The sequence below is a fragment of the Aotus nancymaae genome, unplaced genomic scaffold (assembly GCF_030222135.1).
Source record: "Aotus nancymaae isolate 86718 unplaced genomic scaffold, 86718_ANA_hifiasm-v0.15.2.pri h1tg000021l, whole genome shotgun sequence".
Taxonomy (NCBI): domain Eukaryota; kingdom Metazoa; phylum Chordata; class Mammalia; order Primates; family Aotidae; genus Aotus; species Aotus nancymaae.
Genome location: NW_026988433.1, coordinates 22,537,254 through 22,783,839, shown reverse-complemented (window position 1 = coordinate 22,783,839; position 246,586 = coordinate 22,537,254). Strand labels below are relative to the sequence as shown.

General features: G+C 43.5%; 8 protein-coding genes, 2 non-coding genes and 3 pseudogenes across 21 annotated transcripts; 3 read left to right on the top strand and 10 right to left on the bottom strand.

The window, feature by feature from the left end:
• Window positions 1-16,949: 16,949 nt before the first annotated feature.
• On the bottom strand, window positions 16,950-19,356 carry LOC105728627 (uncharacterized; annotated as a pseudogene).
• ANAPC7 (anaphase promoting complex subunit 7) lies at window positions 19,356-42,880 on the bottom strand. Of its 3 annotated transcripts, none has more exons than XM_012469082.2 (11): window positions 42,682-42,880; window positions 36,929-37,115; window positions 36,034-36,153; window positions 32,622-32,733; window positions 31,875-32,028; window positions 30,675-30,817; window positions 28,356-28,473; window positions 26,778-26,974; window positions 22,756-22,980; window positions 21,945-22,095; window positions 19,356-20,210 (listed from the first exon to the last, which is right to left on the bottom strand). In XM_012469082.2, the coding sequence occupies exons 1-11, from the start codon at window positions 42,780-42,782 to the stop codon at window positions 20,021-20,023; spliced, it is 1,698 nt and encodes a 565-aa protein (XP_012324505.1). In that variant the 5' UTR covers window positions 42,783-42,880; the 3' UTR covers window positions 19,356-20,020. The 3 variants fall into 3 exon arrangements, with proteins under 3 accessions (XP_012324505.1, XP_012324506.1, XP_064235926.1); XM_012469083.3 differs by lacking the exon at window positions 42,682-42,880 and adding an exon at window positions 41,819-41,836; XM_064379856.1 differs by lacking the exon at window positions 32,622-32,733 and having other exon boundaries at window positions 42,682-42,863.
• LOC135276231 (putative uncharacterized protein encoded by LINC00269) lies at window positions 42,862-48,902 on the top strand (the record flags this gene model as incomplete). The annotated part of the gene is made up of 4 exons (XM_064379496.1): window positions 42,862-42,911; window positions 43,832-44,051; window positions 48,471-48,522; window positions 48,835-48,902. Coding segments are annotated over exons 1-4 (390 nt in total), but the record flags the coding sequence as incomplete, so codon positions are not given.
• A 14,204-nt stretch (window positions 48,903-63,106) lies between these two features.
• ARPC3 (actin related protein 2/3 complex subunit 3) lies at window positions 63,107-79,898 on the bottom strand. Of its 2 annotated transcripts, XM_064379855.1 has the most exons (8): window positions 79,795-79,883; window positions 76,796-76,886; window positions 75,366-75,465; window positions 69,823-69,899; window positions 66,113-66,181; window positions 64,942-65,068; window positions 64,496-64,590; window positions 63,107-63,410 (listed from the first exon to the last, which is right to left on the bottom strand). In XM_064379855.1, the coding sequence occupies exons 3-8, from the start codon at window positions 75,445-75,447 to the stop codon at window positions 63,348-63,350; spliced, it is 513 nt and encodes a 170-aa protein (XP_064235925.1). In that variant the 5' UTR covers window positions 75,448-75,465; window positions 76,796-76,886; window positions 79,795-79,883; the 3' UTR covers window positions 63,107-63,347. The 2 variants fall into 2 exon arrangements, with proteins under 2 accessions (XP_064235925.1, XP_021531203.1); XM_021675528.2 differs by lacking the exon at window positions 76,796-76,886 and having other exon boundaries at window positions 79,795-79,898.
• A 2,201-nt stretch (window positions 79,899-82,099) lies between these two features.
• GPN3 (GPN-loop GTPase 3) lies at window positions 82,100-96,777 on the bottom strand. 3 transcript variants are annotated; one of them, XM_064379853.1, is made up of 9 exons: window positions 96,647-96,735; window positions 96,344-96,479; window positions 93,695-93,803; window positions 89,104-89,271; window positions 87,305-87,429; window positions 85,346-85,461; window positions 85,117-85,213; window positions 83,287-83,415; window positions 82,100-82,659 (listed from the first exon to the last, which is right to left on the bottom strand). In XM_064379853.1, the coding sequence occupies exons 3-9, from the start codon at window positions 93,783-93,785 to the stop codon at window positions 82,600-82,602; spliced, it is 786 nt and encodes a 261-aa protein (XP_064235923.1). In that variant the 5' UTR covers window positions 93,786-93,803; window positions 96,344-96,479; window positions 96,647-96,735; the 3' UTR covers window positions 82,100-82,599. The 3 variants fall into 3 exon arrangements, with proteins under 3 accessions (XP_064235923.1, XP_064235924.1, XP_064235922.1); XM_064379854.1 differs by having other exon boundaries at window positions 96,687-96,704; XM_064379852.1 differs by lacking the exon at window positions 96,344-96,479 and having other exon boundaries at window positions 96,647-96,777.
• Window positions 96,778-97,321: 544 nt separating this feature from the next.
• FAM216A (family with sequence similarity 216 member A) lies at window positions 97,322-113,944 on the top strand. Its single transcript, XM_021675527.2, has 7 exons — window positions 97,322-97,495; window positions 99,599-99,639; window positions 108,488-108,609; window positions 109,697-109,826; window positions 109,943-110,123; window positions 111,190-111,272; window positions 113,578-113,944. The coding sequence occupies exons 1-7, from the start codon at window positions 97,404-97,406 to the stop codon at window positions 113,694-113,696; spliced, it is 768 nt and encodes a 255-aa protein (XP_021531202.2). The 5' UTR covers window positions 97,322-97,403; the 3' UTR covers window positions 113,697-113,944.
• A 1,057-nt stretch (window positions 113,945-115,001) lies between these two features.
• Window positions 115,002-125,764, bottom strand: VPS29 (VPS29 retromer complex component). Of its 2 annotated transcripts, none has more exons than XM_012469076.3 (4): window positions 125,681-125,764; window positions 119,564-119,755; window positions 116,414-116,649; window positions 115,002-115,591 (listed from the first exon to the last, which is right to left on the bottom strand). In XM_012469076.3, the coding sequence occupies exons 1-4, from the start codon at window positions 125,681-125,683 to the stop codon at window positions 115,474-115,476; spliced, it is 549 nt and encodes a 182-aa protein (XP_012324499.1). In that variant the 5' UTR covers window positions 125,684-125,764; the 3' UTR covers window positions 115,002-115,473. The 2 variants fall into 2 exon arrangements, with proteins under 2 accessions (XP_012324499.1, XP_012324497.2); XM_012469074.3 differs by lacking the exon at window positions 125,681-125,764 and adding an exon at window positions 123,028-123,039.
• On the bottom strand, window positions 119,909-119,978 carry LOC135276267 (small nucleolar RNA SNORD50). The gene has a single exon (XR_010343843.1). It is a non-coding gene; the product is annotated as a small nucleolar RNA SNORD50 (small nucleolar RNA).
• A 76-nt stretch (window positions 125,765-125,840) lies between the features above and the next one.
• RAD9B (RAD9 checkpoint clamp component B) lies at window positions 125,841-166,214 on the top strand. 6 transcript variants are annotated; one of them, XM_012469069.3, is made up of 11 exons: window positions 125,841-126,024; window positions 128,844-128,914; window positions 130,154-130,309; window positions 130,818-130,932; window positions 138,914-139,013; window positions 141,182-141,288; window positions 143,522-143,628; window positions 143,721-143,785; window positions 144,639-144,761; window positions 146,977-147,211; window positions 165,545-166,214. In XM_012469069.3, the coding sequence occupies exons 1-11, from the start codon at window positions 125,988-125,990 to the stop codon at window positions 165,671-165,673; spliced, it is 1,245 nt and encodes a 414-aa protein (XP_012324492.1). In that variant the 5' UTR covers window positions 125,841-125,987; the 3' UTR covers window positions 165,674-166,214. The 6 variants fall into 6 exon arrangements, with proteins under 6 accessions (XP_012324492.1, XP_064235921.1, XP_012324493.1 ...); XM_064379851.1 differs by having other exon boundaries at window positions 143,519-143,628; XM_012469070.3 differs by lacking the exon at window positions 128,844-128,914 and having other exon boundaries at window positions 125,936-126,024; window positions 143,519-143,628.
• On the bottom strand, window positions 127,244-128,688 carry LOC105728803 (folate receptor alpha-like; annotated as a pseudogene).
• Window positions 155,070-155,210, bottom strand: LOC135276296 (U4 spliceosomal RNA). Its single transcript, XR_010343865.1, has one exon. It is a non-coding gene; the product is annotated as a U4 spliceosomal RNA (small nuclear RNA).
• Window positions 166,215-168,841: 2,627 nt separating the features above from the next.
• PPTC7 (protein phosphatase targeting COQ7) lies at window positions 168,842-217,366 on the bottom strand. Its single transcript, XM_012469067.2, has 6 exons — window positions 216,854-217,366; window positions 186,538-186,717; window positions 180,660-180,858; window positions 175,105-175,228; window positions 173,939-174,068; window positions 168,842-172,727 (listed from the first exon to the last, which is right to left on the bottom strand). Exons 1-6 carry the CDS (start codon window positions 217,080-217,082, stop codon window positions 172,669-172,671), a joined length of 921 nt encoding a protein of 306 aa, XP_012324490.1. The 5' UTR covers window positions 217,083-217,366; the 3' UTR covers window positions 168,842-172,668.
• Window positions 217,367-242,487: 25,121 nt separating this feature from the next.
• Window positions 242,488-243,401, bottom strand: LOC105728907 (spermidine synthase-like; annotated as a pseudogene).
• Between the last annotated feature and the right edge of the window lie 3,185 nt (window positions 243,402-246,586).

The window sequence follows — 246,586 nt, the reverse complement described above, 5'->3', positions numbered from 1 at the left end:
TCAATTCTACTGATGGAGAAAAAAAGTTGATAAAATTTAACATCCATTTTCTAAAATTATTCCTATGTACCGCTTATTATAACAAGGAGAAACCAAAAGTGTTAACACTTGAGAGTTGCACTCCAAGTCCACTATTGCCCACTACTTAGCACGGTTCTAGAGGTGCCTGTCAGTGCCATCAGGCATAAGAAGGAAATTGGAATGAACAAAAAGCAACCAAGGGTCATACTGGATCAATGGAAACATGTTCCTAGATAGGAATGTCTAATGATTTGGGAATAATTGACAGCTGAATGGGAGTGATACATAATTCATACCAATATATGAGAATACCAATGGTGGCCTTGGGCTGATCCTAACATCAAGCAGATAACCAAGGAAGCACACCAAACCTTAAAGCTATAGTAATCAGATCCATCATTTGAGAAGGGTGGTGGTGAAGCTCAGTAGATAAAAGTTGGATTGTTATGTGGGTGGTCATCTTGAGAAAAATAAAGCTGTGTCACTTACATCCAATAAATTGGCAACTACAACCCCAAAAGACAAAATGGTTAAATGGTATAAACAGGAGAAAATGAATAGCTCATACGTGTGAAAAGATGCTCAACTCCACTGGCAAATTAAAATCACAAGGTAACATCCCAAGAAGTGGGTCTTCTGATACCAAGGATGGAGCAGCTTGCAAGGATGCACTCTAGGGAGTGACCAAAATCCATCAGTGAGCCTAGAGATGCTCTCAGCACCCAGCTACCCCACAGGTCCACTCCTAGATAGGCCTAGAAAATCTCACACATGGGGAAGAGCCACAGGAGAGTTTCTGGAGAAAAATGAAACCACCAGCAGGAAAATGGGTGACTACATTCAGGCACATTCAGATGATACTCAACTATGAAATAAGCTAGAACTATATTATCAACCTAGATAAATCCTCAACAGTGAAGCCAAGTGTAGCAACATAGCAATATGCACAATACTGCCTCATATCCTCTAAACATGGCTCATGGGCCAGGCTGGCTGAGGAGAGAAAGTGTACATTCGAATGTCTGTAATCATGCACTAGTACCAAACACTGGTAAAGAGTTTGTGGACATCAGCCAGAAGGCTGTGAAAGCCTGAATCAATAGTGGTTAATTCAGTGAGGGAGAGGGGCTGAGATGAGGAAGGGCAAGTAGAGCTTTACCTATTAGTAACATTTGGAAGGTATAGATGTAGGTGTTCATTATACCTGTTTGCATTCAGATTTTTTTCATTTTTTAGGAGGGTGAGAGGTGTCAGGTTCTCTGTCTCCCAGGCTGGAGTGCAATGATGCCATTATGGCTCACTGCAGCCTCAACCTCCTGGACTCAAGCGATCCTCCTGCCTCAGCCTCTTGAGTAGCTAGGACTACAAGTGCGCACCACCATACCTGGCAAATTTTACAATTTTTGGTAGAAATGAGATCTTGCTACTTGCCCAGGCTGGTCTTGAACTCCTAGCCCCGAGTGACCCTCCTGCGTCCGCTCCCCTAGTCACTGGGATTACAGGCATAAGCCACCATACACAGCTCTCAGATTTTTAAACATCTATACCCTTTGATCAAGCACTTCACTTTCCTGAAATCCTCCCATATGTTCAAAAACATATAATCCCTACTGCACTGTTGTAGCAGAAGACTGGAAATAACCTGATGTTCATCAAGAGGCAAGAATTGAATAAGCTAGAGAGCAGTCAAACCATGGAATACTGTGCAACCGTAGGCTGGGAACAGTGGCTCACATTCACAATCCCAGCACTTCGGGAGGCCGAGGTGGGTGGATCACTGGAGGTCCAGCGTTCAAGACCAGCCTGGCCAACATGGTGAAACCCCATCTCTACTAAAAATACAAAAAAATTTAGCCAGGCATGGTGACGTAGGCCTGTAATCCCAACTACTCGGGAGGCTGAGGCAGGAGAATCGCTTGAACCCAGGAGGTGGAGTTTGCAGTGAGCTGAGATTGCATTACTGCACTCCAGCGTGGGAGACAGAGTGAGACTCCATCTCAAAAAAAAAAAAAGACAAGGTAGACGTGTGTACAAACAAGGAATGATGTCTGGTATATGTTGTCTGCCCAGGGAAATATTCAATTACAGAGCAGTTTGCATTATAATCTATCATTCTTTTTAAAAAACAGAAGGAAGTTAACAGTTTCTAGTAATGACAGTTGCTGAGAATAACAAAATGCTGCATATAGATGGCAGATGGTGGAAGCCAGGTTTCTCTCTGTTGGAGTGGGAGGAAACAGAGGAAGCAAGGGGAGAAGCTAAGATAAGCAAGGGGAGGAGGCTAGAATAATCCATTTGGTAATGAATTAGAGCCGGTGATATCAGGATGAAGTCATGTTTAGCTTCATATGTACGGATGGTTTCATACAGAAATACTAATAGTGGCGAGGCACAGTGACCCACACCTATAATCTCAGCACTTTAGGAGGCCAAGGCAGAAGGATAATGAGCCCAGTAGTTTGAGACCAGCCTGGGCAAGTGAGACCCCATATCTATCAAAAAATTTAAAAATTAGCCAGGCATGGCGATGCATGCTTGTGGTCCCAGGTACTGTGGAGGCTGAGGTAGGAGGATCACCTGAACCCAGGAGGTCAAGGTTGCAATGAAACCAAGATTGCACCACTTCACTCCAGCCTGCATGACACAGTAAGAGTCTGTTTCAAAAAAAGAAAAACTGCTGATCATGATGTGTATATATACAGGTCACTACATACATGCATTTCCTTGTCCTGTCAGCTCAGAAGGCAGTGAACACACTTGGCTCCCAGTGTTAGGTTTCTGATGCTATTCTCCAATTTAAAAACATCAGGGGTCCTTGGAGAAATGGCTGATTCTAGAGATGGGGCAGCAAATGCACAGCACGTGCCTGGAGAATACCGAAGTGCCCGCCAGAAAGGAAGGACTCAAAAACAATCAAAGATGTGGTTATGTGAAAGGGACACAAGAGCCAACTGAAAAAGCCACAACAGCCAAAGCCGAAAGAACGTGAGCAGCAAAATAAAGTAGAATTGGACTAGAATCCAAAGTGTAAATTTCCACTTGTCCACACGCCAATAAACAAATGGCTGCATAAATAAATGGGGGTAACTAGGCCGGGCGCTGTGGCTCATGCCTGTAATCCCAGCATTTTGGAAGGCCGAGGTGGGCAGATCACGAAGTTAGGAGTTTGAGGCCAGCCTGACCAACATGCTGAAACCTTGTCTCTACAAAAATTAGCCAGGCATGGTGGCGCATGCCTGTAATCCCAGCTACTCAGGAGGCTGAGGCAGGAGAATTGCTTGAACCCAGCAGGCAGAGGTTGCAGTGAGCTGAGATCATGCCACTGCACTCCAGCCTGGGCAACAGAGAGAGACTCCATCTCAAAAACAAACAAAAAATGGGGGTGACTAGAAACCCTCCATGCAGAATTCCAAGTAATTTACATAGACGCTGCCCTCAGGAGGTGGAGCCTCGCCTCCTCCGTGGGCTGCACAGTGTTCCAAAGAGTACATACGGTGGGGATGGGAAAGCACCTGTCACCATGGAGACCTGACATGCTACCTCAGCCAGGTGACGTCATCTTGAAAGCATGGGCCCTTGATCTGAAGTGATGAAAACAGCATTTTACCTCTTTGTCCTATAATACACAATCTCAGTCTAATCATCAAGAAAACACCTGACCAATCCCTAAACAAAAAATCCCTGACTGGTACTCCTCAAAACTGTTGAGGTCATCAAACCAGCAAAGTGAGAGAAGCATAATCATCAGAATGTAAAAATGAATGGGGCTGGGTGCAGTGGCTCACACCTGTAATCCCAGCACTTTGGGAGGCTGAGGCAGGTGGATCACTTGAGGTCAGGAGTTCAAGACCAGCTTGGTCAACATGGTAAAACACCATCTCCATTAAAAATACAAAAAAATTAGCCAGGCATAGTGGTGCACACCTGTAATCCCAGCTACTCAGAAGGCTGAGGCAGGAGAATCACTTGAACCCAGTAGGCAGAGGTTGCAATAAGTCAAGATTGAGCCACTGCACTCCAGCCTGGGTGACAGAGCAAGACTCTGTCTCACAAAAAAAAAAAAAAAAAAAAAAAAGGGTTAGCCAGCCTGGGTGGCATAGTGAGACCCCAAATCTGCAAAAAATTTAAAAATTATCCTGGCATAGTAGCACATGCCTGTAGTCCCAGCTACTGAGGGGCCTGAGGTGGGAGGATCACATAAGCACAGGAGTTTGAGGTTACAGTGAGTTGATTGCACCACTGCACTCTGGCCTGAACACAGCAAGACCCTGCCTGTCTCAAAAAAAAAAAAAAAAAAACTTTACGGTTGGATATGGCATCAGAGTTGACACAGCAAAATAATGAATGAAACAATAGATGAGAAGAAATTAACTAGAATGCAGCAGAAGGTGAAGGTAGGGGGGAAAGGCTGGAAAACGTGCAAGAAAGGTTAAGATACCTAGAAGACAGACTGAGAAAAGTGACAAAGCCAAATATACATTTCACTGTACCTTCAAAAGAAGGCCGGGCACAGCGGCTCACGCCTGTAATCACAGCACTTTGTGAGGCTGAAGCCAGAGGATCACTTGAGCCCAGGAGTATGAGAACAGCCTGGGCAACATGGCGAAACCCTGTCTGCAAAACATAATTTTTAAATTAGGCATGTGGTAGTGCATGCCTGTAGTCCTGGCTACTTGGAAAGCTGAGGCAGGAAGATTGCTTGAGGCAGAGGTGGAAGCTGCAGTGGCCATGAGCACACTACTACACTCCAGCCCTGGGACCATAGGCACCTGATGTCACATCTGGCTAATTAAAAAATGGTTTTTACTGGGTGTGGTGGCACATGCCTATAGTCCCAGCTACTGGGGAGGCTGAGGCAGGAGGATTGCTCGAGTCCAGGAGTTCTGGGCTGTAGTATGTTATGCTGATCAGGTGTCCACACTAAATTCAGCACCAATATGGTAACCTGGGAGCAGGAGACCACCAGGATGCCTAAGCAGGGGTAACCGGCCCAGGTTATGTGTGAATGTTTTGGTGACAGTGCAAGACCCTGTCTCTAAATAATAACAACAAAAATACAAGACAGTATGGCAGAGAATTTTCTAGAACTTATAAAAGACAGCAGTCTACAGATGCTAGAATCCTAACAGCTTCCAAATAGGATAAATAAAAAGAAGCCCAGGCTGGGTACGATGGTTCATACTCAGCACTTTGGGAGGCCAAGGTGGGAGGACTGCTTGAGCCCAGCAGTTCAAAACCAACCTGGAAAACAGAGCAAAAACCCATCTCTACTGAAAAAAAAAAAAGAAAGAAAGAAAAGAAAGCTGAGTATAGTAGTACATTCCTGTATTCCCAGCTACTTTAGAGGCTGAGATGGGAGGATGGCTTGAGTCTGGGAGGCAGAGGCTGCAGTGAGCTGAGATTGCACCACTGCACTCCCAGCCTGAGTGGCAGACTCAGATCCTATCTCAAAAAAAAAAAAAAAGAAAGAAAGAAGTCAATCAATCAATCCAGCCCTAGACCCCTAGACATAGTATAATAAACTGCAGAAAACCAAAGAAAATCTTAAGAGCAGTGAAGGACAGGGCAGGGGTAGATATCATCTTCAAAGGAGACTGACATTACAACAGTAACAACAGTAACAAACAACAGAAGCCGGAAACCAGCAGGATGACAGCTTCATGTGCTGAAGGCGATTAATGGCATCCTGGAGAGAGTATGTAGTATTTAAGCATATAGTATTCAGGGGAAAATAAAGATATTTTCGGGCAAAAACATAGTTCTTCCAGCCGGGCGCAGTGGCTCACACCTGTAATCCCAGCACTTTGCGGGGCAAAGGTGGGTGGACCATTTGAGGTCAAGAGTTTGAGACCAGCCTGACCAACATGGTGAAATCTCGTCTCTACTAAAAACACAAAAATTAGCTGGGCAGTAGAGGCACCCGTTTGTAATCCCAGCTACTCAGTAGTCTGAGGCAGGAGAATCACTTGAGCCTGGGAGGCAGAGGTTATGGTGAGCCGAGGTCACGCCACTCCTGTCTGGGCAACAGAATGAAATCTTGTCTCAAAAAAAAAAAAAAAGAAAGAAAAAGAAATAAACAGAGTTCTTGCCGGGCGTAGTGGCTCACGCCTGTAATCCCAACACTTTGGGAAGCTGAGGCGAGTGGATTATGAGGTCAGGAGTTCAAGACCAGCCTGGCCAAAGAGACCAGCCTGGCCAACATGGTGTAACCTCATCTCTACTAAAAATAGAAAAATTAGCTGGGCGTGGTGGTGGGCACCTGTAATCCCAGCTACTCGGGAGGCTGAGGCAGGAGAATTGCTTGAACCCAAGAGGCGGAGGTTGCAGTGAGCCGAGATCTCACCACTACACTCCAGCCTGAGTGACAGAGGAGACTCTGACTCAAAAAAAAATAAAAAGAAAGAAACAGTTCTTCATCAGCAGACCCACACTAAGGGAAACTCCAGATGGGACTGCAGGTAAACAGAGTTTAAATGATCTGAGAGGACAGACAGTAAAGACATCAGTTAACTTTAGGTGTGGATACGTTAAATAAGTAAATTGCAATTCCCAGGATAACGACTAAAGGGAACAGAAACACAGGCAAGACTAGTAAACCAGCTGAAGGAAAAAAGGAACCTAAAATTACAGACCAGAAAGGATAAGATGATAGATTCCAAACCCAAATATAAGCAATAACAACATTTTTAGAATATACTAAATATGTTATTCCTGTTGCTCTATTACAAGATAATGACTTTTGCATGCCTGAGACATTCCTATTTTGGAAAGCAATCTGTACTTTTTTTATTTTTGAGATCAAGTTTTGCTCTATTACCCAGGCTGGAGTGCAATGGCACGATCTCTGCTCACTGCAACCTCTGCCTCCTGGGTTCAAACGATTCTCGTGCCTCAGCCTCCCAAGTAGCTGGGATTATAGGCATGTGCCACCATGCCCAGCTAATTTTGTATTTTTATTAGAGACAGGGTTTCACTTGCCAGGCACGGTGGCTCACGCCTGTAATCCCAGCACTTTGGGAGGCCGAGGCATGTGGATCACGAGGTCAAGAGATCGAGACCATCCTGGTCAACATGGTGAAACCCTGTCTCTACTAAAAACACAAAAAATTAGCTGGGCATGGTGGCGCGTGCCTGTAATCCCAGCTACTCAGGAGGTTGAGGCAGAAGAATTGCCTGAACCCAGGAGGCAGAGGTTGTGGTGAGCCGAGATCACGCCATTGCACTCCAGCCTGGGTACCAAGAGCGAAACTCCGTCTCAAAAAAAAAAAAGAGACAGGGTTTCACCATGTTGGGCAGGCTGGTCTCAAACTCCTGACCTCAGATGATCCACCTGCCTCAGCCTCCCAAAGTGCTGGGATTACAGGAATGAGCCACCGTGCCTGGCAGCAATCTGTACTTCTAACAGGACTCCCTGTAGCGGGAGGAGAGAAAAACATGACCAGTAGTCAGCCAGTGAGTGCTGGTGAAGTTTAAATTGAATGTTTTCCATCAAAATAAGCAGAGACTGGGTGCAGTGGCTCATGCCTGTAATCCCAGTAATTTGGGAGGCCAAGGCGGGAGGATCACTTGAGCCCAGGAGTTCAAGACCAGCCTGAGCTATATAGTGAGAACTTTGTCTCTACAAAAAAATTAACCAAGTGTGGTGGCGTGTGCCTGTAGTACCAACTACTCGGGAGGCTGTGGCAGGAGAATCCTTGAACCCAGGAGGTAGAGGCTACAGTGAGCCGAGATCGTGCCACCGTACTCCAGCCTGGGCAACAAGAGCAAGACTCTGTCTGAAAAAAGAAAAGAAAGGAATATTAAATGTGCAGACTCTAGGAGAAGGGCACATAGAAATTCTCTGTACTGTTTTTGTAAAAATACAAAAATTGGCTGGGCATGGTGGTGGGCACCTGTAATCCCAGCTACTCGGGAGGCTGAAGCAGGAGAATTGCTTAAACTCAGGAGGTGGAGGTTGCAGTGAGCCGAGATCACGTCACTGCACTCCAGAGTGGGCGACAGAGATTCTGTCTCAAATAAACAAATGAATGAATGAATGAATGTTTGTTTTGTAAGTTTGTAAATTAGTCAAAATGCCTTGATTTGTGACTAAAAATGTACAAACTTTAACATTTATATTTTTTGATATTTATCAATCATAACCTGTTAAGAAACAGATTCTAGGCTGGGCATGGTGGCTCACGCCTGTAATCCAAGCACTTTGGAGGCCAAGTTGGGCGGATCACCTGAGGTCGGGAGTTCAAGACCAGCCTGACCAACATGGTGAAACCCCGTCTTAAAAAAAAAAAAAGAAAAAAAACAGATTCTATTGAAAACTGAGACTTAACCAGGCACAGTGTCTCACGCCTATAATCCGAACACTTTGGGAGCCTGAGGAGGGAGGATCACTTGAGCCCAGGAGTTTGAGACCAGCCTAAGCAACATAGCAAGACCCTGTCTCTACAGTTTTGTTTGTTTTGAGATGGAGTTTTGCTCTTGTTGCCCAGGCTGGAGTCCAATGGCACAATCTCAGCTCACTGCAACCTCCATCTCCCAGGTTCAAGCAATTCTCCTGCCTCAGCCTCCCCAGTAGCTGGGATTACAGGTTTGCGCCAGCACATCTGGAGAATTTTTTGTATTTTTAGTAGAGACAGGGCTTCACCATGTTGATCAGGCTGGTATCAAATTCCTGGCCTCAGGTGATCCATCTCCCATCTAAGCCTTACAATTTTTTTTAAATTACAGGGTCTCAATATGTTATCCAGGCTGAAGTGCAGTGGCTATTCACAGGCATGATCCCACCACTGATCAGCACAGGAGTTTTGACCTGCTCTGCTTCTGACCTGGGCCAGTTCACCCCTCCTTAGGCAATCTGGTGGCCCCCGACTTCCAGGAGGTCACCATATTGATGTTGAACTTAGTGCAAACACCTGATTGGTATAGTGCACTGCAGCCCAGAACTCCAGGGCTCAAGCGATCCTCGAACCTCAGGCTCCCAAGTAGCTGGAACTGCAGGCACACACCACTGTGCCTGGCAAAATTAAAAAAAAAAAAATAGCGAGATGTGACGGCATATACCTGTGGTCCCAGCTAAGTGGGAGGCTGAGGTGGGAGGATGGTTTGAGCCCAGGAGGTTGAGGCTGCAGTGAGCTGTGATTGTGCCACTGTACTCCAACCTGGGTAACAGAGTAAGACACTGTCTTAAAAACAAAAAAAGGCCGGGCGCGGTGACTCAAGCCTGTAATCCCAGCACTTTGGGAGGCCGAGGCGGGTGGATCACAAGGTCAAGAGATCGAGACCATCCTGGTCAACATGGTGAAACCCCGTCTCTACTAAAAATACAAAAAAATTAGCTGGGCATGGTGGCGCGTGCCTGTAATCCCAGCTACTCAGGAGGCTGAGGCAGGAGAATTGCCTGAACCCAGGAGGCGGAGGTTGCGGTGAGCTGAGATCATGCCATTGCACTCCAGCCTGGGTAACAAGAGCGAAACTCCATCTCAAAAAAAAAAAAAAAAAAAAAAAAAGGGCCAGGCGCAGTGGCTCATGCCTGTAATTCCAGCACATTTTTCCTGTGGTTTTATAAACACTCCTACTATGTTTTTGCATGCTTCTGTATATATGCTGTATTTCTCCAATGTTCCATTTTTATTAAAACAATCAAGAAATCCCTGACAGGCCCTTGGCCTAGGCTCACTGGAGGCTCATTCTGCACAGGGACCACTCTCCCAGATCTGCTCAGGGGTCTCCACACAGCCTTGACTCAGAGGGGGTCCCTCCCTGGCCTCCCCTAGGAGGATAGAAGCTGCCCCCAGGTCACTGTGTGTCTTATGTATATGGCCAGCATTCTGGAACAAGCTCCAGAAGGGGAAAGTACACCTCTGTCCCTTCCTGTCACACTAGTCGCCTTTACCAAACAGCAGCAGCATGGATGTGGAGAGTGGCCTGGGCCTGCAGGGGTTCTGGGGTCAGCTTGTTTGGGCCCTTCAAAGCTGGGGCTTCAGTCTGGCCACCTTGTCAAGAAGGACAAACCCCTGCTGGCTGTGGTTCCCACTCGATTCCTGGGCCAAACCTCTACTGTCCCATGGGGACTGATAGGGCAGATGGGCCAGTGGGCCAAGGGGCTAGCCAACTGAGGTCATGGGTAGAAGATGACCAAAAAGGAAAAACAATAACTTCCGTGGACCTTTTGCTTAAACAAGATCAGGCCCCGCACTTAGGGTTTCAGGGCATACCTACTGATCTAGTGCCAAAGGGGTCCCAGGACATGGGGCAGAAGACAAGGTCCCCGTCCTCAGGGACGCTGACAAGGTCCGAGGGTTAGCCCTCAGAGGCTGCTCCCCACCCATACACCCCACCCAGGGCACCAAGTGCCGCCATCCCTGCTATAAAGCCCCTTTCGTGTTATGATCCCACCTGACGACAGGGTGGGAGACCCAACTCTCTGAGTCCTTTTTCTTTTTCTTTTTTTTTTTTGAGACAGAGTTTCGCTCTTGTTACCCAGGCTGGAGTGCAATGGCGCGATCTCAGCTCACCGCAACCTCCGCCTCCCGGGTTCAAGCAATTCTCCTGCCTCAGCCTCCCGAGTAGCTGGGACTACAGGCGTGCGCCACCATGCCCTGCTAATTTTTTTTGTATTTTTAGTAGAGACGAGGTTTCACCATGTTGACCAGGATGGTCTCAATCTCTTGACCTCGTGATCCACCCGCCTCGGCCTCCCAAAGTGCTGGGATTATAGGCGTGAGCCACCGCGCCCAGCTGAGTCCTATACAAAGGAACGCAGAGGCACAGAGAAGCCAAGGGAGCTGCCCATGGCCACAGAGCCAGTGACAGGCCGTGAGGTGGAGGCTTCCCCTGATGGTGTAGAGAGGCCCTCCCCCAGGCCTCAGCCCTCCTAGTGGGGAGGGTAGGTACCTCTGAGGTGACACTGAAGGAAGGAGGGAAACTTAGGGATGACCCAAGCAGCCAGCACCCCTCCACACACACAAAACCTCATCAGGCGCAGTCTCCCTCAGCCCTCAACAGGGGAGAAACTGACCTCAATCTAGGAAACACCCCAACTGCAGAGCCAGGCAAGGGGGAAGGACCCCAAATCCCACAGGCCTGAGAAAGCTAAGGGGGAGGCCTGGGAGGACCACAGAACACACCACAGGCTCCCAGCTCCAGCAAGAGGAAGCAGGGTAGGCACTCAGAGATTGCAGAGTTCTTGGTTTGCCCCTAACCTGAAGCCCACGGAGGGGCTCCCTGTGTAGACAGGGAGGCTGCCAGGCCAATCTGGGTGTACAGGTTTGCCATGCAGAGAGGACAAGCCAGCCAGCCCCCTTGAAAGTTCCAAAAATGATTATACTCTCACTCCAAAATCCCCCTGCTGAGAATTTACCCAAAGAAGGAAAAAAAAATAGCACAAAGGAGGTCACCAGAGGATTGTTTATAGACAGACACTGGAAGATTTAAGTGGCCAGTGAGAGCTGCGTCGTGACGCACTGTCCTTGCCAGACTGTCTGCAGCCTTTAGGCACAGCAAGGCTGAGGCCCACAGTGACAGACGGTGAGGCAGGCTTAGTGCGGCTGTTTTCTCTGGAACAGAATATATTACAAAATTGTGGAGAGATCGCAGTTAAGACCATACTGAAGCTCCAGGACGGGAGGCTCTGGACAGACAAATTTGTCCTAATGTGTCCATCTGAGACTCAGTGTGCTCATCTGTGAAAAGGGCCAATTCTACCTCTCCAACTTCAGGAAATATGAGGCTGAGATGTGGTAACATAGGCAAGGGCCATGCCTCATGGCCTGGCCCAGAGGAGCACTCAAGAAATAGCAGCTAGGGGCCGGGCATGGTGGCTCACGCCTGTAATCTCAGCACTTTGGAAGGCCAAGGCAGGTGGATCACCTGAGGTCAGGAGTTTGAGACCAGCCTGGCCAACATGGTTGAAACCCCATCTCTAGTAAAAATACAAAAATTAGCCAGGTGTAGTGGTGAGAGCCTATAGTCCCAGCTACTTGGGAGGCTGGGGCTGGAGAACTGATGAACCCAGGAGGTAGAAGTTGCAGTGAGCGGAGATCATGCCTCTGTACTCCAGCCTGGGTGACAAAGCAAGACTCTGTCTCAAAAGAAAAAAAAAAAAAAGCAGCTAGGCCGGGCACAGTGGCTCACATCTATAATCCCAGCACTTTGGGAGGTGGAGGAGGATGGATCACTTGAGGCCAGGAATTCAAGACCAGCCTGACCAACATGGCAAAACCTCACCTCTGCTAAAAATACAAAAATTAACTGGGCATGGTGGCGGATGCCTGTAATTCCAGGTACTCAGGAGGATGAGGCAAGAGAATTGCTCGAACCCAGGAAGCGGAGGTTGCAGTAGTGAGCCGAGATTGCACCACTACACTCCAGCCTGGGTGACTAAGCAAGACTGTCTAAAAAAAAAAAAAAGGTTGGGTGCGGTGGCTCACGCCTATAATCCCAACACTTTGGGAGGCTGAGGCAGGAGGGAGGATCAGAAGGTCAAGAGATGGAGACCATCCTGGCCAACATGATGAAGCCCTATCTCTACTAAAAATACAAAAATTGGCTGGGCGCGGTGGCTCACGCCTGTAATCCCAGCACTTTGGGAGGCCGAGGCGGGTGGATCATGAGGTCAAGAGATCAAGACCATCCTGGTCAACACGGTGAAACCCCGTCTCTACTAAAAATACAAAAAATTAGCTGGGCAAGGTGGCGTGTGCCTGTAGTCCCAGCTACTCAGGAGGCTGAGGCAGGAGAATTGCCTGAACCCAGGAGGCAGAGGTTGCGGTGAGCCGAGATCACGCCATTGCACTCCAGCCTGGGTAACAAGAGCAAAACTCCGTCTCGAAAAATAAAAAAATAAATAAAAAATAAAAAGAAAAATACAAAAATTAGCTGGGCGTGGTGGCACATGCCTGTAGTCCCAGCTACTCGGGAGGCTGAGGCAGGAGAATTGCTTGAACCCAGGAGGCAGAGGTTGCAGTGAGCTGAGATTGCACCACTGTACTTCAGCCTGGCGACAGAGCAAGACTCTGTCTCAAAAAAAAAGGAATAGCAGCTAAAGCAAATAAAAGCAAGGGAGTATTGATCACATCTGAGGTTGGTAAAAACAATAAAAACCAAATGAAAGCACTTGATGATAGTGGTGCTGATGAGGGGCAGGGAAACAGGCACTCGAACCTGTCATTTGTTGGAGAGTAACTTGACAGCACCCATGAGTCATGTCAATGCACAGGCTCTGAGATGCAGGAATTTCACTGCAAGGAACTTGACCGCTGCATATCCTTGGAATATTATGGCAAAGTATGTTAATGACAGCACAGACTGAAATAATTATGTACAAAACTGGAAAACAAGTGTCCACCAGTAGCAGAAGCGTTGCCAAAACTGTTCCTTCTGCAGAATGAATTCCACAGCACTGATGATTACAGGGTGCACTGATGCTGCATGGAATTTCTCTATGCAAAGCACAGCCTCTTGAGTTGTTTTTTTTCCCCCATACGAAGTCTCACTCTGTCACCCCTGCTGGAGTGCAGTGGCACAATCTTGGGTCACTGCAACCTCCACCTCCTGGGTTCAAACAATTCTCCTACCCTCCCCTCCCCAATAGCTGGGACTACAGGTGCCCACCACCATGCCTGGCTAATTTTTTTATTTTTAGTAGAGACAGGTTTCACCCTGTTCGGTTTCACCATGTTGGCCAGGGTGGTCTCGAACTCCCAACCTCAGGTGATCCACCTGCCTTGGCCTCCCAAAATGCTGGGATTACAGGCATGAGCCGCCACGCCTGGCAGAATATTTTTTATGATATTTAAGGACAAGCACTACATTATTTTTATTTTTATTTATTTATTTTATTTATTTATTTATTTTGAGATGGAGTTTCACTCTTATTACCCAGGCTGGAGTGCAATGGCGCGATCTCGGCTCACCGCAACCTCCGCCTTCTGGGTTCAAGCAATTCTCCTACCTCAGCCTCCTGAGTAGCTGGGACTACAGGCTGCGCCACCACACCCAGCTAATTTTTGTATTTTTAGTAGAGACGGAGTTTCACCATGTTGACCAGGATGGGCTCGATCTCTTGACCTCGTGATCCGCCCGCCTCGGCCTCCCAAAGTGCTGGGATTATAGGCGTGAACCACCGCGCCCGGCCACAACATTATTTTTATAAAGGTAGAACAAGAAACTTATTTTGGGGAGAAACAATAAATTCAGTAGATTGGGAAGTAGATGTATTTCTAATTTTATGCCTTTCATGGTTTAATTTTTACTTTTTTTTTTTTTTTTTTGAGACGGAGTTTCGCTCATTACCCAGGCTGGAGTGCAATGGCGCGATCTCGGCTCACCGCAACCTCCGCCTCCTGGGTTCAGGCAATTCTCCTGCCTCAGCCTCCTGAGTAGCTGGGATTACAGGCACGCACCACTGTGCCCAGCTAATTTTTGTATTTTTAGTAGAGACGGGGTTTCACCATGGTGACCAGGATGGTCTCGATCTCTTGACCTCGTGATCCACCCGCCTCGGCCTCCCAAAGTGCTGGGATTACAGGCTTGAGCCACCGCGCCCGGCTAATTTTTACTTTTATTTTTCTGAGAGGGTGTCTCTCTGTCACCCAGGCTGGAGTACAGTGGTACAACCCCAGCTTACTGCAACCTCCACCTTCTGAGTTCAAGCAATCCTCTCATCTCAGCCTCTGGAGTAGCTGCCGTGTGCATTGAAGCTGGGACCACAGGGACACATCACAATGTCCAGTTAATTTAAAAATTTTTTTGTAGACATGGGGTCTTACTATGTTACCCAGGCTGGCTTTGAACTCTCAGCTCAAGTGAACTGCCCCCCTTAGTCTTCCAAAGTGCTGGGATTATAGGCATCGGCCACTGCACCTGGCCTGAATTTTTTAAATCATGTGTAGTTTTGTTTTTTTTTTTTTGAGACGGAGTTTCGCTCTTCTTACCCAGGCTGGAGTGCAATGGCGCAATCTCGGCTCACCACAACCTCTGCCTCCTGGGTTCAGGCAATTCTCCTGCCTTAGCCTCCCGAGTAGCTGGGATTACAGGCACGCGCCACCGCGCCCAGTTAATTTTTTGTATTTTTAGTAGAAACAGGGTTTCACCATGTTGACCAGGATGGTCTCGATCTCTTGACCTCGTGATCCACCCGCCTCGGGCTCCCAAAGTGCTGGGATTACAGGCGTGAGCCACCGTGCCCGGTCAACCATGTGTAGTTTTATATGACACATATATTTTACAAATACATACTATATTTCACATAGATTAAGATGTGTTCACTGAGGTTATCTAGATGGCAGGCTTATAGGCCATTTCTTGACTTTTTTGTTTTTTTGAGATGGAGTCTCACTCTATTGCCCAGGCTGGAGTGCAGTGGCGCGATCTTGGCTCACTACAATCTCTGCTTCCCAGGTTCAAGCGATTCTCTTGCCTCAGCCTCCTGAGTATCTTATTACAGACACATGCTACCATGCTTGGCTAATTTTTATATTTTTAGTAGAGACAGGGTTTCACCATGTTCGTCAGGCTGGACTTGAACTCCTGGCCTCGTGATCCACCCACCTCGGCCTCCCAAAGTGCTGGGATTACAGGCATGAGCCACCCTGGCCGGCCTCGTTTTTTTTTTTTTTGTCATAAAACATATATAACATAAAATGTGTGACCATCAGCAACACATCCAGAGCTTGTTAAATATTCTAAGCAGAAACCATATCCCTATTAGACACTAACTCATTCCTTCCCCGCAGCCCCTGGCAGCCTCTAATCTACTTTGTCTCTATGAATTTGACTGTGCCAGGTGCACTTCGGATTCATGGAGTCACACATCATTTGACCTTTTGTGATTGGCTTCTTCCACTCAGAATAATGTTCTCAAAAGTTCCTCCGTGTTGTAGCATGTGTCACTTGCCTTTTCAAGGCTAATATTTCATTGTACCGAAAGATGCACCTTGGTTTTACTCATCTAAGGACACGTGAGTTGTTTCCACCTTTTGCTACAGAGGACAGTGCTGTGTGGACATGGATGTGTAATCTGTAGGAATTCTGGCTCTCACTTCTTCGGGTGTACACCCAGAGGTGAAACGCTGGATCCTAGGGTAATACTGTTTGAATTTCTGAATCATCAGACTGTTCTCCACGGTGGCTGCACCACCTTAACATTCCTACCAGCAGTGCACAGGGGCACTCTGTTATTTTTAAATTCATGTTTTCTTTTCATGGCTGCTGCAGAGGCCGAACTGTGGGCTTCTTGGCTCGTACCCGACCTTGCTGGTGCCATGTGCTCTCTGACACCAATGACCTTTCACAACAATCTGGGACAACCCCACACCCTAGGCCAGGCCAGTGGTGGCCCAGGTGCAGCAGGGGCAGGGGTGCTAAGTTCACCCAGGCCTGGAGGCGTTTAGACAGCAGATCTGCACTGTGCACCAAGAAAAGAGGTGGCAGCTGAGGCCCCTCCTGCTGCCCCAGGGCAGGGAGGCTCCTGTAGGAAGTGGAAAACCTTAGTAAGGCACTTACCTCAACAGCCCCTCCCAGCGCAGGGCTTCCTGGTGACCTGGCCACAGCCGTCCTCAGTGAGGTACATGTGGAGTCTGGACTCACTGCCTGTCATCAGCAGGGAATGCAGGCCTGAGGGCCCAGAGAGCTGCTCACAGGGAGAGCTTGCCTGAGTTCTGGGAAGCAGCTCTGCGCAGGCCCTGGCCTGCCACAGGTGAGCCAGTGCAGGGCTGGGAAGGCAGGAAGCGGCAGGTGAGGCCTTTGGAGGCAGGTTCCTCCCACCCACAGGCAGGTGTAGAGTGGAAACCCCCAAGGGCTCTCTGGGGTCAGGCCTGCCGCTCCTAGGATCTTTGAGCTCCCTTCTCCCAGGTTTCTCAATACTTGCAGGGAACACCTGAATAGAATAGGAAGCCGGGGAGGGGAGTGAAAGCTGCAGACTGCTGGGCCTGGCCCATGGATTCCAATAAAAGTTTGGTGCTGGGCGTGGAACCTGCATCACTGAAATGGACGCTCAAGTTTGGGGACTGCAGATCTGGGCAAAAACTAGCCTCATTCTGAGGAATTCAGAGGCAGGAGTGTGGTCCCCAAGCTGTGGCTGCAGGGAGAGCTCCTGTCATCAGCCCTATGAGTAGGGACATACCTACCAGGTCCCTGGAGACCAGCAGGAGCTCAGAAATGAAAAATGGGAGGTCCCGCTGAAGGGCAGGGCTCACCCTGACTCTGGAGCCTGCCTCCCTACTTGGCTGAGGGTCCTCCAGGGATTCCAGAAGGACAGCACCACTCCCAGCTCCTCAGGGAAGCCTGGCCAGCTGGCACTCCCTCTGTGAGGGTGTCACAATAGATACTTAATGCTGCACAGGCTCATTTAGTCCTCATTCTGGGAGGCAGCAGGGGCTACACAGCTAACTACCCTCACAGCCCACAGGTTCTGAGGGGGAAGGGAGGCTTTTCAGACCCAAGTGGTCTCTGAACAATCTGAAAGGTGGAGAAATGACTCAGTTAAAACACCCCCATACTGGCTGTATGGGACTCCAGAACCCAGAAGGAACTTGTAATGACTGGGCATTTGGAGGTTGTCCTTGGTCAGGTGCCTGGTCTCCTGGCAGGTGGCTCAGGACAGCCACAGGGCTGAGCCGCCTGGTTCTGTCCCTGCCTCCTGGAGCTCCCTGCCCTTGAGGTTTTGGGTTTGTGAGAAAGTGACAGTGGCAGTGCCAAGCGACAGCTTCAGCACCCTCTGAGCACCATTCTTTGATATGAACCAAGTGTTTTCTCAACCCCGTGTGAGGTGGTTTCACAGCTTCAGCTGCCTCTTCCAACCTGTTACCTTGGGGCTGGAGGTGAAGGCTGCAGGGAGCGAGGATCCGTCCTGGGAGCTGCTGGGCTGGAGGAGCCTGGAGTACACAGAGGCTCTCAGCAGGGCTGAGGGGCATGCCATGGAAGGGGAAGGTGGGAGGGCACCAGTTGAGGGCAATACATGGGACCTGGGCTCTGGGACCCTGATCCAGGGGTATGTGAGTGTGGCAGTGAGCCTGCCATGCAGAGACGAGATTGCATGGTGGGGCTGGGCTTCCTCCTGTAGTCAGCGGAAAGGCAGAGGCTTCACCTCTCCTCTCTCATTACAGGACTGACAGGTCATGGAACTGAGGAAGCCTATGAGGTGAGGCTGCATCCGGGAGACCATGCCTAGGCCAAGGGGCAGGTTGCTTCTTCTGGTCATACACTCACCTAGTGTGACCCCAACCGTCTGTGTGGCTTTTTTTTTTTTTTTGAAACACTGTCTCTGTTGCTCAGGGGCACGATCCTGGCTCACTGCAAACCTCCACCTCCTGGGTTCAAGTGATTTTCCTGCCTCAGCCTCCCAAGTATTGAGTAGCCGAGATTACTGCTCTGCAACACCATGCCTGGCTAATTTTTTTTTGTTTTTAAGATGGAGTCTTGCTCTGTAGCCCAGGCTGGAGTGCAGTGGTGCGATCTTGGCTCACTGCAACCTCCGCCTCCCGGGTCCCAGTTCAAGCCATTCTCCTGCCCAGCTTCCTAAGTAGCTGGGATTACAGGCACATGCCACCATGCCCAGCTAATTTTTGTATTTTTAGTAGAGACAGGGTTTCACCATGTTGGCCAGGCTGGTCTCAAACTCCTGGCCTAGAGTGACCCACCCACCTTGGCCTCCCAAAGTGCTGGGATTACAAGTGTGAGCACACCTGGCCTTGTATATCTCTTTAGAAGCAGCTCAGATCAAGTGATGTGCGGAGGCTTTGGGTCTCAGACTGAAAGACTCACAGAAACTTTTTGCCTATTTTAAATTGCAGTTATCAGATGTTCTAAGCTCATTAACTACTTACACTTACAGTTTTTACATTTTGGGATTCGACCTTCTATTGACATCAAATTCATATTTTGTAGCACCTTGGACTAATTTTTGAATTTGGGATTAGCTGTGACACCCACCCCCCACCTCCAATTAATTGTATACTCAGAGCGATTGAAACTTAAGACACAAGGGAGGGGGTGGGGAAAGAAACTCCCAGCCCCAGAGCTCAGGGTGAGACACTCAGGCTGACCAGTGATATGCTGGAACCAGACTCCAATCTCACAGCTGCAGCAGAAGAGCCAGGCAGACTTAGCTGAAATCTGGCCAAATCTCAGGCTCCAGGGAAATTTACCTACCCAATATGCAACAGATGAACCAGCTCAGGGCTCCTGAGCTTTCCAACCCTCCTGGCTCCTAACACTAGGGGAAGAAAGTCTATTTTTGGGAAATACTTCTCGGGCTGAATCAATGCATTCTGAATAAGAGACAAAAAAACTAAGAGTCTATTTTAAAAAGGGCTTCCATTCTGATCACCCCAACACCATGACTGTACAAATCAGTTTTATTAGGGAACTGCCCCAGGTGCACCTCTGTTCATGCTCTCATCACACCTGCTTTCTCAAATCAGCCCAGGCTCAGAGGCAAGTTACCAGCTAAGCAAAGAGGAAAACTGTTCTGCAAAACAGCAACTGTCAGCTTAAGGCATTACTAACATTGCAGAAGGAAGCAAGATTATTAGGGGTGTCTGGCCCAGGACAATGACTTCTGGGAACAGGAAGCCCTCTAGGGCCAGATCTTGCTGCCATCCGACTTGGGAGGTGACACTATCGTGCTGGGATGGTGGGTCACTCCTTCAAACCCATCCACATCACTGACAGAACACTGTCTATTCCTTGAGCTTTTGGATTTAGAAATTAGTTATATAAAAAGTACTCTTGGCCCAGAAGCCCCAACATGTGTGTGGGTCTCGGGGCACTCCCTCAGTCCTCCCTGGCTGGAGCAGGGGAGGATGGAGATACATGGAAGGTTGGTCAGGCTCTGTTTTAGAAATGAAGTCACGACTAGGAATCGGGAGCAAGGGAGCAGAGGCCCCTGCTGCAATCACATGCTGAATCATTGTCCTCCTGAGAGCAGGCTCCTATGGTTCCTTCAGTCCACGGAAGTGCTCAGAGCAGGGCAGGCCAGTGCGGCCACGGAGCTGCCGCCCCCTCACTGCATGCCGAACCACTGCTCCTGGTCAGCCCACTGGGCCGCCTCACTGTCGCTGCCCTCCAGGTCCCCTTCTTCCCCACTCCCTTCCATGTCGTCCACATCCTCCTCCTGAGTGGCATCCGTGGGACTCTCCTCCTTCTCCATCTTCTGCATCCCCTCTAGAGACTTCTGGTCATTGGGGTCCAAACTAGGGGACAACAAAACAAAGGAGAGGCCTGAATCTCTGCCTTGCTCTTGCTGGCTGATTTGTCATCTCCCTGGCCCAGCAGTGAAATGACCACACAGTCCCAGAGAAAGTGCTAAAGCCTGGCCTCTCCAAACAACTCAGGCTTCCGAGGCTGGGTTGATGGAGTCCACCACCAGAAGTGCAAAAAGGAGTCTTTTCCTAATTTTTGAGTTCTCAATTTGAGTTTTTCTCTACAAATTTCTTAAATTTTTTCATACCTATTACCCCTAGCATTCTGCTAGAGGCTACGAGATAACACAAATGAAAAAGTGGTAAACAAACATTAACAGATAAATTCAAATATAATTCCCAGAAAGTTGGGTTTTTGAGCTATGGGGTTACAAAAAAATAGGAATTTCTCTGAGTAGAGGTGTTCCATGTTCTTATGATGTAATTAAATATATCAGCATTTCAGAAGCCAACCAAAAATATCATGCTATGCCATGGAACAGATTTGTAAACACCTAGGTTAGACCCCAGGACCCAAGGCTACCCCTACTCGAGCATTCACATTTAGTAGCTGGGAGTCAGTAAATGTGCCACCCCCACCCCCAAAGTTCAGAGCCTCTAGAACATTCATTTATTTGCCTCTTAAGCAATCTTTCATCTTGCCTTGGTGACCATCACCCAAGCCAGCAGGTGTCCCACCCCTAGTAAACTCCATCTCTAATAGAAGTCTGGTATTTTATTTTCTCACTTGCTTCTGGGCTTTTAAAAAGCAGCTAAAACCCACGTTGGCATTCTGTTTCTACCAACATAAATGTGGACCGATCTGTAATATCTCCTGGTCTCCTAGTTGCTGAACACTTCCACACCCATACTCTGAAGCTCTCACCCATACCCAGGGCTCCTGCCCTCTGGACTCGCACCTTCCCTTCTACAGACTGCTGTGAAAGCCCTTAGCATGTGGTATGGTCAGTCTGCATGTCTGAGACTGACAGCTCCCAAAACATAGCATCTCCAGTGGTCACTGAGATGATAAGCACACAAGTGGTGCTCAACTGTGTGCTGAACAACTGAATGTGATCAGACTCTATTAAAGACAGCCCCTCACCATATAACCTTACACACACACGGACAACCCTCAAATAAACCACTTCTGTATTAAACAGTAAGAATACCACTATTTATTTAGTATTTACTATGTACCAGGCACAGGGCTAAGAGCTTTACATGTTATAATCATTTAACCCTCATTCAATCATTTAATGTCTAATAGGTAGATAGATATAGACAAGGAAATGTGTTAGTAACTTGCCCAAGATCACAGGTGGTGAAAGTAGTATTCAAAACTTCAGACCTCAAGTTCTTAACTACTACAGTAGATAGAAACATGGGAAACTACTTACAATACTTTGATTTGAAAAAGAAGAATATAAAATATATACTAGGTACAACCCTATAAAAATATGTATGTGTGTGGGCAAGGACAGAAGATGATCTATACAAATGAACACAGATGTTATAGTGGTGTGGGATGGTTATGAGTGAAACAGTTTCTCAATGTTGTTAATATATTTTAAGAAAAAATTTTTAGAAGTCATGAATTCACAAATAACTCTCCTACCATTACTATTATTATTATGCTTTCAACCACAGACACAAACTGTGCATGTTTCCATAACTCCTGTGACACAGCTCACTGCCTCCTTTACCCTCCTCAGTGGCCTTCCCCCACGGGAGGCTAGTGCCTACCTTAGTGCTATACTATACTGGTCCATTGCCTCCTGATACTCATTGACAGCTACAAGGAAATCTCCTAGGATCCGATGCAGGACACAGTCGCTCTGATTAGCCAGTGCGTTCCTCAGCAAAGCAATTCCATCTTCGTATTTCTGTTCTCTACCTGGGGGGATAAAAAAGACCCTCACTGTCCTACATGAACATTTTAAAAATACATTCTCATCTTAAGTCATGTACAAAAAAACCACAACTATCATTCTGACAATCACTTTGCAGACATCCTCAAGAGAATACTGGTGCAACACAAAGCGAGGGGCAAGCACACCTGAGGTCCTATTCAATTAAGAAATTCGCAGTTTGAATTATAATGTTTTAAATGGGCTCTTAACGTTAAAAAGCCAAACTGCATTTTATTTGCCAACGAACCCAAATTTGATGAACCAAAATATGAGTTCATCATAAATGAGGACTGAAAAAAAACAGGGCTAAAAGGGAAGTCACAAAATAATCCAGATGGCTCTGAACAGTTCAAACTGGCGAAAACCAGTTAGTTATATTCAGCTCAAACTAATTCAGGACAACTCAAACCAGAAAATAGTGAGCCGAACAGATACCAACTAATAGGTGGTTTGAGCCAAGCCAAGCAGGTCTAAGCCAGCTACATTTGGTTGGACTAAATATAAACGAATCCAAGCAGGCTCAGACCTGCTGCAAAAGGCACACACCTGTCTGGTCATCTGTAACTAGCTGGGACAAGGGTGACCAACTGAGGTCAGGTTTTATTAAAATTAATGATGAACAGGACAGAAAATAAGACACTTACTAAGTAGTTCTGCTTTTTTCACCACAGCCTTAATGTAATCTGGCCTTTGGGTCAGGGCTTTATCTAATAACGTTTTGGCTTTCTCCTGTGTCACTGGGTCTTCAAGACAAACAGTGGCTAAAAGGGTAAGGGTCTGTGCATTTGCTCCCAGAGTTTTGTAAACGTTGTTAGCCATTACCATTGCTTCTCGAATACTGTTGGAGGCTAAGTAACATTCTATGAGACCTGAAAAAAGTAAAACACATGAAGACATTCAATGCCATTACCATTCCAACCCATGCTTTCACTCTGACAGCTGTCCAAATTGTTAACGTTCAAAGCTTCAAAGGGCAGGCCAGGGGAAACTGATGGTGAGATCAGACTGGAAAGCGTGTTGATGGAATAGCTAAGAAGTGCTATTCCAGAGCACTTGATGTATGTGGAAAAAGACTGCCTTCAAAGGCACCTTCAGTTTAGGGAAGGAAACAAGCACGTGTAAGGAACTCACAGCATGTGAACACCCCATCTAACTGCTAGAAGAACAAATGCAACGCTAATGTTTAGCCTGTCATATGGCCAAGAAATTAGTGAGAGATGATGTTTCCAACAAAACCTAAAGTTTTGCTGCCTCTTAACAAGCTGTTATTCTCCAGCTGCATTCAGTCACCTGTAGGCCTAGGTTTAAGAGGGAAGTCTCCTAGAATCTTTTTTATTTTTATTTTGAGACAGAGTCTTGCTCTGTTGCCAGGCTGAAGTGCAGTGGCGTGACCTTGGCTCACTGCAACCTCTGCCTCCCAGGTTCAAGTGATTCTCCTGCCTCAGCCTCCTGAGCAGCTGGGATTACAGGCACAGGCCACCATGCCCAGCTAATTTTTTGTATTTTTAGTAGAGACGGGGTTTCACCATGTTGGCCAGGATGGTCTCCATCTCTTGACCTCATGATCAACCCACCTCAGCCTCCTAAAGTGCTGGAATTACAGGCGTAAGCCACCATGCCTGGCCTAATTTTAATTTTTCTTTTTTTTTTTGAGATGTAGTTTCACTCTTGTTGCCCAGGCTGGAGTGCAATGGCGTGATCTCGGCTCATGGCAACCTCCGCCTCCCAGGTTCAAGTGATTCTCCCGCCTTAGCCTCCCTAGTGGCTGGGATTACAGGCATGCACCACCACACCCAGCTAAATTTTTACTCTTAGTAGAGATGGGGTTTCTCCATGTTGATCAGGCTGGTCTCGAACTGCTGACCTCAGGTGATTCACTCACTTCAGCCTCCCAAAGTGCTAGGATTACAGGCGTGAGCCACCGCACCTGACCTGGCTCGTAGAGTCTTAAACTGAATGTCCAGTTCGACAAACTATAGGACTTATTGTCAAGCAATCTAGTAAGACTCTTTCATTTGAAACATAACAGCTGTCTCAAAAGGCACTTGCTGAGGGCTTCCCTAAACTAGATGAACAGTACTTTATCAGATGCAACAGACTGTCACTGGCAGCCCTTGCCTCTTTCCACGCCCACAGCAAGACGCCCTATGGGGCCACCTTGAGAAGAGTCAACTCTCAACTCTTCATGCCAAGAAGTTGAGGAGAACAGAGGAATAACTTTTTGGCACAAAGTGCTCATCAAAACAGAAAAACAGCTTAAACCCCAAACCCACACAATCCTTGGCAGATTTTCTCTGCATACTCCTCCACCCTAGCAGCATTTATAACATTCATGCACACCCTTCCACACACTATGGTTACTTAACCAGAAATTACCTAACTCTTTTTTGTTTTTGGAAATGTAGTCTTGCTCTGTCACCCAGGCTGGAGTGCAGTGGTGACATCTCGGCTCACTGCAACCTACATCTCCTGGGCTCAAGTGATTCTCCTGCCTCAGCCTCTTGAGTAGCTGGGACTACAGGCGTGTGCCACCATGCCTGGCTAATTTTTTTTTTTTCTATTTTTAGTAGAGATGGGGTTTCACCATGTTGGCTAGGCTGGTCTCAAACTCCTGACCTCAGGTGATCTGGCCATCTCGGCCTTCCAACGTGCTGGGATTACAGGCGTGAGCCACCGCGCTCAGCCAATTACCTAACTTATTTTATTTTATTTTTTTCTTTTGAGACGGAGTTTCGCTCTTGTTACCCAGGCTGGAGTGCAATGGCGCGATCTCGGCTCACCGCAACCTCCTCCTTCTGGGTTCAGGCAATTCTCCTGCCTCAGCCTCCCGAGTAGCTGGGATTACAGGCACACGCCACCATGCCCAGCTAATTTTTTGTATTTTTAGTAGAGACGGGGTTTCACCATGTTGACCAGGATGGTCTCGATCTCTTGACCTCATGATCCACCCGCCTCGGCCTCCCAAAGTGCTGGGATTACAGGTGTGAGCCACCATGCCCGGCCTACCTAACTCTTAAGGGCAACATATTGGATTCCAAATACAGTTGTATTTGGAATTACTTATTGAATAGTTTTACTTCCCTGCTAAAGCTCCACTGGAACTTCAGAAGAAAACAGAATGCACTTGCCTAACCTCAACCTCTACCAGCAAAGGAAGCTCCAAATGGGAACTCTAAGAAACATTAAAGGGTGTAACCAGGGTTGCCCTGAGCCAAATCTCCAAATGGCAGCTTGAGAAGCCTCACTGGCCAACTGGGAAACATCTGGTGTCCAGATATTATAGGAGGGGCTATTCAACTGCATCCCTGAGCTCCAGTGAAATAAGCATGCAGTACAATGGAATTAGCATAACAACAGCTGGAAAGAAAGAGAAGTTACACTTTCAGGATCAAGAAGTTAATCTGAAACCGGAGCTTGGTTTGCTGGAGCTTCTTTAAGAACAAAGTCAATCCTCTTTGCCCCCAACAAATCCACCAGAGGCATAGCTCTCTGGCTATATAAGCAGATTTGTTCTCCCTCCCAACTTCCAAATTTTATTTCTCAAATTTGAACTCATCTTCCCGTTAAGAGCAAATCACTCCTAGACTCCTGGGTTTATTTTTAAATGCTTACAAAAATATGTTTTGGAGGAACTGCATCTTGTAAGATCTATTTTAATGTCTGTGACTGAGTCACCAAACATTGCTGAAGCTGGCAGAGCTCCTTTGAACTCTTAGGGGTCAGTTCACATGAACTTAAACTATTACATAACAAAACAGTTGGACCCCAATTGTGCCCACTCTGGAGGTCACAATGAACAGACCCATTCCCACAGCCAACACTATCATATGGACGTTGAGTTATCTTACGAGTACTATCTCTGGCCTAAGGTAAGACGGCCACAAAAAAGAATAGGCATAACAAGGCATGCACAATGTCTCATGCCTGTAATCCCAGCACTTTGGGAGGCTGAGGTAGGCGGATCACTTGAGGCCATGAGTTCGAGACCAGCCTGGCCAACATGGCAAAACCTCATCTTTGCTAAAAATGCAAAAATTAGCTGAGCATGGTGGCACACGCCTGTAATCCCAGCTACGTGGGAGGCTGAGGCAGAAGAATCGTTTAAACCCGAGAGGCGGAGGTTGCAGTGAGCTGAGACTGCACCACTGCACTCCAGCCTGGGTGACACAGTAAGACTCTATCTCAGATAAAAATAATAAAAATAGGTAAACTAAGTGATCTACCATGGTGCCTCACACAGAGAGATTCATATTAATGAGTATGCTACAATGGGTGGGCACGGGGGTGGGAGGACAAAAACAACAACCCCATTCCAACTATCCTCTCACCAAAAACCAGAAGAAAAAGAAAAGAGAAAAAATTGATTCTGAAAGTATGGGGTGACAAATCCAGTGAAAGCCCTAAATAAATGTAAAATGCCCAGTGCAGTGGTTCCCAAACTTGTCTGCACATTGCTAATACCTCGGTATCTTCAGAAATATCGATGTCTATTCCCAACCCCATATATTTCCATCTACACTGGAGATATCCAACATCAGGATTTTGAAAAGCTTCGCCAGATGCTTCTAACAAGAGTTTGGGAAGTGCTGGCCTAATGAAACCTTCCACCTGAGGGCCGCTGCCACACCCACAGATGTACACCATTCACCTTTATTTTCTATCTTACCTTCATAACAATCTAAGCGACAAGGTGCGAGCCGTATGGCCTCCCGAAAATGGATTATTGCTTCCTGGACTCTGCCCATGTTCCTAAGTGCTGCTCCCTTAAGTAGCAAAGCTTGAACACTATTACTGTTCAGCTGAATGGCCTTGGCTCCTAAATAGAGGGCCCGGGAGTAGCGTTTGCTATAGAAGCTGTGACAACTGGAGGAAAAAAAAAAACAAAACACAGAAATTATCCAAGAAAGGACTATAAAGAAACTTCATCCAAAAATCTTACTGAAGGCCCTGTACATAATCCTTATTCCAAATAAACCTTATTCCAAACCCGAACTTACCGTGGTTTTTTTTGTTTTGTTTTTGTTTGTTGAGACGGAGTCTCACCCTGTCACCCGGGCTGGAGTGCAATGACACGATCTCAGTTCACTGCAACCTACATCTCCTGGGTTCAAGTGATTCTCCTGCCTCAGCTTCCCGAGTAGCTGGGACTACAGGCACCTGCCACCAAGCCTGGCTAATCTTTTGTGGAGATGGGGTTTCACCATGTTGGCCAGGCTGTTCTGGAACTCCTTACCTCGTGATCTGCCCGCCTCAACCTCCCAAAGTGCTGGGATTACAGGCGTAAGTCACTGAGCCCAGACCCACACTTACAGTTTTAACCTAAGCTATTAATGGAAAAGGAAAACAAAAAAATCCACTAAATACTTATTTTTAGGTGGAAATCTTAATATGGAAGGGAAAAATTATGGAAAAGAACCTAAAATCTGGATACTAGTTATTAGCAGAGAGGCATTTGGAGAATTTGTAAAGCCAGGTTAGTAACAAAGGAGCATCTTCCGGTCCTATCACTGATGGCCCAGTACTAAGCACAATATATTCACCGACTCAATTAATGTTTAACCCTAGAAGGAGAAGTTATTAGCCAATTTTCCAAATGAGAATATAGACCTAGATAGGTAAATAATGCATCCAGAGTCATAAATCATGATTTCAATCCAGGACTGATTATCCTTTTAAAAAATATACATATATATGTATATAATATATATATATATATATAAAATATATAAATGTATAATATATATATAAATAAAATATATAAATGTATAATATATATATAAATAAATAAAGACAGAATCTTGCTACGTTGCCCAGGCTGGTCTCAAACTCCTGAACTCAAGTAATTACCTCTTTTTATTTTATTATTTTTGAGACAAAGTCTCACTCTGCCACCCACATGGAGTACAGTGGCTCAATCTCGGCTCACTGCAACCTCCGCCTCCTAGCTTGAAGCGATTCTCCCGTTTCAGCCTCCCTAGTAGCAGGGATTACAGGGGTGCGCCACCATGCCTGGCTAATTTTTATATTTTTAGTAGAAATGGGAGTTTTGCCACGATGGCCAGGCTGGTCTCACAAGTGATCCACCTGTCTCAGCCTCCCAAAGTGCTGGGATTACAGGCATGAGCCACCGTGCCAGGCCAGGTGATTACCTCTTAAACCTGTGCTTTCAACTTATATTCTCTTCAGGAGGAACCTTCTCTTAATCTACTGACAACTAGGGAGAAAGGGGAATGCATAACCATACCCAGAGACCACCCACGGTTCTGCATGCTGATCAGAGATATTAAAAAGGCGGCATCCAAGGTTCTCCACATCCTCCAGCCGCCCTTCTCGTGCCAGGAGGTAGCCATATACATCCATTCCTAGAAAGGAAGGACACAGTGAGAAGAGGTGTTTTAAGCAGAGGAGCAGTAGTCCCACAAATAGGAGTAGCACCCAACATCAGACTCCATGCTGAGGGCCCAGCTCCCACAGGGGCTAAGCCCTTTCCACTATCACAGGCTCCTCCCACTACTATTTCCAGTTTCCGACAAAGTGACTAATTTTTTTTCTCTAGTGTCATATGATACTATTTTTTTTTCTTTTTCCAAAGTGACTATTAAAAAGCAAAACACAGCTGGGCATGGTGGCTCACACCTATAATCCTGGCACGTTGGATGGCACAGGCAGGAGGATCACCTGGGCCCAGGAGTTCAAGACCAGCCTGGGCAATATGGTGAGACCCTGTCTCTACAAAAATTTTTAAAAATTAGCCAAGCACAGTGGCACATGCCTATGGTACCGGCTATTCAAGAGGCTAAGGCAGGAGGATTGCTTGAGCCTAGGAGGTCAAGGCTTTAGCAAGCGGTTTGTGCCACTCCAGCCTGAGTGATGGAACAAGATCCTGTCTCAAACAACAAAAACAAAAACCAAAGGAGCAGAACAACCTACCTCACAATTTGAAAGCCTCCAATTTTCAGGAACTATTTGTCCCTCTATCCTGTGGCATGATATACAGCTATCCGAATCCAACCAGAAAAGGCCCAAAAAAGCCTTAAGTAAGGTCTCTCTTCCAAGAGCTCTAGGCCATCAGAAATACACACTTGCTGCTGAAAAGCCAACCAGTCTCAGAAAAAGTTGGCCCGCTCCAGAAAACAGCTTGTAGTGCTATCCAGAATGCAGTTCATTAAAGATCAGGCTGGGCAGAGTGGTTTACATCTGTCATCCTGGCACTTATAGAGGCTGAGGTGGACAGATCACCTAAGGTCAGGAGTTCCGGACCAGCCTAGCTAACATGGTGAAACCCCAACTCTTCTAAAAATTACAAAAATTAGTCAGGCGTGGTGGTGAGCGCCTGTAATCCCAGCTACTCAGGAGGCTGAGGTGGGAGAGTCACCTGAACCCAGGAGGCGGAGGTTGCAGTGAGCTGAGACTGTGCCATTGCACTCCCACCTGGGTAACAACAGTGAAACTCCATCTCAAAAAACAAAACAAAACAAAAACAATACAAAAAAAACCTCACTGCCTCTCCCCAGCCCCCGCTTTATTTTTACCCACATTCTATAAAAAGAGCCCTATGCTCAGTCACCCATCTCTTGGGTATCTTGCCACCATTCTCTTCCATCCCTTGCTATTCCTTCAGATTCCCATGAAAATTCCTCTCAAACCAAGACTACTGTAATGCTCCTGCTGGGCCCTGGGCCTGGATCTGAGATTCCGAGCTGCCATTCTCATTTAAGCCGCCAGTTGCTGCCAGACTGGTATTTCTAAAACAGTATTTTCCTCATGGGTGCAGGCAGCTTGGACAAGAGGAATAAGCACTAGGGAAGAGGGAAATCTTGTGCAAATAAATCCATCTTTCTAGATCTGCTTCCTCATCTAAATGCTTGGGATGGCTCCTTCCAGCTCCACCATTCCCCTGGGTTAAGAAGCTCACAAGACTGTTTATTGTTACAAGGTCCTATTTTTCTGATGGCCTTTTTTGGGCCTTTACAAATAGGGAGCCTATCTATCTGACTTTATTTCCCACTATTCCTGAGCACTCACTGCCAGTGTCCCAACTGCCATCTCTTGGAGGTCCCTGTGAAGATTACCCTTCACCTGCTAACTTCTTTAAAATCAATGATGTTTCTGCTGTTCACTCCTAATTACTGCCTAAATACTCCTTATCCCTTTCTTGAACATCTGTACACTTATTCCTTTTTAATTATACTAAAGACAGGGTAAAACAAAATTCCCTAAAAGGATATTATGGTTTTAGGGATGCCATCCAAATTCTCAGTCAAGCACATCATAAATTTATAAGTCATAAGGAGGAGCTATGACCCCCTCAACAGAAAAAAAGCCAAATAATGATCTGTGGGGAGAAGACACTTGAATTCAAGCACAAATAACTGCTCAAATGGAATTACCTAAGTGTTAGAGACATGTGTCAAGACCTAAAAAAAGTAAAAGACTACTGTAGTAAGTTTTATAAACTATGTCTATGAAACTTGGTATCAAGAGTTCATGCTGCATTTTCTCCCTATTATCTCCAATCCCACCCCGCAAGAGCCACTGTTTTCCTGTCCCAAGAATTACTTACCTTTTATCAGATAAGGATCCAACATCTGTGCCTGTTCAAACTTGAGGACAGAGTTTTTATTGTCTCCAGCTCTGAAGTACAGATCTGCTAAGCTTCCCAGTAGGTCCACGTTATCTCGCAATAAGGATTTTTTCTCTAGTGAACTTTAAGATATTTATTAAACACTGAACCTTTAAATCTATTATAAATCCTCTTAGTTGTTGAATCTGGATGATTGGTCATCCAGATACTATTTACTTTTGTGTAAATATAAAATTCTTTGTAATAAAAACTTTAAGCTTATAATTTTAAAAAAATTATATAGGACAGGATAGCAAAAAAAGAATAAAGCAGAACTCAGTACCAACAAGTAACTTTCTGGTTGCAGTTCTTCAGAACACAACATACACTACATGGTATTAAAGGTAATGTCATTCACAGTTGACAGCTACTTACTACTCAACTAAATGACTTTGCATAACAAAAACCAAAGCCTCTTCTTGTTCTTGAACTTTAGCTGAACAGAAAGAAAATCCCCAGTCCTAAGAAGGCAAGTCAAGTTAGATGCTGCAATAAACTATGCTTCTGGGGAGTGCAAAATGATTTTCTTCCAGGTTAAAGAATGACACACTAAAGCCAGGTGTGGTGGTTCATGCATATAATCCCAGCACTTTGGGAGGCCCAGGTGGAAGGATCACTTGAGCCCAGGAATTCAAGACCAGCTTAGGCAACATGGTGAAACCCCATCTCTATGAAAAAATAAAAAATTAGCTGGGTGTGGTGGCATGAGCCTGTAGTCCCAGCTACTCAGGAGGCTGAGCAGGAGGATGGTTTGAGCCCAGAAGATTGACAGGTCAAGAGTACACTGAGCTGTGACTGCACCACTGCACTCTAGCCTGGGTGTGAGAGAGAGAGAGAGAGAGATCTTGTCTCAAAAAAAAAAAGAATGATACACCAAGGTAGACTGCTTTGCTTTGCATGGGTTACTACCTGTGCATGCGCAGAACTAAACTCAGTCAGATTTACATTTTTACTGGTCCCCAACAGACATGATAATATGATTACATTTGGGACCATTCAGTATAAAAGACTAACAGCCCAGAGACTGGTTGCAGCAACAAGAGAGAAGCATCTAATTTTTCTTTTTGCTCCTTCAGATACATCAGACTTCTAGACAAGGACAGGGCCTCAAAAACACTGAATTAACTTTGTGGCTCTCACCAGATGGTATTGATTGCTCTTGAGTTGTCACCGGTATGCACAAAAGCGTATGCTTTTATCCACACAGAGAGCCAGTCCAAGTTAGGCACGGTTTGGATCACATTCATTGTCATGGATGCCACCTCTGCCCCTTTTACAGAAAGGGACAGCAAGCCTAAACCAACAGAAAGCAGGAGAAAGAAGGTAAGGCACAGTATCCCTCTTCCACATGCAAGGAGCAATGGGCTACATTTTCCCTCGGCTAAAAGGCAACTGCTTCCCTATTCTAAGTGAGATGCATGACAGAAAAACCATCATTTAGTGTTTTTTTTCTTTTTGAGACAGTGTCTTGCTTGTGTCCCCCCAGGCTGGAATGCAGTGGCATGATCTCAGCTCACTGCAGCCTCCGCCTCCAGGGTTGCAGTGATACTCATGCCTCAGCCTCCCAAGTAGCTGGACTACAAGTGAACCCCACTATGCCCAGCTAATTTTTGTATTTTAATAGGGAGAGGGTCTCGAACTCCTGAGCTCAGGCAATCACCCACCTCAGCCTCCCAAAGTGCTAGGACTGCAGGCGTGAGCCACTGTGCCCAGCCAAAAACCATAATTAAGTATTTCTTGATTGACTATGTGACAAGAGAAACCCTATTAAATCACTCTCTGGAGGGGAACTTTAAAAAATAAAGTTATTCTAATGTACGGCCAACTTTGAGAACTACTATCTTTGACAGTAAACATGCCATGAAAACAGGCAGAAAATATCTCTACCTAGAATGGCATCAAGGGCTAATGGGCACTGCCTCAGCACCTCCTTATAGCTGGTGACTGAAGGGCGCTCCTGACCAGCCTTCTTGTACAGGTTTGCCAGCATCATGTTTATCTGTATAAACACAAACAACAGATAGTAAAATAAGTGTATACTGCAAAGAAAATCTCTCACAATGAAGAAGTCCTAATTTTCATTACCAGCTACTTACTTTTTATGGGAAAATCTACCCACAACCCTGTGTAAATAAAGGGAGACTGACCCTATTTTTCAAAAGAAAGAAGAAACGACTACCCTTGCTTTCCCTAGTACCTCCCATCCCTAAGAGGAAAGTCAAATTACCTTCCCACAAGGCCCAGTACTATCGGGACAAAAGACGCTGCCTCTGGAAACAGGAGTAACATTCTTTAAGAAATGGTAGAGAATGCTAGTTAACTCGATTCTTTCTTGAGCTTAAAACAGAAGATGAACTACCTCACATAAGAAAGTGAGAAACTCTTGACATAGCTAGTTAAGAAGGATCTGATGAGTTTTCCCCTAAAAGGAATTGATACAGAAGGACACATAAAGCAGTGTAATACTGGGCTTTTCTCTGAGAATTCGACTTGTGGCTGGACTGTAGCCTTTCTAACACTTAAGGCTTTGGCCCCTAGGTACTAACTCACTAAAGTAATGTTATGAAAATCAGCTATACTATTTAAATCCAGTGAGTGCAGACAGGTGCATTTTAGCATAATTTAAATATGTAACTTGGTAAAGCTAAATAAAAATAATCCTACCTAACATGTAACTGAGAAAATCTAAAAGTTTCAAAGAATGCAGAAGTTATAGGAAAGTGATAAAAGATCTTCCTAATAGTACAGAGATAAACATAATATTCCACTTTAAAATTAGATTTTTTTTTTTTTGAGACAGAATTTTGCTCTTTTCACCTAGGCTGGAGTGCAATGGCACAATCTCAGCTCACTGCAACCTCTGCCTCCTGGGTTCAAGCGATTTTCCTCCCTCAGCCTCCTAAGTAGCTGGGATTACAGGCATGCGCTACTAAGTCCAGCTAATTTTTTTTTGGATTTTTAGTAGAGACAGGGTTTCACCATATTGGCTAGGCTGGTCTTGAACTCCTGACCTCAGGTGATCCGCCCACCTAGGCCTCCCAAAGTTCTGGGATTATAGGTGTGAGCCACTGCACCTGGCAAAATTAGTAGGTTCTAAACACGATAGTATTTGCTAGATTATTAACTAAGAAAGCAGTCAATGTGAGGGCACAAAAGAAAAAAAAGTCAACCCCAATCTCTTCAATTATCTGTAGCTTGGTATGCCAGATATTTACAAGAAAGAGTGACTCTGAAGATAAAGAACATCTGTTCCAATTACAGAGCTACATTATATAAAACATCTAATTTACCATAATTCAAACAATGGAATAATGAAATACTAAAAATAAAACTATTTTTTACTTGGCCTCAGGTTTTCCGTATTTGGCTAATTTGAAAATGCAAGGAAAAGTTCTTAAAGGAGAACTCCAGGATTGATGTCAATACTTGTAAAGAATAAAAAGTTAAATTTAGGATCCTTTCTTGACTGCTGGAGGTACATATATGTTTGAGACGGAGTCTTGCTCTGTGACCCAGGCTGGAGTGCAGTGGCATCATCTCAGCTCACTGGAACCTCTGCCTCCCGGGTTCAAGTGATTGTCCTGCCTCAGCTCCTGAGTAGCTGGGATTACAGGTGCTGGCTACCACTCTTGGCTAATTTTTGTATTTGCAGTAAAGACGGTGTTTCACCATGTTGGTCAGGCTGGTCTCAAACTCCTGACCTTGTGATCCACCCGCCTTGGCCTCCCAAAGTGCTAGGATTACAGGTATGAGCCACCGTGCCCAACCAACTGCTGATTATATTAACAAACTATGACTGATGACTGACAGACCATCTGTCTCTACAAATATCAACATTTCAGGGCCGGGCATAGTGGCTCACGCCTGTAATCCCAGCACTTTGGGAGGCCGAGGCAGGTGGATCACGAGGTCAAGAGATCGAGACCATCCTGGTCAACATGGTGAAACCCCGTCTCTACTAAAAATACAAAAAATTAGCTGGGCATAGTGGCGCGTGCCTGTAATCCCAGCTACTCAGGAGGTTGAGGCAAGAGAATTGCCTGAACCCAGGAGGCGGAGGCTGCGGTGAGCCGAGATCGCGCCATTGCACTCCAGCCTGGGTAAGAAGAGCAAAACTCCGTCTCAAAAAAAAAAAAAAAAAAAATCAACATTTCCTTTAAGCTACTTGACTGTCACTTTAAAAGAATGAGTTTTGAGTAATACCTAATGAAAAAGTCAGGCTGGGAGCGGTGGTTCATGCCTGTAATCCCAGCACTTTGGGAGGCTGAGGTGGGTGGATCATGACGTTAGGAGATCAAGACCATCCTGGCCAATATGGTGAAATCCCATCTCTACTAAAAATACAAAAAAATTAGCTGGGCATGGTGGCACACGCCTGTAGTCCCAGCTACTTGGGAGGCTGAGGCAGGAGAATCGATTGAACCCAGGAGGCAGAGGTTGCAGTGAGCCGAGATTGTGCCCGTGCACTACAGCCTAGTAACCGAGTGAGACTCTAAGAAAGAAAGGAAGAAGAGAAGAGAAGAAGAGAAGAGAGTTACTTTTAAAATAGATCCTCATTTAAGAACATCACGGCTGGGTGTGGTGGCTCACACCTCTAATCCCAGCACTTTGGGAGACTGAAGTGGGAGGATCACAAGGTCAGGTGTTCAAAACCAGCCTGGGCAACATGGTGAAACTCCATCTCTACTAAATAGAAATACAAAAATTAGCTGGGCATGGTGGCACACACCTGTAACCCTAGCTACTTGGGAGGCTGAGGCAGGAGAATCACTTGAACACAGGAGGCGGAGTTGCAGTGAGCCAAGATCGCATCACTGCACTCCAGTCTGGGCAACAGAGCAAGACTCCGTCTCAAAAAAATGAATAAAAATTTAAAAAAATTAGCTGGGTGTGGCAGTATACAATTGTAATACCAGCTATTTAAGAGACTGAGGTGGGAGGACTGCTTAAGCCTGGGAGGTTGAAGTTGCAGTGAGCCAAGATCACACCAATGCACTCTAGCCTGGGTGACAGTGAGACTCTTTCTCAAAAAATATTAAATATATATAAAAAAAAGAATAAGCATTTGTAGTATTCTCCAGCTATCATTTTCATCAGCTGAATTTTCAGGATATCATAGAAAAGTCATTCATCTCTCTCTGAACCCCCACCCCTACTCCATGAACAGAGGAAGAAAATGAGAATTAGAGTCATGGGTAAAATGTTCAGATGGATTCCCATATATATATATATATGAGAAAACACAGAGGGAGCAGGGTTAGGAGGGCTGAGGAGAAAAACACATAAACATTCAACTTACTTTGGGAGTCCTTTGTCTTGAAGGGATCCCATCAAGTATAGCAATGGCATCTTTATCTTGTTTTAGCATTGTATAACATTCAGCCATTTTGTATTTCACTTCAATTTCAGATGGAAGACACTAAGAGACAATGAAAACATCTTTTTGAAATATTATTCCAACAGTATGACAGTTCTTCAAAACATTAAACATAGTTATCATATGACCCAGCAACCGTTTTTTGAGACAGGGTCTCGCTCTGTTGCCTAGGCTGCAGTGTAATGGTGCAACATGATTTACCGCAGCCTTGACTTCCTAGTCTCAAGCGATCCTCCCACCTTGGCCTCCTGAGTAGCTGGACAACTACAGGTGTGTGCCACCATGCCCCGTTTTGTAGAGACAGGGGTCTCAAAATGTTGCTGAGGCTAGTCTCAAACTCCTGACCTCAAGTCCTCCCACCTCAGACTACAGGTGTGAGCCACTGTGCCTGGTCTCATCTTCTACATCTAAACAGCTATCATCTAAATCAGTGGTCCCCAACCTTTTTGGCACCAGGGATCAGTCTCACGGAAGACAATTTTTCCACAGATGGGGGGCGAGGGGATGGTTTCAGGATGAAACTGTTCCACCTTAGATCATCAGGCATTAGTCAGATTATCATAAGGAACACACAAGCTAGATCTTTGCATGCCTAGTTTACAATAGGGTTTGTGTTCCTATGAGAATCTAACGCCACAGCTGATCGGACAGGAGGCAGAGCTCAGGCAGTAATACTTGCTAGCCCTTCACCCACCTCCTGCTGTGCAGCCTGGTTCCTAAGAGACCAGATACTGGGGCCTGGGGACCCCGTTCTAAATTCTCTGAGACGTTCTCAAAAAAAAAAAAAAAAAAATCACACAATCCTATCATCAATTACCTGACTTTGTGGAGTAGATGCAGAATTTCCAGTTGAAGGTCTCACTTTTGAAGTTTTACTTAGGGCTTTTTTCTGCTGTAAAGCCATGGTATACTTACTCACAGCATTCCGATATTCCTTGTCATGAAAGAGAGAATCTGCATGATACACCAAAAGCTGGTACTTCTGAGATGGGGAGAATAACTCACTAGAAAACAAAGAAAGTATATCCCCTACATGGGTTATTTTGAAATTTTAGAAGGAATACTGTTACTGTCTACACAAGCCTAGCACAAAGCCTTGCATAATGACAGCTTACAAAAGAGTAAATGTACCTCAAGTGCTAGTCCCTAAAGAGGCATGAAAGGTGGAAGCTGAACTCTATGCTAATATGATAAACACATTTATTGTTCAACACAATTTTTCTTTACTTAACATAAAAGGAATGATACCTATGAATCAAATGCAGTAGGAGGTACATAGAGAAAATGTAATACATCTTTTCTTCCCCTTCAATCCAAGCCCTCCGCCACTTTTTTTTTTTTTTTGAAACGGAGTCTTACTCTGTCACCCAGACTGGAGTGCAGTGGCACAATCTTGGCTCACTGCAACCCCCACCCCCACAAGTTCAAGCTGTTCTCCTGCCTCAGTCTCCTGAGTAGCTGAGATTACAGGCATGTACCACCACGCCCGGTTTGTTTTTTTTTTTTTAGTAGAGACAGGGTTTTGCCATGTTGGCCAGGCTGGTCTTGAACTCTGGACCTCAAGTGATCAGCCTGCCTTGGCCTCCCAAAGCACTGGAATTACAGGCGTGAGCTACCACACCTGACTACCAAGCCCTTTTAAAAGTTTGATATATATTCATCTACACTCTCATATCAAGTATTGATAAACCTTACCACTTTGAATCCTTTTTAGGAAGAGGCTACACAGAAAGAAGTTTTGAAAGAACCTGAAAGCTCTCTGAATACTAAAGAAAATGCCACTGTAAAAAAAGAATGGGAGGCTAGGAGCAGTGGCTCATGCCTGTAATCCCAGCATTTTGGGAAGTTGAGGTCAGGAGATTCAGACTAGCCTGACTAACCCGGTGAAACCCCGTTTCTACTAAAAATACAAAATTAGCTGGGCATGGTGGCACATGCTATAATCCCAGCTACTCGGGAGGCTGAGGCAGGAGAATTGCTTGAACTTGGGAGGCGGAGGGTGCAGTAAGCCAAGATCGTGCGTGCCATTGCACTCCAGCCTGGGCAACAAGAGCAAAACTCTGTGTCAAAAAAAAAAAGAGAGAGAGAACGGGAAAGCCAATGGGATAGCAAGAGGATTAACCTTAATAAAAGTTTATTTAGGCTGAGCTCTGTGGCTCGACCCTGTAATCCCAGCACTTTGGAAGGCCAAGGCAGGAGGATCACTGAAGGTTGGGAGTTTGAGACCAGCCTAGCCAACAGGGTGAAACACCATCTCTACTAAAAACACAAAAATTAGCCAGGCATGGTGGCGAGTACCTATAATCCCAGCTACTTGGGAAGCTGAGGCAGGAGAATCACTTAAATCCGAGAGGAGGAGGTTGCAGTGAGTCGAAATCATGCCACTTGCACTTCAGCCTGGGTGATGAGTGAAACTCCCATCACAAAAAAAAAGAAAATACAAAAATTGGCCAGGCGCGGTGGCTCACGCCTGTAATCTCAGCACTTTGGGAGGCCGAGGCGGGTGGATCACAAGGTTAAGAGATCGAGACCATCCTGGTCAACATGGTGAAATCCCGTCTCTACTAAAAATACAAAAAATTAGCTGGGCATGGTGGGTGTGCCTGTAATCCCAGCTACTCAGGAGGCTGAGGCAGGAGAATTGCCTGAACCCAGGAGGCGGAGGTTGCAGTGAGCCGAGATCGCGCCATTGCACTCCAGCCTGGGTAACAAGAGCGAAACTCCGTCTCAAAAAAAAAAAAAAAAGAAAATACAAAAATTAGCCGGGCATGATGGTATGTACCTGTAGTCCCAGTTACTTAGGAGGCTGAGTCAGGATAATCGCTTGAGCCCAGGAGGCAGAAGTTGCAGTGGGATGAGATCTCGCCATTGCACGCCAGCCTGGGCAACGGGGAGTAAAACCCTGTCTCAAAAAAACAAAAGTAAACTTCACTAGCACTAGAAGAATTCTTATCTCCTTGAGTCTTAGGGATTTAAGGACAGTATAAAGGAACCAATTTTTTTTTAAGACAGAGTTTCACTTTGTTGCCCAGGCTAGAGCGCAGTGGCATGGTCTAGGCTCACTGCAACCTCTGCCTCCCAGGTTCAAGCAATTCTCGGTCTTCAGCCTCCTGTGTAGCTGGGACTACAGGCACCCGCCACAATGCCTAGCTGATTTTTTTATATTTAGTAGAGACGGGATTTCACCATGTTGCCCAGGCTGGTCTTGAACTCCTGAGCTCAGGCAAACTGCCCATCTCGGCCTCCCTAAGTGCTAGGATTACAGGCATGAGTCACCATGCCTGGCCTGAACCAATGTTTTAAAACTTGAGTATTTAGTCAAGAATTATAAGTGACTAGAAGTTGGTCACTATTCCTAATGTGGAACTCATATTTTCAATTCCAATCTCATTCCTTCCCAAATAAGAGAAAGTAGTTTACTGTTTTTTTTTTTTCTTGAGACGGAGTCTTACTCTGTCGCCAGGCTGGGGTGCAGTGGCATGATCTTGGCTCACTACAACCTCTGCCTCCGGAGTTCAAGCAATTCCCCTGCCTCAGCCTCCCAAGTAGCTGCGAATATAGGTGTGTGCCACCACGCTTGGCTAATTTCTCTTGACCTCATGATCCACCTGCTTCGGCCTCCCAAAGTGCTGGGATTATAGGTGTGAGCCATCGCACCTGGCTGAAGTTTACTGTTTTTCTTTGACAAGTAAAAACTACAGCCGCTTATAATGAAAGAACGGAGTGAGTCAAATAATTCTGTAGATAGTTAATTTCTCCACAAGCTAGGCACAGTGTCTCACACCTGTAACCCTAACACTTCAGGACACTGATGTGGGAAGACTGCTTGAGCCTAGAGTCTGGTCAACATAGTGAAATTCTGTCTCTTAAAAAAAATACAGGCACCGGCCGGGCATGGTGGCGCACGTCTGTAATCCCAGCACTTTGGGAGGCCAAGGCAGGTGGATCACAAGATCAAGAGATCAAGACCATGGGGAAACCCTGTCTCTACTAAAAAATATAAAAATTAGCTGGGCGTCGTGGTGCACGCCTGTAGTCCCAGCTACTCGGGAGGCTGAGGCAGGAGAACTGCTTGAACCTGGGAGGCGGAGGTTGCAGTGAGATCGTGCCACTGCATTCCAGCCTGGCGCCTGGTGACACAGCGAGACTGCCTCAAAAAAAAAAAAAAAAAAAAAAAGTTGGCCGGGCACGGTGGCTCAAGCCTGTAATCCCAGCACTTTGGGAGGCCGAGGTGGGTGGATCACAAGGTCAAGAGATCAAGACCATCCTGGTCAACATTGTGAAACCCCGTCTCTACTAATACAAAAAAATTAGCTGGGCATGGTGGCGCATGCCTGTAATCCCAGCTACTCAGGAGGCTGAGGCAGGAGAATTGCCTGAACCCAGGAGGCGGAGGTTGCGGTGAGCCGAGATCGCGCCATTGCACTCCACTCCAGCCTGGGTAACGAGAGCGAAACTCCGTCTCAAAAAAAAAAAAAAAAAAAAAAGTTATTGCCTCTGGAGAAAGAATGGTGGAGTGAGGTTCAAGACTCAAGACTCAGGGAAAGATTCTGATCTGCATGCCCCTTCTCCACTGTTTGAATTTAAGTGTCTACTGCCTATTGCACAAGAAATTTTAAAGTATAAATTATGAAGGTCAGAACTTAAACATGTCGTGAAACTAGGAAACTGCCAATCTAACCTAATATGAAAAAGCATGGGCTAAACTTAGTCTAGCCAGAGAATTAAACTGTTTCAAACTATCCTGTAACATCTTTGAGAACTAAGAGTAACTGGCGCCTACTAAGAGTAACATGGAAACTGTAGGCTTTGACAAATCACTCAGAACCAAGTGAAAGGCTCTGGAATAAACACAGAAGGCTGACCGAGACCAGGGCTCCTGTAAACACGAAGTGGATGGTGGCAAAACGATGGGTCTCACTAATGAGGTACAAAACACACTAATGAGGCCAGGCTCAGTGGCTCACGCCTGTAATCCAAGCACTTTGGGAGGCTGAAGTGGGAGGACCACTTGAGGTCAGGAGTTTGAGACCAGCCTGACCAACATGGAGAAACCCCATCTCTACTAAAATTACAAAAACGAGCTGGGCGTGGTGGTGCTGGCCTGTAGTCCCAGCTACTCTGGAGGCTGAGGCAGGAGAATTCATTTGAACCCGGGAGGCAGAGGCTGCAGTAAGCTGAGATCGCCTCACTGCACTCCAACCTGGGTGACAAGATCGAGAATCCATCTAAAAAACTAAAAATAAATAAAAACAAAATAGAATAGCCAGGGAGGCTGGAGAACAGTGAACAGAGTAATGAGATGAAGTCACAGAGAGCGGAGGGCAAATGTTTGCCTTCAGAGGTCACGGGAAAGAATTTTCATGCGTGTAACAAAGGATTTTAAGCAGAGGATGGACATGCAGAGGCTGGAATCAGTCCCGCGCTTCACGGATACAAGGTGCCACGCCCACCCATCAAAGGAGTCTCCTGTCACTTTCTTTTTTTTCTTTTGACACAAATCTTGCTCTTGTCGTCCAGGCTGGAGTGCAGTGGCACTATCTCGGCTCACTGCAAACTCCGCCTCCTGGGTTAAAGCGATTCTCCTGCCTCAGCCTCCCGAGTAGGTAGGATTACAGGCGCCCGCCACCACACCTGGCTAATTTTTGTATTTTTTTAGTAGAGACGGTTTTCACCATGTTGGCCAGGCTGGTCTCGAATTCCTGACCTCATGTTTCTCGGCCTCCCAAAGTGCTGGGATTACAGGAGTGAGCCCCCGCGCCCAGCCCTGTTTCCTTTTATTAAGACAGGCTGTCGTTGTGTTCCCCACGCTAGAGAGCAGTGATGCCATCACAGTTCACTGCAGCCTCGACTTCCTGGGCTCTAGCGATCCTCCTGCCTCAGACTCCCGAATGGCTGGGACCGCAGACGCGCACCACACCCGGCTAATTGTTTAATTTTTATTTTTCGTAGAGGCAGGGTCTCCCTCTGTTGCCCAGGCTGGTGTTGAACTCCTGGGCTCAAGCGATCCTCCCGCCTCGGCCTCCCAAAGTACTGGGATTAGAGGCGTGAGCCACCGCACCAGGCCCCGTTTTCAGGGGTTTCTCAAGGCGAGAAAGTGGATCCTCCTGATACACTTAACGGGGGCTACCAATATCAGATGTGGGGCTAGGACATCAAAACCAGGAGACTGGCTCCCTGAGCTGCAACGAGAAAAAACGTTCTTCGGGAAGGAGCCAAGAGGGGAGGATTCAGCCTAGCGATTTGACAGTCGCGCTGCCCCGCGACAGGTGCCTCAGGAAACCCTCGCCAGAGTCGTCCTCAGAGCCTCCGCCTTCCATTTCTCAAAGCCGCCGCTCGCCAACATCCCCGCGGAGAGCTGACGCCGGGGCCCTGCACAAACGCCGGCACTCAATGAACTCAACTTGCGCTCCGAAGTCGGCTCCGCTCCACGAGGCCCTCGCTGACCACGGAGCCTCAGCTGGCGCCGGCGGCCGCTCCTTCCCGCCTGTTCCCACGCGCCCTCAGCCCGCGCTCCCAGACCGCCGCCGCTTTCTCCTCAGCCCCAGGCCGCTCCCCGCCTCAACTCACGGGTTGTTATTACTCATGGTAAGTAACAAGCTGCTGAGGAGCCGCACGTTGGAGTGCAGCCCCGCGGCCGCCATGTCCCGCACGTGGTCTATCACATTCATCCTGCCCTGCCAGGCCGCGGGCGGCTGCGGCAACAGTGACTAGAAAAGCCGGTAAACGATACTTAGGGAAAACTCCAAAATGGCGGCGTCGCCGGGGTCCATCGGGTCCACACGCGGCACCTCCCCCAAGTAAGAGGTAACTACTGAAGTGCCCGGATAAAAAGAAACTCGGTTTTCTACTCCCGTCGTGGTTCCTTTCAGGTGGAATGAGTTGTTAGTTTTACGTAAAAATTACATCACATCCTAAACTGCAAACTTTACTGAGGATTTACAATGAGGCAAAAGGCACCTTATAAGACTACTCGGTCAATTTGAATGCGTCTGAGAGGAATTTGTGCCTCTCAGAAATTAAAATCTGTGGGCATGTACCAGAAATATATTAAAGGTGAGGAAAAAAAGCCCCAACTGGAAAGAAATATTCTAATCGGGCGCCAGGGACAGACCTAACGGCTTTTACAGTTGCGCATGCGCACCAGTCTGGGGCCGCCGCGCCCCTCCTCAGATGTTTTGTATCAGAATCAGGCTTGTCGACTAGGATGAACTCCTTGGTTTGAGGGGCATATTTTACCCTGTGAAATGACTCCCTAGATCTGTGGAAATAAAGGCTGGATCCAGGAACGAGCTGATTCTACAAAAGTTTTACACGAGTTATTGGATATTCACAAGCCAATCCTTAAAGTCGAAGTTGTCATTCCCTTCTCACAGAGGAAGAAACTGCCTGCTTAAATCTTGTGCCCAGGTTGTTAAATGGTTGACTTGGAGTCACATCGAGTGGTTAAATACGTTGCATCGCAAACACAAGTGTATACAGGGACCAAGGAGGTAACTAACTGAGCGAATGAGGCAGAGTCCGAATATTCTGCACAATCACCCTCTCAGATATAGCCTGTCGCTCCTTTCTTGAAGGAGACAGGCGTTTTGGTCTATATTTTGTTTTCATTTGATTTTTGCAGTAACAGATGCAAAGAAATGCTATGAAAAAATCACAGTGTATCTTCACCAGTCAACTTTTTCAGTTCTTAGATTTTGTCACAGTCGAAGCTCTGTAGATCCTTTTCCCATCTCATCCCCTACTCTTGTTTCCTGGATGTAATCTTCAATTTGCTTTTGGTGGGCATCTTTTGTTTTTTGTTTTTTGTTTTTTTGAGACAGAGTCTTGCTCTGTCACCAGGCTCCAGGCTGGAGTGCAGTGGCGCAATCTCGGCTCACTGCAACCTCTGCCTCCCGGGTTCAAGCAATTTTCCTGCCTCAGCCTCCCGAGTTGCTGGGACTACAGGCGCGCCACCACGCCCAGCTGATTCTTGTATTTTTTTTAGTAGAGACGGGGTTTCACCATGTTGGCCAGGATGGTCTCGATCTGTTGACCTCGTGATCCGCCTGCCTCGGCATCCCAAAGTGCTGGGATTACAGGCGTGAGCCACCGCGCCTGGCTGCATCATTTTTTTAACTTTTATTTATTTATTTATTTATTTAAGACAGAGATTCGCTCTTGTTGCCCAGGCTAGAATGCAATGGTCCAATCTTGGCTCAACGCAACCTCTGCCTCCCGGGTTCAAGCGATTCTCCTGCCTCAGCCTCCCTAGTAGCTGGGATTACAGGCATGCGCCCCCACGCCCAGCTAATTTTGTATTTTCAGTAGAGAAGAGGTTTCTCCATGTTGGTCAGGCTGGTCTCCAACTCCTTACCTCAGGTGATCCGCCTGCCTCAGTCTCCCAAAGTGCTGGGATTACAAGGGGAGCCACATGCCTGGCCAAACTTTTTTTTTTTTTCAAGATGGAGTCTCGCTCAATCACCCAGTCTGGAGAGCAGTGACGCGATCTTGGCTTACTGCAACTTTCGCCTCCCGGTTTCAAATTCAAGAGATTCTCTTGCCTCAGCCTCCTGAGTAGCTGAGATTACAGGCATGTGCCACTAAGCCTGGCTAATTTTTTGCATTTTTAGTAGAGATGGGGTTTCACCATGTTGGTCAGACTGGTATTAAACTCATTTAGGGTCTGGAATTCCTCCGTGGAAGAAGCAGTGGGCTGACCTAAGGTGATCCGTCCACCTCAGCCTCCCGAAGTGCTGGGATTGCCACCGCGCCCGCATTTGACCACTTCTTCAGACTTCAGATTCTTGTGTAGCACCCCACCCCCACCCCGTACATGTGAAACGAACAAAATTTGTACACTTTTCTCTTGTTAATCTTTCTGGTGTCAGTTTGTTTGTTTTCTAGATCCAGCTCAAGAACCCACTAAGAGCTAAAAGAGGGGTTGGAGGTGATCTCTGGCTCCCTTGCAGCACTATACAAATGTTTGCTATTACACTTTTTTCTACATTTGAAATGTTTCAGAATTAAAACCATATTTAAGGGGCCGGGTGCGGTGGCTCACGCCTGTAATCCCAGCACTTTGGGAGGCCGAGGCAGGTGGATCACGAGGTCAAGAGATCGAGACCATCCTGGTCAACGTGGTGAAACCCTGTCTCTACTAAAAATACAAAAAATTAGCTGGGCATGGTGGCGCGTGCCTGTAATCCCAGCTACTCAGGAGGCTGAGGCAGGAGAATTGCCTGAACCCAGGAGGCGGAGGTTGCGGTGAGCCGAGATCGCGCCATTGCACTCCAGCCTGGGTATCGGAAAAAAAAAAAAAAAAAAAAAAAAATCTGTGTTGACAAAAACGGAAACAATTCGACTATTCATTGATGAACAGATAAAATGTGGCATATCCATACAATGTAACACCATTAAAAAAAAAACTGAAACAACATGAATGAATCTCAAATATATGCTAAAAATAAAATTATGCTAGGCGAAAGAAGCCAGACTAGAAAAGTCTACATAATCTGACTCTATTTGTATGAACTTTCCGGAAAAGACAAACTGATAGAGACAGAAAGTAGATCAGTCGTTGCTCAGGGTAAAGGATGGAAATGGGAGGGTCTACAATTGGATAGGAGGGGTCTTTGTGGAGGTGATGGAAATGTTTGAAAACTGGATTGTAATGATCAATGTATTACTTTGTAAATTGGCAGCTAAAAATCATTGAATTGTATGCATAAAATGGGAAAAGTTGATTTTACATAAATTATACTTCTACTTTGGTCGATTTTGCAACAAATAAATTGATTTTTTTTTTCAGATGGAGTCTTGCTATGTCACTCGGACTGGAGTGCAGTGGCGGTATCTTGGCTCACTGCAACCTCCTCCTCCCGGGTTCAAGCAACCCTCCCACCTCAGGCTCCTGAGTAGCTGGAATTATAGGCACCCACCACCATGCCCAGCTAATTTTTGTATTTTTAGTGGAGATGGGGTTTCACCATGTTGGCCAGGCTGGTCTCGAACTCCTGACCTTAAGTGATCTGCCTGCCTCAGCCTCCCAAAGTGCTGGGATTTTAGGAGTGAACCACCATGCCCAGATGAAATAAATTAATTTTTTTAAAAAGACCAAAAAAAAAATAAATTGTATCTCAATAAAACTGTTAAAATATAAACATCTACGCCGGGCGCGGTGGCTCACGCCTGTAATCCCAGCACTTTGGGAGGCCGAGGCGGGTGGATCACAAGGTCAAGAGATCGAGACCATCCTGGTCAACGTGGTGAAACCCCGTCTCTACTAAAAATACAAAAAATTAGCTGGGCATGATGGCGCGTGCCTGTAATCCCAGCTACTTAGGAGGCTGAGGCAGGAGAATTGCCTGAACCCAGGAGGCGGAGGTTGCAGTGAGCCGAGATCGCGCCATTGCACTCCAGCCTCGGTAACAAAAGCGAAATTCCGTCTCAAAAAAAAAAACATCTATGGCCAGGTGTGGTGCATGAATCAACGACCTCATGTCATAGCTCATTTAATTAAAAGGTTTGACATATTATATGTAAAATGGTTTATAAATCATGAAGCACCATATAAATGTAATAAATCATGATTATGGAATATTCATTGTTAATTGGACTCTTCTCTCCCCCTTCTTCTCCTTCCATCTTCACTATACATTCATTCAACATGTCTATTTTGCACCTACTGTGTGCCACAAATTGTTCTAGACCATGGAGATATAGCAGTAAACAAAACAAACAGAAATTCATCTTCTTATGGAGAAATAGCCATAGCATTTAGCAACATGGAAGTCATTGAGGATCTTGACAAGAACATTTTCAGTGGCGCTTTGGTAAAGAGAAGGTGGGAGGAGACAAATGTGAGACAGTGCAGATAGATAATTCTTTTTTTTTTTTTTTTTTTTTTGAGACAGAGTCTCACTTTGTCACCCAGGCTGGAGCTGGAGTGCAACGGCGTGACCTCAGCTCACTGCAACCTCCGCCTCCTGGGTTCAAGAGATTATCCTTTCTCAGCCTCCCTAGTAGCTGGGACTACAGGCGCATGCCACCACACTCAGCTAATTTTTTGTATTTTTAGTAGAGACAGGGTTTCACCGTGTTAGCCAGGATGGTCTCGATGTGCTGACCTAATGATCTGACTGCCTCAGCTTCCCAAAGTGTGAGATTACAGGCATGAGCCACCGTGCCCGGCCTTTTTTAAGATGGAGTCTTGCTCTGTCGCCCAGGCTGGAGTGCAGTGGCGCGATCGCGGTTCACTGAAACCTCCGCCTCCCGGGTGCAAGCGATTATCCCGCCTCAGCCTCCCCAGTAGTTGGGATTACAGGCATATGCACTGTGCCCCGCTAATTTTTTATTTTTAGTCAAAAGGGGTTTCGCCATGTTAACCAGGCTGGTCTTGAATGCCTGACATCAGGTGATCCACCTGCCTCGGCCTCCCACAGTGTTGGGATTACAGGCATGAGGCACCTTGCCCAGCTGATAATTCTTTTGAGGAGTTTTGCTGCAGAGAAATAGTTCTCAGCCTGTGGTGGAGGCGGGGTGATGACTGTGTTCCTAGGGGACATTTGACAATATCTGGAGACATATGAGGAGGGGTGGGGGTTGCTTCTGGTATCGGGTAGATAGATACTAGGGATGCTGCTAAACATTCTGTAATGTACAGAACAGCCCCCCACAGCAAAGTGGAGCAGAAATTTACATTCATGCCAGGCGCAGTGGCTCACACCTATAATCCCAGCTACTTGGGAAGCTGAGGCAGGAGAATCACTTGAACCTGGAAGGTGGAGATTTCGGTGAACCAAGATCACTCCATGGCACTCCAGCCTGTGTGACAGAGGGAGACTGTCAAAAAAAAAAATTAAATTCCTATATTTAAGTAGCCAGTCCAAAATGTCAAAGTGTCAAGCTTAAGAAACCTTGTTGTAAAGGGAAGGAGGACATGAGTGACAGCAAGTGGGTGAAAGAGAGGATTTTTGTTTTCAGATGGGAGAAATATCATGTTTATATACTGATGGGAATGAAGGAGAATATGTCACTGGCTAAATGGTAGAAGAAAAGTTGATAATTCCTATAAAGAAATAGAGCTATAACACTCCTGTGATACTGATAAACTCACACAAAGAATGTATGAAGCAAAAATGTTTATAGAGAAAAATTTAGAGGCAAAGGAGGACCTACCACCTTTGGAAATTTTTATTTTTATTTTTGAGACAAGGTCTCCCTCTGTTGCCCAGACTGGAGTGCAGTGGCACAATCATACCTCAGTGTAGCCTCAACTTCCCAGGCTTAAGTGATCCTTCCACCTCAGCCTCCCAAGTAGCTGGGATTATAGGCACGCACCACCACACCAAGCTAATTAAAAAAAATTTTTTTTGTGTGTAGAGATGGGGTCTTGCTATGTTGCCCAGGCTGGTCTTAAACTCCTGGGCTCAAGCAATCCTCCTACCTTGGGCTCACGAAGTGCTGGATTACAGGTGTGAGCCACTGTGCCCAATTTTTTTAAAAATTTTATTATTTTATTTTTTTTTGAGACGGAGTTTCGCTCTTGTTACCCAGGCTGGAGTGCAATGGCGTGATCTCGGCTCACCGCAACCTCCGCCTCCTGGGTTCAGGCAATTCTCCTGTCTCAGCCTCTCGAGTAGCTGGGACTACAGGTGCGCACCACCATGCCCAGCTAATTTTTGTATTTTTAGTAGAGACAGGGTTTCACCATGTTGACCAGGATGGTCTCGATCTCTTGACCTCGTGATCCACCCGCCTCGGCCTCCCAAAGTGCTGGGATTATAGGCGTGAGCCACCGCGCCCGGCCCAATTTTTATTTTTCTTTAGAGATGGGTCTTTCTCTGTCACCCAGGCTGGAATGCAGTGACGAAATCATAGTTCACTGCAGCCTTGACCTCCTGGGCTCAGACTATCCTCCCACCTCTGCCTCCTGAGTACTTGGGACTACAGATATGCAGTACTATGCCCAGCTAATATGGAAATTTTAAAATATTCACCTGGAAAATCAATTAACCAAAGAGAGGGTAGGTTCTACAGTTAGATCCCATTAATATTATGTAATTCAGATCATACTGATTTTGTTTGGGTTTGTTTTTTTGAGACAAGGTCTGACTCTATCACCCAAGCTGGAGTGCAGTGGCACAGTCATGGCTCACTGCAACCTCCACCTTCTGGGCCAAGTGGCCATCCCACCTCAGCCTTCCAAGAAGCTGGGTGGAATACAGGTGACTGCCACCACACCTGGCTAATTTTTTTTTGGTAGAGACAGGGTTTCACCATGTTGCCCAGGCTGGTCTTGAACTCCTGAGCTCAAGGGATCCACCTATCTTGGCCTCCCAAAATGCTGGGATTAAAGGCATGACCTACCATGCTCGGCCAGATCATACTGATTTTAACAATATGGTGTTAAAACAACTTGGGGCATACAGGAGATATGTCCCAGGGGACTAGGCCTCCTCTTCCTCATGGAGTCATATTCAGAAAGGATAATTTTCAAGCTAGAGGGCATGTTAGAGGTTATCTTCATTTTATGTGAGGAAATGGAAGTCCTGGGATGGTAATTGGCTGTGAATCCTTAGGTCAGCCACGTAACAGATGCAGAATGATGTGGATACCATGGAGTGTTGAGTCAAATACATTGGAGGAACAATTTATAAATATAAACGTTCTGCTCCACTTAAGTTCATCTCTAAACGTCCAGCAACCTCCTAAGAATGAAAATCTTTCCCAGATGCATTAGACATTTTTCTTAGATCTGTCTTCTGTACAAGGGGAAAAACATAACACTTATAAATTGCTCTAAGGGAAACATTACTTAATATCCCTAAGTGTGTCCTGGCAATGATAGGTTTCCTTTCAGTAGAAAAGTAACTTCAGGACAAAGAATTTGCCTGAACAACCAGAGGGAATAAATACCACCAGCATCTCAACCAATTTTCCCTCTTTTCAGTAAAGGGGGTTCTAAGATGTCCAGATGGGTGTTTTTATTTATGAGATAGTCAGACAAGTTAAAAAAACTTAAATAGCACTATAAAACAGCCAGATAATGGTTTAGAGATAAATCTCAAGGGGACTTGTGATAAAATAGCAAGTGGGTGAATTTTTAAAAGCACTCTGAGGCCAGGCGCGGTGGTTCACACCTATAATCCCAGCACTTTGGGAGGCTGAGGTGGGTGGATCACAAGGTCAAGAGATCGAGACCATCCTGGTCAACACGGTGAAACCCCGTCTCTACTAAAAATACAAAAATTAGCTGGGCATGGTGGTGCGCGCCTGTAGTCCCAGCTAATCGGGAGGCTGAGGCAGGGGAATCGCTTGAACTCAGGAGGCGGAGGTTGCTGTGAGTCGAGATTGCGCCATTGCACTCCAGCCTGAGTAACAAGAGCGAAACTCTGTCTCAAAAAAAAAAAAAAAAAAAAAAAAGCACTCTGAAAGCAGGAACTCAGCTTGTATAACCATGTTCATTGCAGCATTCTTCACAAAAGGTGGAAACAACCCAAGTGTCCATGAACAGATGGATAAACAAAATGTGGTCCATACAAGGAAATATTATTCAGCTATAAAATAGAATGAAGGGCTGGGCATGGTGGCTCACACCTGTAATCCCAGTACTTTGAGAGGCTGAGGCAGGTGGATCACCTAAGGTCAGGAGTTCGAGACCAGCCTGGCCAACATGGTGAAACTCCATCTCTACTAAAAATACAAAAATTAGCTGGGCATGGGCCAGGTGTGGTGGCTCACACCTGTAATCACAGCACTTTGGGAGACCGAGATGCGTGCCAGGAGATCAAGACTATCCTGGCCAACATGGTGAAACTCTGTCTCTACTAAAAATACAAAAAATTAGCCAGGCATGGTGGTGCACACCTGTAGTCCCAGCTACTCAGGTGGCTGAGACAGAAGAATCACTTGAACCCAGGAGGCAGAGGCTGCAGTGAGCCAAGATAGCGCCACTGCACTTCAGCCTGGGTGACAGAGCAATACTCTGTCTCCAAAAAAAAATTAGCTGGGCATGGTAGTGTGTACCTGTAATTCCAGCTACTCAGGAGGCTGAGGCATGAGAATTGCTTGAACCTGAGAGGTGGAAGTTGCAGTGAGCCGAGATCATACTACTGCACTCTGGCCTGGGTGAGAGTAAAACTGTCTCAAAAAAGAAAAGATGAAGTTCTGAGTTCTGATACATGCTACAACACGGATGAATATGACTGAATCTCAAAAACATTACATTAAGTGAAAAAAGCCTTAAGGACAAATGTCATAAGATTCCTTTTTTTTTTTTTTTGGAAACGGAGTTTAACCCTTGTCACCCAGGCTGGAGTGCAATGGCACCATCTCAGCTCACTGCAACCTCTGCCTCCCGGGTTCAAGCAATTCTCCTGCCTCAGTCTCCTGAGTGGCTGGGATTACAGGTGCTGGCTACCACTCCTGGCTAATTTTTGTATTTTTAGTAGAGATGGGGCTTCACAATGTTGGTGAGGCTGGTCTTGAACTCCTGATCTAAGGTGATCTGCCCGCCTTGGCCTCCCAAAGTGCTGGGATTACAGGCATGAGCCACTGTGCCTGGTCTTTTTTTTTTTTTTTTTTTTTTTTTTGAGACAGAGTCCCCCTCTGTTACCCAGGCTGGAATGCAGTGGCACAATCTTGGCTCACTCACTGCAACCTCTGCCTCCTGGGTTCAAGCGATTCTCCTGCCTCAGCCTCCTGAGTGGCTGGGATTACAGTTGCCCACCACCATGCCCGGCTAATTTTTGTGTTTTTGGTAGGGATGGGATTTTGCTATGTTGGCCAGGCTGGTCTCAAACTCCTGACTTCAAGTGATCTGCCTGCCTCGGTTTCCCAAAGTGCTGGGATTAGAGGTGTGAGCCACTGCACCCGGCTCATATGATTCTATTTATATGAAAAGTCCAGGATAGGTGAATGCATACAGACAGAAAGTAGGTTAGAGTTTACAGGGGCTGAATGGAAGCAGGGGAGTGGTTTAATGGGGACAGAGTTTCTATTGGGGTGATAAAGTTTTCAAAATAGATAGTGGTGATGGTTGTACAACATTTTCTTTTTTTTTTATTCCTCTTTTCTTGCTTTAGCACTATACAGAGGTAGGTTGTACAACATTTTGAATGGAATTAATGTCACTGGGTTTTACACTTAAAATAGTTAAAATGGCAAAGTTTATGTCACATGAAAGTAGTGCAAAACGCTAAACACCACTGAACGTTTTATATGGGTGAACTATTTGGTATGTGAATTATTTTTCAACAAGGCTGTTTTTAAAAAAGCCCACAAGAGTTGAGTGCAGAAACTGTGGAATGGCTTGGAAAGAAAAAAAGTGATGATTGCTCAGGCAAATGGTTCTCAGAAGTAGGAAAAGTAGAAAGGTGCCCGTGTGGACAATCTGTCATATCCTTTGCCCTGTTGACAGAATAAAGTTACAAGTCCTAGTCTGACCCTGGTTCTCTAAAAAATGTGAGGCATTCCCTCAGTCTTAGCTTTCAAGAAAAAAAAATGTAGGGCATTCCCTCCTGCTGGAGCAGCTTCCTCCCCATCATATTCTACACCCTAAGGTTGCCTTCATGCCAGGCTTGACCATGTCATTTACCTGGGCCCAATATATATCATTTTTGGATCTAGTCTGCCCAATTTGGCTCACTTCAGCGCTCAGTTGGTTTGAGAGCCACCTTTGCCAAATCTTTTCCAATTGACTTCAACAAAGCCTCTTTTTTTTTCTCTGGGTTTCTACAGAACTGGGCAGTCATGTGAACCTTGCAGTGTTTATTCATATCTATCTTGTTATACACATTTCCCATCAGATCACTATGGTCCTAGAGAGCAGAGACCATACTGACGTCTCTTGTGCATCCTTTCAACAGCTGGCATAGTGCACCCAACGGAGCAATCTACTGATATTGCTGCATGAATGGGTTACTGAAAATTACGCTGTTGCAAAGTGACCACCTTTTGGCTGTGTGGGCCAGTTCTGGATTCTGACAAATTTAGGTTTAATTACCAATTTAGCCAACTTCCAGGTGTGTGAGTTTCAGCAAGTTAATTTCTGTAGCCTCGGCTTCTTCATCTGGAAAAGGGGATAATCTTGCATCTGCCACAAAGGTTTTTTTTTTTAAGGCGGGGTTTTACCATGTTGGTCAGGCTGGTCTTGAACTCCCGACCTGAAGTGATCCGCCCGCCTTGGCTCCCCAACTCCTTGGATTACAGGCATGAGCCACCACACCCGGCCGGGCTTTTTTTTTTTTTTTTTTAAACAGAGACTTCTGGCTGGGTTTAGTGGCTCACACCTGTAATTCCCAGCCCTTTGGGAGGCTGAGGTGGATGGATCATGAGGTCAGGATTTCAAGACCAGCCTGGTCAAGATGGTGAAACCCGGGCCGGGCGCGGTGGCTCACGCCTGTAATCCCAGCACTTTGGGAGGCCGAGGTGGGTGGATCACGAGGTCAAGAGATCGAGACCATCCTGGTCAACATGGTGAAACCCCGTCTCTACTAAAAATACAAAAAATTAGCTGGGCATGGTGACGCGTGCCTGTAATCCCAGCTACTCAGGAGGCTGAGGCAGGAGAATTGCCTGAACCCAGGAGGCGGAGGTTGCGGTGAGCCGAGATCGCGCCATTACACTCCAGCCTGGGTAACAAGAGCGAAACTCCGTCTCAAAAAAAAAAAAAAAAAAAAAAAAAATCAATCTAAGATGGTGAAACCCACTCTCTACTAAAAATACAAAAATTAGCCAGGCGCGGTGGCAGGCACCTGTAATCCCAGCTACTTGGGAGACTGAGGCAGGAGAATTGCCTGAATCCGGGAGGTGGAGGTTGCAGTGAGCCGAGATAGCGCCATTGCATTCTAGCCTGGGCGACAGAGTCTCTGTCTCAAAAAAAAAAAAAAAAAAAGAAACAGAGACTTCCTCTGTTGCCCAGGCTAGAGTGCAGTGGTGTGATTTCAGCTCACTGCAACCTCTGCCTCCCAGATTCAAGCCATTCTTTTGCCATAGCTTCCCAAGTAGATGGGATTACAGCTACCTGCAACCATGCCCAGCTAATTTTTTGTACTTTTAGTAGAGTCGGGGTTTCACCATGTTGGCCAGGCTGGTCTTGAACTCCTGGCCTCAGGTGATCCGCCCACCTCAGCCTCCCAAAGTGCTGGGATTACAGGCATGAGCCGCAGTGTCTGACATTTTTTTTTTTTTTTTGAGACGGAGTCTTGCTATGTCACCTGGCTGGAGTGCAGTGGCACAATCTCGGCTCATTGCAACCTCCACCTCCCAGATTCAAGCGATTCTCCTGCCTCAGCCTCCCAAAGGAGGGACTGTAGAGTAGCTGGGACTGCAGGCTCAAGCCACCACGCCCAGCTAATTTTTGTATTTTTAGTAGAGACGGGGTTTCACCATGTTGGCCAGGGTGGTCTCAATCTCTTGACCTCATGATCTACCTGCCTCAGCCTCCCAAAGTGCTGGGATTACAGGCGTGAGCCACTGCACCTGGCCCCTTTTTTTTTTTTTTTTTTTAAGACAGAGTCTCACTCTGTCGCCCAGGCTGGAGTGCAGTGGCTCAGTCTCAGCTCACTCCAACCTCCACACCCCGGGTTTAAGAAATTCTTCTGCCTCAGCCTCCTGAGTAGCTGGGATTACAGGCACCTGCCACCTTGCCCAGCTAATTTTTGTGTTTTTAGTAGAGATGGGGTTTCACCATCTGGCCAGGCTGGTCTTGAACTCCTGACCTTGTGATCCACCCGCCTCAGCCTCCCAAAGTGTTGGGATTACAGGCGTGAGCCACTGCATCCGGCTAATGTTTGTGTTTTTGGAAGAGATGGGGTTTCACCATATTGGACAGGCTGGTCTCGAACTCCTGACCTCATTATTCACCTGCCTTGGCCTCCCAAAGTGCTGGGATTACAAGCATGAGCCACTGCACCTGGCCCTTTTTTAAATTTTGGTGACAGAGTCTTCTGTCACCCAGGTTGGAGTGCAGTGGCAAGATCTTGGCTCACTGCAACCTCTGCCTCCCAGGTTCAAGAGATTCTCCTGTCTCAGTCTCTCAAGTAGCTGGGAATACAGGTGTGAGTCGTCACACCTAGCTAATTTAGGTTTTTAAATTTTATTATTATTATTATTTTTTTTTTTTTTTTTGAGACGGAGTTTCGCTCTTGTTACCCAGGCTAGAGTGCAATGGCACGATCTCGGCTCATCGCAACCTCCGCCTCCTGGGTTCAGGCAATTATCCTGCCTCAGCCTCCTGAGTAGCTGGGATTACAGGCACACACCACCATGCCCAGCTAATTTTTTTGTATTTTTAGTAGAGACGGGGTTTCACCATGTTGACCGGGATGGTCTCGATCTCTTGACCTCGTGATCCACCCGCCTCGGCCTCCCAAAGTGCTGGGATTACAGGCTTGAGCCACTGCGCCCGGCCTTTTATTATTATTTTTTTATTTTTTGAGACGGAGTCTCACTCTGTCGCCCAGGCTGGAGTGCAGTGGTGCAATCTTGTTTCACTGCAAACTCTGCCTCCAGGGTTCAAGAAATTCTCCTGCCTCAGCCTCCTGAGTAGCTGGGATTACAGGTACCTGCCACAAGGCCCAGCTAATTTTTTTTTCTCTTTTGAGATGGACTTTCGCTCTTGTTGCCCAGGCTGGAGTGCAATGGCGTGATCTCAACTCACCGCAACCTCTGCCTCCCAGGTTCAAGTGATTCTCCTGCCTCAGTCTCCCTAGTAGCTGGGATTACAGGCATGCGCCAGCACGCTCAGCTAATTTTTTTTTGTATTTTTAGTAGAGACGGGGTTTCTCCATGTTGATCACGCTGGTCTCAAACTCCCGACCTCAGGTGATCCGCTGTCTCTGCTTCCCAAAGTGCTGGGATTACAGGTGTGAGCAGAACCACTGAGTCTGGTCTGGCACAGCTAATTTTTCTATTTTTAGTAGAGACAGGGTTTCACCATGTTGGCCAGGCTGGTCTCGGTCTTCTGATCTCAGGTGATCTGCCCACCTCGGCCTCCCAAAGTGCTGGATTACAGGTGTGAGCCACCATGCCCAGTCCTAATTTTTGAATTTTTAGTAGCGACAAGGTTTCGCCATATTGGCCAGGCTGGTCTCAAAAACTTCTGACCTCAAGTGATCCGCCCTCTTTGGCTTCCCAAAGTGCTAGGATAACAGGCGTGAGCCACAGCACCTGGTCCACAATTTTTTTTTTTTTTGCAAGGGTTAAATAGGATTTAAAACTGTAAAATGCATAGCACACTGCCAGATCACCTATAAATTGGAGCTGCAGAGTTGAAGCAAAGTGGAAAATCATGATGGATTATTTATCTCAACATCAACACAGAGCAGATGTGGCCCAAAAATTACACTTTCCTAATGGCATGGTCTTCCAAACATCTATAAACAAAAATGAAGGAGGAAACAAACCAAATGGTTTTTGGTGGAATAGTATTACATCCCTTTCTGGACACAGCTCCAAACTTTTTATGAAGGTCTTCAGTACTAATACTTTTGGGAAAAGGAAAATGTCAAATCAAACAATTCACATAGATCTTGTTAATGTATTTCCATATACTGTAATCTTTCCACACGTATGACAGTAATTAGTGGCATATGGCAATGATGAATATAAACAGGATGCTTAGGGAAAAAGAACAAGGTGACCATTGTTCTCACACTGTTTTGGGCTAATGTGATTTTATAAAAGATTTTCTTTTTTTTTTTTTTTGAGACGGAGTTTCGCTCTTCTTACCCAGGCTGGAGTGCAATGGTGCGATCTCGGCTCACTGCAACCTCCGCCTCCTGGGTTCAAGCAATTCTCCTGTCTCAGCCTCCGAAGTAGCTGGGACTACAGGTGCGCACCACCATGCCCAGCTAATTTTTGTATTTTTAGTAGAGACAGGGTTTCACCATGTTGACCAGGATGGTCTCGATCTCTTGACCTCGTGATCCACCTGCCTTAGCCTCCCAAAATCCTGGGATTATAGGTGTCAGCCACTGTGCCTGGCTGACTTTTTTTCTTTTTTTTTTTTTGAGATGGGAGTCTCCCTCTGTTACCCAGGCTGGAGTGCAGGCGCAATCTTGGCTCACTGTAACCTCTGTCTTCTTGGTTCAAGTGATTCTTCTGCCTCAACCTCCCGAGTAGCTAGAATTACTGGTGTGCCCTACCATGTCAGGCTAATTTTTGAATTTTTAGTAGAGATGGGGTTTCACCATGTTGGCAAGGCTGGTTTCGAATTCCTGACCTCAAGTCCGCCTGCCTCAGCCTCCCCAAGTGCTGGGATTACTGCACCCAGCCAAGATATGATTTTGTGTCAGTCTTTTTTTACAAAGTAGTTTCTTTCCTCCTGGTTATTAAGGGAATGCATATCTTACTGAATTATAGATATATATGACTCTAAATGCACAAGTCTTGTACTTTCCTGCCCCAAGATAATCGTTTTTTTTTTGTTTTTTTGAGACAGAGTCTCGCTCTGTCTCCCAGACTGGAGTGCAGTGGTGCAATCTCAGCTCGCTGCAACCTCCACCTCCCGGGTTCAAATGATTCTCCTGCCTCAGCCTCCTGAATAGCTGGGACTACAGGCATGTGCCGCCATGCCTGGCTAATTTTTTGTATTTTTGGTAGTGATGGGGTTTCACCTTGTTAGCCAGATGGTCTTGATCTTCTGACCTTGTGATCCACCCACCTTAGCCTCCCAAAGTGCTGCGATTACAGGCATGAACCACCGTGCCCGGCGATAATCATTAAGTTTGCCGTATGTGCTCCTACTTTTTTGAGTACGGACAGTGAAATAAACATGGTATTGGGTTCATACTATAATACTGTCTTCACCTTTTTTTAAAACTCAATAATGTATCCTAAGATATCTTACCATGACAGGATGGATAGAGCCTACTTGACTGAACCATATTTAATTTTATGGATGGACCATAATTTATTTATCAAAGTCCCGATTGAGAGATGGCTGAACTATTTTCAGGGTGTGTGTGTGTGTGTTTCCCCAGCATTCAACAATATGAAGTTGAGTTGCTCCATCAAAAAGAATGAAACCTGGAGGCTGAGTGCAGTGGCTCATGCCTGTAGCCCTAGCACTTTGGGAGGCTGAGGCAGGAGGATCACTTGAGCCCAGGAGTTCAAGACCAGTGTAGGCAACATGGTGAAACCCTGTCTTTTTTTTTTTTTTAAAAAAAGGGAGAAGAAAATAAATAAATATAAAAATCTGAGAACTATTATTAAATTACCTTGTCTAAAAAGTCATACCTTATAATTGTTTCTAATGTCACATTTTGATTAAATTGTATTTTGCTTTAATCACATTTTGATTAGAGCTTTATTTTAAAATTCATACTATTGGAATGAGCGTGGTGGCTCACACCTGTAATCCTAGCACTTTGAGAGGCTGAGGCAGGTGAATCACCTGAGGTCAGGAGTTTGAGACCAGCCTGGCCAACATGGTGAAACCTTGTCTCCACTAAAAATACACAAATTAGCCAGGCATGCCTGTAATCCCAGCTACTAGGGAGGCTGAGGAAGGAGAAACGCTGGAATGTGGGAGGCAGAGGTTGCGATGAGCTGAGATTGTGCCACTGTATTCCAGCCTAGGTGACAGAGCCAGACTCCATCTCAAATCAGTCAATCAATCAATCAATCAATCAGTCAATTAAACAATCAGTCATACTGCTGGCTGAGCATGGTGGCTCATGCCTGTGATCCTAGAAATTTGGAAGGCTTAGGTGGGCAGATCACCTGAGGTCAGGATTTTGAGACCAGCCTGGCCAACATGGTGAAACCCTGTCTCTATTAAAAACACAAAAATTAGCTGAGTAAGGTGGCGGGTGCCTGCAATCCCAGCTACTCGGGAGGCTGAGGCAGAAGAATCATTTCAACCCGGGAGGTGGAGGCTGCAGTGAGCTGAGATTGCGCCACTGCTCCCCAGCCAGGGTGATGGGGCAAGACTGTCAAAAAAAAAAATTCATACTATACTTTATGTATAATTTATTATAAATCCTTTGGAAATTGTCCTCTTGCATAAATTTTAAGACAAAATATAACAAAACTACCATCATAAAGTCCCAAAGGGAAATGGTCCAGAAGCCATTTCCAGTGCTTGTGGCCCGTGCGCCCCCTGCTGGCAGTAATGGACTGGGAACAGGCCCCAGAGTAAGCTGGGTTTCTATCATGATGGTTCCACAATTAAAAAAAAAAAAATTAAAACGAACTTTTCTTTTTCTGAGACAGGGCCTCACTCTCTCGCCCAGGCTGGAGTGCAGTGGTACAATCATGGCTCACTGAAGCCTCGACCTCTCACCACCAGGCCTGGCCCCAAACCTGTAATCTTGAAATAAATTAGGGTGGCTTTCTCTCCCTTCTGACATGTCTGTTAACCCCTGTGGCAGTCCAAACACCAAAACTCTCATTCTGGGTTAGAAAATTTTAATTTAGGACAGGCACAGTGGCTCATGCCAGTACTCCCAACATTGAGAGGCTGAGGTGGGTAGGTCACTTGAGTTCGGGAGTTTGAGGCCAGCCTGGACAACATAGCAAAACCTTTTCTCACTGGGTACGGTGGGTCACACCTGTAATCCCAGCACTTTGGGAGGCCGAGGTGGGCAGATCACTTGAGATCAGGAGTTTGAGACCAGCTTGGCCAACATGGTGAAACCCTGTCTCTACTAAAAATACAAAACTAGCTGTGCATGGTGGTGCATGCCTATAATCCCAGTTACTCTGGAGGCTGAGGCAGGAAAATAGCTTCAACCTAGAAGGCAGAGGTTCGAGTGAGCCAAGATTACACCACTGCACTCCAGCCTGGGAAGTAGAGACTCTGTCTCAAAAAAAAAAAAAAAAAAGATACCCCATCTCTACAAAAAATAGAAAAATTAGCTGGGCCTGGTAATGTGTGCATGTAGTCTCAGCTACAGGGGAGGCTGAGGTGGGAGGATTGTTTGAGCCCAGGAGGTCAAGGTTGCAGTGGGCCATGTTCATGCCACTGCACACCAACCTGGGCAACAGTGATAACCTGTTTCAAAAACAAACAAACAAACAAATTTTAATTAAACAAAAAAAACCTTTACAACCCAACACCACCACTCTTTTGGCTTCGGGACTGTCCTTTTGTGTATCTATGGAGTAAGTTTTCACATATCCATACCTTTGACTATGTGAACTGTGGTATTTGGCTAGCCCATAATTCAAGTGTTTAAATAAATGCTCAAGAGCATTTATTAAAATTACATATTCATGGTCAAGTGCAGTGGCTCATGCCTGTAATCCCAGCACTTTGGGAAGCTGAGGCAGGCGGATCATGGGGTCAGGAGATCGAGACCATCCTGGCTAATATGGTGAAACCTATCTCTACTAAAAATACAAAAAATTAGCCGGGCATGGTGGCACGCACCTGTAGTACTGGCTACTAGGGAGGTTGAGGCAGGAGAATCACTTGAACCCAAGAGGCAGAGGGTGCAGTAAGCCTGTCCAAAAAAAAAAAAAAAAAAACTGTCTGAAAGGAAAAAAAAATGAAGCTGGACTTGTACATGTCACTTCCTATATAAAAATTAACTCAAAATGGATCAAAGATCTAAACGTCAAAGCTACAAGTGTAAAATGCTTAGAAAAAACCGTAGGCATTGGGGTGTAGTGGCTCATGCCTGTAATCCCAGCACTTTGGGAGGATGAGACACCCAGTTTCTACTAAAAACATAAAAATTAGCTGGGTGTGATGGCACATGCCTATAATCCCAGCTACTTGCGAGGCTGAGGTTAGAGAATCGCTTGAGGAGGCAGAGGTTGCAGTGAACCAAGATCGCACCACTGCATTCCAGCCTCGGCAACAAAGTAAGGCTCTGTCTCAAAAAAAAAAAAAAAAAAAACCCACAGGCATAAATTGACACTTCTGGATTATGCAATGGTTTCTTAGATATGACACCAAAAGCACAAGCAACCAAAGAAAAAATAGACAAATGGAATGTTGCCAAAATTAAAAACCTTTGTGCTTAAAAGGACACCATCAAGAATGTGAAAAAAACCACTCACAGGATGGGAGAAAACTTTTCTAAATCATATCTGATAAGGGTCTAATATTTAGAAAGTATAAAGAACAACTGCAATTCAACAAAAAGACAAGCCATATAAGAACTGAGCAAAGGATTTGAATGAACATTTCTCCAAAGATACATACATAGGCAATATCTACATGAAAAGATGCTCAACATTGGCCAGACGTAGTGGCTCATGCCTGTAATCCCAGCACTTTGGAAGGCCAAGTTGAGCAGATCACTTGAGGTCAGAAGTTCAAGACCAGCCTGGCCAACACGGTGAAACCCCATCTCTACTAAAAATAGAAAAATTAGCTAGGCGTGGTGGCATGGACAGTCACTTGAACCTGGGAGGCAAAGGTTGTAGTGAGCCGAGATCTAGCCATGGCACTCCAGCCTGAGTGACGGAGCAAGACTCCAAGAAAAAAAAAAAGACGCTCAACATTATTAGTCATTAGAGAAACAAATCAAAAACACAAAACCCACAATGAGGTTCCATTTCACACCCACTAGTATAGCAAAAAACAAGTGCTGGTGAGGGGAAATGAGATCCTAGATTGCTGGTGGGAATGTAAAATAATGTAGCTGCTACAGAAGAGTCTGGCAGTTCTTAGGCAAGTTAAACAGAGTTACCCTATGACTTACCAATTCCATTCCTAGGTATATACCAAAAGGAAAATTTAAGTCCACACAAAAATTTGTACACGAATGTTCTTGGCAATACTATTCTTAAGTCAAAAAATGGAAGTAACTTCAATGTCTATCAACTGAAAAATGGATAAACAAATTGTAGTGCATCCACACAATGGAATATTATTTGGCCATAAAAAAGAATGCAGTTCTGATCATTGCTACAATATGGTGAACGTGTTTATGTTTACATTAAGTGAAAGAAGCCAGAAACAATAGGACAAACATTGTCTTTCTTCACTTATATGAGGTATCTAGAATGAACAAATTCAGACAGAAAGTAAATCAGAGATTACTAGAGGCTGGAGGTTATAATTACCAGAGACTTGAATGTTATCATTTCCATTTTGTGTAATTAAAAAGCTTTGACCCTTCCCTTCCCTTTTTCAAAGAAAACAACAAAAACTTTTGAAAATAGTGGTGATGGTTGTATAATATGATGTATGAAATTAAAGGGCTGAATTGTACAATTTAAAAAATGGGTAATATGGTGGTAAATATTATATATATTTTATTGCATACATATACACAGCAACAAAAAAAGAAAAAGAGAAAAGAAGGCTCTGATATGCTTTTTTTCTTTTTTTGAGATGAAGTCTCACTCTGTCGTGAGGCTGGAGGGCAGTGGCGTGATCTCGGCTCACTGCAACCTCTGCCTCCCAGGTTCAAGTAATTCTGCCTCAAGTAGCTGGGACTATAGGCACAAGCCACCTCTCAAGTAGCTGGGACTATAGGCACAAGCCACCTCTCAAGTAGCTGGGACTATAGGCACAAGCCACCACACCTGGCTAATTTTTGTATTTCTAGTAGAGATGGGGTTTCACCATGTTGGTCAGGCTGGTCTCGACCTCTTGATCTGCCCACTTAGGCCTCCCAAGGTGCTGGGATTACAGGCGTCATCTGCCATGCCTGGCCCTGATGTATGCTTCAACAAGGATGAACTCGGAAAATGTTATGTGAAAGAAAGTGGACATAAAAGGCTACATGTTGTATAAAAAATTAAATTTACATGAATTATCCAGAATAAGCAAATCCACAGAAACAGACAGTAGATTAATACTGGAAAAAGGGGTGGGAGGCAAAGAGGCTTAGGGAGGAATGTGGGGTAGGGTGACTGCTAAAGAGAGCAGGTACTGGAGTGATGAAAATGCTCTGGAATTAGTGGTGATGGTTGCATAACTTTATATATATATACTAAAAAAAGTTAACTGTACACTTTAAAAGGGTACTATGGAATGTGAATTTTATCTCAAAACAAATTGTAAGTGAATGTCAAAGGCAGGCAATAAAGTTTTTCTGACATGGAATGTTAGAAATTTCTTTATTATTACTTATTAAGCGCCAGCTTAATACTGCAGAAAACTTCAAATCACCCTTGATAACACACTTTCTTTTCTCCTACCCGAATTCCTGATCAAGAGTTTTTCAAGTAAAGACATGCTCTTCCCTCTTCTGTATAAAACTTTATGAAATAAAGGCAAAAGATTGTGTATGTCTTGCTGGAAAATGCTGCCAGGGCTCTGGAGATGGTGGGTGCCCAAGCTCCCGTCACTGTCCAGGTCCTGAAAGACTCTTGTTCATGAACTGTCTCTTCACAAAGCAAGTCCACCACTAACAAGAGGAGACAACACAGAATGAATAGTGGGGTCAAATCACAATAGAGTCCACATTTACTTAATAATGAAATTTTGTATTAGTCTGGAATCTCTTATAAACTCTTTGAAGGCACATGTAAAATTTTCTTTTCTAGACTCACAGCTCACTCAAAATTATGACAAAGTAATTTAATATATCCAAAATATCTCACACAAAAAAACCTGTTCTATGGATTTACAATGCACAAAATAAGAACACAACTAAAATGTTATTATATGCAGTTCATTTTTTTTTTTTTTTTTTTTAGATAAAGTCTCACTCTGTTGCCCAGGCTGGAGTACAATGGCATGATCTTGGTTCACTGCAACCTCCACCTCCTGGGTTCAAGCAATTCTCCTGTCTGAGCCTCCTGAGTAGCTGGGATCACAGGTGAGTGCCACCACGCCTCGATAATTTTTGGCATTCTACTTTTTTTTTTTTTTTTGAGACAGAGTTTTGTTCTGTCACCAGGTGCCAGGCTGGATGGAGTGCAAGGGTGCGATCTAGGCTCACTGCAGCCTCCGCCGCCTCCTGGGTTCAAGTAAGTCTCCTGCCTTAGCCTCCCAAGTAGCTGGGACTATAGGCGCGCACCCACCATGCCCAGCTAATTTTTGTATTTTTCGGTAGAGACAGGGTTTCACCATATTGGCCAGGATGGTCTCAATCTCTTGACCTCATGATCCACCCACCTTGGCCTCCCAAAGTGCTGGGATTACAGGCGTGAGCCACTGTGCCTGGACAATTTTTGGTATTTTCAGTAGAGATGGGGTTTCACCATGTTGGCCAGGCTGGTCTCGAACTCCTGACCTCAAGTGATCCACCTGCCTCGGCCTCCTGAAGTGCTGGGATTACAGGTGTGAGCCACTGCACCCAGCCTGCAATTCATTATTTAGTGTGATTCAATAAACTTATATTACATACTAGACACATACTCAAAGTTAAGCAACACTGCAATGCAGAAACTAAAAGTATTCTTGCAATGGAAGATCTTAGTGTGTTCAATGGTGGCTACAGGATAAAAGGTAATTTACCAATTAAGCAGGCAAAGAAGACAGTCTTACCTTGCTGGGTTTATCATTCTGAGGGTCGAAAACTTTCTCACAAAGTCTTAGTCCAGTCTCTTGCCTTAGCTGTTGTAAATAGGCTCTCATCACTTCTAAAACAGAACAATTTTAAAAAACTGTATTTGCGAACACATCCCAAATGTACTGGTTGCAGGTCTGCATTCTTGCTTTGGCAATACATTTTTATACATTTGAACAGGATATGAAATAGAAATGACATTCCAAATGGTTTTATAACAACATTTGTTTTGGTTCAAAAGATTTTCTGCATGTCATCCTTGTTGCTGAGAATCACTTGTGAAAGTGACTAATAAGATAATGTACTTCCTATGATTTCACTCTCCATCTGTACATGAATCATGGCAAGAAAAGGAGGGGTGGTAGGAAGTCAAATAGAGAAAATCTCCTTGCGCCATAGAGAGAGGATGGAGACCTGTTCTTACCATCTTCCTGTTTGTTTGCAGGTTTGGCATAAATCGCATTAAGTGGAAAACCAGGCTCTCCAGGAATGGGAAAATTAGTGATTCCCAGTGTATACATTTCTTTCTCACCTTGGCTTTTGGAATTGCACTGAAAAAAAAAAAAAAAATATATATATATATACACACACACACACACATATAAATACACACACACACACGTCACATACACACACACACACACACACACACACACACACACACATTTTACAGGGAAAAGAATTTTATCCTTGGACCCCAGGTTAAGAACCCTTGAGCCAAGGGCTTAAAATGAATTTCTCTGTCAAGATTTCTGTTCGAATATATTAAAAAAAAAAAAAAATTTTTTTTTTTTTTTTTTGAGACAGAGTCTGGCTCTGCCATCCAGGCTAGAGTGCAGTGGCGCAATCTCGGCTCATTGCAACCTCCACCTCTCAGGTTCAAGCGATTCTACTGCCTCAGCCTCCCAAGTAGCTGGGATTACAGGTGCCCACCACCACGCCAAGCTAATTTTTATATTTTTAGTAGAGATGGGGTTTCACTGTGTTGGCCAGGCTGGTCTTGAACTCCTGACCTTGTGACCCTCCCGCCTCGGCCTCCAAAAGTGCTGGGATTACAGGTGTGAGCCACTTCGCCAGGCATTTTTTTTTTTTTTTTTTTTTGGCGACAAGAGTCTTGCTCTGTCGCCAGGCACCAGGCTGGAGTGCAGTGGTGCGATCTTGGCTCACTGCAACCTCCACCTCCCAGGTTCAAGCAATTCTCCTGCCTCAGCCTCCGGAGTAGCTGGGACTACAGGCACGTGCCACCATGCCCAGCTAATTTTTGTATTTTAGTAGAGATGGGGTTTCACCATGTTGGCCAGGATGGTCTCAATCTCTTGACTTTGTGATCTGCCCACCTTGGCCTCCCAAAGTGCTGGGATTACAGGCATGAACCACCGCGCCTGGCCCTATATTCAAATTTTTATCTTTGTGTCAGTCAATTTCACTACAAGTTCAGAGAACTAAATTCAAATTTTTCTCTTAAATCCATGCTGTAAGTCAGAGGAAATATTTTTTACTTGTCTTTAAAGTCTCAACAAATTCCAGATGACTGGGAGGGTAAATGCCTCTCAGCAATTTGTTTCCCTGATACACAATCATCCAAGTTTAATTACCTTTTGGAGTTTCTTCAGACACTCAGAAATGTAGAGAGTTATATATATCAAGGTCCTATCAGCTTCATTCTACAGGGAGAAAAAGAAAACTAACAGTTATCAAAACATAACAATCATGTGCAATGAATGAATTCCATCTTTGTCTTCTGATTATCTATTAAATGTGGTGGCAGGATATCCACTATCGAATCAAAATTCCCTTTCTCCAAATGCAGAGTCTAGTCAGTCCCCTTTTCCATCTGCCCTTGGGAGGGAGGCACAAGCCCCACCCTGAGCTGTGTGGCTGCTCTTTCTTTTTTTTTTTTTTTTGAGACAGAGTCTTACTGTTTTGCCCAGGCTGGAGTGCAGTGGCACAATCTCAGCTCACTGCAACCTTTACCTCCTGGGTTCAAGTGTTTCTCCTGTCTCAGCCTCCTGAGCAACTGGGATTACAGGCATGTGCCACCATGCCTGGCTAATTTTTGTATTCTTAGTAGAGATAGCGTTTCACCATTTTGGCCAGGCTGGTCTTGAACTCCAGACCTCAAGTGATCCGCCCACCTCAGTCTCCCAAAATGCTGGATTTACAGGCATGAGCCACCACGCCCGGCTGTGCAGCTGTTCTCTCTTGTTTTTCTTGGCTCCCCTTGCCCCGGGGCTCCCAAGGGTCTGTGTCAGCAGCCCCTCACTGTGTAGGAAGGAGAAGTAGCACAGCTGCCTGGAAAGTCTGAGCTGCTCCATACGGCTGGCTAATTTTTTTTTTCTTTTTTTTAGACAGAGTCTCACTCTGTGGCCCAGGATGGAGTGCAATGGCACGATCTCAGCTCACTGCAACTTCCGCCTCCCGGGTTCAAGCGATTCTCCTGCCTCAGCCTCCCGAGTAGCTAGAACTACATGTGCGTGCCACCATGCCCAGTTAATTTTTATATTTTTAGTAGAGAAGGGGTTTCACCATGTTGGCCAGGATGGTCTCAATCTCTCAACCTCGTGATCTGCCCCCCTGGCCTCCCAAAGTGCTGGGATAACAGGCGTGAGCCACCGCGCCCAGCCAATTGGCTAATTTTTAAAAACCCTTTCACTTCAGGGTCTCTGCCGAGAACAGAAACAGTCATTACTCTAAAGGAGGAAGCAGCTACTTCACATTTGACTTGCTCCCAAAGAACTCCATAATCTCAATGTCTTGACTCAACCAAAAGGAAAATGTGGAGAAGACAAATGAATGTCAATCAAATGTGGCATGGACTTTGGGTCAGATTGTACACAGATTTAGGCCAGGTGCAGTGGCTTATGCCTATAATTCCAGCACTTTGGGAGGCTGAGGTGGGTGGATCGCTTGGATCCAGGAGTTTGAGACCAGCCTGGGCAACATAGTGAAATACCATCTCTACAAAAAATACAAAAGTTAGCTGGGCATGATGGCACACAACTGTAGTCCCAGCTACTAGGGAGGCTGAGATGGAAGGATTGCCTAAGCTGGGGAAGTCAAAGCTGCAGTGAGCTGTGATGGTGTCACTGCATTCCAGCCTGGGTGACAGAATGAGACCCTGTCTCAAAAAAAAAAATTTTTTTTTAAACAATTATTTATAGTAAAAAAACTGGCCATAGGCCAGGGGCAGTGGTTCAGGACTGTAATCCCATCACTTTGGGAGGCCAAGTCGGGTGGATCACTTGAGGTCAGGAGTTCGAAACCAGCCTGGCCAACATGGAAAAACCCTGTCTCTACTAAAAATACAAAAATTAGCTGGACATGGTGGTGGGAGCCTGTAATCCCAGCTGCTAGGGAGGCTGAGGCAGGAGAATCGCTTGAACCCAGGAGGCGGAGGTTGCAATGAGTCGAGATTGCAGCACTGCACTCCAGTGTGGGCAACAGAGCAAGACTCTGTCTCAAATTAAAAAAAAAAAAGGCCAGGCACGGTGGCTCACATCTGTAATCCCAGCACTTTGGGAAACCTAGGTGGGTGGATCATGAGGTCAGGAGATCGAGATCATCCTGGCCAACATGGTGAAACCCTGTCTCTACTAAAAAATACAAAAATTAGCTGGGCGTGGTGGCACGTGCCTATATTCCCAGCTACTTCGGAGAATAGTTTGAACCCCAGAGTCAGAGGTTGCAGTGAGCTGAGATTGTACCACTGCATTCCAGCCTGGCGACAGAGTAAGACTTCATCTCAAAACAAACAAAAAACCTGTACCCAAACTACACATTTCCCTGTTTTTAAAACAATATAATATCTGGAAAAGAATGAAATGTGGCAGTGTTTTTTTTTTTTTTTTTTAAGAGATGGGGTTTCATCATGTTAGCCAGGATGGTCTCGATCTCCTGACCTCATGATCCACCCGCCTCTGCCTCCCAAAGCGCTGGGTTTACAGGCGTGAGCCACCATGTACTAATTTTTGTATTTTCTGTAGAGATGGGGGTTCACCATGTTGCCCAGGCTGGTCTCAAACTCCTGGACTCAAGCAATCTGCCCAGAGAATTATAACATTTATATCTACTACAAACTTAGCCCACGCATTAGATACAGAAAACATTCTGTTAACATCACAGAATGTTTAGACTACAATTTGTAAACCAAAGAGTCTACAAATAAAGAATTCACACCCTGTTTGATTCCGGAAGTTCAGAGTTTGGCAAGGAGGGGTTGAAATCCCGTATTTTAGAATACCATCAAGGAAATTTGCTTATATTCCTTGTCACTTTGCTCATAGCAAGAATGCAGAGAACTTTTTGTTTTTCATTTTCCCATCTTCTTTCGGCCACCCACTTCTACCTTCCCCTTGACCACTCTCTTCACAGGAACTAAGAGCAGAAGAGGAGAGTGGTTCAAGGAAGATTCAAGGTCATTCAACTGTCTTCATTTCTCTCTCAGGTCCAGGACACAGAAGCACATAAAAAATAACACAGCACATAGGATATTTTGGTTGTGGATTAGTCCTAAACAAAAACACAGGGCTTAGCTGGGTGCAGTGGGTCATGCCTGTAATCCTAGCACTTTGGGAGGGTGAGGTGAGCAGACTGCTTAAGCCCAGGAGTTCGAGATGAGCCTGGGCAACATGGTGAAACCCAGTCTCTACAAAAAATTAGCCAAGCGTGGTGGTGCATGCCTGTAGTTCCAGCTAGCTAGGAGGCTGAGTTGGGAGGATTGCTTGAGCCCAGGAGGTTGAAGGTATAGTGAGCTGTGACTGTACCACTGTACTCCAGCCTCAGCCTGGGTGACAGAGCAAGACCTTGTCTCAAAACAAAACAAAACAAAACAAAACACAGGGCTGACACATTACAGTAGGTGTTGCTTAACTAATGTTGAATAAATAAAGATATTTCTAGCAAGGAGTTGGCAAACTTTCTTGGTAAAAGGCAGGCAGTATTTTTAGGTTTTGTGGGTCATACAGTCTTTGTCACAACTACTCAATTCTGCTGTTGTGGTGTGAAAGTAACTATAGATAATATAAAAATAAATGGTTGTGGCTGTGTTCCAATAAAGGTTTATTTACAAAAAGGGGCAGCAGGCCAAATGTAGCCCTCAGGTTAGAGTTTGCCAACTCCTGGTATAGAATTTGGAGGAAAAAAAAGAAACTAATATTTATACAGAGGCTAACATTAGACACTGTTCTGGAACTTAAAAATTACATGCTGATTTCATTTTATTTTCTCCTCACAGCAATCTGGATAGGAAGGTTGGTATTATCCCCATCAGAAAACTAAGTTAAATATTAGAAGCTCTGTAATTTACCTTAATTTCATAGTTCTTGAAGAAGACATTGGCCTTGAAGTAATAGATGGCTTCATCTACAATATCTGTATCTTTTGCTAAGCAGGACACAAGGGAAGGAGCACAGAGTACATTAGTCAAATACAAAACATAACACCTATAAAAGCTATAAAGAGAAAACACACACAAGCTCAACTGTCAACAGTTATGGAGTTGAATAAAATAAAATGGGCCTACTGAAATATAAAGTTTTCAGAAAATATTTATAGAAAAATAGTACATGGTTTACTTTTATGGCTTTATTGTTTTTGTAAAACTTATACATGCTCATTAGAAAATGAAATTCAAGGCCAGGCGTGGTGGCTCACGCCTGTAATCCCAGCACTTTGGGAGGCCGAGGTGGGTGGATCATGAGGTCAAGAGATTGAGACCATCCTGGCAAACATGGTGAAACCCCGTCTCTACTAAAAAAACACATAAATTAGCTGGGTGTGGTGGTACATGCCTGTAGTCCCAGCTACTCAAGAGGCTGAGGCAGGAGAACTGCTTGAACCCGGGAGGCGGAGGTTGTGGTAAGCTGAGTTTGCGCCACTGCACTCCAGCCTGGTGCCTGGCAACAGAGCGAGACTCTATCTCCAAAAACAAAAAATGAAATTCAGTCAATACGGTTTTCTTTTCTAGAGAGAGGTATTGCTCTGTTACCCAGGCTGGAGTGCAGTGGTACAATTATAGCTCACCACAGCCATGACATCCTGAGCTCGAGTCATCCTCCTGCTTCAGCTTCCCAGGTAGCTGGGACTACAGGCATGCACCATGAGGCCCGGCTAATTTTTTTCTTTAAATTGTTTTAGAGATGGTTGGGCGCAGTGTCTCACATCTATAATCCCAGCATTTTGGGAAGCTGAGGCGGGTGGATCACCTAAGGTCAGGAGTTTGAGACCAGCCTGGCCAACCTGGTGAAACCCTGCCTTTACTACAAATACAAAAAATTAGAGGAGCATGGTGGCAGGCACCGGTAATTCCACTACTCAGGAGGCTGAGGCAGGAGAATCACTTGAACCTGAACGGTGGAGGTTGCAGTGAGCCAAAATTGCACCACTCCACTCCAGCCTGGGTGACAAGAGCAAAACTCTGTCTCAAAAAAAAAAAAAAAGTATTTTTAGAGATGCAGTCTCTCTGTGTTGTCTAGGTTGGTCTCAAACTCCTGGCCTCAAGTGATCCTTCTGCCTCCTGAGTAGCTAGGATTACAGGCATAAGCCACAGCTCCAGGCCAAAAAAAGTTTTAAAAAAATTGTCATTTTAATTCCCACTTATCCAAAAATAACTCCCATTAGCATTTGGTGTACATTGTTCAAGACCTCGCTCAATGCATTTATAAAAAAAGACGGAGACATAGACAGACTAAGCGCTTCTTAAAAAGTATTTGGCTGGGTGCAGTGGCTTATGCCTGTAATCTCAGCACTTTGGAAAGCTGAGGCAGGTGGATCGCCTGAGGTCAAGAGTTTGAGACCAGCCTGGCCAACATGAAGAAACTCTATCTCTACTAAAAATACAAAAACTGGCCGGGCATGGTGGTAAGTGCCAGTAATCCCAGCTGCTCAGGCGGCTGAGGCAGGAGAATTGCTTGAACCCAGGTGGCGGAGACTGCGCCATTGAACTTAAACATGGGCAACAGAGTGAGACTCCATCTCAAAAAAATAAAAATAAAAAAATAAAAAAATAGAAAGTATTTGATATAATTTTATTTGAATTTACATACTGTAGTTTCAAGAAAAAACTCAATTATTTAGGACATGTTGGAGTTCAGATACACATCTTTCTTTTTATGAAAACTGTGACTTAAAATATACTTGTACAAGCTGTTCTCGGTGGCTCTAGACGGAGAAAAGCCAGAAATACTGTCTTGACAAAGACAGATCTCATGTCACAATTTCCTTGGCAATTTTTTGTTTTCCTTTTATTTTAAAAAGGTCAAAATCCCAGGGTCTTGATATCTGGCAGCTGGTTTCAGCAGTGTTGAGACAGTTATTTATATTTCTTGTCATGACTGTTAACCTCACACAGCAGAAATGCAAAGTAATTCTGAAGCTTTCATACTCTGCAATTCAGTTGTCTTTATCCCAGCTCATTGCCCTGTGGAAGAATTTCAACAGAACTCTAACTCTAGACTTGTGTTCCTTATAATCTATTTTCTATTTTATTTTATTTTTAAGATGGAGTCTCACTCTGTCACCCAGGCTAGAGTGCAATGACGTGATCTAGGCCCACTGCAACCTTTGCCTGCTGGGTTCAAGCGATTCTCCCTGCCTCAGACTCCTGCATAGCTAGGACTATAGATGCCCAACACCACGCCCAGCTAATTTTTGTATTTTTAGTAGAGACGTTGTTTTGACATGTTGGCCAGGCTGGTCTCGAACTCCTGACTTCAGGCAATCTACCCGCTTCGGCTTTCTGAAGTGCTAGGATTACAGGCATGAGCCACTGCACCCAGCCACAACTGATTTTCTTATCTGCGAAAGCAAACTTTCCTGGAGGATTCAATATTGTTTACAAAAACCAGCTAGTTATTCTCAATGCAATGACAAGAGGGGGCGGAGGCCACAGGATTCTGAAGTTAGAAGAGTACTTGGCACATAAAAGGCATTCTACAGATATTTGTTGAATATAAATGAATTAGTATGATTAACGTTGTTATTTAGCTCACAGCACAGGCTTCCGTTCCAATTCATTTTTTTTTTTTTTTTAGAGACGTAGTCTCGCTCTGTCACCAGGCAGGAGTGCAGTGGTGCAATCTTGGCTCACTGCAACCTCTGCCTCCCTGGTTCAAGGGATTCTTCGGCCTCAGTCTCTGGAGTAGCTGGGATTACAGGCGCGTGCCACCACACCTGGCTAATTTTTGTATTTTTAGTAGAGACGGGGTTTCACCACGTTGGCCACGATGGTCTCAATCTCTTGACCTTGTGATCTGCCTGCCTCAGTAGTGCTGGGATTACAGACATGAGCCACCGTACCCGGCCCCCAATTCAGTTTTAATCCAGTCCCCTGCTGAGGAGCAACAAGGTCATTCCTCGTCTACAGAAACCAAAAGATCTGGTTTGTTAGGGTCTCATTCTCCTTTGAGGGCCCAAATATTGCAAAGGTGATAGATTTATTCCATCTTTAGTCAATTGTATCTTCTGATATACCATATTTGTAACCACCTCAAAAGTACTCTTATCAAGGAATCTGGGCTAACATGAGTATTTTTTTCTACTTTTTTCTTTTGTTTACCTTGTTCTGTCATTGGTCTCTATACTTTTTCCTTGTTATTTATTTTTTTTTAGGAGATGGGGGTCTCACTATGTTGTCCAGGCTGGTCTTGAACTAATGGGCTCAAATGATCCTCCTGCCTCAGCTTTCCAAAGTTTTGGGATTATGGATTATGGGTGTGAGCCACTTCACCTGGCCCCAGTATTGATTTTTTTTTTTTTCACTGAGACGTAGTTTCTCTTTTGTTGTCCAGGCTAGAGTGCAACGGCAGGATTTTGGCTCACTGCAACCTCTGCCTGCCAGGTTCAAGTTATTCTACTGTCTCAGCTTCCCAAGTAGACGAGATTACAGGCATGCACCACCACACTTCGCTAATTTTTATATTTTTAGTAGCAATGGGGTTTCTGGATGTTGGTCAGGCTAGTCTCGAACTCCTGACCTCAGGTGATCCACCCACCTCAGCCTCTTAAAATGTTGGGATTACAGGTGTGAGCCACCATGCCTGGCCCCAATATTCATTCTTATTTTTTGTTTGCATTGCGGTTTTCTTTTCTTTTTTCTCTCATCTTTTTTTGAGATGGAGTCTCATTCGTCACCTAGGCTGGAGTGTAGTGGCTCGATCTCAACTCACTGTAACCTCTACGCACTGGATTCAAACGATTCTCCTGTCTCAGCCTCCTGAGTAGCTGGGATCACAGGTGCATACCACCATGCTCAGCTAATTTTTGGATTTTTAGTAGAGATGGGGTTTCACCATGTTGGCCAGGTTGTTCTCGAACTCCTGATCTCAAATGATCCACTTGCCTCAGCCTCCCAAAGTGCTGGGATTATAGCCATGAGCCACCATGTCCAGCCCTGTGATTTTATGTTATGTTTTTTCTTTCCCAGGCTGTCTTCTTCCTTGTTCCTTTTTCTCAGAATCAAGTAGAGACTGTAGTGACTCACCATACATATTAAGTTTACTGAGTTTTCAAATGGTGTTGAAAACAAAATTAAGTTTAAAAAAAAGTCAAGTCAAACAATCTGGCAGAGACATGGGAATGGGATCAGTACCAAATTGGTAATTATAATTATGGTCTTGGCTGGGCATGGTGGCTCATGCCTGTAATCCCAGCACTTTGGGAGGCCGAGGCAGGTGGATCACAAGGTCTGGAGATCGAGACCATCCCGGCCAATATGGTGAAACCCCGTCTCTAGTAAATACAAAAAATTAGCGGGCGTGGTGGTACGTGTCTGTAGTCCTAGCTACTCGGGAGGCTGAGGCAGGGGAATCACTTGAACCCCTGAGAGGCGGATACTGCAGTGAGCCGAGACTGTGCCACTGCACTCCAGCCTGGGCAACAAAGCGAGACTCCATCTCAAAAAAAAAAAAAAAAAATCATGGTCTTGGAAACCACAAATAGAATTCAGCTAAGACCCTTGCAGGGTGTAGGGAAACCATGTCTAAAATAATACAAATTATACTGTTGGGAGAACATCTCAGAAAGTACCAGAGGAGTCTCACACAGAGTCTGAAAAATATTGGGGCTTTCTGAAATAAAATTCAGAAAAGCAGGAATAGACGAAGTAATGTTACATAGTACACTTAAGATTTAAGATTGAGGCTGGGCACATTGTCTCGAGCATGTAATCCCAGCACTTTGGGAAGCCAAGGTGGGCAGATCACAAGGTCAGGACATAGAGACCATCCTGGCCAACATGGTGAACCCAGTCTCTACTAAAATTACAAAAATTAGTTAGGTGTGGTGGCACATTAGTTACTTGGGAGGCTGAGGCACGAGAATTGCTTTAACCCAGGAGGCGGAGGTTGCACTGAGCTGAGATTGTGCCACTGCACTCCAGCCTGGTGACAGTCTCCAAAAAAAAAAAAGATTTAAGATGGAGGTATTGCTAAAAATGAAGATCTTGAAGAATGAATAAAGGAAGTAGATTTAGATGGGGAAGAGGTTAAAATATTTGTTGTTGTTGATGATGACAGAGAAAGGATGGGGACATGGCATTCTAGACATAATAGCATTAGATACATTTGAAAGAACTCATAGTGATTACAGGTACAGTGTCCAGAATTAAGCATATTTTCTCTACTCAAAAGAGTTTCCTGGAGAAGTCTAAAGCAATAATACAATTAAATAATAATCCTATTAAATGCAACATATAACCACTATCTTGAAAGGTCTAGACCACAATATTTACCAAGCAAAGTACAAGAGCAATTTGAGAGAGAAGACTGAGCTAAGAATTTCCCTGATTTGATCATTTCAGAGGATTGCTAGGCATTTCATACCAAAATATTAAAATAATGAGTTTAGACTTACTCTCTCTGGGGGCAGGTCCTTTGAATTGACTTCTGATAGGTAACAGTGCCATGTTTCCAATGAGTTTGGTGTCAGGATCCATGAGAGAAGAGTGGTAAGCCTATAGCAGCAAGCCCAGGAACAACACAGAAGCAGAAAGACAGCAAATGTCACTGGGGCAAACAACCTTTCCTTAAAGAAAAAAAAGAGTAGGGGAGGAAGAAGGGATAACAGCATCAAGGTGCTAGGGCTGGTTCTTTCTCACTCAAGAAAACCAATTGTTAAATTTTGAGGCATTTTGCAAGCTGGTTGTTAAACACAGCTGTTCTCAAAAATCAAATTATGTAAACAATTAAGTAAATGATGTTAATAACAATGATACTTAAGTACTCATCACTTTTTTTTTTTTTTTTTTTTTTGAGACAGACTCTCACTATGTTGGCTAAGATGGTCTCAAACTCCTAAGGTCAAATGATCCTCTTGCCTTGGCCTCCCAAAGGGCTGGGACTACAGGCATGAGCCACCTTGCCCGACTACTTTCTAATTTTTTTTTCTGAGACAAGGTTTCACTCTTGTCCAGGCTGGAGTGCAATGGCGCGATCTTGGCTCATTGCAATATCCGCCTCCTGGGTTCAAGCAATTATCCTAACTCAGCCTCCTGAGTAGCTGGGATTACAGGCATGCGCCAACATACCCGCCTAATTTTCTATTTTTAGCAGAGATGGGGTTTCTCCACGTTGGTCAGGCTGGTCTCAAACTCCCAACCTCAGGTGATCCACCCACCTCGGCCTCCCAAAGTGCTGGGATTACAGGCATGAGCCACTGTGCCCAGCCTACTTCCTAATTTTTAAAAATTACACTTTACTTTTGTCTATGTTCTCAAGTTTATTATTAAGGAAATACTAGATAATGGGGTGCTGCTGTGCAACTCTTCCCATTCTATGTTCAGTGACATCACATTGGTATCTGGTAAAAGTATTTCCACTACAGAAAGGCAAACATCATATAAATCAGGGTACCCACCCCCCAGCTAAACGAAGACCCAAGCACTATCTTTTCAGCTCTGCCACTTCCTGGCTTTATGGTTTTGACCAAGACATCATTTTTCTTCTCTTAGCTTGTTTCCAAATTTGTAAAATGAGAAGATATATATTGCCTTCAGTGGGAAGGTGTGAGTTAAAGGAAGGGAGAAAAAAAATCACATTTATAAGAGCACTTTGTATGCTGATTCTTAGTTCTGCTTTTTATAAGACGTCTGGCTTTTTATAAGACAACATGGGTCCCATTCACATATTCATTCATTCAGCAAACGATTGCTAAGCACCTTCTATGTGCAAGACACTGATATAGTAAGTAATATACAAAGTAGTACAGTTCTGGTCCTTGAAGAGTAGAGAAGGCAGACACAAAACAATAACAGGGTGGGCCAGGCCCAGCCTGGTGGCTCTCACCTGTAATTCTGGTACTTTGAGAGGCCCAGGTGGGCAGATCACAGGGTCAGGAGATCAAGATCATCCTGGCCAACATGATGAAACGTCATCTCTACCAAAAATACAAAAATTAGCTGGGTATGGTGGCATGTGCCTGTAATCCCAGCTACTTGGGAGGCTGAGGCAGGACAATCGCTTGAACCCAGGAGGCAGAGGTTACCGTGAGCTGAGATCACACCACTGCTTGAACGCGGGGCAGAGGTGGCAATGAGCTGAGAACGTGCCACTGCACTCCAGCCTGGCGATAGAGGGAGACTCAGTCTCAAAAAAGAAAAAAAAAAAAAAAAAAAAAGGCCAGGGGCGGTGGCTCACACCTGTAATCCCAGCATTTTGGGAGCAGAGGCAGGCAGATCATGAGGTCAGGAGTTCAAGACCAGCCTGACCAATAAGGTGAAACCCCATCTCAACTAAAAATATGAAAATTAGCCAGGTGTGGTCACAGGCAGCTGTAATCCCAGCTACTCTGGAGGCTGAGGCAGGAGAATTGCTTGAACCTGGGAGGCAGAGGTTGCATTGAGCCAAGATCATGCCACTGCATTCCAGCCTGGGCGACAGAGCAAGACTCCATCTCAAAAAAAAAAAAACCAAAAAATAAAGAACAGGGTGAATCCAGGGTGCTCTATGTGCAATCGGAACTAGCATAGGGCTTTAGTCTTTTTTTTTTTTCTTCGAGACAGTCTCCTTCTCTCACCAGGGCTGGAACACAGTGGCATGATCACAGCTCACTGCAGCCTCAAACTCCAGGCTCCAGGTGATCATCCCACCTCAGCCTCTTAGGCTGGGAGGAGGTGCATTACCACATCCAGCTAATTTATTTTTATTTCTGTATAGGTAGGGTCTCATTATGTTGCCCAGGCTGGTCTCAAACTCCTAGGCTCAAGTGATCCTCCCGTCTTGGCCTCCCAACCCAGCCTAGAGTCCTGGCTTAAAATGTGGCTTTACCATTAGTATATTAGTATGCAACCTTGTCCAAATTAACTTCTCTGAGGCTCCGTTTCCTCTTCTGTAAAATAGGAATCATGGCAACTACTTCATAGAGTCATTATGAGGATTAAACAGGATAATTTACAAAGTGTGTACCCCAGAGCTCAGGAGTCAAATGGTAATTATGGGATTCATAAAATATGTATTTGTGGGGTTTAGCACGGTGCTCACGCCTGTAATCCCAACACTTAGGGAGGTCAAGGCAGGAGCAATGCTTGAGCCCAGGAGTTTGAGATCAGGCTGGGAAACATGGTGAGAACCCATCTCTATTAAAAATACAGCCTGAGGGACAGAGTGTGACCCTGTCTCAAAAAAAAAAAAAAGTATATATATAAAATATATATATATGTGTGTATTTGTAACTATGGCTTGCTCCTTTTCATCACAAGTATGCTTTATCTAAAGCAGCCTCCACCTTCTCTCTCACCAGTAACTGTCTTGTTACCCATCTAGCTTTTTCTTTTCTTTTTTCTTTTTTGAGACAGAGTCTTGCTCTGTCACTGGGCTGGAGTGCAGTAGCACGTTCTCGGCTCATTGCCACCTCCACCCCGGGTTCAAGCAGTGGCGTGATCTCAGCTCACGGCAACCTCTGCCTCCTGGGTTCAAGCGATGCTCCCGCCTCTGCCTCCCAAGTAGCTGGGATTACAGGCATGCGCCACCCAGCTAATTTTTGTATTTTTAGTACAGACGGGGTTTCACTATGTTGGCCAGGATGGTCTCTATCTCTTGACCTCGTGATCCGCCCTGGCCACCTCCGCCTCCCAAAGTGCTGGGATTACAGGTGTGAGCCACCGCGCCCCGCCACCCATCTAGCTTCTTGTTATTGTTTTTAATTTTGTTTCCATCTAGCTTTTTTATAGCATTTGTCACTACTTGAAACTACTGTATCTCCTTTAAATTTACACTCTTATTGTCTCGTCTACCAATTTGAATGTATACTCTTTAAGATTAGGGATTTGTTGAACTTATGTGCTGCTGTAAATAGAGCCTGGAAGGCAGTAGGTGCTGGGTAACGTTTGTTAAAAATAACAAGCTGGGTGCGGTGACTCATGCCTGCAATCCCAGCACTTTGGGAGGCTGAGGAAGGCAGATCACCTGAGGTCTGGAGTTTGAGACCAGCCTGGCCAACATGGTGAAACCCTATCTCTACTAAAATACAAAAAATTAGCTGAGGCTGGTGGCACGCGCCTGTAATCCCAGCTACCCGGGAGGCTGAGGCATGAGGAATGCTTGAACCCGGGAGGCGGAGGTTGCAGTGAGCTGCACTATGTTGGCCATCAGAAGGAGATCCTGTCTCAAAATAAAAAAAAAGTGTGACACACAATCACATAACTGAACCACCTTTTCCTGAATCTGCAAAATGGAGACCATCATGGTGATAAATCTACCCCACAGGCAGGCTGTCAGAAATTAAGTACAACCAGACAGTCATAAACTTTTACTCCTACTCTGATGCACACGAAAAAGGAAACCTTTGGAAGTCAGGCGCGGACCGAGTCTGTGAGGGCCCTAAACCCAGCTGGCTCCGGGGTGGCCGCCGCTGCCGGGAAGTGGGTTCTGGCAAATGACAAACAGCAGAGGGAACCTGCCCCCTGGGGCGGAGGAGGAAGTGGGCCTAACAGAAAAAGGAGAAGCCAGACCCTGGGCTTGAAAAATGAACACAACCCCTTGGCTTCGCGCTCTAGTGAGGCTTTGGGAACCCCGCCGCAGTCGGAGGGAGTAGAAGGGGCGAGAGAAGAGGGCCTCCTCACATACTCTGTACCCCTGGCCCATTCCTGCCGCGCCTCCGCCTCCCACGACTGGCAACTTCGGGCTGCCCCAATCCTTCAGCAACCGGCCCCCACCCCTCGCCTCTCTTCTTCTCGGGCCCCAGCTTCCTCCCTGCCTTCCGCCGCCCGCTTCTCTCGGCACACAAAGGTTTCTCCCTGTTCTTCGTAATCCCCGCTGTCTCCCCACATCATAGACCGAACCCTCACCGGCATCTTGGTGGCGCCCGGGTTTCAACCCAGAAGAGCAGGATCGAGTTCCAGCCGTGCGCTTCCGGTCCGGCAGCCCGGGTGGAGTAGGCGGAAGCGAGCCGGAAGGGGCGGGAGAGGGGGGAGGACGAGGAGCTTCCGGCCTTGCTGTTCCGCCTCTGGTTGCTGCAGCCGCGCGGATCTGAAGGGGGCGCCAGAGCACTAGGCAGGGGTCCTGAGAGTGGCGCTTGGCTTGAGGTTCCAGAATCCCAGAGATCAATCACCTTTTGTATTTTTTTCAAATTTCACCTTTTCACGGCCGGGAGTAGTGGCTCACGCCTGTAATCACAGCACTTTGGGAGGGCAAGGCGGGCGAATCACCTGAGGTTAGGAGTTCGAGTCCAGCCTAGATGGTGAAAACCCGTCTCTACTTAAAATACAAAAATTAGCTGGGCATGGTGGCATCCCAGCTACTCAGGAGGCTGAGGCAGGAGAATCGCTTGAACCTGGGAGGCAGAGGTTGCAGTGAGCAGAGATCGCGCCGCTGCACTCCAGCCTGGGCAATAGAGTGAGACTGTCTTTAAAAAAAAAAAAAAAAAAAAAAAAATCCCCTTTCCTGTGAAGCATTCGCAAGTCATTCTACTTTCAATTCACCTGACTCCAGTCCCATGCCTTATCCTTCTCTCCCGCTTTTTCCCTTAGTTCTTATGATTCTCATCTTTACTTTACTCTTGGTGGTTGTCTTCCTATTCTGTGAAAGCCAGAAAGGCAGCAATTCATCCATTTTGTCCCCTGCGCCTGTAACAGTGATCGTATGTAGGAAGCATCAATATTTGAGTGAATGAATGAACCTAGTGCACTGCACCTAACAATGGAGAAACTGAAGGGCACTAGTCTCTGGGTTTGAATCCCAGCTCCAATACATACTAGCTGTGTAATTTTGAGCAAGTTAACTGGCCTCTCTATGCCTCAGTTCCTCACCTGAAAATGGCAGTAACACTATCTACCTCATAGTTTTGTAAGGATGAAATGAATTACATGTAAAATGCTTACAACTTACATGCTTGGAGCATATAGAAAGCCCAGGAGTTTTTTAACCTATTTATTACTAGAAAGCTTCTTATGTTAAAAGCCAAGTTCATTGCTGCCTGAGAGCCATTTCTTCTGCCAGCTCCCTGCCTGGAATAATGCCGTTTCCACATCTGATTTCTCATTCAGGTCACTGGTCAAATAGCACCTTTCAGGCAGGGCCTTTTTTGACAAACAGTCCAAAGCAGCCCTGTAGTCACTCTCCATTTCACTTCTGCTTTTCTTTCCATCTTCTCTCCAAGGTTTCCTTCCTCACGATCAGTCTCATAGGCCAGCATGGCAGCCCCAAGTGAGCAAGGCCCTGCCTGCACTGTGGATCCCCATTCTATCCCCAGTGCCTGGCATCCACAGAAGTTCAGTAAATTTGTGTAAAGAATCAAGTCAGCCCTGCCAATGAGATAGTGAAATCCTTGAGGACTGGGATTGTCAGATTAATCTTTGAAACCCCAGTGTCCAGTGGGGAAGGCACTGGAATTGGGCCCTTCACTTTTCCCCACAGGCACATACCATACTCTCTAGAAGCTAAACCAGGGAGGATCAAGGAAGAGGGCAACTAAAAAGCTGCCTCCTTTCTTCCCCTCCCACGTGACAATAAAGTTTCTAAGAATTAGCAACCCTGGGAGATCAGGCTGTTTCCACACTCTCCATCCTGTAAGGGTCACAGGAAAGTCCCCAAGTAGCACAGCACATCCTCATGCTACCCACTCATCATGCTCCTCGTTGAGTGGATGGTGGTGTAGACACCTGACCCTTCCCTCTAGCCTGGGCCCCCAGGCATAAGCTACCACTGATGCCTATAGGTCCTTGGTCCTTACATTTTGCGTTTTTTTGTTGTTTGTTTTTGAGATGGAGTCTTGCTCTGTTGTCCAGTCTGGAGTGCAATGGTGCAACCCTGGCTCACTGCAACTTCCACTTCCTGGGTGCAAGCGATTCTCTCACCTCAGCCTCTCAAGTAGCTGGGATTACAGGCATGAGCTACCATGCCCAGCTCATTTTTTGTATTTTTAGTAGAGATGAAGTTTCACCACATTGGCTAGGTTGGTCTTGAATTCCTGACCTCAGGTGATTCGCCCACCTCAGCCTCCCAAAGAGCTGGCATTACAGGCGTGAGCCACCATGCCTGGCCACACTTTGCTTCTTTAATTAAAATGAATCAAATCAGACACTGCAGTGTACTTGTTATCTAGGACCAAGAATGATTAAAAACCTTTCTGTTTCTTTTATATATATACATATATATCTCAAAACATAGTTATTTTTATTTTTTAAGTTATATAAATAATATACATTTTCAATATAGGAAAATGGGAAGGTACAGATAAGCAATGGTCTTATGTATATCCTTCCAGCTTTTCCCCTTCAGACATACATATTTTGTTACAGTAATTCCTGCATCTCAAAAACAACACAAAAAGTGAAAATAATGTTAGATTAGCCTTAACCTTAGTTCAGGTGCTAATTTATATTACATATAAATCTATGTGCATTCATTTCAATTTTGACTTACAAAATCTAAAGTGATGCTGTTATACTACTACTAAAATATTCCACTTTAAACAGCAGCAGTTTCAGGATAATTAAAAACTTGATTCAGGCATGCAGCTGATAAAGAATGAAGTATTACTTTTTTCATTAAAATAGGTAGCTTTCTACTATTGCATCCTTTGAAGAGAAGAATGTTTTGCTTGTTTGGCCACAAGCTCTTCATGTATAGATAGTTACTTTTTAGTAAACTCTTCATTCACCCTGGCATTCTTGAAAATATTCGTCAAACATAGAAGACTCATCTTCACGTTCCTGACACAATGGAAACACAAAATAGAAAATATATTCATTTCCCTTCAGTTAGAACTAGTATGTTGTTTAAATATTTTTCAGGTAATACCCTACGTGGAACTAATTACCCAGCACCAGCTCCAGGTGTTGCTTACAGGTAACTGTTAATAGTAAGAAAAGGCATGACTGACCGTTTTTCCAGATATGTAGTAAATTAATGTGCTTCTATCTAAGAAGCATTTCTCATATGAATTTACGTTCACAATGATTCTCGGCTAATTTGCTGTGAGAGTGCTTTACCTCCCTGGTAGCCTGGTGGTCAGGAAAAAAATTAAAACAAAAGTGCTTTGCTGACACTTCATTAGCCTTCTCAATGATATATGTGAAGGCAGCCCAATTTCACCTCCTCACACCCAAGGCCTGGGTACACAGAGGTTTTTGTCATTCTGCCTCAACAAAAGTAGAGTAAATGTGATACCACTTGTAGAGCACAGTGTCAATTTCAGAGATCACCCAGAAAAGCCCAGGTAACTGCTATCAATAAGACAAAAAACTAATTTAAGGAGTCACCTGTATAGGCAAAGAGTCCAGTGAGTGCTGGCAAATAGTTTTATCAAAAGCTAACAAACACTCCCAATCAGAAATTACCTTTGGTTCTTTAAATTCCAGGTCTTCTCCATATTGAATGGCAAAATCAATATGCTGTAATACAATGTTCATACTTTCTTCATCTGACTGATCGTAAGGTAAAAATCGAACCATGCTGTAGTCATCAATCTACAAGTTGGGGATTTCAAGAAAAGTCCATTCTGAAGTTGGGCAAAATACATAATTTCCAACTTATATTTGAGTTTTATAACCATTTGTACTTCTGATTAAAAATAGTGATGTGTTTAGGGGAAGGAGAGGAGGGACAGCTAGACACAGTAAATCACTGATTTTTTTGACTTCTGCTAGAACACCTGTTAGCTTATTACTTTAACTAGACACTATTTTATGGGTATTTATCTGAATTCAACCACCACCGGAAATTTCACAGGTACACAAATAGTCCTGAACTCTCCAAATGGTTTGAAATAATAACATGTTAGTTAATTTATTGGCCACCACCAATAACTACTTCTAAATTAAACTTCTGACTGACCAGTCCACAGCCCTTTTCCCTCCTCCACTTTGTAGAAAATAGGGTTGGACTGTGCTTTTTATAAAGGCGGCTAATGACTGGACACAGGCAAACACTTGACCAGATGTTTAGGAAAAAAAAAATTTTTTGTTCTTTTTATGAGATAGGGTCTCTCTGTCACCCAGGCTAGAACACAGTGGCACGATCATGGCTCACTACAGCCTTAACCTCCCAGGCTCAAGGGATCCTCCCACCTCAGCCTCCAGAGTAGCTGAGACTACAGGTGTGCAGGCACCATGCCTGGCTAATTTTTTTTTTTTTTTTTTTTGAGACAGAGTCTTGTTGTTGTCAGCCCTGGCTGGAGTGCATTGGCAAGATCTTGGCTCACTGCAACCTCTGCCTCCTGGGTTCCAGCAATTCTCCTGCCTCAGTCTCCAGAGTAGCTGAGATTACAGGTGCCCGCCACCACACCTGGCTAATTTTTGTATTTTTTAGTAGAAACAGGGTTTAACATGTTGGCCAGGCTGGTCTTGAACTCCTGACCTCAGGTGATCCACCCACCTCAGCCTCCGAAAGTACTGGGATTACAGGGGTGAGACTTTTTTTTTTTTTTTTTTTTGAGACGGAGTTTCGCTCTCGATACCCAGGCTGGAGCGCAATGGCGCGATCTCGGCTCACCGCAATCTCCGCCTCCTGGGTTCAGGCAATTCTCCTGCCTCAGCCTCCTGAGTAGCTGGGATTACAGGCATGCGCCACCGTGCCCAGCTAATTTTTTTGTATTAGTAGAGACGGGGTTTCACCATGTTGACCAGGATGGTCTCGATCTCTTGACCTCGTGATCCACCCGCCTCGGCCTCCCAAAGTGCTGGGATTACAGGCTTGAGCCACCGCGCCCGGCCCGACTTTTTTTTTTTTGGAGACAAAGTCTCTCTCTGTCACCCAGGGTGCAGTGGCGTAATCTCCACTCACTGCAACCACTGCCTCCCGGGTTCAAGCAATTCTGCCTCAGCCTCCTGAGTACTGTGATTACAGGTGTGCACCACCACGCCCAGCTGTTTTTTTTTTTGGATTTTTAGTAGAGACAGGGTTTCACCATGTTGGCCAGGGTGGTCTCAAACTCTTGACCTCAGGTGATTCAGCCTTCTAGAGTGCTAGGATTACAGGCGTGAGCCACTGCACCTGGCCTAATTTTTAATTTTTTTTTTTTTTTTTTTTTTAGAGATAGGACTTACTATGTTACCCAGCTTGGTCTTGAACTCCTGGACTCAATCCTCCCGCCTTGACCTGCCAAAGTGCTAGGATTACAGGCATTAGCCACTCTACCTGGCCAAAAAATCCAAACTTTAAAAGCTTACCAGTCCACATATAGCTTTAGTCAGTTTCTTGAATTTTTTGCTTCTTAAGTCACTTGTAGAATCTTCTAATAAAGAATACATGTCTGGATCTAAAAACCTTTAAAAGATAGAAAGACTGATGAATTCAGGAGACTAGGTTTATAAACCAACCAAACTTTCCATCTAAATAAAACAGAAGGTTCATCTCTGCAATTGAGATCTGATAATAACGGAAGAACAGTGAACTCACTTCTCAATTTCCTTTTTAGCTTTTTTACTCAGCAGATCCATTTTTGTCATGATGTTGACCTGTGGAATTTCTAGAGAGATCATGGCACTCAGGGCTGCCAAGATGCCAGAAATAAACTAAAGGAGGAAACAGAAAAGGGAAGATGAACTGACCGTTGCCAACAAAGTTACCTGATCTTTGCACAAAGAGGCTTCTATTCCTCACTGAAACAGAATTGGCCTAAATAAAAAAAATGCAGGCTGGGTGTGGTGGCTCATGCCTTTAATACCAGTACTTTGGGAGGCTGAGGTGGGCACTCACCTGAGGTCAGGAGTTCAAGACCAGCCTGGCCAACATGGCAAGACCCCGTCTCTACTAAAAATACAAAATTAGCCAGGTGTGATGGCACGCGCCTGTAATCCCAGCTACTTGGGAGGCTGAGGAAGAAGAATCATTTGAACCTAGGAGGTGAAGGTTGCAGTGGCCCAAGATCGCACTACTGCACTCCAGCCTGGGCAAAAAAAGTGAAACTCAGTCTCAAAAAAAAAAAAGAAACAAATTCTAGTTCAGAACATGTGGAAAAGGCGAAATTATTTGTATTTTATTAAAAGAAATGCTAGTCATATAGAAAAAAACTGCTCCCTAATTAGGTGTTTGACTCTTGGTTCCCAAAGGTGAGGGAAGATATAGATAACATACAGTGATCACAAATGTCAATTTAGACAGCATTTTAATTTCCTTTCCCATCTAATATTCCTTAAGAGCTAATAAAATTTGATCTAGATAGTTCATAAACTGGACAAAAAGTCCTCAGAAAATTAAAATAGACTATTTTATAAAATAGCTAAATTATCTGCTTCAGTTTTTTCTCCCTCACCTTTTTTTTTTTTTTGAGAGAGAGTCTCACTCTGTCACTCAGGCTGGCATGCAATGGTGCTATCTTGGCGATCTCAGCCATTGCAACCTCTGCTTCCTGTACTCAAGCGATCCTCCCACTTCAGCTTCTCAAGTAGCTGGGACTAGAGGCACAAGCCACAACACCTGGCTAATTTTTGTATTTTTTTTGTAAAGACGGTCTCACTCTGTTGCCCAAGCAGGACCGTAACTCCTAGGCTCAAGCAATCCTCCTGCTTTGACCTCCCAAAGTGTTGGGATCACAGGTGTGAGCCACTGTGCCTGGCCACCTCAGTTTCTTCTCTCAGTTCCTCCTAAATCTCTATGATACCTTAATTTACTACTTTTGAGTTATAACATATTATCATGATAATTTAATAACAAAGGGATATTAAGTAATTCTGGAATTGTTTGTGAAATATCCATAATCACAAAATAATGAAAGGAAACTGTCATCTGCTCGTACTCACAGTTAAAAAAATCTTAGGCCGGGCGCGGTGGCTCAAGCCTGTAATCCCAGCACTTTGGGAGGCTAAGGCGAGTGGATCACGAGGTCAAGAGATCGAGACCATCCTGGTAAACATGGTGAAACCCCGTCTCTACTAATACAAAAAATTAGCTGGGCATGGTGGCGCGTGCCTGTAATCGCAGCTACTCAGGAGGCTGAGGCAGGAGAATTGCCTGAACCCAGGAGGCGGAGGTTGCGGTGAGCCGAGATCGCGCCATTGCACTCCAGCCTGGGTAACAAGAGCGAAACTCCGTCTCAAAAAAAAAAAAAAAAAAAAAAATCTGTAAGAGGCTTTGGGAGGTTGAGGCACACAGCTCACTTGAGGTTTGAGGTCAGGAGTTCGAGACCAGCCTGGCCAACATAGTAAAACACTGTCTCTACTAAAAATACAAAATTAGCCAGGTATGATGGCGCATGCCTGTAATCTCAGCTACTCAGGAGGCTGAGGCACAAGAATCACTTGAACCTGGGAGGCAGAGTTTGCAGTGAGCTGAGAACATGCCACTGCACTTAGCCTGGGCAACAGAGTAACACTGTCTCAAAGAAAAAAAAAATATATAAGAGATTTAGGTTCAGACCTTGAATGACTCCACCATGAACTGAGAATCAACAAGAAAAACTCCACAGACTCGGAATTCCCACTGCTCGAGCTGCTGGACCAGCTGTTTCATCACAGGCAGGTGAGTGTACAACTCAATCTGACCTACATGAAGAGTATTGCAAGAATTTAAGAAACAGCAAATATATTAGAGGTAACAAATTTTCCCCATAAGATGGATAAAAATAAAAGCCAACACATTTTTAAGGGGCCCACAGCCTCTCAAAGCAATCATAAAACGTAAGGTACTGCCGCCATAGGAATCCGAAGCAAACTATTCAGTTTTATGTAGGAAATGAGGTTCTATGGGTTGGGCAGAGTGGCTCACACCCATAATCCCAGCACTTTGGGGGGCTGAGGCGGGTAAATCACTTGAGGCCAGGAGTTCAAGACCAGCCTGGCCAATACAGTGAAACCCCATCTCTACTAAAAACACAGTAAAAATGGCTGGGCGTGGTGGCTCACGCCTGTAATCCCAGCACTTTGGGAGGGGGAGGCGGGTGGATCATGAGGTCAGAATTGCAAGACCAGCCTGGCCAAGATGGTGAAATCCTGTCTCTACTAAAAATACAAAAATTAGCTGGGCATGGTGGCGGGCACCTGTAACCCAGGTAATTGGAAGGCTGAAGCAGGAGAATGCTTGAACCTGGGGGGTGGAAGTTGCAGTGAGCTAAGACTGCGCCATTCATTGCACTCCAGCCTGGGCTACAGAGACTCCGACTCAACAAAAATTGAAATTAAAATAAAAAATAAAAAATAAAAAATTAGCCAGGTGTGGTGGTGTGCGCCCGTAGTCCCAGCTACTCCTTGGGACAATGAGGCACAAGAATTGCTTAAACCCGGGAGGAGGAGGTTGCAGTGAGCTGAGATCACACCACTGCAATCCAGCCTGGGCAACAGAGTAAGACTATGTCTAAAAAAAAAAAAAAACAAGGCCGGGCGCAGTGGCTCATGCCTGTAATCCCAGCATTTTGGAAGGCCGAGGTGGGCAGATCACAAGGTCAGGAGATGAAGACCATCCTGGCTAACGTGGTGAAACCCCATCTCTACTAAACATACAAAAAATTAGCCGGGTGTGGTGGCACATGCCTGTAGTCCCAGCTACTTGGAAAGGTGAGGTAGGAGAATCACCTGAACCCAGGAAGTAGAGGTTGCAGTGAGCGGAGATCGTGCCACTGCACTCCAGCCTGGGCAGTAGAGCAAGACTCTGTCTCAAAAAGAAAAAAAAAAAAAGGAAAGAAAAATTAAGGTTCTTCACATTTTAGTTTTCTGCCAATCAATATGAGTGTTATTGGCCAGATGCCATGACTCACACAGCTATAATCCCAGCCATCTGGGAGGCCGAGGTGGGAGGATAGCTTGAGCCCAGGACTTCGAGACCAGCCTGGGCAATACAGTGAGACCCTATCTCTACAAAAATAAATAAGTGTTACAAAGATAAGTATAGTTTGGGAACATTCATCAAGCTGTACACTTATGATACACATACTTTTCTGTGGGTATATATAAGGTCAATTAAAAGCAAGGGGAAAAAAGTGAGGGTCATAAATGGTCAAAGTCAGGTTAGGCTCAAGTTGAAAATTCACAATTTGGGCTGGGCATGGTAGTTCACACCTGTAATCCCAGCACTTTGGGAGGCCCAGGTGATTCACTTTGGGAATCACCTGAGGTCAGGAGTTCGAGACCAGCAAGGCCAACATGGTGAAACCCTGTCTCACCTACTAAGGATGGAACAATCAAGACTTTAAGGAAGACAATGCATTCAAATTGTTGACTCACCTGGGCAATCAAAAAGGATATAGTCGTCTTCTACATGGCCAAGACAGTTCTCTAGCCAGTCAAAATTATTAGCAAAGTACTCCATGCAAAATACCAATCCTCCATTGGGACCGAATCTCAGAGAATCATCCTCCATTACATCATCCACCTCAATCAGTTCCCGAATGTCTGAAAAGAACAGATAGGGCCCATTATACATGTGTCCCTTCAACAATTGTTATCCTTACTAGAAATAGAACATAAAAGTTAACAATTACATAAAAAACTCATATGCAGGAAATTATGTACATGGTTTTTCACTGTAGCAGTGTCCATTAATAGAGAACTGAGCAAATAAATTATTGTATAGCCGGACAATGGAATACTATGCAGCTATAAAAGAGGGAAATCTCTTTAAGTATTAATAATAATACAACCTCCTAGGCATATTGTTTAGTGAAAAATGCAAGGTACAAAACTGTGTAAGAATGCTATCACTGGTGTTAATAAAAAACAAAAATTCACTACATACACAATACATATACATCTTGAATTTTATGTGCACAAGCTATGGAAGGACACACCAGAAACTGGTGATACTGGCTGCCCTCAGGGAGGGGAGCTGATTGCTGGGACACAGAGCTGAGAGGGAGATATTTTCCTGTATACTTACTCTTTAGTACTTTTGCATTATGAACCATGTGAATATGTATTACCTATTCCAAAAAAGTACAAAACCAAAAAAAGAAAACCAATTATCATTTCTTACCACAATGACCCTAGGGAAGATACGTCATCTCCCAGAGCCTCACCTTTCTCATCCTGGGGTAGAAGGATGAGAACTATGAGATAATGTATCAAAATCACCAACAGGGGCTGGGCGTGGTGGCTCACGCCTGTAATCCCAGCACTTCGGGAGGCCCAGGTGATTCACTTTGGGAATCACCTGAGTTCAGGAGATCAAGACAAGCCTGGCCAACATGGTGAAACCCTGTCTCTACTAAAAATACAAAAATCAGCCAGATGTGGTATCGTGTGCCTGTAATCCTAGCTACTTGGGAGTCTGAGGCACGAGAATCGCTTGAACCCAGGAGGCAGGGGTTGCAGTGAGACGAGATGGTGCCACTGCACTCCAGCCTGGCCAGCAGAGAGCCTCTGTCTCAAGAAGGAAAAAAAAAAAAAAATCACTAATAAGAGGGGCTTAAAAAATCCTGGTATGGGAGGCGGAGGTTGTGGTGAGCCGAGATCGCGCCATTGCACTCCAGCCTGGGTAACAAGAGTGAAACTCTGTCTCAAAAAAAAAAAAAAAAAAATCCTGGTATGATTCTCTTATTAATTTTTGGGAATCAGTATACAGAATTTTCTACCTTAGGTTTTTATTTATTTCTGTGCTTAAACCTACATTCTCCATTCACAAAGGACTCAGCTTCATTCATAGACACATTTATACTGATAACACCTTCCTACCCCTCCCCAGCGATAAATAACTTATCCAAACTGGGACAATAAATCTGGCTTGCTTTCTTTGTAGGCAGTTTCACTCTGCTGCCCAGGCTGGAGTACAGTGGCACAATCAAGGCTCACTTCAACCTTGACCTCCTAGGCTCACACGATTCTCCTACCTCAGCCTCCTGAGTAGCTGGGAATACAGGTGCCACCATGCCCAGCTAATTTTTGTATTTCTTGTAGAGTTGGGGTTTCACCATGCTGGCTAGGCTGGTCTTGAACTCCTGGGCTCAAGTCATCCATCTGCCTTGGCCTCCCAAAGTGCTGGGATTACAGGTGTGAGTCACACTGCTCATCCGAAGCCTTCTTTTTAACTAAGCTAGCTTAGAGTGCTTTCCATTTGCTTCAACCAAATGGTTCCAAAGTATTACAATGCTTTTTTTCTCAAAGATAGGCATTTCACATCTCTTCCTCTCCCTTCAATATGCCTCCCTGCAACCTGCTCACTCATTAACAGAAATCAAAAGCCTCTTCTTTGCACTTAGTGAGTGCAAAGAGAACATCCTCAAACCTAAAATGACCGGTCTCCCTCCACAGGAAATGATTTTCACACACTCAACAGAGCTGTAAGAATCACCCTTGATTCCTTACTTTCCTACGCTTTTTTGGTCCAATCCCCTACAAAAATGCTGTTAATTCAACTTGCAAATATATATTGAATCTGTCTGCTTCCTTACATCTTCACCATGACCACCCTTATACCTGGTTAACTACAACAGCTGCAGTGCAGGTTGTACTTTTTTTTTTTTTGAGATGGAGTTTTGCTCTTGTTGCCCAGGCTGGAGTGCAATGGTGCCATCTCGGCTCACTGCAACCTCCACCTCCGGGTTCAAGCGGTTCTCCTGCCTCAGCCTCCTGAGTAGCTGGGATTACAGGCATGTGTCACCACACCCAGCTAATTTTGTATTTTTGGTAGAGATGGGGTTTCTCCATGTTGGTCAAGCTGGTCTCAAACTCCCGACCTCAGATGATCCACCTGCCTCAGCCTCCCAAAGTGCTGGGATTACAGGCGTGAGCCACTGCACCCAGCTGTGCAGGTTGTACTTCTACTCTTGACCCACTACAGTCCATTTTTCATCTGAGCACTTGAGTTATTTTTTAAAACATAAATCAGCCCAAGTGCAGTGGCTCACGCCTATTACCCCAGCACTTTGGGAAGTCGAGGTGGGTAGGTCGCTGGAGCCCAGGCGTTTCAGACTAGGCTGGGAAACGAGACCAGCCTGGGAAACATGGTGAAACCCCACCTCTACAAAAAATACAAAAATTAGCTGGGCATGATAGTATGTGCCTGTAGTCCTAGCTACTCGGGATTGGGAGGCTGAGGTAAAAGGATTGCTTAAGCCCAGGAGGTTGAGACTGCAATGAGCTATGATTACTATAGCCTGGGTGACAGAGTAAGACCTTATCTCAAGAAACACAAACAAACAAACAAACAAAACACCAAGGCTGGGTGCAGTGGCTCATGCTTCTAATCCCAGCACTTTGGGAGGTCAAGGCAGACAGACTGCTTGAGCTCAAGAGTTTGAAACCAGCCTAGGCAGCATGGTGAAACCCTATTTCTACCAAAAAAAAAAAAATTTACAAAAATGAGCCAGGCATGGTGGCATGTGCCCACAGTTCCAGCTACTTCAGAGGCTGAGCTGGGAAGATGGCTTCAGCTCAGGAGGCAGAGGTTGCGCCACTGCACTCCAGCCTGGGCGACAGAGCTGGACCTTGCCTCAAAAAAAGCAAAAAACCCCCAAAACATGTATCAGATGTCAATCCTTTCCTCTGCTTAAAACCCTCTAGTGGCAACCCACTGCCAACAGGATAAAATCCCATCTTCTCATGTCCTGTTAGCCCCTACCCACTTCTTTCTTTCAGTCATTATGTTTCAGCTCACTGACATCTTGGCCTTCCTGGAGCATACCAAACCCTTTCTAACCCCAGGCTATTTATTTATTTTTCAGAGATGCATCTTGCAATGTTGCCCAGGCTAGACTTGAACTCCTGGGCTCAAGTAATCCTCCCATTTCTGCCTCACAAGTAGCTAGGACTACAGGTACATGTTCCCATACCCAGCTTCGCATATTTATTGATCTAAATGTTCCCTCATTTTGGAAGGTCTTTTCCCAGTCTGAGGAGCATATTACCATCCTTCAGGTCTAGGCTCAAAGATCCCCTCCTTGGGGAGCATCACACACTGGGGTCTGTCGGGGGGAAATAGGGGAGGGACAGTGGGAGGTGGGGAGTTGGGGAGAGATAGCATGGGGAGAAATGCCAGATATAGGTGACGAGGAGGAAGGCAGCAAATCACATTGCCATGTGTGTACCTATGCAACAATCTTGCATGTTCTTCACATGTACCCCCAAACCTAAAATGCAATTAAAAAAAAAGAAGCTAGAAGTAATGGGAAGCAAAGTTTGAAAATTCAACTTTATATGGCAATACTCTATTGGAAAAAATACAATTTAGTATAGGACTCAATAAATAGTTCTTTTAAATTACATTATTTCTTAAAAAAAAAAAAAATCCCCTCCTCAGAGTCATCATCCTCCCTGACCACCCTAGCTAAAGCAAACTCTCCCAATGAGTCCTTCTCATGAGCCTATCTGCAGTCATCACATTCTGTAACATGTTTATCATTTTGTTTATTGGCTATTTCCTCCACTAAAGGGTTGGTGAGGGCAGGATAGTGTCTGTCTTATTCTCTGCTATAACTCTGGTGTCTGGCATAAAACAGGTGTTCAACAGACACTTAAATGAACAAATTAAAAGAATTAAAAAAGAACAAAACAAAACCCAGGCTCCTGACTTACAGAGATCAGCAATATACCACATGATTCACTACAACAGGACTAAGCATGAAAGGGACAGAATGAAAGGGTGCTGAGGGAGGCATCCATTTACTTTTAAAATCTGTATCAAAGACCAAGAAAGGATACTGTCACACACATCACCATGAACAGATATAACCAAATGACAAGCTCATGCTATTTACCATAAAACCAGGGATCCAGACTATAAGAAGTAATTTCTCAGTTTCTGTGCTAAGCAGCCAGTACTCACTGCCTCCCCAGTCCTTACTATTCCTCAAGATAAGAGAAGCCTCTAGTCAGGACTTACCAGCCATCACAGAGTAGTTGAAGTGTTCTGCTGCTGGATCCAGGTTTACAACTTGAACAGAGCGGTTGAGAGCTTCACAGTGCTGGACCATGGTGGCACAGTAGGTACTCTGTAACATTGTGAGAGGTTAAAGCAGCAGGTAGTGTAGGGCTACCCTCCATACTCTGGAATACTATCCACTAAAGTAAAAACTATGCCTTCAACAACCAAGAGAACAGAAAACAAAAAACAAAACAAAACAAAAAAAAAACAACCAAGAGGCTGACTGAAAACAAGGGAAAAGACACCTGACTGGGCTGCAGATACAAACCTGACTTAGACTCATGGGTAACTCTGGGGAAGTTACTTCTCCACTCTGCCCCTCAACTTTCTTGTCTCTAACTGGGATGTCCTCCATAATCACTAAGGCTCCTTACTGCTCTAACATGTGACAAACGGTATTTAAAGGCAAGATTTCTGGTTACATAGTATAATACCTAACACAGTATCTCTACCAGGATTTGTACAGTACAAACAAAGGTTTAGGTAGGATGGTCAGGGATGATGTCTCTGAGTAGAGGATATCTGAGTATATGAGAATGAGCTTGTCAACCTAAGGGGAAGAGCATTCCAAGATGAAGGAACATCAAGGTCAATAAATAGTCTGGGCCAGGCACAGTGGCTCACGTCTGTAATCCAAGCACTTTGGGAGGCCGAGGCGGGCAGATCATGAGGCCAAGAGATCGAGACCATCCTGGTCAACATGGTGAAACCCTGTCTCTACTAAAAGTACAAAAATTAGCTGGGTGTAGTGGTGTGCACCTGTAGTCCCAGCTACTCGGGAGGCTGACGCAGGAGAATCGCTTGAACCCAGGAGGCGGAGGTTGCCATGAGCCAAGTTTGCACCATTGCACTCCAGCCTGGCAATAGAGCAAGACTCTGTCTAAAAAAAAAAAAAAGTCTGGAGGTGGCTGTTCTCTTAGTGCCTTTACACATACTGTTGTCTCTGTCTGGAATAGGTCACTGCAGCCTTGACCTCCTAGGCTCAAGTGATTCTCCAGCCTCAGCCTCCAGAGTAGTTGGGGCTACAGTTAATCTCGCCACCACGCCCAGTTAATTTTCATATTTTTTGTAGAGATGGGGTTTCACCATGTTGCCCAGGCTGGTCTTGAACTCCTGGGTTCAAGTGATCTCCTGGTCTCAGCCTCCCAAAGTGCTAGGATTACAGGCTTAAGCCACAACACATGGCCACATCACACTGTATCTTAATTGACAGGTCATCTATTTGTCTTCCCCAAAAGACTACAGGCTCTGGGTAAGTTGAAGGCCACATCTTAGTTACATGTACATGTCTTTTACCCAGAGTAAGTCAATAGCTTAGAACAATGTGTTTGTTAAAGACTGCGGCCACAAGACACCTCCACAGACTCTAGTGTTTCCCTCACTTCTTTTTTATTTTTGAGACAGTATCTCTGTCACCCAGGCTGGAGTGCAGTGGCAGGATCACAGCTCACCACAGCCTCAAACTCCTGGGTTCAGGTGATCCCTCCACCTCAGGCTCCCGAGAAGCTGGTACTTCAGGTGACTGCCATCAGATCTAGCTAATTTTTGCATTTTTTTTGTAGAGACAGAGTTTTGCCATGTTGCCCAGGCTGGTCCCAAACTCCTGGGCTCAGGCGATCCGCCCACCTCTGCCTCCCAAAGTAATAGGATTATAGGCGTGAGCCACTACGCCTGGCTATGTTTCCCACACACCTGTTATATGATCCATATATTCACCATTCCCACTGTATTTGAATGTTGCTAACATTCCCTTAGTATTTGTTTACAAGAAAAAAATTTATCCCTATTGTAAACCGAAAACCAGTTATATGTGATATAACGTGAAGTCAGACATAAAATTATATAAAACTTTTAAATGCTCTTAATTTTAGCTAAAATCAAAAGCTCTGAGTCGGCCAGGCGTGGTGGCTCATGCCTGTAATCCCAACACTTTGGGAGGCCGAGGCGGGAGGATCACGAGGTCAGGATCAGACTGGCCAATATGGTGAAACTCCATCTCTACTAAAATATACAAAAATTAGCTGGGCATGGTGGCTCATGCCTGTAATCCCAGCTACTTGGGAGGCCGACGTAGGAGAATTGCTTGAAGCGGGACACAGGAGGCAATTGCAGTAAGCTGAGATCGCGCCACTGCACTGCAGCCTGGGCTACAGAGCGAGACTCCCGTCTCAGCCAATTAAAAAAAAAAAAAAAAAAAAAAAAAGCTCTGAGAACTGCTTTCTGAAAAGACTCGGGGATTTAAAAAGTGCCGAAGATACACTAGCACTGAACACAATTTCTCCTACATGCAAAGTGAAGAACTGAAAGAGAAATGAAAAAGGAACAATTTCCTCAATAATGATCCGATGCTCCTTCATGTTGGGTCCATGTACCACTTAAACGTCCTTTAAATCAAATACCAAAAGTCCACGTCCCAAGTTCTGAGAAACAGTAATTAACGAGACCCCACTTTATCCTCCTGGGAACGAGACAGGGCCGAATTCTGGAGTTTAGACAAAACTAGATTTAAATTTTTGCTGTAACTTACTAGCTATAAGATCCTGGGCAAAAAAAAAAAAAACAAAAAAAAAAAAACAAAAAAAAAAACAAAAAAAAACAAAACTTTACCTTTCTGTGTCTCGTTTTCCGTAAAATGAGAATAATGCTATCTCTCTTACAGGGTTGTTGTAGAAATAAGCGAGGCGTTTAATCTGCTGCCTGGAGCGTAAGTATCCAATAGATATTAACAACTACCATCATTTCCCTTTCAAAACAACAACAAAAAAGAACGTGAAGCCAGAGAGCTGAAATGAGTTGCGTAGGGTCTCAGAGTTTCCAATACCTACACCCGCCGGCTCACTCAGGACCCAACCTCCTGCCTCCCACGAACTCCTACTTTTCTCTCCTCTTCCTGTCCCCCTAGATCCTCACCTTCCCGCTGCCAGCGGGGCCCATGACCAGCTGCGCATACCGAGGCATGTCGGCTTTCGGAGATACGGCTGCCGCCTGCTACACTCCCGCAGCTTTCACGCGACGCCCACTGAGTTTCGGGAAAATGAAGTAGAAACCAATCGCAATCCACGTTCTTTCTACGACTCCTGTTCTACCACACCTCCTACTACGGGGCAGCCCGCGGGCCAAATCCCGTGAGAAACACGTTCTGCGGAAAACGGAGATAATTCGCGCGTGCGCAGAAGTAGTTGCTGGAAATCTGCTGTTGGGATGCTGGCTAAGCCTCGTTGCCTGGGTAATAACGGATGACGCACCGCATCCTTGCGCCACGTGCTTCAATTCAGTCCGTGGTTTGCGTGTAGATGTTTGACCTGCATGATGACCCTCGCGATTTGCAAATGTGCTGAGGATCTGGAATACTGAAGTGCAAGGCACCTCTTGTTTTGGGGAACGTGTATCCTTTCCTCCCGTGACGCACCGCTTCCACAAAGAGGTGCAAACGCGCAGCCACTGCAGCGCTCCCGCCCCTCCCCCACCGTAACTCCAGGGTCGCGGATCTGCCCGCCGCGCTCTCCCGAAGCTCTTCGGGCAGTGTCCGAAGGGCTTCGGAGGGGCGAGAAGCCGGCGTCGGAGCCGCCTCTCAGTGATACCAGCCGCCTGACGCAGGCGTTTTGTCGCGAGAGGGGTGCTTTTACAGTTGCTCCCGCACACGGCTTGCGGTCCCGGCGCCGCGGAAATGCCGGACCACGGTCCGGGGTCCGACTGGACGGAGCGTAGCTCTTCTGCAGAGCCGCCCGCAGTGGCCGGGACCGAGGGTGGCGGCGGCGGGTGAGGTTGAGGGCCCCGGGGTGGGGGTGGGGGGGGCACCGTGGGGTCCTGGGTAGTGAGCCCGGTGGAGGAGGGCTCCGGCCTGCCCCGCGTCTCGGGGGTTGGCCCCGGTGCCCTCAAGTGAGAGGCGGGGAGCAGTTGTGTTGTGGACAGGAGAGAAGAGGGGAGGACTGCTTCGCGGTTGAGGGAGGACATCTGAGGGAAGCTTCGGAGGAGCGTTTGGTGCAGTGGCCAAGCGGTGACTGTGACAGTCGCCCGCGTGCATCTCTCTGCCCCGAGGGCGCGCTACGAGCCTTGCTGGGACGTTTGCCGTCTGGCACAGGACTGTGTGTCCACCAAAAGGCGAGGCGGCGAGGGCTGAGGAGGATGTCTCCGGTTCAACGGGGGGCGTCCAGGCCCATAAACCAGTTACCTCCTGCTTGTGACGTGAGCCAGCCTTCCTGTCAAATGGGGGTTTCTTTCTTTCTTTTTTGAGACGGAATCTCGCTCTGTTGCCCAGGCTGGAGTGCAGTGGTGCGATATCGGCTCACTGCAACCTCCGCCTCTAAGGTTCAAGTGATTCTCCTGCCTCAGGCTCCCGAGTAGCTGGGATTACAGGCGCCTGCCACCACATCTGGCTAATTTTTGTATTCTTGGTAGAAATGGGGTTTCACCATGTTGGCCAGGCTGGTTTGAAACCCCTGACCTCAAGTGATTGGCCCACTTCGGCCTCCCAAAGTGCTGGGATTACAGGCATGAGCCGCCATGCTCTGCCTTTGTTTCTTTTCTGTTCTTTGAACTCCTTGGCTGACTGCTGGATCCTAGTGTATCAGGAGATACATGAACTCTTTTTTTTTTTTTTTTGAGATTGGGTCTCACTCTGTCACCCAGGCTGGAGTACAGTGGCGCGATCTCAGCTGTCTGCAACTCCGCCCCCCTTCCCGAGTTCAAGCAATTCTCTTGCCTCAGCCTCCTGAGTAGCTGGGACTACAGGTGTGTGCCACCATGCTCAGCTAATTTTTGTATTTTTAGTAGAGATTTTGTATTTATGTTTCGCCAAGTTGGCCCAGGCTGGTCTCGAACTCCTGGGCTCAAGTGATATGCTCCTGTTGGCCTCCTAAAGTGCTGGGATTACAGGCGTGAGCTACCGCATCTGACCCATGAACTCTTGGCCATTGAAGGAATTGCAGGATGAGGGAAGGAAGGGTGTTTTGTCTTAAGTTTAGAAAAGAAAAAAGAACTTGTATGAAATTGGAAACATTACAGACCAACTTATCAGTTCTAGCACACCTTAATTACTATTCAAGGAACAGTCTTCAACACCCAAATCACTTCGTTAAAAATAAAGATAATAAGAAAATATCATGGATAGCCCAGGAGCCCCAACTATTTTATTGAGCTCACTGTAGGAATGAGATTAGGAAGCTATAAAAATAAGACTAGGACGTGGTGGCTCACGGCTGTACAAAAATTAGCCAGGCTTTGTGGCGAGTGCCTATAGTCCCAGCTACTTGGGAGGCTGAGGATGGTTTGAGCCCAGGATTTTGAGGCTGCAGTGACCTATGATCATGACACTGCACTGTAGCCTGGGTGAAGGAGGGAGACCCCATCTCTAAAAACAGAAAAAAAGAAAAATCTGGGCGCCATTAGTATTTAACCAGAATTATAGGAAAAAATTTACAAGACATTATTTCTGATAGAAACATGAAAAGTAAAAATAATATTCAATACTATTCTTTTTTAAAATGTGAAATATGTTGTTTGGGTACAGTGGCTCATACCTTTAATCCCAGCACTTTGGGAGGCCGAGGCAGGCAGATCACCTGAGGTAAGGAGTTCAAGACCAGCCAGGCCAACATGGTGAAACCCTGTCTCTACTAAAAATACAAAAATTAGCTGGGCGTAGCTACACTAGTCCCAGCTACGTGGGAGGCTGAGGTGGGAGAATTACTTGAACCCGGGAGGCAAAGGTTGCAGTGAGCCGAGATCATGCCACTGCACTCCAGTCTGGATGGTAGAGCAAGACCCTGTCTCAAAAAAAAAAAAAAAAAATTGAAATACGTTGTTAAGTGCTTGTAACTTTGTAATTATTATATATTTATGTGCTTTTTTTTTTTTCAACAGATCAGCTGTACACTCTTATTACCAGAATTCCAAAGGTTCTGGTGAGTAGTGCATATAAAGCAAATAATACCTATAAGTAACATGGTTCAGAGAAGCCAATTTGTCTGTAACTACTTACACAATAGCGTTTTTTCTTTTTCTTTTCTTTTGAGACGGAGTCTCTCTCTGTTGCCCAGGCTGGAGTGCAGCGGTACGATCTCGTCTCACCGCAACCTCTCCCTCCTGGGTTCAAGTGATTCTCCTGCCTCAGCCTCCTGGGTAGTAGGGACTACAGGTGTGTGCCACCATGCCTGGCTAATTTTTGTATTTTTAGTATAGACAGGGTTTTGCCATGTTGGCCAGTTTGGTCTTGGACTCCTGACCTCATGTGATCCACCCACCTCCGCCTCCCAAAATGCTCGGATTACAGGCATGAGCTACCGCTCCTAGCCCACAATAGAGTTTTAAAAATAGATTGTATTAGCATCCCTGGTGAACTTAGTCTTTTTTTTTTTTTTTTTGAGACGGAGTTTCGCTCTTGTTACCCAGGCTGGAGTGCAATGGCGTGATCTCGGCTCACCGCAACCTCTGCCTCCTGGGTTCAGGCAATTCTCCTGCTTCAGCCTCCTGAGTAGCTGGGATTGCAGGCACGCGCCACCATGCCCAGCTAATTTTTTGTATTTTTAGTAGAGATGGGGTTTCACCATGTTGACCAGGATGGTCTCGATCTCTTGACCTCGTGATCCACCCGCTTCGGCCTCCCAAAGTGCTGGGATTACAGGTGTGAGCCACCGCGCCCGGCCTGTGAATTTAGTCTTTAAGATTTCAAAGAGCAACCAGGAAGTTTTTTCTTGTCTGGTGGTATAGTATATTTTACATCAAGCATTTTTAAAATTAGCAGTGAATCCTAAAAGAACTGTATTTATAGCTGATGTTGGTTGAAAAGCACAGAGCACAGCCTGGGGTTTATACATGGATAGAAGAAAAAATTTCTAAATTGAATAGCTTCCAAAGAATAGAAAATATTTCTCAGTGCTGATGTTTTCTTCTCACTTGAAAGAAAGGATAGAGCTTTCAAAGTACTCACCTCTTCTCTGCCAGAGTTAAGAGAGTAAGACAAGCCCCTAAAGGTCTCTCGCTAATTGCTTTTTTTCCCTTGGAGCTGGAATTAACTGACTTTAGGAGTGTGTATGTATGTATACATTTTTTTTTTAATTTTTAATTTTTATTTTCTTTTTTCTTTTTCTTTTTTTTCTTTTTGTATGTATACATTTTAAGTATAGTAGTTATAGTATGTTTTAAATGTTTCATTTAAATTCAATGATAAATAAATGTGGGTTTACTTTGCCTTTCCTTGGTAAATATATAGTCCTTACACTTATCTAGGAAAAAAATATACAGACATATACCTGTGCATACATACATATATCAATAAATAATGTAGTCATTTAAAAAATTGGGCCGGGCGCGGTGGCTCAAGCCTGTAATCCCAGCACTTTGGGAGGCCGAGGCGGGTGGATCACGAGGTCAAGAGATAGAGACCATCCTGTTCAACATGGTGAAACCCCGTCTCTACTAAAAATACAAAAAACTAGCTGGGCATGGTGGCGCGTGCCTGTAATCCCAGCTACTCAGGAGGCTGAGGCAGGAGAATTGCCTGAACCCAGGAGGCGGAGGTTGCGGTGAGCTGAGATCGCACCATTGCACTCCAGCCTGGGTAACAAGAGCGAAACTCCGTCTCAAAAAAAAAAAAAAAAAAAAAAAAATTGTGTTACAGGCCAGGTGCGGTAGCTCACGCCTGTAATCCCAGCACCTTGGGAGGCCAAGGCGGGCGGATCACCTGAGGTTCTGGGAGTTTGAGAAATCCTGTCTCTACTAAAAATGCAAAATTAGCCGGGCATGGTGGCATATGCCTGTAATCTCAGCTACTCAGGAGGCTGAGGCAAGAGAATAGTTTGAACCTGGGAGGTGGAGGTTGCAGTGAGCTGAGATGGCACCACTCACTCCAGCCTGGTGACAGAGCAAGACACTGTCTCAAAAAAAAAAAAAAGAAGTGTTCAGTCTGGGTTCATTAATTTAGATTCCTCACCAGAATTCTTACTGAATTACAGTTAAACGTAAAAAAGAAACACAAAAGAATATAACTATTAATAATACATTCCAGATATAGAGGGAAAAAAGAAGAAATACTAACAATGATCAGTATAAGAGACAGATTGACTCAGTTATATAAAAGAAAAATTTCTAAACAAATCTCTGAAAGGCAATATATCAAAGTGTTTTAAAATAATTACTACAAGGCTGGGTACGGTGGCTCACACCGGTAATCCCAGCACTTTTGGGAGGCTGAGGTAGGTGGATCACTTGAGGTAAGGAGTTTGAGACAAGTCTGACCAACATGGTGAAAACCTGTCTCTACTAAAAATATGAAAAAAATTAGCCATGTGTGGTGGTACACGCCTGTAGTTCCAGCTACTCGAGAGGCTAAGGCAAGAGAATCACTTGAACTTGGGAGGTGGAGGTTGTGGTGAGCTGAGATAGAGCCACTGTACTCCAGCCTTGGTGACAGAGGGAGACTCCATCTCAAAAAAAAAATTACTACTAGATTGTGAGATTAAAGGTTTTTTTTCCCTTTTTATACCCTTAGATTATTTCACCACTCTCCAGTGAACAATGTGTAGTATATTGCTGTTTATAATTGGAGAAGAAAAGGGCTAGTATTCAGCAAGTGGTTGTCTTCCTCTATTTTGAACTTGAGAATTCATTCTATTATTTAAAATAAACACTACAGCCAACTACTGGCAGTGACTCTAGACATTATTATTATTTTAAAGATGGAGTCTCGCTCTGTTGCCCAGGCTGGAGTGCAGTGGTGTGATCTTGGCTCACTGCAACCTCAGTCTCCCAGTTTCAAGCGATTCTTGTGCCTCAACCTCCCAAGTAGGTGGGACTACAGGCATGCGCCACCATGCCCAGCTAATTTTTGTATTTTTAGTAGAGACGAGATTTCACCATGTTAGCCAGGCTGGTCTTGAACTCCTGACCTCAAGTGATCTGCCCATCGTGGCTTCCCAAAATGCTGGGATTACAGGCATGAGCCACCACGCCTGGCCTAGATAGTATTTTTAATATGATTTACCCCAACTACAATTTTGCAGCTTTCAGCTGGGCACCGTGGCTCATACCTGATCCCAGCATTTTGGGAGGCTGAGTCAAGTGGATCACTTGAGGTCAGCAATTTGAGACCAGCCTGACCAATGTGGTGAAACACTATCTCTACTAAAAAGACAAAAATTAGGCAGGCATGGTGGTGTGCGACTGTAATCCCAGCTACTCAGGGAGGCTGAGGCAGTAGAATTGCTTGACCCAGGACGTGGAGGTTGCAGTGAGCTGAGATTGCACCACAGCACTCCAGCCTGGGGGACAGAGTGAGACTCTAAATTTCAATAAAATCAAATAAAATAAATAAATATAATTTAGCAACCTTCAAGGCAATTAGTAAAACACATTTTTCAAAAATTGATTTATTAATACTTTACTATTCAGGTAATAGTAAACTGTAGTTCTATAACAGTGTAGGACAGGCTAGGTGTGGTGGCTCACTCCTGTAATCCCAGCACTTTGGGAGTTGGAGGCGGGTGGATCATGAGGTCAGTAGTTCGAGACCAGCCTGGCCAACATGGTGAAACCTGATCTCTACTAAAAAACACAAAAATTAGCCAGGCGTTGTGGTGTGCGCCTATAGTCCTAGCTACTTGGAGGCTGAGGCAGGAGAATCACTGGAACCCAGGAGGTGGAGGTTGCAGTGAGCTGAGATTGCGCCACTGCACTCCATCCTGGGTGACAGAGCGAGACACCATCTCAAAACAAACAAAAAATTAGTAACTTAAACTTTTATTTTTTTGAGACGGAGTCTTGCTGTGTTTCCCAGTGGCAGTGCAGTGGTACCATCTTGGCCCACTGCAATCTCAGTCTCCCGGGTTCCAGTGATTCTCCTGCCCCAGTCTCCTGAGTAGCTGGGACTATAGGTGCATGCCATCACACCTGGCTAATTTTTGTATTTTTAGTAGAGACCAGGTTTCACTATGTTGATCAGGATGGTCTCAAACTCCTTACCTCATAATCCGACTGCCTTGGCCTCCTAAAGTGTTGGGATTACAGGTGTGAGCCACCATACCTGGCTTAGTAACTTAAACTTAAAAAGTTGGTTTACAGACTTACAGAAAAGTTGTGAGAATAGTACATAGAGGCCAGGCACAGTGGCTCACACCTATAGTCCCAGTACTTTGGGAGGCCATTGTGAGTAGATCACTTGAGGCCAGGAGTTCAAAACCAGCCTGGGCAACATAGTGAAAGCCCATCTCTACCAAAAATATACAAATCAGCTGGGTGTGGCAGCAAGAGCCTGTAGTCCCAGTGACTCAGGAGGCTGAGGCTGGAGAACTGCTTGATCCTGGTAGGTCGAGGCTGTAAGGAGCCATGATCATGCCACTGCACTCCAGCCTGGGCAACAGGGTGATAACCCTGTCTCAAAAAAGAGTAAGTTGCAGAAATACTGTCTGTCTCTTTATTCTTTTTTGAGAGAGAGTCTTGCTCTGTTGCTCAGGGTGGAATGCTGTGGCATGATATCTCACTGCAGCCTCTACCTCCCAGGTTCAGGTGATTCTTCTGCCTCAGGCTCCAGGGGCTGGGACTACGGGCACCCACCACCACACCTGGCAAATTTTTATATTTTTAGTGGAGACGGGGTTTCACCATGTTGGCCAGGCTGGTCTTGAACTCTTGACCTCAGGTGATCCTCCTCCCTTGGCCTCCCAAAGTGCTGGGATTGCAGGCATGAGCCACCGCACCTTGACCTCTTTATTCTTAAATACTACCAAGTATGTATTTTCTTTCTTTATTTTGAGACAGGGTTTCACTTTGTTGCCCAGGCTTGAGTGCAGAAGCACAATCTTGGCTAACTGCAGCCTCGACCTCCCTGGCTTAAGTGATCCTCTAGCCTCAGCCTCCCAAGTAACTGGGACTTACAGGCATGAGCCATCGCCCTGGCCAAAAAAAAAAAAGGGAGTATTTATCTTAACTGTGTGTGTGTGTGTGTGCACGCACGCGCACACGTGCACAAATATATATATGTAGTTAACTGCAACCTTCGCCTCCCAGGTTCAAGCCATTCTTCTACCTCAGCCTCCTCAGTAGTTGGGACTACAGGCTCATGCCACCGCACCTTGCTAATTTTTTGTATTTTTAGTAGAGATGGGGTTTTGTCATGTTGGCCAGGCTGGTCTTGAACTCCTGACCTCAAGTGATCTGCCTGCCTCAGCTTCCCAAAATGCTGGGATTATAGGCATAAGCCACTGCAGCCAGCCCATTTTAATCTTTTTTTTTTTTTTTTTTTTCAGTAGAGATGGGGTTTCTCCATGTTGGTCAGGCTCGTCTTGAACTCCTGACCTCAGGTGATCCACCAGCCTCGACCTCCCAAAGTGCAGGGATTACAGGCATGAGCCACCGTGCCCAGCCATTTTAATAATTTTTAAGTGTACATTTCAGTGGCATTATGTGTATTAGCACTGTTGTGCAACCATCACCACCATCCCTGTCCAGAAAGTTTTTATCTTCCCAAACTAAAACTCCATACCCATAAAACACTAACTCCCAGGTGGGCGCAGTGGCTCATCCCTGTAATCCCAGCACTTTGGGAAGCCAGGGCAGGAGGATCACTGGAGTCCAGATGTTTGAGACCAGCCTGGTCAACACAAAATTAATTTTAATTTTTTTTGTCTCAAAAAGAAAATTAAAAAACAAAACAAAAAACCACTAACTCCCTATACCTCCTTTCCCCTGGCTTCTAGCAGTGGCCATTCTATCTATGGATAATTTTATTCTCCTAGGTATCTCATAAAAGTTAAATCATACAATATTTGTCCTTTGTGACTGGCCTATTTCACTTAGCATGTCTTCAGGGTTCATCCATATTGTACAATGTGTCAGAATTCTCTTGTTTTTTAAGGCTAAGTAATAGTCCATTTGTCTGCATATACCACATTTTGTTATATATTCATCTGTTGGTGGACACTTGGGTTTCTTCCACTTTTTGGCTATTATGAAGGGATTCAAACAATCTGTTTGAATCCCTGCTTTCAGTTCTTTTGGAATTGCTGGATCACAGGTGGAATTATTAGATTATATGGCAATTCTATGTTTAAGTGTTTGAGGAACTGCCATACTATTTTTTTTTCTTTTGAGCCAGAGTCTGACTCTGTCACCCAGGCTGGAGTACAGTTGCAGTGACTGAGCTCATGGCAGCCTCTGCCTTCTGGGTTCAAGTGATTCTTCTGCCTCAGCCTCCCAACTCCTGAGTAGCTGGAACTACAGGTGTGTGCCACCATATCTGGCTAATTTTTGTGTTTTTAGTAGAGACAGGGTTTCACCATATTTGCCAGGCTGTTCTCAAACTCCTGAGCTTGTGATCTGCCAGCCTTGGCCTCCCAAAGTGCTGGGATTATAAGTGTGACCCAACATGCCTAGCTTTTTTTTTTTTTTTTTAAGTAGAAATGGTTTCACCATGTTGGCCAGGCTGGTCTGGACTCCCAACACCTCAAGTGATCTGCTCACCTCAGCCTCCCAAAGTGCTGGGGTTACAGGCATGAGCCACTGTGGCTGGCCTATTTATTTTTAAGTGCTTTGTTTTCTGTAAAGAAATGTTATCAAGCTATTGAGAAATTAAATGTTAGTCCAAGATACATATGCATCTCAGAAATGTTTAGTAAGGACACAAAAGACATATTATTAGATAAAAAGTCCCCATTTATAACTTGAAAAAGGATTTCCAAAAAAAAAAACTTTAAAAAATGTTAAATTGGCATTCATATTATTACAGATAATAAGTTATGTTTCAAAGGTCGTAACACAATTTCCAAAATGATTTTCCATTTCTTGGTCAACTAGTTAGTCCTTCAGTATGCAAATATAACTCTTACTTACTTGCAGTATCCAACTTGCCAAAATCTTGAAGAAATAACTAAAGTTTAATATGAAACTGAAGACTTTGTTATTAATAATACTGAAACAAAAATGTGCTTATTTAATTCAATTTACTAACAACAAAGTTGTTTTTTTTTTTTTAAGACAGAGTCTTGCTCTGTCACCCAGGCTGGAGTGCAGTGGTGTGATCTTGGCTCACTGCAACCTCACCTCTTGGGTTCAAGCGATTCTCCAGCCTCAGCTTCCTGAGTAGCTGGGACTACAGGTGCATGTCACCATGCCTGGCTAATTTTTGTATATATTTTTTTTTTTTAGTAGAGATAGGGTTTCACCATGTTGGCCAGGCTGGTCTCGAACTCCTGACCTCAGGTGATTTGCCAGCCTCAGCCTCTCAAAGTGTTGGGATTACAGCCGTGAGCTACCACATCTAGCCACAAACTTTTAACTTAAAATGTTCTTCCAGCTTTATTTGAAATAGACAAAAACTGGAAACAACCCAAATGTCTATCAACAGGTACATGGATAATCAAATAATGGTATAAACATATATACAATGGAAGATAACAATAAAAATGAATGAACTATTTGTTATATGTGACATGAGTGGATCTCAAAATCATTAGTTGAGTGAAAGAAACCCGACAAAAAAATGAATACTGTGTGTTCCCATTTATATCAAACTCAAGAAAATGCAAATGAATTTATAGTAATAGAAAGGACATCAGTGGTTGCCTGGAGAAGGGAGTGTGTAGGGAGGAGAGATGTATTATTATAAAAAGAGGCATTTCATGATTTAATTGTCAGATACTGCTTTTCCCCAAGCTGCTAATGAAGCTTATACCCTAAATTGCTAGTCTCAGTATGTCTGAAAGTGAAAACTAGTTCCCGCTCTTCCAGGAGTATGTTTCAACTTTTATTTTTATTAAAAGGTTATTCTTTTATTCTGTCCACAGCTGTTTTTAAAACAATGAAATAGGCTGGGCATGGTGGCTCATGCTGGTAATCCCAGCACTTTGGGAGGCCAAGGCAGGCAGATCACCTGAGGTCAGGAATTCGAGACCAGCCTGGCCATCATGGTGAAACCCCAACTCTACTAAAAATACAAAAATTAGATGGGCACGATAATGTACACTTGTAATCCCAGCTACTTGTGGGGCTGAGGCAGGAGAATCGCTTGAACCCAAGAAGCAGAGGTTGCAGCGAGCTGAGGTTGTGTCACTGCACTCTAGCCTGGGCAATAGAGTGAGACCCCATCTCTAAAAACAAACAGAATACAACAAAAAATGAAATAAACCATGTACAAATAAATTTTGATAAATTTCTGCAGTCTTTCATGTTAATACTACATCTTCAAAGGGATAAAATTTGTATTACTTTGGTCTAATACAGAATAGAATTTTAAGGCCTGGTGCAGTGGCTTACGCCTGTAATCCCAGCTATTTAGGAGGCGGAGGTGGGAGGATTGCTTGAACCCAGGAGTTTGAGGCTGCAATGATCTATGATCATGCCACTGCACTCTAGCCTGGGCATCAGAGTGAGATCCCATCTATTAAAAAAGGATTTAGAAAACTATAAAGTTAAATAATAAGAAAATATTACTGTAAATCTTTAAAGCACAAATCATGTATTTTTTAGTATGTTTCTGACATGATAAAGTTACTATCAACACTTTACATCTCAGCTCAGTTCAAAGTAATGCATATAATGAGGTATAATTTTGTATATAAAATAATTATATAGAAGTATTTTAGATGTTGTGTGCTCTAAAACCAAATGGCATATCATATAGTCTCTTCAAATTTAAGTCTGACTTAAAATATTTAATACTACAGGATCATCACTGACACCTGTAAATATCTAGATCTTAATGATTCAGTTTGTTGAACTGATCTTTGCCTCTGAAATTCACATGATAATGTCTGCCTACAGATGGAATCAAAGATGGATACAAAGTGAACTCACACAGAGCTGAGCTGCAAGAGTTATGGAAAACTCCTCAAAATCAAATAATCCACTTCCCAAAATCAACGATGGATATATCCTTTCTCAAGGTATGCTAACAGGGATATATTTAAATACCAATACTCTTTGTATTCAGAGCCGAACTTTTTACTGATAATCAGCTGCTTAGAGGGTGAGGTACTGCAGATGACAAGGCATGTGCAGTATGTTGTCTAGGAGTCAATAAATATCTTTGGGTAAACTCATGAATGAATGTAAAGATTATACCTTCTTTATCATAAGAGTTCTTTCAGGATTTTACGATACTTCATCCTTACTGAGGGGAAGCTTAAAGCCCCAATCACAGAGATGCTCAAGAAAAGTTTCATCCTAGAAACAGAAACCCAACTTCATATAGATTTTACCTCAAGGATAACAAAATTAAGAAGAAAGCAGGTAAAGAAAATGGCAGTAATTAGCTTGCAAGTAGAGTTTAAAAAAAAGAAAAATAAATAAAAGGAAATGGCAGTAAGGGTTTTACAGTAGTTACCTGTATCCCATTAATGATCATAACTGCTAAAAGTATCTCTAGAGCAATGTGAATTAGGGTTAATTTTGATTTTTCTTTGAATTTACCATGTATTCAGTAAAGTAATATATAGTGGAATCTTACATCTTAAGTGAGCATTAATTTCTAAAATCAGCAAGTACAATGAAAATCTCAGTCAAAATTACTTAGAGACCAGCATACTGTCCTTCAGAATGTCCATCACAGACAGTTATTCTTCTGGTGCTGGAAAGGAATGTTTCTTCAGTTGAGACTAAGTAATTGGGTTGCTGTTAGGTACCATGTTATAGCTCAAAAATCATTTTGAGAAGGCAAGATGCCCACACTGAGAGGCTCACAGCAAGTAACACTTGACAGAACAACAGATTCACTCCTTCCTTGTTCATCTAGAGCAATGGGTTCTCAAACTTCATAGGGCATCTGAATCACCTGAGTGGAATGGCAAGCAGAGGCACTTGCACTGTTTAAATGGCCATTTCTTTCTCTTCTGGTCAAGTTAACATAGTTGAATTTGCTTAAGTAAAATACAGTTGGTACAACTCTCCTGAACATTCATCTCTTCAGATAAGGAATATTGCCAACTTCTCTTTAACAATGCAGACTATAAATCCTCTTACTCTGTCTTTTAGCATCCAGACCTCACCACAGGCCAGAAGCGTTATCTGTGCAGCATTGCTAAAATCTATAATGCGAACTATCTGAAGATGTTAATGAAGAGGCAGTACATGCATGTAATTCAGCGCAGCTCACAAAAGCCAGGCAGGTGCACCTCCAGTTGGTTTTTCACTAGTTTTTTACAATTAGTCAGAGGGTCTTTTTCTTTTCTTTTTTTTTTTTTTGAGAGGGTCTTTTAACAGAGCTGATTTGTATGACAGGTGTCCTCAGTCATCACAGAAGCCGCCTTAGCTCTCGTTACTCACAGAAACAGCATTACCCCTGCACTACATGGCGACACCAACTGGAGAGAGAGGACTTGGGGCCTTCTGATATTGCAGCTGCATCTGCACCTGAAATGCTCCTACAGCATTCCCTTTGGCGACCAGTGAGAAACAAAGGGTCTGTTTCTTACTGTGTAAAAGGCAGAAAATGTATCTATGTATCTCAGTTCAAATTTTTTTTTCTTTCCTGAGACACAGGGTCTTATTCTGTCACCCAGGCTGGAGTGTAGTGGTGTGATACAGTTTACTGTATCCTCAAACTCCTGGGCTCAAGCAATGCTCCTACCTTACACTCTCAAGCAGCTAGGGTGAAAGGTACAAACCACCATGCCCTACTAATTAAAAAAAAATTTTGTAGACACAGTGTCTATGTTGGCCAGGCTACTCTCACTTCTGCCTCCCAAAGCACTGGGATTAAAGGCGTGAGCTACTGTGCCCAGCCTTCCCCATCTCTTTTGAAGGGTAGCTAAGTGATATTAATGCTTGTGTTTCCTAATATATTCACTTTGCTAAATTCAGAATAGGCTGGACTTTTAAAAAGCAGAGAGAGATTTTCATGCTTTTTCTTTACTGCACTTCTTTTAGAATGTATTTTGTAGAATTATAAACATTTCTTCATCAGATAGAGATATGGATGACTGCCCTTTTCAATGTGATTCCCACTCAACCTCAAAATAATGCAAACACTTTCAAAAGGAGAAGCAGATGTGAGGGCGATCTGGCTGCGACATCTGTCACCCCATTGATCGCCAGGGTTGATTCAGCTGATCTGGCTGGCTAGGCGGGTGTCCCCTTCCTCCCTCACCGCTCCATGTGCGTCCCTCCCGAAGCTGCGCGCTCAGTCGAAGAGGACGACCATGCCCGATAGAGGAGGACCGGTCTTTGGTCAAGGGTATACGAGTAGCTGCGCTCCCCTGCTAGAACCTCCAAACAATCTCTCAAAAGGAGAAACATATGGTTGGTTTTGCATGGGGGAATACTATATAATAGGGAGAGGAAAAAGATTAAAAGTGTGAGTACTGAAATTGCACTGTAGCAGTTTTACATGTCAGGATTAAGAAATTACAGAATCTGGGTGCTGAAAGGGTGTTTTTGGTAACGCTGTAGCTAATAAAATGAATTTATGTGGTCTCTCACATGCACTAAGCAGCTGGCTCCAATTAAGATACTTTCCTTTCTTATAGGATAAAAACTGGGTATGCATCTAAAACAAGATGTAAGTCACTGAAGATTTTTAGAAGACCAAGGAAACTGTTCATGCAACCAGGTAAATGTGAAATTTTAAAAATATGCATTTTTGAAGATCTTATGCTTAAAACTACTGTACCAAATACGATTTCATTTCCATTAGGCAGATATTAACAAATTTAGAATATGATTTGCTTTTATTGTTGCAGATTTAAAAAATCAAACATAAAATATAGTTTATGCTTGCAATTAAAAGAACATAGTGGGCTAGGTGCAGTGGCTCACGCCTGTAATCTCAGCACTTTGGGAGGCTGAGACAAGCAGATCACCTGAGGTCAGGAGTTTGAGACCAGCCTGGCCGACATGGCGAAACTCCATCTCTACTAAAAATAACAAAAGTTAGCCAGGCGTGGTGGCGGGTGCCTGTAATCCTAGCTACTTGGGAGGCTGAGGCAGAATTACTTGAACCCAGGAGGTGGAGGTTGCAGTGAGCCAAGATCATGCCACTACAGTCCAGCCTACGTGACAGAGTGAGACTCTGTCTCAAATTAAAAAAAAAAAAAAAATGCTCAAAGAAGTGAGATTCAAGGTATTTATAATACCAAGGTCAGAGACTTAGTAGAGAATGAATTTGTTAGACCCAGAACCACAAACATGACTTTCTCAACCAGTAGCACTTCTTTTATGAGGTAGTGCTATTTTTGGATGAACAACATATTTTCTATAGCATATCTTGTATAGTATAGCAAAGGGCTGTATCTCTTAAATAGGCCCTTTTTATCCATAGGGACTATGTTGCAAGACCCCCAGTGGATGGCTGAAAGCCTAGATAGTACTGAACCCTATATACTTTGTTATTTCCATTTTTTTTTGAGACTGAGTTTTGCTCTTGTTGCCCAGGCTGGAGTGCAATGGTGCGATCTTGGCTCACTGCAACCTCCACCTCCTGGGTTCAAGTGATTCTCCTGTCTCAGCCTCCTGAGTAGCTGGGATTACAGGCATCCGCCACCATGCCCGGCTAATTTTGTATTTTTTACTAGAGATGGGGTTTCTCCATGTTGGCCAGGCTGGTCTTGAACTCCTGACCTCAGGTGATCTGCCCGCCTCGGCCTTCCAAAGTGCTGGGATTACAGGTGTGAGCCATTGCACCCGGCTACTTTGTTATTTCCTATAAATGCATATCTATGATAAAGTTTTAATTTATAAATTTGGCATATAAAGAGATTAACAATAAATAAAATGGAACACATAATATACTGTAATAAAATGTGAATGTGGTCTCTTTCAAAATAGCTTATATTGTACCTTGGAAAGCAAAAGTGTGGATAAGAAGGGACTACTGTATATCATTTTGTTTGATATTCAAGCCATGCAGGTGATATTATCAAAATTTTACAGCTGCAACTTAGACAAATCCAGACTTCGGAAGGATCAGCATAAAGGATCCTTCTACCACAAGTACAAAATACTGCAAAATGAAAAAGGGAAGACAGACCGAATGATCAGAAGTGTTCCTCAGAACTGATAATGTTAAATCATGTTAAGTAATTTCCTAGTTATTAGTATAGTGAAGTAGGGAGGTGGTTAAGAAATAGGAAAGTTGGCTGGGTGCGGTCACTCATGCCTGTAATCCCAGCACTTTGGGAGGCCAAGGCAGGCAGATTGCTTGAGGTCAGGAGTTCAAGACCAGTCTGACCAACATGGTGAAACCCATCTCTACTAAAAATACAAAATTAGCCGGGTGTGGTGGTGCATGCCTGTAATCCCAGCTACTTGGGAGGCTGAGGCAGGAGAATCACTTGAACACGGGAGGTAGAGGTTGTGGTGAGCCGAGATTGCACCATTGCACTCCAGCCTGGACAACAAGAGCAAAACTCCCATCTCAAAAAAAAAAAAAGAAGTAGGGAAGTTAGGCCTTCTGAATTGATATCCCTTCACTGTATGACAGTGTTAGCCACTTCTGCTATAAATATTGTATGCCTATCCAAGCAATGAGGGAAAGGACAGGAGAGAGGATAAGTCAGGTTCCAAAAGGAACAGTTAGAGTAAACTCCCAGTAGGGGGAAGAGATGAGAAGGAACTAAAGGAAAATGGAGAGATTCTGAAGATGTAGCTGACCACTGTAATTTCCCCCAACAAAAAGATTTTGAAAATCAATGGTAATATAGGACTTAGTAACAGAATTTGCTATACAGTAACTTGGCTAGAATACAGTACTTTGTATCTTAAAGAGTAAGAAATTTGGGGCAAAGGGAGGTGACTAAGAGCCTAGAAAATTGCAGGCAATTTGTCTTTACTACAGGCTTATTAATAGGCCAGGTCATTTTGAATCTTAGAGCTTTATTTCCAAAACAGACAACTAAAAATTCTTATTTTTCCTTCAGTTTCTTCAAATGATTCTGAATCATACATGAGTGAAGAAAAAAAGGAAGAAGATTTACTAAATAAATTTATGCAATCAATGTCAATTGAAGAACAGGGAGAACATCTGATGTTAACTTGACAGTCTTGTCTTGTGTATTGAATTTGTGCCAAAGGTGAGGGTAAGGGGTTGTGAGTTGTGTCCTCTACGTTTAGGTTGGTATTGTTATTCCTTAAATCATTAAGTAATTTTGTTTTGTTCAGAAATTTTTACAACAATGTAACTGGTCTGATGTAGTTCCATGTACCAATGACATTTATGTAAGAAAATATACATGTAATATACTTGTACTTCTAGCTAGATATAATTAAAACTTTTCTTGCATTCAACATTGAATTACTTTTCTTTAAATCTGACAAATGCATTGTATAATTTTTTCTTTCTCTGTTCACAGTAAGTCCTAAAATAATATTGAAATATCTTACAAGGGCCGGGCACAGTGGCTCATGCCTATAATCCCAGAACTTTGGGGGTCAAGGTGGGTGAATCACAAGGTCAAGAGATCGAGACCATCCTGGCGGTGAAATCTCGCCTCTACTAAAAATACAAAAATCAGCTGGGCGTGGTAGTGCTGCCTGTAGTCCCAGCTACTTGGGAGGCTGAGGCAGAAGAATCGCTTGGACCTGGGAGGCGGAGGTTTCAGTGAGCCGAGATTACGCCACTGCACTCCAGCCTGGCAACAGAGTGAGAGGCTAAGGAAAGCTTTGAAATATCCAGATACAGAATAGCATTTGACAGAGATAATGCTCTGACTTGCAAAGTAGGTGCTCAATAAATATTTGCTATTTGAATATAACTTCAAAATGTACACATTTGCCCTATTATGAAATTGCCATATAAATACTTGGACTCTCAGACTAGATTAAGTTAGGAGTACTTACACTAACGAGAGGATTCTTTACATTATATATTACTCTAGTGTGCTTCCTTGCTAAACTTGTTTTTTTTTTTTTTTTGAGACAGAATTTCCCTCTTGTTGCCCAGGCTAGAGTGCAATGGTGTGATCTCTGCTCACTGCAACCTCCACCTCCTGAGTTGAAGTGATTATCCTGCCTCAGCCTCCCGAGTAGCTGGGATTACAGGCACATGCTACCATGCCTAATTTTGTATTTTTAGTAGAGAAAGGGTTTCACCACGTTAGCCAGGCTGGTCTTGAACTCCTGACCTCAGGAGATCTGCCCGCCTCGGCCTCCCAAAGTGCTGGGATTATGGATGTGAGCCTGCCCCTAAACTTGTATTTTTAAAAATGTTATTAAACCTTGAAAAATGGGAGTAGTAACAGTTTGAAGAATCACTGCTAATTTAATGTCGATATGGTATATTATTTAGCAAATAAAATCTGAATTCAACATTATGACATAGTGTAAGAGAAAAGAGCTCTGAAAAGTCATCTCATCTACTTTACTTCAGTATTTACATATGTAGTTTCACTTGGTTTCTCATTTTTATGTTTTTTAAAATTAAACATCAGGTTATCAAGAAAATATAAATGAAAGGTAATTGTTTATTACTGGAGAAGAGAAAAATAATGTATACAAGAAAGTCTAGATTCTTTCTCCACATGCACTACTTTTGGAATAAAGTTCCAAATATCAACTTTGAAGATATTTACAAGGATAAATTTTTCTTAACAAGTGACGTTACTGTGTCATGGACATTTTTTCACAGAATCCATATACTGTAAACTAAATGTATTCTTATAGTTTACAGGAAGCTTAGAGCAATTATGTATTAACAGCGAAGATGGTATATTTTACTGCAAAATATTATAAAGGTGATACAATTTTGTGGCTCGTAAATGTTTAATTACTTGATTTCAACAGGACAATGCAAAAAAATCATCAAGACAGGCCTGGCTTTAAGATTTTTTGTATTCGATTCGTTCTACTTTCACATCATCTCCAATTAGCTGATACACATAGGTGACCACTGTAGAAGCCTGGATATCCATCAACACAAATGATGGAATAATGTTTCTAGAAGAAAAAACAAATAATGTCAGTGTTTTGTACCACAAAGCAGCAGCACATAAATTTAAGATGATAATTTGGATTCAAAGAGAAATCTGTTACATGTCACATGAACAGTTACCAAAAGAAGACTACCAAAATGGCTAGATTTATTTAAATAGTCACATGTGGCCAGGACGCCTGCAATCCCAGCACTTTGGGAGGCTGAGGTGGGTGGATCACCTGAGGTCAGGCATTCAAGACCAGTCTGGCTAACATGGTGAAACCTTGTCTCTACCAAAATTACAATAATTAGCCAGGTGTGGTGGTGGGTGCCTATAATCCTGGCTACTTGGGAGACTGAGCATGAGAATCACTTGAATCTGGGAGACAAGAGGTTGCCATGAGCCAAGATCGTACCAGTGCACTGCAGCCTAGGTGACAGAGCAAGACTCTTTGTCTCAAAAAGGTCACATTTATTTTTACCTTTTTTTTTTTTGAGTGTCTCGTTTTGTCACCCCAGCTGGAGTAGAGAGCCTCCAACGTGGCTCACTGCAGTCTCAACCTCCTGGGCTCAAGTGATCATCCCATCTCAATCTTCTGAGTAGCTGGGATCACAGGTATACATCACCACACCCAGCTAATTAAAATTTTTTTTTGTAGAGACAGGGTCTCATCATATTGTCTAGGCTGGTCTCAAACTCCTGGGCTCAAGCAGTCTGCTCCGGCCTCCCAAGTGCTGGTATTACAGGTATGAGCCACTGTGCCCAGAAACATTTCTTTTATGAAATGTCATACATGCAATTACTTTACTAAAGCCCCCAAATTCCCAAATTCTATACTACTCACGTTTCTAAGGCATTATATGCCCCAGTGGCAGAACCTGGGTTAATGTAGAATTTATTTTCATGCTCAAATGCTTCAAATTTGTGTGTGTGTCCCGAGATAAGAATGTCCACATCAAACTGCCTCTGCAACAGAGCTAAGCTGGCCATATCTCCCCAAGGAATAACTTGATGTCCATGGATCAGACCAATTTTGAACTGTCCAACAGTTACAACTTTTTGTTCTGGATAATTCAGATTCTAATGAAAGAAAGAGACATAAGAAAATATGTATTTTAGAGATGCTGGTATTTTAAAAATGTCAGTTTGCTTAAACATTCAATCTCATATGATGTTTTGATGTAGTGCTCCACAACATACACATTTATAATTTTTTTTTTTTTTGAGATGGAGTCTTGCTCTGTCTCCCAGGATGGAGTGCAGTAGCAGGATCTCAGCTTACTGCAACCTCCACCTTCCAGGTTCAAGCAATTCTCCTGCGTCAGCCTCCCAGGCAGCTGGGATCACAGGCGCCCACCACCATGCACAGCTAATTTTTTTCTATTTTTAATAGAGACAGAGTCTCAGCATGTTGGCCAGGCTGGTTTTGAACTCCTGACCTCCAGTGATCCACCTGCCTTGGCCTCCCAAAGTTCTAGGATTATAGGTGTGAGCCACTGTGCCCAGCCCACATTTATAAATATTTTATTTCTTCTCAGTCTCTAAAGCTGCAACTATATTTAAAACATAACTTACTCAATATAAACTGGAATTTATCATGCAATCCCTTTACTGTGTTTATTTCTAAAGAATATGGGTTCTTTTGTGCATGCTGTAAAGAATAATTATTCCCTGAAAACTTGTGATTTTCCTTTACCTAAGGCGTGTAAGTTAAGGTGTGTTCAAATTATAGCTTAATATAGCCTTAATAGTTTAATAGTTTTATAGATGGCTTAAAATAATGAGAGCTAATACTGATATAGTACTTAGTATGAGCCAGGCACTACTGTAGAGGTTTTACAAATATCAACTTAATACAAACAATCCTAGAAGGTTCTATTATGATTCCCACTTTATGGATGACGAAACAGGCACAAAGAGGTTGGTTGTCCTTTCCTTTTATCTCCTCATCTTTCACCTCCATGTCACCTTTAATTTATCCAAAAACAGTATGCTCCTTCAGTTAGGTTTAAGGAACCCCATTAAAAAACACCAACCAAGTTTAATTTATGAAAAGCTTCTATATATTCCCAGAAAAACAAAATAAAATTTTCAAAGTAGAATCAGGATTATGTGACATCATACAATGTTGGCACTGGCAAGTGTCTTAAAACATCCATTCCAGGCTGGGTGCAGTGGCTCACGCCTGTAATCCCAGCACTTTGGGAGGCTGAGGAAGGTGGATCACGAGGTCAAAAGATCGAGACCATGCTGGCCAACATGGTAAAACCCCAACTCTACTAAAAATAGAAAAATTAGCTGGGCATGGTGGTGTGTGCCTGTAGTCCCAGCTGCTCAGGAGGCTGAAGCAGGAGAATCACTTGAACCCAGGAAGCGGAGGTTGCAGTGAGCAGAGATTGCGCCACTGCACTCCAGCCTGGCTACAGAGCAAGATTCCATCTGAAAATAAATAAATCATCCATTTCAGCCATATTTACTAAGGATCAGAAAGGGGAAGTAATCTGCCAAAAATTCTATTATTAACTAATGGGAACTCCAGAGCTCCTTTTTTTCTTAAGACGGGGTTTCACCACGTTGGTCAGGCTGGTCTTGAACTCCCGACCTCAGGTGATCTGCCTGCCTTGGCCTCCAAAGTGCTTGGATTACAGGTGTGAGCCACCACGCCCGGCCTCCTTTTTTTCTTTAAAGTCAGGTTTATTGAGGCATAATTTACACACAGTAAAATCATACTTTTTCTTTTTTTTTTTTTTGAGATGAAGTTTTGCTCTTGTTGCCCAGGCAGGAGTGCAATGGTGCAATCTCGGCTCACTGCAACCTCCACCTCCCAGGTTCAAGTGATTCTCCTGCCTCAGCCTCCCAAGTAGCTGGGATTACAGGCATGCACCACCATGCCTGGCTAATTTTGTATTTTTAGTAGAGACGGGGTTTTTTTCTCCATGTTGGTCAGGCTGGTCTTGAACTCCCAACCTCAGGTGATCTGCTAGCCTTGGCCTCCCAAAGTGCTGGGATTACAAGCGTGAGCCACCACACCTGGCAAATCATACTTTTTCATGTATTGTATGATGGGTTTTGACAAATGCACATAGCTGTATAAGCACTGCCACATGGAAGATACAGAGCAGCTCTATCACTTCTTCAAAACTCCCTCATCCCCTATAAAGTTAACCCTTGAGAAACGAAGCCACAGGAGGGTTGCCAGCAGAGAATTAGTGTGATCTTACTTCACTTAAAAAGGATCACTCTGGTTGCTAGCTGGAGAATAAACTGTAAGGAGCAAGGGTAGAATTAGGAAGTTGGAATACAAGAAAATGATACGGTGGCTTGGAATAAAGTAGTAGAGGTAATGGCAGTGAAAAGTTCCTAACAAAAACTTTATAAACTTGGCTGGACACAGTGGTTCATGTCTGTAATCCCAGCAATTTGGGAGGCTGAGGCAGGAGGATCACCTGAGGTCAAGAGTTTGAGACCAGTCTTGCCAACATGGCAAAACCCCATCTCTACTAAAAATACAAAAAATTAGCTGGGCGTGGTGGCGTGTGCCTATAGTCTCAGCTATTCAGGAGGTTAGGCAGGAGAATCACTTGAACCTGAGGTGGAGGTTGCAGTGAGCCAAGATTTTGCCACTGTACTCCAGGCCTGGGCGACAGAGCAAGACTCCATCTCAAAAAAAACAAAACAAAACAAAACAACAAAAAAAAACTTTATAATCTAAATGACAGCCAAAAACAGTAACAAAGCCACTTTTATTCAGTATCTATTTAGTAAGAATAAGTATTTAACATGTTTACTAGGTAGTCTAAATCAGTGATTTCCAAATAGCAAGGGAGGGGCATGAATAGTAATTTTACATTTGGAAAAGAAAAATGAAAAAAAATAAAAAATAAAAAAGACCTTACCAGTTGAGAACTCTTGGTCTAATGATAAAGCTTATTATAAGTAAGAATCAAGAATGGGAGATATTTTAGGAGGGAAAGGGAAATACATTATACATCACCTCATCGAAGTCTCCTCTCACAATATGAACATCACCAGCCAGAGTCTTGAGATAGTCATAACTCTCTTTGGTGCAAAGGTTTCCTGTGCAGAGAATGTGCTGAATTTTTCCTGGCACCAGGAGTTTTTTGAATTTAGCCGGCAAACTGTTGCACCGGTGTGGGATGTGCAGATCTCCTAATACCAACACCAACTTTAAAGTGTTAAGGTAAGATAAAGCATAATGTTAAACATAATGTAAAAACAAAATAGTCTCCAACTGTAAGCTCCCTTTTAAGTCTTATAAAAGATCCCGAATCCCACAGAACAAATTATTCATAAAGTTCCTATCATGACTATTTATTTAATCTCAGAAGCTGAATCTGTACATATTTTTCTTCAGGTTATCAGCTTTCAGATAGGTTTCATCATTGTGTATCATGACAATTTAAACAGACATACATATAGTAATGTACTTTGTTCTAAATCAATCTTATTTTGTTATAAACAGTTGTGTATATATAATACAGGTAATCATTCTATTTACCAAGAATGAAATCAAACATTCTAAAGTGATTTAGAGATCTATGAATACACTGAATTTTAAAAATTATAAAATGAAAAGTATACTACTGGGCCCTATGGAATGTGGCATTTTTAAAGACTGATATGGTAATTCATATTTCTGCAGTTGTAATATGAAAATGATTAATCCCAGAAACATTATTAAAGGGAATTGTTAATAAAGAAAAAAAATTATTTCTGTAATTTATGTGTACTAGATTGACAACTATTTGGAAGTATAATAGCGAAAATTTGGCATGTTTGTTACCTCAAACTATTAGGTATACATTATAGAGATATACAAACAGCCTGTGTTTCAGTTTCATTAGGTAAAGGTGTGCTTTTGAATTATAATCTTTGATATCTTTACTTTCCTTGATATCTTTACTTTCCTTGATTATTAGAAGTCTTCACTGTCATATTTTTATGGTCTGGATTAAACTGCTCACGTACCCTTGGTATAGTTACCCAACTTAAAAAAATATCTTTTCATAATCTTTCATGTACACGAGAGCATTAAAACAAAAAAGAGATCAGCTAAGTAAGTGATAAATTTAGCATAAGGTGGTTTAGAGTTGCAAATTAGTCTCAGATGACAAAAGGAAATTTTGCTATGAAATATAAAAGAATATAAACCCCAACCCTGTAAAATTTTATTATTTAAAAATTTCAAGATTTGAGAAACAACATTAATTTAGCCATTTAACAGAATACTGTTAGAAACATCATTTAAAAATAGTTTCTGTCTGGCCGAGCGCAGTGGCTCACACCTGTAATCCCAGCATATTGAGAGGCTGATGCAGGCAGATCACATGCAATCAGGAGTTCGAGACCAGCCTGGCCAACATAGTGAAACCCTGTTTTTATTTTAAAAAAAGAAAAAAAAGAAATACAAAAGTTAGCTGGGTGTGGTGGCAGGTGCTTGTTATCCCAGCTACTCAGGAGTCTGAGGCAGGAGAATCACTTGAACCCAGGAGGTGGAGGTTGCAGTGAGCTGAGATGGTGATGGTGCCACTGGCACTCGGGACTGGGCGACAGAGTAAGACTCAGTCTCAAAAAAAAAAAAATCTGTCCTCCAAAGGACAATGTAATCAATTTCTTTATGTTGATCAGTATAAGCACCTTCATTCTATACAAGATGTTTTCCTTTACAGACATTCCACCCATAAATGTACATGCCCTTTAACTACTTTCAAAAGTTGTCTATTCTTTAATATTATCAAAGAAATCATTAAATAGCTAATAGGATAAAACAAATAATTTTGCCACCGCAGACTTTGTAAATGAAAATTAATTTTAAAAAACCCAAAATGTGTGAAATTAAAATTATTACCAAAAGAAGCTTGATTCATCTTGCAAGAAAAATTAAAATTATTGCAAAGAAAAGGAACTATTATCAGGACACAGAATTATCAGGACATAGCTTGTAATCTCAAAGTAACACAAGGTTATAAAATTAGCAAACTTTAAATTGTTAAATAAGATTCTTCTTCATAAAGATGAGTTTCAGCAGGTATCTGTTCTATGCCTATATTGTTTCAATGTAGATCTCAGTGGACAAACCCTCTGTAAAACTAAAAACCACTATGAAGTTTCCACCCTCACTGGTAATCAACATAAAAGTACCTGGATATAGAACAATCTTCATTTTAGAGGGGAATTCCTTCTGATATGGATTGAAGTACATAGTTAGTATGGGAAGCTGGGTTTGAGAAAAAGGTAAAAATAATAGATTTCTATATTTAAAAAAAGGAGAACAACAACCACCACCCCAAACTCATAAAAGGGTATACGTCTACAACAGGTTGAAAATATTTGGTACTAATAATGAATGAACTGTTCAATCTGAATGTACCAGAAAGAACATTAATAAGAACATTAGTAAGACGTGGTACTTTATAATGATTGATGACCTAATTCTATAAAGTACTGTGGATTTTCCCCAAGTATACTCAAGACTATCAGCAATCTAAAGATACAACTGTATGAATGATCACACACAAATGATTTCAAATTAGTAGGGATCCTTACTAGGACAGAATCCTCTGGTTTCCTGCTGATGACAAAGTTATGGGAAAGTAGTGTCACAAAACATGTGTCATACTTTGAGGCATGTCCCTGCCCAAATTCCACGCTTTGACAAATTGGGATAGACATAGATTAGAAAGTCCTTTAAGAAAGCAAAAGATCCTGGCCAGGCGCGGTGGCTCACACCTATAATCCCAGCACTTTGGGAGGCCAAGGTGGGAGGATCACGGGGCCATGAGTTCGGAACCAGCCTGACCAACATGGTGAAACCCTGTAATTAGCCTAGCATGGTGGCACATCCCTGTAATCCCAGCTACTTAGGAGGCTGAGGCGGTAGAATTGCTTGAACCCGGGAGGCAGAGGTTGCAGTGAGCCGAGATTGCACCACTGCACTGCAGTATGGGCTACAGAGTTAAGACTCTGTCTCAAAAAAAAAAAAAAGGCTGGATGCGGTAGCTCATGCCTGTAATCCCAGCACTTTGGGAGGCTGAGGTGGGCATATCATGAGGTCAGGAGATCAAGACCATCTTGGCCAACATGGTGAAACCCCACCTCTACTAAAATATAAAAAAAGCTGGGCATGGTGGCCTGCGCCTGTACTCCCAGCTATTCGGGAGGCTGAGGCAGGGGAATCGCTTGAACCCGGGAGGTGGAGGTTGCAGTGAGCCCAGATGGTACCACTGCATTCCAGCCTGGGCAACAGAGCAAAACTCCATCTCAAAAAAAAAAAGATCCTGGAAGTGGCAGTCTCATTAAATTCAAATAAAGAACCAACCCAATCAAAGCATGGAAATTAGTTACTTCCTCTCAACAGACTTTAAAAGAGTGAGAAATCCAGTCAGTAGTCAGCCACCCAACCACCATTGTTAGTAGGAGCTAAGTGAAGAAACTTACTCTGTGCCCAGCCTTAGTGGAATGAAGAAGTTGATTGTAGACAGGGGGGGATGAAAAAAAAAAGGGTGAAACACGACCAATGTTAAAAGAAAGCAACGTAAAGAAACAAAAAAGAACAAAAAACCCATTCTGAATGAGCAAACAATTGTTAATGATTTCTGAGTGTTATGAAAGAAAATGTTAAAAATCAGCTGTGCTCAAAACAATACCAAAAGAAACATTTGCTGTATTTTTAAATACAACACACACACACTTTTTAATAAATTTGCCTTGTCAATTTCTTCTACTTTTCCTAATCTTGATCTGTATATCGACTTCCATCTCTTTTGCTTTCCATTCTGTTTAGATTTTTATAAGGTTTTATAAAATAATGAATTTAGATTTCTACAGACACTTTGGAAAATTTGTCAGTAATAGCTTAAAGGCTAACATTTTCTGGATTCTTAGGGTCTAATTATTCCTCAAGTATACGGATTTTAATTATCTTACATTCAAAATTCTAGTAGCTGGAAAATTACGCTGCAGCTGGGTTATTTTTTGTAGCTGATGCAACATAGCACCATGAATACATTATCAAGTGATGAACAAATCAACTAAAAGTGAAGACAAAATAATAAAAACAAACACATTTATCCAGTTAAAACTGGACCTTTCTCACACCTGAATTTGCTACCCACACTCTGGACACTGTACTGAGTGTTGAACATCTGTATCCTTTGCCAAGTAAAATGCTTTCTATCATAAAAGAATTGGCGAATGCTAAATTTTTTCCCAGTTCTATTTCATATGAAAAATGATGTTCCAGTACAACTACCCTAAGTAAGAGGGTTCACCTCTCAAAACAACTTGAGAAACATTAATATTTTGAAATCATTGCAAATAATTATGTCTTCTCCCATGGATAGGTGTCTCAAAATTACTGTAAACTGAATTACTTTAAATTGGAGTCTGTTTAGAAGCAAAAATTAAAAGTGAGATTAAAGATTTTAAAGAAGCATGCACCATAATCTTTGGCTGCCATATCTGTAAGTCTTCTCTTGAAAAGACTGTGTGTCATGCAATAGTAATAATCTTAAAAATGCATGGCTTCTTTGGTTTCCTTGTAAAAAGAAAAAAGAATGCAATAAATGCTTATCAGAGATAAACGTCCCTCTACAGCCAACCTCCATCAACACAAATATCAAGATAATCACAGCTCCATTTCAAATAACTGAAGTGGAAATTATAAATGTTCCTCTACAGCCAACCTCCATCAACACAAATATCATGATAATCACAGTTCCATTTCAAATAACTGAAATGGAAATTGCCTTTTAGAGTCAAAGGCACCTTTGAAAATATGATTACATTTATTTTATACAACAACTGAAATGGAAATTGCCTTTTAGAGTCAAAGGCACCTTTGAAAATATGATTACATTTATTTTATACAACAATTGAAATGGAAATTGCCTTTTTAGTCAAAGGCACCTTTGAAAATACGATTATAGGCCGGGCACGGTGGCTCACACCTGTAATCCCAGCACTTCAGGAGGCGGAGGTGGGTGGATCACCTGAAGTCAGGAGTTCGAGATCAGCCTGACCAACATGGTGAAACCCCGTCTCTACTAAAAATACAAAAATTTAGCCGGGTGTGGTGGCGGGTGCTTGTAATCTCAGGTACTCGGGAAGCTGAAGCAGGAGCTAGAGCTTGAACACGGGATGTGGAGGTTGCAGTGAGCCAGGATTGCGCCACTGCACTCCAGCCTGGACGACAGAGCGAGACTCCATTTCGAAAAAAAAAAAAAGATTACAAATATGAGTCCTTTCTAGTGGAGGCCCCAACTTTTTAGGTAGGAAAGTCTGAGGAGTAGCAACCTACTGTGGGTGAAAGGGTGATTGCTTGAAGGTGACTAGGGGAGACTAGGAAAGTCAACACCGGCACTCCCTCCAAAAAAATGTGTATATTCACAAAAATTTCCCAACAATTTTAAGTTCACAGATCATTAAGGAATCCTACCCTAAAGGGATGTAGCAACCCGTGGAAAAAAGTAGTTCCAGCAATTGCAAGCGCCAAATCCCGCCCTCTGAGAGCACACTTGCTCCTTTCAATGGCAGCTGCATGCTATTTCAGGGGCGAAGAGGGTCGTTTATTCCCTTTCCCTACATGGCAAACTTAAACGGGTAAGGAATTCTGCTCGCTACTTCCCGTTCTGCATCCGAGAGGCCAGGTTCCGCCACATGGTGGGTGGTAACCACTACACCCCAATCAGCGGAGGTACTTTTTGCGGGAAAGGAGTAGGAAACCTCTGGAAACGGAGGAGGACGGTGCCCCTATCGCCGGAATACTCGAGGTATGGGACCAAAGGCCTTTCCTGGCTCCGGCGAGCAGGTCTCGTGACATGTCGGGCAGCTTAGAGCGGCCTTTTTACCCCTTGGATGGCCTCTGGCCCCTTGGGGCCGGCATAGGAGACCTAGGCCGGCCGCACCCAGAGGTGACCGCTCCCTTCCTTCCCTAGCCCACTTCCTGGGCCTTCCCCAGGCCAGCGCCTCGGCCCTGCCGCCGAGGCCTCCGGGATCTCCCAATCCCTCGTCCTGGGACTACCCGCAGCTCCCAACAACGCAGCACTCCAGCCTAGAGCCAAGCCTCGGTCGCCGCAGCTGCAGCCCTCACCATCCTGTCACCAGGCTCCGCTCAGTCACCACAACCGCCGCCGCCCTCTTCCTCAGGCTCTTCGGCGACCCGCCCACTTCGCCCGCAACCAATGAGAGCAGAGGGCGACAGAAACTGCCGTACGGGGGCTCGTAAGGGCTCTTCCCCGCCGTAAAGTGAACCTGCGCTTTGGGAACTCGTGGAGGCGGGGTGGTACGGTGGAGAGACCAGATCGCGAAGCTTTGAAAAGCGCGGGCCACATCCGGGCACCTGGGTCGTCGAACTGAGGCGCGCTTTCCGAGCCTGGTTTTTAGGACGGTTGGCAGCCATGCTGAAGTGCGTGATGAGCGGCAGTCAAGCGAAAGGTTGGAGCGCCGTTTGTTGTCTTCCCATGTGCAGAGAGAAAAGCAGACGTAAATAGGTCGTCCCTACCATCGTCTAATTTTTCCTCTTTGCCTTTATGCACAAGGACTGAGGACACGTGCCCTGGCCACAGCCCCACTCACTCAAGGTTCTGTTAGCTTCTAAGGGGAGGATGAGAGCTCCCGCTTAAACGCAGATGTAATATGGGTAGTGTCCAGAAGATACGGTTGGACCATCGGGCCGCAAACTCAGGATGCTGAGGACTGCATGGGGAGGAGTTGGGAGAAAAAAATAATGCTTGGACAGTAAAGTATTTTTGTGCTGAGAGAAAAGCATTACCTGTTTTTTTTTGTTTTTTTTTTTTTTTTCAAATTCTACCCTTTTTGGAAAAGTCACTAAATGTCTTTTTGGCTTAGTTTCCAAAACGGAAATGGGGGTAATGACCGCACTTTCGTCACAGTTTGGAGGTAATGAAATAGAAATGCATGTAAAGAGCCCTGTAATAGATGGAATGGACAAGAACTATTAGTATTGTAAACGGCGCGTCCAAAATGGAAGTTTGGCCGGGAGTAGTGGCTCACGCCTGGAATCCCAGCACTTTGGGAGGCCAAGGAGGGTGAATCACCTGAGGTCAGGAGTTCGAGACCAGCCTGGCCAACATGACGAACCCCCCCGCCTCTACTAAAAATACAAAAGTTAGCCGGGCGCGGTGGTGGGCGCCTGTAATTCCAGCTACTAAGGAGCCTGAGGCGAGAGAATCCGCTTGAGCCAGGGAGGTCGAGGCTGCAGTGAGCTGAGCTCGCACCACTGCACTCAGCCCAGGTGTCAGAGTGAGACACTGTCTCAAATTTAAAAAAAAAAAAAAAAAAAAAACTCACGGCTAAAATCTCGGCACTTTGCAAGGCCGAGGCGGGCAGATCATGAGGTCAAGAGATCGAAACAATTCTGGCCAACGTGGCGAAACCCCGTCTCTACTAAAAAAAAAAAAATACAAAAAAAAAAAATTAGCCGGGCGTGGCGGTGCATGCTTGTCCCAGCTACTCGGTAGGCTGAGGCGGAAGAATTGCTTGAAACAGGAGGCGGAGGTTGCAGTTAGCAGAGATTGCAGTTAGCCGAGATTGCGCCTTTTTTTTTTTTTTTTTTTTTTTGTGTGGGGTGTCTGGTTTATTCAAAGTAGCTGTCAGAGGCCCAACCATGGAGCAGAAACCAAACAGTTGGGAGCTATGGGGCTGAACAGGGCAGGGATGTCCAGGTATCAGAAGGTAAACGGAGAGGTCAGGTGAGCAGCCAGAGCAGGCCCAGGCTGAGCAGGACAGAACAGGCGCCCAGGGCCCAGCCTCACTCATGGCCGCAGCATAGAACCTCGCCACCTCCTCGTTGGGGTTGCCCTGGGCTGGGTCGAATCACATCTGGATGCAGCGGCCGCTCCCTCGGCTGTAGTTGCTGACCTTGAAGGAGTGACTCCAGATTTCATTGCACAGAGCAGTGGGTGTGAGGAAGTAGAAATGGAAAGATAGGCAGGCAGCTCTCACCGGGCACTTGTTAGACCCTGAGGTCCAATTCCAGCCCTTGTGCCAGTTGCTCTTGCAGGTGTAGGAGGTACCACCATCTTTCCACCATTGTTCACAGTCCTCTTTGCACAAGGGCACGTCCAGTACCCGCTCTTTACGCCAGCTCTGATTCACCTGCTGAATCCAGGGCCCCAAGTTGGGGGAGCACTCATAGAGGCAGGTGTCCTGGATGAAATGCCGTTTGCAGGCAGGTGCCATCTCTCCGCAGTAGTTCCAGTTGAAGTTATATAGGTAGGAAACATCCTTGTGGGCTTCCTGGCTGGTGTTGGTAGAACAGCAGGCATTCTTCCTCCAGGGACGACACTGGGAGAGGAGGTGGCTGTCGGTCTGGCTCAGGCTTCTCGAGATTGCGCCATTGCACTGCAGCCTGGTGACAGAGCGAGACTCGGTCTCAAAAAAAAAAAAAAAAAAAAACATAAACAGTGTCCTACCGGATCAGACTAGTGTGTTTTCCAGCCCTAAATGTGTTTTGTGGTGGGGAAGTCTGGCTACCCTAAAACATCAGAGATCAATGTTGAATACCCGTAATTTCTCTCTCATGATTTGTGGTGACTTCGCTGTCTATCGAGCTATTAAAACCACTTCAGGGCCGGGCGCGGTGGCTCACGCCTATAATCCCGGGACTTTGGGAGACTGAGGCGGGTGGATCACGAGGTCAAGAGATCGAGACCATCCTTGTCAACAAGGTGAAACTCCATCTCTACTAAAAAATACCAAAAAAATTAGCTGGGCATGGTGGCGCACGCCTGTAGTCCCAGCTACTCAGGAGGCTGAGGCAGGAGAATTGCTTGAACCCGGGAGGCAGAGGTTGCGGTGAGCCGAGATTGTGCCATTGCACTCCAGCCTGGGTAACAAGAGCGAAAGTCCGTCTCAAAAAAAATCGCTTCAAATCATCTTCTCCATGTACTCTTTTCACAATTTTGGGGGGGTCAAATACATTTATCTAAATCAAGTTGTAAAATATATTAGTATGGAAATCGGTTTGCCACAGTAACTCCATGCAACACTGTAAACATATAGAAGGAAGAATTTCAGTCAGTTTTATCATTTTTGACACTCTGCAAATTTATTGAGCCCTTACAATGTGTCTGGCATTTTGCCAGGGTGTTATACTGTATTAAAGTGATGTAGTGAGTCTATAAGATACTGTTCTTTATGAATTTATCTTGAGTCCTCTGAATGCTGAACTAGTTTTGTGATTTGTTGTTAGAAGGAAAGAATATAAGCATCACCTTTCTTTTTCTCCATAGTATTTGGGAAAGCAGTTCAAGCTCTATCACGAATTAGTGACCAGCTATGGCTAGATCCATCTAAAAAAGGTGTAAGTAAGAAAGTTAATAGACCATGTATTGAGGCAAGAGGAGATGTTTAAAGATCCCAGTCCAGATTGAATGTTAACTAGGAAATCTAGAAATTATAATTATCCCCTTCACTGTTTATCTTTATTTTACATATCTGAATACATTTAGAGCATAGTAAAGTGAAAATATGCAGATAAACCTAATTCATTTAAACCAGAAGTCACAAACTGGTAGTCAAGAGACTAGATATGTTCTGCAGGAATGTTTTATTGGGCTGCACTGTGTTGTTTTTTTCAATTTGAAATAATTTCTAACATTTAAAATTGAAAGAGTCCAGTTTTTCATGCTTCTCTTGAAAATTCAGAAGACCTGACAGTTTTGGGCCTGCATTCATTCCCAAGTGGAAGTAGCTGGCTGAAACTGAGTAATGGTTTCCCCACTTAGATATGGTGTGAGACCACCAATATGCTGTAACTCCCTTATATATTGCCTTCTGCCATTTCACACATTAGATTTAAGGCCCATGGCTTGGCGTGGTAGTTCACAAATGTAATCCCAGCACTTTGGGAGGCTGAGATGGGAGGATCACTTGAGCCCAGGAGTTTGAGACCAGCCTGAGCAACAAAACAAGACCCTACCTGTCTCTACAAAAAATTAAAAAAAATTAGTCGGGTGCGGTGTTATGTGCCTGTAATCCTAGCTTCTTGGGAGGCTGAGGAGGGAAGATCCGTTGAGGTAAGGTGTTTGGAGGCTGCAGTGAGCTCTGATGGTACCACTGTACTCCAGCCTGGCTAACAGGTTGTTTAAAAAAAAAAAAGTAAAAAGGAAATTGAAAGAATGTTAAGGCCCCTGTAGGCATTTACTATTTTATGTTTTCAACATGCAAACTTTTAGATTTAACAAATGTATGTATTCAATATAATAGATGTGTACACATATGTATATACATATGCAAATTAAATTCAGACTGTATAGGGCAGTCCATAATTAACATCCTTTGTTCCTATTTGAACGCATTTAACTGTTAAACATAATGAAGTTTCCTGAATCGAGCTATTATTTAAAGAAAGTTTATTTTCCCCTAATTTTTTTTTAAATAAAAAAATAGAGGTAGGGTCTTGTTATGTTGCCCAGGCTGGTTTCAGACTCCTGGCTTCAAGTCATCCTCCTGCCTTGGATTCCCAAAGTGCTCAGATTACAGGTTCATGGGAGCCACCATGCCCAGCCTCTTCTAAATAGTTTTTATCATATTTTTCTAGCTTGCTCTAAGATCTGTGAATTCTTCTCGGTCGGCGTATGGATGTGTTCTGTTCTCTCCTGTGTTTTTTCAACATTATCAATGGTCAGCTTTAGTGAAAATGAATGAAAACGAACATGAGACAACATTGAATTTAAAATGCCAATTGGGAATGAAGGTAAATATAAGTGGCTCTGGTTTTCTTTTATTCTGTAGAAATATTCATTATATAGGACATAACCTGTATTCTATACCTAATAGCTTAAATGGCATTCAGGACAAATCTGTTCATTTATTATTTTTATTTATTTATTTAGAGACAGAGTCTTGCTTTGTTACCCAGGCTAGAATGCAGTGGTATAATCTTGGCACTGCAACCTCCACCTCCTAGTTTCAAGTGATCTTGTGCCTCAGCCTCCCACGTAGCTGGGATTACAGGCATTCACCACCATGCCCAGTTAATTTTTGTATTTTTGGTAGAGATGGGGTTTCACCATGTTGGCCAAGCTGGACTTGAACTCCTGACCTCATGTGATCTGCCCACTTCATCCTCCCAACGTGCTGGGATTACAGCTATGAGCCACCACGCCTGGCCAAGTCTGTTCATTTATGAATGCATATAGTTTTGTTTTTAAAATGAATTGACCATGTTAAATATGTGCTTAATATGTATATTTGTGTTACAGTCAATTTTGCCCATCTTTAGATGTCTGAATTCCCTTGAAAGAAATATAGAGAAGTGCAAAATATTCACCAGATCTGATAAATGCAAAGTAGTTATTCAGTTCTTCTATAGACACGGTAGGTGTAACTGAAGGTGGTTTAAAATGTTGTGGGTTTTTTTTTTCCCAATAGTTTTCATGTTTAGAACATTCAGATTTCATGTCAAGACTTCTCATTACATTATTGCTTAGAGTGTGGGTAGTAAAGCAGTAGGGCAGTTTGAAGTTTTATTTATTTATTTATTTGAGACAGGTTGCCCAGGCTGGAGTGCAATTGTATGATCTCAGCTCACTGCAACCTACACCTCGAGAGTTCAAGCAATTCTCCCGCCTCAGCCTCCCTAGTAACTGGGGTTACAGGCACCTGCCATCATGCCTAGCTAATTTTTGTAGTTTTAGTAGAGACAGGGTTTCACCATATTGGCCAGGCTGGTCTCAAACTCCTGACCTCAGGTGATCTGCCTGCCTCAGCCTCCCAAAGTGCTGGGATTACAGGCATGAGCTACCACGCCCAGCCTGAAGTATTACCTTACCTGTCACTGTAGAACTATTGTAAGATGATTGGTATTAATTATTCCTTTTTTGACTTGTCAGTGGCAAAAGCTTTGCCAGCATACAGCCTAAGTTTTTCAGATATCTATGTGAATTCAAATGATTGCTTGTTCTAAAATTTACTAGCTGCTTGATGATATTTTTAAGAGTGTTTTATATGTGTTGACTTAACCACAAATGCTCCTTGGTAAGAACAGAAAAGAATAATGCTTGCCTATACTGACAGCAGTCTAGGAGGCAGTTTATATTGTATCTGGGGCTGAAAGAAGCATAATGACTGGCCTAAGGTGACTGAGCTAGTTAAGTTGCAGAGCTAGTAAGTTGCAGAGCCTGGATTTGAGTCCATGCCTGAGAGAGTGGGAGCAAAAGTCTACATTCATTCTCTGCTACACCAAGCTCTAAAACAGATTTCCTGACTCTTAGCCATGCATGCTAGATATTAAAGTGTCATAATCACCGGGTGCAGTGGCACGTGCCTGTAATCCCAGCACTTTGGGAGGCTGAGGCAGGTGGATCATGAGGCCAGGAGATGGAGACCATTGTGGCCAACATGGTGAAACCCTGTCTCTATTAATAATACAAAAATTAGCTTGGTGTGGTGGCATGTGCCTGTAATCCCAGCTACTTGGGAGACTGAGGTAGAAGAATCCCTTGAATCAAGGAGTGGGAGGTTGCAGTGAGCTGAGATCACACCATTGCACCTCCAGCCTGGCAACAGAGCGAGACTGTCTCAAAAAAAAAAAATGTCGTAATCACAGGACTTTTATATGCTTAAACATGTATAGCATAGAGATCAAGAGCAGGGACTCTCTTAATCTCTGTTTGAGACCAGCTTGGGAAAAATATGAGACCTTGTCTCCACAAAAAATTAAAAAATTAGCCAGGCATGTTGTTGCGTGCCTGTTGTCCCAGTTACTCTGGAGGCTGAGGCTGGAGGATGGCTTGAGCCGAGGAGATGGAGGCTGCAGTGATGGCAACCACTGCACACTCCCACCTGGGAGACACTGTCTCAAAAAAAAAGAGAGCATGGAACCTGAAGGCCAAAAGGTATAGGATAAAATCTGGTTCTGCCCCTTCTATGGTGAGAGCATGGGCAAATTATTTTACATCTCTGTGCCTCACTTTCCTAATATATGTAAAATGGGGATAAGTTGTATATTTTGAAGTTGAAATTTGAGGAGGCAAAAAAAAATCTTGTGATATTGGTCCAAATCTTTTTTTTTTTGTAGTGGGATAGTTTTATGAAAGGTTATCTTACTGTTGTAATTTATCTTGTATGTATGTATGTATCTTTGTATTTATTTATTTGAGATGGAGTTTCGCTCTTATTGCCCAGACTAGAGTGCAGTGGCGTGATCTCAGCTCACTGCAACCTCCGTCTCCTGAGTTTAATCGATTCTTCTGCCTCAGCCTCCTGACTAGCTGGGATTACAGGCACCCGCCACCATGCCCAGCTAATTTTTTGTATTTTTAATAGAGACAGGGTTTCATCATGTTGGCCAGGCTGGTCTCGAACTCCTGACCTCTGGTGATCTGCCCGCCTTGGCCTCCCAAAGTGCTGGGATTATAGGCGTGAGCCACCACACCTGGCTGGATTTCTTAATTTAATCTTACATTTATTATAGTACATTTTTATTTCAGCATTTATTTATCTATTAATTTTATTATTTATTTATTTTGAGACAGAGTTTTGCTCTTGTTGCCCAGGCTGGAGTGCAATGGTGTGATCTCAGCTCACCACAATCTCCACTTCCCAAGTTCAAGTGATTCTCCTGCCTCAGCCTCCTGAGTAGCTGGGATTACATGCATGTGCCACCATGCCTGGCTAATTTTGTATTTTTAGTAGAGACGGGGTTTCTCCATGTTGGTCAGGCTGATCTTAAACTCCCAACCTCAGGTGATCCACCTGCCTCAGCCTCCCAAATTACAGGTATGAGCCACCGTGCTCAGCCATATATATATATATATATATTTTTTTTTTTTTTGAGATGGAGTATCACTCTGTCACCAGGCTGGAGTGCAGTGGCATGATCTTGGCTCACTGCAACCTCTGACTCTCTGGTTCAAGTGATTATTCTGCCTCAGCCTCCTGAGTAGCTGGGATTACAGGCACGCACCACCATGCCCAGCTAATTTTTGTATTTGTAGTAGAGACGGGGTTTCACCATGTTGGCCAGGATGGTCCAGCCCCAGCTGTATTTCTTAATTTAATCTTACATTTATTATATTTTTATTTCAGCATTTATTTATATTCTTTGAATTGTTTCCTATAAAATACCAATAATTTAACATTATTTTTTCCTTCTTTGAACTTCTGTTCATTTAACAGCAGAATGATTCAAAGAGAATGATTCAAAGCATAGCAAGCCTTGACATCACAAAGATGTCAGTATAAATTCTCTTCCACTTCTTATTAGCTTTGGGATACTGCCTAGGCTCTCTGAATCTTCATTTCCTTACTATAAAATGGGGATGATCTTGTATACCCTCAAGTTACGGGGTGATTGTGAGGATGAAGTGAGATCACATATGTAAAGCACATACCACAGTTCCTGCTTCAGAGGGAGTACTTGGTAGTGACTGCTGTTACTATAATTTTCCTCTTCCCTTATCTCCAACTAGATTTTAGACAACCAAGTATTCAGTTTCTGGAAGTAGCTCTCAAATAGCTTGAATAATGTCCAATAAGTATTTGTGATTGGTTAATTTTTAAATAGTTTTTGTAGGGTAGTTATATGATAGGATGCTTTAGCTTACAAGTAACAAATAAAAGCAGATGGTCCAACTCAAACTAGCTTGAAGAATAAAGAGAGGTATTGGTTCATGTAAACAAAAAATTCAAAATTAGGTCACAGGAGGCCAGGCACGGTGGCTCACGTCTGTAATCCCAGCACTTTGGGAGGCCAAGGCGGGCAGATCACGAGTTCAGGAGATCGAGACCATCATGGCTAACACAGTGAAACCCCGTCTTTACTAAAAATACCAAAAAAATTAGCTGGGTGTGGTGGCACATGCCTGTAGTCCCAGCTACTTGGGAGACTGAGGCAGGAGAATCGCTTGAACCTGGGAGGCGGAGGTTGTGGTGAGCTAAGATCACACCACTACACTCTAGCCTGGGCAACAGAGCCAGACTCTGTCTCAAAAAAAAAATTAGGTCACAGGCATGGTTTTTTTTGTTTTTGTTTTTAATTTTTGTAGAGTCAGGGTCTTGTCATGTTGCTCAGGCTGGTCTCAAACTCCTGGGCTCAAGCAGTCCTCCTGCCTTGGCCTCCCAGAGTGCTGGGATTACAGGCATGATCCATGGGCATGGTTTGATCCAGGGTGCAGCTTCCTTTCTTTTCTGAAACATAGTCTTACTCTGTTGCCCAGAATGGAGTGCAGTGTCATGATCTTGGCTCACTGCAGCCTTGACTTCCCGGGCTCAGGTGATCCTCCCACCTCAGCCTCCAGAGTAGCCGGGATCACAGGAGTGTGCCACCATGCCTGGCTAGTTTTTTATATTGTTTGTAGAGATGGTGTTTCACCATGTTCCCCAGGCTGGTCCTGAACTCCTGGGTTCAAGTGATCTGCTTGCCTTGGCCTCCCAAGTGCTGGGATTACAGGAGTGAGCAACTGTGCCCACCATACCTGGCTAATTTTTTTTCACACCTAATTTTAAAAAGAATTTTAGTAGATACAAGGTCTCACTATGTTTCTGAAGCTGGTCTCAAATTGCTGAGCCAAGGAGTTCTCCTGCCTCAGCCTCCTAGTGTGCTGGAATTACAGGCATAAGCCACTGTGCCCAGCCTGGGAAGATAGTCTAAGATGAAGGAGCAGTGTGAAAAAATACAGGTTGAGGGTGTCTCATGTGTGCTTATAAGTAAAAAGGGGAAGAAAGCAAGTAGCAAGAAGGGAGCATTGGGGATGACAAAGACAAGACACTTCTCAGCTTGCACATCCTCAGCAATACCAATATTTACTTGATTCAAATATTTGTTATACGGGTATAAACACACTTATATATGCATAGGCTATTTCTAAAGAACACCTAAGAAACTGGTAGTCGTAGTTGCTTCTGTGGAGGTTCTAGGGTGGCAGGAGTCAGGGATGGAGGGTGACCTCACTTTTACTGTCTGTTCTTTTATATCATTTGCATTTTGTCCCATGTGTATCTATTACCTATTCCCAAAGGTAACTTGAAAATAATTTTAAAAATAGGTAAAATATATCATCTTTTGAGCTCTATATCGTCCCAAAAGAGCAGCCACAGTGATCCCTTTAAAATAGGTCATATATCACTCTGGTGCTCAAAACTCTCCAATAGCTCCCCATTTTCCCCAGGGTAAAAGCCAGAGATCTCAGAATGGCCTATAAGTTCCTCCATGATTCAGAAGCCCTGGCATGTTTCCTCCTCAGGGTGTGTGCCTTGCTCACTTGCCTATTTTTTTATTTTTTTTTTTTTGAGATGGAGTCTCACTCTGTTGCCCAGGCTGGAGTGTAGTGGCATGATCACAGCAACCTCCACCTCCCAGGTTCAAGCAATTCCCCTGCCTCAACCTCCCAAGTAGCTGGGATTACAAGCGCACACCACCACGCCTGGCTAATGTTTTTATATTTTTAGTAGAGACAGGGTTTCACCATATTGGTCAGACTGGTCTCGAACTCCTGACCTTATGATCTGTCCACCTTGGCCTCCCCAAAGTGCTGGGATTACAGGCGTGTGCCACTGCGACTAGCTGCCTATAGTTTTATTCATTTATTTTCTTGCTATCTCCCCTCTCTAAAATGTGAGTCCTGTGAAGACAGATTTTTGTCTGGTTTGTTCTCTGCTAGTTCCAGCTCTTAAAATAGTCCCTTATGTGGTAGATCACACACATTTTAAAAAATGGTAACAAATTATCTGCAGCCTCTCTCTTCAATACCTGGAGTAAGTTTACTTATTTTGAATTTCGGCTGGTCTTATGCTTGCTTTGATACCAGTAGAATGCACTAGAAGTGATATTGTGTGAGTTTCAAGCTGAGTCCTGTCAGCCTCCACTGTTGCCCTAAGTACCTTTCCACCAGCATGAGAACAAGCATGGAGGATTAAAGAACAGGTAAGAGGCCTTAGCCATCTCAATTGTCCCAGTTGAGGCCCCAGACATGAAAGTGAGGCCATCCTAGCTACCCGCTAGGGATATTGTGAGGACCAGAGAGAATGTATGTAATATGTATGCTATAGTTATTGCTATTTCTCTTTTTCCTCTAAAAGGAAAATAATTCAGCCTGGGTAACATGGTGAAACCCTGTCTCTATCAAAAATACAAAAATTACCTGGATGTGGTAGAGCACGCCTATAGTCCCAGATATTAGGGAGACTGAGATGGGAGGATCACTTGAGCCCAGGAGAAGTTGCAGTGAGTCGAGATCACGCCGCAGCACTGTAACCTTGGCAACAGAGCGAGACCCTGTCAAAAAAAAAAAAAAAAAAAGGAGGGAGGGAGGGAGGGAAGGAAAGGAATTAACAAACCAGATGTTGAAATCTGTCAAAAGTCCTATTCAGAAATATCAGTCCTGGGCCAGGCGCGTGGCTCACGCCTGTAATTCCAGCACTTTGGAAGGCCAAGGCAGGCAGGGTTGAGAGTTCAAGACCAGCCTGACCAACATGGAGAAAGCCCATCTCTACTAAAAATACAAAATTAGCCAGGCATGGTGGCACATGCCTGTAATCCCAGCTACTCAGGAGGCTGAGGCAGGAGAATCGCTTGAACCCGGGAGGCAAAGGTTGCAGTGAGCCGCGATTGTGCCATTGCACTCCAGCCTGAGTGACAAAAGAGAAACTCCGCCTCAAAAAAATAAATAAATAAACATCAGTCCTTGTTGGAAGGTACTAAAACAGAGTAATAGAGATATGATCTGTTGACGGCAATCACTATTTTACACACAATTTAAGAAACTACCTTAGTCAAAGATGACTGCCCCCAAGATGAAGTCAAATAAAAAAAAAAAAGAAACTACCTGTATTTCGGAGATTTCTCAAAAAACTAAAAATAGAACTACCATATGGTCTAGCAATCTCACTACTGAGTATTTATCCAAAGGAAAATAAATCAGTATATCAAAGAAATACCTACACCCCTGTGTTTATTGCAGCACCATTTATAATAGCAAAGTTATGGAATCAACCTAAGTGTCCATCAGTGGACTAATAGATAAAGAAAACATAGTATATATACACAATGGAATACTATTTGGCCATAAAAATAATGAAATCAGGCCTGGCGCGATGGCTTATGCCTGTAATCCCAGCACTTTGGAAGGCCAAGGTGGGAGGATCATCTGAGGTCAGGAGTTTGAGATCAGCCTGATCAACAAGGAGAAACCCTGTCTCTACTAAAAACACAAAATTAGCCGGGCATGGTGACGCATGCCTGTAGTTCTAGCTACTTGGGAGGCTGAGATAGGAGAATTGCTTGAACCCAGGAGGCGGAGGTTGCAGTGAGCTGAGGTCGTGCAACTTGCATTCTAGTCTGGGCAACAGAGTGAGACTCCGTCTCAAAAAAAAAGAAAGAAAAGAAAGAAATCATGTTCTCACTCACAGTGTGAATGCTAAAAAAGTTGATCTCATGGAGGTAGAGAGTAGAATGGTAGATACCAGAGGCTGGGAACGGTGTGTGGGTGAGTATGAAGAGAGGTTGCTTAGTGGGTACAAACACGATTAGGTAGAAGGACTAAATTTTAACATTGGGTAGCAGAGTAGAGTAACTGTAGTTGGCAGCAATGTGTTCTATGTTTCAAAGTAGCTAGGAGAGAGGACTTGAAATGTTCTTAACACAAAGAAATGTTACATATTTGAGGTTACAGACACCCCAAATATTCTGGCTTCATAAATACACAGTCTATGCATGTAGCAAAATATTACATGTAATCCATAATTTTTTTTTTGAGACAGCCTCACCCTGTCACCCAGGCTGGAGTGTACAAGTGGCGTGATCTCGGCTCATAGCAATCTCCGCCTCCCAGGTTCAAGCGATTCTCGTACCTCAGCCTTGAGTAGCTGGGATTACAGGTGTGTGCCACCACACCTGGCTGATTTTTGTATTTTTAGTAGTGACAGGGTTATGCCATGTTGACCAGACTGGTTTTGAACTCCTGGCCTCAAGTGATCCACCCACTGTGGCCTCCAAAGTGCTGGGATTACATAGGCGTGAGCCACCGTGCCAGCTGCATGTACCTCATAAATATTTTAAAATAGCATGTATCAATAAAAAAATATTAACCAAAAAAAAAAGGAAACTGCCTGTATTTCAAAGGAATTTGGGAACTCTCCTGCCTAACTGGTCAAGGCAGTGACATACTGCTTGGTGTCCACCAGGGAGCGATAAACACATTTCATTAAGGATAGTGCTTCTCCAAGCTGTATGCCCTTCCCAGATAATAGATGTTACTTTTAAGTTTATTATTTTAATTTGGCTGTGAAACTTAAAGACTTATTTGATTTGTTAATTTTGTACTTAAAGTTATTAAGAGGTGGCTTTATTCCTTTTAAGGTATTAAAAGAACTCATAATATATGTTTTCAAGAAAGTCAGCCTTTGCGAGTTATTTTTGACAAGAATGTTTGTACTAATACACTAATGATTCAACCAAGGTAATGAGTTCTCTGTTGTCAATTTCTTTTCTCCTGGATATAATATGGTCAGGGAGTGAAGAATTAATGCCCTAGAGCTTTTCAGTCAGTATATAAATTTTTTAAGCTAAAATTTGACTTGGAGAGATCACCCTTCAGGGGCAAGAGGAAACCTTGAAAAAGATAATAGTGGATAATAACTAATGGTAGCAATACTAATTTAGTGACCCAAGAAAGTTCTAAAAATCTCCTATCAGTGAATTTTTATATCAAGTTGCATTTATATGGTACCTGTCTGAATCTTAGAACACGGAGCTTGAGGAAATTTTAACATTTTTTATGTGAAATGATTTTGGCCCTAAGTGTTAACAGTTTTTTTTTTCTCTAGATAATGAGTGAGGCATATTTGTCTTGAAATTTGAAACTTGAAACTTGTTATTTGAAATGCATCCAGTTTTCAGTTCAGCTGTACAATTAAACATGAATTAATGTTATTTTGTGACCCAAAGATATTTTATCCATATTGTTTTATTATTATTACTATGATTAGTATTATTATTTGAGAGAAAGTCTTCCTCTGTGGCCCAGATTGGAGTTCAGTGACGTGATCTTGACCCACTGCAACCTCCACCTCCTGGGTTCAAACAATTCTTGTGACTCAGCCTCCCAAGTAGGTGGCACTACAGGTACAAGCTACCATGCCCAACTAATTTTCATATATTTTGTAGAGATGGGGTTTTGACATGTTGCTCAGACTGATTCCTGAGCTCAAGTGATCTGTCTGCCTCAGCCTCCCAAAGTACTGGGATTACAGGCGTGAGCTACCACACCTGGCCCTTCCTTCTTTCCTTTTTGAATTGCACATTCATATTGTCATTTTTTCTGTGTCAAGTTATTTGGTATCTTGTATAACTGCCCCTGCTTAACACTGAAAAAGTTCCCAAATGAATTTTATAGGTGTTCCTGACATTTTGATAACAAGAAACACTGTTCAACCAATATCTAACATCAGATTAACACCAAGATTACATAAATTCTAAGAATTTCATTTTTATCTTTTTTTTTTTTTTGAAACAGTCTCGCTCTGTCACCCAGGCTGCAGTGCAGTGGTGCGATCTTGGCTCACTGCAACCTCTGCCTCCCCCCAGGCCGGAGTGCAGTGGTGCGATCTTGGCTCACTGCAACCTTCGCCTCCCGTGTTCGAGCAATTCTTCTGCCTCAGCCTCCCGAGTAGCTGGGATTACAGGTGCCCGCCACCATGCCTAGCTAATTTTTGTGTCTTTAGTAGAGACAGGGTTTCACCATGTTGGCCAGGCTGGTCTTGAACTCCTGGCCTCAGGTGATCCAACTGCCTTGACTTCCCAAAGTGCTGGGATTACAGGCGTGAGCCATGGTGCTCGGCCTCGTTTTTATCTTAATAATACCTCAATGTCAAAAGGAGTGCAGAACCTATAATACAATAATAAAAAGACAACCCAGCTATAATAAATAAGCAAAGGATTTTAATAGTCATTTTTCAAAGCAAATGTACAAATGGCAATAAGCACTTGAAAAGATGCCCAGCATCATTAGTCATTAGGGAAATGCAAATCCAACAATTTTCAATCTGTGAATTATGTCATATGGGAATTATATCTCAATAAAGTTGTTTAGAAAAAAGGAGTCAGAATAAAAGGGCATTTGGGATGTCAAGAGAACCTTAAAAGCAATGGGTAATAGTCGAGGAAAGGAATAAAGGGAAAGAATATAGGTAACAGGCTGCTTAGAAATCTCTGCCCCCTCATCTGAGTCTCCAGCATAATTTACCTGAGTTATTTTTGAACAGCTTCATTTTCCAGTATCTTCCTTTACAGTATGATCTAGGGCTAATTTAAAAAAAAATGATTGGGCTTACAAAAACATGGAATTAAAGATATTTTATTCTAGAATTTTGTTCGTACTACAGCTTCCATGTATTTTACTAAGAATATATTTTGCTGTTCTCTTGGCCTTCAAATGAAGTTATAACTTAAAAATATACTAAAAATATAGCAGCTATGTATAAGAAAGAAGATACGAGTTTGGGTAAATTTTTCTAAACCCAGGCCAATAAATTATGTATTTCCAGATTAGAGATTTGAGTCCCAGTTAATAAGGTATGTCTTTTTCTTTGTTTTTCAAATGTTAATACTGTTTTTTACATTTTATAGATTGCTTGCTGATGCCATTGTTCTTTTTACATCAAGTCAAGAGGAAGTTACTCTTGCTGTTACTCCACTGAATTTTTGCCTCAAGAGTTCTAATGAGGAATCAATGGGTAAGGATTATATCTGAAATGGTGCTTTGATGGATTATTACTGCCTATCTTTGTTGATTACTAATTATACTGCAAATATCAGTGGCATAATTTTATTCCTGTCTAAAAAGCAGTAAGATGTAGAAAGGTTGGAAAAAGTTTTAAGAGATCCAACAAGTTTAACACAACCAGCGATTAAAATATTTAGCTTTGAAATTCAGATGGTTTTAAAATGAGGAAAATGGGGCCAGGCGCTGTAGCTCACGCCTATAATCCCAGCACTTTGGGAGGCTGAGGCGGGTGAATTACTTGAGGTCTGGAGTTTGAGACCAGCGGCCAACATGGTGAAATCCCATCTCTACTAAAAATAGAAAAATTAGGAAGCTGAGCACTGAGACCAAGGCTAAAGCTGGGAGACTGAAAAAATGCAGATCACCGGAGCGTTACTCATTTCTCCGGCTCTGTTCCACTGTTGTACCAGTGGTCTTATTAGGCCTGTGTCTGCCTCCCTCTTGAATATCCCAGAGAATTCATCTAAACAACCTTCCTACAGCAGCTCCCCACTGCATGTGGCCTGATGGGAGTTCCAGACCAGTGTTGTCTCCTGGGACATTGACACGGCAGCACGTTTATTGGTGCTGGGGCAGCCACAGTTGGTGTGGCTGGTTCAGGGGCTGGCTGTCTCTCAAGCTTGTTTCATGTTGTAGTATGTATCAAGTATTTCATTCTTTTTATTGCTAAATAAATTCTTTTGAATGGTTATGCCACATTTTAGGTATCCATTCTTCATTTGATGGATATCTGGATTGTTTCACTTTTTGGCTCATATGAATAATGCTGCTATAAACATTTATATACAAGTTTTTGTGTGGACATATATTTTCATTTATCTTGAGTATATACCTAGGAATGAAATTGCTGAGTCATATGGGAACCCTATGTTCAGCATTTTGAAAAAATGCTAAACTGTTTTCCAAGGCAGCTGCACCATTTGACATTCCTACCACCAGTGTATGAGGGTTCCAGTGTCTATCATCTGTCTTTTGGATAGATCAAAGCCATCCTAGTGGGTATAAAGTAGTATCTCATTGTTTGATTTGCATTTCTCTAATGACTAATGATACTGAGCATCTTTTTGTGTGCTTATTGGTTATTTGCATATCTTCTTTGGAGAACTGTCTGTTCAAATGCCTTGCCCATTTTTCACTTGAGTATTTGTCTTGATTATTCTGTATACTAGCCCCTTACCAGATCTGTGATTTGCAAATATTTTATCCTATTCTTTGGGTTGTCTTTTTATTTTCTTGATGGCATCATTTGAAGCAGGAAAGTTTTTAATTTTGAGTCCAACTTATGTGTTTGTCTTTTGTTTCTTATGTTTTTGGTACTTTTTTTTTTTTTTGAGACGGAGTTTCGCTCTTGTTACCCAGGCTGGAGTGCAATGGTGCGATCTCGGCTCACCGCAACCTCCGCCTCCTGGGTTCAGGCAATTCTCCTGCCTCAGCCTCCTGAGTAGCTGGGATTACAGGCACGCACCACCATGCCCAGCTAATTTTTTGTATTTTTGGTAGAGACGGGGTTTCACCATGTTGACCAGGATGGTCTCGATCTCTTGACCCCGTGATCCACCCTCCTCGGCCTCCCAAAGTGCTGGGATTACAGGCGTGAGCCACCGCGCCCGGCTTTTTTTTTTTTTTTTTTTTTTTTGAGACAGAGTCCTACTTTGTCGCTCAGGCTGGAGTGCAGTGGTGTGATCACAGCTCATTGAAGTATAGGCTCAACCTCCAGGGCTCAAGCAGTCTTCCTACCCCAGCCTTGCAAGTAGGTGGACTACAGGTGCATGACACCACATCCAGCTAATTTTTGTATTTTTTATTTTATCTTATTTATTTTTTGAGATGGAATTTCACTCTTGTTGCCCAGGCTGGAGTGCAATGGCACGATCTCGGCTTACCACAACCTCTGCCTCCCAGGTTCAAGTGATTCTCCTGCCTCAGCCTCCCAAGTAGCTGGGATTACAGGCACGTACCACCACACCCCGCTAATTTTATATTTTTTGTAGAGATGGGGTTTCACATGTTTCTCAGGCTGGCTTGAACTACTGGGCTCAAGTAATCTGCCACACCTTGGCCTCCCAAAGTGCTGGGATGACAGGTGTGAGCCACAGTGCCCAGCCAATTATATTTTTGTATTAAAATTTAACAAATACCTCTGGAACTAATTTTATTCTTTATTTTCCCATAATATTAAGCAGATTTTAGCAATGCTGTGTATAGTGAGATGTTTGTTGGCTCAGATGACTTTGATTTCTTTCAAATTGGAATGGACACTGAGATAACATTTTGCTTCAAAGAATTGAAGGTAAATAAAGATTTGTATCAAATTAAAATTGAAATTTTCACTGAAAGTTTATATGAGGATTCCAAGTTTTTTTTCTTCTTTTCTTTTTTCAGGGAATACTGACATTTTCAGAAGCGACACATGCTCCTATATCCATTTATTTTGATTTTCCCGGGAAGTAGGTCTTTGAGAATTTTTCTGAGTTTGTTTCTTTTCTTTTGTTTTATATCAATAACAAAACCCTTTGGATCACTTTGAAATTAATACCTCAGGGATACCTTAACTTTACTATTAATACTTATCAAACTAAAAGTTTGAAAGATGCTAGAACATGTTGTTTTAATTTAATTTTTTATTTTTTTAGACGGAGTTTCACTCTGTCTTCCAGGCTGGAGTGCAGTGGCACGATCTTGGCTCACTGTGATCTCCATCCCCCAGGTTCAAGCATTTCTCCTGCCTCAGCCTCCCAAGTAGCTGAGATTACAGGCGCCTACCACCATGCCTGGCTAATTTTTATATTTTTGGTAGAGGCAGGGTTTCACCATGTTGGCCAGGCTGACCTTGAACTCCTGACCTCAAGTGATCTGCCCACCTTGGCCTCCCAAAGTGCTGGGATTACAGGTGTGAGCCATCACACCTGGCCAACGTGGCATTTTTTAATTGGTAACTTGATTGAGAAAGATATATTTATCTACAGAGTGAAACATTTATAAATTTGACATGGTACTGAATACATTGCCTAATTACAAAATTATACATGGCATAAACAAATTAGATCTCTAGGAAACTATGATACTTATTATATTTCAGAACTAAAATTTCAAATGAGATTGGGTTGTGTTTTATGAAATTGAATCTGATGATTTCTAAGGGTCCTTTCAGCTCTCAGGACTGTGGCAATTTGTGTAAACACAAAAAGAACATTTACTTCTACTGTTTCTTTTTACTCCAAAATTAAGGATAATTTCTATTGGGTTCCTAATGTCCATCAGAATATAAGTGTCACTGTTGCTCTGACTTTGCTTTTTTAGACCTCTGGCTTTAAGTATTGATGATATGTTAGTGGAAGCTAACTTTATTTTGGCCACATTAGCTGATGAGCCAAGTAGAGCATCTTCACCACAGTCACCGTGTCTTTCACAGAAACGAAAAAGGTAAGACTGTGCTTTAACTTCTTTATTGATTGGGACAAGCCATCATAATCTTATTCTGAAATAATTCACTGGCATTCCCTTAGGAAATAATTGAGGAGTGAAATATTGGATCAGAAATTTTGACTGAATACAGAAGAGCTATAGTGAAACTTACCTGTAGCATAGAAACGTCATCAGTCTTGTGTTGGATATTTGCTTTTGCTGTTCTGACTAGAACTGAACAAGACTGAATGTCTGGTTTATCTGTGTTGTTTTCCAAAACTCAATTCCAATTTTTAGGGTTTCTTGTTGTTGCTGTTGTTTTAGAAAGGGTCTCACTTTCATTGCCCAGGCTTGAGTGCTGTGGCACAATCTCTAGTCACTGCAGCTTCCATTTCCCTGGCTCAAGTGATCCTCCCATCTCAGCCTTCCGAGTAACTGGGACTGTAGGCATGTGCCACCATACCCGGCTAATTTTTTGTATTTTTTTTTTTTGTAGAGACGGGGCTTCGCCATGTTGCCCAGGCTGGTCTCAAACTCCTGGGCTCAAGCCTTCTGCCTGCCTCAGCCTTCCAAAGTGCTGGGATTATGGGTGTGAGTCACCACATTGGGGCTTTAGTTGTTTATTTTTTATTTTTTTTTAGAAGTAGTACAGTGTTTTCACAGGTAAATCTGTTTACTTCCTTAGAATTTTTGCTCAGATATAGGGATAGCCATCGTTTTCTTTCTTTTCATTTTCTTTCTTAATAACTTTTCAGGGAAGAAGGATGCTTTATTGTAAAAGTTATTTTGGGAAATTTGTAAAATAGAGAAAAGTACACAGAAGAAAATAAAACTTACTCATAATTGCACCACTCAGAGATAGCCACTGTTAACATTCTGGTTCACTGATTTTCTTTTGGACTTTCAATTTTATGTGTACTTTATTTTTATTTTTATTTATTATTACTTTTTTTGAGACAGGATCTCACTCTGTCACCCAGGCTGGAGTACAGTAGCACAGTCATGGCTCACCATAGTCTCGACCTCCCAGGCTCAAGTCTTCCACCTCAGCCTCCTGAGTAATTAGGAGTACAGGTGCCTGCCACTACAGCCAGCTAATTTTTGTGTTTTTTGTAGAGATCGAGTTTCACCACGTTGCCCAGGCTGGTCTCTAACTCCTGGGATCAAGCAACCTGCCTGCCTTGGCCTCCCAGAGTGCTAGGATTATAGATGTGAGCCACTGCGCCTGGCCTATACTTGCATTTTAAAACAAGATTGGGATCATATAGCGTATGCAGTTTTAGTATTGTGCGCATGTTTCAATGTCACTGATGAGGACTTGAAATGATTTTTTTTTTTTTTTGAGATGGTCTTGCTCTGTCACCTAGGCTGGAGTTCAGTGTCTCGATCTCGGCTTACTGCAACCTCCAGCTTCTGGGTTCAAGCAATTCCCTGCCTCAGACTCCCAAGTAGTTGGTACTACAGGCGCCCGCCACCACACCCAGCTAATTTTTTTTTTTTAAGAAGGAGTCTGGCTCTGCTGCCCAGGCTGGAATGCAATGGCGCAATCTTGGCTCACTGGAACCTCCGCTTCCTGGGTTCAAATGACTCTCCCGCCTCAGCCTCCCAAGTAACTGGGACTACAGGTGCATGTCACCATGCCTAATTTTTTGTATTTTTAGTAGAGTCGGGGTTTCACTGTGTTCACCAGGATGGTCTCAATCTCCTGATCTCATGATGTGCCCACCTCAGCCTCCCAAAATGCTGGGATTATAGGCTTGAGCCACCTTGCCCGGCCATTTTTTTTTGTATTTTTAGTGGAGATGGGGTTTCATCATCTTGACCAGGTTAGTCTTGAACTCCTGACCTCATGATCCACCCGCCTTGGACTCCCAAAATGTTGGGATTACCAGCGTGAGCCAATGTGCTTGGCCAAAAACATGATTAATGACTGCACACAATTTTATCATATAGATGTATAGTAATTTACTTGCCTTTTTCCCTAACTTGCTCCTGTCACCATATCACAAGATATTCTATGCACAGTGAGTTGCTTTACTGAAAGGTTTGCCTATCAAGATAATTTATAAAGGATCATATATATAAATTTTAACATTCAACAATTTAGTTCTATGTATTTCAATATATTCCCTAACCCAGTGCTATCACTGTCATCCCACATTGTCCATTAGTTACATAAAAAATATATTTCACAGTAAACAGTTCATTCATTTAATGTTTATTAATACCTCAGGTCAGATCTGATTAAAAAAAAGGCTGGTAAAAATGTAACTGGCCAGACCCTGGAATGTATATCAAGAAAAGCAGCACCAAGAAGGATTTATCCTAAGGAGACTCTCACAAACATCTCTGCATTGGAAAACTCTGGCAGCCCTGGAATGAAAAGAGCAAATGGAGACATCAGTGAAGTATCAGAAAGCAGTGTCAGCAACACAGAGGAAGTACCAGGGTCTCTGTGTCTCAGAAAGGTAAAAGAAAAGCATTGAGACTGAACCACATCTCAGTCAAGAATTCTCATCTGTCTCCCAGTGCAGTCTTCCTTTCAAATCCCCACCTGGCCATGTTCAGAAAATTGATTTTTTTTTTTTTTTTTTGAGATGGTGTTTACCTCTTGTTGCCCAGGCTGGAGTGCAATGGTGTGATCTTGGCTCACCACAACCTCCACCTCCCGGGTTCAAGCGATTCTCCTGCCTCAGCCTCCTGAGTAGCTGGGACTACAGGTGTGTGCCACTACGCCCGGCTAATTTTTTTGTATTTTTTTTTCTTTTTTAAAACTTTTTTACTGAGCACAAATTTTCCTGAATATTTTTGTATTTTCAATAGAGACAGGGTTTCACCGTGTTAGCCAGGATGGTCTTGATCTGACCTTGTGCATGATCCACCTGCCTCAGCCTCTCAAAATGCTGGGATTACAGGTGTGAGCCACTGCACCCAGCGTGATTTTCTTATTTTTTGATAAGGGAAAAGTGAAACTAGTCTGATTTACAGAATAAAGAAAAGTCTGATAGAGAAAAGTCTGATTTATAGAATATCAATAGAAAATAGTTAAATTGTTCAGTCAGTAATTTCTAATAAAGCATATTCAAGTAGAGATTTTGGTCCCATCAGAAGGGCACATTACATGCAAAAAAAAAAAAAAAGAAAAGAAAAACAAAGTGATTTGGGTCCCTTGTTTCCAAGAATAAATTATGATTGTTTATAGTATATTCTATCTTTGAATAACAATAATATGCTGAAGTCATATAAATAATTTGTTTCCTAAAATAAGTTTCCTTCTAATTTTATTTTTCAAATTTGGTTGGTAAATCTTATATTCATAATAGTACAAATATAAATTTCATCCCCACAAATATTATAAATTCCTTCATAATGGAGTCCCAGTTAATAACATCTTATTCTATAAGATAGATGATAAGCTTCACAGAATGCTGTAGTGTTAAACCTTATGAAATTACTGAACCGAAGGTAAGCAATGTATTAGAAACTGAAGTATCTCAAATATTGATAATTCTAATTGTACTTGTTAATGTTTTGTTCAAGCTTGTTTTGCTATTATTATTGTTGGTTTGGAAATATGAGTTTCTTAGTTAGAATTAGAAATTTGAAAGTAGAAATAATATTTTTGAAAGTCACCATCACCATCTTGGCTGGGTACAGTGGCTCACGCCTGTAACCCCAACCCTTTGGAAGGCCAAAGAGGAAAGATCTCTTGAGGCCAGGAGTTCAAGACCAGCCTGAGCAACAGAGTGAGATCCCATCTCTACAAAAATTTAAAAATTTACAGATGTGGTGGCTGTAGTCCTAGCTGCTGAGGAGGTTGAAGTGGGAGGATCTCTTGAGCCCAGTAGTTCAAGGCTGTAGTGAGCTAAGATCACACAACTGAACTCCAGCCCAGGCAACAGAGTGAAACCCTGTCTCTTAAAAAAAAAAAAAAAAAAAACCACCCTATTACACTGTATATGACTTTTAGGGCAGAATTTGATTACTAAACTGGATGTAACCCATTTGATACCATAGGTATTTATTGAGTATTTATATGCCCAATACTTAGGGCAGTTTTCTCTTCCTGTATGTTACTAAGTTGGCCGTAAAGTGAAAACACAGATTTTACTGTGTTCTCATTGTACAAAAGCATTGTCCTCTCCTATTTTTCTGGTCACACATATTCTGCTTACTTTTTCACCGGCAACAACAGAAATCATTTTCCTGCTGCTTCATGTCCCTGAAATTCATTAAGACGGCCAGTTTCTTTGCTAGATAAAATGATATTTAGAACTTTAAGCTCCATGAGCACCATTGCAGCACTCTACTCCAAATTTCCTATTGTGTCGCTAAATTCTGGAAAGAAGGCTCTATTTTAAAAGGGAATTATTTGCTTTAATGTGGCAAACTCCTGCAGAGGTGAAATTACATTATGAATAAATGATGTAAACCCTTATCATGTTCCACCTGAACTTCCATGGGCTTCTGGCTGGCCTCTGTGCTCTATACTCTTTCACCCTGCTTCTCCTCCACAATGTACTCATAGATTTTGTCCAAACCCTAGGTCTACAATGAGGCCCAGAGTTTTAGAGCTCTGGCTCTAGAGTTCACATTCTGAGGTTCAAACCTCTCTCTTACTACATATTAACTGTGTGACTTGGACAAGTTATTTATTTTTCCCTCAGTTTCCTTAGTAAAATGGGGGTAATAATTATACCCACTAAATAGGATTGTAAAAATTGAGCTTATGATGTAACAGGCACATGGTCAGTGCTTGATAAAAGTTAGTTATTGACCGGGCGTGGTGGCTCATGCCTGTAATCCCAGCACTTTGGGAGGCTGAGGTGGGTAGATCATGAGGTCAGGAGTTTGAGACCAGCCTGGCCAAGATATTGAAACCTGTCTCTACTAAAAATACAAAAATTAGCCGAGCGTGGTGGTGGGCCCCTGTAATCCTAGCTACTCAGGTGGCTGAGGCAGGAGAATTGCTTGAACCCGGGAGGTAGAGGTTGCAGTGAGCCAAGATCGCGCCACTGCACTCTAGCCTGGGCAACAGAGTAAGACTCTGTCTCAAAAAATAAATAAATAGATAAACTATTACTATTATATATCATTCTCTTGCCTTTAAAACTCTTAGATTGTTATGCTTCTCCCATAGGATTAAGCCTAAACTCCCTGGAATGACATGCAGGGACTAGGCTATTTAATATAGTCTTTACCTGCCTTCCTCCTTTTATCCTCACTTCTCCCATACAAAATGTACCCTATTTCAAAAATGGCAGATAGATTTCATCTCTAGTAACCACACCAATCATTTGGCTGGGCAAGCTAAATTGAGAATGACTCCAAAGCTCCAACTCTGTTCAATTAGCAGGGTTTGCCATGATCTAGTCTAAAGCTATAGCTGTATTATGCTAATAACATTATTTTAATATGGCCTGCCCTATTTGTGTAATCATTTGTTTATTAACTTTTCCTTTTAAAATAAGTTCAGATTTTTAAAAAGCTGCAAAAATAGTACAAAGAATTTCTATATGCCCTTCTCCTAGACTCTCCACATTTAATATTCCTTTTTTCTTTTTTCAGATGGAGTCTTGCTCTGTTGCCCAGGCTGGAGTGCAGTGAAATGATCTTGGCTCACTGCAACCTCCACCTCCTGGGTTCAAGCGATTCTCCTATCTCAGACTCCCAAGTAACTGGGATTATAGGTTCATGCCACCATATCTGTCTAATTTTTGTATTATTGGTAGAGACAGGGTTTCACCATGTTGTCCAGGCTGGTCTCAAACTTATGACCTCAAGTAATCCACCCTCCTCAGCCTCCCAAAGTGCTGGGATTACAGGCATGAGCCACTGTGCCTGGCCTCCACATTTAATATTTGATACGACAGTACAATGATCATTTCATTGAACAAAAGTCAGAAAATACAAGTAAGTAAGAGATAATCACTTCAAATATTTTGATTTTTTTTCTGCCTTTAAGACTTTCTTTTTCCTCCTTTTTTTTTTTTTTTTTTTGAGATGGTGTTTCACTCTTGTTGCCCAGGCTAGAGTGCAATTGCATGATCTCGGCTCACTGCAACCTCTGCCTCCCAGGTTCAAGCGATTGTCCTGCCTCAGCCTCCTGAGTAGCTGGGATTACAGGCTCCTGCCACCATACCTGGCTAATTTTTGTATTTTAAGTAGAGATGGGGTTTCACCATGTTGGCCAGACTGGTCTCTTCTTTTTTTTTTTGAGACGGAGTTTCACTCTTGTTACCCAGGCTGGAGTGCAATGGCGCGATCTCGGCTCACCGCAACCTCCGCCTCCTGGGTTCAGGCAATTCTCCTGCCTCAGCCTCCTGAGTAGCTGGGATTACAGGCACGCGCCACCATGCCCAGCTAATTTTTTGTATTAGTAGAGACGGGGTTTCACCATATTGACCAGGATGGTCTCGATCTCTTGACCTCGTGATCCACCCGCCTCGGCCTCCCAAAGTGCTGGGATTACAGGCTTGAGCCACCACGCCTGGCCTCTTCTTCTTTTATTATTTTTTTACACAGGGTCTCGCTCTGTCACCCAGGTGGAGTGTAGTGGTGCAGTCTTGGGTCACTGCAACCCCTGCCTTCCAGGCTCAAGCCATCTTTCCACCTCAGCCTCCCAAGTAGCTGGGACTACAGGCATGTACCATCACGCCTAGCTAATTTTTTTTTTGTAATTTTAGTAGAGATGGGGTTTCACCATGTTATCAGGCTGATCTCTGAACTCCTGGGCTCAAACAATAGGCCTGCCTTGGCCTCCCAAAGTATTGGGATTACAGGCATGAGCCCCCGAGCCCGGTGACTTTTTTTATTAAAAATATATTTACATGAACATTAAATTTTAATTTAAAAAATTTTAAATTGGACTCACTTGTGAAAATAGTACAAAGAATTCCCATAGTAGCCAGATACCTCAAATGTTAACATCTTAGGTTAGCAGAGTCTTCTTTAATCTGGAACATTTTCTAAGTCTTGCTTTGTCTTATCCTTTGTTTTTGTTTTTTTTTTGAGACAGAGTTTTGCTCTTATACCCAGGCTGGAGTGCAGTGGTGCGATCTCGGCTCACTGCAACCTCCGCCTCCTGGGTTCAAGCGATTCTCCTGCCTCAGCCTCCTGAGTATCTGGGATTACAGGCGCCTGCCACCACACTCAGCAAATTCTTGTATTTTTAGTAGAGATGGGGTTTCACCATGTTGGCCAGGCTGGTCTTGAACTCCTGACCTCAGGTGATCCACCCTCCTTGGCCTCCCAAAGTGCTGGGATTACAGATGTGAGCCACCGTACCCAACCTGCTTTGTCTTTCTTTACCTTGACATTTTAGTAGAATGTCCTAACTTTGAGTTTTTCTTATTTTTCCTCATGATTAAATTTAAACTGTATTTCAACAGAGTATTAATGAGAATTCAACAGAGTAATAATGTTGGGTTCTCTTTGGACATCATATCTGGAGGAATAGGTTGATTTTTCTCCTTATTGGTGGTGTTAATTTCTCATATGGTCAATGCGGTGTCTGCCAGCTCTCTACTATGAAGTTACTGTTTTTCTGTTAGGAACTAGTAAGTATTTCATGGAGAGATACTTTGATACTATGTAAATATTCTGTTTTTCATCATACATTTTTTTTCCCCCCCGAATCAGAGTCTCACTCTGTCACCCAGGCTGGAGTGCAGTGATGTGATCTCTGCAACTTCTGCCACCTGAGTTCATGCAATTCTCCTGCCTCTGCTGCCAGAGTAGCTGGGATTACAGGTGTTTGCCACCATACCCAGCTAATTTTTATAGTTTTTAGTGGAGATGGGGTTTCACCATCTTGGCCAGGCTGGTCTTGAACTCCTGACCTCGTGATCCACCCGCCTTGGCCTACCAAAGTGCTGGGATTACAGGCGTGAACCACTGCCCCCGGCCTGTTTTTTTTTTTTTTTTTTTTTAAGACAGAGTCTCACTCTGTTGCCCAGACTGGAGTGCAGTGGCACGATCTTAGCTTACCGAACCTCTGCTTCTCAGGTTCAAGCGATTCTCCTGACTCAGCCTCCTGAGTAGCTGGGATTACAGGCACACACCACCATGCCTAACTAACTTTGTATTTTTAGTAGGGACAGGGTTTCACCATGTTGGTCGGGCTGGTCTCGAACTCCTGACCTCATGATCCACCCGCCTCGGCCTCCCAAAGTGCTGGGATTACAGGTGTGAGTCACTGCGCCCTGCCTGATTTATTTTTTAAGGATCTATTGATGCTTCTTTGTCAGAAAGTTATTACTGTGATATTTACAAACTGGTGATTTTTCTATTTTTTTTTTTTTTTTTTGCATATTTGTTAGATGAAGACCCACTTTAAGAAAGAACTTTACTTTCTCCCCTGTGTGTTACTCAGTGATTTATATCACTGTGTGCTCTTGGATCTTCATTTTGTTCTATGGGTTATAATCCATTACTATCATTTCTTATTTTATTGTTCGCACTGTACCATATTTGGCCACTGGGAGCCTCTTCAGGTTGGGCCTGTGTCCCTTTGACATGTCTCCCACTTTTTTGAGCACTTCCTTACTCTTTTGGCACCTTCAGGTATTCTGGGCTTATCTTGTACTTCCCCTGCCCCAGCTCTAGAATCAACTATTTCTCCCAGAAGACCTGGTTCCTTTTGTTAGAGATGGAATATAGAGACCAACTTCTGGGTGCTAGGTGTGCTCTTTTGTGTGAAGGTTTCAGTGCTTTTGAGCCCTCTCAGCAGGCAGAGCTAGGGATTTTATGTATGCATTAACATGTATACATATATTGATCTGTTTTTATATCTGTTTATATACATGCATTAAAACCTATGCATTCATATTGATTCCTCCGTTTCTATTCCAGCCCTGTAGGGTTCATGCTAATCTCCCCCTTTCCTTATCTGAAACTCTGACAGTGAGAAACTTATCTCTTATCCACTATATATTAACTTACTGTAAATCCCAGAATGCATAATTTCAGAAGTTCTAATTCATACTCCTTTGAAAAACAAATCAACTAACTAGAAGTACAATATTTGTGAACATTCTTGTCTTTAGTCTTTAAGTATTCAAAATACTGTTTTTCAAAATTACTTAGCTTAGTTCTTTTCTTCCCCTACTCAGGTTTCAGTATGGTGACTTGAATCATTTGTAATATAGTTAGCTTCATTTGTTTGTTTGTCTTCCATTTTGGTTCACTCCAAACCCTTGTTGATTTCATTTATTTGCTGCTTTGAGTGGTGAAACTTTAACACGGTCCTAAAAATCAGAACTATACAAAAAGTTATACACAGGAGGCTGGGTGCGGTGGCTCACTCCTGTAATCCCAGCACTTTGGGAGGCTGAGGCAGGCAGATCACCTGAGATTGGGAATTCGAGACCAGCCTGACCAACATCTCTATTAAACCCCATCTCTACTAAAAACACAAAAATTAGCCAGGCGTGATGGTACATGCCTGTAATCCCAGCTACTTGGGAGGCTGAGGCAGGAGAATTGCTTGAACCTGGGAGGCAGAGGTTGCGGTGAGCTGAGATTGCACCATTGCACTCCAGCCTGGGCAACAAGAGCGAAATGCCATTCAAAGAAAAAAAGAAAAAGCTATACGCAGGGCAGGGCAGTCTTACTGTCTCTTTTCTACTCTGTGCACAGTCCCTTGTAGAGAATAAATCTCAGTTTCTTTTCTTTTTTCTTTTTTTTTGAGATGGAGTCTCGGCTCTGTTGCCCAGGCTGGAGTGCAGTGGTGCGATCTTGGCTCAGTGCAACATCTGCCTCCCTGGTTCAAGTGATTCTTGTGCCTCAGCCTCCCGAGTAGCTAGGATTACAATCATGCACTACCATGCCCAGCTAATTTTTGTAATTTTTGTAGACACAGGGGTTTCACCATTTTGGCCAGGCTGATCTTGAGCTCTTTACCTCAAGTGATCCATCCACTTCAGCCTCCCAAAGTGCTAGCTAGGATTATAGGCATGAGTCACCATGCCTGCACTAGTTACTCATTTATCATTTCTGTGTTTCTTTTTGTACACATGAGCAGATACATATAAATTTTCTTACTTCTTTTTTCTTACACTATAAATTCAATTTTCCACTTTGCTTTTTGCACCTGAGAGCATATACTAGAAATCACTCCATCCTGGGTTCTTTTTTCCCCCAACAGCTGTGTTGTATTTCACGTATGACTGTACCATAGTTAATTGAACCATTCTTCCGTATCTGGGCATTTAAGTTCCCCACCAGTATTTTACTTACACTTAGAAATAAAGCTGCAATGAATAACCTTTTACACGTATATTTTTATATCATCAGAAGTATATATTTTTTTCTTTTTTTCTTCAGTCTCCGTATAGACTGTCAAAAATTGCCAATGCCAACTATATTTCAAGTCATCATGGCAGGGTATTGGGAAAAGTTTTCAATTAGCAATAATCGTGCCTTGGATAAACCTCATTGGCTATGATACTGCCACTGCGCAAAGCTAGGAGTATATTTTCAGGGTAAATGCCTAAAAGTGGGGCCGCTGGATCACAAAGTGAATGCAGATGTAGTTTAGTGAGGTGCTGCCAGATTCCTCTCCAGTTATGCCAGTTTGCATTCCCTGCAGTAGTGGAGTGCCCATTTCCCCACAGCCTGGCAAGCAGCATATGTTGTCAAACTTTAATTTTTTTTTTTTTTTTGGCCAAACTGATAGTTGAGAAATGATTATCTCAGTACGGTTTTAATTTGTATTTCTGTAATTGTGAGGTTGAACATCTTCTTACGTGTTTAAAGAGCATTTTATAACTTTTGTTAATTGTTTATTCATGTCTCTTTCCATTTTTCTATTGAGTTTTTATAAGCATTCTTTATATAGATAGGAATACTAGCCATGTATCTGTGATAAATGGTGCAGATGCTTTCTCCCACTTTGTCAGTTGTGTTTTAAGGTGGTTTTTTTTTTTTGCCATGCAAAATATTTTCATTTTTTTATTTCTTCAAATTTTTAATTTTATGTAGTCCAATTTATACTGTTTAAAAATTGTCAGGCTGGGCATGGTGGCTCATGCCTGTAATTCCAGCACTTTAGGAGGCTGAGATGGGTGGATCGGTCTGGAGTTCAAGACTAGCCTGGCCAGCATGGTGAAACTCTGTCTTTACTGAAAATACAAAAAATTAGCCAGGCATGGTGGTGGGCCCCTATAATTCCAGCTACTCAGGAAGCTGAGTCAGGAGAATTGCTTGAACCTAGGAGGCAGAGGTTGCAATGAGCTGAGATTGTCATTGCACTCCAGCCTGGGCAACAAGAGTGAAACTCCATCTCAAAAAAAAAAAAAAAAAAGTCAGTGAACTTTTGAGTCAGTAATTAGAAAGCAAGCTTTTCCCTACCTGGAGTTAAAAGAGGAATTTGCCCATGTTTTCTTCTAGAACTTGTGTGATTTCATTTTTTCATATTTGCATACTGAGCCATTTGGAGTTTCTCTTCTGTGCATGGCATAAAGTACAGATCTAATTGTATCTTTTTCAAAATGGCTTCCCAGCTAGCTCAGAATCAATTACTATAAAGTCTGCCTTTGCCCTAGTGATTTGAAAGTCCTGTTTATCATATATTAAATTTCTTTTTGTATTTTTGAGTCTGCTTGTGGATTTTATTTTCTGTTCTGCTGATTTGTCTCTTCATGTGTCTCGACCACACTTTACATAGGCTTCAGAGTATGTTTTACTGTTTGGTATGGTTAGTCTTTGTGGCAGTGTTTTCCTGGCTATTCTTGAAGTTTTATTTATTTATTTGAGACAGAGTCTCACACTGTTGCCCAGGCTGAAGTGCAGTGGTGCAATCTTGGTTCACCGCAACCACCGCCTCCTGGGTTCAAGCGATTTTCCTGTCTCAGATTCCTGAGTAGCAGGGATTATAGGCCTGTGCCACCATGCCCAGTTAATTTTTGCATTTTTAGTAGAGACAGGGTTTCACCATGTTGGCCAGGCTGGTTGTGAACTCCTGACCTCAGATGATCTGTCTGCCTCAGCCTCCCAAAGTGCTGGGGTTACAGGTGTGAGCCACTACATCCAGCCAGGTTTATTTAAATTTTTTTTTCTTCAAAACCACAATCAGAAGAATTATTTTAAATTTGAACTTTAATATCAAGTTATCTATTTCCATAAAAAATTTATTCAAATTTTCAGACCAGGTGCCGTGGCTCACACCTATAATCCCAGCACTTTGGGAGGTGAGGCAGATGGATCACTTGAGGAGTTTGAGACCAGCCTAGCCAACATGGTGAAACCCCAACTCTATGGAAAATACAAAATACAAAAATTAGCCAGGCATGGTGGTAGTGTCTGTAATCCCAGCTACCCGGGAGTTTGAGACAGGAAGATCACTTGAACCTGGCAGGCAGAGGTTGCAGTGAGCTGAGATCGTGTCATTGCACTCCAGCCTGGGCAACAGATCGAGACTCTGTCTCAAAACAAACAAAATTAGTCAGATTTTCTTAAATTTGTTAACTTGGGGAAAACTGACATTTTTATCCTGTCCAGAAACAGGCGATGTATTTCCATTTGTTAAGTCTACTTTTGTCTTTCAGGAGTGCTTTTTTTTTTTTTTTTGAGACGGAGTTTCACTCTTGTTACCCAGGCTGGAGTGCAATGGCGCGATCTCGGCTTACCGCAACCTCCGCCTCCTGGGTTCAGGCAATTCTCCTGCCTCAGCCTCCTGAGTAACTGGGATTACAGGCGTGCACCACCATGCCCAGCTAATTTTTTGTATTAGTAGAGACGGGGTTTCACCATGTTGACCGGGATGGTCTCGATCTCTTGACCTCGTGATCCACCCGCCTAGGCCTCCCAAAGTGCTGGGATTACAGGCTTGAGCCACTGCACCCGGCTTCAGGAGTGTTTTAACGTTCCTCTTGTATAGATAGGTTTTATCCATTTACTTTTTTATCTTATTTTATTTATTTATTTATTTTTTGAGACAGGCTTTTGCTCTGTCATCCAGGCTGGAGTGCAGTGGTGCAATCTCAGCCCACTGCAGCCTCCACTTCCCAGGCTCAAGCGATCCTCCTACCTTACCCTCCCAAGTAGATGGGACTACAGATACATACCACCACATCGAGCTAATTTTTTATATTTTTTTTTGCAAAGGCAGGATTTTGCCATGTTGTCCAGGCTAGTCTCCAACTCCTGGGTTCAAGCAATCCTCCTGCCTCGGGCTCCCAAAGTGCTGGGATTACAAGTGTGAGCCACTGTGCCCAGCTAGTATATTTATTACTGTTTATTCCTAAATAGTCTTCTCTGTTGCTACTGTACATGAGGTTTTCTCTACCATTATTTTCTCACTGCCTATTGTGTATGTGAAGACTTTTTGTGTGTGTTAATTTTATATCCTGCTACCTTGATTTATGTTATTATTTCCGTTATATTTATTGTTGATTATTTCAGGTTTTCTAGGCATACTATCTATCATTTTGTATAGAAACTTATTCTTTAATGCTTTCAATTGATCTCTTCAATTGCATTAGCTAATAACCTCTGGTACAATGCTGTGTAGCAATGGAGTGAGCGAGCTCCTTTCTTAGTTCCTGATCCTAGTGGAAAGGTGTGGCACACACTTTTGCTGTAATACTTTTTGCCCATGCTGTTGTTCCTACAGCCTGGGGTGATCATGTTCGTTTCTTCTCTACCTTTCAAACTTTTATTTTTTACCCATACTACGCAGATGTAGCCCTTTCAAACTTTTATCCGCCCTTCAAGGCCTGGCTCAAGTGACACTTCTCCCTTTGGAGGCTTCAAGTCTAGTAAGAGCATTTTGTTCATCTTATTCATTCGGATTTTTTTTTGAGATGGAGTCTCTCTCTGTCACCCAGGCTGAAGTGCAGTGGCGTGATCTCGGCTCATTGCAACTTTTGCCTCTCGGGTTCAAGTGATTCTCCTGCCTCAGCCTCCTGAGTAGCTGGGATTACAGGCGCGTGCCACCACATGTGGCTAATATTTGTATTTTTAGTAGAGAAAGAGTTTCACCATGTTGGTCAGGCTAGTCTCAAACTCCTGACCTCATGATCTTCCCACCTCAGCCTCCCAAAGTGCTGGGATTACAGGTGTGAGCCACTATGCCTGGCCCTATTCATTCGTTATTATGTCACATGATAATTCGCTATGTGTGCTCTTATGCCACTAGGCAGAGTAGGAGCTCCCCGAGGACAGGCCTGACTCTTACTCACCTCTGTGTTTCTGGTGCAGAGCCAGGAATTGGCACAGCTTCAACCCTGGCTTGGAATATGCTGAGGTGACATCACAGAATTCCAAAATGAAATCAATTTTAATTCACTTTATTTTTATTTTTTTGAGATGGAGTCTCACTCTGTCACCTAGGCTGGAGTGCAGTGGCACGATCTCAGCTTACTGCAACCTCCACCTCCCAGGCTCAAGTGATTCTCCTGCCTCAGCCTCGCAAGTAGCTGGGACTACAGGCACAGGCCACCACGCCCAGCAATTTTTTGTATTTTTAGTAGAGATGGGGTTTCACTATGTTGGCCAGGCTGATCTTGATCTCTTAACCTCGTGATCCACCCACCTCAGCCTCCCACAGTGCTGGGATTATAGGCTTGAGCCACCACGTCGGCCAATTCACTTTATTTTTAAAAAGAAGTATATGCTAGGTGTGCTACTTTAGGAAAGAGGATTTTCAAAATTAAGTTACGACAGGTATCACTATATTCCAAACAATGACCAGTGGCTTTTTCCGTTGTGGATTTTTTTTTCCTTTTCTTTTTGAGACAGAATCTCGCTCTGTTGCCCAAGCTGGAGTGCAGGGTTACAATCTTGGCTCACTGAAACCTCTGCCTCCTGGGTTCAAGCAATTCTCCTGCGTCAGTCTCCCAAGTAGCTGGGATTACAGGCATGTGCCACCATGTCCAGCTTATTTTTATATTTTTTGGTAGAGATGGGGTTTACTATGTTGCCCAGGCTGGTCTCAAACTCCTGACCTCAAGTGATCTGCCCACCTTGGCCTCCCAAAGTGCTGGGATTACAGGCATGAGCCACCACACCTGGCCACGCCCAGCTAATTTTTGTATTCTTAGTAGCATTGGGGTTTCACCCTGTTGGCCAAGTTGGTCTCAAACTCCTGACCTCAGGTGATCCACTTGCCTTGGCCTTCCAAAGTGCGAGATTACAGGCATGAGCCACCATGCCTAGCCTGGTGTGGATTTTTATTAAGTTTAAACCAGAAGTTATACACAGCTTTCAGGGGCATCAAAATAGAGACAATATGTATATTAGTAAAAAAAGATTTTATAATTCTCTTCCTACCCAATTCATATTGAACTTGAGGTTAATTTTGGTTACATGGGTGTTCTCAAGGTTCCTCCATTGAAAGATTAGTAGACATGGAGAAGGGCCCAATTATCCAGCCATATGAGACTTATAGGCTGAAGAAAAGGTGGGGACAAGGGAGGGTAGCAAATAGCATTTAAGCCAGTAGCAGATTCAGGGCAGCTCTCAAAGATTAAAGAAAACTTCAGCTTTCAAGTCTCATGTAGCACCATAAACATTATTAAGAGCTATTTGCATGTGATGATATACACTGAACAGCCACAGGTGCTATATTTAGGTCTTTCTAGCCTTAGAATCTTGACCTTGGTGAAGACTAGACTTTTTTTTTGTTGCCAAATTGCAGGGTCTTTATTGCCAGCAGCCATGGAGGACTCGCATCCCTCCAACCTGTGGCCCTGAAAGGAGGGTGTCAAGACCTTTTATACCCGTAAAACCACCTCGGGAGTGAGGGTGAGGGGCAGGGGTGGGGGTGAGGGGCTTCAGATGTTCTGAGGGCTAGTGGATTCTGTAAATCACCCCCTGGGCAGAGATGAGGGTGAGCGGCTCCAGATATTCCAGTGGATTCCTGAGCAAAGATGAGGGTGAGGGGTGCCAGACATTTCGAGGGCCAGGGGCTTTGGACATTCTGTTACTTAAGTGGTTCACAAAAGTCAAGATTAGCATTTGTTTACACATTGTCTGGGTAGGGTGGAAATTACAGTCCTTAATTACTTATTACAAGTCGCAGGGGCCAAGATGGCATGGGTTTGGACTGCTTGCCTGTCACATTTGGGTTACAGAGAGCAGTTTCAATAGAAAGCTGAGGTATGGTTGAGGTATGCAGTTTTATGGGGCTTTTACCATGTCACATTCCCCCCTTGTTTTATTTACAGGAATTAAATCATTGATTCCTCCAACAGGTTAGTATTGTTTGTTGGTTCTAAGGGCTAATATTGAGACCTTAATATCATTAGTCTATGTTTTTGGTGTACCCTGATATAGTGGGGATAGTTTCACAACCCCAATGGGGGCAAAAGAATTCATTTAAGCCTCCACAGTTCCATCTTTTTTTTTTTTTTTTTTTTTTTTTTTTTGCTGTGCGGGGGTGGATCCTGGGCACAGATATAACCCCATGGTCTGGAGTTGTTGCTCTGCCCCTAAACTTGTTCTGAAATTTAGGTTGGGACCCAGGAAGGCACTGAGGTCTAGGGAGAAGGTAATGGGGTTCTTTGGAATGTACTCCAGGGTTAAATTGACTAGGGTGGATCCCTTCCCAGTTAAGGAACTAACATATCCTCCAGTGGAGCCCTTGGTGAGGACCCATTGATAGTAGGTGGGTTCTAAGAGGGGTTTGCTATAGGGATTTACAGCATGGATTAGGGTGGTGAGGGTGGTGACCGAGAAGAGCGCACAAGTCTTAGCTTTAGTGAATCAGGGGATGAGTGTTTGACGCTCCATTATTCTTGCAGTGGGGCAGTCTTAATGTGGTGTGATGAATCCAGGCCGTTAGTCCGTTCACCTTGAGTGCGGTGGGTGTGGTCAGGATAACCGCGTAGGGTCCCTTCCAATGGGGAGTGAGGCCAGAGGTGGCAAATCTTTTAACAAGGACAGAGCCTCCGGGCTGGAAGGGGTGTGTTGGCTGGTCTGCGAGGTCCAATATGGTGGGACGGGTGTCCTTAATGAGCTGGTGTATCTGGGATTGAACAGACTGGAGCACCTGTAAGGACTCCAGAGGTTCCCGGGACCCTGAGGAATTTCGGGTGAGTGTCGGCTGGGTAGTTGCTCATCCTCCACGGGGCTGGAACTCTGGGGACCTGGAACATCTCAGGGGGCGCCTCTCCTAGAGGTCCCTGAGGTGGGAGCGGCTTTTTCTTTTTTTTTTTTTTTTGAGACAGAGTCTCGCTTTGTTGCCAGGTGCCAGGCTGGAGTACAGTGGCACCATCTCGGCTCACTGCAATCTCTGCCTCCTGGGTTCAAGCAATTCTCCTGCCTCAGCCTCCCGAGTAGCTGGGACTACAGGTGCGTGCCACCACGCCCAGCTAATTTTTATATTTTTTAGTAGAGACGGGGTTTCACCATGTTGGCCAGTACGGTCTCGATCTCTTGACCTCGTGATCCGCCCGCCTCGGCCTCCCAAAATGCTGGGATTACAGGCGTGAGCCACTGCACCCAGCCAAGACTAGACTCTTTAGAGGCAATTGAAACCATGCCTCCAATTATGGCCAGATCAGTATATTAGTTTCCCAATGACCCTCTAACAAATTACCACAAATTTAGTGGCTTGAAACAACATGAATTGAGTGTCTTTCAATTCTGAAGGTTGGAATTCCTAATTGGGTCTCACTGTGCTAAAATCAGGGTGTCAGCAGAGCTGTGTTCCCTTCAGGAGACTGGGGGAGATTCTGTTTTCTTGCCCTTTGCTGCTTTTAGAGGCCACTTGCATTCTTTGCTTTGTAGTTCCTTTCCATCTTCAAAATCAGCAACGGCCGGTTTTTTCTCACAGCCACACTCTGACCTTAACTCTTCTCCGTCTTCCACTTCTAAGGATCTTTGTGATTATATTGGGCCTACCTGGCTATTCCACTTCAGCAATTAGAAATGTTAATTCCAACTGCTACCTTAATTCCCCTTTGCGATGTGACATAACATATTCAGAGGTTCATGGGCTTAGGACATGAAGCTTAGGTTCATGGGCTTAGGACATGGGCTTAGGTTCATGGCTTAGGCTCTTTAGGAGCCATTATCCTGCCTACTACAGTCAGTATTACAGCTATCTGGGGTGCAGGTTCAACAGCTGCAAATCAATCCTTGCAGAGGGCATTTTCACCTTCTGAGACATGATGTTGACCCAAGAACAGGGCTCATTCATTTGTTCTTGTGGTACTGTGCAGCTCCAAGTATTTCTTGAGGGCTGTGTCCTAGACAGCCAATGAACAAAATGAACAAACTTCCTCAACTCGTTTAAAGACTAGGGCAGGTATCAGGTATTGGGACTAGGGTATAGGTATAACATAGTCACATGACTAAATATATAATTTTTTAAAGACTGTGTTTAGTTCAATAAAGGAGAAGTTCAGGGTGTTTGCAGATTTAATGGTATGTACCGCCCTAATCCAGGTCAGAAAGTCTTCCCCTTGAAACTGGTGTTTGAGCTGAGCCGGAAAGGATGAGGGCATGGGGGCGGGGGTGGAGCTCAGGGAGGGCGTTAGTGCAAAGGCCCTGGCAGGGGAGGGAGCTTGGGGGCTTGAAAGAGCTGAGGGATGGCCACTGTGGTTGGAAGTCAGAGCCAGAGAGAGACAATGGCATAAGGGGAGGCTAGAATAAGCGCCAGATCATATTGGAGAGTCCTGGAAGCTGTGCAAGCAGCCAAAGTACCTGGGTATTTAAAACATTTGAATGGCGTTACCAGGGAGGGCTGCCAGAGCTGCATGTTTACCAGATGACTCTAGCTGCTAGTGTTATGTGAAAAACGGGCTTCAGTGAGACAATAGTTGCCCAATTGTAGCATCTGAGAGACGGTGATTCCTTAGATGAGAAGTGGAGAGAGGTGGCTGAAATAGTTCATTTAGGAGGCAAAACTAGCAGGACTTGGTGATGGATAGTTATGGGGGTTAAGGAAAAAGGTATCCGGGGAGGACTTAGATTTGGAGAAGTAGATTCAGGGCTTAGTAAGATCATATGTTTTGGATCTGTTAAGGGAGTGCTACTTGCATGTAGTGGGTAAAGACCTGCAGTGCCACCCACCATCTTCCTCCCTGCAGGACAGCTCTACACCAAAGACTCATAGGGCCTCAAATGGCAGCAGCGCTGAGGTTAAGACACCCAAGTTCAGAGGCTACTTAGAAGAGAGCAAGCTGGCTGAGCTGGCTGAGAGCAGCCAGTAGAGTGTAACATGAGAAAGATGTGTGAGAATGAGTATCAGGTGGGGAAGATTGAAAATGGGTCCTGACTTTAAGGATGTGGTAAATTCTGGTGACCATAAGTTTCTGTGACATGGGGGTCAGTGAGGGAGCACCTTTTTTTTTTTTTTTTTTTTTGAGACAGAGTCTAACTCTGTCGCCCAGGCTGGAGTGCAGTGGTGCTATCTTGGCTCACTGCAACCTCTGCCTCCCAGGTTCAAGCAATTCTTATGCCTCAGCCTCCCAAGTAGCTGGGATTACAGGCGTGCACCACCACGCTGGCTAACTTTTTGTATTTTAATAGAGACAGGGTTTCACCATGTTGGCCAGGCTGGTCTTGAACTCCTGACCTCAGGTGATCCACCTGCCTTGGCCTCCCAAAGTGCTGGGATTACAGGCGTGAGCCACCGCTCCCGGCCTAGAGAAGCTTTTAAGTAGAATTAAAGAGTAAGGTAATAAGAAAATGGAGACAGTGAGTGTAGACAACTCTACAGTAGAGATAAACCAGTAACTGAAGGGGGAAACGGGATGAGTTAGGCTATTTCTGTGTTTTATTTATTTTTGAGATGGCATTTCGCTCTTGTTGCCCAGGCCGGAGTGCAATGGTGAAATCTCGGTTCAGAGCAACCTCTGCCACCTGGGTTCAAGCGATTCTCCTGCCTCAGCCTCCCTAGTAGCTGGGATTACAGGCATCCACCACCATACCCAACTAATTTTTTGTATTTTTAGTAGAGATGGGGTTTCACTATGCTGGCCAGGTGGTCTCGAACTCCTGACCTCAGGCAATCCACCTGTCTCAGCCTCCCAAAGTGCTGGGATTACAGGTGTGAGCCACTGCACCCAGCTATTTCTGTATTTTAAAGATAAGAAGACTGGGCCCAGTGGCTCATGCCTGTAATTCTAGCACTTTGGGAGGCCAGGGCAGGATTGCTTGAAGCTAGGAGTTTGAGACCAGACTGGGCTACATAGCAAGACCCCGTCTTTACAAAAAAAAAAAAAAAAAAAAAAAAAAAGCTGTGCATGGTGGTGCGTGCCTGTAGATAAAGCTACTCTAAAGGCTGAGGTGGGAGGATTGCCCAGGAGTTTGAGGCTGCAGTGAGCCATGATCACACAATTGTACTGAAGCCTGGGCAATAGGGCAAGACCTGATCACAAATAAAAAAGTAAAGTAGTGATGAGAGGCATTTGAGCATTTGGAAATGCTAGTAATCCTAGGGGGCTGGGACGCAGACAGGGAGGGAAGGACTGGCTTTAACCTGGAAGAGTGGCTTACCGCAGTAGCAGGAGGGGAAGGGAAGAAGATGGATTAATTCATCCAGTGGCCTATGGAGGCTTCCTTGACCTCTGCCTCTCACATCGTGGTGGAAGCTTTGACAGCTTAGGAGGGGAGTCAACAGCAGATCACTGATCCCAAACTGGATTGTTGCGTGCCTTTGAAGTCAGGGAAGGGTTTGATTTTAGGACTTGTTGGACCAGTAATGAAGGTTCTGGGTGTTCTGTGAACCATCAGCAGCAAAGACAGGGATATAACACTGGTCAGGTTTCTGAGGGAGGCTGTTACCTGGAGCATTTAATGAGCAAACTTTCTCTTTGGAATCAACATTGCAGTTCCTTTTTTCCCTCCAGTTTTCTTGCATGTTCTTTGGAGCAGTTTCTTCTGATCAGCAAGAACACTTCAACCACCCTTTCGACAGTCTGGCAAGAGCAAGTGACAGTGAAGAGGACATGAATAATGGCAGTTTCTCTTTACCTTAATGCTTAATGATGGCTGAGCTGGCCCCCAGCCCAGTGACGGGCTCACTTGCCCCTCAAGCACGAGTTTGCATGTTTAGTGTCTTAAAGAGGTTGTTCCAGATTTCCTTGGAATGGAGGATGGGCTTCAAAACCACATCATCTTGTACAACAACTATATCTAGAAATGGCTGCTTGTCAAGTGTATGTAACTTGCTTTAAATCCATTATGCTACTTCGGAAGCAGAAAAGTTTTCTATGAAAGAAAAAAGCCCATTAGAGTTCTTCAGTTCAGTGTACATTCACCCTAGCACTTTTAACACCTTTGCTAGTTAGTTTTATAAAGGTATTTAAACTTTATTCAGCAGCCATTTGGAGTGCATCAAGATGGCTTGAAATAGAATTTTGTGATTTGTCGTCAGGTATCTTTTGTATTTGATTGCAAATATTTGGATTTTACTTTTCTCATGTAATACCATGGCCTTTTTTGTCCATTGTTTTTATTTTAAGACTTTAAGTAGAATAAACCCTGGAAAAAAGATCAAGAATAAAAATTATATAGTCATCTTCATTTGTTTTTCTTTTTAGATGGAGTCTTGCTCTGTCACTCAGGCTCAAGTGCAGTGACACAATCTTGGCTCACTGCAATGTCTGTCTCTTGGGTCCAAGCGATTCTCCTGCCTCAGCCTCCCATGTAGCTGGGATTACAGGTGTGCACCCTATGCCTGGCTAATTTTTTGTCTTTTTAGTACAGGGTTTCGCCATGTTGGCCAGGCTGGTCTTGAATTCCTGACCTCAAGTGATCCACTGCCTCAGCCTCCCAAAGTGCTAGGATTATAGGCTTGACCACCGTGCCCAGTCTAGAGTGTTTTTATAGATTGTAAAATTTTATTTCCTAACCTCAAATTGTTCTGATTTTCAGATGTGATTTTTGATTTGCAGTATGATGCAGAAAAGAATTTAATGGAAGTGATGCCAAATATTTCTGTATTATCTGACATAGAACAGTATCCTCCACTGCCAAGACAGCTGAGTTTGGAGTAGAATAAGGTGGAAGACAAATGTCTGTTTTTGGCCCTTTAAGAGTTAGCTTTTTACCTGCACAAATGGACTAAAAAATCTGGCACAAAACATGGTTATATAATGTCTTATGATGTGTGCCTCTCCCTCCCCCAAACCTGTTTACAGTCAATTATAACCTGACAAACGAGACTTTTGTAACATCTTATTGTTAATTCTTTCTACAACCTTCAAACCGTAAGGAAGTGTTAACTGGCAAGCAATTGTACTTTAGACTTTGTGAGAAATTCATAAAGGTGGCTGAGTAGATTAGCATGCTTTAGAACTGTGAATAGGGTTCTAACTGAAACCAGAATGAATTTGGCTCCTGTAGCTTAGTAATGAGTCATAGCTACCCACAATAACATAATAAAAACTCAAGTTCATCCCAAGATGTTCCTTAGTGAATGAAAATGGGTGTTAACCAAGCTTTTTATGGTAATTGGCAATGCCCACATAATTTCAACTAAAAGTCCTTCACATTGTAGGCTGAAGATTTATGTATCTCATGCTTACACTGATGAATTAACACTGAATTTCTGGTATTTCTTTTTTTTATTTTTTTATATTAATTTTTTTTTTTTTTTTAAAGATGGGGTTTCACCATGATGGCCAGGCTGGTCTTGAACTCCTGACCTCAGGTGATCCACCCACCTCAGCCTCCCAAAGTGCTAGGATTACAGGCATGAGCCACCGCACCCAGCTCGAATTTCTGATATTTCTAATAAATGCAGATGCCTACACAGACAGCTGTCTGTTGCCCAGGTTGGAGTCCAGTGGCCTCAACTTGGCTCACTGCAACCTCCACCTCCCAGGTTCAAGCAGTTCTCCTCAGCCTCCCAAGTAGCTGGGATTACAGGTGCTCACCACCATGCCCAGCTAATTTTTGCATTTTTAGTAGAGATGGGGTTTCACCACGTTGGCCAGGCTGGTTTCAAACTCCTGACCTCAGGCAATCTACCCGCCTTGGCCTCCCAAAGTGCTGGGATTATAGATGTGAGATACCGCGCCCAGCCTCACAGAGAGCTTTTATATACCACAGTAACTCTGTAGGTCTCTTTGTTGAGGATAAAGTTTCTGATTCATTCATTGCATTGAAATGATTCATTGAAATGAATGAATCAGAGGGGTTTAAGTCTTGAAAGCATCATCAGTAATAGCCTGGATGCAGCATTGGACTATTTATTTTTTAATTTTTTTAAGAGATGAGGTTTTACCTTGTTGGCCAGGCTGGTCTTGAACTTCTGACCTCAGGTGATCCACCCACCTCGGCCTCCCAAAGTGCTGGGATTACAGGGGTGACACTGTCAGGGTGTGGTGGCTCACACCTGTAACCCCAGCACTTTGGGAGTCATAGCCAGGCAGATCACTTAAGCCCAGCAGTTCAAAACTAGCCTGGGCAACATGGTGAGATTCCGTCTCTACAAAAAATGCAAAAATTAGCCAGGTACTTTGGATTTTAGAATTGGATACAGAGTGCTAAGTTGAAATACAGTCATGTGCTGCATAACAACATTTTGGTCAATGACGGACCGCACAGACAGTGGTGGTCCCATAAGATAATGGAGCTGCCCTATACAGGCGTACCCTTTTTTGGTCTTTCATACTGTAGTTTTGCTAAACCATTTCTGTGTTTAGATATACAGATACTGTAGTGTTACAACTGCCTACAGTATTCAGTACAGTAACATGCTATACAGGTTTGTCGCCTAGGAGCAACAGGCTATCCATATAGCCCAGATGTGTAGTAGGCTAGACCATCAAGGCTTGTGTCAGTATACAATGTCGAAATTGCTAAGGATTCATCTGTCAGAACATCTCTGTTGTTAAACAACATGATTGTACACCAAATTTTTTTTGTAGCTTCCCTCTATACTATATGGAAGGTGCAAAGCCTCAGCTGGGAAAAATTTCTATATTTTACATTCAGTTGTCAGTCCATCTTAATGAATTTTTGAGGAAGCTAAACTGATGTAGTGAATAGTGAACCAGTTGGAGGCAGTTAAAGTAGTAGTACATATTCACTGCTGGGAAAACTAGGAGGCTTGGAAATGAGGACTTGATAGAGACCAACAAACTCAATGTCAAGGGCTGGTGTCTCAGTTACTACTCAAACCAAAAGGAGTACACAGATTAGTATAAATACTATATTTATTAAATATCTTTACAGTTTATTTAAATGTATTTACAGAACTATTCCTGCATAAGTTATAATTCAGACATCCAAATTCAGGTAATTGCCTCTTGGGTAATAAGACAAATAATGATAGTCTCAACAGAAAAAAGCAGCTCATTAGTATACACAGATTCTAATTTGCTTCATTATTTAGCCATCTTTGTCACAAACTACCTGCTAACAGTTAAAATTTTGACACGGACACTTTTTAGTTGAGAAGTTCAATTTTGCAAAGAATTTAATTTTTTAAAAATAGAATCCAAATATGTTCTGCTTCATGTTTTGTTTTATAAGCAGATTTTGGTTTGATACTGTAAAATTTTTTAAATGCACAAATGTGATAGTTTCCAGAGAAACTGAACGCTGTAGCTTCTACCAAAGACAGCTAGTATTAAGGTGACAAGGAACCATGAACTTGTCCAAAAGTACAAACGTTTACAGTTCTAGCCAATCTTGTTTACATTCTCCCAAACACTCAAAGCTGACTCAATAAATTCCCACGATTCCTGCCTTGTTACTTGGTGTGGTGGGCTAGTGGTACTGAAGGTGGTTTCCGTCTCTGGACTACTGTCCTATCCAGAACACACGCAGCTGATAAGAGAAGACACTCTCCCATCATGCAAAGTTTGAAACTGAGTTTCTAATGTAGACAAGGCCCAACCCCCAGACATGCACACCTGGAATGGATTCTTTTGTGATTTAGTACCCATCAACCATGTCAAGCAATTACAGTAACTCAGGACAAATAACTTGTTCCCCTCCCCCCATCCCATTTCTTCTTTTAGTTTTTAGAGCCTATGGACTCTACTGCATCTCCATTTGGTAAATTTTTTTTTTTTTTTTTTGTGCGCAGGCAGCTTAAGTTCATAGGAAGAAATAAGGTTCTGATATGTTTAGAGTGCACATTTTAAAACAGAACAAAATAAAAATTTCAAGCATGTGATAAAAATATTGATTTTTATAATACAGTATTGCTTTATAAATATAGATGGAAAAGCTATAAACTTTACTGGTCTTTGGTGCATCCAGAGAGGGATAAGTAATTTGCCATTTGTAAATTAGAAAATCCAAATTTTATCTTTTGTTATAAAAGTCCATTACATGAGGCAAGTGTGTGTGTGTATGTGCACGTGCATGCATGTGCACGCTGCTTGACTTAAAATACCATTAACACACACATCAGGTTCAGAATCAGACCCACCACATGGTACAGCACAGTAACAACCCAGGGAGGCTTGGGTCTGTGACCTAAAAAATTCTTCTATGGGTCCAACACAGCCTCTGACCACTGAGAGGAGAGATACTTGTTAAGCAGTGCTCCAACTGACCCCCCGGCAGTCATAAAATTAAGTGCATAACACAAAAAGAACAGGGGAAAATAGAGAAAATATTTTATGTCACTATCTATAGGCCAGATCCAAAGTCAGTTCCACTGTGAAACACAATTCTTGCCTCACTACTTTCAGTATCACTGGAACAAACACAGTGTCAGTTTCTAACAATCATTTCTCAAAAAGGTAAGCTGAGTAAATTGAGTTGTATAAAATACCACCAATCTAGCTTTACAGAGATTGTGTCTGACAGGTTAAATGAGAGCAGAGAAAAACCAGAAACTTGACGAGCACTGCTCTTACCAGGAATTAAATGTGGGTGTTGGAAAATGAATGCAAAATATATCCAGATCATAAGGCTACATACCTCTTACCAAAAATAATTGAAAACCTAAACAAAAGAGCTGAAGTTGTCAGTCCTAATATAAATGTGTTTCTTCTAACAAAACCCTTCTGGATGCAACTTTCTTTATTTCTTAAATACACAGAGACTGCAAATAGTTTGTGCAAAATAAATACTCTGCCACTTGCCACTCATGCTTCTGTGTTTTATCATAGCATGATGATTTCTCCTTAAATAGAGTCTTCCTCCAGACCCCCCACCCCACCCCCACCTCGTCTACCAAAGAATTCTGTTTTGTCAAGTTAGGGTAGTTAAGGCATTCTGACATGTAATTAAAGGTGATTCAAAATAGATTATCTAACATTATGCCAATTTAGGAATAGTAGATAAATTACTGAACGGCTTACAAATGAATAACTCATTCTTATTATAAATGAAATGCCTGTTACAAGCATGATGCATTGAAATATAGTAATGACATGTACATGGTACATGTTAAACAATTTTAAATAAAAGCTTGACGGTTACTCAAATATACAGTACAAATTCACAAAACAAAATCTTTTAAAACAAGTTGAGGTAACCTCAAACATAAATTTTAATGCAATAAACCAGGGAGTCAGTATCTCCTTTAGAGAAAAAGACTTTCTATATTCTCCTCAAGTAGATTCTCATCAGGTTTAATTGCATTCTCATCTATACACCAATGTTACCTGACTTATATATAAAACATGGCTTTAATTTAAGGATTTCTAAGTATATATTTTTTTCTACCACCAAGTTAATGAAGGAAAAAACTGACCCAAAAATATATATCTTTACAGCAGTCAACTTGTACACAAACCTTAAAAATAAGTTTGAGCTTGCAGATAATGGGAAAACTGAATGCGGGGTAGTTTTGTAAGGAAACTATACACTGCAAAATGGCTATTCAGAAACTGTAAACATTAAGCTTGATTCAGAAACCCCTAAATTTCTGTGTGGGGTAATTGTAAATGTCAGATCATCACTGGGAGTTTTCCTCATGGACATCTGTGCTGCTGCTACACACAGTGCTCTCTCCACATGGACTCACTGGATTTGGTGCATGCTCTATAGAAAGCAAAAGGTCTGAGAGTACGAGTATGGGTAGGTAGCATAACCACTGGAAGCCAAGAAAATTCAAAGTTACAGCTGTCTGTTCTCAACACTTCAGGCCTTGGGCCTAAAGTTCTCATTCAGGGGTATCCTATCAGACAACTATGTAGAATTTCGGCCATAACATTAAATTTCTAGGCTTTGAGGGGTTTTACAATCTTAAATAGTATTTCCATAAAAAAATATTGGTAAAGTGTCTCCCCCACCCCTCCTGGAGATCAGGCCTCAGCCTGTGATGTGGACTAATCAAGAAACTGCCAAACTTTAACCACAGGAACACAATTAAGCATCTTCTTAAAAGCATGAAATATTTGCATCCATAGAACTAAAATGGATTTTTCTCCCGATTTGTAACAAAAAAGCTCTGGTATCAAAACTGTATAACCCAGAGCATGTTTTAGAGCAGAATCATAAGCCCCTGAAAAATAGGAGTTTATAACAGAAACATAAAGCCACACCAATCATCATAACAAAGACGATGCCTGTGGAGTACACATGTAACATTTCTTTTGATGAATAATGTATGTTTCTAGTAGATGTATCATTACGTACAATTTGCATTAGACTTTTACAATCCCTTTAGCATACTAGGATTCTGAATTCACTTTACCAAGGATTCTGAATTCACTTTACCAACATTACTAATTTTCAACACTTCAACTACTTTTGAAAAGTAACAGCCATGGTGGCACTGAACACCTCCATCTCCATCATGGAAAGAACATCGAGAAATGAAGGCCAATCTTCAAATCTTGGATCTCTTCAATTGCTGCCGGCAGATATGAGCTAGTGAATGATAGTAGTGGTTCTCAATAAAGATCTCAACGGGTCTCAAAAAGACAGGCAAAAGACTTACATCACTGGCCATTGAGATCAGTGGCAAAGAAATGTGGTCCTGCCAGCAGGATCAGCACACATGGCAGGGAAAATCTGGGACGATGAAAGGGAAGGCAGGACTTGACACTTCGGCTAGTCAGTCTGTATACTCAGCCACTATTGAAAGAAGGACGGTAATGTCATCTGGCTTTCCACCTACAATGAAAATGAAAACCTGTTAGTGTGTTTTCTTTTCTTTCTTTCTTTCATCTTTTTAAATTAAAAAAAAAAAAAGATGGGGTTTCACCATGATGGCCAGGCTGGTCTTGAACTCCTGACCTCAGGTCATCCACCCACCTTGGCCTCCCAAAGTGCTAGGATTACAGGTGTGAGCCACCACGCCCGGACTGTTAGTGTATTTTCAAAGGAAAAGTCAATAAAAAATGTGGGCTTAAATAAGTCCTGGGAGACAAAATGTTTGCATTCCAGGCAGTTTTGGTTTGTCAATATACCCTAGTAGAATAAAGAAAAAAATATTTGATAAACAGTTAAACAAAATGCCAAGAAATTACATAAAACTGAAGCTTAAAAAAAAAATCTTCCCTGCTTCTTTACAATAGGGCATCTGTCAAATGGCCACCACACCCCCTGCTCACATTAATCACAGTGAATCTGACGAGAAAGTTACATGCTTCTACCCACAGTCCTAATTTAGACAAACATATCCAATGTTTTGAAACTAGGAATAGCCTTGTATTCTAATCTGCCAAACAGCTATGGCATGCACTTTTTTCTATTTTAACATTTCCTGGAGGGCTAAGAAATGTTTTACATTATCATAAAATTATATCAACAAGAAACTAATTCTACTAGTTCTGATACGCTAGCACCTACAAGTCATCCCAGCCCTAAGACAGAGCCACTGGCCTGCTCCCAAAGTCACACATCATGCAGTAGATAGGACAACTCTTCAATCAAGGGCAGTTTCACATTGCTTCCCTCTTCAAACCTTGCTGTGGCAATTTGGCAGGCAAATACTGTTGAGTCCCACAAAGCCAGAGGAAGGGAGAAGTGAAATGTCAGCCACGTGAAAGGCAGAATGTTAAACTGTTAGGAATGTCCAGGCACTCTGGCCAGAGCTTGGAGGCCTTTTGGGCTCAGGTCCAAGCATTGCAGTGGTGGCAGTAAAAGGCTTCAGGTTCTGCCTTCCTCTGCAGCCAATGAGGTTCGCTTCTGAAGGGCATCCTGTGTGGGGAAGACATGACGACATGCACTTGCTCTCACCCTCCTGACCTTGCTGAAAGCCACCAGTGCACAGCTTGGCTGGGAGAGGACACCTCCACAGTCTCACACAGAGCTCACAATGCTCCACTCTACTGACACCATGTCCCTAGCCAGTCCCTATGACCTTCCCAAAGAATGCTTACCTCTCACATTCAATCCATTGTCACATGCAAACTGTGCAAAAGGTGACATATAATTTGGGTCATAGGCCAGCTCATGAGCCTGCTCAGCAATGCTTCTTGCAGTCTGTTGTATACTCTCATAATTTGAATTCTAAGATAAAGCATGAGGAAGTTATTTTACCATAATGCTCAAGACAGTAACATTTATCTAACCACTTTTTCCATCATTTAAGTTTTATTCTAGTTAGAAAAGACATTAAAACATTATGCCCTGGCTAATATGAACAAGACACCAGTGCTGTCTACACAAGATATCAATCAGTAAGTCCTTTGCTATGGTGGCCTTGAGCCCTAAAGTTTGAATTTTCATTTTTGCCTTTTTCCCAGTTGAAATTCTAAAGGTAGTCTTGCTAAAATAGGATGAATTGAAAAGGAAGCTTCTGATAGCCTTTGAAGGATGACCTCAAAAGTCTCCCTGCTTAGGAACACATGCTGGCCAACCCCAGTTTGTTCTCCAAGTAAGAGTTGCCAATTGCTCTAGTGAAGATACCTGCAGAATTTTATATCATGAGGATATTCCTGTCTAGCTGTGTAATCTTGGGCCACACCCTTATCCCTGCGGCTCCAACTTCCTCATCTGCAAAACAAGAATGGGAACACGAGCTCCACTTCACAAAGCCAGGAAAAAATGGAAAGCCTAGTTTTCATCTCCTTCCTCTCTCTATGAGACAAGCCTAAACTATTTGCTTACTGGTGGCAGCTCAGGTCACACTGAGGCTTCTAGTGGCCTGCTGCCCTTGGCTGGCTCTGGCATGACTATTTCTTATCTTTGCTTGATTGAACACCTGCTGGTGTGTTAGAATAAAAGAAAAAGACAACCAGGACCCAACACCATTAGACACCAATTAAAATACAAATAAAGATACAAACAAGAAATGCCCTCATCTAGACTTTTCCTACTTTTACCAACCTATGAAAAACTTGAGTAGGAAGCTTCTTTTTCCAATTACTCCAATTATGAGTATTTCCATTTACAACTGTTTGAAAGACCAGAGCTATTATTATTTTCCTGGAATTCACAAAATAGTTCTTTCCAAAACTACAAAGAGCTAATGCAACTGAATCAATAAACCTCAGCTGTCCAGAGAAGGTCACTCTTCCCAAGAGCTAACCTTTGAGTTAATTACCTTTAATTTTTTTAGCTCCTGAAGGATCATATAATCAGGCATGTTGTCAAAGAGTCCATCTGTCGCCGTCAGGATAATATCTCCTAACTGAACATCAAAAGACGTGCTATCAGCAGCATCCGGACTGTGGCAAGGACAGGGGAGGGACAAAGTTAAGAAGGCCCTTTAGAGATGGGTTCAAAATGTCCTACAGGCACTGTTTTCCAATGCAGTAAGACTTCTGCAAGAAAAACTGATTTATAATAATGGAGTCAATTTTTTTTTTTTGAGACAGAGTTTTGCTCTTGTTGCCCAGGCTAGAGTGCAATGGCACGATCTCTGCTCACTGCAACCTCTGCCTCCCAGGTTCAAGCAGTTCTCCTGGCTCAGCCTCCCAATGGAGTCAATTTTTTTAAAAGTCATTCTGAAACTCCCAACCCTGAAAACAGTTAACTGAAAACTCTAATATAAATGTTTCAAAATCTTAACTGAAACTACCAAGTAAAACCAAGTCTGATAATTAGTCACAAGTGGCTGAGAAGGGGGAAGGGTTCTCTTCTGAGTCAGATCTAACACACCTCTAAAATCCTAGCAGAAATGAGCCTTTATTCCTAATTCTTTTTTTTTTTTTTTTTTTGAGACGGAGTTTCGCTCTTGTTACCCAGGCTGGAGTGCAATGGTGCGATCTCGGCTCACCGCAACCTCCGCCTCCTGGGTTCAGGCAATTCTCTTGCCTCAGCCTCCTGAGTAGCTGGGATTACAGGCTGCGCCACCATGCCCAGCTGATTTTTTGTATTTTCAGTAGAGATGGGGTTTCACCATGTTGACTAGGATGGTCTCGATCTCTTGACCTCGTGATCCACCTGCCTTGGCCTCCCAAAGTGCTGGGATTACAGGCGTGAGCCACCGCGCCCGGCCTATTCCTAATTCTTTACAGCCAAATTCCATTCTCTCCTTTTTTTTAATTTTTTTTGAAAACAAGTCTCACTCTGTCGTCGAGGCTGGAGTGCAGTGGTGCGATCCTGGCTCACTGCAACTTCTGCTTCCCAAGTTCAAGCAGTTCTCCTGTCTCAGCCTCCCAAGTAGCTGGGACTACAGGCACGTAAGATAGTGCCTTTAGGATTACAGGTATGCACCAACATACCCAACTAATTTTTTTTTTTTTTTTTTTTTTAACATTTTTAGTAGGGAAAGGGTTTTGCCACGTTGGTCAGGCTGGTCAACTCCTGACCTCAGGTGATCAGTGTGCCCCAGCCTCCCAAAGTGCTGGGATTATAGGTGTGAGCCACTGGACCAGCCCACCCTCTCTTATTCACATTTTTCACTCATCAGTTTCCTTGTATGTTTGAATCTGGCTCTCAGGGTGCCATGCCATAGTGAGTGTGCGATGATGAGTACCCATGGAGAACGACATGCCAATCCTATAAGAATTCATTCACTTAAAATATCAACCGAGTTTTGGCATAGTAAGGACTGTGTGTCTCCTAGAGGTCCCAAAATGCTCATCATGCATGCGTATTTATTAGTGTGCCTGGTATAACAGGTCCTCAAAAAATATCTTGATATCTTAACCAGGCACAGTGGCTCACACCTGTAATCCCAGCACTTTGGCAAGCAGAGGCAGGCGGATTACTTGAGGTCAGGAGTTCAAGACCAGCCTGGCCATCATGGTGAAACACCATCTCTGCTAAAAATACAAAATTAGCCAAGCATGGTGGCGAGTGTCTGTAATCCCAGCTACTCAGGAGGCCAATGCAGGAGAATTGCTTGCTTCAACCCCAGACGTGGAGGTTGCAGTGAGCTGAGATGGTGCCACTGCACTCCAGCCTGGACGAAAGAAGTGAGACACCATCTCAGAAACAAAGAAAAGAAAAAAGGAAGGAAGGAAGGAACAAAGAAAGAAAGAAAGAATAAATATCTGTTATGTAACTAAACGAGTGAAGCAGCAAAACAGATGACTCTCCAAATTGGGGAAAAAAACTTTTCAATATACTGTTGAAGAAAGCAAAGTGCAGACAGTGTGTTAGGTGTGTAGTATGTGCAACCATTTCCATTTTTAAAAAAGGCAGAAAGACACACAGAGATGAATGCTTCTATATGCAGAGAATAAATCTGGACAGAATCAAAGAAACTGGTCATAGCAGGCCATGTGTGGTGGCTATGGGAGCACTTTGGGAGGCCAAGGCAGGCGAATCACTTGAGGTCCAGAGTTCAAGACCAGCCTGGCCAACATGGTGAAACCCTGTCTCTACTAAAAAATACAAAAACTTAGATCATGGTGGTGCACACCTGTAGTCCCAGCTACTCGGGAGGCTGAGGCAGGAGAATCATTTAAGCCTGGGAGGCGGAGGTTGCAGTGAGCCAAGATTGCACTATGGCACTGTAGCCTGGGTGGCAGAGTGAGACTCTGTCTCCAAAATAAAAAGAAACTGCTCATAGAGGCTACCTTTGAGGAGAGAGTATGTGGTGAGGGCAGGAACAGGAAGCAGATGTCTCACTAAACTTTTTTATGTACAACTCTTAAAAAAAAAAAAAAAAACCAGATGGGAGATCTTTTTTTCTGACAATGCCTGATGAAAACAGACATAAAAATGGGTGGAGAGAAAAGATCATATATTCAGAGATCATGGCCTCCTGAGGCTGATCCTTGGCGACTTCTTAAGGCCAGTTTCACTGCTTCAGGCCTCCATGGGGAGGGAAAGTTGAGATCTAATAATCTGCCTTATCCTGTAATTAAGGAACAAGAGCCAGGAAAACAAATCAGATACTGACCTGGAAGGGAGGCACCAGACTCAAAAGCACCCTAAGCTTGATGGAAAAACCCCAACACTTGTGTAAGCAACATGTGACAAGATTTGTGAAGAAAAAGCGTAAAAACAAAAGCACACGTGCCTATGGGATTCACACTAAGTGCAATCAGAAAATTTCTGGTTCATCTTCACTTGACTGAGGAAAAAAAGTGGCACATGTAAAGTTCTGCCATGTGCTGCTGCAGGAAACCGACTCACTTACACATTTAGATAATCAACATTTTGTAAAAACGTCTACTAAAGGAAAACCTGTAAGTTGAAGTTAAAATAATATTCTGTAGATAAGAGGGACCAGTAACTAAGGAGACACATGCAGCACGGAAAAAAAAAAAAAAGACCGTAAAACTGAGGGAAATTAGGTCAATTCTTTCTGTGGAATAAAGAGAAAACAATGCAAGATGCTCTCATCTGCTTGGCCTTTGAAAGCTAATCAGATTCTAGAAGTGTAGATTAATGACCAGGCCGGCACTGAAGCTGTTTTATGCTGAGGTTTTTCTTTCCCCAGGAGTGTCCTTTGCTATTCTCTCTGTGAAAGTCTTGCTCCCATTGGACAGTTCGTCCTCTCTAACACTCCCAGCCATGAGCTTGGTGTTCCGCCAGCTGCAGTTTTGCCCATTTTGATTGAACATACTGTGCTGCTGGAAACTTTTGACTGCATTGAAACATGAGCTGAAATCACATGCTAGCGAGCTGTCTCTGGGCTCCAGGGGAGGCCACCTCCACCTTGCTGGCATGCCAGCAGAGTGCTGTCCCGACCTGTCTGTCCCAAAGACAGTGTGTGAGATACAGCAGGACTGCTCCGGCCCTTGGAAGCCCAACAATAAGAATCAAATGAAGAAAAAATTATAGCACCTGTCTCCAAAAACTGTGATCTGAGCTTGGTCTCTACGGAGGCCTTGGCGTTCAACGTTCTCCCCACTCCAGTGTAGCTAATGATGTAGATTATAGCCAACTTAAGAAGGGCCTAGAATCAAATACTCTTCCAATTATGGTCACCCACCTACTTTTACTTTTTACTTTCAGATTTAGGTTGGTGACCATAATTGGAAGAATATTTACTGGTAAGTTACTTTTACTGCTAAAGTTACTTTTTAGATGGGCAATACTGAATATTTAATTATATAACATGCTCATTCCAGTTTAAAAGATGGTAATAATAATTCATTTTATCTTAGTTTGGACCTAAGAGCTGGTTTAATGAGAACTATTAAGTAGAGACAAGTACTTGCTAGAATGCTTCTATTTTTACAAAAGGTTCATTGTCCATTAATCAACATTTATGAACTGCCAATGATGTTTGTGCCAGGTCCTATAAAGCTGTAAGACTGTTAAAGACACTGAAATCTGAGGCTGTCTTGGCCTTACTCTGACACTTATCTAAGAAAAGATAAACTGTAAAAGTCAACTCAAAAAAGCACCATTTTGGCTAGGCGCAGTGGCTCACACCTGTAATCCCAGCACTTTGGGAGGCCGAGGCAGGCGGATCACAAGGTCAGGAGTTCAAGACAAGCCTGGCCCACATGGCAAAACTCCATCTCTACTAAAAATATAAAAATTAGCCAGGCATGGTGGTGGGCATCTATAATCTCAGCTACTCAGGAGTCTGAGGCAGGAGAATCACTTGAACCCAGGAGACGGAGGCTGCAGTGAGCCAAGATCATGCCATTGTACTCCAGCCTGGGCAACAAGAGCAAGACTCCGTCTCAAAAAATAAAATAAAAATAAAATAAAATAAAGACCGTCTTGGAAGATTCTTGACAATTTAAAAATGAACTGAATAAAGATGTGAGGAAGAAATAGAGAACACCTCAGTAACATTATCAAAGAACATATCCAAGACCACTTTTTTTTTTTTAAGAGACATGGTCTCGCTATGTTGCCCAGGTTGGACTCAATCAATTCTCAAGCCTCAGCCTCTTGAGTAGCTGGGACTACAGGCCTGCATCACTCTGCCCAGCTCAAAACCATTTTGGTTTGTTTTTTTTTTTTTTTTTTTTTTTTTGAGACAGAGTCTCACTCTGTCACCCAGGCTGGAGTGCAGTGGCGTGATCTCGGCTCACTGCAACCTCCACCTCCAAGGTTCAGGCAATTCTCCTGCCTCAGCCTCCCGAGTAGCTGGGACTACAGGCACCTACCACCACGTCCAGCCAATTTTTGCATTTTTAGTAGAGATGGGGTTTCACCATGTTGGCCAGGATGGTCTTGAACTCCTGGCCTCAAGTGATCCACCCACCTCAGCCTCCCAAAGTGCTGGAATTATAAGGATGAGCCACTGCACCTAGCCACTCAAGACCATTTTGATTCTGTTTCCTAAAAGTTCTATTTGATGCATGTATAAGAGGTCTAGAGAATCAGGAAGGTATTCTGAAAAATAATGCAGATGTCTGTTTGTGCTCTTCCCTAACAATGTATGCAAAATCTTGTACAAGCAATGGCATGCATGAACAATGACTCATTTCTCCAGCACAATAAATGTACTATATGTATCATGTGGTGTCGATATGAAAAACTGATATTCTGTAAGTCTGAAATAGTATTTTGACAGTATTGTCAATTTACTGGGTGTTTATCAGAATTCCACTTGGCTAAATTATCTGCTTCCAGCAAAATATCTTTCAAAGTCACATTAAAAGGTCCTCTTGATGAGAACATTCTCAGTGTCTTCTTTTCATGGACATGTCTACCCCACTGCATTCAAGGGGGACAGGAGGGGACTATGAATGAGCCACGTCCTGCTCACGCTTAATGGCTAAGAGGGGAGATTACCTGTCGCTCAAGACGACTCCCTCAGCTTCGGGGGGAGCGATTGAGAGCTGGAATGGAGTGTTGAAGTAATGCTGCTGCTCATCTGATCGGTGCACAACTTCACCACCCCTGACAACCAGGAAGCCTGAATCGCCCAGGTTCGCCGTGTGTAAGCGGTGGCTGGTTCTGTCCAGCACCACAATGCAGGCAGTGCTGCTACCTAGAAACAAAAATCATCTCCATTTATTTTTTCTTCCTAGGCTGCCTTTGCACACACATTTTAACCACATAACCCCAAAGAGCAACACACCATAATTTGAATCTCCTGCCTAAACAGGACCTTTCTTTCTTATGCTCCACATCCTCTATGAATGTCAATAATATTCTGATAAGGGTTAACATGGTGGGGAAAGAAAAAGGATTTGTACTATACATAGTAATTGGGTCACTGATGATCTGAATTCTTCCATTTGCAGAGATAGAAAGCAATAATGACTGGTATTTAATCACACTATTTCATTTTAACAGCACTGTCATCTGTGCCAAATGCTCAAAAGCATGTTGTTGAGACATTAAATTTTAATACTTAAATGCCAGAATGAAAATGTTACATTTTCCCAACATTTCTTATTAAGTCATTGGCAGGAAGCCTTCTCCACAAAATTCACTAACATTTAAGACAGGGCACATAGCCACAATTTTAAACCAGATTTCCATCTGTTGAGGTCATGAAAAACTTTTATTGGAGACTAATGACCCACTCACTATGAGGTAACAAGACCAAATTTCTGCAGGCAGCTTGTGGAATCAACCTGTTCATTTGACAGAGACTCTGAGCAAAGAGCTCTGCATTGCTTTGCTGTGCATGGGCTACAGAATCGTCCCTAGACTGAAAGGCTAACAGCACAACTAGCAGAGACTACTGTCGAGTCTTAACAGTTAAACCTATACCTACCTCCATCCGAAAAATGGCAACGTAGAAAAATAGGCAGTTTACAAAGAAGTAAGTGTGAAAAAATGACCACCTCACTAGTAACCCTTTTCACCTATTAGTTTAACAAGAGTCAAAAGGAGATAATGCATGCTGTTGGCAAAGTGTAGGGAACATACCCACTGCACAGAAAATTCATTCTGCAGCAGTGAAAAGTAAAAGTAAACAACTTTTCTGGAGGACAAGATAGCCCTGAAAAATGTATGTCCTTTGATCTAGCAATTCCGTCTGTGAGAATTTATGCTAAGAAAATAATTAGAGGGGCAAACAAGACTTAAAACAAAAATATTGCTTAAGATGAAGAACTAGAAACAATCTAAACATCTAAAATAAGGGACTGGCTAAATAAATTACAGTACATCCATACAGTGCAAAGATATACCATCATGTAAGACTCAGGAGTACAGGCTCTGGAGTCAGCCTGCCCATGTCTGATTCCTAGCTCTGCCACTTCCCTCCTCTGTGACTTGGGGTGAACTACTTAACCTCTCTGTGCCCCAGTTTCCTCATCTACAAAAACAGGGATAACAGTAAGTACCTCATAGAATTATTTCTCAGGATTAAAATTAGTTAAGTCATGTCAAACCCATAACAGATAGTGTTAGCTATTTGACAGCTGTTAAAATTATGTTAAAGAAATATATTTGAAAGGAAAGGTGATAACTAAGTAAAATAAGTAGATTACAAACTTGTATGAAAGTTTCCTTAACAAAAAAAAAGGTGATGTCAAAACTTAAAGAACTGTACACTAAAAAAAGTTTACTAGAAGTAAATTTTCTTGAAAAAGCAACAATAGGCAAAGTCTAAATTGTTAAAATGATGATTAAAAGCAAAACATGGCTGGGCATGGTGGCTTACGCCTGTAATCCCAGCACTATGGGAGGCCAAGGCGGGTGGATCATGAAGTCAAGAGATTAAGACCATCACGGCCAACATGGTGAAACCCCATCTCTACTAAAAATAGAAAAGTTAGCTGGGTGTGGTGGCACATGCCTGTAGTCCCAACTACTTGAGAGAGCGAGGTAGAAGAATCGCTTGAACCCGGAGGTAAAAGTTGCAGTGAGCTGAGATTGTGCCACTGCACTCCAGCCTGGTTGACAGACCGAGACTCCGTCTCAAAAAAAAAAAAAGCAAAATAAAACAATTGGACCATGGAACCAGCTGTATTAAATCCCAATGGGCCATCATTTTTCAGTTATGTGACCACGGCAAGTCATTTATGCTCTCCAGACTTGTTTCTTCCTAACAAAATGGGGAATAGGGCTCGGTGCAGTGGCTCACACCTGTAATCCCAGCACTCTGGGAGGCCAAGGTGGGTGGATTACCTAAGGTTAGGAGTTCGAGACCAGCCTGGCCAATGTGGTGAAACCCTGTCTTTACTAAAAATAAAAAAAATTAGCTGTGCATGGCGGCGTGTGCCTGTAATCCCAGCTCCTCAGGAGGCTGAGGCAGGAGAAATGCTTAAACCCAGGAGGCATTACATAGGATCTTATCAATCCATTTAAGGAGGCAGAGGTTGAGGTAAGCTCAGATGGCATCACTGCACTCCAGCCTGGACGACAAGAGGGAAACTCCATCTCAAAAAAAAAAAAATGAGGAATAGGTAGGGCTTGGTGGCTGACGCCTGTAATCCCAGCACTTTGGAAGGCCAAGGTGGGTGGATCACTAGAAGCCAGGAGTTTGAGACTAAGCCTGGCCAACATGGTGAAATCCCCTCTCTACTAAAAATACAAAAAATTAGCCAGGCATGATGGTACAAGCCTGTGATCCCAGCTACCTGGGAGGCTGAGGCACAAGAATCATTTGAACCTGGGAGGAGGAGGTTTCAGTGAGCTGAGATTGTGCCACTGCACTGCAGCCTAGGCAACGGTGTGAGACCCTGTCTCAAAAAAAAAAAAAAAAGAAAGAAAAAGTTGTAGGGGAATAAAATTAAATACCTATGTATTTACCTCATGGGGCTGCTGTGAGCACACAGTAGACTCAATTCAAGCTACCATTATTCTATGCACAAACATACACAGAAAAAAATCTGAAAGCATAATCACTCAAACATTAATAGTTTTTTTTAGTGGGATTATGGCTAATCAATGTTTGTCCCAATAAAGTAATTTAAAAACACTTAAATATATATATCTTTCTCATGCTAATATTCAGAAATTCCATTTCCTTGTTATCTACAGTATATGCATTAGTACTAACCTCATGCTATGCTAGCCACTAAGTGTCAATGAAAAGCAAAGTAACTGTAACTCACTGGTAGTGCTTGATAACCTGCTCCACAGCTTACAGTAAAGATTGCCTATTACGTTTTCCTTCCTAACTCAGTGCACATCAACTCTAACCATTTATCATGAATAGATCACCACCCAAAACATCTTCTGAAAATTCATGGGATTATATTCTGAGAAAGAAAAACAACCTGAGTAGCACAGGCTTGAAAATTCTGCTGCAAGAAGGACTCATGTGACTCATTATTACTCACTGATGAAGCCAGGCTATCCTTTGCTACTCTGCAGCAGTAACTCGCTGAGTTGGAATTAAAATGGTCCTGATGAGTGGCTGAGCTTCACTATCCAAAGCAGCACCAACGAGTATGAGCCCAGCCTTACAGAACCCTATGGGCTTGGAATATACCCTCCTCCTCTGCCTCCTCAAATTCCTGATGTGTGCATGTGGCTCAGGCCCCAGCAGCCTAATACTGGGAGAAGAGCTCATCATTCTCATGTGTTTGGAGAGGAACAAGCAGGCAAAGATAAGTAAGAAAAGCGGTGCTGAGAATCAGTGTTGTATGTTCAGACAAATGACCCATACAGACAGGAACCCAGGAGAGTCCCTCACGCTCAAATGGAAATTTTTTTTATCACCCTGCCCCTTATTTTGTAAACTACTACTAAGCCTTTTGTGTGGCAGAAAAGGGATAACCTTATTAGGACAAACCCAAGTTAAGATATGCTGGCTGCATAGGATCTTATCAATCCATTTAAGGGTTTCTGAGGAAATAATACATGTCAACAACTAGCCTGTAATGCCCTTAGACCCAAATGCAGCTAGAAAATCAAAGAAATAAGTGGTTACAGCTACTAGCTACTAGCTTCCTTTTATTTTGGAATTGCTTTGTAGGCTTTTCAGCAGTTGCTGAATTAAAAAAAAAAACTACCTAACTAATCTTGTAAAGTTGTCACAATTTACAATTATATCTAGCTAAAGTTCAGTAAAACTCAGCAGCCTGTCTTTGCCAAAATATGCTTGAGTTTTATTACAAACAGCCTAGGGATGTGTACATTTTGTGAAAAAGAGGTGTGTGTCAAACATGGTGAAGGATTACTTCAAGGTGCCTTTTAGTAGAAAATAGGAATCACAATATTCAATGTAAGAAAATATTATTTTCTCTAATATTACATTTAAATGCACTTTATTAATATCTCCCAGTTACATGAAAGTGAACAGACAGAAAGGGAAAGTAGGAATAGGAAAAAAAAACACAGCAAAAACCAAAGCTTTTAAAGTGTAAAATCAGGATAGTTGATATTTTCTAACCAGTTATCTGAAGTCAAAGTAAATGATGGGGGGTCGGGGGGTCAGCACAGCCACTCTTGAGAACAAGCAGGAGGCGGGTCCCTGGAATGTGTGTCTAGGGGCTCTCTCTCCATTTAAGTGTGAAGTAAGATCACAGGTTAAGTGGCTTGTCCAAAGACACACAGCAAGTTGACAGAGAGGTGCTAGAAATAGAATCTAGACTGTTTCACTGTGCCAGGCAAGCTTCATACTGCATGTCCAAACAGGGGATTAAGACAAAGCAGTATATACTGAAACTGTAAGACAAGATCCCTCAGCAGTTAGAAGGAAAACGAGTTAGTTAATCACAGCACAGACAGAAGACTGCAGAGTGATAAAAAGAACTCTTACAAAGGACTTAAACTGAAGGCAATTCTACAACTGTGGTTGATCTCCATTAACACTGAACAGGGGCTGATTTTAAATGTGGATGGTGACTGGGAGGAAGGCCTTTTAGTAACCAGGAAGATGCTGGCAATTAGCAGAAACTTAACAATACCCTTTCTGAGAGTCTGTTTAGAAGGCTGGGTAAAAGTTCCTAGGAAACCATTTAACAAACAAATGGAGAGGCTTGGCCAAAGGATGCTCCATTAGCCTATCAGATAAACAAACCCTAGGTATTTGGTTTTAAGTTTTCAAATACAGGATTATTGGGGATCTAATTTGTGCCAAGTTATTTCACCAGGCTAATCACCTGTTAGCAGTGTGGGGTGACCAAACACAACTTGAACTCATCACAGGTAATCAACTGAATTTTGCAGGCTAGATCCTTCCTTCCTTTCCTCTTGCTCTTCTTTCTTCTTTTACTATATTTTAAATCCCTCATACAGTTTTAACTCTTTATGTTTCTAAACTTGAAATACATGGAATCAGACTGTTAGATGGAATTCTGCAATTTTCTCTCTTCCATTCACAACATGTTTCTAAGTACGGCATGCAGCTTTAAGTCATTTCTTTTTACAATGCATTTTTCTACAACAGACAGACTTTTTAGGTTGTCCCCAGTTTTCTGCTATTATTGGCAACATTTTTAGAACACTCTCATACCTATCTCTTGGTTCGCACGTATTGTGCAAGAGTTTCTCTAGTCTAGGGTAAACACCTAGAAGTGCGATTGCTGGGGCATACTATGTGTTCGTATTTAATACCAAATTGTTTTCCAAACTGGCTGTACATATCCATATTCCCTCCAAGCAGTACTAAGTATTCTGGTTGGCCTATAGTTTCTCTATCACACTCTGCTTAGTAGGAAGAGCCTCAGAAAAATGCTGGGCTGATAAATGATTTTCTTGGTTTTGTTTTTAACTATCTAGGGGGCTTCTTTAGAGGAAAACCCATAGGATATTCACTTACCGAGCAAAGGTACTTTATTTTGCAGCAACTCACAGTAGCTTGTGGTGAGAATTCCAATGGGATTACTAGGTACGAATCGTCCTTCTTTTACTAAACGTTCACACGTCCGCATTAAAGTCCCTGAGAACTGAGACGGATCAACTCCATAGTCTCTCCAGCCTCCTACACCATCTGCAACCCCTGAAGAAAAAAAAATTACATTCAAAGAAGAATCTTACCAACTTCGCAGGAATTCTTACCTCCGTTTTCTCCTAACAGCTAATTTCACTACATGCCACTAATCTATTTACACCAAAATTCAGAATAAAAAGCACTTGCGTTTAATGTATTCTACACTATCACTCCTAAGCCACATTTTCTACTTAGAATTTGGTCTTTCATATATTGATGAATAAACTTTTTTTTTTTTTTTGAGACGGAGTTTCACTCTCGTTACCCAGGCTGGAGTGCAATGGCGCGATCTCGGCTCACCGCAACCTCCGCCTCCTGGGTTCAGGCAATTCTCCTGCCTCAGCCTCCTGAGTAGCTGGGATTACAGGCACGCGCCACCATGCCCAGCTAATTTTTTTGTATTAGTAGAGACGGGGTTTCACAATGTTGACCAAGATGGTCTCGATCTCTTGACCTCGTGATCCACCCGCCTCGGCCTCCCAAAGTGCTGGGATTACAGGCTTGAGCCACCGCGCCCGGCCTGAATAAACTTTTGAGCTACCACAGGGTGGCATTGCCTACCAGCCAAGAGTTCAATTTCAGCATCTGTGTATAGATATATTTGTGTCATTAATACTTTGCTGTCTTTTATAAGAACGAAAACTGATTTTAAAGAAAGTGCTGATGCTAGTGACGATACAATTGAGTCAGAGCTGGCAATCACAAAGAACATCAAAAGTGGCAACCTTTTAACTCCAAACATTGGTCAATCACTGGGAAATAAAGAACAAAATTGAGAACATATCCCATCCCCTCTCCTTCTACCCTGTACAGGGCAGCACTGTCCAATACAACAACAGCCATTCCTCATGAGGCTACTGAGCACCTAAAATGGGGCTAGCCCAACTTGAGTCATGCTCTAAGTATAAAACACACACTGGTATTAAAAAAAGTAGAATCTCTAATTTTTGTATTCATTACTTACATAATGAAATCACATTGGTGAGGGGCATGGTGCTTCATGCCAATAATCCCAGCACTCTGGGAGGCCGAGGTGGGAGGATCACTTGAGCTCAGGAATTCAAGATTAGCTTGGACAACACAGTGAGCCCAGGGGGTTGAGGCTACAGTGAGCCATGATTGCACTACTGTACTCCAGCATAGATGACAGAGCAAAACCCAGTCTCAAAAAAAAAAAAAAGGAAAAGATAAAGAAAGAATATTTTGGATATAATGCACCAAAGAGAATGCATTATCAAGACTGATTTCCATTTTATTTATTTACTGATTTTTTTTTTTTTTGAGACAGTCTCGCTCTGTCACCTAGGCTGGAGAGCAGTGGCGTGATCTCAGCTCACTGCAACCTCCACCTCCTGAGTTCAACCGATTCTCCTGCTTCAGCCTCCTAAGTAGCTAGGACTACAGGTGCTGGACCGCACGCCTGACTAATTTTTGTATTTTTAGTAGAGACAGGGTTTTGCCATATTGGCCAGGCTGGTCTCAAACTCCTGACTTCAAGTGATCTGCCTACCTTGGCCTCCCAAAGTGCTGGGATTACAGGCATGAACCACTGCATCTGGCCAAATTTCACCTTTAAAAAAAAATTATTATTATTTTTAGCCTTTTGCCCAGGCTGGAGCGTAGTGGTACGATCACAGCTTATTGCAGTCTTGAACTCCCAGGCTCAAGTAATCCTCCTACGTCAGCTTCCTGAGTAGCAAGGACTACAGGGTCATGCCACCACACCCAGCTAGTTTTTGTCTGTCTGGCAATGCAGAGACAGGATCTCACTGTATTGCCCAGGCTGGTTTTGAACTCCTGGGCTCAAGTGATACTCCTGCCTCAGCCTCCCAAACTGCTGGCATTACAGGCATGAGCCACCATGCCTGCCCTCTTTTTTAGTTAATATGAATACTAGGAAATTTAAAATTACATATGTGATTCACATTATATTTCTATTGCATAGTACTAGTATAGAGATTTTTTGATAGGCCCAAAGAGTTACTGATCAGTTCAGTCTGCTTAAGGCTCCTTTATCAGGAGGAAACTAGTGTTTAAGAAAGTCAATTAAAATATCAAAGCCATAATACAATCTTTTACTCAAACTCTTGCAAAACACCAAGCTACTCTTTCCAACACTAAAACCAACTTCTACCTACTAAATTCAAAGACACTGAGAGAAAATGTCAAAAACGTACATTATTAAGGCTTTAAACAGCCTTTCTGGAAGGATCTGTAAGAAATATTAACAATGGATGCTTCAGAAATAAGTAACTAAAAACGATCCATGAACAAAATGGGAATTTTTGCCTTTTACTTCATACCATTCTGTATTGTTTTAATTTTATTTATTTATTTATTTATTTAGATATAGAGTCTCGCTCTGTCACCCAGGCTGGAGTGCAGTGGCGCAATCTCGGCTCACTGCAACCTCCGCCTCCCAGGTTCAAGCAATTCTGTGTCTCAGCCTTGCGAGTAGCTGAGATTACAAGCGCCTGCCACCATGCCTGGCTAATTTTTACATTTTTAGTAGAGATGGGGTTTCACCATCTTGGCCAGGCTGGTCTTGAACTCCTGACCTTGTGATCCACTTGCCTCAGCCTCTCAAAGTGCTGGGATTACAGGCGTGAGCCACCGCAGCAGCCTTAATTTTATTTTCATCATGAGGATGTATCATATGATTTTTAAAAACAGGAATTTTATAATTTTTTAAAGTTTCTAAGCATGAAACATCCTTCCCATATACACATTTTTTTGTACATTCAACTTTCTTTTAAGAATGTATTTGGTACAGGCCAGGCGTGGTGGCTCACGCCAGTAATCCCAGCAACTTGAGAGGCTGAGGTGAGAAGTTCAAGACTGGCTAACATGGTGAAACCTCGTCTCCACTAAAAATAAAAAAATTAGCTGGGTATGGTGGTGTACACCTGTTGTCCTAGCTACTCTGGAGGCTAAGTCAGGAGAATCACTCGAACCCAGAAGGAGGAGGTTGCCGTGAACTGAGATCACGCCACTGCACTCCAGTCTGGGCAACAAGAGTGAAACTCCGTCTCAAAACAAAACATAACAAAAAGAATGTATTTGGTACAAAAGTAGGAGAGTATATATACATATACTCTCTGAATATGTATATATATGTATATATGTGTATATATATATGTATATATAATATGCCTATATATACATCCCTGAAAAACTGACTTAACATCAATTGGACACATGAAACTCTCTTTCTCTGGGGATGGTAGTTATCAAACAAAGGGAACACATACTGAAAAAGTAAGAAGAAGCAGAATTGGAAGACATAAAGAAGGTGACAAATAGTTTATTGCCACTGGGGCAGCAACTTTCCCTACCTATGTGACCAACCAATAAGCCAAATTTCACTACAGGGCAATTCCATATTAGTTAATTAAAGTGATAAAAAGTCTGGGATTGGTTTCAAAATAATTAAGGGGTTAAAGGGGGAGTGATAGAGGCACAGATAAAACAAGACTGGCCATGAATGGATGGTTGTTGAAGCTGAATAGGAAGTACACCCATCTCTCTACTTTGATATATATTTGAAATTTTCCATAACACAACATTTAAATAATAACAACGATAATAACAAGTTTAAAAAGAAAAAAGGCCCTTTTGCCTGCTGTGTGGAGGGCAAGAGCGGAAGGAGTTTGAGTGATCCGTGCTTGCAGTGTGGTTAGAGGCGTGCAAACATTTGGGATCCATGAAACAGGACACGTGCATAGAGGGGTGAGGGTGAGGGAAAGAGAAGCAGCAGGGCTAACTAGGGATCTATCTTAAAAGGAATAGCATATTTCACTCAGTTTTTCAAGGAGTTGTGAGGAAATTTGGGAAACTTATATTAAGAGTATTTACTATCATTTAAATAGGAACTTCTTTGGAGAAATTCTTAAGTTTACTAGGAGTAAGATTTCATCACAATTTAAAACACAACAATTTATGTTAAAATACAGCATACAATTATAAGCTTTGCAACACTATCTGATGAATCATTCTTTTCAAACCACTGCCTGCTCCAGGGAAGAATTTCTTCTTAACTAGTCTCTGGTTCAACAACTACAATTAACTTTAAATACAAATTGGTTTCACCTGCAAATGCCCTTCACAAGAAAACCATTAAAATCTAAGATAACGTTTAGAGTCGATCCTGGCACTCACTAAATAATCTGTCAGCAGGTTGAGTCTGACCTGACACAGCCCTTCAACATTAATCAGATTTCTCCCAGAATAGAGCGAAACCTTTCAGGCACCTGTTTGCATTTTAACACGGGCACAGGAAGCCGGGCAAAACACCACTGACCGAATCTCTTTAGAGGAGACAGAAACTCAAAAAGCATATAAACTCTTTTCAATAAAGCTATAGGGAAAAAAGCCTTAATACAGTACATACGTATAACTTACTTACAAAGAATAAGTTACGTAAGGGGAAGAGTTGTATTTGGGATAAGATCCAGGCTAAAACTACAATAAGTCACTACACATATATATGAAGCCTAATTTTATTGATATTAGGTGGTTGTTTCTACACAGAAATTAATATGTCCTCTATTGCATAAACAATAGCTTCAGACTACAAAAAGCAAAATACTTTTTTTTTGTTTTTTTTTTTGAGACGGAGTTTCGCTCTTGTTACCCAGGCTGGAGTGCAATGGCGCGATCTCGACTCACCGCAACCTCCGCCTCCTGGGTTCAGGCAATTCTCCTGCCTCAGCCTCCTGAGTAGGTGGGATTACAGGCACGTGCCACCATGCCCAGCTAATTTTTTGTATTTTTAGTAGAGACGGGGTTTCACCATGTTGACCAGGATGGTCTCAATCTCTTGACCTCGTGATCCACCTGCCTCGGCCTCCCAAAGTGCTGGGATTACAGGCTTGAGCCACCACGCCCGGCCCATAAAATACTTTTTAAACAGTAAACCGATCCAGATATAAAGGGAAATTTCATTCAGAATACATTTCAATGGTAAAGAAAACAACCGTTTAAAGGAGAAATTGCTTAAGATCCCAAAGATGTCAAGAACGCAGCTATCAAACAGCAAAGGGTAAGCCTAAGAATACTCTGGAACAAATGGAGGTCACACATGGACCACCACATTGTACACACTGCGCTAGGAAACAAGAGGGCTGAGAGAAAGAAAGCCAGTCTCTGTGAAGCTCCCCTGCTAGTGGAGCGCTAGATTTCTCACAGAGAAACCAGACAAATGGCTCCCATAAATGCTGCTGTGGGAAGGTCATCAGCCAATGGCTAGTGCTTATGGACACAAGAATGGAGCGCCTCAAGAACAGTGCCAGCCTACTCTGAAAGTGGCATTCGGATAGGCCCTGTAGGGGTCAGCCAGATTTCCTGGGCAGGGGAGGATAACAAGAGGAAAAGAAAGGCAGACAACTAGATGCTGGGTCTTGGGTGAGCAGGGAGAAGCTGAAAAAACACAGGGCAGTAGCAGAGGTTATAGAAAACCAAGAATCCCAGTTGAAGAACTCTAAAGTTCTTTATGCTACTGACCTGCACTAACATGGGAGCCACTAGCCACATGCGGCTACTGAGTCTAAAATGTCACTTTGTTTGGATTGAGAAGTGCTTGCTATTAAGTGTAAAATACATTCTGGATTCCAAAAACTTAGAACCAACAACAGAAAAACTGTAAAATGACTTAGTAATAGTTTTGTTTTCTTTTAAGAGATGGGGTCTCACTCTGTAGTCCAGGCTGGACTGGTGGCCTGACTCACTGCAGCCTTGAACTCCTGGGCTCAAGTAATCCTCCCACCTCAGCCTCCTTAGTAGCTAGGATTACAGGTGCACATCAACACACCCAACTATTTTTTTTTGGTAAGTTTTTGTAGAAACACGGTCTCACTATGTTGCCCAGGCTGGTCTCAAACTTCTGGGCTCAAGCGATCTCACACCTTGGCCTCCCAAAGTGCTGAGCTTATAGGCATGAGCCACTAGATCTGGCCAAGTTTAATTTACATATTAGACATAGTTAAGAGGTTAACAACAATAATAAAACAGAACAATTGGCCAGGCATAGTGGCTCATGCCTGTAGCCCCAGCACTTTGGGAGGCCGAGGTGGGAAGATTGCAAGGTCAGGAGATCGAGACCATCCTGGCCAACATGGTGAAACCCTGTCTCTACTAAAAATACAAAGATTATTAGCTGGGCATGGTGGCACGTGACTGCAGTCCCAGCTACTCGAGAGGCTAAGGCAGGAGAATCGCCTGAACCCAAGAGGTGGAGGTTACAGTGAGCAGAGATCGCGCCACTGCACTCCAGCCTGGGTGACAGGGCAAGACTCCATCTCAATAAAAATAAATAATAAAATAGAACAATTATAACAATATACTATAATAAATATTGTGTGAATGTGGTCTCTGTCTATATTATTGTTAGGTACTGTGGGTGTATTAGTCCATTCTCACGCTGCTATGAAGAAATACCCGAGACTGGTAATTTCAGGAAGGAGGTTTAACTGACTCACAGGTCTGCATGGCTGGAGGGGCCTCAGGAAACTTACAATCATGGCAGAAGGGGAAGCAAACACATCCTTCTTCACAGGGTGGCAGGAGACAGAAGTGTTGAGCAAAAGAGAAAAAGCCCCTTATAAAACCATCAGACCTTATGAGAATTCAGTCACTATCACAATGATAGCAGCATAGGGGTTTATGGAAAATACAATTCGAGATTTGGGTGGGGACACAGCCAAACCACATCAGTGGGTAACTGAAACCTCAAATAAGGGGGAACTACTGTTTCTGGATTTGGGGAATGAGAAAGTATTGATTATATTATTCTACAGTTGGCAAGGGTGTGTAAATGACTTTAGAAGACATTTAATTCTGTCTTGGGTAGGTCAAACTTTAGGTGCCAGCAGGGCATTTTTGTGGAAGCGTTGTGTATAAAGTGAGGAACTATGAGCCTGCAGCTGGCAAGGCCAGTTGGGGCTGGAAAATCTGATAATTGACACCTTAGTGGTGAATGAGACACTCAGGTAGGGTATGCAGTTTGTCAGAATGATATAATCTCCATGGAGGTAGAGAGAAGCAAAGCTAAAAAGTAGGCTGAATTAATAACTAGAAAGGCCTTGAATGCCACGATAAAGAGGTTGCACTGAATATAGAAGCTATTTCCTTTGGTTCACTGTAATCATCTTATGTCTCCATTAATAACATTCTGTGAGCACACATCTAGCTTAAGTGTTTCCTTTGACCCACAATCCAATTAAAACCATTATTAGATTAAGATAATGATTACATATCATAAATAGCTGAGCAAAAGGTTGAGCAAAGACCGTATGGTACAGAAAAATCCTTTATCTTTTCAATGGAAATGTCAGTTTTAAGAATCGAATTGAGCAACTACAAAATAGTTACAGTATTCATGTTTTTACTAAGTATTTTATTAGGTTTTCCATAGACTAAAATTATTTTCTTTTTCTTTTTTTAACAGCATCTTGCTCTGTCACCCAGGCAGGAGTGCAGTAGTGCAAACATAGCTCACTGTAACTTTGAACTTCTGGGTTCAAGAGATCCTCCCATTTCAGCCTCCAGAGTAGCTATGACTATAGGAACGAACCACCACACACGACTAATTTTTAAAAGAAATTTTTTGTAGAAATGTGGGCTCATTACGTTGCCTAGGCTGGTCTCAAACTCCTGGGCTCAAGTGATCCTCCTGCTTCAATCTCCCAAAGTGCTGGGATTATAAGCAAAAATCACCATGCCTGGTCTCACAGATTGATTTTTTCTACAGTTAAGGGTTAAAAGGGAAGCAAAAAGAGTAATTCTGGGTGTCTGCCGTCATTAAGTGTATCTTTTTATAAGAAGAAAAAATTTTTTTTAAAGAAATGGGGTCTTGGGCCCAGGGCAGTGGTTCATGCCTATAATCCAGCACTTTGGGAGGCCTAGGTGGGTAGACCACTTGAGCTCAGGAGTTCAGGACCAGCCTGACCAACATGGTGAAACCCCATCTCTACTAAAAATACAAAAATTAGACAGGCGTGGTGGCATGCGCCTGTAAGCCCAGCTTCTTGGGAGGCTGAGGCAGGAGAATTGCTTAAACCCGGAGGTGGAGATTGCAGTGAGCCAACATCGCCATCACTGCACTCCAGCCTAAGTGATAGGGCAAGACTCCACCTCAGGAAAAAAAAATAAATGAGGTCTCACTCATTTCACTCAGACTAGAATGCAGTAGTGCAGTAATAGCTCACTGCAGCTTCAAACTCCTGAGCTCAAGAGATTCTCCCATTTCAGCCTCCCAAATAGCTGGAACTACAGAAACATGCCACCATACTCATTTATTTCTTGTAGAGACGGGGAATTTGCCATGTTGCTTAGGGTGGTCTTGAACTCCTGGGCTCAAGTGATCCTCCTGCTTCCGCCTCCCAAATGCTAGAATTACAGGAATGGGCCACTGAGCCCAGCCAAGAAGAAAATTCTTAAGCAATTTTCATTTTTCTTTTTTCATTTTCATTTTTCTTTTGAGACAGAGTTTCACTCCTGTTGCCCAGGCTGGAGTGCAATGGCGCGATCTCAGCTCACTGCAACCTCCACCTCCCAGGTTCAAGCGATTCTCCTGCCTCAGTCTCCCAAGTAGCTGGGATTATAGGCATGTGCTACCATGCCAAGCTAATTTTGTATTTTTAGTAGAGACGGGGTTTCTCCATGTTGGTCAGGCTGGTTTCAAACTCCTGACCTAAGGTAATCCACCTAAGGTATCCACCTAATTTCGAATTCCTGACCTAAGGTAAAGTGCTGTGATTACACGTGTGAGCCACCATGCCTGGCCCTAGCAATTTTCATTTTTCTAATTAACACATTTTTGTCTTTGCCAAAATGGTATAACCATGTAAAATGGTAGTTACGACCAGGCATGGTAGCTCATACCTGTAATCCCAGCATTTTGGGAGGCTGAGGCAGGAGGATCGTTTGAGCCCAGGAGTTCTAGACCAGCCTGGGCAATATAGCAAAACTCGTCTCTACAAAAAAATTTAAAAATCAGCCAGGCATGGTGGCACACACCTGTGGTCCCAGCTATACACGAGGCTGAGGGTGGGAGGATTGCTTGAGTCCAAGAGGTTAATGCTGCAATAAGCCATGATCACACTACCTGCACTTCAGCCTGAGCGACAGAGCAAGACTCCGTCTCAAAAAAAAAAAAAAAAAAAAAGATAGTTATAACCAAACGATAGCTATCTATCTTAAAAATCCTATCTTCCCAATTACACAGTCACCTAACTGTGTAACTGCAAAAAGCTCACTGTAGGAAAGACTTCTGAATCAGTCAAAATCAGCAGGAGCCTCTCCAGTACTATCCTCCATTATCAGCCATCAGCATGATGTTGCAATTATTTTAAACCCCTCCTACTGCACTCATCTTCAGACATGCAGTTACCTACAAAGCAAATGTCTTCTAGAAGAAAGCGATGCCTAAAGAATACTACATTTCAATTTTAATATAAACATCAATAAAGAAAAACAGCAATTTCATTTTGTCCAAAAATGTATTTGACGTACACTCTGGCAGAATTTTAAATATTAACTTGTACCCAAAGGTAATGGTTTTATTCCTTGCATCTTTGATGACCTCAAGGCATTTTACATCAAGCCTCACATTCCAAAGATGCATACTGGTTTTACACGGATTGTCTTTCCATCAGTGAAACACATCTCCTGCCTACTAGGATGGGTACTTGATAGTGAATTGAAACTCTAGAGGAGAAACTGAGTAAGAATCTGGCAGGATCACAAGAGTTGAATAACAAAAGTATCAGGAGACCCTCTGCACTTTGAGGAATAAGGATATCTGCTTTTACAGACTCTCTGCAGCAAGGAGTCATCTAATTAGAAAGGGGGCTAAGCAATATTTATTGCAGTACAACAGCCATCTTCTTTTCAGATGCTGAGGCTTTTCAAAGACTATAGTGTTCTCAGAGCCAACCTCATCTGTCTAAAGATGTCACAGCACAAAGCACTATAACTAGAAAAAAAAAATGAGATCAGTGTAAAAACTCAATTTCCTATGAAATGGAACAGATCACATTTATATCAACATTTCTGTTTTTTTTCTTTTCTTTTTTGAGATGGAGTCTCACTCTGTGGCCCAGGATGGAGTGCAGTGGTGCAATCTTGGCTCACTGCAACGTCAGCCTCCTGGGTTCAAGCGACTCTCCTAACTCAGCCTCCTGATTAGCTGGGGTTACAGGCACCCACCACCACACCTGGCTAATTTTTGTACTTATAGTAGAGATGTGGGGTTTCACCATGTTGGTCAGACTGGTCTCAAACTCCTGATCTCAAGTGACCGCCCCCCACTGCCTCGGCCTCCCAAAGTGCTGGTATTACAGGCGTGAGACACCACATACGGCCTGTATCAGTATTTCTTTCTTTCTTTTTTTTTTTAAATCAATATTTCTTAAAACTCAACTATTTGGGAACTTAACAATACTCCCAACCAGGTGCAGTAGCTCATGCCTGTAATCCCAGGATTGTGGGAGGTTGATGCAGGCGGATCACTTGGGTTCAGGAGTTTGACAGCAACCTGGGCAACATGGTGAAACCTCCATCTCTGCTGAAAATACAAAAAATTAGCCCGGCACAGTGACACACCACTGTGGTCCCAGCAGCTTGGGGGCTGGGGTAGAAGGATTGCTTGAGGCCAGGAGCTGTGAACGTGTCACTATACTCCAGCCTGCATGACACAGCAAAACACATCTCAAAAAGACTCCCCCAAAAAACAAAAAACACTCCCCTGTGATTCAGGACTGTGAAATGTTGTATCTGTAAATAATTATCCCACAGCAAGGGTTGCTTGAGCCCAGGAGGTTGAGGCTGCAGTGAGCGATCACTGTGCTACTACAATACAGCCTGGATAAAGAGCGAGACACTGTCTCTATTTTAAAATAAATTTTAAAAAAATCCAAAGGGAATGAAAAGCAAGATTACTTGAAAAAAAAAAATTCAACACATGTATTCTGTCAAGTTATATAGAAAAATGCCATTTGCTTTTTCACTAACAACAGTCCTTTCACTTCTATGAAGGTAACATTACATAGATTATGCTGCACTTCCTGTTTTAACAAGCAAGTGAAATATTCCCTTTGCAAGAAGGTTCCAGTCTGGCACAGTGTTTCACACCTGTAATCCCAGCACTTTTGGAGGCTGAGGTGGGCAAATCACTTGAGGTCAGGAGTTTGAGACCAGCCTGGCCAACATGGTGAAACTTCATCTCTACTAAAAATACAAAAATTAGCTGAGTGTGGTGGCACATACCTGTAATACCAGCTAGTTGGGTGGCTGAGGCAGGAGAATCACTGGAACCTGAGAAGCAGAGGTTGGAGTGAGCCATGATGGTGCCATTGCACTCCAGCCTGGGCAACAGAGTGAGACTCTGTCTCAGGAAAAAAAAAAAAAAAAAGAAATAAATAAAAAAGAAAAAAAGAAGAAAGAAGTTTCTGGCTGGGCACAGTGGCTCAAACCTGTAATCCCAGCACTTTGGGAGGCCGAGGTGGGCAGATCACCTGAGGTCAGGAGTTCGAGACCAGCCTGGCCAACATGGTGAAACCCTGTCTCTACTAAACATACAAAAATTAGCTGTGTGTGATGTAGTAGTCCCAGCCACTCCGGAGGCTGAGACAGGAGAATTGCTTGAACCTGGGAGGCAGGGGTTGCAGTGAGCAGGGATCAGGCCATTGCACTCCAGCCTGGGCAAAAGGGCAAGACTCTATTAAAAAAAATAAAGAAGAAGAAAAAGAAGAAAGAAAAGAAAAAGAAAAAGAAAAAAAGAAGTTTCCATTCTGCATTAATCACAATGAAACCTGCATCTTTTGATTCTCCAGAGACCAAGACTATGTCAAGAACAAGATCTCTAAGATCTCTAAGCAGAACAGTTAATTCAAAAGTGAAGGTAACGAAGCTCAAAGGATGGAAAGGTTCAACCCTATCGTAAAATATGTGAAAATGCCTGGGTGCAGTGGCTTACTCCTGTAATCCCAGCACTTTGAGAGGCCAAGTCGGGCAGATCCCCTGAGGTTCAGTTCAATACCAGCCTGACCAACATGAAGAAATCCCATCTCTACTAAAAATACAAAATTAGCAGGGCATGGTGGCACATGCCTGTAATCCCAGCTACTCAGAAGGCTGAGGCAGGAGAATTGCTTGAACCTGGGAGGCAAAGGTTTCAGTGAGGCAAGATTGTGCCATTGCACTCCAGCCTGAGCAACAAGAGCAAAACTGTCTGAAAATGAAAATAAATAAAAAAAAATAAAAGCCAGGCACGGTGGCTCATGCCTGTAATCTCAGCACTTTCGGAGGCCAAGGTGGGTGAAACACAAGGTCAGGAGATCTAGACCATCCTGGACAACATGGAGAAACCCCGTCTCTACTAAAAGTACAAAAATTAGTTGGGTATGGTGGCGCACACCTGTAATCCTAGCTACTCGGAAAGCTGAGGCAGGAGAATTGCTAGAACACAGGAGGTAGAGATTGCAGTGAGTCAAGATTGTTTCACTGCACTCCAGCCTGGTGACAGAGTGAGACTCTGTCTCAAAAAAAAAAAAAAAGTGTAAAAATGGAACCTACAGGCAAAACACAAATAACAAATCAAAGCTGGAAGAAGTGGTTCATTTTGTGTTTAAGAATTCCAAACAAAATAGTTAGCTATCCCTTGCTTAGTAAATATGAGACTACTTAATAATTAATCAAATTAATGAGCCTCCACATACACTTACACCTATGTCTAGAATACTTCATTAACTAGAGAAGATAATTTCCAGACTATTAGGCAGTCGCCTTGTCTTAAAAAGCAGTGAAAAGCGCTGACATGAGGATTAGGAAACAATAGTGTGAAGGCAAGAAAACTTAAAGTCAACCTTTTAAAAATAAAAATGTTCTTCCTTTAATAATTCTGTTTAAATACCAAAGACTTAATGTGGAATTATCTATTCTGGCTCAACTGTGGCTTGAGGAACTTGTGCAACTTATAGGCTTGGTATGACTCACTGGCCTGCCTTCCACAAACTGCAAAGTTAAAAGTTAAGTCACTGAAAAGGTCACTTCACTCCTTTCTGGCCTGCAACAGTATCTTCCTCAAATGCCAAATGCTGTTAGCAATGCTTTCTGGACAGGAGGAAGCAACAAACAAATCATCTGGGAGGTCATACTTATTGTAAGTTATAAACAGTAGAGGCAGGGCACTAAGTATGTTACAGAATTAAGAGCCTCTATTAAAGCTGTGGCTTCAGTTTGTTTTCAGGTGTTAGAAAAGGTTACATAATACCAAATAATTCAAAGTTTAAGTATGGAAGTAATGAGCAATTAAAGGCCAGCTATCTGACATGTGCCTACTTGGATTGGCCCTTTAGGCTGAGGAAACGATTTTCCTTCTGTTTATAATTTACAAAATTAGATCTACAATTCTGGTCAACCTGATATTTATGACAATTAAGCCATATATCCTTGACATAACCCCAAAGAAAATACTACTTACCCACTGCTTTCTTCACCCGCTATAAAATTAAGGGCTGGCCTTGACTAAAATAGGAACCCTCTGGGAGAGGTCTACAGTCGCATGCAGTCTGGCACAAATGTACTTTTTTTTTCTTTAAATGAGAACATCATTCCTTTGAATAGCCTGCCAAGTGGAGAACTGTCTCTTAATTTCTGAACACTAACTATATATATATTTTTATATATATACACACACATATATAAATAAATATTTATTTATTTATTTATTTATTTTTGAGATGGAGTTTCGCTTTTGTTGCCCAGGATATAGTACAATGGTGTGATCTTGGCTCACTGCAACCTCCACCTCCCAGGTTCAAGCGATTCTCCTGCCTCAGCCTCCTGAGTAGCTGGGATTACAGGCACGCACCACCACACCTGGCTAATTTTTTTGTCTTTTTAGTAGAGACGGGGTTTCACCATCTTGGCCAGGCTGGTCTTGAACTCCTGACCTCAGGTGATCCACGCACCTCAGCCTCCCAAAGTGCTGGAATTACAGACACGAGGCACTGTGCCCAGCTTTTATTTTTACTCTATACGTTGTTCAATTAAGTAATGATCTTTGAGTATTAGGACAATGAGTAATTTTTTTGTTTTTCTTTTTCATACTTTTTTTTTTTTTTGAGATGGAGTCTTGCTTTGTCGCCCAGGTTGGAGTACAGTGGCACTAACTCAGCTCACTGCAACCTCCGCCTCCCGGGTTCAGGCAATTCTCTGCCTCGACCTCCCGAGTAACTGAGATTACAGGTAGCTGGGATGACAGGTACCTGCCACCATGCTCGGCTAATGTTTGCATTTTTAGTAGAGATGGTGTTTCACCATCTTGGTCAGGCTGGTCTTGAACTCCTGACCTCGTGGATCCACCCGCCTCAGCCTCCCAAAGTGCTGGGATTACAAGCGTGAGCCACTGCACCTGGCCCATACTTTCCCATTTTTTGGTAATGAATAATGAGTAATGCTACTTGTATGGGAAGGATGACAAGAACTATTTATCTAAATCAGGTTAAAACTACATTCCATACTTACATTTAATAATAAAACTATTCAACACATTTTAACAAACATTTACTGTATGCAAGACACTGTGGTGAAGGGAGCTAAAAGGACTTACGTGTAATAAAATATTTCCTGCACATGGGAACTTAAAATGAAGTGGTGATGATTTTGGTTAGGGAGGACAGTTTAAGGAGATTCAAGATATATGACTATAATAAAACAAAACATGCACCAATAAAAACAAAAGCAAAGGTGGTCACATTATGCATAGCTGAAGGAATCAAAAGGATTCATGAAGAAGTGTCTGAAATGAGCCTTGAAAGATAAAAGAAAACATGAGTTGTAGGAGAGGAGGTTGACGAGACAGGCATTTTGAGCAATTCTGTAGGATTCTGACTTACATGAATAAAGTACAAGTCATAGCAGGTGAGAGTTCTAATAGCAGAGAAACCTGACCTCCAGGTAAATGTGTTTTATACTTATGCCAGGAACCTCTCACCATTAATCAGCACAAACAATGCAGTGCAGAGCTTAAGGCATTTAGGAGGTCCCTGGAAGGAAAGGCTGGCCCGAGGCTACCAAACTCAACAAGGCTTGTGAAGCTTTTATTTAACTAATAGTTAATAGTTGAGCAAAACCCCTTAATTAAAACAAAGGTAATAACTAAGTAGAATTCAGAATCAGTCAAAATCACCTCCCTAAAAGAAAGTCTGAAAAGATCATTTCTAACTGGAAAGGCAGTATGGGATCCTGAGCAAGGACACAGGCTCTGGAGGCAGATCGGGGTTCAAAGTCCATCCAGAATACAATGTGCTAAGTGTGGCCTTGGGCAGCTTCAGCAGCTTCACCTGTGAACAGGAGTGATCTCCTCGATTTCACAGGGTTGGTGTGAGGAACAAGGATAACCTGTTCAGAGTTCACAGCAGACATGCAGTGAGAGTTATGCCTATCTTTAAGAAAAGCTAGGCACGGTGGCTCACGCCTGTAATCCCAGCACTTTGGGAGGCCCAGGTGGGTGTATCACCTGAGGTCAGGAGTTCAAGACCAGCCTGGCCAACATGGTGAAACCCCATTTCTACTAAAACTACAAAAAAAAAAAAAAAAAAAAAATTAGCTGGGCATGGTGGCTGGGGCCTGTAATCCCAGCTACTCAGGAGGCTGAGGCAGGAGAATCGCTTGAACCTGGGAGGTGGAGGTTGCAGTGAGCCAAGATCACACCGCTGCACTCCAGCCTGGGTAATAAGAGTAAAAGTCTGGGTCAAACAAACACAAACAAAAACCGCCAGCAAACAGACCAGCCTAGACTGTAGCAATCAGAAAAAAAAAGAGTCTTTGACCCATGTTTATAGGCTGCCTACTCTACAAACACTAATCCGTGGTCACAACCACAAGACAATGCCCACTCAGATAATGCATAAAAGATGAGTAGTCCATTCAGCTCTTCCAGTCACACATCCACCACTATTCAATATTCCATTAAACATTCAACAGTAACATTTTCAAGTACTAAGAAATAAACATATATTTGTCTCCAAAAATAACAAGGAAAAAAGGATTTACTTCCACTTTGAAAAGAATATTTTCCCCAGAAGGATTCTGAAATAACCTTATTTAACAAGTATCTCTTCAGTGCCTGCTGTCTCCTCTGCGTCAGGATTCCAACTCAGAGATTTCTCATTTTACATGGGAAATCCTAAAACTATGAGGAATACATACATGGGCCTAACCATTTTCTCCATTACTACACTAATACCAGTGCCTTTATAATGATCTTCCATTCTCTTTTCTTCCCCTGTATATTGTGAGCCCCTAGAGGGCTGAATCTCTCATACTGCATCTCTCATACTGCTAACCATTGTTTCATCCACACTGGCTGGCCTAGTACCTGGCACAAAGGTTCTCCACCCTTGCTGCACACTGAGATTACCTATGGAACCCCAGCCCCACTCCCTGAGTCGGTGTGGCCAGGGTGGGCCTGGGCCTCTCAGCACAGGTGATTCTAATGAGAATCACTGGTCCAGCTGGATGGAAGCATTCCACAAGCCTGATGGTTCTGCTTATAAAATGCCCCTTGTACCAAGCCACCCATTTTCTGTTCCCAAACTTGACCCTTCCTTTTGCATTTCCCAGCCTAATTAATGGCAGCCCAGCTACCCATACTTCCAGGCTTAGAAACCTTAGGCATCTTCCAAGTGCAAAATCTCTAAATCAATTTCCATTCCTCTTTCTCTTTCATCCCTCTGACCAATTATCACCAAGTCTACAATGAGTCTGAAGCTCAACTACTTCCCACTGCCCTAAGGTAAAGCCCTTTTTAGCTCAGACTATTTCAGTAGCTTCCTAACTGGTCTTTGGCCTCCTGTTCTCCCATTACACCCTCTGTATCAATTTGTTTTTTACAACACTGCAATGTCCATGTACCTCCCCCCAGCTTTTTTTTTTTTTTTTGAGACAGAGTTTCGCTCTTGTTGCCCAGGCTGGAGTGCAGTGATGCAATCTCGGCTCACTGCAGCCTCCGACTCCTGGGGTTAAGCAATTCTCCTACCTCAGCCTCCCGAGTAGCTGGGATTATAGGCATGTGCCACCATACCTGGCTAATTTTGTAATTTTAGTAGAGACAGTTTCTCCATGTTGGTCAGGCTGATCTCGAACTCCCGCCCACCTTGGCTTCCCAAAGTGCTGGGATTACAGGCATGAGCCACCGTGCCCGGCCTTGTCCATGTTACTCCTCTAGTCAAATGCCTTCCATGTATGTGTATGTGTGTGTGTGTGTGTGTGTGTGTGTGTGTGTATATATATATATTTGCTTGTATATGTGAAATATTCTTTAGAAGGATACACAGAAACTAATAACACTGGTTGTCTCTTGAGAGGACTTTGCAGCTTGGAAACAAGGGTAGAAAGACTTCACTGTGCACTCTTGAATTCTGAACACCTTTTAAATTCTGTATCATTTGAATGTGCTGTCTCTTCAAAAGCAAAGACTTCCTCTATAGCTTCCTCCCCGCCTTCCTGCCAAAAACCAAACCAAACCAAAGAAACAAACAAACAAAAACCCCACCCAATTCCTTAACCTGACAATTTGGTCTCACTCTATTTTCTAACATCAATTCTCACCAGTGCCCCCTCTATGCCAACCCTACTGGCCATGAAACAGCTGTAGTTTCAGAGACCTACTTTGCCTTTGCTGAGCCCTCAATCTGGAGTATTCCCATTCTTCTCATTTGCTTCTCATTTGCCTCAGCTTACTGAAAAAGCCATCTCTTAAGTTCTGACTCTGTGCTCCTACAACCTTATGTGTATTCTTTTACACTGGGCCTGTGCATATGTTTGCCTTCCCCACAGGACTATGAAACATTAGGGTTGAAGTCTGTTTCACTCATTGGTCTTCTTCAAAACACCTGTCAATGACTAACAGGAAGCAACCAATAAACAATGAATTCAGCTGACCACACTGAAAAGTTAAGACCACCAGTCATCTGGTATACAAACTTTCAGCCAAAAACTCTAAAAAGGGATTGAACCTACTAGCGGATCCTAGCATTGCACAAGGTATCATTCTGTGGGTCAGAATTCGCTATAAGATGTTCTTCTAACAGGCCATTCAAAGAGAAGGCTGCCAGGCAAGGTGGCTCAAGCTTGTAGTCTCAGCTACTTGGGAGGCTGGAGCAGAAGGATGGTGGCTTCGGTCCAGGAGGTTGAGGCTGCAGTGCACTACAACTGCACCTGTGTAGAGAATAGCCACTGCACTCCAGCCTGGACAACAAAGCAAGACCCTGTCATAAAAAAAAAAAAAAAAAAAAAGAGCTGGGTGCAGTGGCTGACGCCTGTAATCCCAGCACTTTGGGTGGCTGAGGTGGGCAGATCACCTGAGGTCAGGAGTTCAAGACCAGCCTGGCCAACATGGTGAAACCCTGTTTCTACTAAAAATACAAAAATTAGCCAGGCGTGGTGGCAGGCACCTGTAATCCCCACTACTCCAGAGGCTGCGGCAGGAGAATCGCTTGAACCTGGGAGGCGGAGGTTGCAGTGAGTGGAGATGCCACTGCACTCCAGCCTGGGCAACAGAGTGAGATTCCATGTCAAAAAATAAAAAGTAAAATAAAAATTAAAAAAAGAGAGTAAGAAGGCTGAGCTGATGGAAAGAGAATTTTAAAAAAAGTCTGGAGATAACAATGCTCCCAGCTTTCTTTGCCACTAACTGGACCTAAGACACTAGTCAAATTGTTTCTCTAAGCTTTAGTTTCTTTATCATGAAATGAGGGGCAGGAGGACATAGTCTCTCTAGAGTTCCTTTTTCGGGTCCAAGACTAGGACTTTTAAGTCACACTGCAAGAAAAAAGAGCCAGTTTAAGAAACTCTTTATAAAATAAAGACTAACAAATAGGGTTATCTTGTCTTCATTCACTTAGGAAAGAAAACAGAACAAATAGGGCTATACTTTGCATTTCACATAAAGTATTACATTTACTGCATGAACTAGTTTTGAAGCAAAGGCGCCATTTCAGGCTTCCCAATTTATCTCGTCTTTATTGCACTGCCACATGGATATTTCCATTAAAATTTCAATAATAATTTAGAGAGTGGAAACACTGCCCCTTGTCCTTTTACTTTAAACATCTAACAAAAATGTTGGTAAAGGTTTTCTTTTTTAAGCCACTAACAGCTCAACCACTTTTCAATTTGAAATCCTAACAAATGAATAAAAGATGATGGCGAAGCACAAGATCCTGGAACAACAACAAAAAAGATGGTTATAAATTAGTATTAATTGATTTCACTAAAGTCAAATGATCTATAAATATGCATGTATAGAACTGTACAGTAATTACTGCTGCTCACCTCTGTACCTAATTTATAAACTTTATCACAGGTATGTATGTGCAGGAAAAAACATGGCGTATATAGGGTTTGATACTGAATGCAGTTTCAGGCATCCACAAAACATACAAATCTTGCTATTCAAAGACCATTGATTATTCAGTGAATTGTGTATATTAATAAGAAAAACAATGACAGGATCAAAATGGTCTCTCAAAACCAAGAGAAATTTCTAAAAACAATGCATACAGTAGACATACTTATTTAGACTTTCTCATTTCATAGAAACACTGATTCCATCACCAATTAGTGGTCAACCTAGATGACATAAAGTTTTCTAGCTCTTATGGAAATAGCTTAAATCTTATTTTTTTTGCCCTAAACTGCTATTCAAATATAGCAGATGTGAAAATAGAAGCACTTTTTGTTTGCTTCATTCAGCACAGCTAAACTTTTCCATTTACCTCAAATAATAGCATAGACTAATTCTGGTAAGTCAAAAAACTTGCTAGATAACAGCATCCTTGAAAATAACAATGTGGTATGGTGGCTCAAACCTGTAATCCCAGCACTTTGGGAGGCCTAGGCGGGCGGATCACGAGGTCAGGAGTTCAAGACCAGCTTGGCCAACATACTGAAACCCCATCTCTACTAAAAATACAAAAATTAGCCGGGTGCGGTTGCACGCGCCTGTAGTCCCAGCTACTTGGGAGGCTGAGGCAGGAGAATCACTCGAATCCTGGAGGCAGAGGTTGCAGTGAGCTGAGACCATGCCACTGCATTTCAACCTGGGTGACAGAGTGAGACTCCGTCTCAAAACAAAACAAAACAAAAACGAGAAAAAAAAAAAGATAACAATATACAGAGTAGTCCAAAAAGAAAGAAATTCCCTTTCTTTTCAAAATAGTCTGTTAATGAGTAAGAGAAAAATGAGTGCAAAAATGTGTTGGAATTTGCCAAGTAAAAACAGTACTGGGCCTTTCAACAGAAAGCACTCTTTGTAGGAAGTCACTTTTGTAATCTCTGGCAAAGTTTTTGCAGTCATTTGGTAGTCCTTAAAATTCATACCAACAATTCAATCCATTCTAGAACAGTTCATCACCTATAAACTTATTCACCTCAAAAACAGCTATTTAGGAACCTAGTAAATTTATAAATTCTTAAGTGAGACAGACTCAGGATCAACAATAACCTTGCTGATGAGAGCAATTTCACAGCACTTGGGAAAGTATAAAGTAATATATGACCTTTCTGGAGGAACTATGGTAATCTTTTTTTTTTTTTAATTTTAATTTTTTTTTTCCACTGCAACCTCTACCTCCCAGGTTCAAGTGATTCTCCTGCCTCAACCTCCTGAGTAGCGATGATTACAGGTGCCCACCACTACATCCAGCTAATTTTTGTATTTTTAGTAGAGACGAGGTTTCACCATGTTGGCCAGGCTGCTCTCAAAGTCCTGACCTCAAGTGATCCACCTGCTTTGGCCTCCCAGAGTGCTGGGATTACAGGCATGAGCCACCATGCCCAGGCCTATGGTAATCTTTATATCAAAGGCCTTGCAAATGTTCATAGGCTTTAACCCAGGAACTTCTCTTCAAGAAATTTACCCTGAGGAAATTTTAGATGTAAAGATACTCATTCAAGTGTTATTTATAACAGAAAATTGGGCCAGGCAGGGTGGCTCACACCTGTAATCCCAGTACTTTGGGAGGCAGAGGCGGGTAGGTCATGAGGTCAAGAGTTCAAGACCAGCCTGGACAAGATGTTGAAACCCCATCTCTACTAAAAGTACAAAAATTAGCCGGGCACAGTGGCAGGTGCCTGTAATCCCAGCTACACAGAAGGCTAAGGCAGGAGAATCGCTTGAACCCTGGAGCAGGGGAGGTTGCAGTGAGCCAAGATCGCGCCACTGCACTCCAGCCTGGGTGACAGACTGAGACTCTGTCTCAAAAAAAAAAAAAAAAAATTGGAAACAACCTAAATAACTACAAATAGAGGGCTGGTTTAGCAAATGATGGGGGCTATCCATGCAGGAGAATATGATGCAGTTACACCTACTAGTATGAAAACATGCACTCACACATGCTTCTGGGGTCCCACACTATTACAAACTTCATTTGCATATTGTTGCAACTTTCTAAAAGCTTTACAGAGTAGAATGCATATTAATCCAATGTGTATACTATGTTATTTAATAATGTATATACAATTATATACACCAAGACTGGAGGGAACCACGCTGACTATAGCTGAGTTATGAGTTACAGGTGTTTTATATGGTGCTTTTTTGAAGACGTGTTACTTTTATAAGCACTAAACAGCCATTAACTTAAAAGCACTACACAGACTGGGCGCGGTGCCTCACGCCTGTAATCCCAACACTTTGGGAGGTTGAGGTGCCTGGATCACCTGAGGTCAGGAGTTTGAGACCAGGCTGACCAACATGGAGAAACCCTGTCTATACTAAAAATACAAAATTAGCTGGGTGTGGTGGCACATGCCTGTAATCCCAGCTACTTGAGAGGCTGAGGCAGAAGAATTGCTTGAACCTGGAAGGTGGAGGTTGTGGTGAGCTCAGATGGTGCCACTGCACTCCAGCCTGGACAAGAGCGAAACTCCATCTCAAAAATAAATAAATAAAAGCACTACACAAATGGGGCACATGGTTCATGCCTTAAATCCCAGCACTCAGGCGGGTGCGGTGGCTCACACCTGTAATTCCAGAACTTTGGGAGGCCCAGGTGGGTGAATCACAAGGTCAGGACCTCCAGACCATCCTGGCCAACGTGGTGAAACCCCGTCTCTACTCAAAATACAAAAAATTAGCCAGGTGTGGTGGCACGCACCTGTAGTCCCAGCTACTTGGGAGGCTGAGGCAGGGGAATGGCTTGAACCAGGAGGCGGAGGTTGCAGTGAGAAGAGATAGCACCATTCACTCCAGCCTGGTGACAGAGCAAGACTCTGTGTCAAAAAAACAAACAAAAAAATCCCAGCACTCTGGGAGGCTGAGGTGGGAGGATCTTTGGAGCCCAGGAATTTGAGACCAGCTTGGGCAATACAGAGAGACCCTGTCTCTACAATAATTAAAATAAATAAATAAAAGCATCAGACATGCAAGCAAGAGACCTAGGTTCAAGTCCCAATATAATACTAACTATACCACCGTTATTTGATGAGTCAACTTTATAGATGAGGAAACAGATTCGGATTAAGTGGTGATAAGAGCAGCAGCTTCCTCATTACAAAGATTAAATAAGGTAAAACATAACAATGCTTTGCAACTTCTAAGGCACTATATAAACCACCAGAAGTATGAGAGAATCATATTTTGTGTTGGATATCAAACAACTGGCTTAGAAAGAAAAAAGAATGAATCATTTTTATTCCTTAAAGAAAAACTTCTGTCCCTCCCCACTCCCCACTCCCCACTCCCCAATCCTGCTGTGGACTTTTCCTGTTGGGGATTTTATTCAAAAACATTTAGCATTTCTTTTCTTCTTTAAAAACTTTAAACTAAATTGAAAGGGCTGTGCCAGTTGTCAACTCAAGTTGAATAGTAAGTTGTGTGTTAGCCTAACGCCCTCTGCAATTAAGTCAGGTTTTACAAAAAGTCTTGATTTATGACACGCAATTTTGTGAACTGTTGGAAACAAATGATTTTAGTTCTCAGGGAGACAGAAAACTCCCTATCGGATTATTATTATTATTGAGACAGAGACTCATTCTGTTGTCCAGAATGGAGTGCAGTGTTGCCATCTGGGTTTACTGCAACCTCTGCTTCTGGGTTCTTGTGTCTCAGCCTGCCTAGTAGCTGGGATTATAGGCACCCACTACCATACCAGGCTAATTTTTTTTTTTTTAATGTTTAGTGGAGACCAGGTTTCACCATGTTGGCCAGGCTGGTCTTGAACTCCTGACCTCAAGTGATCCACCTGCCTCGGCCTCCCAAAGTGCTAGGAGTATAGGTTGTGAGCCACTGTGCCCAGCCCCTGTCAGATTTTTAAAATATATGGCAACTCCCAAACAAGATAAATTCATAAATTTTATTACTAACAACAAAAATTAGGATCCAGGACACCATTTCTTAAAGAGACCAAAAGTTAACAACTAATTTTGAAAGGCAAACTCAGGCTATTTTTAATGAACCAGAACTTGCTGTTTGAAAAGTCAAATTTCTTTAGAAACAAAATACTGCTAACTTATTTTTGCAAAGCATTTTCCTGAAACTTCTAAACCTAAAGCCCCAGGCAAGGCCTCTCTCTAAAAGGCATGGGAACCTACATAAAATGAATTTGACATCTAGCTTGAACTTAAGCATTTGGGCTACTCAAAGGACATGATTGTAGGTCACATTCTAACCTGGTGTAGTGCTTCTGGTGTCACACACTAGTACAAACTCCATTTGGATACTGTTGCAACCGTTGAGGTTATGTATTGCCCAGTTTCACAAAGCAACAAAGCAGTGCTAAAGTTCAGGGTACAGCCTCCTCCCACCCAGCAACCACCCCTCAAAAAAAAAAAAAACCTCCACAACAGCTTCCATCTATAATCTACCTTCTGCTACAATTTAAAACCTCCTTAAAAAATGCACTTAAAAAAAGTAAACAGTTATGCTTCTAAAATTCAATTTCCTGCACTACAAAAGGATTCATCCAGAATCCTTTAAAGAGATTATTAACAAATTGAGAGAGAAGCTGCAAGTTAGAAAATTTTAAACTAAGCTAGAAAATCTCAAAAGATCTGGAAACAAAGGAAAAGTAGCTCTGAAACTATACCAAATGAGGAAATGACTTCAAAAATAAAGGTACCTTATCAGTACCTCATAAACCTGCAATATACCTATATAGCAAAATGAAAAAAATATCAAGGAACAGAAGTTTAAAAAGCAAATAGCAAACCTCCTCTATCCAACAACCCTGTAATCTTATTTATTACAGAATGAAAGAACACTCAGAATAGTCAGAAAGCCACTAGTCAGTGGCTCAATTTTAAAATATCTTCCCTTATGTAAAATAATTATATGTCTATTAAAACTATACAGATACATAAAAAACAGCTAAAACAGGGTTACAATATGATCCAGCAATGCCACTCCTAGGTATATATTAAAAACGTATGTCCATACAAAAGCTTGTACACAAATGTGCATAGCACTATTCACAATAGCCAAAAGTGGAAACGACCCAATGGCTATCAACAGATGAATGGATCAACAAAGTGTTGTATATTCATACAATGGAACATTATTCAGTCATAAAAAGGGAGGAAGTACTGACACATGCTCCAACATGAAGAACTCTGAAAACATGCTAAGGGACAACATGAAAACATGCTAAGGGAAAGTCCACATATTACATAATCCATTTATATGTAATGTCTCAAACACAAATCCACAGACAGAATCTGCTTTCTGTTGCCAGGGATTGGGGATGGGGAATGGGAATGACTGCTAATGGGTAGGGGGTTTCTTGTGGAGTGATGAAAAACATTATGCAAATGATAGTGGCAGTGGCTGAACAATTCTGTGAATGTAAAAACTACTTAACTGTACACTTTAAAGAATAAATGCTATGAAATGTGAATTATACATCTCAATTTTTAAAAAATTCACTCAAGGGGCTGGGTAAGGTGGCTCATGCCTGTAATCCCAACACTTTGGGAGTCTGAGGCAGGTGGTTCACCTGAGGTCAGGAGTTCAAGACTAGCCTGGCCAACATGGTGAAACCTCGTCTCTACAAAAAATATAAAAATTAGCCGGGAGTAATGGTAAGTGCCTATACTCCCAGCTACTTGGGAGGCTGAGGCTAGAGAATTGCTTGAACCGGGAGAAGGTTGCAATGAGCCAAGATTGTGCCACTGCACTCCAACCTGGGCACAAGGGTGAGACTCTGACTCAAAAAAAAAAAACCCAAAAAACTCACAAGGTCTTATTTGCTATCAACAGGTAGATGAAGCTGGAACCTGAGTTTAAGAAAATTATGGCAAGTCCTGCACATGTACCCTGGAACTTGAAATTTAGAAAAGAAAGAAAATTATGTAATATAATAATGAGACTGGTGTCCTGACATGGTTTGAAATCTAGCTGAGAAAAATTCCAACGAGGACTTGAAAGATTTGAAGTTAGCAGGCACACACACTCTCAAGGTGACTACTATTTCAAATAGACAATTCACTTTCAGAATAGAGGTTCTGTAAGTATATTAAAATTATCATGACTGTCTGAGAACATCAAATTCTACCTCATTCATTCACTTCCTAAATATAATTTAGATCTTAATTTTGTTCACATGATCTTCCTACCTTAAGACACCTACTTTTAAGAAAAATAAAAGAAAACAAAAAAAAGAAAAGAAAAAAAAAAAAGACACCTACTTTTAAGACTGACATTGCTCACAAAAACACTTCAAAATCCTGACCACAATCAAAATCAGATCCAAAAGTTGGGATATGAAATTATTTTAATTTCATTTTTAGGTTTCAAGTTTAAACAAGCTTAAATAAACATCCCACAGTTTTATAAGAAATACTTTACAACTCAATATTCAGAGGTCAGCATTTACATGGTACAGACCAGGCTGCCATTTTTTAAATAAGTGGTTTCTGTAAACTGTGGTTTAGTATGCAGAGGAGTTTTTTGTTGCACTTCAGTTATGAGTCAGAGCAAATAAAGAAGTTATAAACACACACACACACATACACACACCCAGGAAAAGCATTCAAAGGACAAAAGCACCAGGAGACTGACTGGTTCTTTATTCACATAAATCATCAAGAAAACCTGACCAGTAGTCTAACGGGGAGAGGGCTGGGAAGTGGAGTCTCAGTTGGGAGACTGACATAGGTGTCAGCCTCAGTTCCACCAATAACTAGTAGAGTAACCTTGGGGAAGTCATCTGACTCTGTAGGCCTGTTTTCTCATCAGTGAGGTGAAAAAAACCAGACTACAAAGTTTTTAAGTCTTACAATTTTGATTCTATTGTTAAGTAGCTTAAGGCTGTGGGAAGTCCCACTGATTACACCATGCAGCTCTCATATTTTTGTGCACCTAGGAAGCCATGCCATATAGAATAATAAGAGAACTCCAAATTAGCCACAGGGAAGAAGGAACAAGAAAAGTGTACATAGCTCCCGCTAGTACTGGTTTACTCCTGTTGGACCTAGTAGAGAGAAAGCACCTTTGACAATTTTCCAGAGAATGATAGGAGTGGTTCCTATGTCTCACCACACCCATCATACTTAGTTTTTCCGAAAAGAAATCCAGCAGGGACTATACAAAATGTTGTGAAGCACCAAGTACTATTAGTCATTGCATGACTAACAGGACAGATCAATTTTAAATTAAAGAAACAAAAGGGCTTTCTCTTTCTTGTATAAAAAGAAACAACTTTCATTCCAGTCAAGGAGTCCTAGATGACCACAGTGAATAATCTGTTACATGGATACTGAGTAATAAATATGGTGTCAATTCAAAGAAAATGAACTATCTACAGAACTAAAAGGTTCAAAAGCACTTAAGTTCAACATACCATTATTACTCAACATAGCCTTTTAATGTAATTCAGTTTGAAACTCTGACCTCTAGAGTAGACAGCAGTATTAAACTCACTGAAAGTCATCACCTTAGCCAGACACCGTGGCTCACGCCTGTAATCCTAGTACTTTGAGAGGCCAAGACGGGTGGATCACATGAGGTCAGGAGTTCGACACCAGCCTGGGCAATACGGCAAAAGCTTGTCTCTACTAAAAAAATTACAATCATGCCTGTAATACCAGCACGTTGGGGGGCTGAGGAGGGTAGATCATGAGGTCAAGAGATCAAGACCATCCTGGCCAACATGGTGAAACTCCATTTTTACTAAAAATACAAAAACTACCTGGGCATGGTGGCACACACCTGTAGTCCCAGCTACCGGGGAGGCGATGGTTGCAGTAAGCCGAGATTGCGCCACTGCACTCCAGCCTGGTGATAGAGTGAGACTCTCTCTCAAAAACAAACATCTAGCTGGGAGTGGTGGGACATGCCTGTAGTCCCAGCTACTCAGGAGGCTAAAGCACAAGAATCACCTGAACCCAGGAGGCGGAGGTTGTAGTGAACCGAAATTGCGCCACTGCACTGCAGCCTGGGTGACAGAGCAAGACTCTGTCTCAAAAAATAAAAGTCATCACCCTTTTCTAGACACAGGTCCACAAGAAAGAAAAAAAAAAGTTATTACCTTTTACGCTATCACCATCAGATGAACTGGTTCAGGACAGCCAAGGATCAAATGAGGCCAACTCATGGAGTTATTTCAGGTGGCTCGAAAGACTGCTATCCTGAAGAGCTCCTCCACAACAGGACAGTCCTGGTGAACCTGTCCTTCACTGCCCCCATCCCCCACCACCTGCACATGTGCATGCTTGATCTCTGTCAAATATGGCTAACAACCACCCTTTGGTCACATCAGCAACTGCTATCTGTCTGTGCCTCCTGGCATTCCCTTCAACAAGGGTACAGAGCTGGGGTTCTTGATGTGATTCCTATGCATGGACTTCTAGGTGGTATCAGGAGTCATGGAGTCAACCAAGTTCCTAAGAGCCTATGTAAAATTTTGTCTCTGTGCACAGTCTCCAGAGGAGTGAGCTCTTGGACAGTCAAAGATCCTCAGGGGTTGTGAACCAAGGAAAGCTAAGAACCACTTCTGCTTGGGCAACAAGAGCGAAATTCCATTCCCCTCAGCACCCCCAAAAAAAGAAAAGAAGAAAATACGATCTGATGGTCAGAAGCTATAGTCACTAAGGGTCAGGTTGTCCATTCCCTTCATCCCCTAGTCCAGATAAAGAAAAGGAGACTCCTTTGGGAGGCCGAGGCGGGTGGATCACGAGGTCAAGAGATCGAGACCATCCTGGTCAACATGGTGAAACCCCGTCTCTACTAAAAAAATACAAAAAATTAGCTGGGCATGGTGGCGCGTGCCTGTAATCTCAGCTACTCAGGAGGCTGAGGCAGGAGAATTGCCTGAACACAGAAGGCGGAGGTTGCGGTGAGCAGAGATCGCGTCTTTGCACTCCAGCCTGGGTAACAAGAGCGAAACTCCGTCTCAAAAAAAAAAAAAAAAATAGACTCAAGAGAGGCTCTGTCGAAGACCACAAATCACAGAGCTACTAAGTGGCAAAGCTGAGCATCAGTTTGCTGGTTTCCACCAGATGTCAGGACATGAAATTATATTTACAGTTTTTTTAGAATGGGTTTGACCAAAATCCCCTCAATTCTTGTAAATATCCCACTCCATTAAGAAGGTAGCTTTCCAAAATTTTAAAATCAATCTTCAATATAGGACTTGATATATTTAAATACTCCCCATATCATCAATCAAGTCACGGATCTTTCATAAAAGCCAGCATAGAGATTTATAAGGTGAACCTTAGAGGCTCATTATCCCCTATCCTATGTCACTAACACAACTTTAAAAAGCAGCACAGGTCCAAGCTCATTGAGTGCACTTCTAAATGTATCAGGGAAAAAGATAGCTACTGACAGCTGACTTCTGAGTGGATTTGTACAATTTCAACTGCAAGCTGCAAGACCTTTCTAAGTCTCCCTCTTAGGTTAATATCAATAGCATTGCCTAAACATTAAATGCTTTTTTTTTCCCAACCCAAGTAATGGGGTCATTCCTAAATTAAAATGAGAACAGCCTTTCCAGTCCCATGTTCACAAACACTACATGTGGTAGAACCAAAGATACCAGGCAATTATTCTGAGATCAGATTAAAAAATAATTACTGTCATAAAAAAGTTACAGAATCATTTGTTTCCAATGCCAAACTCTGCCTCAGCCTATGAAATTTCAAGTAACCAAAAACTCAGTCTCACCTAGGAAGGGAAATCAAAGTGACATTTGAACCCAAGTTCAATGACAACTCGTCCTTCAATTTCCAAGTGAGTGCTTTATTCATTGAGTTTTAACAGCACCTTATCCCATGCCATACACAAAATCTCCAAAGGCGTACATTATGTTAAAGTTTCTGATTGCTCGTGAATTATATTTAGCCCTTTCTGCAAGCTCTCTCCCCAGACTCCCACCCTCCAAACGTGTAACTGGAATAGGCCTCAGGAAGCACCTGTGGCCTGAAAAGGCTATGACCAATTCTCAAAGCTTTCCCGACTACAGTCTACAAGTAGGCTCGACCATTCTATTTTGGATCAAGGAGACTCCGCCAACCCCCAAGTGACCGCAAGGGAACAAGATCAATTTGGGAGAACATGCTGTGAGGGTTTCTTCGCCAAGCCAGCAGCCCCCACCGCCAGACTCCGAAAAGGATGAAGATCTGGTCACGATCCAGGCGGCGAAAGAATACAGCCAGGTTGTCTAGGGACTTAGGACTGCCCGTCTGCCGGCGATCCCGCAGCCTGGGCCAGGCTGTGGTGTCGAGAGCCCGCGAAGAGGCAGGGATCCCCGGGGCACGCGGAGGAACGGAACCAGAGAGAGGTTAGGTGCCTGCAGGTGTCGCCCAGGGAGAGGACGAGGTCGCCTGGGGCTGGCACAGCCGAGTGAGACAGAGAGGGTGGCTCTGGACTCGGACAGACCGGTCATACTCTCGGGTTGTGACCTTGAACACACGGCTTGACCGCTCTGCGCCTCAGTTTCCTCCTCTCGAAAACGGGGGTCGTTCAAGCGGAAAACGCGCCTCGGAGCGCTTGGCACGGCGCCTGGCGCATAGTAAGCGCTCCCTCCATGTGAGTGCTCTGGCTCCTCTCGCCGCCGGGAGGAACTAGGGAAGCCCCGCGCAGGGGAGTCCCCGGGAGGCGGATCCGAGGCTGGGGTGGGGGACCGGGCCGGGGACTCACCGAGCACGTCCGCGGAGCGGTGTCGGGCCACGAAGCACGCATCGTCCCCGTAGCACGCGCCCTTCTTCAGGAGGCCCTTACGGAAGTCCTTGCCGAAGCCGCAGCCGGCCGTCACTAGCCCGTAGTCGCCGCCGCCGCCGCCGCCGCCGCCGGCCCTGGGGTCGGTCTGCGAGAGGCCGCCGAGCACGGCGCGGGCCACCAGCCGCCCGTACGAGAGGACCGAGAACATCGCCGCCGCCGCCCCCCCGAGGAGGCGGGGGGCCGGGGGAGCAGGAGGACGCGGAGGCCCGGAGCCGGCTCTCTCCTCAGCCGCAGTCGCGCCGCCGCCGGGGCGCTCCTCAGGGCGGCGCGCAGTGGCCGCCGCCGCCCCTGCCCGACGCGCGGGGCCTCGCACACGCTCCGCCGCGTGAACCGGAGCCAGAGCGAGGTCAAAGCCGGCGGCTCCTCCGCCTCAGCCCAACTGAGGTCCCGGCTGCAGACGCCGCTGCCGCCGCCATCTTCCGCTCCACTAGCGTGTTCCGGGCGCCGCCGGCAGCACCGCCCCCTCCCTGGCCCTGCCCCTAGCCCCGCCCCGATTCGCGGCTCCGGCCCAAGGCCCGCCCCTCGGGCTCGCTGCCCTATGCAGTCACCAAGGTTGAGCGTGCGCAGAGGATGCGAACGCAGTGTCTCCTGGGAATTGTAGTCCTATAGTTGTAGTCACTTTTGACTTGACTGCCAAAGATTTAGGACCTTGAAGGATTTCCCCAGACGCGGGACCTAGATTAAGTTAATAGAAATTGCAGGTGGGCTACGTGAGGGTTTTCTCCCCTATTTTAACCGTATCTTTTAAAGTCTATTTTAAATAAATAACGCCACCATTCCTTTAAACCAAAACCTGCAAGAAACCAGAATGGAGGCACATATTGAGAAACAGAGGTACACAGATCTAGTGACAGCTTCCCAAGAAATATACTGGAAGGATTTAGGGAGGCAAACTGTTTGGAAAGAAGAGACTTTTTGTACAGTCTTTTAGGTAGAATTAAGAAAATGTTATGTGTCTCTATCAGAGTGGGAGGGGACACAGGTGGTGTCATGTCCCTTTTGCTAACTGGCCTCTAGCCATGCTCACAGCTGCCTCAAGACCTTTGCCCTTGCTTTCCCGTCTACCCTCTAGAATGTAATTCGTTTATCTGAGGGTCCTGTGTTTTCTGTTTCTGTATCCCCAGAACATGTGAGCACACAGTAAATATGTAAATGAATGAAACAATGAATAAATATTTCACTAGATTCTAAGTTTCCCCAGGACAAGGAGCGTTTGTTTCTGTGTTATTAGAATCTAAGGCAATGCCTGGCACACAGTAGGAGAGTATGTAAATGTGGAATAAAAGAAGGAATAATGGGCTGGGTCTGGTGGTTCACACCTGTAATCCCAGCACTTTGGAAGGCTGAGGCAGGCTGAGGTCAGGAGTTTGATAGCAGCCTGGCCAACATGGTGCAACACCATCTCTACTGAAAAAAAAAAAATTAGCTAGGCTTGGTGGCGCACACCTGTAATTCCAGCTACTCAGGAGGCTGAGGCAGGAGAATCCTTTGAACCTGGGAGGCAAAGGTTGCAGTGAGCTGAGATAGCACCACTGCATTCCAGCCTGGGCGACAGAGGTAGACTCCATCTAAAAAAAAAGAGAAAAAGAAAAAGGAATAATGGAATAAGAACCACAAATGACAAAAGAAAGTAATGTTTGTTGAATACAGGAATGATTAAGTGAATGAGTTCACAAACAACAGAAAATGAGCTTTGGGGCAAGTAATCCAATTTGGAAAAATTTTTAGTTTTATTGAAACATATTTCTCAGAAACAGCACTCCTTTTCCAGTTCACTTTTGACAAGGCCATTGTTACTTTGGGGATTCCAATCTTGTTCTTAAATGGTCTTTTTTTATGCTTTCTTAATATGCTTAAAATGCTGCCAACTATCAACTCAACACACATTATTCTGTTATCCTAATTACTATCATCAGTAAACACTTTTGCAGTTCACAGTGTGCCAAGTACTCTCTATATGTTTCTATCTTTAAGGGCTTTCATCAAAATTGGACTGAAGGAATGACTTAATGTAGTGGCATTTTGTCAAATATACAGAGCCTGGAAAATGTTCATTTACTGGATAAATGGTATAGCAATGACAATAATGCATTCACGCCTTGGTTTTTTTTATGGCAGAAGAATTGGAGAGTGCCCAGAAGAGGGGGTAGTGCCTCTCGGAATCCTCTACTTGGCATTTATATTTCTGCCAGCTGTGCTAAAGGTTGTTCTTTAAAGCACACACACCACTACCAGATCCCAGTCAGCCTGGTGGTAACTCTACCCCAAGGACAAACTTTTTAAAATAGCATGTAAATCCTATTTCTTGCTTCATCAAACTCTTTCAGATTGCTCCTACTTTTCCTTTTCAGGGCATATATTACCTAATTTCCATATCAGTCACAAGAACCGGTTGGATGCGATGAGTAGGAACCTAAGATATGATTCTAAAGCCAGTAACTTTGCTCTGATGGGGCTGCTGTATTCACGATTGACACCAGTGCCTTGAGTTTCCGGCAAATGAATGTCCTGCAAATTATTTTCCTGCAAATGAGTTGCCCACAGAAGCATGCGGAGAACAGAATCCTTCTCAAAGCTCCTTTGCAAGTTTTAAAAGAACAGGAGATAGGGCCTCGGGTTCCCTTGAATCATTTATTCCAGAGCCAGCTCAGAAGTTTTGTCACCATGGGGGAAGCCAGGAGAGGGCACTTTACAAAACACCTCCCCTCCTCTTCCTTCCCCCAGGAGCACAATTCATATTTGACATTTTGCTGGACTTAAAAAGCCCTGGGTTTTCTTCCTTAACAGAGTTACATTCCTAGCACTTCAAGGATTCCTGAGAGGTCAGTTGCCACTCTCAAAGGTGGACAAGTGTGGTGAAAATACCATCTGGGCTCCCAGGGCACCTCTATGACATTAGGAAAGGGCTTTGCACTAAAGTCACCCTCAGCTCCTAAAAAACAAACAAAACAAAAAAAAAAAGAAAAAAAGAAAAAAAAGGCATGCCATTTCTTAGTGAGATTTTCTGACAGACTGGTACATTGATCTCTCTGGGTTTCTTTTTGCTAACCCATTCACAATGAGCACTAATTAGCTTATGGCAAGGTTTCTCAAGCTTGGCACTATTGACATTTTGGGCAGGATGATTCTTTGCTGTGAGGGCTGTCCTGTGCATACATTGGAGGGGGCTTACCAGCATCCCTGGCCTCTACCCACTAGATGTCAGAAGCATGCCGCCTCCATGCCCCCTAGACAACCAAAACTGTCTCTAGATATTGCCAAATGTCCCGTGGAGGGCAAAATTGCCCTCTGGCTTAGAACCACTGTGTTACAGCAATGCCATGCAAATGAGCAAATATTTCTAGAGGACTTATTATGTTCAAGGCTCCAGTCTAAGGATAAAAAAGTTTGGTGACTTCGTGGCAGTCACAGTGCAGTAAGAAGGTTAAAATTAAGTGAGTATATTAAAAATAATAATAGACTGGGTGCAGTGGCTAATGCCTGTAATCCCAGCACTTTGGGAGGCCAAGGCAGGTAGATCACTTGAGGTCAGAAGTTCAACACCAGCCTGGCCAACATGGTGAAACCCTGTCTCTACTAAAAATACAAATATTAGCCGGGCATGGTGGCACATGCTTGTGATCCCAACTAGTTGGGAGGCTGAGGCAGGAGAATTGCCTAAACCCTGGAGGTAGAGGTTGCAATAGGCTGAGATTGCACCACCGCACTCCAGCTGGGGCAACAGAGCAAGACTCTGGTTCTAAATAAATAAATAAACAAATAAATAAAATAATAATAAGGAGCACCGCAAGTTGAAATAAAGGAGGAGTTGGGAAGGGAAAATGAGACCCTCTGGGGTTAGAAAACACCCAGGGCACTTCACAAAGACATGACATTTGTGAGAGTCTGAGGAAGGGGTATAACCAGCTCAAGAGGAGGAAATGGATATTCAGTGAATGAAGAATGTGATTGGAGAAGAGCAATGCAACATTAGGATTTGAAAAAGGAATAATAATAAATGGTGGGGCTGGGCCGGGTGCAGTGGCTCATGCCTGTAATTTCAACATGTAGGGAGGCCAGGCGGGTGGACCATTTGAGGTCAGAGGTTCAAGACCAGCCTGGCCAACATGGTGAAAACCCATCTCTACTAAAAATACAAAAATTAGCAGGGCAGTAGTGGCCTGTGCCTGTAATCCCAGCTACTCAGGAGGCTGAGGCAGGAGAATCGCTTGAGCCTAGGAGGTGGAGGTTGCAGTGAGCCAAGATCATACCACTGCATTCCAGTCTGGGCAACACAGTGAGATCCTGTCTCAAAAAAAAAAAAAAAAAAAAAAAAAAAAAAGGTGGGGCTAAGAGCTGAGCAAGGCAGCAGGTGCCTGTAGTCCCAGCTATTTGGGAGGCTAAGGCTATAGAGTGTCACAATGAAGCCTGTGAATTGCTACTGCATTCCACCCTGGATAATGTAGTGAGACCCCATCTCTAAAACAAACAAAATCAATATTTTAAGAAGTCAGACACAAAAAACCACATATTGTGGTTCCATTTATATGAAATGTCCAGAATAGGCAAATCCATAGAGACAGAAAGTAGAGCCGGGCACGGTGGCTCACGCCTGTAATCCCAGCACTTTGGGAGGCCGAGGCGGGCGGATCACGAGGTCAAGAGATCGAGACCATCCTGGTCAACATGGTGAAACCCCGTTTCTACTAAAAATACAAAAAATGAGCTGGGCACGGTGGTGCATGCCTGTAATCCCAGCGACTCAGGAGGCTGAGGCAGGAGAATTGCCTGAACCCGGGAGGCAGAGGTTGCGGTGAGCCGAGATCGCGCCATTGCACTCCAGCCTGGGTAATAAGAGTGAAACTCCGTCTCAAAAAAAAAAAAAAAAAAAGTAGATTAGTGGTTGCCAGGGACTTGGGGGAGGGACAAATGGGGAGTGACTGCTCAGGGGTACAGAGTTTCTTTTCAGAGTGATGAAAATATTCTGGAATTAGATAGTGGTGATGGTTGCACGAGTTTACAAATATATGAATAACTGCTGAACTGTACACTTCAAAAGGGTGAATATGGCCAGGCATGGTGGCTCACACCTGTAATCCCAGCACTTTGAGAGGCCGAGGCAGGAGGATTGCTTGAGACCAGGAGTTCAAGACCAGCCTGGGCAACATAGTGGGACCTCTTCTCTACGAAAAATCAAAAAATTTAGCTGAGTATACTGGTGTATATCTATAGTCCCAGCTACTTGAGAGGCCGAGGTGGGAGAATCGTTTGAGGTCAGGAGTTCAAAACCACCCTGAACAACATTGTGAAACCCCATCTCTTCTAAAAATCCAAAAATTAGCCAGATATGGTGGTGGGTGCCTGTAATCCCAGCTACTTGGGAGGCTGAGGTGGGAGGATCGTTTGAGGTCAGGAGTTCAAAACCACCCTGAACAACATGGTGAAACCCCATCTCTACTAAAAATCCAAAAATTAGCCAGATACGGTGGCAGGTGCCTGTAATCCCAGCTACTTGGGAGGCTGAGGCAGGAGAATCGCTTGAACCGGGGAGGCGGAGGTTGCAGTGAGCCAAGATTGCACCACTGTACTCCAGCCTGAGCGACAGAGCAAGACTCTGTCTCGAATAATAATAATAATAATAATAATAATTTGGGACCTAATGCAGGGGGTCTTATATGCTGAGCTGAGGGTACTTAATGCTGGAGACAACAAGGGGTCACCAAATGCCTTTCATATGCCAGGTAATAATAGTGGTAGTGGGCTGGGTGCAGTGGGACCGAGGCAGGTGAATCGTGAGGTCAGGAGATGGAGATCGTCCTGGACAACAGGGTGAAATCCCTTCTCTACTAAAAGTACAAAAATTAGCTGGGTGTGACGGCGCATGCCTGTAATCCCAGCTACTCAGGAGGCTGAGGCAGGAGAATCGCTGGAACCTGGGAGGCGGAGGTTGCAGTGAGCCGAGATCGCGCCACTGCACTCCAGCCTAGGCGATAGAGTGAGACTCCATCTCAAAAAAAAATATATATATATATGTATATATATGTATATATAAAATAGTGGTAGTGATAGTAACAAGAATAAGAGCAGTAGAGCCCACAGATTAAGCATGTACCCTGTGTTTTGCCTGCATCCTCTTCTCTCTCTCTCTCTTTTTTTTTTTTGAGACACTCCTAGCCTCAAGTGATCTGCCCACTTCGGCCTCCCAAAGTGCTGAGACTACAGGCATGAGCCACTGCAGGTGGCCTCCAACCTCTCCTCTGATCACCTATTTAAACCACCCAACAGTGGCATCTGCATTTTTCTTCATAACACATAGCACTTATTTATTTTGTTGAATATTTGTCTCCTCCTTGACTAAATGATAAATGCCACGAGAGCAGAAAATTTTGTCTATTTTATTCATGACTTTAGGCCAGGTACAGTGGCTTACATATGTAATCCCAGTATTTTGGGAGGCTGAGGCAGGAGGATCACTTGAGGCCAGGAGTTCAAGACCAGCCTGGACAATATAACAAGACCCTGTCTGTACAAAACAAAACAAAAAAAATTAGCCAGGCACAGTGGCATACACCTGTAGACCCAGCTACTCAAGAGGCTGAGATGGGAGGATCATCTTAGCCAGGGGATGTGGAGGTCGCCATGAGCTGTGATCACACCAGTGCACTCCAGGCTGGGCCATAGAGTTAGACCTTGTCTCAAAGCAACAACAACAACAACAAAAAGACTTCATCTTGTATCCAAAATAGTGTCTGGCATATAATAGGTGCTAAATAAATAACCCAACAAGTGAATGCTGTTGAATACAAAAACCTGGGAAATCACATGTAACAAGCAACAAGCTGAAGAAAGGGGTAAGCGATATGTTCATCTCGTTAGGCAGAGCTGGGCTGAACGGGAGAAGTGTCCCTGAGATACTTAATGCCTTCACTGCAAAGCCCTTTTGAAGTCTCTAGCCATCTTTCCATTTAACTCATTTTGCTTTGCATCATGTGTGATGGTCATGTTTTTCCCAGCTAGAATCCATTCTTCTGCTTCTCTGATTATAGTACTTTGATTTTCCTTGGAGGAATAATCCAACACCACCCCCAGATTCACGCAATTTTTGTGAAACTGGACCAAGGCCCCAAGGATGGGCACTTGGCCTAGGTCTGGCCAATCACAGCATTATATTCTGTTGCTGGCAGTGGTTAGGACAGAGAGAAGGCACATGACCCAAGTCAGACCAAGGAAACTTCATTATAGGATTTTGCTGAAAGTGTTAGGAAGGAGAAATTATCACCAAGGTTGGTTTCTAAGCTGGTAGAATGCAAGCTTGGAGCTGCTAATGGCCTTTTTTTTCCTTTTCTTTTGTTGTTGTTGTTGAGATGGAGTCTTGCTCTGTCACCCAGGACAGAGGCTGGAATGCAGTGGTGTGATCTTGACTCACTGCAACCTCTGCCTCTTGGGTTCCAGCAATTCTCCTGCCTCAGTTTCCCAAGTAGCTGGGATTACAGGCACCTGCCACCACACCTGGCTAATTTTTGTATTATTAGTAGGGATGGGATTTTGTCATGTTGGCCAGGCTGGTCTTGAACTCCTGACTTCAAGTAATCGGCCCACCTCAGCCTCCCAAAGTTCTGGGATTATAGGTATGAGTCACTGTGCCCAGCCAGATGGCCATTTTTGCTGCTACTTAAGAAGAACCAGCCTGAGAATGAAGTCAATATAGAAAGAAGCAGAGCCTAGAGATGGTAAGAAACAGAGGCCTAGTAAATGTCAATCAAACCCCAAATGCAGCTTTGCCTGAGGGAAGATCAGTAATCTGAACTAATATGAGTTTCCTACATTGCTTTAGCCACTTTGATTTTGCCTTGTAATGCAATGAATCCTAACAAACACATCATGTGATCTAAGTACCATGACTACAGTTATTGAATCAAAAACAAGTCTCGAAACCAAAAGCAAATGTTAGAAGGGAATTTATCCTCCATTTATTTACATAAGGGGAGAGGGAACTTCCACTTTTCAATAGAGAAGCTACTAAAGGAAAACTTCTGATCCCTTTCTTTGGTACCGCCATGAGATGAGGAGTGATTTGCCTAATGGTGGGTTTGGGAGAAGATGCTGAGTTTGCTGCCCGGTCACTTTCTCTTTTTTTCTTTTTGCTATGACCTGATCTTTAGACACTCCTGTCTTCCTCCTCCACCGTGGGGAGCCTGTCCCTGTGGAAGATGTTTGCAGAAACCCAGCCTGTGGCTGGGTAAATTAATTTGATCCAGTGGGAAATTGCTTGCACCACTAAGCCACATTCTCCAATCAACCTTATGCAGAAAACAAACTCTAGAGTTTTAGTTTCCTGATTCATATATCTCCTTCTCAGTGGGTTTGGAATGTGGAAAGGCTAAGAAGGGTACAATTAATTATCAGCCCCATTAAATCCCACCATGTTAATTTAAGTTTTCTTTTTAGAAAACTTTAAGAGGCAGTCCTCAAATAAGGACTGACATTTGGGGGTCTAAAATAACCTGTGGAGATCAAGTTTCTGGTGTTGTCAGGGCTCCAGGCTTAAAGGTAATTATGGGTCAAGTGTGTTCTTGACCTGGCCAGTTTGTGGCAGCTACAGTGGTTCCACAGGATTTTAACTGGCTGGAGCCTGAGTACAAAGGCCTCTGGGGCAGGCCTTGACCTAACTCGTGTGAGTACGGCAGGCAGCTGGGACAGGGATTCAATTAAGGGGGAAAAAGTCTTTCTGTCCCAGAGAAGGCTTACCTTAAAGAGGGCAGAACTTTAGTTTACCAACCTGTAGGCACCAGTGGTAGATTTTTGCTTCTTGTGACACCTCTTTCAGCAACAGTCGTGGCTGGGCAAGTTGACTCTGATTTGTGAATTGCATGAACCTTGATTACGGTTTTGCATTTGGAGAGCTCAGACTCTGGTTTTACCCATAGAATGGGGGTATATTCTATTAGTGAAAACAAATAAAAAGAACAGGGCCCTTATTGTATAGGAGATATGGTTCTTTGGGGGTAGAGTTTGAGAAATTGAATAAGACCCATAAGGTAAGAAAACAGTGAGGCTTATGCCTTGAAACTTTTGTCTCTGAGAAACAGGTTTTCTTGAGAAATCAAGAATAATCTGGGTTTTTTTTATTTTTTATTTTTATTTATTTATTTATTTATTTATTAGAGACGGGGTTTCACCATGTTGGCCAGGATGGTCTTGATCTCTTGACCTCGTGATCCACTCGCCTCGGCCTCCCAAAGTGCTGGGATTACAGACATGAGCCACCACACCTGGCTTTTTTTTTTTTTTTTTTTGCCAAGGTCTCACTCTGTTGCCCAGGGTGGCGTGCATAAAGAACACGGTGAGATCTCTGCTCACTGCAGCTTCCACCTCCCAGGTTCAAGCAATCCTCCCGTCTCAGCTTGGCAAGCAGCTGGGACTACAGGCACAAGACACCAACACCTGGATAATTTTTTATTTTTTGTAGAGATGGGGTTTTGCCATGTTGGCCAGGCTGGTCTCGAACTCCTGAGCTCAAATGATCCGCCCACCTCAGCCTCCCAAAATGCTAGAATTACAGGTCTGAGCCACTATGGCCGGCCTGGGTTGTGTTTTTGTTTTTTTTTTTAATTTTTTTTTTGAGGTGGAGTCTCACTCTGTCACCTGGGCTAGAGTGCAGTGGTGCGATCTTGGCTCACTGCAACCTCTGCCTCCCAGGTTCAAGCAATTCTCATGCCTCAGCTTCCTAAGTAGCTGGGATTATAGGTGTGTGCCACCACACCCAGCCATTTTTTTTTTTTTTTTTTTTTTTGTATTTTTAGTAGAGACAGCGTTTCACCATGTTGGCCAAGCTGGCCTGGAACTCCTGACCTCAAATGATCCTCCAGCCTCTGCTACCCAAAGTGCTGGGATTACAGGCATGAGCCACCACACCTGACCTGGGTTGTGTTTTAAAATATGCTTCCAAGCCGGTGTTGGTGACTCACGTCTGTAATCCCAATGCTTTGGGAGGCCAAGGTGGGTGGATTATCTGAGGTCAGGTGTTTGAGACCAGCCTCACCAACATGGTGAAACCCTGGCTCAACTAAAAATATAAAAATTAGCTGGGCATGGTAGTGCATGCCTGTAATCCCAGCTACTCATCAGGCTGAGACAGGAGAATCCCTTGAACCCGGGAGGTGGTGGTTGCAGTGAGCTGAGATCATGCCAGCCTGGCCTGGGCAACAGAGTGAGATTCCATCTCAAAAATAAGTAAGTAAGTAAGTAAATAAATAAATAAATTAATTAATTAAAATAAAATATGCTTCTGTTGTGCTACCAGGACAGAACCAGCAGAAGAGTGAAAGACAAATAAAGGAAGATCTGTTGACTAAACTGAAGGAAGGCAGAGATTTGTTTTTTTAAAAACATGATCTTGCTCTGTCACCTAGGCTAGAGTGCAGTGGCACAATCATAGCTCGCTGCAACCTCAAACTCCTGGGCTTAAGCAGTCCTCCTGCCTCAGTCTCCCAAAGTGCTGAGATGACAGGGATCTTTTTTAAAGAGGTAGAACTGTGATCTTAGTAGACAAGCCAAACAGGTGTGAAAGGGAAATGAATTTTGGAAGGCTTAGCTAGGTAGATATTTAGAGAAGAGACCCACAAATATATAAAAACTTGAAAGGAAGCTGCAGTAATATAAATTAGTGGAAAAAAATTTATACACACACACACACATACATATATATATTTATTTTTATCGTTTTTGAGACAGTGTCTTACTCTGTCACCCAGGCTGGATTGCAGTGGAACAATCTCGGCTCACTGCAGCCTCTACTTCCCAGGCTCACATGATCCTCCACCTCAGCCTCCTGAGTACAGGAAATACAGGTGTGTGCCACCAAACCTGGCTAACTTTTGTATTTTTTTTTTAACAGACGAGATTTTGCCATGTTGCCCAGACTGGTCTCGAAATCCTGAGCTCAGGCAACCCACCTGCCTCAGCCTCCCAAAGTTCTGGAATTACAGATGTGAGCCACCGTGGCTGGCCAAAAAATGAATTATTATGATTATTTTTGTTTGTTTTTTGTTTTGGTATTTAGAAAAAAATACATTATTTTTTAAATGGTATAAGAACATTGGTTATCACTCTAAAACATTAAATTGGGGGCTGGGCATGGTGGCTCACGCCTATAATCTCAGCACTTTGGGAGGCCAAGGAGGGTAAATCACTTGAAGCCAGGAATTCCAGACCAGCCTGATTAACACAGCGAAATCCAATCTCTACTAAAAATACAAAAATTAACTGGGTGTGGTGGCTTGCACCTGCAGTCCCAGCTACTAGGGAGGCTGAGGCAGGAGAATTGCTTAAGCCCAGGAGGTGGAGTTTGCAGTGAGCCAAGATGGTGACACTGTACTCCAGCCTGGGCAACAGAGTGAGACTCTGTCTCAAAAAAAAAAAAAAAAAAAAAATTCCAAGAGCAAAAAGAAATATTAGGAAGACTTAGAAGAAAACATAGAATATTGGGAAAAGAAATGACAGCTTCAATAATATATAAAAGTGCATAAGCTGTTAAGGAAAATTTTAGATCAACTTGACCACATTAAAAGATAACGGTTTGGCTGGATGCAATGGTTCACACCTGTAATCCCTGTACTTTGGGAAGCTGAGGTGGGTGGATTGCTTGAGCCCAGGAGTTTGAGACCAGCCAGGCCAATGTGATAAGAATCCCATCTCTACTAAAATACAAAAATTAGCCGGGCATGGTGGCACATGCTTATAGACCTAGCTACTTGAGAGGCTGAGGTGGGAGGATCGCTTGAGCCCAGGAAGTCGAGACTCCAGCCTGGGTGACAGAGTGAGACTCTGTTTTAAAAAAAAAAAAAATCCTCAAAATATATCAAAGATCTATATGTCAGAGCCAAAACTATAAAACTGTTAGGAAAAAAACAAGGAGAAAGCTTCATCACATTGGATTTGACCATGATTTCTTGGATATGACGACAAAAGCACAGGCAACAAAAGAAAAAATAAATCAGTTGGACTATATTAAAATTTAAAGCTTCTGCGCATCAGACACAATCAACAGAGTGAAAGGTAACCAAGAGAATGAGGGAAAATATTTGCAAGTCATATATTTGATAAAGGATTAATATCCAGATAATATAGCTCACACCCGTAACCCAGCACTTTGGGAGGCCGAGCAGGGAGGATCGCATGAGCTCAGGAGTTCAAGACTAGCCTGGGCAACTTAGCAAGACCTATCACTACTAAAAATAAAAAAAAAAATCCAGGAGTTGTGGCACACACCTGTAGTCCCAGCTACTTGGGAGGGTGAGGTGAAAGGATTGCTTGAGCCCGGGAGGACGAGGCTGCACTGAGCTGTGATCACGTCACAGCATTCCAGCCTGGGAGACAGAGGAACACTTTGTCTTTACAAAACAAAAACAAACAAAGAAAAAACCAGAATATATAAGGAACTCTTACATCTCAACAACAAAAAACCCAACTGAAAAACAGGCAAATAACTTGAGTAGATATTTCTCCAAGGAAGATATATAAATGGCCAAGGAACACATGAAAAGATGATCAACATCACTAGTCATTAAGAAAATGCAAATCAAAATCACAATGAGATACCACCTCACATCCATTAAAAACAGAAAATAACAGATGTTGGTGAGATGTGGAGAAATTGGAACTCTTGTGCTTTGTTAGTCGAAATGTAAAATGATACGTTCACACTATGGAAAACAGTATGGTGGCTTCTCAAAAGTTAAAAATTGAATCACCATATAACTTAGCAATTCCACTTCTGAGTATATACCCAAAGGAATTGAAAGTAAGGACTTGGCTGGGTGCAGTGGCTTGTCTTTAATCCTAGCACTTTGGGAGGCCAACCAACAGAATGATGTGGGAGATCACTTGAGGTCAGGAGTTTGAGACCAGCCTGGCCACCATAGCGAAACCCCGTCTCTACTAAAAGTACAAAAATTAGACAGGCATGGTGGTGCACGACTGTAATCCCAGCACTTTGGGAGGCTGAGGTGGGTAGATGGCTTGAACCTGGGAGACAGAGGTTGCAGTGAGCTGAGACGTACCATTGCACTCCAGCCTGGGCAACAGAGTGACACTGTCTCATACACACATACACACACGCACGCACACACACACGCACGCACACACACACACACACACACACACACAAAAGTGGGGACTCAAACGATATTTGTTCATCCATATTTGTAGCAGCATTATTAACAATAGCCAAGGCATGGAAGCAACCTGTATGTCCTTTGACAGATGAATGGATGAGGAAAATATGGTCCATCCATACAGTGAAATATTATTCAGTCCTAAAAAAGAAGGAAGTTCTGATTGGGTGCTGTTGCTCATGCTTATAATCCTAGCACTTTGGGAGGGTGAGACAAGAGGATCATTTGAGCCTAAGAGTTTGAGACCAGCCTAGACAATATAGCAAGACCACATCTCTCTCTCTTTTTTTAAGAAAATTTTATAGTGGTGAGATCTAAGTGTAGGGACCCCATCTCTCAAAAAAAATTTTTTTAAGCCTAGCATGGTGGTGTGTACCTATAGTCCCAGCTACTCAGGAAGCTGAGGTGGGAGGATCACTTGAGTCCAGGAGTTCAAGATTATAGTCAGCTATGATTGTGCCACTGCCCCCCAAAATGGGTGACAGAGTGACACCCTGTCTCTAAAAACAAAAATAAAAAAGAGGGGGTGGGCACGGGGGCTCACGTCTATAATCCTAGCACTTTGGGATACCTAGGTGAGTGGATCGCTTGAGCTCAGGAGTTTGAGACCAGCCTGGCCAACATGGTGAAACCCCATCTCTACTAAAAATAGTAAAATTGCCAGGCACGGTGACTCGTAATCCCAGCACTTTGGGAGGCCAAGGCAGGTGGATCACCTGAGGTTGGGAGTTCGAGACCAACCTGACCAACCTAGAGAAACCCCATCTCTACTAAAAAAAATACAAAATTAGCTGGGCGTGGTGGTGCATGCCTGTAATCCCAGCTACTTGGGAGGCTGAGGCAGGAGAATTGCTTGAACCTGCAAGGCGGAGGTTGCAATGAGCCGAGATTGCACCATTGTACTCCAGCCTGGGCAACAAGAGCAAAACTCTGTCTCAAAAAAAAAAAAAAAGGAAAAAAAAATTAGCTGGGCATGGTGGCACATGCCTATAATCCCAGCTACTTGGGAGGCTGAGGCAGGAGAATTGCTTGAACCTGGGAGGCAGAGGTTGCAGTGAGCCAAGATCATGCCACTGCACTCCAGCCTGGGTGACAGAGCAGGAAAAAAAAAAAAAAAATCAAATTTAAATTTTGACATAGGCTACAACATGGATATCCTACTTAAAGGACATAATGCTAAATGAAATAAGCCAGTTACAAGTAGACAAACACTTTATGATTCCACTTATAGGAGAAACCTAGGGTAGTCAAATTCAGAGACGGAAAGTAGAATGGTGGTTGCCAGGGGTTGTTGGGAGGAGGAATAGGAAATTATCATTTAATGGGTACAGAGTTTCAGTTTGGCAAGATGAAAAGAATTCTAGAGACTGTGTTGATGACTACACAACAGTGTGAACTGTACTTACTACCACTGAGCTGTACACCTGAAGATGGTTTCTGAAATTTTGTTATATATATTTTACCATAATTAATATTTTTTAAAAAAGTTTGAGTTGTTAGAGGAGTAGGAAAAAGGCCAGTATGGCTAAAGTATGTAGGGAATGATGGGGAGGTAGGAAATGAAGTGAAGAAGGTGGGCAGAGGGCCGGACGTGTTGACTCATGCCTGTAATCCCAGCACTTTGGGAGGCAGAGGTGGGTGCATTGCCTAAGGTCAGGAGTTCAAGACCAGTTTAGCCAACATGGTGAAACCCTGTCTCTACTAGAAATACAAAAATTAGCTGGGTATAATGGCATGCACCTGTAATCCCAGTTATTTGGGAGACTGAGGCACAAGAATCACTTGAACCCAGGAGGTGGAGGTTGCAGTGAGCCGAGATCGTGCCATTGTACTCCATCTTGGGCAACAAGAGTGAAACTTCACCTCAAAAAATAAAAATAAATCATGACTCATTCAAATATAGACTGGAGGGCTGGGAATGGTGGCTCACGTTTGTAATCCCAACACTTTGGGAGGCTGAGGCAGGCAGATGGCTTGAGCCCCGGAGTTCGAGACCAGCCTGGGCAATAAGGTGAAACCTTGTCTCTACAAAAAATACAAAAATCAGCAGGGCATGGTGGTGTGTGCCTGTAGTCCCAGCTACTTGAGAGGCTGAGGTGGGTGGATGGCATGAGCCCAGAGGTGGAGGTTGCAGCAAGCCAAGATTGTGCCAATGAACTCCAGCCTGGGTTACAGAGTAAGACCCCATCTCACATGAAACAAAAAGCAAAACAAAACAAACAAATATAGAACAGACACATCAGAAATGTATTCAACTTGTCAAAGAGGAAACAGTTGGATGGTGAAGTTGGTTCAGGGAATGTTTTGAGGAAGTAGGTACTTGAGGAAGTGGGAAATTTAGATACAAAATTAGTTAATCTTCTGCAGAGCAATAAGAACTATAAACTATGGGAGTCTCTCTTGTCCTAGAGAAATAATTCGAAACTACTGGATAAGGGCAGGCACCATGGCTCATGCCTGTAATACCGGCATTTTGGGAGGCTGAGGTAGGCAGATACTTGAGGTCAGGAGTTCAAGATCAGTCTAACCAACATGGTAAAACCCCATCTTTACCAAAAATATTAAAAAAAAATTAGCTGGTGGAACATGCCTGTAGTCCCAGCTACTCAGGAGCCTGAGGCAGGAGAATTGCTTGAACCTGGGAGGTGGAGGTTGTTGTAAGCTAAGATCACACCACTGCACTTTAGCCTAGGCAACAGAGTGAGACTCCATCTCAAAAACAAATAAACAAAAAACAAGCAGAAACTCTACTGAACAAAAATCTGGGCCTCTAATCAATCAATACCTATGCAAACAAACGAGCATTCCCTGGCCTACATAAGTGCTGGTGGGCCACATCGAGCCTAGCTGCTTGTGTTTGTAATAAGGTTTTTATTTTATTATTTTTAAAAATAAGAGGCTGGATGCGGTGACTCAGGCCTATAATCCTAGCACTTTGGGAGGCCAAAGCGGGCAGATCATGAGGTCAGGAGTTCCAAGATCAGTCTGGCCAACATGGCGAATACTAGTCTCTACTAAAAGTACAAAAATTAGCTGGTCATGGTGGCAGGCGCCTGTAATCCCAACTACTCAGGAGGCTGAGGCAGGAGAATCGCTTGAACCCGGGAGGCAGAGGTTGCAGTGAGCCGAGATTGTGCCACTGCACTCCAACCTGGGGAAAAAGAGTGAGACCCTGCCTCAAAAAAGAAAAGAAAAGAAAAGAAAAATAAGAGATAGAGTCTCACTATGTTGGTCTTGAACAATTGGCCTCAAGCAATCCTCCCGCCTCTGCCTCCCAAAGTGCTGGGATTACAGGTGTGAGCCACCATGCCTGGCCTGTAATAAAGTTTTATTGGAACACAGCCACACCCAATTATTTCTATATCGCCTGAGGCTGCTTTTGCTGTACAGAGATTGAGGACCATGATGACTGATAAAGTTGAGTAGTCAACAGATAGGAGACAACCCACAAAGCCTAAAATATTTACTACCTGGACCTTTACAGAGTTTGCTGATCCCTGCTAGAGAATTAAGTAATCTTTGGGTGAACTTGTGAAACAAAGTCCTAGATGACATTGAAAGGACTGCAGTACCCTCTCTTGGTCTTTTTTTTTTTTTTTTCTCCCAAGAACATGCACTTTATTTTTACACAAAAATAGTGATCTTAGCCAGAACATAAACCCCTGTAACCTTAAACTGTCTTTCCCCACTTAATACATCAAAAGCCTTTTGTTTATTTAGGTTGATATCCTTTTTTTTTTTTTTTTGAAAGAAAGGAAGAAAGAAAGAAAGAAAAAGAATAAAGAAGAGGAAGAAAAAGGAAGAGAAAGAGAGAGAGAGAATGGGAGTATTGCTTTCTTGCCCAGGCTAGAATGCAGTTTAGTAATGGGTATTGAAAACCTCTTTTATACCAATAATTATACTTGATGTAAACAGGAAGGAATAAGGGAAGAAAATAACAAACGAGCAGCCAACCAACATTTCATTTAAACCTATGAAATGCTATGCGATTACTGAGGAGTGATTTACTTCCAATTATGCAGTCACTTATGGAGTAGGTGTGAGGTGGTAATGTATGTTTTATGTATTTGAAGTGGAGAGTTCTATAAATGTTTATTAAGTTTACTTGTTCCGGGTCTGAGTTCAAGTCCTGGATGTCCTTGTTAATTTTCTGTCTCGTTGATCTATAAAATCGTTAGCTCTTCTTGTTACATTGATCCTTTTGCCATTATGTAATGTCCTTCTTTGCCTCTTTTGCTCTTTGTTGCTTTAAAGTCTACTTTATCAGAGGCGAGAATTGCATCTCCTGCTTTTTATTTATTTGTTTATTTTTACTCTCTGATTGGTTGATAAATCTTCCTCCTTCTCTTCGTTTTGAGTCTTTGTGTATCATTGCATGTGAGATGGGTCTGGATGCAGCATACCGATGGGTTTTGGCGTTTTATCCGATTAGAATATATATAACTTTAATACTGGCATTTGATGCTAGCTGGCTGTTTTGCCCATTAGTTAGTGTAAATTTTTCGTTGTGTTAATGTTCTTTTCTTTTTGATATATTTTTGGAAAGGCTGATATTGGTTGTTCCTTTCTATGTATAGTGCTTCTTTCAGAAGCTCTTGTAAAGCAGGCCTGGTGGTGGTGAACTCTCTAAGTACTTGTTTGTTCGCAAAAGGTTTAATTTTTCCTTCTATTATGAAGCTTAATTTGGCTGGATAGCAAATTCTGGGTTGAAAGTTCTTTTCTTTAAGGATTTTAAATATTGGTCCCCACTCTTTTCTGGCTTGTAGGGTTTCTGCTGAGAGATCTGCTGTAAGTCTGATAGGTTTCCCTTTATGGGTAACCTGACCTTTCTCTCTGGCTGCCCTTAGTATTTTCTCCTTCATTTCAACCCTAATAAATCTGGTGATTATGTGCCTTGGGGTTGGTCTTCTTGAAGAATATCTTTGTGGTGTTCTCTGTATTACCTGGAGTTGAATATTACCCTGCCTTGCCAGGTTGGGAAAGTTTTCCTGAATGATATCCTGAAGAGTATTTTCCAACTTGGATTCATTCTCTTCATCACATTCAGGTACACCTATCAAACGTAAATTAGGTCTTTTCACATAGTCCCATATTTCCTGGAGATTTTGCTCATTCCTTTTCATCCTTTTTTCTCCAATCTTGTCTTCTCGTTTCATTTCACTGAGCTGGTCCTCGACATCTGATATCCTTTCTTCTACTTGATCAATTCGACTGTTTAAACTTGTGCATGCTTCGCGAAGTTCTCGTGTTGTGTTTTTCAGCTCCATCAATTCACTTATATTCCTCTCTAAATTGTCCATTCTCGTTAACATTTCGTCAAACCTTTTTTCAAGGTTCTTAGTTTCTTTGCATTGGGTTAGAACAAGTTCTTTTAATTCACATAAGTTTCTTATCACCCACGTTTTGAAACCTGCTTCTGTTATTGGAACACACTCGTTCTCCATTAAGCCTTGTTCCGTTACTGATGAGGAATTGCGATCCCCTGTAGAGGGAGAGGCATTCTGATTTTGAGTATTCTCTGCCTTTTTACGCTGATTTCTTCCCTTCATTATATATTTGTCCGTCTGTTGTCTTTGTAATTACCGACTTTCTAACTAGGTCTCTGAGCAGACGTCCAACTTGTTGATTCCCAGCGCAGAAATCTGAGCAGTCCACTGCGCCGGCCAAAACAGCGGTGTTAAGATTGATGGTGCTTTTCTGCCCGGGAGGCTCCGGACTCTGCACCAAAAACTGGCGTGCTAAGGCACCAGCAAAACCGCCGCGCCGGCCACAAAAGTCGCCCTGGCGACACGTGGGGCTCCTCTGCTGGGAATCTCCTGGTCCATGAACAACAAATATTCGTCTGAAAGTGTGGCGTCCTCTCGTTCTCTGCGCTTACACTGGGAACTACGAGCCCGAGCTGCTAGTGATCAGCCATCTTGGATCTCTCTCCCTCTCTTGGTCTTATTTCCAAAATTTGGATAATTTTTCTTAAAAAGGATGTTTGGCTTAAAAACTCGTGGGGCATTTTGAACTGTTATCCCTGGTCTGTATTTCCTAAATCCTCCTGTTCACTCACCCACAACCTGCCGCTTCTTTCTGCATTGGTGACAATGCCTCTAAGTATCTGTCAAACTTGAATAACAAGATTCAGAAAATATGATTAAGTATAGAGTTTATTCTACTGTAAGGCTTGAGGATGGTCACCTGGAATCACAGACTCCAAAGAAATGGGGTCAGTGTTGGAAAGGGGGGAAGCTAAGGTTTCACTTACATAGAAAGAAACAGTTTCGGCCGGGCGCTGTGGCTCATGCCTGTAATCCCAGCTCTTAGGGAGGCAGAGGCGGGAGGATAGCTTGAGCCCAGGAGTTCGAGACCTGCCTGGGCAATATAGCGAGACCCCATTCTCCACAAAAAGGAAAAAAAGCAAAAAGACAAAAAAAAAAAAAAAAAAAGAAACAGTTTCAGCTGAGTTGCAACATTTTCCATATAAGGCCCATACATGTTACAGTGATTTGATTAAAACATCTTGCTACGTTTCAAGGAAGATGCTTTAACATTCTGTGAAGAGGAGTAATGTCCTTAGAGGGTCTTATCTCTGGTGCTAGTGGGTAATTTCTTTTTTCTATTTTTTTTTTTTTTGAGACAGAGTCTCACTCTGTTGCCCAGGCTGGAGTGCAGTGGCATGATCTTGGCTCACTGCAACCCCCACTTCCTGAGATCAAGCGATTCTTCTGTCTCAGCCTCCTGAGTAGCTGGGATTACAGGTGCCCAAGACCACACCTGGCTAATTTTTGTATTTTTAGTAGAAACCAGGTTTTGCCATATTGGCCAGTCTACTCTCCAGCTCGCTCCTGACCTCAGGTAATCCACCCGCCTTGGCCTCCCAAAATTCTGGGATGGCAGGTGTGAGCCACTGCACCCGGCCTACTGGGTCATAATCACTTGCAGGACAGAGCAGAAGTTGCAACTGCATACTACATGACCACATTCCTCTCAAGGCTCAGAAGAAAGTTCCAAGAGCTTTAAGTTTGAATCAGTTAATTTAAAATATCTCACTGGCCAGGTGTGGTGGCTCATGCCTGTAATCCCAGCACTTTGGGAGGCTAAGGCAGGTGGATCACCTGAGTTCAGGAGCTTGAGACCAGCCTGGCAAATACGGTAAACCCCGTCTCTACCAAAAATACAAAAATTAGCTGGGCGTGGTGGCAGGTGTGTCCGGACCCAGAAGCAGCACTGTAATTACAAGCCTGTAATCCCAGCTACTCGGGAGGCTGAGGCAGGAGAATCGTTTGAACCCGGGGGGTGGAAGTTGCAGTGAGCCGAGATAGTGCCACTGCACTCCAGCCTGGGCAACAAGAGCAAAACTCCATCTAAAAGGAATATATATATATACAGGCACCAGCATTGCCCTCTCAGAACTTCCAACAGTTCTAGAGCTTCATTCCAAGGGGCTGAGGAGTCCTCCCAAGAAAAGCTTCCATGAGAATGGGCCTTCAATTACACACACATATGTGTGTGTGTGTGTGTATATGTGTGTGTGTATATATATACACATATATATACTATATATATAATATATGCGTGTATATCTATATATAGATACGTATATATGTATATATAGATACACACACATATATAATATATATATAGTATATATATGTGTATATACACACACATACACACACACACATATAAAATATCCCAGCTCTCAGCCAGGCACGGTGGCTCACACCTGTAATCCCAGCACTTTGGGAGGCTGAGGTGGGTGGATCACCTGAGCTCAGGAGTTCAAGACCAGCCTGGCCAACATGGCATACACCATCTCTACTAAAAATACAAAAATTAGCTAGGTGTGGTGGCAGGCACCTGTAGTCCCAGCTACTTAGGAGGGTGAGGCACAAGAATCACCTGTACTCGGGAGGCAGAGGTTTCAGTGAGCCTAGATAGCGCCACTGCACAGCAGCCAGGGGAATAGAATGAGACTCCATCTCAAAATAAATAATAATTTTAAAAAATCCTAGGTCTTTTCTCTGAGGGTAGAACTTACGAAAGGCTCTTTTTAAGTGCAAGTAGGCCTTGAAAGCAATTGGTGGTGAGTGATGTCCTTTGCAACATTGTTTTTGCTTGAGAAGCCATTCTGTTTCTAACTTAAGGCTTCTGTAATTGAAGTCCCATTCTCACGGAAGCTTTTCTTGGGAGGACCCCCAGCTCCTTGGAATGAAGCTCTAGAACTGTTGGAAGTTCTGAGAGGGCAATGCTGATGCCTGCTTGACCACTGCTGTTTCTGGGTTCGGGTGCATAGTAAGTGCTCAATAAATATTTGTTGAGTGATCTAGAGCCAGTGAAAGAATAGCATTGTCTCCTCTGCTCAAGGTCAACCCTGTGAGAGGAACCAAGTTTTGGTGACAAAGGCTGCCATCTGCAGGGAATAGGTGAAACGGCATTATTCAGAATTGCTAAATCCTGAGGACAATACAGTCAATTTCAAGGCAAGTTTAACACATATTTTCTCCTTTCGCTTTCTGCAAAATTAATCAACCTCATCTTGTCTTTTCCAATTAAGGAAACCTTCACCCTTTCTCATATAACCTTTTTATACCTTTTCTTTCTTCTTTTTTTTTTTTGAGACAGAGTTTCGCTCTTGTTGCCCAGGCTGGAGTGCAATGGCGCGATCTCGGCTCACCACAACCTCTGCCTCCTGGTTTCAAGAAATTCCCCTGCCTCAGCCTCCCAAGTAGCTGGGACTACAGGCGTGCGCCACCATGCCCAGCTAATTTTTGCATTTTTTAGTAGAGACGGGGTTTCACCATGTTGACCAGGATGGTCTCAATCTCTTGACCTCGTGATCCACCTGCCTTGGCCTCCCAAAGTGCTGGGATTATAGGCATGAGCCGCCGTGCCCGGCCTTTTTTTTCTTGAGACAGGGTCTTGCTCTGTCGCCCAGGCTGGAGTACAGTGGCACGATCTTGGCTTACCGTAACCTCTGCCTCCTGGGTTCAAGTGATTTTCCTGCCTCATCCTCCAGAGTAGCTGAAACTACAGGTTTGTACCACCTCGCCCAGCTAATTTTTTTGTATTTTTAATAGAGACAGGGTTTCACTGTGTTATCCAGGATGGTCTTGATCTCCTGACCTCAGGATCTGCCCGCCTCAGCCTCCCAAAGTGCTGGGATTACAGGCTTGAGCCACTGTGTCCCGTCATTTTTTTTTTTTTTTTTTAAAGAAAGAGAAAGAAAAAGCGGGAGAGAGAACAGGATTCTTGCTCTATTTCCCGGGCTGGAATGCAATCTAAAAATAGGTATTAAAAACCTCTTTTATGCTGATAATTGTGCTTAACAACGGAGACAGGAAGGAATAAAGGAAGAAAATAACAAACAAACAGCCAACCAATATTTCATTTAAGTCTGTGAAATGCTATGCAAATGTTGAAGGGTGATTTACTTCCAGTTATGTAGTCACTTTCAAAATAGGTGTAATATGATACTGAGAAAAATGTATGTTCTGTGGACCTGGGGTGAAGAATTCTATAAATATTCACTAAGTTTACTTATTCTAGGTGTAAGTTCAAATCATAGATGTCCCTATTAATTTTCTATGTCGTTGTTCTGTTGAATATTAACAATGTGGTGTCAAAATCTCCCGCTATTACTGTGCGGGAGTCCAGGTCTCTTTATAAGTCATTAAGAACTTGTCTTATGTATCTGGGTGCTCCTGTATTGGGTGCATATATATTTATAATCATTAACTCCTGTTGTTGCATTGATCCTTTTACCATTATGTAATGTCCTTCTTTGTTTCTTTTAGTTTGTTACTATTAAAGTCTATTTTGTGAGAGATGAAAGTTACATCTCCTTTTTTTTTTTTGCTCTCCATTTAATTAGTGAATCTTCCTACATTCCTTTGTTTTGAGTCTTTGTATGTCGTTGCTTGTGAAATAGATCTGGATACAGCGTACCGATGGGTTTTGACTTTTTATTCGATTTACCTGTCTGTGTCTTTGATTGGGGCATTTAATCCATTTAAATTTAGAATTAATATTAATATTTGTGAGTTCAATATTGTCATTTGATGCTAGCTGGCTATTTTGCCCATTAGTTGATGTAGATTCTTCATTATAGAGATACTGTTTATGTTTTGGTAAGTTTTTGGGACGACTGATACTGGTCGTTCTGTTTGTAGTACTTCTTTCAGAAGCTCTTGTAAAGAAGGCCTGGTGGTGACGCCAATTTGCCTGTCTGTATCTTTTGATTGGGGGATGTAGTTGATTTAAATTTAGGATTAATAATAATATATGTGAGTTTAATACTGCCATTTGATGCTAGCTGGCTGTTTTGCCCATTAGTTGATGTAAATTCTTCATTCTGTTGATGCTCTTTACTTTTTGGTATGTTTTTGGAAAGGCTGATACTGGTTGTTCCTTTATATGTGTAGTGCTTCTTTCAGAAGCTCTTGTAAAGCAGGCCTGGTGGTGGTGAAATCTCTAAGTACTTGCTTGTTCGCAAAAGATTTTATTTTTCCTTCGCTTGTGAAACAATTTGGCTGGATATGAAATTCTGGGTTGAAAGTTCTTTTCTTTAAGGATGTTGAATATTGGCCCCCACTCTTTTCTGGCTTGTAGGGTTTCTACTGAGAGATCTGCTGTAAGTCTGATAGGCTTTCCTTTGTGGGTAACCTGACCTTTCTTTCTGGCTGCCCTTAGTATTTTCTCCTTCATTTCAATCCTAATGAATCTGACGATTATGTGCCTTGGTGTTGGTCTTTTTGAGGAATATCTTTGTGGTGTTCTCTGTATTACCTGGAGTTGAATATTGTCTTGCCTTACTAGTTTGGGAAAGTTTTCCTGAATAATATCCTGAAGAGTATTTTCCAACTTAGATTCATTCTCTTCATCACATTCAGGTACATCTATCAAATGTAGATTAGGTCTTTTCACATAGTCCCATGTTTCTTGGAGACTGCTCATTCCTTTTTATCCTTTTTTCTCTAATCTTGTCTTCTCGTTTTATTTCATTAAGTTGGTCTTTGACCTCTGATATCCTTTCTTCTGCTTGATCAATTTGACTGTTAAAACTTGTGCATACTTTGCGAAGTTCTTGTGTTGTGTTTTTCAACTCCATTAATTCACTTATATTCCTCTCTAAATTGTCTATTCTCGTTAGCATTTCGTCAAACCTTTTTTCAAAGTTCTTAGTTTCTTTACATTGGGTTAGAACAAGTTCTTTTAATTCACAGAAGTTTCTTATCATCCACCTTCCAAAGCCTACTTCTGTTAATGGAACGCACTCATTCTCCATCAGGGCTTGTTCCGTTGCTGATGAGGAACTGTGATCCCCTGTAGAGGGAGAGGCATTCTGATTTTGGGTATTCACTGCCTTTTTAGGCTGGTTTCTTCCCTTCATTATAAATTTATCCATCTGTCGTCTTTGTAATTACCAACTTTCTAATTAGGTCTCTGAGTGGACATCCAACTTGTTGATTCCCAGCGCCGAAATCTGAGCAACCCACTGCACCGACCAAAACAGCAGTGTTAAACCGCAGCGCCGGCCACAAGAGTCGCACTGATGACCCGTGGGGCTCCTCCACTGGGACTCTCCTGGTCCGTGAGCAACAAAAATTCATCTGAAAGTGTGGCGTCCTCTAGTTCTCTGCACTTTCACTGGGAGCTACAATCCCGAGCTGCTAGTGATCTGCCATCTTGGATCCATTTTTTTTTTTTTAAATGGAGACAGGGTCTTGCTCTGTCACCCAGGCTGAAGTGCAGCGGCATGATCATAGCTCACTGCAGTTTCCAACTCCAGGGCTCAGGCAATCCTCCCACCTTAGCACCCCCCGAGTAGCTAGAACTGGTGTGTGGCACCACATCCAGCCAATTTCTTTTTGTTTTTTTGTGGAGAAAGGATCTTGCTACATTGTCCGGGCTGCACTGTAAAGCTTTTTGAGGGCTTATTTAGCTATGCCATGGTGTGTACTGCATATACCATGTTGTATGCACAAAACTGGTACCTAGATACCACTATTTCCCCGTTTTATAGATGAAGAATCTGAACACAGAAAGCATGCCCAAAGTTATACTGCTAGCAAGTAGCAGAAATAGGGATTTGAACCAGAACACTGTGGCTCCAGAAAGTGTGCTTTTTTTTTGTTGTTGTTATAAATACACGTGTTTGGTGAGTGAGGGGCAACAGAAGGCAGAGAGATGGCGCTGTACACAGCTGGTATAGGCCTGAAGGTGGAACACCGAGAGATAGACACGCAGACAATCTGCCCAACGGGGCACGCCAGGCAGTATTCTGGGGCTTGTAACTTTTGGTTGGTGGGCAAGAGCCGCAGGAGGGCTGGCCCAGGGCTGGAGGGGCCCAGGCATCCTGCAGGCTCCCTGGTCCGAGGTCCCGGGTGGCATCAGTGGTGGCGCCTGGGCTCAGCTCACATCATTCAGGGCCTTGTGGGCAAACTTGGGCAGCATGAAGGCGGCGCGGTGCACGTCTGAGTTGTAGGACTTCAGCTGCATCTGCGCCACCTGGTGCTGCGTCAGCAGCTGCACTGGCTCCTGGAAGTTGGTGCTCTGGTTCTTGCTGCACAGCATGAAGCCAATCTGGCCGCTGGGGTAGGTGGGGATGGTGCAGTAGGCATAGGCCACCACGGGGAACAGTGACTGGCAGAACTGCCGCATCTCCTTGATGAGGTCCAGGTGCAGCCACTGGCACTCACCCTGGCAGCAGAGGATGCCATCTTCCTTGAGGGCCGTATTCATGAGCTGGTAATAGGACTCTTTGAAGAGACTTTCGGCGGTGCACATGGGGACTATGGAGTCAGTGATGATCACATCAAAGGCATCCTGATTCTGTTTCATGAACTCAAAACCATCAACCACATGTAGGGTCAGCTTCGAGCTAGAATAGCCAACAGCCATCCCTGGCAGGAACTTCTTGGAGACTTGGATGACATCCTCGTCCATCTCACACTGGACCACGGACTCCACGGAGGGGTGCTTCACCACCTCGCGCAGGACACCTCTGTCTCCGCCCCTGATGATCAGCACCTTTCACGGGTTGGGGTGGCTGCAGAGAGGCAGGTTGGCGATCATCTACTGGTAGGAGAACTCATCCCTCTCTGTGCATTGGATGACGCCGTCCAACACCAGCACGTTGCCATAGGTCTTACTGCGGAAGACGAGGATGTCCTGGTAGCGCTAGCGCCAGTGGTGGAGCAGCTGTTCCACTTGCAGCGACAGGGCCTGGCCGGGCCACAGGCTGCAGGTCTCGCGGTACCAGCCCTTGCGGATGGCGGCGGGGTCGGGTTGGAGGTGGCTGGGCCGTCGGGGCCGGACTCCATGGCGGGCGGGCGGGGGCGCGGGGCGCGGGCCTGGGCTTGGGCTTTTTTTTTTTTTTTTTTTTTTCTAAAGACAGAGTCTCACTCTGTCGTCCAGGCTAGAGTGCAGAGGCACCTCAGCTCTCTGCAATCTCTGCTTCCTGGGTTCAAGGGATTCTCATGCTTCAGCGTCCCAAGTAGCTGGGACTACAGGCACCCACCACCACGCCCGGCTAATTTTTGTATATATTTTTTTAATTAGAAACGGGTTCACCGTGTTGGCAAGGCTGGTCTGGAACTCCTGACCTCAAGTGATCTGCTTGCCTGTCTCCCAAAGTTCTGTATTATAGACATTGAGCCACTGCGCCTGGCCCAGTAGACCTTTTTTTTTTTGAGATGGAGTCTTGCTGGAGTGCGGTGACACGATCTCAGTTCACCGCAACCTCTACCTCCTGGGTTCAAGCAATTCTCCTGACTCAGCCTCCCAAGTAGCTGGGATTACAAGTGCACGCCACCACGCCCAGCTAATTTTTTTTTGTATTTTTAGTAGAAATGGGGTTTCACCATGTTGGCCAGGCTGGTTTCAAACTCCTGATCTCAAATGATCTGCCCATCTTGAACTCCCAAAGTTCTAGAATTACAGGCATAAGCCACCACGCCCAGCCTAGACCTTATTTTTTATTTTTAAAATTTTTATTTATTTATTTTTTTTGAGACGGAGTCTTGCTGTGTTGCCTAGGCTGGAGTGCAGTGGTGTGATCTCAGCTCACTGTAACCTCCAACTCCCGGGTTCAAGTGATTCTCCTGCCTCAGCCTCCAGAGTAGCTGGGATTACAGAAACATGCTGCCACACCTGGCTAATTTTTGTATTTTTAGTAGAGATGAGGTTTCACCATGTTGGTCAGGATGGTCTCGAACTCCTGACCTCGTGATCCGCCTGCCTCGGCCTCTAAAACTGCTGGGATTAGCCGGGTGTGGTGGCTCACGCCTGTAATCCCAGCACTTTGGGAGGCTGAGGCGGGTGAATCACAAGGTCAAGGGATCGAGACCATCCTGGCCAACATAGTGAAACCCTGTCTCTACTAAAAATACAAAAATTAGCTGGGTGTGGTGTCATGCGCCTGTGGTCCCAGCTACTCGGGAGGCTGAGGCAGGAGAATTGCTTGAACCCAGAAGGTGGAGGTTGCAGTGAGCTGAGATCATGCCACTGCACTCCAGCCTGGCGCCTGGCGACAGGGTGAGACTCTGTCTCAAAAAAAAATGAAAAAAAAAAACCAAACTGCTGGGATTACAGGCATGAGTCATCACACCTGGCCTTATTTTTAAGAGCGGTTTTAGGTTCACAGCAAAATTGAGCAGAAGGCACAGAAATATATCCCCTGTCCCCACACAGGCTTCCCCATTATAGATCTAGACTTCCCCATTATAGATGTGAGCTTCTAATCATTTCACTGTATTACCTCTCCATGACTGATAGGAAAATGTTTACATAAAACAATAGAAACATGGCAGAATGAGCCCATGCAGTTATCCCTGCTGTCTCCTGAAATACTCCTAAAATACTAGTAAAGGAATCAAAGATGTATAAACCCACAAAGAATGTGAGAGAAGACTGCCCATGAGATATCTCAAATCCTATTTATTTATTTATTTATTGCGATGGAGTCTCGCTCTGTGGCCCAGGCCCGAGTGCAATGACACGATCTTGGCTCACTGCAACCTTCACCTCCTGGGTTCCAGCAATTCTCCTGCCTCAGCCTCCTGGGTAGCTAGGATTACAGGTGCATGCCACCACGCCTGGCTAGTATTTATATTTTTAGTAGGGACGGGGTTTCACCATGTTGGCCAGGCTGGTCTGAAACTTCTGACCTCAGGTGATCAACCTGCCTCAGCCTCCCAAAGTGCTGGGATTACAGGTGTGAACCACTGCACCTGGCCTCAAATCCTTTTTTTTTTTTTTTTTTTTTTTTTTTTTTTTTTTTTGAGACGGAGTCTCGCTCTTGTTACCCAGGCTGGAGTGCAATGGCGCGATCTCGGCTCACCGCAACCTCCGCCTCCTGGGTTCAGGCAATTCTCCTGCCTCAGCCTCCTGAGTAGCTGGGATTACAGGCACGCGCCACCGTGCCCAGCTAATTTTTTTTGTATTAATAGAGACGGGGTTTCACAATGTTGACCAGGATGGTCTCGATCTCTCGACCTCGTGATCCACCCGCCTCGGCCTCCCAAAGTGCTGGGATTACAGGCTTGAGCCACCGCGCCCGGCCTCAAATCCTTTTTAGAAGATAGAATATAGATCAGTGGCTTACCTAGGAGGAGAAACCTTAGTTTTTGCAGGAGATGCTAATGAGTATCAAGGCAGTTAGAGTTGTTAAACCCCAGAAAGTCTCAGGAATTGGTAGAAGGCCCCTGTGCTGAGAGGTGGGATCGAAAACCAATTATTAATTGAATATAAATACCATCTGGAGGAACTATTAGACCCCTGATTCTCCTCCTCATCATTACCTTACCCCAATTTCTGCAGAAGATGAGATGTTTATTCCCTGGAGAACTTGAACCGAGAAGTTCTGGGTTTGGGGATAGCAGTCAGATAAAAACATGGAGGCGAGGAGATATCCTAAAAACAGAGGGATTAAATGAAAGTGTGCAGACTGGGCATGGTGGCTCACACCTGTAATCCCAGCACCTTGGGAGGCTGAGGTGGGTGGATCATCTGAGGTCAGGAGTTTGAGACAAGCCTGGCTAACATGATGAAACCCCACCTCTACTAAAAATACAAAATTAACTGGATGTGGTGGCTCACGCCTGTAGTTCCAGCACTTTGGAGGCTGAGGTGGGTGGATCACAGGGTAAGGAGTTTGAGACCAGCCTGGCCAATATGATGAAACCCGATCTCTACTACAAATACAAAAATTAGCTCAGGGTGGTGGCAGGCGCCTGTAATCCCAGCTACTCTGGAGGCTGAGGCAGGAGAATCACTTGAACCCAGGAGGTGGAGGTTGCAGGAAGCCAAGATTGTGCTACTGCACTCCAGCCTGGGCAATAGAGTAAAAAAAAGGAAGTGTGTAGCTAAAATCATTCTTAACGTATTTCAAATAATCCTATGGTTAGGTAGTAGTATTAGTATCATTATTCTGTATTATTAGTATTGTTGTTGGTATTGTTATTCTCTCTCTTTTTTTTTTTTGAGATGGAGTCTTGCTCTGTCGCCT

Excerpts from the sequence above, each read along its gene's own strand:
- GPN3 (XM_064379852.1), bottom strand. The coding sequence starts at position 96,694 with ATGCCTCGGTATGCGCAGCTGGTCATGGGCCCCGCTGGCAGCGGGAAG. Across the intron at positions 87,430-89,103 it reads TATCCTTTTTGATTGCCCAG|GTCAGATTGAGTTGTACACT; the intron begins GTGAGTCAACAA and ends CTCTTCATGTAG. Across the intron at positions 83,416-85,116 it reads CTAAAGCTATATGTGGACTG|ATTGATGACTACAGCATGGT; the intron begins GTAAGCTTTTAA and ends CCCAACTTGTAG.
- PPTC7 (XM_012469067.2), bottom strand. The coding sequence starts at position 217,082 with ATGTTCTCGGTCCTCTCGTACGGGCGGCTGGTGGCCCGCGCCGTGCTC. Across the intron at positions 175,229-180,659 it reads GGAGTCGTCTTGAGCGACAG|TCCGGATGCTGCTGATAGCA; the intron begins GTAATCTCCCCT and ends TCCTTGCCACAG. Across the intron at positions 172,728-173,938 it reads CAATGGATTGAATGTGAGAG|GTGGAAAGCCAGATGACATT; the intron begins GTAAGCATTCTT and ends TTTTCATTGTAG.
- ARPC3 (XM_021675528.2), bottom strand. Across the intron at positions 69,900-75,365 it reads AGGACCTGCCCCCAGAGAGA|CAAAAGATACAGATATTGTA; the intron begins GTAAGTCTAAAC and ends TGTCCTGCTTAG. Across the intron at positions 64,591-64,941 it reads TGCAAACAAACAGGAAGATG|AAGTGATGAGAGCCTATTTA; the intron begins GTAAGAACAGGT and ends GTTCTGTTTTAG.
- VPS29 (XM_012469076.3), bottom strand. Across the intron at positions 116,650-119,563 it reads TGAGAGGAGACTTCGATGAG|AATCTGAATTATCCAGAACA; the intron begins GTGATGTATAAT and ends TTCTTTCATTAG. Across the intron at positions 115,592-116,413 it reads GCATATAATGCCTTAGAAAC|AAACATTATTCCATCATTTG; the intron begins GTGAGTAGTATA and ends TTTTTCTTCTAG.
- ANAPC7 (XM_012469082.2), bottom strand. The coding sequence starts at position 42,782 with ATGAATGTGATAGACCACGTGCGGGACATGGCGGCCGCGGGGCTGCAC. Across the intron at positions 32,734-36,033 it reads CAAGACAAAGGACTCCCAAA|ATAAACATGATGCTGGCAAA; the intron begins GTAAGTTGAATG and ends GTGTTTATACAG. Across the intron at positions 26,975-28,355 it reads GAACCGTGGGTGGTCTCTGG|TTGTCACAGCTTCTATAGCA; the intron begins GTATGGTTATGC and ends TTTTTCCTCCAG.
- RAD9B (XM_064379851.1), top strand. The coding sequence starts at position 125,988 with ATGCTGAAGTGCGTGATGAGCGGCAGTCAAGCGAAAG. Across the intron at positions 139,014-141,181 it reads ACACTAATGATTCAACCAAG|ATTGCTTGCTGATGCCATTG; the intron begins GTAATGAGTTCT and ends TACATTTTATAG. Across the intron at positions 147,212-165,544 it reads GGTCTCTGTGTCTCAGAAAG|TTTTCTTGCATGTTCTTTGG; the intron begins GTAAAAGAAAAG and ends TTTTCCCTCCAG.
- FAM216A (XM_021675527.2), top strand. The coding sequence starts at position 97,404 with ATGCCGGACCACGGTCCGGGGTCCGACTGGACGGAGCGTAGCTCTTCT. Across the intron at positions 109,827-109,942 it reads GCGCAGCTCACAAAAGCCAG|GTGTCCTCAGTCATCACAGA; the intron begins GCAGGTGCACCT and ends TTTGTATGACAG. Across the intron at positions 111,273-113,577 it reads GAAACTGTTCATGCAACCAG|TTTCTTCAAATGATTCTGAA; the intron begins GTAAATGTGAAA and ends TTTTTCCTTCAG.